This window comes from Uloborus diversus, chromosome 3, assembly GCF_026930045.1.
Source record: "Uloborus diversus isolate 005 chromosome 3, Udiv.v.3.1, whole genome shotgun sequence".
Taxonomy (NCBI): Eukaryota; Metazoa; Arthropoda; class Arachnida; order Araneae; family Uloboridae; genus Uloborus; species Uloborus diversus.
The window spans coordinates 114,701,121-114,913,522 of record NC_072733.1 but is presented as its reverse complement, the minus strand read 5'-3'; the positions used below and the strand labels follow the sequence as shown (position 1 = coordinate 114,913,522).

Below are 212,402 nucleotides of genomic sequence, written 5' to 3'. Positions count from 1 at the left end.
GAAAAAATTTTAAAGACGAAATATTTTTAAAGACGAACAATTTTTAAAGACGGACAGTTTTCATTTGCAGACGAACATTTTTGTGAAGACGAGAAATTTTAAGACGGGCAAATCAAAGACTGAACTTTTGAAGACGAAAAAACTTTTGCAACCAATTTAATTTTAGTTTAATTGTTGTTTTGTTTTTGTTTTTTTGGCTTACTATATTTTCAGGTTCGCCTGGAGGTCCAGTCGAGTGCAGGACGGCCGAACTTGTGGTGCCGACTCTGGTACACCCTGGTACACTTGCATAGCCCTTCATACATTTTAGCTTTCTTGTATGTAAAACTCGCCAAGAGATGACGACGTAGAGTCCGGCGACAAAACGAACAGCGCCAAGGGCGGTAAAACTTTTTTGATTAGTGATTTACTTTGATGAGACGAAAGACGTAAGACGTGGTTTAAGACGAGCAGCAAGACGGCTTGCACTTCTGCATTGTAATCATTTTTGTAAATATTAGTTATGTGTAGTTTAGTTATCATTAAATGTTTAGTAGCTAAAATGATGTCATCAATGAGTAGTTTTATAAGTGAATACCAGCATTTTCATAGTTAATTACCAGTAGCTCGGCATCCCACATATATATATATATATATAGATGGGGGACAAAATAATGAGAACACCTACGAAATTGGAGAAAAACTTCATTAATAAGGAGTTGGACCACACTTTGACTTGATTACTGATTGTATGCAACGTGGGGCGGATTTATAAAGATCATGAACCACATTTTATGGAATATGAAGCCATTTTTCCCGCAAAGCAGTTTCTAATTCCAACAGCTCAGATAGAGGGCGAAGGTAATCAACGAGTTTGGATTCCAAATACCCCGGATAACCACGGATGTTTGTGAACGTTCAAGTCAAAAAACTGTGAGGGCCGAGCAAAATGTTCTACTTTATCATCATGCTCTTCAACCCTTTTTCGATTTTTTTAGCAGTGTGTGTAGAAAACCTTATCGTTTCGATACAGTGGGCATTTTCCTGGAAATGAAGTCTGTATAAAAGGATGCACCTAATTTTTCAGAATATCTTGATAGTAAACAGTTTTTACTCCTCTATGAAGAGTAACAAGCGGCTTAAAACCACGTCAAGATATCACCATTCATTTCATTCGGGAACCACCTCCATGCTTCACAGTCAGCAAGAGGTTGTCAAGAGAAAATTCTTCTGTTAGTTTTTTTCACACATAAACCCTTCTCGCTGATTGAAATATGGTGAAGATTGATTCAAGATACCAGAAGACGTCCTGCTACTGCTGAGGAGTCCAATTTTCGAGCATTTTAAACCATTGGCGTCACAGAAAAGCACGACAGGTCACTGGATTACGAAATGCAACTCTTTCATAAATCTTCGAAACATGATGTTTTTTTTTGGACAATTCTGCTGAAATGTGACTCTGGAATTTACTGTTCATACCTGACGTTACCTGGGGTAAAAATTTCTTTTGTTTTTAGACCAATATGTGGATCAACTCTCTTTTAACCCTATCAGAAAGTTTCGTTTTCCGTCCACTGCTGTGCTTCGCAGACGACATATTTCCCCATTTTGCGCCATGCTGTCGTGTACTCTTGACTTAATACTATTTGGAAGCCTCAAATAATTAGCTGTTACCGTTACCGAGCAGACAGCGCATCGCATTCCAAAAATCATGAATTCAAACTCTGATAGGTCAGTCATTATTGAGACTTTCAGATCGTATGATAAGCGCGTGCAACTCTTATGACTGATGTCGAACGACTGATACCTTGCCCTTCACAACAGAGCATTTTTTAACATAGGTACTACGCGACACCAATGTCGCGTAGTGAAAAAAATCTGTCGCCTAGAAGATACAAAATCAAACTACTGGGCGACATTGGAAAATTCAACAATGGTTCTACTCCTCGTTTTTTGTAAACGAATTTCAAACCTTTCTTTTCTTTCCTCTTGAGCAACAGGAGCAACAGAATTACATCGGGCATTTTCCAGCCATCACCCAAAAGCAGTTTTTTTTTTCTTTTTTTTCCTACTCGTTTAAAACCTCCCGACTGGTTACGAAAACACATCATCCCCTGCGGGTTAAGGGGTGCTAATCGATGTCGCCATCCAGTCATCATTGTACCGTACATCGGGTAGACTCAGTGGTGTAAATTCCAGACTAATCAGTGATTCACTCGGGGGTGTGATGATTTTTAGCGGGAACTTGAGGGCTTATAAACCAAATGGACAGTTTAGAGTAAGAGTTTACGATCGAAAGGCGTTTTCGTTGACAGTTTTTTTTTTTTTTCTCGCCACCACTCAGCATGAAACGTTGTTCTTTCCTTCATCAAAAAGGTAAGAGAAATAAATGATTAGGCTTTGATTTTAATTTGTTATTTAATTCAAATACATACGCTTTTCATTTTAATATATGTCTGAATAATAAAGAATGTCGGTATATGGTTTAGAGATGGGTTTTTCAACCTTTTTTACTCATGGACCACATTGCAAGTTTTTGGAGATGAGGCAGGCTAACAATACTTTAGTTCATATGGTTTAGTTCGCACTCCCCCCCCCCCTCCTCAACCTACCACATTCATCCATAACTTTTTTTAGAATAAACGCTCAGTAGCATGGGGCAGGGGCGTATACAGAAAACTCTTTTGAAGGGGGCCCGGTAAATTGAATGCTCCCCCCCCCCACACACAACTACATTCGATGTTTCATAACAAAGTTTTCATGAATTTATTTTAAAATGTTTTATTTATTTATTTGTTTATTTTTTTTTTTTATATTCCTTCTGTCAATATGAATCTACTTCTATACGTTCCTGAATATTATTTACTAACTTGAAAATCGCCCGTCAAGGTATGACCGGTGAAAATTGCTTCTACATTTGAACGAAGTCATTGCCTGTTTGGTGATATTTTGATACTTAAAATTGTAACCCTAACTCCAGTGGATTAACCCAGTGATCTCCAACCTATTCACTCGCAGGCCACATTGCAAATTTTTGGAGGTGAGGCGGGCCAGTTCAACAGTATTTTAGTTCAGATGATCTATTTAGCGCTATCCCCCCCTTCCTCCACCCATTACATCGCGAATATATATATATTTTTTAATTAAGCGCTCAGCGGTGGGTTTTGAAAAATTCTGTGCTTGCTTCTATGTTGCTATATTTCCTTATACGTATTTGCTTTTAGCTAAATTAAATTATATTTTAAGGGCCCATAAGCCGCTAATAATATAACGATGGGGACTCTTGTAAAATTTAGAATAGTTCAGGAAACTGAAATAAAAAGTTTGCTGTGTCACAAAATCAAGTGAAGTTTCTCTTTTTTTTTCTTTTTAAAGGCTAATGAATGAGTGATACAAGACAAAATTATTGCAATGTACTAGAAATTTACTTTATTCAATTAATGACGATGAAAAAAGTAGGAAAAGAATAACGTAACACGTTTAAAGCGTTTAAAAAATTTAAAAAAATTAATGAGAATATTGCATTTGTTTGATAAAATTTCAGTCCATTCAGGGACAAACTTCGTAGTTCCGATAGCTTTAACATGGATTTTTAAGTTAAATTTTTTTTCTGGTAGAAAACTGTAAAATGGAACGCATGTTTTCACTGAGGCCAGGAACTGCCCAGTGCCAGGAAACTAACGGGAGAATGGGGCACGGAGGAAAACAGATTTGTTCTCGGAAAGAGCAAAAAGAGAGATGAGTGCTGCAATCGTAGTTAACAGTACAAAATGATTAAAAAAACGATATAAATTAACAATAAAAAGATTTTAAACAATTATTTGTAATTAAAAACAATATCTCAATTATATTTCCAACAAGACTGTCTCTGTTCCGAAAAAAAAAAAAAAACGTTTGCAAGCTTCCCGCGGGCCGGACAAAATCTGTTCGTGAGCCGTAGGTTGGAGAGCCCTGGATTAACCCAAAACTCCAGTAGGTAGCGTTCATTGTTGACCATTTTTTTCTTTTCTTTAATCCCCTCAAATGGACACAGTCTTACTAGTAAAACTGTTAAGTTGCCGGATCGAGTTCAGCCTTGTCACAATAAAGTCTTTCCCTGCATGTTAAACATTACCAAAACATATTATCAAATTATCATGCCGTGGCGCAAGTTTCATTGTTTAAAACACGCGGATTACTCGATCATTTGCTATTATATATATGAGGATATGGTCCCTCCGAAATTAAAAGCTGGATCCGACCATGCATGTATTTGTCTTCTAGAAAATGGTAAATGCTAGCCAAACGTTCGTTTGTATCACGACTCGACATATTTAAAAAATACTAATTGTTCTATGTTCTTATTTGTAACAAGCACATCTGTTTCGTTTCAAATGTCAATATTTGATGCGTCTGTTCTTGGTTATGCAGAAATAAATCACCAGGGTCATTTTCCAAACTTTTGCCTAAACAACATTTGAAAATTTTCAAACATAAATATCATTAACTGTTTTATTTATTTCGGGAAAAATTTCTTGTAATAGTTTTTTTTAAGGGTACAATCATATTCGAGGCAGTAAGAATCAAAAGGATGCAAGTGGCAAAATTAAAAATTTGGAGATAACCAGTGCAAATGGTAGGTGAACCCCTTCTCTGTCTTGGGGCAAGAGATGGTACTAGTAGCCCTGGTAGGTGCTGCTGTATAGCATGATTTAGAAAAAAAAATTCAATGAAAGCCTACCTAGGACGTAATTTTTATACGCGCTTTACTCGAAACTTGAAAATGTCCACTTGCATCCCTTTGCTTCTCACTGCCTCATTTGAGCTTAGTATTTCATACAACTAGAGATATTTTACTTTAAAAGTAAATTTTTCACCTTCAATGTCATGAGTGTTACTGGACAACATGACAGTATTTCTACGAAGTATTTGTGTTTATTGTTACAAAAAATCATACATTTTATGAATAAATTTGTCTCTTGAATCGCATAAAAAAAATAATATTTTTTAAATAAAAATGCACAATATTCATCGTCACGAGTGTTACCAAGTATCATATTTTCACTGCCTGTCAAAATTATAAATGAAAAGAAAAAAAATATTTTAAAATAACATTGTTAAGAAGATAACATTGCTTTTAAGTAAGCTACAAATTTTAATAGTTATTATGCATTTCTTTTGTTTCTTTGAATTGAATTTTAGAACTTGTTTACTAGGTAAAACTCACGACACATATACACTACTGGCCATTAAAATTGCTACACCAAGAAGGCGACATAATGCAGATAGGAAATTTAAACGACAGGAAGAAGATGATGTGATATGCAAATGATTAGCTTTTCAGCGCATTCAGACAACGCAGGCACTCGCAGCGACACTTACAATGTGTTGAAATGAGGCATTTGTGCAGTCAATTTTCCACGTGCAAATTCAACTTGAACGTTGTTTGCGTGGTGGAGAATTGCTGTGATGCCTCGTGCAAGAAAAAAAAAATGCGTACCAGCACGTTTCTGCCTTTGATAGAGGTCGAATTGTAGTCTACAGGGATTGCGGTTTATTCTATCGCAGTATTTCTGCTCGCCGTCGGTTGAAATTCAATGACAGTCAGCAGAATATGGATTCGATAGGTTCAGGATGGTAATACAGATCGCCGTGCTGATTCTCAACGGCCAGTAATCACTAGCAGCCGAGATGACTGGCATGTTATCCGCATGACCTTAATGGATCGTACAGCCACGTATCGAGCCCTGAGTCAAGAAATGGGGTCATTTTCAAGACAACAAGTATCTGCACAAACAGTTCAACGACGTTAACAGCAGCATGTACTGTCAGCCTGGAGAGCATGGCTGCGGCTACCATTGACGCTGCATCACAGACGGGAGCGCCTTCGATGGTGTGATCAGCGACGAACTTGGATGTACTAATGGCGAGACGTAATTTTTTCTGATGAATCTAGGTTTTGCTTACAACACAATGATGGTCGCATCCGTGTTTCACGACATCGTGGTGAACGCACACTGGCAGCGTGCATTCGCCATCGTCATACTGGCCCATCCCTTGGCGTGATGGTATGGGGTGCCATTGGATACACATCTCGGTCACCTCCTGTTCACATTGACGGCACTATGAACAGTCGTTGTTACATTTCTGATGTGCTACGAATAGTGGCACTACCCTTTATTCGAGCCCTGCGAAACTTCATGTTTCAGCAGGATAATGCACGACCGCATGTGGCCGGTATTATGCAGACTTTCCTTGTTACGGAAAATGTTCGACTGATGCCCTGGCCAGCACGTTCTCCAGATCTCTCACCAATAGAAAACGTCTGGTCCATCGTTGCTGAACAACTGGCTCGTCAGCTAACGCCAACCACTACGGTCGATGAACCGTGGCATCGTGTTGAAGCTGCATGGGTGTCTGTACCTGTACATGCCATCCAATCTATGTATGACTCGATGCCCAGGCGTATAAGCGCTGTTATTGCTGCCAGAGGTGGTAGTTCTCGGTACTAATTTCTCGGGATCTATTCAACCAAATTGCTTGAAAATTTAATCATTTGTTGTTTCTAATATAATATACGTGTCCAGTAAGTATCATTTGGTTATCTGCATTTCTTCCTGGTGTAGCAATTTTAATGGCCAGTAGTGTAGTTAGACTTTGTTAAGATGTGCCGTTTCCGTTAATAAGCGTGGTTTTTCCAAGAAACTGCAATATGATTTTTTTTCATTTTAACTTCATATTTAAAAAAAATATATTATTGATTCCATCAAGGAAAAATTAGTGAACGAATCGCGATAACACGTTCCTTTGAGTTTGAAACCAGTGAGTTAAATGTATTCTGCCACTCTGGGCATCTGACTCCAGCATTACTTCTTTAGCAAACAAAACTGCTTTTGTTCAAAATATGCAACGTGTTTTGTGTTCTTTTTAATTATCTATATCCGTAACCTTACCAAAGATAGTCTAGAATACGATTTTAAGTTTACAAATAAGAAAATTTTCCTGAGATGGGAAATCTTCTCGGATGAGAGGCCTTTCAATCTCTATTCCTCTTAAATCCCCATATATCGTTTAAAACAGCATTTTCAGAGTTACAATTTCAAACAATTTCTGAAGGAGCTCTCCAAACCTCTTCTCCCCTACCATTACCAAAGATAATTAGAATGCATTTTTATGGCAGCAAGTTAGAAAAATTTCCTGGTGTGGGGTTTCGAGTCTTTCCTTCACGTAACATCATGAAAATATGGAATTAACATGCGTTTTAAGCACTACAATTGCAAAAAAATTCCACCGGAGAACCCCCGAACCTCCCTCTTTACATAATTGGAAATAATATTTGCGTTTTTAAAAGGTTTCAATTTTGAAATATGAGCGAGAGGGGGGGTTCTCAGACCCCTTAATATTACGAAAGACAGTTAGAATGCATTTCTAAGATTACAAATGAGAAAAAATTCCTGAAAGGGCCTTGAAATCTCTCCATAGACGGGGGAGCGCCACCAAGCCACTTCTCCCCTAACATTACCAAAGATCGTCTAAAATGCGTTTTTAAGACTACAAATTTGAAATTTTTCCGGAGGAGAAACCCCCGGACCCCCTTATTTCAGAGTTAATATTATACAGCAAGATATTCTCTTTTCCTAGTAATCTAATAAGCAAGCTCGACTACTTACAATCGGGTCCTTTTTGACAATATTTAGATCTATTAAAGGTTTACTCATAAACCAGAAGCTGAACCTATTATTTTTGTATGTATTTAAGATACGCTTGAAATAATTAAAGGGTCGAAAGTTCCATACGTCCCCTACGTTTTTGATCTCATGACGAATATAAAAAGATATATATAGCAACAGTTAGACATTTAATTATTTTAAACTTATGTCGCCTAGTGAAAATTCCTTAAAAAATGCTCTGCTTCACAACCACTCAGAGGCAGTCTTGCGTGCAAACTGATACGCACGTTCTGTTTCCTTGGAATAAACCATGGCTTTCCATGGGTGTTCGTATTATTTTATCCCCCATCTGTATATATATATATATATATATATATATATATATATATATATATATATATCTAAGTTTGCCGAAACATCTCACAAAATTGTCCGCTAAACAAAAAAAAAAAAAACATTTTCTTTCGGAATACTTTTATTACATTAAGTCTATAAATTATGTTCTGCTTACTGTAAAAGGTCTTTCTCTTCTTAATCAATATCTTCTTGCATTATTTTTGCATTATTTAATTCATTCTAAAGTTTTTCCTGTCAAGATAAAATTGACTTTACTCTAAATTCTTAACTTTTTTTCTGTAACTTTGCACCCATCTTATAGTCTAAAAACAAGTGGATCACAGAAATATATTTGCTATTAAATATATTTGCTTTTCTATATTTGCTAGTTGTGGTTGTGTCCATAGCGACGGCCTCAATTGCAGTATATACAGATTAAAGATGTGTCGTTCATGAACGAACGCCTCAAAAAGAACGAATACTTAAAATGAACGGATCCGTTCGTTCATCTAGAAAATGAACGACCGTTCTTTTGAACGGTGAGCAGTTTGGAACCTTGAACCACAAGTTGATGCTATTGTGATAAAATCGCATTTTTTTTTTTTTTTTTTTGAGCAATCACGATTGCATATTGTTTTCGTTTGACCGTTTTTGATGTTCCGTGCCTTTTTCAGCTTGAAACAGAAGCCTCTGCAGCACCACCGCCCACCGTACTCTGCAGGCGGGCGCGGCGTGGCTGCTCCGGTCCCGAGCTATCCGCTTCTCCTGGTCGGAAGCACCATGTCCTACACACACACACACACGCCTACGTGCATACACACAGGTCTACGTACACACACAAGCCTACACACTTACACACACAACTATGCACACGTAACCGCCCAGGAGGAGAGGCAGGCTTGGGGGGGGACAGGAGCTGTTTCTAGAAACAATAACTCCAATGAGTAGGGTCCTGTCTCAGTTCGTGATTGCGAAAAACATAATTTGAATTCAAAATTTTAGAATTCAATTTTTTTTTTTTTTTTTTTTTTTTTTTTTTTTTTTTTGAATTACATTCACATTGAAATTTTTTAACTCGCAATCAATCTTAATTTTTTTTTCTCAGTGCAGTGCAATACATGTATATTCATTCTGAACTTTGTTCTCTCCTTCATCATTTTTCTTTAACTGCTGCAGTTCATTTGCAATTTTCTAATGTATCCATTAGTTATTATGTTTTGTGTAAATTGTTTGGGTTACTAAAAAAATTTTTGAACTTGCCAAACTACCATCTATATTGATTTGGCTTTGTTTTTTAACTTGCTTGGCGACTTCCAAGTCGCTTACTTTACATTAAATATCCAGAGATTTTCAATAAGGATAATTACTGTCTAATTTTTTCCCCTATTTATTTTTCTTTTCTTTTTTTTTTTTTTTTTTCCATTGGTACTGTGGAATGATTTTGAAATTCCCTAATATTTAGATGAGTTTTTTTTTCATTAATTTATCCGGTACTCCGGCTGAGCTACTATTATATTTATTACTTTTTTCGTTGTACATGGTCTATTCGATCTGTTAGTAATAATATATGTATGTATACAGTGCTGTAGCTGGAAACAAAATTTGAAGGAACGAACTTTTTTTTTTCGGGTGGGGGGGAGATGTCAGGGTTGACCGATGTTTGTTTTGGTGTCAAAAAAGGTTAGTTTCGACAGCTTACGCAGACGTTTTATGATTGTGATATTGTTGTTAAGTTTATGTATATTTAACGTACATAGCTTTAATTAAGATTTTTTTATTCGTGTGTTTTTTGTCGCCTGTTCCTTTTTTTTTCTGTTGGGTCATAATTCTCTCTTTTATTTATTTATTTATTTATTTTTTAATGTAACCTAACTTGACTACTTGGAGATATGATATTTCTGTAGAATCTGGGCTCTATTTCACGTCAGTTCAATTTTTCAAATTTTCTGATGTCACAAAGTTTATTAATTTTTTATATAATAAAATTTAGGAACTTAATTTTGTGACATGCTGAAATGGAACTTGCGATTTTTAGAATAAAAAACATATCTTACCATTCGGCAACTGAGAAATATCTTACAAAACGAACTATAATTGCTTCATACATCTAAACCTGAATAAAGGTTTTTAGGTTCTATTTTCGTAGGCATATTTTCTTACTACTAGATAATTTTGGTTATTTTCATTGCAAAGAATATTACTGATCTAATGAAAAATTTCGAATATAAGTGAGTATGTCGTGCAGAGAGATCACGTGCATTTTTTTTAAATGAGCGAAGTCTTTCGAATGAACGAGTTGAATGAACGGATCAAAAGAATGAACGATTCTCTGAACGGATCATTAAAAAGAACGACATTGCCCACCTCTAATACAGATCTAGTTTTTCCCGTGCAATATATCAATTCAATCAGTAAAATTTACACTGAAATTATTCAAATTTTAATTGTTTAAGCCTCTGAAGCAGGTGCTCAGTGGTATTAATAAACTAAAAAAATGAAAATTTTTGAAGTTGGCATTTTTAAGAAAAATCAAAAAATTCATTTTAAACTTTTTTTTTTTCAAAAGACTGTGGAAAATAAACTAAAGCACATATTCCAAAATGTTGCATTTTTCAAAAATAAAAAACAATATCCTTTTAAATAAAATAAACCGCAACAAAATATATTCTACCGTTCCTGAGATAATGTACTTTAAAGATGTTGACGAAAATCCCAAGTGAGAAATCATGACATGACCGCTAGGGTATGTCGTAAAAAAAAGGAAAAAAAATTAATATCGACTTGCGCAATTAGGATGCATTGTATTTGCCCCCTAGAACTAATATTATTTTTAAAAAATATTAAGGTTTAGCTACCGGGAAACGAGCTACAAAATTTGAAAAAAAGGTAAAAAATTGTCAGTTTCCAAAAGTTTTTACGAAAATAAAATGTTAAAAAGTCTTGTTCTGATACCATTTAAATGCTTCTTTTTAACTCTTTACACATGTCTTTATGATTACCTACATTCCTTTGAAGTTCTTAGTTTCTCGAATAAGCCATACATTTTCGTGAAATTAACCATAATTCGTTTTTTTTTTTTTTTTTTTTTTCAGCTTTTCTTGTACATTGCAGTATTTCGTCTGAGAAAGTCCCGCAATATTTATTTTCTAATAAATGTGCACTGTGCACATAGAGTAAGTCCTGCACTAATGAAAAAAAAATTTTTAGTATTGGATTAGCACATTTGGGATCTAATGTACTTACACATGAGATATTTCTTTCTGATATTATTTCTGACAGTTAAAAATGCTCGATGATGCTCGTGTTTAGTATATGCTTGTGGCCTTTTACTTAATGGCTACAGACATTTATCATCAATTAATTCATCTATTTAAAAAGTAAAAAAAAATACGGTATATGTGAAACAAAACATACTTAATCTACTGCAAGAAGTGAAATACCAAATTATTACGACAATTTGAATACCTTTAAAAGTTTACGTACCGTATGGTCAACCTTTCACTCAAGTGTCCAAACACAATACTGCAATTAGTCACTGATACAGTTATTTTTCTATCAAATTTGAAACACTTTTAGGAAGTCTTTATTTGTTCTCGAAAAAAAGGCATTGCTTCTCAAATACGCAACTGCGTTCGTATGAATCCATCTCTCTTGGCCCAACCACATACTGATTCTGCAGCCTCGGTCAATAATTTGACCGCTCTCTCGCAACTTTGAGTGTGTATTGTATATGGAGTAAGTTTCAGTGGGAGAACATATAATTCTTTAAGCTGTTCCAAAGATAAATTTGCTGTGAAAATTGGTTCAGTGAGGATCTCTGCGTCCCAGTCGATCAGTTCAGTAAGATTGCAAGCATCAAGCTTTACCGACTGCGGAACTCTAAAAGGCCATATAGTGATGTTCATCCTTGCTCATTTCCTACCCTAATTGACATTAATTTGTCAACAACAAAAGCTCTTTCGTTTATGTTATGAGAGTAGGGAAGAGCAGCCTCACTTTTATATCACAATTGCAAAGATAGTGGGCCTGGGCATTTCAAGTTTGCTTGCATGGAGCATCATCCTCATCGCATAGTACAATTTTACATGTACACAAAGCTATACTAAAAAGCTTTAATTGGGAGAGCTTAATATTAGATTCCCACTAATCATTAAAATAGCTCATTTTTTGCACCAATTAACAAAATTACTACTTTGATATTAAATTGGCCTCGATTTTTAAACATTAAAAGTTTTTCCTTTTTTTTTATTTCCGTGAACAAGGCATTTTTTTTTTATTATTTATGAATAAAATAATTGGAACATAGCTGGGCTATTGTTTATGGTTACTTCTAGTGGGTAACACTTTCATGTAAGAATGAAAAAAAAACCGAAAGGTTTCGAAATTGAAAAATATTTGCATTCAAAAATTACAATTTCTGGATATATATATATATATATATATATATATATATATATATATATATATATATATATATATATATATATATATATATATATATATATATATATATATATCCTTAATAACAACATAGAAGATAAGAAAGGAGTTTCTCTCTTTTTTAATTCAAATGCGGAAACTTTTCTTTTCGTAAGAAAATTTTTTGTGCTCTTATAATTACATTTTTCTGCATATTTTAGGTATTTTTAGTTAATTTGTTGATGATTTGATGATACTATAAACTTTTATATTAATTTCCATGAAAGAATGAGGCCAGAATTTAAAAACTGGCATGCTGAGTTTTTATATGCAAACTAGTAACGCTTCACACGTCCACACTTACATCGAGAGATATTGGTGACAAGCCCACAGTTTTTAACTAAAAAGTGGGGAGTGGAGGAGATTTCAATTAACGGGTATTTAGAATTGCGCTGAGTTTTACGTGGTAGACTTAAAATGAAGATACTTTAAAGATGTACTAAACAGCGCTTCAAACACTTTTGACATTTTCTGTAAGGAATTCTTTTTTGTATTCCTCTTTCAAATACAGATTGCAATGTTTTATTATTTATTTATTTTATTTAACTGAATTTTATTTTAATACTGGTAACTTGAATTTAGCTTAAAACGATTCCTTAGATGAAGTTATTTTTTGGCTAACTTAAGGTTTTCAGTGCCTAATTTTCTAGAAACAATCTGTTTTCGTCTCGGTATTTCATTCATTTCATCCTTTATAATGTTCTTCCAAATAGTGTTTGTTAAGCAAAAAACTTTTTTTTTCAAAATTCGTCAAGTTGATAAAAAAAAAAGTTGCCCCTACCGACCCACATCTTACATAAAAAATTTTATCTGAATCAAAAAAAATATTTAGGTGTCCCGCACGAGGCCTAAAGCTTATAATTTTCTTCAAAAACTCAATTTTTTCTAAAAAAAATTTTAAATAACAGAAAAAATTTAAAAACTTTCAAGTTGAAAGTTGTGAGTAATATTTCCGGAAATTATTGTCAAATAAAAGGTTTTACTCTCATGTGGCATTTAAGTTCCAGCATAGTGTGCAAAAATAAGGGTTTTTTAAAAGTTTAAGTTAGAATTTTCAGTATAAATGCTTTAAAAAAAAGCTTTAAAAAATTTTTTTTTGCAAATGTTGGATTAAAAATTTCTTTGCTAATAAAGAATTTTTAATACATTTATTTATGTTTTATAGATAAAAATTATTTGAATTTACTGATTATATTGTAAGATTAGTTTTCTGAATCGTTGTAACTAAGTTTTAGATTTTTTGAAGTTAAAAAAAGGGTTATAAAACAATCTTGCAAACATCGTTTTCATTTTATTACATAAAAGTGTGTTATTACAAGAATTAAGTATAAAAAAACAAAAAACCAAAACATATGTAGAACATTATATGTATTATCATATAATATATCAAGCTCTTTACATGTTACTGTTGTTCAACAGCTCAGAAAGGATGCGCGAGTTTTGCTTTTCAGTGCACCATTTGTAGAGAACTGCAAAGTCACATAATAATAAGCAACTATCGTTTGGTACACAAAAGTGTGTCCTTCGCTTCGTATTGTATGGGAAGGGATTTTTGCCCAAAAAATTATGCAATTGATGAAAACGCGGGCTATGGTTCCACAGCAGTTAGTTTTACAGTTTTCATAATTGCGGATAAGTATCAAAAGATCTTCACAAACCTCATGACCTTCTAATAACTCTTCTAATATATTTCTTTTCTTATGGAAGTCATGCTTAGCTTTTGCTCACGAACTGCAAATTTCGAAAAAAATACGATGTCTTTGATTTGTGTACTGCTGTATCCAATTTAACTACATTAACGTTGGTCATTATATTAGTGTATATGATTCATTACAGCAGGGAGTGAACACTAATTGGTTTCACCAAATCACAGTCTCAATAAAAGTTTTTATGTAACTTTGCTAACTTTAACTCTTACTTAAAAGAGACATTCAAAAACTTGAACCGCTTAACGTATACTGCGAGTCATCTTGTGTTTCATCTAAGTTTCTGTCGCCTCTTTGCCGAATACTGCAGATTAGTCAGCTAATTCATCCAACATATTTTTTAAAGTACCACCCACATTTATAATATCATCTTCACGGTGACAAATGCATCGGCAGGCACTTCTACAGGTTAAAGAGCATACATGATGATAGGTTTTTAATTGTTTTTTTTTTCTTCAGAGAAAAATATTGTGCACTTTTAGTAAGTTAAAGGTTTTTACTTAAGCTTACTGAAGCGGTCCAACATTGTATTCTGGCTACTACAGCGGGTTTTGCAATCTGTACTGCACTTTCTCAATTTTTTCTATGACGCAATTTTCTGGGTTTTAAATTTTAGTGGTGGTTTTCGAAAACGTTTATAATTTTTCCGCATTTTCTCAAATGCTGAACGTATGAAACTCAAACCTTAAATGAGAAAACAAATTCATTTTCTTCGTTCATCATATGAGACACTTTTTCTTGCTCTTCTTGCAGAAATATGAGGAAAGTGGAAGTGGTCCAAACTTTAAATGATGCTTGTGAAAATATTCCTTATATGAGCGGCAGCAAAAGTTCGAAAACGTTTGCATAGAAAATCTTTGCGGGATTGGAAATCTTGCGGGATTTTGCTCTCAATTCCGCAGGACTAATCCCGCAAAATATCATGCTGGATCCTGCAGGATTTGGGATCAGAAAACCTATTTCTAAAGAAGCCATATGGCCAAACTGCTTTTTTGCGTAAGTCAAGGAAGTTTAGAATAAATGTGGGATACTTATACGTTGTTTATGATAGTCTTTTCCCCTCACTTTTTTCTCCGACTTTACTATCTTCAATTTTAAACTTGAAAATTTTTTACATTTTTTCGGTTATTCAAAAAAATTTTTTAGAAAAAATCGTTTTTTTGAAGAAAATTATTAATTTTCTTTAGGCTTCGTCCGGGAAATCTAAATATTTTTTATTCGGATAAAAAAATTTATGTAAGATTTGGGTCGCTACGGGCAACTTTTTATCAACTTAACAAATTGAATTTCGAAAAAAAGTTTTTTTCGATGCACCCTATACTGTATAATAATTACTACCTAGTTTAGAAAAAATGCACCTAAAAATTGTTGTTGAAGTGTAATTTTTGTCTACATGAAGTTTGATTTATCTGAATTCGCATCTATTAGTTTTCAAAGACAAATCATGGAGTAAATTCGATAAAAATTAAAATACGTTAGTTAACTGCTATCTACTGCTTAAAAAAAATATATTATTAATTTCGAAAACTAAGCAGGATCGAACACCCAGGATGCGCCCTCCCTCCCCTTCCCCTTTAAAAAGAATGTATATATATATATATATATATATATATATATATATATATATATATATATATATATATATATATATATATATATATATATATATATATATATATATATATATTATATATATATATATATATATATATATATATATATATCGACACTATTAGAAAAAAGAAGTCAAATGAAGAGAAGCACAGCAACGTTTGAATGCTTAATGCACATTTACTGGATGTTCATGAAGGGATGAAATATTCTGCAGAATATTTTACCTTCAATAACGAACAAAATATCTCATTCTGTATTTCTTTAGAGAAAATAACTAGATTGTTTCGAAGTGGTTCAATCATGTTCCTGGTTCTGAAGTGCTCTTAGTTGAGACGACAGTGAAGAGAATTGACTATACTCGCGTTTAGACTTCAAGGGAGTCTTAAGGAAAATTGGATAACAAATTCAAGTGTTCTATGCAAACTTTGCAGAAGAAATAATCTATCTATTAAACAAAGTCTAAAGTTCTCTCCCTTTTATTAAGCTTATATTTTAAGGTTAATTGAAGAGTTAAAATTCGCATTGGCAAAATGACGCGGTCAAAATATACTTTCATACATATTAAATACTAACATTTTTTTAGTATATATTTTCACTCCTGTGTGCTTACTTTTCAGCTCTTGTCATATACTACTATATTCAATTTTTCAGCATTGGTGTATCTTGTTTCAGTTTGTGCCTAATTGCAAAGAAATTCTTTGGTATACTAAAAATTGTTTTAGTAAAATTTGCAACTTACTATTTACATGACATCTTCTACATTTTCTTATGCCACTTATTTATTATGTATATTTGTCAGTTCAAAAAGGGGGGGGGGGTAATTTTCTCCTTTTAATAAATTCATTGAATTTCAATAATAATATTGGGGGGGGGTGGATTTAAATTATGATAAATTACAGTAATATTAAAGGTAACGTCGTGTCTTCTTTGAAGGTACTGTTTTAATATCATGTGCGTCAATGTCTGACGGCTTTGTATCACTCCACAAAACGTCATCTTTGCTTAGTTCAAACCGCTACAAATAAAAACCTTCTTTTTTTTCTCTTTTGTAACTTCTTAGCTTTTTACAATTCCTATTTATATTAGTTAGTGAACGCGTCACCTTGCGTCAGGGAATTTTCCTTTGTTTTCGTTCACTATGTAATGTCTATACATTTGTTGCATATTATCTTCAAAAAATTAGTTAATCAAGGTTAATTTTTATAGGCTTGAAAAGTATTTCCCATCTCGATTTTACCTATGATATTCAGACACGGAAATTTTGTGTGTTTCCATCAGTTTTTAATAAATTTTATTATCGACTATGCACCAGTTTAAAAATTCATTATACGGTACATAATGCGGAATTTTTCTTAGATACGGAGTTTTGCGAAGTTTATTGCTTTTTTTTTTTTTTTTTTTTTCAAAAATATACTCAAGGTGATTCATAAATAAGTACTTATCACAGGCTTCACTCTTGAAAAATTCTGAAATTGCCAATGCAAAGTAGATACGAGGCTGTTCTTAAATCGAATTCTACAATATACACATCATTTTTTTACCAGTGTTTTTGTTTATCTATTATGTTTCAGTAAATAACTTTAACAGAAAGTGTACATAAAAATACCACCAAATTTGTAAAAAGTTTCAAAACGATAGTGAAACCTTTAAAATAAATAATGATGAATACTTTTGAGAACATTAACAATTTACCGGAAGGAGTAAACCGATTAAATTTCTATTAAAATTTTCCTTCCCTGAATAGGAGCACATAAATTAAACAAACTGTTTAATCAATTTATTCAGATTAATTATAGAAATAATTATCATACTATAAAAAAAGACTCGTCGACAAATTTTTGCTAGAATTTTTTTTTAAATATTTGTTTGCTTTTAAAGAAAGTTTTAAATCAAATATATTTGACTCGTATATTTCAGTGAACCATTGTGCACACTTTTCGAAACTTGGAAAATCAAAAATTAAATAATAAGAAAGACATTCTATCCTTAAAAATAAGACATTTTTTGAGTTTAACAAAATGTACAGTACTAGTTAACGTGGTTTCTTTGTGAATGTAGCCTATAGCTAAATCAAGCCCGGATCTATAAATTTTGGGCCCCCCCTTCAACAAAATCTGTAGGGCCACGGCCAGCAGTGTATATTTGCAACGTTAATGGGTCTTAGTGCTTTTTTTTTTTTTCAATTTCTTGAGCCGTTGGGTCCCTTAAGGACGTGTCCGCCCCCCCCCCCCCAACCCCACACTGCGGGGTCTGCGGGTATGCAGATCGGAGCCTGAACTAAATCTTAACAATTTGTCCTAAATAAAAAAAAGGGCAAATTTTCAGCAAGCTGCAAATTTTCTGCAATAAAACTAGCTTTTTTTCCTGAAAAAAAAGATGGGAATTTTTTCAAAATTATATCACTAATTTCGGTTTTTTATTCTCCATAGTAAAAGAAAAATTGAAACTATACTTATTTCCTTAGCACAAAATGAAATATCGATGATATTTTACTTTTTTTATATATAGAATGCGAATTCATATAAGTTTGCTATTAACATGTGAAACATTTACTCACAATGGTTTCTGTACAATACAAGACAACGGGTCTTACGATCACTAATCTGTTTCAATAAAATATTAAATCAGAAAAGGTTAAAGCATTAAAAAAAAGATAACGTAATGTTTTGTAGTTAGGATGCTTTTTAGTGCATCTGCTTTCAGTCTTATTAGCAAATTATATTCGTGTTGACATTACATGAAGCCAGTGGAAATGGTTGTTGTAGAAACAAGGGTGGACTGGGTCCCTCGAGGGGGTGCCAACCTTGAGGAAATAAAAAAGTGTAAAAAAGGTGCAAAAAAAAAAAAAAAAGAAGAAGAAGAAGAAGAAAGAAAGGGTAAATTAAAAACTAGGGGAAATTCAACAACTAAAAAAAAAAAAACGAGCTGATGTGTGCATCACATGACTTCCTTTTACTCCAATTTAATGTCATTTCCACATTTTAGCAATTTTAATGTGATTCAATTGTTTACTCTCTAAATATCACCAACAGTGGCCAAAGTGAGACCAAATTAAAAAAAAAAAAACTGCCAGATTTGTCGCCAAGTTGGCGAAAAAACTTGGCGACCAAAAGACTGGCGATATATCGCCGTGTGTCTGACAAATTATAACATCACTTGAGTTTACATCGAAATGAACAATGATTTGCCCACAAAAAGGGGCAAAAGACCCCCTTAGAAACATCCGAATGCAACCAAAAGAGAAGGTGCACAACTAGACCTCACTAGGAGTCTACGTGCCAAATTTCAACTTTCTAGGACATACCATTTTTGAGTTATGCGACATACATACACACATACACACATACACACATATGCACATACGCACATACGCACATACATACGTAAATACAGACGTCACGAGAAAATTCGTTGTAATTAACTCGGAGGTCGTCAAAATGGATGTTTCGGGTGTCTGTAAGTTTCTAGGCATATATCCACGTGTGTTTGGGTCGAAAAAAAAAACTCAACATTAATTCGGGAGTGAGCAAAATGGAAATTAAGGCCGAATTTTGAGTGAAATTTTTTCGCGAATACAATACTTCCTTTTTTGGAAAAAGAAGTAAAAACGAGCTGATGTGTGCATCACATGACTTCCTTTTACTCCAATTCAATGTCATTTAACCGTTACTGGCAATTTTAATGTGATTCAATAGTTTACTCTCTAAATATCACCAAAGTGGCCAAATTGAAATCAAATTTTAAAAAAAAAAATCTCCAAATTTGTCGCCAAGTTGGCGACAATACTTGGCGACCAAAAGACTGGCGATACATCGCCAAGTGTCCGACAAATTATATCACCACTTGAGTTTACATCGAAATTAACGATTTCCCCCCAAATAGGTGCAAAAGACCCCCTTAGGAACATCCGAATGCAACCAAAAGAGAAGGTGCACAACTAGACCGCACTAGGAGTCTACGTACCAAATTTCAACTTTCTAGGACATACCGTTTTTGAGTTATGCGAGATACATACACACATACACACATACATACGTACATACGGACGTCACGAGAAAATTCGCTGTAATTAACTTGGGAATCATCATTAAGGATATTTCGCGTGTCTATACGTTCCTTAGGCACTTATCTACGTGTGGTCGAGTCGAAAAAAAAACTCAATACTCATTCGGGGGTAAGTAAAATGGAAATTAAGGTCGATTTTTGAGTGAAAATTTTTTCGCGAATACAATACTTCCTTTTTTGTAAAAGGAAGTAAAAAGGTGTCAGGTTTAAGGCGCAATGGCGCATAGGCGGGAGGGCGCATCAGCCGATCGTTCGGCGGGCCAGTCAGCCCCTGTGTAGAAATCTTAACATCATGTACGCTCCATTGGGAAGTCAGTTTTTTTTTTTATTATTTCTCTCATTCATTGATACTTCTTCAGAACGATTGGCTTAACTGTTGGTGCCTCAAGAACGTCTTAGTACTTTAGTAGGGTAAACGCAGAGGAGGCAAAACCATCAATGAAGTACTTCGCATTATTTTTTGCTTGGTTAGCATTGTTCTGTTTGTTAGTTAGGAATCCAAACTGTTTTTATGATGACTCTTTGATTTTAACATTTCGATCTTAATGCGCAGCAATTTTTCGTGTTTGATCGGCGAGTTATTTTTTTTTTTTTTTTTTACATAAAATTTAAGTCACCCAAGCTTGAAGGGGAAGAACTCGTTGATTTATTTTACTGGACCTAAACATAAAAATGACTTTAAATATAAGGTAAGTACGCCAAATAAGGACCAACTTCAGGTCAGGGCCTAATATTTCGCTCATTTAATATTTAATTAGCTCCAATGTCTTTATATTTATTAAATGACTCGTAAAAAGTAAGCAAAAAATCATTCCATGGGAAAACTTAAGTTTAAATTATGTTTGTCAGCAGCTAACAAAAAAAAAGGCGCGGGTCTCTAACAAGGCCAAATCTGAAAAAAAAAAATGCTGTCAAAATATTTTTAAAAAATGAAAAATTCTTTGTCAATCGAAAAATATTTTAAACCACCTTTGACAGACTCAAGAACATTATCAAAAATTCCATATTTACTTTTTTGGAAAGGAGAAAATCAATCGTCACAGTCGGGGCTATGATAAGTCATTATTTATTTATTTATTTTTGTGGGGGGGGGGGGCACTCCTGCACACAGTTCGTGCACAGATGTACATCATATGCAGCACTGGATCATATCCTCCACCCGGCCCTTCAGTGTCTTAACGAGGACACCGGAATCTTAATAAAACATCAATAATCTTAATAAAACATAATTAATCATAGCCTTATTGGGCTACAGTCTACTTTTTTTGAGTTATCAAATCACAGGAAACAATGACGGTACACAGCGACAATTTTCTTTTGGATTCGTCAGCTACCTAAATAAGGCTTTCTAGAACAATTAACAACTTTTTTATGCTAGTAAACTACGGTGAATTATGAAAAACAAAATTTACTGTAAAAATAAGATCAGGAATTTCTGACAAGTCTCTTTTGTAATAGCGGTTGCTACACTTTTGCCTGTTAATAACAAATGGCTTGTTGAAATGCTGCTTTATCATCAGTTAGGACTTCTGATGACGATAAAATTGCGATCTAGCCAGTTTTTGCTATCCTGCATAGAAAAATGAGGGATTGGCCTTGTTGGTCGATATGACCTTATTTGGCGCACACACTTATAATGAAATCATAGATTTTTACACTTCTGTACTAAAGTGTCACTACTAAATGATGAGTTATGTTACCAAATGATTGCTTATTACGAAGCACTTTGCATAAATGTTTTTATTATTATTATTATTTTATCAATACATGTTTGCTTGCGATTACCATTTATTGGCTGTTTAACTTCTGATAATATATAGTTGAAATTACGTATACCTTATTTTTAGTAGAATAAAATAGAAAACCTCTTTTGGGTTAAGAGCTTTAAAAGTATATAACTCGAAAAAAAATAATAAACAGATTAGATGTATGCAATGCAGTATCAAATAAAATGGACTTCGGAAATCAACACTATTTGGATGAAATTAAGAGACGGAGGAAATGTAGGGGAGGGTGACTCAAAGCGGGTATGTTATCGAAGAACGATAGAAAATTGTAGTTTTTGGCTTTTTATCGCAACAATTTTGGTTTTATTTCCTAGAAGGGATCCTGAACTTCAAATTAAAAAGTGATTCTTTCATTACTTCAAACCCAATATTTATTTATTATCAAACATTGCAAACACTTGAAAAACCCGCTCTGCCTTACTAGGGGGCATAAAGCAGGTAAGGCGCTCGGGTAATGCGGGTAAGCTTAACTAATTGTGATTTGGTACATTTGTCGGTCAAATATGAAGTAATAAATCAACTAACCAGAGCTAACTGCCGTTATAAAAATTTTAAAAAATAAGTTCGATTTTCAATTAAATGGGATAAGTATAAGTTAGCACAATTGTTTATAAAGCATAAAGAAATAATTGATTAAATCGATAGACTAGCTATTTGCCATCTTTAAAAATAACTTTTTTAAGTTATACTTATTCTATTTGAAAAGAAAATCGAACTTAGTACTTTTGCCTACAATATATAAAAGAAGTGGGTATACCCACTTTGCCCGAAAGCACATTTTTTATTTCAGTAATCATAACCTTAAATTTAAAAATAAAAAAAAACATAGTGACCATTGTAATTTATACGTAGATGGTGTCAAAATAACGTAATATAATTGACAATAAAAAATATAAGCTGGTCTTCGACTAACCATAATTTACATGCCTTGTTTATTTTTTATCTGAAGTATTAGTAAATTATTCTTCCTTTCTGTTGTTATTTTTAGACAGTTTCGTTTTTGTTCGTGCTGAGTTTATTTGTAAATGTGCTGTGAATAGTTAATTAGTTTAAATCAGTGTTTTGGATTTTATGTCGTGCAAGAAATGTAAAATTTTAGTTTCGTGTTAGCTCGAAATCTCGTTATATGAGGGTTCCCGTACATTAGCCCCTTGTATTAGACGGAAACTGTTCTGAAAAAAGCCGCGTTTTGTTAGAAAAAGACTACCTATAACAAAAACAATCACGTTTTTGGGAGACAAAACATTATCTTTTTTTGCAAAGTTAAAAAAAAAACTAGTGAACCCAAATCCGATGGAAACATACCGTGAGTTCCTGTATCATACTCTGAGACTGCGATCTCCTCGTCCACCTCCGATTTTTCTACAAAAGAATCAGTCGGTGAGTATTTATCAATGTCTAAATTACATTCGTAAAACATTCAGTTTCTAATTAGATCTTCACCGCATTTTTAAGGAGCATATTTTTGCATACAAGATAGATGTGTCATAATCAGATATACGAAGGAAATGAACCTTCTTTTCGGAGATATCAGTAAAATATAAAAACGAACAGTGACCGTCGTAAGAAGCTAATCTTAATGTTCATTTTATTATAATTAATGTGCAGTAACTTTTTAGTTACGTCAGTTGGTTAATGTTTAATCACAACTTTTATGCTTAACAATCCTTCACTTCAGGCCCAGATCTATAACTTTCGGGTTCCACTATAATTATCAACAAGCCCTATACGTTTTTTCAACTCGTAACTGAGATGCTTATTTTATTTAATGTCGCTGTGTAATTGGAACAAGATTAAGACTTTTTTTCAGTACAAATTCAAAGTTTACCGTTAGAACAGGAAATATCATACTACTCCTTCACGGCTTTTACAAGATGAATCCCCGAGGTTCAAACCATGTGAATCATTTTAATTATTATTATTTCAATTAAATTTAACCTAAGTTCAAGAAAATTATCGTCGTGAGACTATATTATTAAGCATGACCGAGAGGTTTTTGAGATCCGAAATTGTCGAAAATCTTGGGTTGCCGTGTCCGAAAATTAAGGGCTGACAACGTTGTAAAACTGAAAAATTATTTAAAAAAAAAACCTTTAATAATGATTATTTCAATGATTTTTGTACGCAATTTTGAATTTTTTACGGGGAGGGGGAAAGAGGGGGGAAGAGCTTCCTCATAATTTTCGAAAATTTCAGAGTGTCTTCAGAAAATGTTACTTGAGTCTACTATAACCCCTGCCCGTGCCCCCCCCCCCTAAAATGAAATCCTGTATCCGCCCTTGGCCCTATGACGCCCGTAGTGAATCTCATAAACTATCTCTTTCAGTGCAAAAACAACTAATGTAAGCGTACAATCCTGTTTTATCAATGGGTTCAAACTTGTTCATAATACACTAAAAAAAATCCGGAAAAGTTTCTGAGTATATCGGGCAGCTGCGGTTCTTGAAATTTTCGAAACATTTCTGAGTGTTTCGGAATCCTCTTACTGTAATTTCCAGAAATGTTTCTGAGCATTTAGGAATCCTCTTTCTGTAATTTTCAAAAGCGTTTCTGAACATATTGTGCAGCTGCTGTTCATGAAATTTTCAAAAACTTTACGAAGTATTACGGAATCCTTTTTGTAATTTTCGAAAACATTTTTGAATATTTCGGAATGCTTTTTCTGGTATTTTATTTTACATCTGGATCATAATGTTGTGCGCTGTGATAATTTTAATTGCTTGTTTCACGTATAACAGCAACAAGCTATTACACTTTACAATTATAAAACAATTTCTTTTTCGTTTATTTTTTGTTTTGTTCGATTTTTTTTTTTTTTTTTTTTTTTTTTTTTCATTTTGTACCATCCACCTTCTCGTATACGATTTTAAGTTGCAAATGACAAATCGGATATCATGGTTAATACATGGTTAATGTTCTATAAGCATTCATATAATTCGCGCAATGAGTAGGGTCTGGTGGGGGAACGTGGTCAATGGGGTAAAGTGGTCATAATTCAAATAAATGGCTATAACTTGGAAATAAATGTTCGAATGAATGTGAAAATTTTATTTTAGAGTAGTGCAGTTAGAAACTACATTTTGAATACAAAATTTTACAACTGGCAAAATTTATTTTGTAAAAAAAAAATATTTTGTGTGATTATGAATTTTTTAAAAATATAAACACCTTTTTTAGCTTCCTTGGGAAATTTTGTATATTAGAACTATGAACAGTTTGACTGCGCAGGAAGGTTTCTACATGTCTCATGAACTCTTACTCATTAGCAGTTAGCTGAATCTGTTTTGAATAATTTTTTAGAACAATTTTAGTAAGATGGGGTAAAGTGGTCATAATATTAGGCTTAACGAATATTGTTCTTCTAAAGTCACTTAATCTTTAAGTACAAGGCAGATATAAATTAAATATTAATTTCCCTTAATATGTATTGTTTTTACAGTAAACAAGGTTAAATATATGAGTATATGCGCATGCATACGTATATACTCGTGTTGGCACGTATATATACGTATTCACATAAATGCACCAATAAACACGTATTTGGGTATCTCGTAGTATTTCGTATCTATACAAATATACATTCGACTATACACGTATATACCCACTTGTACTCGTACATATACGAACACTTATATAATCAGGTAGATTCGCGTACGCACTCGGCGCGTATGTACAGACACTTACATACTAGCATATGATATACATGTATGCAGGGTGAATTTAAACTCTTGGGCAAATTTTTAAAAGGTGTTAGAGAGGAGGATAAGAAGTAAGAATCATAAGAAACATATGACCACAAACTCAAAGCTGACGCGCTACATGCACGGAAAGCCAGAAACTAATGGATGCAAAACAGGTCACAAATATATTACAAAAGGACAATTTTACACAACGACTTAAGAAAGTTTTAAAGTGATTGATGATTTTTTTTTTTTTTTTTTTTTTTTTTTTTTTTTTTTTTTTTTGCGGCCGGCATCTGTAATACATGCGTCGCAATCACTCTGTTGAAATTACGAGACTTTTGAAAAACTTTCATCAGTTGCTGCGCTTTTGTTGCGATGTGTGTATTAGAGCTACTACGGGCCTTACTTTTTAACAACTGCTCTAAATATTTCTTAAAAACTAAATGGCGGGTAAAATCATCTTTGTGTAACAAATTTGTGACCTGTTTTGCTATCATCAGTTTATGATCTTTTGTGCGTCAGCGACCATAAGTTCCTTATGATTCTTTGCTTCTTATCCTCCCCTTTCACACCACTTAGATTCTGCCCAAGATCTTGGATTCACTCTGTAAGCATACATGTGTATTAGCGGATATACTCGTAGATATACGTGGATACATGTATTGTGCATTCATGAGGAGAAGACACTTCGGCACGCCTTCCCAAAAGCAGAGCTAATTTTAGCGCGGGGGTGATCGCTACCGCTTGCAATCGAGACAACCCTAACTTTGGCGGGCATTTAAATTTGCGAAAATGTCTTTGTGTTCTTTCCTTTCGTTACTTTCTTCGCGTAATTGTCGTCTACGGGGAATCTTTACCTTTTAAACTGAAAATTTCAGAAATATAAATATTGTATTTACAAAAAAAAAAGGTATTTTGTTTTCCAAATGAAACATTTCTATTAAGGATAGGCTTTCTGAATTTGAACGATATCCTTTTAAACACTTACGTCCTATATTCGAAATTGCAAGTGCGCTGATAAAAAAAAGGGGGGGCAGGAAAATTTCATTGCCACACAGACTGTGGCATTGAAATGCTTAAGGGTTGCGTTCTTTTTGAAGACTTAGTATAACTCTCTCCATCTCCCTCTCTCTTTTCTTGAGGGGGGGAGATGACTCAGAAGTTCTCAGGGGCTGGGTCTTTGATGCTTCTGTATGGATTGTACAAAATTTCAGATCATATAGAGTGGATATACAATCAGTAGATCTACAGTAGCAGTTATTTTTAAAATATGCTGAAAACATTATTCGAACAAAATTTGCCCCCCCCCCCCAAAAAAAAAAACTGGTTGAACCAAAGGCGGGGAACGGCCAGTTGTTCCAGAAAGGATTTACATGTGAGAAATAAAAGTAAATGAGAAAAAAAAATCAATCTGAAATATATTAATGCAATTGACTATTAAAATCAAGATTATTTCTCTATGTGTTGTATGAATGTTAATGTTTAGAAATATGTAATAATTTTCGGTGCTTTATAAAAAGTGACTTTGGTTGGAATACTGTTTTAAAATTATAGGTTCATCGGTAGGACCGTCTTAAGAGATGACGAATACCCCCCAGGGCGAGTATTTGCCAGCGCGGGGGGGGGGGGCTAATTAACTTCGTTTCTATGGGGGGCAGAAACGAAGTTAGTTATAACACTTCAGTACAACAGTAGCTTAACGTCCCCACGGATTGTCCATAAAGGATGTTACACTTGACCTTACCCTCTCCCCTCGTCACATCTCACGCAATGTTCGATGAACATATTGCTATAACGAACGCTTTTATTTGAACCAAAATGTGTGAAGTCACATTTCTTGTAATCCCCCTCCTTCCCTCTTGAGACTAACTATCAGAAGTTCATGAACCCTCCCTCCCTACTCCTTTCAAGCGTAACATCATTTGTGAACGGCTCCTTTAGATTTGCTCTAAGTCACCAAAATCGCACTAACAATTGTTTTAAGGGAAAAGACCGGCTCCCCCCCCCCTCCCCCTGGATAAAGCTAGTCACAATATTTTTAAGATCATGTATGTTTTTAACATAGAATTATATTGCACCCCTGCAAGGAAAGTAACACAATTCAAAATTTGGAAAACCGCACCCGCTACTGATTTAAATTCTAAATTTAATGCTCTTTCTCGACACAAAAATCGCAAAGTTAGCTCACCTAAATGGTGCGGAGGGGGGGGGGGGAGCAATGTGCGATACGGTGAAACACTGAATAGGTCGACTATAGCAACGTTTCTTGCTAAAAATTACGCATTTTACATTCAGAGTCAAGGACGGATCCAGAGACTATTCAAGGAGGGGGCGATTGATTTCACTTTTTTCCTTTTATAAATTCGCAAACCTCCGCTCCCCCCCCCCTCCAAACACCATGAAAGATCGTCTCATTTCAGTTATTTTGGGAGGGGGGGTGGACTTTTTTCTACAAAATTTGCAGAGAAGTGTACCAAACCGCATCCCTTACCTTAACGCCATCAAAGGTGTCTCACAATAGTTTCTCTTTTTTTTGGGGGGGGGGGGACTTCAATTTTCGAAACTATTCCGAGAAGAGCCCTTGAACCCTATAACCCTATTTAATATCATTAAAATCGTCTAAAATTGAGTTTTTGGAACTTTGAAATACTTCCTATATGAAGTTCGGATCCCTATCTCTAAAGTGTTAAGATATGTGAAACAATTTCATTTTCCAGACAGCAAGAGCTTCGTAAAACTATTCAAGATAGGCTAAAACAATTTTCAACTTCAGTATCAAAAATATGCCGTGGAAGAGTTCTGCATCTCGACTCAAGGAAGGGGCGATCGCCCCCATCGCCCCTCCCTTATATCCGTCCTTGTTCAGGGCTGTATTAGAATACGGGCAACAAATGTTTGCCTATTTTATGATCCCCACACGTAACGTTGTTCCGTAAAAGTACTGCAAGAATTGAATTACTTTTAGAGTAATCGCAAAAACTTTAAAAAAAAAAAAAGCATATACATTTTTTCGTATTTACAAAAATAAATAGGTCAAAACAGTAACATAAAACGTTGTTTCAGGCACTTATTCAATTATTCTGTAGATAACCATATTGGCATGTGAAAAGCTTTAACTTTTGTTTTGTTCCTTTTTTCATTTCTGAAGAATAAAAGCTATATTGAAAAGAAAAATAGTACTAAAGTATTGAAATGTGGCACACAGAGTGCAACTTACCTACTGTGGCTTCCAAAATTATTCGTACGCTTAAAATGTGTGTGGTTAAAAATGAAGTGCCTAGAAATTGAAATAGTAGTTAAATACTTTTTTATACTGTCTCTATATTACATCAACCCAACATTTTTTACAAAATATTGACTGTTTGAAATGGGCCAAAAACGAGGCGACATAGAAATATTTTCAGAAAATTTCGAAATTAAAGTTGTCGTCTGTCGTTTTCTTTTCTTTTTTTATTACTTTTTCAATGCAGTGGTTAAAAGATTGTTTGGTATTAATTTTGCTTGTTTACTTCACAAATTCTACGTATTATTTTCAAAATGGGTCGAATTCGCAAAGTAACAACAAACGCAATTCGAAAATGTATTAATTCTTCATTATATGCGAAGTAAAACAGTTCGAAATTTTGCAAAAGCAGTTCATTTATCCCATACTACTGTGTCATACTTAAAAAAAAACGCTTTAAAGAAGAAAATTGGATCGAAAATAAGGTGAGAAATGGTTAACCAACAAAGTTAACAAAATGCAATCAGAGATTTATAATTAGAAAATGCGTTAAAACCCACGTTTGAGTTCTGTGAAAGTTTCAGCATAATAGAATGAAACATTTTCGTTCCAATTTCACCTGCACTGTCAAAAAAATCCCTTTTTATACGCTACATTTTTCCTCATTTTTCAACGAGAAATATCCGTTTTGGGAAAAACGATATTTTTATCGCAAAAAGACAGAAACTCTCCATCAAGTTGGTCCGCGCATGCGTAGTTGACATTTTTATCGTTTTTCACTTGCGTAGCCTACGAAGATCTGCTGGTGTGGAGCGTTGCATCCTCGTAGGCTACGTCACTTACCGCCGGTTAACGCAACGCGGAGCCCGCCAAATGACTGCCGAAAAGCTGACAACGGTACGTGAAATTCGTTACTTCAAAAAGATTCGTCAGCAGGAGTAATTAATCCGTATTGGGTGAGTACTTATTTTAGAATTTGATTCCATAAATATGTATTGTTCCTCTTTACGTGAAAGCAGTACGTAATAAGCTTGAAAAAAACAAACTGTCTTAAATTCGCAGATTAGTTGACGCCGCCATATTTAAATTTGTATCAAAAGAAAGCTTCTATTTATTCAGCAGGAACATAACAAGGCTTATGCGAAGTTTCAAAATGTACTTTTATTTGGACTTACTTGAAAAAGATTTGCTTTAAACCTAAATAATTGTTTTGAAAGTTGAGAGCACGATATTTCCAGTAAATTGATTTTACAGTTAGGGAAACAAAAATGTTCCTTTTGATAAGCCTTAAGAAAGGTTTATGTTGAAAAATTTCAATAAAAGCAGTGTAATTTCGTTTTAATAAAAAGTTGTCTTTGTTGAAAATGATAACACAAATTCGTATGCTAGTAAGAATAAATCTTTGTTCATATTACTTGAAATAATTAACAAGTAAATTGAACGAACCTTTTAAATTTCTCTATCGATGAAAAATATTTTCCTTTTTGTAATGAAATTTAAAATATTCTGTATCATGGAATTTGATTCTTGTTTTCATTTTTAATACATCGACTCTGATCTATAAATTTTGGGCCCCCCTTCCAAAAATCAGTAGGGCCCCTAACCACCCACTATGTTGCTCATCCCCCCCCCCCCCCCTCCGCCAAGAGTGATTGTTGTACGTTTTTAACTGCTGCAATATTTCTACTGATTTCTTTTATTTAAATGTTTCATTAAAGGTTTTCAACTTGTTTAAACGCTTCTGGGTAGCTGTATGGAGTTTTTATCCAGATGTTTAGAAACTCATTTTATTAATATTAGAGACGTACCGAGTACTCGGTAACTACTCGGTACTCGGCCAATATGCCGAGTACTCGGTACTCGGCCAAATTTTGATCAGATACTCGGCCAATACCGAGTAGTTGCAAAAAATTGAATATATTAAAATTTACAAAAAAGCTCAAGCATAAATAATTTTCTGCAACCATTTACAATTCATATTTAAATTTTGAGAATAATGAAGTTTGAAATACTTCAATGGAATAAATCTTGGTTCGAATGTCTCGAAAGTTAATAAAACTTTTTTGTTAAAAATTGTGCAAATATGGAATTTTTGCTGTAAACTAAAATTAGTTATAAGATATATAAAAATACCTTAGCTTTAAAAATAAAAGGAAATAAAACAACGGCAGAAGCATAGTGCAGGATCACTGCAGACACATGTTTTGGCGTTACGAGGAACTTCTTTTTCAATGCACAAAATGTGAGCTCGTTGATTTAAAGGCATCCGGCAAAAGTCAAATTTTTTGTGGTATGCCTTTACATTCTTTAGTTCACATGTTATGCACTGAAAAGACTGTAACTGTTCACCGTGTTTGCAGAAAATGTTTAGTTAGTGTGAAAAACAGAAAGTTTAGGATTTCCTTTGCAAAATCAATGATAAATTAACCCGAAACGTATAGAAATACACTGAAAATCTTAACAAATGTACACTGTTAAAAAAATTTCCTGAAAATAACGGATAAAGTACCGGCAGCAAAGTTGCCGTAAATATTACGTTTTCGTTAAATTATTTTCCGTGACTTAACAGAAGTTCCATTTCTCATTTCTCCGTTTAGTTCTGTTCATCCATTTATAAATTTTCCGTGATTTAACGAAAATTCCATTTCTCTTCTTTCCGTTGATCTATTTTTCCGTTTTTAAATTTTCCGTTCATCTCTTTTTCCGTTTTTAAATTTTCTGTGTCTTTACAGAACTTTCTGTTCTTGATTTTTCGTTGCGCTATTTTTTCGTTTTTCATTTTCACATATTTTACTGAAATTTCATTCTCGTTTTTTTTTATTCTATCTTTAAAATGATATATGTATAATAGAAAAATAGATAACCGTTCAAAAACTATTATTTTTTAATTTGTATTTATTACTAAAATATATTTTAAGTGAAAATTTTGCTTGATAACTTACCTACCATACACCTTCAGATGAATCAAATTAATCAAATAGTACAAGCAGAAAAATTGATGGATTTGATTATGACACCAATTGTCCCTGCTGATATTGTTCGATATTCTCTTCGTCGTACATTGTCTGGGGTGGCATGGAAAAGCATATATGAAAAATAGAATATTTTTATTTGAAGAATGAGTCAAATAAAATACCACTAAAAATCTGTTGATTTTATCATGGAATAATATACCTGATTGGAGAATATACCAATTTACTGTGTTTAAAAGCAGAATCATTGACATACACGTGAAGAATTTTTGGCTCAGATGATGTATACCCCCCCCCCCCGGTGATTTCCGCATTTTTCACTCATTGGAATAGCATCATAGATTTTTAGTGCATAATCATTATACTTAGGCTAAACATATCAATCAATTCGTTTTACCCGAAATGTTTTTACAAGAAACTTGCAATAATCTCAAATAAGTTGTTGGATGAGATCCTAATAAAATAAATTAAGTAATTTATATTTATTATTAGAAATGAAATCCCGAAAGGAGTAATGAATGTTTCCAGATTTCTAAGTAGTCAAGAAAACTTAGTCTTGTCAAAATTTTAATCGTATTTTCAAAGATTAACAATCTACTATGCCTTTTCGCAAAAAATATAACAGTAAGAAATACTTTTATTTAGAGATTTAAAATGTTTACTTTCAATCGGCCAAAAAAAAAAAAAAACTGAGTGATTTTTTCTGTCTTGCTCGCAACCACGATAATCTCCGGTTGATACGAAATGTTGGCATTTAATGTTTTAATGACTTTCAAAAGAATACAATGCGTTAGAGCAAAAACAATAACTTTATAATAGTTCTATAAATTCTAAATCATCTACCATCGGAATTCTATCAAATGCATATTAACAAAAAAAAATACATTTGTATAGTAACTTATACAAAGATATTCAACAATACTTACATGTGACCAGCGGTGCTAAATTTAAGTATCTCCATTGCATCTAGATACAAGTAATCCAATAAATAGCCTTTATTTTAAATGGATAACACGAGATCCTAAAACTATTCTCACCGCTAGAACACACAATATGACTAACGAATAGAATTGTTCGAAGTATTGAGCAAAATAATACATCGCAATAATATTCTGATACTGACTCAGTAAAATCCACAACAAATCACCGGGGGGATCAAAACACATCTGCCTGTCTGAAAATGGCGCGATCATTTTTTCAAAACCTACAAAGCCTAAAGGAGTAAAAACATTTTCGACATACGAGTATATTACTCTCCAGACATGAAATGGCAAGCTATCTATTTTGTCTACAACATCTGAGATGTTATCTAAATAAGCTTTTAATTAACAACATGTAACAGTGCGATTTAATAAGCACAATCAAAAAGTGACGTTTATCATAACTTGAAGGCTAATCAGAATACTAACAAAGTACAGCACAGCGGCAACCCTAAAAATGGAAAAATTCCGTTTTCGTTATTTTCTTTCGTGATATTTCTGTTTTTGTAAGGAAAAAATACGTTTTGAAGCTATTACAGAAATATTCTGTTAAAATCAGTCAGAAAACTACCTAAATTTTCAGGGTTTTTTTAACAGTGTAGCACACCTTTTCTTCGAGAGAGAAGGTGGGAGGTGATTTCTTAGAAAATTATAGAACACTCGTCTTCTTCCATTGCGATAACGATGGCCAACTGGCAACCTTTCCCAGTGTTGGTCTGAAGCCTCATCCCCAAAAGACGCATATAGAATCTTCCGATACCACGTGTTGGGGGCGTGGCCAAGTCTCAACTGCTGAAAAACGGACAATACTGGTGTTTACACGTAAATGTACGTGTATACGTCTAACAGGTATTAGAATCGTGTTTACACGTAAACATAAGTATATATTCTTGCTTCCACATATATATACGTGAGTAGACACGCACCAAACACGCACTGGATATATCCACGAATTAACTCGTGTATACCCGTATGTATGTATGTATGTAAGTACACTACTGGTCATTAAAATTGCTACATCAAGAAGGAATAGTCAGAATGAAACAAAATTTTGCACACGTGATGGCAATATTGAAACTAGAAAACGATTACAAAATGAAAGCAAAATGATCATTTATTACTGGAAAACTAGGTAGCTATTAGCTCCTGGACTAGTTCTAAATTCTCATTAACTGTTCGATCCGGTGATGGTGCTGCCATCTATCGGTATATAAAATAATGGAGGCAAGGCACTTAGTATGCAGTCCTCGACATAAATACAGTTGTAGTCAGTTGAGACTCTGAGTAGGAATAGGAATAGGATTACTGGAAAAATCTCACATGAATGGAGGTGTAAGTACCCTGTTGCGCCCACCTCTAGTTGGAATTTAAGAATCGATATGGTCGAGGATTGACGTACAGCAGTTTCGTACGATGTCTTACGTCTTCTCGTACCACAGTTGCTGTGAACGCGCCACTAATTCGATCAAACTTACAGGGTGTCCAATTTACCGTCTCAAGTGATCCCAGATATGCTCGATTTGTGACAAGTCACAAATCGCAGACCAGAGCATCGCGCAGGCCAGAAAAAGTGATAATGTGGAAAAGGAAATCCCTTAACACCCTTGCTGTGTGTGACCGAGCATTGTCATGTTAAAAAATGACTCCTGAGAGCCCCGTGATAACACGTACGAGTTTGATCGGATGAGTGGCACGTTTACAGCAACTGTGGTACGAGATGACGCAAGATATCGTAGGAGTCTGTTACGTTTCAATCCCCGATTGTATCGCTTCGTACATCGTACATTTACGCTAGAGGTGTCTTAACAGGGAACTTAAACCTCCATTTATTCGAGATTTTTTCAACCATAAATGATCAATTTGCTTTAATTTTGTAATCACTTTCTAATGTCAATTTTACTATCACGTGTGTAAAATTTAGCTTCTTTCTGGCAATTTCTTCTTGGTGTTGCAATTATAATGGCCAGTAGTGTATCTATGTACACTTATATATGCGTATATATGTCGACTTTACATGTATATACTCAGAAACTCAGGTATGCATGTATATACTCGAGATACATGTGCAAACACGCAAATGATGTTCGTTTGCGCGCGTATATACTCGCATATACTCGTGTAGACACGTATACACTCCTGTAGGCAATCACGTGTACATGCTTATATACTCGTGTATACACGAATATACTTGAGTAGGCACATGCATGCATCTGATGTATACATGTATTTATTCATATAGGAACATGTTTACTCATGTTTACACGACACGTATATACTCGTGCATACCCGCATATACATGTACATATACTTGTAACTATAAAAATAACCGAAATATACAAATAATAAGGTTATTTGTAAGTTTTGCAGCTGTTTTTAACTATGACCACTTTACCCCATACTATGACCACTTTCCCCCACCCCATGGGGTAAAATGGTCATAAATACAATGGGAAATGAAAGTGTTATAAAACTACTTAAATCAATATTTTTTTTCCTGGAATTCAATGTACCGTGTTCTTTTATAATGCAATGTAAAATAACAACAAAAAAAGTTGAAGTGTTTAAAGAATTTATTGTATTTACTATCCACCTAAGTTGAAAACCTACGATTTTATGACCACTTTACCCCACCAGACCCTAGCTATTGAAATTTTAATTAACAGTATAACACATGCCAATTTTCAATTAATTGAAATTAAAATTGAAACCGGGGTTTACAAGGAAAATACGAAGAAAACTTATATATTAGCACTATTATGTAGCTACAAATATATCTTGAAAACCATTTAACCTTTAATTGTTAAATCCACCGAGCTTGTATAGAGTTATTTTTTTTAACTCAAATTTCACGTAATTATCAATCTTAGTTTAATTTAAGGATATAATTTCACTAAGCTTAAAATTAGGTTTCTTGTTATAGAAAATGTGTATAATTGATGCATGGAGCATGCCTAATATTTTGTTTAATTTATACAAACAAGTGGTAAAAAAAAAAGGTAGACTAACTAAAATAAGTCGTACTAATGAAGCTCTGCTGAGGTAGATAATATTCTATGTCAAAAAGTAAGCAAAAAATAAATTGTAAATCAGGTATTTTAATATCGTGTAAAAATACAAGATTTTTTTCTTTTATAAAGTCCTCCAGTTTCTTTTGCTTTTGGTAAAATTTGAGGCTCGTAAAACGAAAAAACTAAGACACTTTGTATAAATCTATTTGTTGCAGAAGTTCATGCAAATAAAACTAATCTAAAGCGTTTCTCTAATGCAAATATTTAAAGAGCTATAAGCATTTAGAAAATCCTGAAGCATGATGTGTGAAGATGTCTTTTTTTTCTTTCTTCATACAATCTGGTTATCTGGTTACACTGTTTACAGGAGAATGAAAACACTCAATCTTAAAGATGAACTATCGAATTGACAAATTTGCCTATTATAACATATTCAACTCATAATTTTTAATACATAAATGTTCAGCCAAAATTTGAAAAAATTACTGAGGGTAAGCCGAGATTGACCCATAAAAACAAAATACACAATACACTTATTTTGGGTTTATTATGTTCTTCAATTCAGAAATTTAATAGAATAAAACTGGACACACTTGTAATTATAATATGGGTTCTATATAATGTAAAGTATTTTCAAATTGTAACAGTTCATAACGAAAAAAATAATGACGAGAAAAATATTTTCAACGAATTTCATATGATCTTAATCATTTTAAAATAAAAGAGTTGCAAAGCGACTTACTTATTCGTTGTTTTTTTTTTTTTTTTTTTTTTTTTTTTTTTTTTTTTTTTTTTTTTTTTTTTTTTTTTTTTTTTTTGCAGGCTTTGAGCACCAAAAAAGTCTTTCTTAAGACAGAATAAAATTCTGTTTATAAAAATTACCCATTTGGTAAAAAGAAGAAAAATATCCAAAATGAAAGTAAATGATCTACACAAGTTATGCGACGCAACGAATTTACATGGCGTCCGTTCCACAGTTATTTAGTTTTAATTTCACTTTGCATTTTTTTCGCGAGCATGCGTCAAGAAAACTTCGTACTTAAAAATAAGTAAAAACCTTTTTATAGCTTCAGCTTCAATCTCATAAAGATAAATTAGCAAAAAAATATGTTTTTAAAATTATCTTTTGGTGAATTCATGTGGAGGAACAAAAATTCTACCAATAGCCTTTTGGTGAGTTACTTCGCGCATACGTCAGCACTTCCTCTAAGTTTTATGGAGAGGAGAAAAAAAATGTATTACTTTAGATCAGAGAAATGCATTTGACAAGAGGATTTTGTTCATTCCAGAGAAATTTTCTCTCTGACAAAAATAATTACCGGATGTTTTTCTTGTGTAATAAGATTCTTCGTTTTCATCATACACTCAAACTCAAGTTTTACTTTGCATTTGGTGCGGAACTGCAATTGAATCGATTATTTCAGTCCAACTAGTGCAACTTTTCAGAAATCAATAAAAAGTGATTATTTCATTCAAAAATGAACTAAATTCCACGAAACCTTTTATTACTAATCTAGCCACAATTAAGATCATTACCTCAGATTAAATTACGTTTCATTTCGTCACTGAAATTAATTTTGAAAATTTTTTTAACTTGGACTTATTCCCTTTCTGCAATAAATATCCTGAAAGACTAGTTTACAGTAATGAAAATCAAGTGAGACTGATTTGTTCAAACTGATTTATGATAGTAAAAAATAATATTACAAAGTGACAAAAATAATTAGTGAAGTCCGAAATCATAAATTATCTTAAGAAAATACAGCGTGTATTTTCCTCTTTCTCTCGTCTTGTTTTAGTGAAATAATAAAGTCTTGCGAAAAAAAAAAATACAAAAACTATAACAAACTGAAATAAAAAGCAAAAGTGTTACGTGAGTATGAAATTACATTCATAAAATACATCCTTCATGGAAATCTTTTTTTCTATCCTTCTCTTGTCAAGTTTTGTGTATCAAGTTCGATGTACACAAAACTTGACAAGAGAAGGATCTTGATATTTGTTATTTCTTTCAACAATATAAAAATTTTCCCTTTATACTCAATATTGGCTAAGGTAGTTCAGCCAACAAGCGTTACTTTGTAATATTCTCTTGAAAACCGTCTGTAAAATAGCCAGCCTGAAACAGTTCCTTTAATGTTCTATCGAATATTTAAGTATCATAAATGTTGAAAATTGAAAACATTTGTCGACCAGTAGAATCTTTTTCCAAAATCTCAATTTGGGTGATAAGTCTTCTTAAAAAAAGAAGGGCACCTGTTTAACAGTTACAGATTTCATTGTTCTTAACAGATTTGACGGTGAATCTTGATGTCATTTCAGAATTTCACTTACAAGAGATTTTATTTTACATGGTTGTAATCTGTCTCATATCTGTTGCACATTCGCTTTACTGTCCCAAGATCCCGGTCGTAACGGACAAACGAATGTCCTCTCAGAGAAAAGTCATCAACAATCTTGTTAAATTTCTTCAATGTTATTTCTAGAAAAAGTCTCCTGTTCGTACACTCCTGTTTGTGAAAATTGCAACATCATGAAGGAAGCATCATAGTTGAATGAAATTTAATACACAGTTGAGTGGTAATGGTACAAATAAATGATTACATTTTCAAACCAAATAAGCAATAAAAAGAGATAGAAATTAGTATTTTGTGTGGCCACCACGCGCCGCAATAAGAGCTGCTACATGACTCGGCATGGAGTGAAACAAAGTTTGGATATCTGTTTGCGGAAGAATGTTCCATATTGTTTGTATACGCAACCAAAGTTCGTCCGTCGAAGCAACAGGACGAGGATTACGAGCGAGACGCCGCCCAACGAAATCCCACACATATTCAATCGGTGATATATCCGGGGAATATGCAGGCCAAGAAAGAAGCTGTACCTGCTGCGAATCAAAGCAGGATTTGACAGTCCTGGCGACATGTGGACGGGCATTATCCTGCTGGAATACAGTCCCTGGCAATCCTTGCAGGAAAGGAATAGCTTGGGGCTGTAAAACTTCGTTTATATATAGGGTACTGTTCAAATTGCCCACAATTCGTAGCAATTGTGATCGTCCATGATATGCTAAGGCACCCCAGACCATAACTCCGGGTATTCGTCCACTGTGGCGTTCGATAAGGCACTCCTGAATGTGACGTTCACTGGCATAGCGCCTGACACGAATTCGGCCATCACACTGTTAAAAATGGGTATTCAAAAACAATGAAAATTTACTCATTTTTGAATACTTTCATTACTCAATATAGCTCCGAATCAATAAGGTTCAATTTTGAGAAACACATGTACTCATTTTTTTGAGTACATTCTGGTAATCAAATATGAGTACACATTTGTTTCAATTATAAACACATTTATTAATTAATAATGAGTTTTTAGCTCAGTTATATGTACTCATTTTTGAGTACATTTTTGAATCAAATATGAACACATTCATTAATTAATAATTAGTTTTTAGCTCAGTTATATGTATTCATTTTTGAGTACATTTTAAAATCAAATATAAATACATTAATTAATTAATAATGAGTTTTTAGCTCAGTTATATGTACTCATTTTTGAGTACATTTAGAAATCAAATATAAACTCATTCATTAATCAATAATGAGTTTTTAGCTCAGTTATATGTACTCATTTTTGAATACATTTAGAAATCAAGTATAATGGCTTATTTCAACTATATGAATTGGGTCAGCTCACTTTTGAAAACATTTTGAATTCACATTCTAAGTATTGCCATGCACTTTAGTGCAATTATCATTCCAGTCATTTAAAAGTCCATAAAAATTTTTGAGTAAAGTAGTGTGAAAATAAGTGAATTTTGTGTTCCATTTTTTTAAATGCATAATGTAAAAAAAATTCCGTAAAAATTACGGTTTTTTACCGGCAGCTGGGTTGGTTGTGCAAAACTGTAAAATTTGCGGAGAATACCCCTCAATAGAATGGTGTTTTACTATACAAGGCCAAATTTTTCCCATAAAATTTACAGAGGGGCCGTGGTAGCCCGATCGGTAGAGTGTCGGATTCGGAGCCGGAGGGCCTCGGGTTCGAACAACGCCCCCTATATCTGGAAGGCCTGCTCACGGGCGAGTCACGTGGTCAAAATGAGGCCAGTTTCTCTCGCGCCGTGACTTGACGGAAATCGGTCGGGAAAGCGCCGTGCGTACAATGTAACACGAATTTAAATATTAAATAAAAAAAAGGTGACGCATATCTTTTTTCAATTAAATCACCAATCTAATAGAATAGACAGCTTATTTCTACTTCACCTCACAAAATCACTTATTTTACTAATTTTATAAGTGAAACTTGTGCGTTTTCCAGGGCAGAAAATTAATCTTCAAATTTTACTTTCACACGTTTTCAAAATTTCAAATAGACATCGGGGGGTTGGGGAAACTTGTACCGTAAATAATTATAAAATTATTTAGAGCGTACATTTTTTTCATGTAGGGTTATTAATAAATGAGAAATATTTTATTGAGACTTGTTTAATTTGAAGTTTCCAAGTTTCTTTTTTCTTTTTTTTGAAGAAATAATTATCTCTGATTTTTCAACTTAATCTGCTTTGGTAAAATGTTCTTTTGCTATAAATATCAAAATAGGCAATTAGTTGAAGACTTTTGGGTGGAACTATACAGCTTTGGCAAATTAGTATAACTACTTCAAAAGGAAAATAAATAAGTTGAGCCTACACATAAGTAAATAAATATTCCTAATATATTTTAAACAAAATATCTGTGAACACATAAATGACTTAATTGTTTAAAGAGATTTTGCTTTTGTTCATATTGATGTAATTTTGTACTTTCACACAAGTAATCCTTTCTTGTAGAAAAAGTTCTGAAAAAAATTGAAAAAAAAAAAAAAAAGGAATGCTTAGCATATGTTATGCTTTCAACTACCTTATGAATGTGATACTCAAATAAAGACAATATTTTAAGCACAGTAACTTTTATTTGCACATGATAACACATACATCACATAAAAAACACCTATTACCATTTATGTTACACATGAGGTCAAACAAGAGCTAACACTCAAATTATTTAGCTATTAGGAACTCACAATCAAAAACATGAAAAATTAAGAATCAAGTACTAACAGTTCACACTACATATGCAGAGGTGGTGGTCTACTATTTTACACTCATAAATTCTCATAAAGCACGGTTTAATTTAATTGACTCTTTTCTTTTTTATATACAGCATCAATAATGATTAATAATAATTAAATTTTAATTGATAAAACTTAAAATTATTAAATAAAATAGAAAAATTCAGTTTTTTTTTTTAAGGGTTTAAGAAGATGTTCATTTCTCTTTGTACAATACATTAAGAAACTTCATTGTCCATAACTAATTAGAAATTAAAATTCTGCACACTTTCACAATCAGGGTTGCTAATCAATTTTGCAAGAAAAATTCCCTATGATTTCCCTGCATGAAAATGAAACATTATAAACGAGCGGACACTGATATTTGAAAAAGAACATAAATATCTTGATAATTTCACCACAGGTTTTTTAAAAAAAATCTAAATAAGTAAGGGAAAATAAATAAGAATTCATAATAACTGAAATAATAGCATGGTGATTGAATATATTCAACTTTTTACTAAAAAAAAAAAAAAAAAAAAACTTCTTTTGACCATTCATTACATGGACCTAAAAGTGTGTAAGTGATCCAGAATAATGATTATTGACGACTAATTTCATACACTCAAAATTATCATGAAATTCAAGAATCTATTTTTATGATGAATATTTTAATATTTAACTTGAAAATAAAAACTTAAGCAAAATTGCCATTTTTTATTTTACTTTATTAATATTATCATTATAATTATTACTAGTAATTTATTTGTTTTTTGGTGGTTTATATATTAGGAAATTGATTTTCGCAACTTCAATTTAAGAAGAAAAAAATTCCCTGTATTTTCCAGGTTTTTGAGGAAATTTTTGAAATTCGCTGGATGGTCAGTTCTTTATATATATATATACATATATTTGAATTCCCTATGTTTTCCCTGTTTCTTCAGGTTTCCCTGTGGCGTGGCAACCCTGACAATAATCTGCAATGTACATCACAGTGTTTCTATTTTTATGATGAATATTTTAATATTTAACTTGAAAATAAAAACTTAAGCAAAATTGCCATTTTTTATTTTACTTTATTAATATTATCATTATAATTATTACTAGTAATTTATTTGTTTTTTGGTGGTTTATATATTAGGAAATTGATTTTCGCAACTTCAATTTAAGAAGAAAAAAATTCCCTGTATTTTCCAGGTTTTTGAGGAAATTTTTGAAATTCGCTGGATGGTCAGTTCTTTATATATATATATACATATATTTGAATTCCCTATGTTTTCCCTGTTTCTTCAGGTTTCCCTGTGGCGTGGCAACCCTGACAATAATCTGCAATGTACATCACAGTGTTTCCACCTATTCCCTAGGTTGTAATTTAAAAATAGTTTAGGATAATTCAGTCAAACTTTTACATTTTAAAAGATAACTCATAGAAACAATATAAAATTGCTTATTTATTTAGTGTGGACAATTTACGTGCATCTTTCTTAAATTTTTTCAGTGTATTTTTTTCTTTTTGATCTTTTTTCATTTTTTGAAGAGAATCATTTTGTTTTTTGCAAAAGTTGTTCAAAAATATATTAATGAAAACCCATACAATTTGTTTTACAAGAAACAGAGAATCATGACTCTCACATTCATCGATACCTAGAGAAATATCATTTTCATCCAGTACATCAAGAGTTAAATATTTTACAACCTTTCTGTGATTTTGACAACTGATAAAATTTGATTCAAAATGTGTTGACAACAATTTGTTTACAACTGCATATGTGAATTGAGAAACACAAACAACTTCGGGATGTGGGTATTTCAACCCCCCTCTGTCTAATTTTGATATCCAATCATTGTTTACATCTGTGTCAAGGGGCTTATCAATGCATAAAGTTGATCGACATTGTTCACACTTTAGTTTCAATAGAACTTTATGAGCTGCATATCCACTAATGTATGTTAAAATTGGCAAACTCGATTGAGTACTTACCATTTCTTCCGGAGTGATTAGAAAACCATTAAAAAAAGGATATGAATCTGAGCTATCTTCATCTTCATCCCAATGTTTGTCCTGAAAAAAACTTAGTAACAATTCTCCACAACTTTTCGATTTTAACACAAGGGGTAAAATTGTTTGCATTCTCAATTTTGTTTCAGTGTCATAAATTTGACGTATACTGACATTGTAATTTGACCCTGCCAATGTACGGTAAGACCCAAATCTGTCTTCTAATGAGTCTGTTTGTATTTTCCCTGGTAAAAAATAATCGAAATTTAAAGTTTTAAAACAGTACTCGGCAAGAGCAAGCATAGCTTTTGTAGTATGGCTTATGGCTAGATGGGTTTGCTTTGTTAATCCACCAGTTGTACAATTCATTTCCTCCCATTTGTCTAACCAATTAATAAAGTTAGTTAAGAACTTATACTGAGCTGTGTCAGTATTTGGTGTGAGAGGCGTTTGGAACTCATGCCTTTTATGCTCACCCTTATACAAAGTTTTCACATTCATTATTGACCACCACTTGCAAAGAATCTGAATGTAGTCTGCTGTTTGAATATGATGGTTTATATCATTTTCCTCACCAACCAGTTTAAGACCTTCAGCCACTACATTATTAAAAATTTGTAAGACCAGTTTCACATTTTGTTTCTCAAAGCTGGTTGGAGCCAATGCTTTTTCTGACAGCCCATAACCATACTTTAACAACTTTTCAGATTCAATTTCATGCAATTTTTTTAATGCATGAAAAGAAGCTGTACAAAAAGGTAGAAGGGTGTCAAAATTGGGATAGTACATGCAAGTGCCTAGATTTTTTTGATTGATCCAATTATTTCTAAGGCACTTGAGGATATGAACGGAATGAAAAGAAAAATAGAAATATTTTCCTGGACTTCCAGGATAATCATACCTAACCCGCAACTCGGGGGGAGAGGCAAACATACTAACGGCCTTTTTATTAATAGCATTATTGTCAGTGGCTACTGTCATGACATTAAACCCTATGGCAGCTAAACCAATCAAGATTTTTTTTTATATATGAATGGAAATCGTCAGCATCTATGCTACGGACTGGCAAAATATGTGCCACATCTTTGTACGGAGACAATAAACTTTGGATCATAAATGTGAAAGCACTGGATGCAGCATTTGAGTCATTGTGGGACATACCAAATATTTTCCCCCCGACATAATCAAAATTAGGCTTTAAATGTATTTCATCAATCATCAAACTGATAATTTTCTCTTTCTCCTCTAAAAAAGTATATTTTTGTTTTACATAACTTAAAAAATTATCATCATCTTGTTCACTGCAAGGATTCACATTAAATTCTGCACATATTCTTCTCAAAGTACTTACATGAGGTAAAATAAAAACATTTGAACTTCGTAAAAATTTGTAACAATGACGAGAAATAGACTTTAAGAGACAACAAAATACGAGAAAACTGGGAGAATACCTACGTTGCTGTTTTGTTACATTAAAGTTAGCAAACTGTTCAATTACAAAATTTAAAAACTTGATCTGTGAATCATCATTGCAACTATCTTTAAGTTTTAGGAGAAGCTGAACAACAACATCACAAGTTACTTTTGATTCATCAGAATTATTCACATCTGACTTACTTAACATTTTCAAAGAAGACAAAATTTTAAACAATATATTTGAATCATCGACTTTCATTGGAAAACCAAAAGTATCTAGTTTTTTTAACGACAAATTTTTATGGAATACATATACATTTAAATCATTCTTTACAAGCATGCTGCACAATACCTCATGAGTTTCTGACAGATGCAACAAGAGCACGGAATCTTCTTTAGGAATGTAAGTCCAAAATTCATCAAGTTTTTGCTCTTGAAAACATTGCTTAAGTTCTTTTAAGGTAGAAAACAGAGTTTTGTTTTTATACTCATTGTCAGCAATAATACTTGCCTCTTGAGCTTTTTTAAAGAGAGATTCCTCTAATCTCTTACGTTTTTTAGAAGGAGATTCTCGCGCAGGTGTGACTGATGGCTGGAGGTAAGATGGACAGTTACCCGGCAAAAATACAGGAATCGCTCCGTCTCGTAAACGAGGATGTTTTAGTTCACTCTTTAGAAGTCTCATCGACTTTTCATCGAAGAATTCTGCTTCATGAAGAATGTCTTCTTTGCGAAAATGTAATTCACATACCTAAGGAATAGAAAACTCATCAATAAAAAAACATATGCAAAAAAAAATATTGAATATTAAGAAAAGCGTTTAACTGAAAATGATAAAACTCAACGATATTGAACTGTATTTTTCTACTTAAAATCGGGCAGATAGGTGCAGAAAAAGATTTTAAAAAATCTTTCTGCAATAATAATTATCTGTCATCTTATAGATATGCGACAGGCGTCTCAGCATTGCATTGTTTACCTGATATCGGATGTTGCATAATTTTTAAAATTGCAACATTATTTAACAAAATTATTACTTAGCGAAAAATAATTATGTTTCACTTTCAAATATATTTTGTTGATATGATCAACTATATTTGTTAGAACACCAGTGACATAGCCACGGGGGTCCAGACCTTTCTCCTAAAATGAGTAAGAAAATTCAAAAATAAAAGTGTCCACTCTTTTAATATTTTCCTATCGCATGCATAAGATATGCAAATCAAATCTGAGCGCATACATTCCCCAACTCTTAAATTTTGTTATAAAAAACAAGTTTCACAAAAAAAAAAAAAAAAAGACGTAATTGGGTTGTGCTTTTCCTATGAAAAAATGCCAAATGTCTTCGAAGAAGAGCATCGATTTGGATTAAAGATGCATCAAGTTTAAAATAGAAAATTTTTGAACTATTTTATGAAGTGTAAATGCATTTCCATTTAACATAGTAAATTTATCTATATATTAAGTATAATTATCAATTTAATTTAAAATAAATAATAAACCATTTCAAAAAAAGCAAATAAATAAATAAATAAAATAATATAGTAAATGGGTAATTTGCTTTATGTTTGTCTGCAAGTAAAAACTGATGTTTATTATTATTAGTTGCATTCTGTTATTTACTTTATTATTTTTCATTCTTTCATATTTTATTTTCATATTGGTATGTAGGTTATATAGACCGCTGAGCAAACTCTTGTATTTAGATATCATAGCTACTTTATCATTATTAGCTGCATTCTGTTCATTACTTTATTATTTTTCATTCTTTCATATTTTATTTTCATATTGGTCCCCCGACACGACGACGCTTGGATATATTACTGCTATTATTTATAAGGCAATTTATCATAAACCTCTAAAGCCAATAAATATATTATTTTAAACATTTTTTAGTCGGGTATTTTTAGTTCTTTATTTTAGTTTTATTTAAGGTTTTTTTTAGTCGGGGTTTTTTAAATTTTTAATTTTAGTTTCATTTAAAGTTTTTTTCAGTAGGCGATTTTTAAAATTTTTAATTTAATTTTTATTTCATGCTTTTTAAAGGCCAGAATTCAAACTTTCCCGGACGTGAAATTGTAACACGAGATTCTGTGCCACTGAATCTGCGTATTCTGACAATAGTTGCAATTCAAGTTATTGCTAACCGTAGTATGCAAGTTATTGCTCACCGTGATATGTAACTTATTGCTCACCGTATGCAACATAGTGTTGGAAAAAGGTTTTGTTCACCGTGCAATTCGTAATTATGTTGCACAAAGTTATTGTAAATACGCGATCGTAATATACAGTCGGACCTCCATATATCGAAGTAGCAAATTACCGGGAAAAAATTCGATATATAGAAACGATCTTATTTTAACATAAAAAACTTCTAAATCATTAAAACGTGCATGAAACCCAATTTATAATTTAAACGAGCATTAATGAAAGATAACAATAAAAATATTAATTTTGCAGAAATTACATTTTTGCGCCTTCATACATCTTCATTCTTCGGCAAATCAACTTGATCTGTAACATTAGGGGATTTTCGTTTTGACAATGGAATCGAGTGAAAAGCAAAAAATCAATCTACTTAACTTGAATGATTTTTACTGAAGCTAAAAAGACTAGGAATGATACTCAACAGACAAAAGGGATAGCTTGAAACTGATTTTACAGTGATACTGGTTACAACTAAGATTTGAAATAAACTTGAGGGAATGTAAGAACTCCAGAACGGAACAACGACCGAACTACACACTCCTAAACCCCAGATTGATCAAGTTTTGTAGCAACCTTTAGTGAACATAATTTTCTCCGCTAAGCTTCATACGAACAGTCTAAAGCAGAGAAAAACCTACGAGTATCTCGAAAAAAATTTCGATATATAGAGATTTTTTCGATATATAGAAACAACTTTTCTATGTAATGAACATAGAAATTTGCTGGGATTACGATACATAGAAAATTTCGATATGTGGAAGTTCGATATATGGAGGTCCGACTGTAGTTATTGCTCACCGTATGTAATATAGAATTGAAAAAATGTTTTTCCCCGTACATTTTGTAATTAGAGTTGTAATATTCTGTTGTAAAAAAGTTTTTGCTCACTGTGCACTTCAAAATTATGAAACACAAAGATAATATAAATATGTGATTGTAAAATAGTTATTGCTCACCGTAGAATGACTGTTATGGCTCACTGTATGTGATGCAGTACTATTTATAAATTATTGCTTACTGTGCATTTCATAACTTATAGACGCAGTGAAAGGTTTTTTTGTAAATTGCATAATGCATCATTCAAAAAATGAAGATCTTTTTCACAGGAGGTGAAAAACATCTCGGCTCTTTTATGTAAATGCAACTTCTATCCAAAACCAATGTATGTATGACATTTTTTATATCTCACCATGCATTTATCAATTTTTTAGAAGTATTTAACAGTTTATTTGTAAATTGCACAATGCAGCATTGATGTCTCTCAAGTTTCTGTAAAAATGTAAAATTTTCTTTAAAAACGAAGTTCTATTTTCACAAAGAGTATGAAGCTTCTCAATGGCGGGAAGCACCATGGTCTTACATGTAAATACTAACATTTTCCCTAAGTAATCCTTCTATATTGTTTATTATCGTTCACCATGCATTTCATAATTTATACAAGTAACTCATGATGTATTTGTTAATGATACAATGCATGATTAATAATCAAAAATTATTGTAAAAATGTGAAGTTTACTTTAAAACTGTTAGAGAAAAGCATTTCTCTCTCTCTCAGCTCTTACATGTAACTGCAATTCCTATCCATAATAATTGAGTATATAATGTTTTTAATTGTTAACTATGTATTGATTAATTTATAGGAGTAACCTAATAGTTTGCTTGTCAATTTAACATTACGGTATTAATTTTTCATATTGTAAGCAAATATAGTCTCGTTATGGAGAACTTATTATCAAGTGGAATGAATAAATATCCTACTGCTGTTATAGTTGTAGTTATTTTTGCCCCTAATTCCTTCGTTTTGTATTTAAACTGAACTTTTAAATATTTTTTAAGAGGGTTATTTGATATTTAAATTGTTTAGTTTAATATTTTTTTAGAGTTTGTTTTCCATTTTGATACATTTTGTATTCTTGTTACACAGAATGTTTTGAATAAAAATTAAGAATTAAATTTTAAATTTCATCACCACTAATTTCAGCAAAATTTGACAAGCAGATACGCGTTTTATTTATTTACGCGAGGGAGCAAAGCTTAGGATTGCGGGGGGGGGGGGGGGCATTCCCTCGACCCGATTGAACATTACTAAAATCTAGCAAGCCTGTGCATGGCCGAGTGAATCATACTAAAGATTTGGAAATCTTATCAATAGTTATGTAACGATAAATGATTAATATGTTCACTGAAATATGTTGAATTCAAATCCGTATTTCTTGTTACTTTTCGGCAAAAAGGTTTTTATATTAGTGGTATTTCGAAAGAAAAAATATTTTTGCAGTGAAACACACAAGGTTCCAAAAATGTATTCATGCAACGATTTATGCTTGATGAGAACCTAATTTCTTCCATAGCTGTTTGTGCAAGATGTTGCTTTCGCTTTTTTTTTTTTTTTTCAAATTTGAAGAGTAAAATATAAATAATAAAATTTACGAAACTCGTTATGAACTTTCCTTTCACAGTTTGAAAACATATCCACATAAAATATAACGTTTAAAAAATGTTCCGAGAACAGTCGGATGTTGAATGTTCTATCGAGCAATTTAGGCAAGTAATTTTTGGGTAATTTAGATACAACCCTTCAATTATTATCCTTACTACGATAATAAAGGTTACGAAGCTCGTTATGAACTTTCTTTCACAGTTTGAAAACATATATATCCACATAAAATATAATGTTTAAAAATATGTTCCGAGCACAGTCGGATGTTGAATGTGCTATCGAGCAATTTAGGCAAGTAATTTTTGGGTAATTTAGATACAACCCTTCATTTATTATCCTTACTATGATAATAAAAGTAAAACTTACTTTCAAAGTTCGATGAAAACTCTTCCAATTTCCAATCTTCTAGTTTTTTCTTGACGAACAGATCAGCCATCTCGATCGCTCCGCAAGACAGCACGAAAAACGCGCCGAAAGCGTATGAACATTGTCGACACTTGTTCACGCTCTTGAGCGACGCGTAGCATGCGCAATAAGAAAAGAGTTCGAAGCTCGCGAGTTTTATTCTTGGAAGTCACGCTTATTATATTTCCTATTTATACATGAATATTTATTAAACCATGTTCTTGAAACGTTAGCTGCAGTATTAAATGATTGTATGCATCTTTATTCATGAATTAGTGTTTGATAATGTGTTGTATTCTTATATGATGACTTGGGTATGTTCGTATATGATGACTCGTATTTCTCGTATGTTTGTATTTGATGCCACATTTACTCATTTTTGAATCAATTGTATTCAAAAAAAATGAATACATTCAGAGTTTCATTTTTGAATACATTTTTTTTAACAGTGCATGGTGCCACAAATTGAAGCGGGATTCGTCAGAAAAGACGACCTGCTGCCAATCAGCACGCCAGCTCCTATGCACATAGGCTCATTGTAACCGCTTGTGGCGATAGTTTTGAGTGAGAGGAATCCTGTATAAAGGAATCCTTGCGCGCAGCTCACGCTGCAGCAGACGTCTCCGAATTGATGAAGCACACAATGAAACACCTGTAGCTGTTGACAATTGTACTGCTAATTGTCTAGAAGAAGCTGTGCGGTGTGTCAGCGCCATACAAACGAGGTGTCTGTCATCGCGAGCTGACGTCACATTTCGGGGTCCGCTCCCGGATTTCCGACCCTCGTCCGTACACTGCTTCCAAACACACATGACTGTGCTGCTGTTACGCTGCACACGAGCGGCTACTGCACGATAAGACAATCCTGCTTCACGAAGGCCGACGATTCTGCCCCGTTCAACGATTCTGCCCCGTTCAAACTCCGAAATTTGCTCAAATTTCGCTTTCCTTCGTCGAAGAGGCATAGTAAAGATTCAGTTAACGTTTACTCTAGCTTATAACCACCGACAATCATGCACGCCTCGCTACAGCCGTCTATTTATATTCGGTTCGATCCGCTGTTCAGAGGGCGCTGATCAGCATACGCATGCTCTACCGGTGTGCAATTCTAATCATTTGCATATCATGCCCTACTTTACATTTCCTGCATTGTTCGGCTCACTCGCATAAGTCCTTCGTGGTGTTGCAATTTTCGCAAACAGGAGTGTATTTTGACCGGCGTACATCTCACTGAAATCATAGTTTTTTCGCAATTCCTAGAGTGATGGTAATGAAACCCCTGAGAGATTAGCGAATTTCATTCAGATTCCGTGATTTCGAACCCCCCCCCCCTACCCCCCCCCCCGAACCGACGAACTTACCATTACCGAAATTATGTTAGATCAAAGGAAGTTATTTGTTTCTTCTTCATTACGCCAAAAAATCTAGTTCTTTTAAGCTATTGCCCAGGGCCGCAACGTCTTTATGTGCAAGGTCGTTCGATGCACGACGGCGTTAGAGTCAAAAAGGCGCCTAGCTCTACCAATCAAAAATGCTCTAATTGGGCAGAAAAAATCTCCAACCAAAAAATTAAAATTGAACTTTTCATTATATCTAACTAGTCGACCCGTGCGGAACTCCGCACTGTGCTTCGAATTCTTTCATGAGGCATTTCGCTCATTAAAAATTTCAGAGCAAGAACATTATGAAGAAAAATCGAAAAAAGTTAACGGATTAAAGTAAACGCACAAAAGAAGGCATGTAATATGAAGACATCAGCAACAAAACCTCGTTAAATACAACGTTGTGATAATGTGATCATCGCTCACCTTCTGACTGTACGTATTTTCAATGCAAACATAAATATCATTAAAAGTGTGACTGAGTGACTCGAGAAAAAGCAGTAATTGTGCATGTAAAAAAAAGGTTGTGGCAAATACAGTCCTGACTATGTGAGCATCTGACGGAAAAAAGAGATGATTATTGGCAAGGATTTTAATTGGCGCCATTCTCATAGACAGCACGACACTAAAACCAACCGAGCAGTTGCGCCTTCGTTTTCGAATGCTATTCATTGAAGCAATGTGGAATAAAAAACAGCAAATAAAGCATTTGCAAAAAAAAAAAAAAGACCATGCATCTATGTTTTGTCATTAGCCAGCATGATACGCTTTAAAATTATTCGTAAAACATGGAAATTGATTAAGGACTGAGGAAGGTCTCGCGTAGCGATTGAAACAAACATTTTAGAGAAATAATAAATTAGATTGAAAATATGTAAGTGTTTTATTTTTTGAAAAATGATACAATTTCGCATAGCAGGCTGCTTTAACCGTTACGGCTTAAATGCCAGCACGTGTCTTTCTTTTAATCGAACGTTTAAAATTCAAAACCAAAAGCAGTTGAACTGAGTCCAAATTTTAAGTATAATTTTTCGAACGTAGACAAAATGCATCCCCCCCCCCCCCCGCGAAAGCAGAGGAGTCGAAAATGATTTCTTACTAATGAAGCTGATAATAATTTTAATGTTTTACATTATAATCGAATAAATAGTTAAAGGTTTACTGGGTGAAACTCGTAATTTCATTTGGCGTAGTATTTTTTCATTTATACAAATAAGGACGAACACTGCTATGAGAAACATATACATTTCAGCATACAATGAAAAAGTTTTTCTGCACTAAAAGGATTCTCCTGAGAACTGAATTTTTAAATCCAAGACTTTTTTATGCTTATATTATGCTTAGTGATCTAAACGGAGTCAAAGCTTAAAAAAATGGGAAGAACACCTTTCGGTTAATAGTCAACTTATCTGAATAATAACTGTAGCCTGCATAAAGAAGTCAAAACGCCAAGTAGCGTTCCCGTCACATTTATTTTATTGCCTTACGTGTGTTATCTGCTGTATGTTATGAGTACATGTAATGCGTAATATTAATCTAAATTAGCTATAATGTCGGACAGCCTGGGCGGGTCAGAAGTTCAGCTAGTTTGTAGCCGAACGCCCTACCGAAAAAAAACGTATCAATAAAACCGGACAACTAATTCCAGTGCTTTTAAGCTTTATTAAAAATAAATAAATAACAGATCAGTTGTAATTTTTTTTCGCCGAATTGGAAAATTGTATTAAAATTTTGCTTTAATAAAACAAAAGATCTGCATAAAAATACAGCCTGCACTACAGACTGTATCAAAGTTTTGCAACAGTAAGGGGCGTTTCCGAAAAATTGATTTTTAGACCATAAGTATTTTTTTCATCATTAGGCGACCCAATAAGCTTTAAAATGAGGAGGGAATTTCCCCAAGAAATAAGAAAGATCTCGCATACCGACAGAAAAATAATCCACAGAAATAATGTATAAGATATTGAAGAGAAGTGTTTTTATTAAAAATGTATGCAATTTGTTGTTGCAGGCTGCTTGAACCGTTATGGCTCAGATGGCAGCACGTGTTCATCATTTAACCAAATAGTTAAAATACAAAATCATTTGAACTAAGTTCGTTTTTAAAGCGTAGTTTTTCGAATGTAGTAAAAATGTGATTGGCTATTTATTTTTTGCCGAAAGAAAGGAAAAAATGATATTTTACCCATTAAGTTGTTAGTAATTTCAATGTTTTACTTCGTATTCTAATAAATATTCATAGTTTAACTAAATGAAAAGCGTAATTTCAACTTGTGGTAGAATTTTTTTATTCGTACAAAGGGTGAAAAAACGTCATTAAAAGGATCTACATTTCAGTATACGATTTATTTATTTTTTTCTGAACAAAAAACTATTCCATTGTAGCCTGAAATCTTAAACCTGATACTTATATTTTTGCTTACATTATGCTTTAGTTTTCTGACCGGGGACAAAGCTTTAAAAACAAACAAAAAAAAACCCTACAATTAAAAACTAATTTAGCTACAGGTTTGCGTCAAGTTTTCGTTCCAACAAGGAACGTTTCCACCACATTTATTACCTCACTTGTTGAGCAATCACGATTGCTTATTGCTTTCATTTGACTGTCCTTGACGTTATGGTTCCTTTTTCAGCTTGGACCAGGGCTGTAGCACCACCGTCCATCGGCGGCGGCGCGGCTGGTCCTGAGCACTGTCCACCGGAATCCACTTTTGCTGGGCGGTGGCGTCCATGTCCTAATACACACGCATGGTCATATACACTCTCCTACGTGCGCACGCCTTTACACACATACACACGCCTACGTGCACACACGTAAGCCTACACACACAACTATACACACGTAACCACCCAGGAGGAGGGACATGCTTGGGGGGGGGAGCCGTTTCTAGAAACAATAACTCTAACCAGTAGGGTCTTGTCGCAACTCGTGATTGCGAAAAACATAATTTGAATTCAAAGTTTCGGAATTCAAATTAGAATTAATTGGGGGAAGTAGGTCACAGATTTTACTTTTGTTATTTATTGTTTTCATGTGTTCATCTATTGCGCGATATTTGTCTAATTTTTTGATGCAGATCGTCCGGACCGGGCCCGAACACTCGTTCTTCTGGTCGAACGCTCTGCCGCTTGAGCTATTCAGCTCTGTTGGTCACAGCGCAAGCTAAACCTCTAAATGTAACCGAAAATCTCAATCCGGTGCTTTAAAACAGGTTTCTTTGACAGAAAAAAAAAAACAATTTTTAGACCGTAGGTCTATTTTTTCGTCATTAGCCTGCACGATAAGCTTTAAAATGAGGTGTAAATCAAAGAAATTGATCAAGAATTGAGGAAGTTCTCGCATAGGAACAAAAAACAGGCTACAGAAGTAATATATAAGGATAGTGGCGGTGGAATTATACTGCTCATTAAAACAAGCAATCCTCCTCACTGCCAATCTACAAGGAAAAATTATTTCCCTATTCTGTTTAAACATGTTATTCAAAAGCGCAATCGTTTACAGTGAAAAGCCACTATGCTAATTAATGCGTTCTTTTACATTTTTCTTCATATTTGGAGCTGTGAATGATATTTTTACAAGGTTTTGCATACGAAGCACAAGAAATTTGCTGTTCCCCATTTTGGTTCTTACGGTGAATATGTTGTATTATAACTTGTGCAATATGCCTTTTTGTGATTTTTAACTATTGTTCGTGGTAATTTCCCTGTAACGTATTTTTTTTTTAATGTTATTATACATAAAAAATACAGTAAGCACATTTGCATATCATTTACTTGTGCATAATACACATATATTTCAGACAATTCTTTAGGTTATTTTTTTAGTTCCGAAAAGTAACGACTTAACCATGATTACTCGATTCCTCCACCCCCTTTTCTTCAACGATTTGTGTATTAAGTTAAAGAAAGAGCTTTGGACAATGTATTTGCTTCAGATATTAAATTCAATGCCTTTTTAACGATTCCGTAGTTTAGAATTTTTCTTTTTACCGGCAAGTTTCTGTTTCAGATTTTAAGGTGGAATATCCTGTATAATATTATCCTTCAATTTAGAAATATAATCAGTACCCTCCTGTTCCGTGGGGCAACCAGGAGGTAAGGGGGTCCACAGGGCACCCCCCTTGCTGCCCCACTCCGCGCCCCTTCCCCTCCAGAATGCTGAGTTGATTGTTTTTCAAAAATATTCTTTATTATTGAAGAGGAAAAAAAAAGACGCGTCTTAGGAAAACAAAGTGATTTTAATATGAAAAAAATAATGATGTTGGGGTAAAACATTATTTATTTATTTATTTTTCTTTTTTGGAAAGAAATCTTTGAATTAAAAGTTTTCAAAAGGAACAGCTGATTGTTCAGCTACTCGTCCTTCTCCGTCCCATTTCTTTTCTTTTTTCTTTATTATTTTTCTTTTTTCTAGTTCGTCTGAAAATGAGAAAGTCTAAAAATGTTACTCCTCCGAATCTTCCCCTCTCTCTCCGCCAAAAGCGTTACGGAGCAAAACGAATTTCGTTTCCAGATATTCAATTTCGCAAAATTTCCAGGGGGAAAGCCTCCCCAAAAAACAAACATCACTTGAAAATGCTTTCGAAAATCACCTAAAATTGCGTTTTTGGAGCTTCAATGTAACCAAATATGGTCTCACAGTCGCGTTTATAAGATTTCAATTTCAGAAAATATTCGGGCAAGGACCTCCGAACCGCCTTTCTTTATTAGGGGAGACTGTTGTACCTTGACCATGGTGTACCTTGCGCCATGCACTCTAATCAGCTAGTACTTTTACTTAGTGAGGAATCACGGTACTATGACAGCCATGACAGTCTCTCCACCTGCCCGAGTGAGTTGTAGGTTGGAACTCCAGCTTTTATGTGGATAGTGATTGTTTTGTGATTTGCGCAAACAAAAAGTAAACAATTCCAGCGTTACTTAAATGACATTGGACTTTTAAAGACTAGTGTTACCCAACTGATTGACTATTATATCTATTGCCTCTCTCTCGGTAAATGTATTCAACATTTAGTCTTTTCTTTTTAAATAGCTGTTAGGTTAGGGTAGCCACTTTTGTACAAACATGCACCCTCGTGTACCTTGAAACCAAGCTCGATCTTGTACTTTGAACCACTGGATTTTTTTTTATTTTTAGATAGGATTTCATCATGCCTCGAAGTCAAAATGGAATCAAGAGGGATCCAGTTGATGCTGAGGCATTGCAAAATGCTATTGAAGCAGTAAGAAGTAATGATCTTGACACAAAAAATGACTTTTAGAGAGGCCGAAAAAGTATTCAAAGTGAGCAGGTCAACCATTACTAGGCATTTAAGAAAGTTGACTGAAAGTGGGTCCAATAAACTTGAGTACAACGTAAGTTATGCAGTTAAGCAAGTACAAGAGGTCTGTTTCAAGATACACGAGCATCATGTACCATGGAGGAAATCACATAAAATTTGTGAAAATATACAAAAATAGAGAAATATTTTTTTACAATACGAAATATTTTTTTACTTATGCAAAAAGGCTTGAAGTTAAGTTTTAATAACTAAAAACCATAAAAATCACACATTCGTTTTTTGAAAACCAAAAAGTTTTAGAAGTGGTCCAAGGTACAATATTCTCCCCTGTCATCAAAAAATAGGTTTTTTAACTATAGGTTTTTTAACGTGACTTTCGAAACGTTTAAGTGGAATAGCTTCTGAACATCTTCTTCTAATGTCATAGAATATTGCTTAAGTTTTTAGGATTTCCTGTAAAAATCTTCAAAGTTGTTTACAATTGCGTTTTAGGAAGTTCAATTTCAAAAAATTGGAGGGGAGAGGAGGAATTGATTTATATTTATTTTTGAAAAAGAAAAACCCGTCGAGTGGAATCCCAGAGTTCCATCTCTTGTCCTAACGTCAATAAATATGGCCTATAATCGCGGAGCCCCTTGTACCTTTTCCCCCCATAACACCATCAAAGATCGTTTAAAATAGCGTTTTTTAAACTACAAGTTCCGGGGAGAACTCCTGGACCCCTCTTTCTAAAAGAGATTTTTTTTCAATGTTTCCCCCCCCCCCCCCCCCCCCCCCAAAAAAAACTATTTTCTAGTTGCGCCACTGCTCCTGCTGTCTGTTTTGACAGGTAAAAAAGTTTCATTAATTATGTACCACTTAGAGATTAGATAGATATTCAAAGTGTCTTTAACTTTTATATTTGATATATTTTCCTTTTCTAAAACCCATTATTAGCATATAAGAGTACTCGTAATAATTTCGAGATGTGAAGTAATAACGTACACCATATTCCAAAATTAATATTCACACGTTTTTTGAACGCAAAACGTATTTTTTTCCATTTTTGCATTTGTCTACAAAATCTCCCTCCAGGTGTTAAAAATATTTTCCCTGAATGCCAGAGCATAAAGGTGCTTACAAGGTATTTGCACGACGGCATTGATCAGGCTTGGCGCGGCCTGCTCTTGCCATTGCGTCTTACTATTTTTCCTTCGCATTTAGTGCAGAAAGGTTATAAGTCCGGGACTTACAGCCTTTCTGCACTAAAGGAAAAATGTGACCCCTAAATAAAGTGCTTTGTTGTACAAGAATTGACTTCCCTGCTACACTAGTCGATGTCTCTACATCCAAGCATGGAAAAACCACAGTTAACTCAATTTTGGAAAAAATATGACTTATGCCCTTTCTGCAATAATCGATTCAATTGCCGTGTGAACTGCGCATGCGTCAACACTTTTCATTCTTACTTTCTGGTTGAACGGAAAAGATTTTTGATAAGAACGTAAACCAGCTGTAGACGCGAGCTTTTTGACCATACAAAAAAGCTTTTCGTTCTAAAAGGAAACGTTTCTGATTTTTTTTTACAGTGTAGGGTCATTCCATATTAAACCAACAAATGGACCATGCCACACCATTTTTGATATTCAAAAAATGACCAAACCGGCGGATCTTTTTTGAGGAGTGAAAAAACCCATCTTTCCATTTTTTCTTACGTCGAAGCAATTTTTCCATAATAACGGACTGCCAATATCAGCTTCTTTTTTTTTTGTACTGCATAACTAATTGTAACAAAAAAATTGCCCTCCTACTGTAAGTCCTTCTAAAATTACTTTATGCTCTATAACTATTTTTCTGAAAGTTTGTTGATTTTATATGGAATGACCCAATAAATACCGCACATATGAAACAAAACTTGATGTCATTAGAAAAACGTGACAAGTAGTGAAATTGAAGTAATGAAGTTTAGCTTTATGAAAGTCTATTACTAATATTCTTATCTTTATCTGTGCTCAGATAGTTATGTTAAGTAGGAATAACATCTTACGTCAATAAATTCAACCACAGTGGTTAAAGTTTTGATCCCAAATGTTCATTCAATATTAAATATATTACGAGAAAACAAATGAACGGATCTCTAGAAGCAGAGCCTATGTCCTACACTAAAAAACCTGATATAAGACCGGATTACAAACATCTATTCAATTGTTATTGACCAATTATGTTAAGTACACTCTTAATGGTAAACAAGTTATTTCGATTAATATGTCTATAATGTCCCATGAATTCCAACTCATATCACAATTTATAATTCATGTAGCCGAAAGTCCATTTAATGAAAGGCGGTGGGAAAAAGAAAAGAAAATGAAGGTACTCTCTTTGTGAATGGTAGAGATAGAAGTGGATACTGTAACTAAATACACATTTCACATAAATCTATTCACATTAGTCTATTTCACATAATTTAAACTAGCGACGATGAAAAAAGCAATTTTTTTTTTACCTTGATCAATATAATATTATAAGAAAGGATAAAACATTTGCAATTGGATAATATGAATAGTCCATATGAAACTTATATCGGATATTTAGGGTTTTCTGTTGAATGAATCTACTTCAATTTTACTACCTACAAAAAGTGAATTTAGTCAAATAATGAATAATAAAATGTAACAACTGCAATCGAAACGGTTCCAAAGAAAATAGATTTTTGCGATTTTAAAAAAGACGCATCTGTGTGAAGAGATAGTTTTGGACTTTTCTATCAATTTCCGACATTAAAACCACTTCTTCAACCCTCTTCTGATATTCCTTTTTGAGAAAAAGCTGCAAAAGGTCGGCGAACTTAACAACCAAGCAAACAAAATTGAAGAGAGCTGCAAAAGGAGAAGATTGAAATGATCCACACCCAGTTTTATTTTTAGAAGCAGTTAATGGTTCTAAGCATTGAAGAGACTGTATGAAAGCAAATTGCCATTGTGAGTTTAACACTGAACAGATAATTTTTCGAAGTTTATCATGCTAAAATTACTTAAACTATCGATTTAAGTTGTGAATTATTGAATATTTATCGATGTTACGTAAGGTTTTCTTCCTTTTTATCCAAATAAAACTTGTTTCAGACGTTTTTTGCTTCGAATCGTGCTCCCTGATTTTTTTTTCATCGAAACAATCACACAAAAATAAGTTCTGTTTAAAAAACTAATGCAATCGCATAAATTAAACTGCATAAAATAATAAAATATTTCGATTTCTCATTTAAAAACTATGGTCAATCTGTCACATTGAAACTTCCGCACGTAGTTATTCAGAACTACTTCCTTTCAGCCTTATGAAAACCAATGTTAGTTCTTTATATTTTCTATAAACTGTGTAGAAGTTTTTCTGTGCTAAAATGTGCACATTTATGTGCATATCTGTGGAAATCTGCCCAAGATTTTTTTTTTCACTTTAAAATAATAAATAAATAAATAATATTAAAAAGTGGGCATTCTTATAAGTTAGAAGTTCATTTTTAACTTTTCCGAAGATTAATTTCAGTTTATTTCTTGTTATGATACTGAAATTGCCCCATTCAGTTCAATATATGAATGCCTCAATTGCCAAATCTATTAACTTAAATTTTTAATAAAATCCTCATTTCTGCTTTAATAGTGTAAAATCAATGCTTATCTTGGGAATTTTTATTAAAGTTTTGAGAAAGAACATTTCTGACCATGTGATGGCAGAAAATGTAACACGAGGGTCCATTTACTCCTACGGATAACACCATTTTCTTCATAACTTTTCTCTACGTTTTCTTTTACGGAGTTAGTCGATTTGGCAAGTGAGGCATCCATATTCTATTAGTACCAGCTTTTCTTTTAGACATTTTCTCGAAAAAACAAGTTATATACCAGTCTCAGGGTAGATTTCGTCATCCCTTGCACGGCAAATTACTGTAAAGACTTTCCGCATTTCCACTAATCTCAAATAGAAACTTTGCGTACAAAGTCTTTGAATGAGTAGCTTTTGGTTTTATACTGATGTTATATAAACTATCATTAATGTGTCTCTACTTCTCCACCCCGACCCCCAAGAGGAAAATGTAACATTTCATATTAGCCTGTGTTTTTTCATTACAATGGTCGTATTTATAATTTAAATTAGAAGCAGTTATGTATTCTTTTCCTAAGGCATACAAACCAGATGTAGCTATCTAAAAGTGCTAGTTGATCAAACTATGCTATTAACAGTGAAGACAAAATTTTCACTGGACTGCTCTAACACCTTAATTAGTGGCAGTAGGTAAAGGAATTATAGATGTTTTCTCCAAGCTTAGCCGCTAATGTCTGTCCCCAGCACGCAGCAATCACTCAAAGTGCTCAACAAATTGTTGGCATGTTGCTTTGGCTAGCGAAATCACATGATTTTTCTAACATCAAACAATTATAAGACAATATTCAACGACAAATCTAGCATTGCCCATAACCAGCACGGTCAATTGCAGACTCGACTGATCATTTGCTCAAGTGCAGTAAGTACGGAGTTCCATTCCACTACAGCACCTGTCGGACACAACGAGATGTTTGTACGAATGTCTTCAAAATCATTTTATTGCACGTATACAACACGATACGAAAATAGTTCACTTTTATGCCGATGACGATGAATCAAAGAAAGCCAAAAAAAGAAATTATGGATTTTTTAGTGAACAAACTTAATAAAATGTAGAACAAAACTTTAAGAGACTTGGAATACCGGTCGATATTTTTTTGAAGTGATATATGAAAACAGCAGGGAATGACTACTACAACTTATTATTTTGACAAATTCAGAATGAAAGCATCTCATCACCATACTATCTTAAGAAAGTTTTTTAGAAAAGTAAAAAACACTCAGTGGTTTCTCACTCATTTGTATGCTGATAAATCAAACAAATACAAATTCAGGAAATAAAGGATGGAATGCATGTTTCAGTAAACAAACTCAATATAAAAAGTACAAGGAAACTTTCTTGTACTTTTCCAAGGAAAGAACAAGGTTTGAAATGTTTCAAGAGGAATCTGATGTTCAAAAATTCAGAATGAGCGCATTTCATCACCATATTATCTTAAGATAGGTTTTTAGGAAAGTGAAAAATACTCGGTACTTCCGTCAACAAAAACCTAAAATCACCGAGTACTTATGCCTAGGTATAAATATATGGGTATATAGAAAACCCAATATACAATAGTAGTGTTGTAAATTAACCCCTTCAGACCTGGTGTCCGGTATACCGGACATACACTTTAAACAGCTGCTAATCATTTAATAATTGATTTAATTAGTTGATTTTTTTTTTGTATATGACTCTTTACATTCTACTTATTATAATCTGAAATAATTTTTCGTTCTGGCATTGACAACACTCACATATAAGGATTTAAAGATAGAGAGTGGCTCATTTTTCCATCCATGGATTTTCATCTGAAAAGCGAGGTTTTTTCCTAATTTTTTTAAAAATATATAATCTTTAATTAATCTTTTCCAACGCTTATATTATATTTTATAATTGTTTGTAGAACATTTTATAATGAAGTTTGTTCGGTATTTTATCGTTTTTGTATATGAAATATTGATTTCAAAAATATAAGTCCGGAATATTGAGCGTGCCAAAACTCTTTTAATTTTTCTCCTACAACCTCAAAATTTTGTCTATAAGATACCCTTTACCATAGTACACTGTGTATCTAATATCAACATTTTTGGTCCAATATTTCATAATTCCGACTGAAGGGGTCAAAGAGTGGCAATAGTCCGGGAGCCAGGTACAAATTTGGTCAATCATTTCTTCTCGAACGATAATTGGTGAGAGGCATCAGGGAATGGCATCAAAACGCCTCGTGAAAGTCAGCTGCGTGTCTGTGGGTGGGATGGGCGGCGGTAGCCTCCCAATCATGTTTAAAAAAATTTAAAATTCAGTCATTTCCTCCCGGCTGAAACTTTGTCTGATTATAGTTCAGATAATATCTCGAAGAAAAATACAAAGTCAGCTGACGTAACGCGGTGGGCTATGAGTCAGCTGGTAGGTCGAACATGTAAAAAAAAATCAATAATTTGATCTCAGCTAAGAATTTTCCTGATGACAGCTTATATGCAACTATGAATAAATACACAAGTCAGCTGGTTGTACCCCGGTGGAAAACTGGTCAGTTGGTACATTGAAAGTTTAACCGATTATTTCAGAAAGAGCGTAAGTCCAATGGATTCCCGTAGGACTTACGCCCTTTCTGAAATAATCGATTCAGTTATGACGCAGGAGTTAAGCGGAAGCATCTATCGCCTATTAGAATGCACCAGCTGACGAGTTTTCCCTCGACTTACTGCCAGCTGACTTTATTTATTAGTTAGAGAAGTATATTAACAATCAGCTTACACGTTTTTATCTGGGTGGAAGTGACATATGCTAAATTATTTTCGTTATTTCTAAAGATTGAAGTAACACACGCGAGCATAGCATAAAATAGTGGTTTTAACCTACTGCCTGCGGGTCACATTCGTCTCGTGAAATTTGGTCCGGCCAGCGGGAAGCTTACAAACCAAGTGACCGGCCTTTAGTTGATAATATATTTTCTTTTTGCATTTTTTAGACAAAACTAAGCCCAAAAAATTTCAAAAATAGCACTATTGATCGTTCAAGTTAGAAAATTTCGTTGGCGTACGGCGAGGACCAAGGGTACCACTGATTAGACCAGGGGATCTCAACCTTTAAGGCTATGCGCCCCCCCCCCCTCTGAACACTGATGTGAATTCCCGCCCCCTTCCACGCATACTTCCATAATTGGAATTAAAAATTAACGCTGTTAATATACTTCTCTAACTAATAAATGAATTCAGCTGGCAGTAAGTCGAGGGAAAACTTTTCAGCTGGTTCATTCTAGTAGGCGATAAATGCTCCCGCTTAACTCCTGCCGGAGTACAGCCAGCTTACTTGTGTATTTATTCATAGTTGCATATAAGCTGTCATCAGGCAAATTCTTAGCTGAGAGGAAATCATTGATTTTTTTTTCTTTTCTTTTATACATGTTCGACCTACCAGCTGACTCATAACCCACCACGTTACGTCAGCTGACATTGTGTTTTCCTTTCAGATACTGTCTTAACCATAATTTGACAAAGTTTCAGCTAGGAGGAAATGATTGACTTTTTATTTATTTATTTATGTATTTATTTGCATGATTGGGAGGCTACCATCCCACCCACGGACACGCAGTTGACTATCACGATGCGTTTTGATACCAGTTCCTGATGCCACTCCCCAATTATCATTCGAGAGGAAATGATCGCAAGGGGTAAAACTGTTTGGAGGGTCAAAAATACTGACTTTACTGAGCAAAATTTACAAAATACTGACCAATACTGACTAAATACTGACCATATCCTGACTAAAATTTTAAAAAATTAACAAACTTTGGTATAACAAAAAAGAGTATCATACTTAAAGAAACAGATACTAGCTTTGTTTGTAATATGCAGCAACATAATATACAGGTGATTTGGTACAAATTTTGACTGAAAGTTTAGTTTTATTCATATATTTATTGTATAATGAATAAAAGTTTTCTGAAACTAGGAAAATAAATTAAAAAATCTTGCAACTGTTTAAAATATTATTAAGTGATAAGAGCAATTTTTCCTTCACATTTTTTTTCTTTGAAAACTCAGTTGGAAACAACTCAAAAATTCTGAAATTAGGAAATACAAAGTAGAAAAAATATATTAATTATACACTTATTCCGGTTAATTTTTAGTTAAAAACATCTTCTAGCAACACTCAGAACACATTTAGAAGATCGTTTTAATACTAATAAGCAAATAGTTTGCATGTACAAAAACTACACCTTGTCCCAAAAATATAGACACAAGCATAAAATACAGTAAAAATATGAATGGAGAGATTTATATCATAATGTGTATAATGATAACCAGTACGTGAAACGCAAGTTGGGGTGATTTATTTTAAAAACACCATGTGTTGAACTTATTAAGAAAACTAGAAAATAGGTTGTAACATAATTACAAACACTTTTTAATTTAGGAAATTTTTTTAAGGTTGAGAAACAGTTACAAATGAAAATATGAAACTGTTTCCATTACCTCTAAGTTTTTTCAAACATATGGTTTTCCATCGTACGAATCAAGTTATTCCTGTGTCGAAAAATATTGGCTTCCAGTTTCATATAATTTTGGTGTCCGATGTTGCCCAAGGGCGGATCCAGAAATTTATCAAGGAGCGGGCGATTGTTTTTTCAACCATTACTTCTCCAACATATCTGTTCTACATCTACTCTAAAATTGCGTTTTATAAATTCAATTTCGTAATGATTCCGGAGCAATGTATCGGATCCCACTCCTCTTAACATCATTGAAGGTCGTCTAAAATTGCGCCTTTTGGAACTTCAGATTTGCAAAATTACCAGAGGAAAGTCACTGAACCCATTCCTTCCCCTAACACTACCCGAGATATATACAATCCCTCGTCTTTCAAAAGCTAAATTTTGAAAAATGCCTGGCGGAAAGCCTCCAAATATCACCAAAGATCGAAAATTAACCCCGTGCTGCGAAATAACTGGAGAAAACCAACGTAATTATAGCACAAATATACAATCTGTATATTTGTGCTATAATTTTTTCTGTTGGTTTTCTCCAGGCATCACCAAAGACTTTAAAATCGCTCTTTTGAAATTTTTCTTCCAAAAAATTTGTGGGAGGGAGATTTGAACCATATTCCTTTCCTTAAAGCTATGTCAAAGATGGCCTACATTATCGTTTTTCGACCTCAATTCGGAGAAATTGCCGGTGCATTGTTCCTCAAGGGAGGGGCGATCGCCTCTCCCTTATATCTGTCCTTGATGTTGCCACACGTTTGACATTGGGTTTAAGTTTGGACAAACCGATGGCCATTCCATGATATTATTCATGTTGAACTACAGATTTGGTGAGTTGGATGCATCAGAAGGCGCTTTGTCTTACTGAACTACAGTTTGGTCCGCCCAGCAAATCCTGTATTAGAATAAGATGGTCCTCTAATACTTGCTAATAGTCGAGAAAGCCCTTTATCTTGTTAAAAATTGCCAAATAAATGGACTTTTCTTAAGCTAATTCATAAGAATTCAACTTTGAATTGGAAGAGGGAAGTTTACGGTTTCCATCAGTCCTGATTTTTGACGCCACGTTCCATACATTTATATTTTAATCAGTAAAAGAACGCTAACATCTAAAAATATAGCCTAAATTTACAACAACAAAAAATCAGCTTCAGGAGTGCCGTCCCCGATCCCCGAACACCCCTCACTTCTGACCACCATTTTTTGTGCACCACTTGCCTATGAGAAAAAGTTTCAAAATTATAGGATACCCTTTTTTCTGTTTTTCTAAATAAATTCAGCATATAATGCAGGGGTGCACCCCCTCTAAACATTGCAAAAGACCTCCCCCCCCCCCCAATGAGAAAAATATCCCTCAAAATATACCTCCCTAAAAATTTTAATGGCGCAACCTGCGGCATGCCCCCCCCCCCCCCCGCACCCTCCTAGTTTGGCACCCCTGCATGATGTTTTTCTCATAAATTAACCTTATCTTGTGCTTTACGTACTGTGCATTATTAGTATGCACATATGAAATTAAATCTGCTACAGGGTGTAAGTTCACTTATACTGCAAGAACTTATGATGAAAGTTAAAGGCAACAAATTAAAATAAGAATTTAAACCGAACAAAATTCCGTAAATACTACCTAATACTAACCAATTTTTAAAATACTGACTTTAACTGACCAATTTTATGCCCTGTGGTTGACTAAATTTGTACCTGGCTATCGGACTATAACTTGACCTAGAAATTCACAGAAAAGCGGGCATGCGCAAATAGAGTATGGGCCCAAAAGGGGAGTCCACAATGTCTTTGGGGATTTACTTGAGCGCGTCAGATAAACATAAGGGATATACCTTACATCCTGTCGAGTACCTACACCAAATGTTGATCTTTTTTGTTGGTGAATCTGTCTAGGACAGTCTGTCAAATTAGTAAAAAAAAAAAAAATCATCAGAAGCTAAAGAGAAAAGAAAATCTGACGATTTGAGCGTAATGCAAAGGTGTTGGAGAGTTACTAACTTTCAAAAAAAAAAAAAAAACGATGTCCGGATATGATAGAGGGCGGATTATTATTATTATTTTAAGGAAATAAAGCAAGAATCACGAAAAACATATCTGCTGATTTTGACATGACTTAACTAGTGGGACTATGAAGATGGGTAGTAGGTGAGTCCAATGTGTTTTTGGAGATTTACTCGAGCGCGTCAGATAAACATGGGGGGGGGGGATACTTTACAACCTGTTGAGTACCTACACCAAAGGAAATCCACCCTTTTTTTGGTGGATGCATCTAGGATAGTCCATCAGATGATTAAAAAAAGAAAAATGATTATCAGACAGATTTATTGAAGCGCGTAAGATTAAGATTAGGTGGGCTAACTACAAGCTAAAGAGCGTACATTTTAAAAATCTGACGTTTTGAGCGTAACGCAAAGGTGTTGGAGGGTTACTAACTTTAAAAAAAAAAAGATTTTTTTTTTTTCCTAGCTGTCAAATTAAGATTACCCCTCAAAATAATCGTCAGAGTTTAAGCTACAATGACTGAAGCATCAAGCTGAACCTTCTGTATAAAAATTTGACATACTCGACTATTTCAATATGATGATTTTTCTTTCTTTTTTTGCCCGCCCGTCCGATTAGTAAAAAAAAATTGATCATCAGATTTATTGCAGCTTGTCAGATAAAGATAAAATGGACTAATTACTAGCTAAAGAGTCATTTAAAAAGTCTGACGATTTGTGCGTAACGCAAGGGTGTGGGAACAAGTTGCGGAAAAAAAGGCATTTTTCTTTCTAGCTGTCAGATTAAAAATACACCTCAAAATAACCGTCAGATTTTAGGCTACCATGAATGAAACATCAAGCTGAACCTTCTGTATAAAAATCTGACACAATCGAGTATTTCAATATGACGATTTTTTTTTTTTTTTTCATTTTTTTGCATTTTCAAAAATTCGCTACGAGCTTGCGTCACTTCCAAAATGTCAGTCTTTTGAATTGCGACATTTTTAAGGTCACTTAACCTCCCTTCTGAATATCTGGCGTGCTCGATAATTTTTTTTTTCTTCCTATACTTCCGGATGGTAACACCTAACCATGCAAGTCGGTGATAAACATGCCTTTAGTATCAGAGACACGTTGGAGCAATCGATATCTGACTATCGATATCTGACAAGCTCGAGAATGTCCATGTAACTGTTGTTGTTGTTGTTTTTTTACATTTATTAATATCAGTTAACACTTTTCCCACCACTGAAGTGGAACATCATATAACATTTTCTTCTTCTTATAACCTAAACTACATAATCCAATAGGTCAACACGACGCTCGAGTAAATCCACATTTAGCATCATGAGCTCCCCTACTACTAGGATATTTCGGATCATAAGAATCGCAGTCCTCACTATATAGTAGTCGCAAGCCAGCCTCGAGATCTAATCAAATCAACTACTCTCTCTCTCTCTCTCTTTTTTTTTTTTTAATTTATTTTCTTACAGCAATGACTGAGAAGCATTTTCATTTTTGTTGAACTAGTTTAATTTATGTTTTATTTCTCTGATTACAACATTTTTGTTATTTTATAAACAAGTTCTATCATTTTAGAAATTTGAGATCACAATGACCGATGTGTGGCTTTGCCGATGTGTGGCCAACGGTGTAGCTGCAAACAGCAGCCTTTATCTCTGCAAATGACCAATATTGAAGGTTGGAAACTCATTGTGGTGCTGTTGGTAATGGAAATGGACTTATTCTTAGAATTTTCTACAAATGCGACGAAATATTGTTCGTTAAAAATATAATATAAATACATTTGAAAAGAGGATGAAAATCTTAATTGGAAATCCAATTTAATCATTGAGCTCCATTTTGCTGGAGATTAAAATCAATTAATTCATATAGTAGTAGAGGAAGTTCATCAATGTCGGACCCCACCCCAAGTAGGACCATCGGCTTGTTTTGCCAAAAAGGTGGTGCATACTATCGGTCGAAATCTAAACTATTATTAAGCACAATTATTTTTATAATGCACTTTGTCAACAACCTGTGGTATCACCATTGCTCAGTTTGGGTGAATGTTTTCAATGTTTGTTCTTGTGTTCTATGAAATGTTTGAAGTAGGAGTTTAAAGAATCATCACTTCACTTCCAAACGGGTAAGAATTATTATATTTACTAGTATGTAGTAGATGAAAGGAATTAACTGGTTATAAGTCTTTAACACTTCATTGCTGATGAAACCATGTTACCCAAAATGTTTTTTTCTCCTAAATCCTAATGCGTTTCAATGTAGGACATTTTTTTGTGTTATTTGCATTATCTGGCCACATATTTAAAGAAAAAACATAATTGTGCAATTAAATTGAGTATTTATCATTTTAGTAGTAGAGTAGTATCTTCTATTAGTACAGTTTTCAAAATTAGTGAATGGACTATTCAGTGATCGTAAAACAAAAGAAAATTCCTTAACATATTTTCATTTACTAGTTCTTTAATCTATAAACAAAAATATGCAATGCTTTTCTTTTATTTTTCACATTATTCGCGAACTTTTTTTCGAAGAGTGGAGTTGTCCTAATAAAGATCATTTTACTAAAAACAATTTTTCCCACATTTTTGCAAAATTCAAAAATGTTATTTCAATTTTTCTTTTTTTTTTTCGGGGGGGGGGGGGGGGCGCTTACGATTATGGGGTACTTGAGCTACAAAATAAAGCATGTTTTATCATTAGACAAGCTATTTTATTTTAAACATTAATGAAGTGGTAGGAATAAAACGAATTGAGGGCCCAACTTAGGTGCAGTTCCTCTATCATTTTGAGCACATGGTCAAATTCTGCACCAAGTTTCGGCAATACGGAGCTGCAAGTGGTTCTTTGCACAGGCATACATGATACTAGTGGTACCCACACGGCCTTGTCCATCGTAGAAAATTAAAAGGCCATTTGGTTTGCCACTATATTGACAGGCAACTTCGTTTAAGCGCATAAAAAGGTTGTTTTTCAAGATATCTACATATTTTCAGTACATTAAAAAATTTCCACCATTGACTACTAAGATGATTAGTCTCCTTTACATCAAAACTGGTTTTTTTTTTTGTTTTTTTTTTTGCGAGAAAAAGGTAAAACAAAAATATGGTTGCATGTGAAGTGTGGTTCAATATTCAGGAGTTAGCACTAGTTTTTAACTGAAATTTATTGCTTACTGTTAACAAAAAAAAAAAAAAATGCTGCTTCAAGGAAAAAAACCCTTGCTTTGCCAACACTTGATTGCAGCAATCCATGCTTCTCTTGCTTTCAACTGGTTTTGACTTGGACTCTTAAAAGGCTGAGTGCCAACAATTTTGAGCTGAATTGTTATTCATGTAAGCTTGTCACTTAGTTTGGCACATCATTTTCGGTTTCAACTTTGAGGAATATCACTAAGTTGTCGTCAGATGCTAGCCATTTTATAACGTCACTTCCATTCCATTACTTCCGTGATTTTATTAACACTGTCAGATTTTTACTTTCAGATTTCTGAATTTCAGAAAGCTTCTTTTCCCCCTTGAATTAAATTAATACAAATGAGACGACCAGCAACAGGCTCTGGGCCCAGCTAGGCTGGCCCTTGTCAGTTTTTTAGTCCCCAATGCAGATCAATAGCCCTCTTAAAGCTATCCAACCCCTTGCTCAGTTCTGACTCTTCCGGTAAGTAGTTCAAAGTGCCCACAACCCTACTGAAGTAGTAATTTTCCTAATTCCCAGGTTAGCCTGAGATTTGAATAGCTTAAAACAATGACCCCTAGTCCTGCTTTCCGTGAAAAAATTTAACCGATTAACATCTTTAGAACAGTTCTATAACAAGAAAATGCAATGTTTGATATAAATGCAGTCAAATGATAATGAATCTAACACCAAACTGTTAATTGTCTAAACTCTAATCTAAACTAAGACAAAGTAAACATTTCTCCTGGAATTCGTTCAAATTAAAATGACTTCATGATTTAAAAGGAAATAACATAGTAAATTAGAATCTGTAATAATAAACCGATATCGTACAATTAAAGAATTTTCAATTTTAGCTTGACTTCAACTCTAATACATTAAAGTATAAAAATAATACAAAAGGTAAAACAAAAAATAAGCAACAAACCAACAGAAGCCTTACAACAGTTTAAAAGAGGAAGGAATTTCTTTTCTAGCTGAAAAAGTTAACTAATGCATTGTTCCAAAATTGAACACTTTAAAAAGAATGTTGCAATAGCGATATTTTAATTAATTTATTGAACAGAATTCCATAAAGATTAAGAAAATAAAAGCAGACGACTTTTATTTAATAATTCTAATATTTCCATTTAACTCCTTTTAATAAGACAAAGAGGCAAAGATTGCTTTGATTTCAGCCCCTGCCTGTGCTCATCGACATAAAAATTAGTTTTTTTTTTTTTTTTTTTTTTCAAGATGCTTTTGTAGTTTTATAAGTATTTTGCAGCTAGTCCTTTTTTAAATAGTTAAATTTTATTTTTGAAAGCTAGACGGTGAAAATGCAGTTCATTGAACAACCTCTGACGCTCATGGACATACACATCAATATTTTTCATGATGTAATTTGTATTTTTTTTTTAGAATTTTTTTTGTTTTAAAGGAATTATTGCATAAAATTAATTATTAAAAAAAAAACTTAATTTTTTCAAAAAAGAAAAAACATTAATAAATAATTTTTCTTCTTTGAAATTTTATTTTAAAATGCAAATGCACTTTTCTGTCTATGCCCATAAAATTTTGCAGCAAATACACTCAAACTACTTTGAGCCAACAAGTGTTCAAACAAAGATGTCCTGTTTTAAAACTTTTACCATTGATACGGCGATCAAATCACCACAATTAAATTTACAAGTATAAAGAAAATATTTCTTTAATGAATCAATAATATTTTGGTACCAAAAATAGTTTATTATTGCAAACCAATTTATTTTAATCTCATTGTGAGAACTTCATAATATATATATACATATATAAGTCATCTGAAAATAAATAACAGTACGCTGCAACTGTCAATTTTTGGAATGCTTTAGCACACACAGAAAATGTCTATTAAAATATATATACAAAATGTTTCCTCATGTGAAAATAAATATAATTATTTATGTACAAATACATAAACTAATGCTCTCATACAAAACTAATATTAAATTCTCCATAATCTTTCCCCAAGTCTAAAAAGTTTTCTTTTGCTTTCAAGGAAATTAAATCAAGATTTGCATCTCTAATTTCATCACCATCTGATATATCATCTTCTGATGTTAAACAAAATGCAGGATTAGAATGTACTAACTGGCGACTTGGAGGTCTTGGAGGTGGTCCTCTGGACATAGCTTTTGGAGGAACTGGAGGTGGTTCACAAGACAGTCTTCTCAAAGGTACTTGTGAGAACATAGGTTCTTTAGATAAATCTCTTTCTAGTGATGAATCTTCACTTTGGTTAAGAGATTCAGTAGTGAATCCTAATCGAGAAGGAGACAGGGAATCTTCAGATTGAGCTCGTAAGGTAACATCAACATCCAAATCCAATTCAAAGTTTTCATCAGCAATTAATGTGGAGTCCATGTTTGGTGTAGGAGATGAATTTACTGGTAATAAAATAGGGTCTTTGTGCTCATGAGATCTAGAACAAGGAGGTATTCTTAAAGGGTTTGATAAGAGATCATTATTTGGTTTTGAAGACCATGGCACACGTGGAGCTTTTAAATCATCAATTATTGAAGGAACAATACCTAAATTTTTCAAAAATGTTTCAGAGCATGTAGCCTCAAATTCATTTGAATAGGAAGATCTAGAAATATATTTGTCATCCTTTTGTGATCCTGAATACATATCAGATCCAAAATTATGTTCCATTGACTGCAAAGCAGTTGCTAATCCAAAATCAAGATCAAGGCTATTTAAAGAGGAATTTGTCTTCATGTCCATTTTTACAGGCACAGGACAATTTTCTTTGCCATTAGAGGGATCCTTCATATTAATGTCAAATTTGATATCAGGTGCATGTTGACTTTTAATGCAATGAAGATGAGATAAGTCAGGTGTTTCTGAAACACAAAATAAATAGTTATCAAGAGATAATACCAATTTTGACACAAATTAAATGTCAATAATTACTAAAATGTTTGAAAGCATGAAATATTCAAAACATTTTATTTTCACTGAATTTCACTCATTATCAAAGGGGCAAAAGATTAGGGTGGGAAGGCGGGATTCTCACTGAAATTTCCGATTCCCTCCAATGGTCCAGGCGAGAATAGATGAAGTTCAAAGGGGAGTTCCCCCTGTAAAAAGCTAAAATTAAAATTTTAGCCTCTGCATAAATAGAAAATAACTTTAGAAGCTTCATGTATTTTCAATTGGGGAAAATCAAATTTGCCTTTGTGAAAAAGGAACCAAATTACCCATACTCATACTACCCCCTGCCCAAAATTCATGTTCTAAGAGGAGAAGTTGGCACTGAATCTGGTGATTTTTTAGAATCATCAGGAAAAAAATTGATGAGAATCCACAAAAACATGACATAGGCTCTTTACTTTCATTCATCACTCATAAAATTTTGAGTAAGTTGGGAATTTTAGGAGCTTCATAGAAATGCTTCAAAACATTTTTGCTTTGTATACAAGAAACTGTGGAATGATGGTTAGTGAAAGAACTACCCAGGTTCTGACTGACGGATGTGAGATTGCCACAACTATTATAATTTTCACATTTTAATTTACAAAATGTAAGTCATCTAAGAACACATTTTAAGAAAAAAATGTTATTTACAGATGGATTCTGTATACCAGCATTAAAGTAAATGAATGTTTATCAATCATCTGAACCATCAAAAAAATAGTAGCAACTATTTTGTTTAGATTCTATAATGCTATAAATGACTGAACACTTTAAATTTTAGTGATTTATCAAACATCTAAGGAAACATGGCTAGATAATTTATCCTGAAACTTCAGGAGAGTTAAGAACAAATAAAAACTCATATTTCAACCAAAGTTTTATCCCTAGGGCAAATAGGAGACCAGCAACAAACTGGCGATTAAAAAAAAAAATGGAATCACCATGTAAAAAGCAATGCTTGAAATGTGTTTAATTGCTATTGGTACTTTTACGAAAAACTGTGTGTGACTAACGCAACGTGACTAACGTAACCATCGAATAACAAGCAATGAATGCATATAAAAAACTTTTTGTAATTAATCTCTTGCTCCTATATTACTTTTACACTTTTTAGGAACCTTTTTTATGTTGCATTATAGTTCTTTCTTTACTTTTTTTTCTATATTAGTGTAAGAAATTGAATGGAAGGATTCAGTTCAATTAACTCAATTTGAATGTGTGAAAAAATAAATAAACTGCTTTTACTAACTGAATAACATCATTTTTGGGCTAGTTAAATCCTAAATATCTCTCTTTTAAAAAATTAACTTTATACAAATTGATAGTTTCACCAAATTCTAGTATTCTGCTGATATACTAGTTATCGTCATAAGAAACTCTGTAGTACTTTTCAACGGCATATTATTTTTCAAGGTTTACTGATTCATCGAACGAATAGTGTTGTGCATCCTGAATTAAAATATAATATTGGAAAAAAAATATTCGAACATTTTTGCAGAATGCATTTTAGTTCCAGATATCACCGCAAATGTTTAAATTTCTAAATCAGAGTTTCCCAAACTGTGGTCCGCGCACCCCCAGGGGTCCACATGCCAGGGGGTCCGGAGTGCTCTCCAGTTAAAACGTTAAATATAATTGAGATTGAAGGACGAGTAACGATTTTTTAATTCAAAACGAAAGCACATTTATGAGGAATAAAAAAGTTAGCAGTCTTCCCTACCCCCTCGGAATTCTTGGAAGTAAACAAACTACATTTTAATTAATGTTGTGTACATGACGAAGTCCATAATGTTACAAAACTATATTAAGTAAAATGCAAACATTGAGGCCCATTTTTACAGCCGTGATATTATATTTCGACTAAAACATTTGTAATTTTCTGGAGGAGGTCCGCGGAGGTCAGAAGTTTGGTAAGCTCTGTTCTAAATGATGATTCATGCATTGTAGACAGTAGGTCTACAATGATAGTAGATATGACACAGATGTAAGAAAATAAAAAACTCTGTTTGGTTCAATCATCTGGTTCAGTTTTCAAGCAGAAAATAATACATTTTCGTGACTAACATAACGTAAATAGTTTCAGTGAAATAACCAAACTAATTAAAACACTTATCTTATAATGTATGCAAAAAGGACAGTCAATTTTATTGGGCAAACATCTAATCTTTTAGAACAAACATAGATCTTTTAAAAATTAGCAAAATATTTTTCATTACACAAGAAAACTTAGATGCATGTTTTTGCGTACGGTAAGCCTTTTCTACAATCTTGCACGTTTAGAGCCAGAAGAAAAACACCGAATGAAATTTTTGCAAAATGTTATTGGCTTTATGTACTAGAAAGTATGGTGAATGAAGTGATAGGTCACAATTAGAGCTTTGTGGAAAAAAAAATTCTGCGGTTAAGGTTGATATTTCTATGGAATGGCTCAAAAGAAATAATTTCCAAAATTATAACTTACCTGAAAATGTATTGATGTTGTGAAAAGAATTATGTGGCAGCAATGCTTTGCTTTCAATTAAAGATTTAATTCCATTCCTTTTTGAAGCAGAAGGTTTATATATGTAAGCCATTTTATCTACATCTGACTTTGAATCAGAAGAACGAAATAAATGATCAGATTTCAGTACATTCTTCTTCTGAAAAAAAAAAAAAAAACTTTTACAGATACAAAATACAGAAAAATATTAAGACAACATTCATGTGTCTTTATCCAAAACAGCAACACTAATGCTCAGAAAAAGCCTAACACAAAAGATTCAAATTTGAAAAGATATTTATAGAGAAACACAAATTTGTCCTTTTAGGGATCAAAGCTTTCTTTTTGGCAAATTTTAGCAATGTTGGTGACAACAAAGTAAGCTTTGCAAATTTTAAACGGCTGTGAAAAATTGGAAGATGAAATATAAAGCTGTTAATACAGAGAAAATGTATTTAGGCCTGTATATAGGCATGTTAAAATTATACAACAAAGCCCCAATATGGGCTACATTCGGCTGATCCCTGTGGCCGATTGTTTTGTTTAATGTTACAAATCAAAAAGCACAATAAATGACAATGTTTCAAATTTAGAGCCAAATATTCAAAAATTGTTTTCTGAAAAATAACTGCATTTAATAAAAGTAGCATGGTAATAATAAGAACAAATTATTGGTTTTCGATTTTCTTTTTTGTCCTATATTTTATCATGTTATTAAGAAAAGCTTTAAATGAATGAAATTTTATATGTGTTCTGGAACGTAAGAATAGTTTCAATATGAGGTGCCACCCTTTGGTAAAAAAAAGCATGGGCACCACTTCAATCACCCACCCAACACCCAAAAAATCCTAGTCTTCCTAAAGTGTATGAACAGATTTGTTTTTTAATGGTACCAAACTCAGCAACATTTGGTAATTTCTAGACAAAAATGAGGCCAATGAAGCAATAATCTAGTCAGCATAGGTGCTTGTATAAATTGCAACATTATTATTTAAAAGTAGTGACACAGGAGAGAACCATGTCAGTGTTGGTGCCAAAAATCCTCTCCAGTATAATCTTGCCCTCTCCACTGAGCTGAGCTTTTGCATTGGCCAAGCCCTAGTTTCTGACCTGGTTGACATACCCTCTCAGCGGCCCTGATACATTTCTCGTAAAAATAGTGAATGCTTCTTATAGAAAAAACGATATAAGATTTTAAAATATGCCAATTTTCAACAATCATCTAGTCTAGTGATTGAACAGCAACATTTATTAATTAACTGAGTTTAGGGCTATTTTCAAACCATATCGGTCATTACTGGCACATAATATAAAGTTACATGTGATGACTTCATTCACCAACAATCAGAAGTCTGCCATGGCAAGGTTAAGGGGAGTATCTGGAGATTTTTCATTTTTAATGTGCTGTAGTTTTATTGTAAATGTTTGCTTATTTGGTTTCCGCTGAAAATTAAGCACAAAAATAATGTCAGACACTAACATTTCCCAATTGTTATTATGAAATACAAAACACATTTCTGCAGATACTGTGCTTTACCTTCCCACAGCAGAAGTGACCTTCAGATGAACATATATACGCACACACACCTGAATTTTAATAGCATAGATTTTGTTTTTACTTTGTGGAAAAACTGGTCAATTACTAATTGACGCTAGTCATTTTCTGACTAAGTGGTAAACAATAAACAAAATCTCCTTTTTTAATCATTATTGATCATTATCAGGCCTTAAAATTGGCCTAAAGAAAAAAAAATCTTCATATAATCAGCAGCAGCATATAATCCGTGGATAAAATGATGTAAAAAAATGAAGTTTTGATTTAACATACAATTCTAGCAACTAAATTAAAAATGGCAAGAAGTGATAATTTTAAAGGTATAATCAAAATTAATTTACAAAATAACGATTTCTTCTTGAAATCACGATTACAGTACCCTAATTATTTAAAGACAGAGTCAAAACAAAGGAGCAAACAGTCTAATCTTATGCAAATAAAGACTTTGTCCGTTACTATATGTTGTTTATTTTACACAGTCTGAATCGCGTAAGAGGAACATTTAGGCTAGTATGTGAAATAAACAACCTATAGGCAGTGACGGAACATTCAAGCTATGTAAAATAAACAATATACAGGAAAAGTCTCTATTAGTGTGTGTGTGTGTGAATCCTACAGTAAATATTGATGTTCAATATGTTGTTGATGAGAAAAAAAAATCATAATCTGCACCTCATTAACTTTACTTTTTTTAACAAATAATCCATGGATAAACAGGAAAATATGGTATAGTAAATTAAACAGAAAAGTGATTTATGATTATTGATCCTAATACATTTATTGACACACATGAACATCTTGAATTTTTCTCCAGTGATTTTTCCTGTGAAACTAAATAGAACTTGTAAAAACTTCCACTAAATGGTCACTTGCTATCCTATTTGACATATTTCTGTTACTTTATAACATCAATTTGAAGAGTACAAAATTTTTGGAGGTAATTTCTGTACACAATAAAACAGTGTAATCTTCAAGAAAATAATCCTTAAATTCATATGTTGCAAAATATTTGCTGCTCTTTCCTTGTTACCTTTGATAGATTTAAAAGAAAAAGTTAAGAATTAAAAATAATTCAGCTTAAAATCTACAGCATGGCAATGAACAGAATATTCTTCTCACATACAAAAGTTTCTATGGAAATTGAATGTTTAACATACGTTCTGAAATGTTCTTACCGAATTACATTTTTGAACAATGTCTACTATTCCCAAACCATCAAATTCAGGTCTAGCTTTTAAGAGATCATCAAATATTTGATTTGTCAGCTCTTCCAGGTCTGGAAAAGAACAACTTGAATGCATATCATTTGCCAAGGTTTTACAACCTTTCTGGTCTGAATTCATGTCTGAAAATACATTAAAATTTAAAAACAAATTACCCAAGGCACATTTAACTTAATCAGTTGAAAAACTCACATAATATAAAAAATTTCAATGGAACCATACACACATTTAAAAAATACTAGTTGCATAATTCGGCGTTGTATGGTCTGCCTCCAAAACAAAAATGATGTAAGTGACTCTTGTTCAACCCTCAGACGTTAATTAAAGAGGAAAAATTAAGTGTAAAATTTCCCTTCACAATAATGACAGCAGTTCTTAAAAACACTCATTGCAGGAGGATATTAGTCCGTAAAAATTACCTCTCCAGTAAGGACATTAGTCCCTAGAAGAAAAGGGGACAACAATTCTAAAATAAAGTTAGCACTGTCTTTGAAAATCCTAATTAAACTGCGTTCCATACGGCGTGAGCTACCTCAATTGTTACATTGTTCCCTGACAGGGAAAGGGACTAAGGCTGCATGATGCATGCCCGAAATTTGCTCCTGAATAAATAAGGAGAAATACAGCCAAAATAAATTTTGACATTAAAGCAAAAACAAGTCTTGAAATATCAACAAAACCTAAGAATCTTCACTGAAAAGCAGGACTACAGTTACCAATAAGGGAAACTCAAAAATTCTCATTACTAAACACATTACTCAGAAAAAACCCTCATTAGCATGAGAACAACAATCCCTAAAAACTACAATTAAATTGAGAACAAAAATTCATAAGTAAATTCAAAGGTTCAATTAAATTTTTTTATCAGAATTAAGACAACAGTTCCTGAAAAATCCAATAGGAATGGGGACAATAGCCAGCGAAAAACATTTCCCTAAGTTCCACATTGGAATAAAGAAACCAGTCCCTATAAACCCTTGGATAGAATAAAGGTAGCAGTTTTCCAATCAAGTCAACCATTGTTTTAAAAATATCTATCGGGAAAGTAAGTCTAAAAACTGCATTCAGGATAAAAAAAAATTCTAACAAAGCATTAACAGCACACCTAGGATGGAAAAAACATTAGAATTGAAAAAAACAGCACTAAAAATTTCTTTTTGTGTAAGAACTAGATTCCCCAAACCTCCTCATTAAAATGAGGACACCGATTCCTCAAAATCCACATCAGCTTAGACTATTCTCAAATAATGTTAAATACATTTTAGGTTCCAATTTGATCGGCATTAAATACAACAGCAATGAAAATTTTAATAAAAATTCAAAATAAAATTTTTAACAACTGTCTTTAGGCCTTACAAAAAAGGAAAAGACTTTAAATAACAAAAAATATTCAAAAGGAGATTTTTTTAATCCCCCATTATCAGAGAAATCTAAAAACACTTAAAAAATTTTATTTGTCCTTGCTTGAGGAAAAATGGCAACACACACAACATGGAATTTATTCACCCAAATTCACTCCATAAAGAAAAATCAATATCTAAAACAGACAATTTCAAACTTTTCTCCTGGTTCTTCCCCTCTCCGTTCCTTTGCACTGTAGGTAGAAAATCTATTGAGCAAGTATTTTTAGGGGCTTTCCAATGAAACTAAACTCGGAAAATTTCAAATAAAAAAAGAACTATTTTTTGAATTTGTTTTTGAAAGACTATAAACCTTCCCAGCATCAACCAGCACAAACTAAAAATTTCAAGAAAATCCGCCCAGTCGTTTCCGAGTTTACCCCAGACACACACGATTAAAGCTTGTGCTTTATTTATAGAAAAATTACAAAAAACACTTGACTTATGAACCTAAAACCAATAAAATAAAAAGTTTTATATACCATGTTTTTAAAATGAACTAAAATAGTATAAAATGATGTATCTCAGCTTCATGTAGATTTAAAGCCTTGTACAGATTCAGAATTTCTGGTGTTTGTAAGTTTTAAATGACTATCAATTACTAGTAAACTTTAAAAGGAAAAATATGGAGTGCACGCAACGAATTCAAGCATTTTTAACTTATCCCTCTGCAAATAGTATAAACTGATGTATAAGTCTTCTCACTGATAGCTATTATTTACTTCTATAAGTATGTATGCACACCATGATTTTCGTTTCAAAGATTACATATATTTTGATAGCTATTAAAAGCTTACAATCCCAAATTTTTCAGACAATGTGTAAGAAATTTGAATGTATATAGGGCATGAAATCTACATGAAGCGAACAACAGGTTAAAATTTTTAGTTCATTTTAAAAACATGATATATTAAAAGTTTTTTAATTCATTGATTATTTTCTGCTTTTCAGTATTGTGTGTCTGAAATGTTTCAATCAATTTTAAATACTTGATCAGACAACGACAGAGACAATTAAATTGACAATAACAGAGTTTGGTAAAGTTATTCAGTTGGTAAAATTAGCTTTAAAAATAAACTGCATGATAAATAACATTGTAACCTTAAAAAATATTTAGCTTTACTTCCATTTTCATGTACATCACATTTACTTGCAAGCAAGTGTGTAAAGCTAAGCATCTGCTGCAGAATATATTTAATGTGGCAACATATATTTATCTGTGAATGAACTAAAAACACATAGCCAATTACAAAAATATAAGAGAGAGGAGTTAAGCGGAAATTAACATATCTGCTAAAAAATTGCAATTCAGTCCTATAATTTATTTACACTTTTTCGTGTTTTAGCATTTTCATCGAAATATCGCCAATCTGTAATATGTTTTGCATAGTGTAATTTAATATTGTTTCAAATCGTTTTTCACCAGTTATCTTCTTGGACTTTCAAGCTCATTAAGACAGCTTTACATCACCAAATAAAATGAAGAAATACAATTTTAAAATAAGCACCGCTGATATTGCAATATTAAAAACTCATTGTTAAAGACAATTAATAAATACAATATGCAGTATAACCTCAATTTAACGATTATCAAGAGCCAGGCAAAAATTATTGTTAAATCAAGGATATCGTTAAATTAAGAAGCATAGACACTAAATACAGTCAAATTTGGACCAGTGAAGTGTATCATTAAATTGAGGAAATTGTTAAATCAGATAATCATTAAATTAAAGTTATACTGTATTGCATTGAATGAAAAATAGCCTTTAAATAATTTCACTTAAAATCATTTTAAAATAATTGTTTAAGACGATTTTTTACAAAAAAAATTTTTAAATAGAAAGTCTAAGTTAAGCCTTGAAAGAAACTGAATTGACACATAGAGCAGACCATTTGCAACCATAATAATGAAAATTTGTTTCTTCTCGTTTTAAAATTTTAAACTTGCTTAAGGTTGCCAGGTTTTTCCGACATTAGCCGCTTTGGCTAATTTCAATAGCACGTGCCTAAAAATAAATTCAAAAGCATTATGTAAGTTGAAGTAAGGCTTTTTTTTAAAGCAAAACTGTTGCTTGACCATCTTATTTTAGTTTATTTTCTTTTTAACATTTCAACTAATTTTATACGTTTTTTAAATGATGCATTTAAATTTTATTTTGAAAAAACCAAATGTCTTGAGACTTTATATTTTGTTAAGACTGTTGTTGTTATCATTTGTTGGTATGGTTTGTGGATCATCAGTTTTTATGGATATCATGCTATATGTAGCATTTTCTGGCGTAAAGTGACCAACTATACTAAAAGTACTCATTCCAAGTAAAAATCTCGATTGGGACAAAATCGTGAATTGCAACATAGTATGAAAGGAAGTATTGGGTTTTAAATTGATTTCACCATAGTAAAATTGGCTCCAAGTGTTGATTTAATTGCATTCAGAATCTTATATATGCGATAAGATGGTTGCGGTGCATTTTCAATCCTAGCAATTTTTTAATATTAATTGTTGCAATGTTTAGTCTTAGAAACTTTTTTTGGCAGTACCGTGAATTAAATATGTATACGAAATTAGCTCAGAGCTTCCCTAGGTGGATGACTGTGGGGGAGAGGAGGTCTATTTTCAGTAGTCGACTTCTTATAGCTGAAATGATTATAATGCAGATGAAGTGATTACATGTGGGTCATTATACAAAAAATTTAGGTTTTTGAAGTTGGAATTCATGAAAAAAAAATTCAATTTTTTAAAAAAGTTACTTTATATCGTTCCTTTAGGCACCTTTTTACTCTCACATAGTTCGTCACATTCTTTATTGGTTATTTTGTAACTTTCCTTTGTAGTTAAAATTTTGGATGTGATTGGAGGGTAAGGGATATTAAATATATATTTTAAATGTTATTTTTAAACTTTTCATTTAAATAAACATTGCATCTTGAATGAGGAACATGATTTGAACTGATTAAAATGTACACATCTTTCTTAAAATGGACTTTTAAAGAAAGTTGTATGCTCCATTACATCTACACTGTAACGGAGGATACAAATACTAATGTTTTGCTATGATCATTATGTTGATTTAGGGTTAACGCAAAATGTTATTTAGAATTTAATTTTAAAAAAGTGATTTTAACTATTAAAAAATTTTTTGTACATAAACAATTCTTTCCTTTTTAACTCAAGAACGGAAGATACACAATGTTAAGGACCTATTTGACTTCAAAGAGAATATAATGCTGAAATTCTTTCACACTATGTTCTTTAGTTTCACTATGAAGACCCAGAGTTGAAAAGGGCTAACTTGTTATTCTAAACCTCTGTAACGAGCTGCCAGTACTGCCATCTATAGGAAATTCTATTATTTAATTAAATCCTGAATGGAGGATGCAAGAAATACTGTGACAATGATTCAAAAGATTATGAATGCTACATATTTTTTTATTTTACAACATAATTCTTTTAACCTATTAAAAAAACTTCAAATGATTTAAATTTTACTATTAAATCTGTTATATTTTTTGTATTGAGTAAATAAATGAAAAAATACATGAGAAGAAATGTGTTGGGACATGTAACAGAGGCATACAAGTATCCCTCTGTTCTGTGAAAAAAACATTTAAAATTTTTTATAACATCATTAATTCGTATTGATCATTTTCAAAATTTGTTATACTTTTCTAAATCTCATAAAAAAGTGCTTAAAAATAAATATTTTTGGAATTAACCACCCTGGACCTAAAAAAGCACGTTTTTTGTAGAATGACCCATGTGCATCTCTCATTTTTCAGAAGCATATCCAACGACTGGCGATAACCTTAATATTTCGTTAACGTGATGCTTTTTAAGTATATTTGAAAAAGTATCGAACCTTAGGAAAACAAGAGTTGACAAAAAAAAATCTTTTAAAGCCGAACGAGGCTCGGTCGTCCAGGTATTTAAGTATATTTGAGAAAGGAATGGAGACACGCCAAAAGAGTGACTTTCTGGTTATTCAAAATTTTCTGAAAAAAAAATTAATGAGTTATGTTTTTAATAAGAATGGAATAACACTGGAAAAGTTAACTATTAACAAAAGTTCTATGTCAAACAATCCTTGTGTTAGGCTCCTGGGACATAATATTCTTAGGATTTTGGAGAATCACCCATATGAAGTACAGTGCAGGACTTCAGAATACCAAAAATTCAGAACACAGAAAACCAGAATATTTTGCTCGATTTTCTCACCATTTTTTTTTTAATACACAATTTTCGCAACTTTTGAAAAAGTGTGAGCTTTTTTTTTTTTTTTTTGAAATACCTAAAAGAATTTGAACGGTTTCTTTAAAAATATCACATTACACACATATAATTTGAGAAGTTCAGAACTAAAAAAAATTCAAAGTTGAAGGGTCACCTTACACTTAAACAAATTTCTGAAATATTTTTCTGAACAAAACTTAAAAAAATACCTTCAAAAAACTGAAGTTTCCCCTATTTTTTTTCCTTTCTATTGTTTGTTTCTCAGTGGTATTTTTTTAAACTGTAAATTCTAATTTTCATTTAAAATATTTGAATTCAGATAGAAAGATGAAAAACTGTTCCAAAATTTAATTTACCTAACAATTTTTATGTTTGCAATGCAGAATAGAGGGCTTTTTTTAGCTGCAAAACTAATTGTTTACAACTGAAAAGTTGTGCAGTTTATAGAGAACTGCGTTATATAGGTCGGCGTTATAAAGGTATTCTACTGTATTATAAGAATGCAGTTGATTTTAATTTTCAAAACTATCCCTTGGGAGCTTTGAATGTTGATTTTGGTTTAAAAACATAGCTCACATTGGGGGGGGGAGGTTATCAAAAGTTCTTACCTGAAGCAGCAAGACATAAATTCCTTGTTTCAATTACAATTCTCTGGTTATCTATAGCTATGATGGGTGCATTTTTGACAACAGGCTTCTGCAAGGATGCCTAGTAATAAAAAATTACAATTTTTAATTAGAAATTGAAATACTTCAATAAGAACATAAAATGATAATTTAATACGTTAAGAAAGATTTCATTTCCAGATTTTAAAAAAAATGTCAATTACACACACAGAGGAAACACACACACAATATTTGTGTGTGTGTTTCCTCAAAATGATTATTGCTATGACAAAGCAATAACTCCTATAAGTTGAACATTTTTGCTTTTTGACTTTAACCACAATTGGGGGTTCATACAAACTTTAGATAAATTCGGTAAAGCAATTATGTTTTCCTACATCTTACACAAATAATTTATTTCTGATCAATGTCAGGATAAACAACTTAACAATAACTTAAGAGAGGACAGAAACTGAAAGAACAAGGTAAAATTGTTTAAATTGCTTTTACTAACTTGCATAAGCTTTTAATGTGATGGAATTTCAGTTTTCTTTATTTTACAGAACTAAGCAGATCCTAAAATGTTGCCGCACATTTGCAAATGCATTACCGTTTCTATAAAATGAAGAGTTGCATGAGGACCATAACCAGACTTTTCTTTGAGAGAGGGTTTTACCAAACACATTTCTTGTGAGATCTATATGATCAATAAAATTTTATTTCTTCGGTGTAACAGGTTATTCAAATGAGAGGGCACTGCTTTAAGGACACAAGCAAATGTAAAAAATGGCGTATCTATGCAATGAAGTAATGAAATCTGATGTGTACACTATATAACTTCATCTGTTAAATATTTGATTTTTTTTTTTTTTTTAACTGAAAAGAATAGAGCATGTGCACTCATAAACACACATTCGAAGTAATACTTCTTAAATTCATATTTTTTGACAGTTATGAGATATGTTAAATACAGAGTTTGGCGCTTTCAAATTTAAAGATTTAATGTTTTTGTTAGCATCAGGCAATGTGAAAATTTGAAACAGGGTGTTTCGTTTTAACCTGCAAGACCTATATTTTTGCAATTGTTAGTCCTAGATCTATACTTCCAATTGCAAAAACTTTCAAAATCAGATGCAGAGTTAAGGTATTGAAAGTTTGAAGTGAAAATAAAAATAAGTCAAAAAATACAAAATTTTAACTTTTTATATGGGCCCCAGGTCCCCTAACTTATATTTAGGGAAAAAATCTCCACTGAGAAATAAATTCAACACAAAAAGTTTGAAATTAGTAAGGCCAATGTTCACTGAGATATGAAACGCATCGTTTTGTGACTTACACCATTCTTCACTCGCCATCAATAGCACCTTTTGGGGGAAAATATAGCGGTTAACAAGTGTTTAAAATTATATGTGTGCATAGAGTGTGGTTTTTGAAATTGTGGGAGGTATTATAGTGTGTTTTTATGTATTACGGTATAACAATTCCACTTATTGTTGAATAGCGATGAAAAATATGAATACCTTGTTTATCTTACTTTGATGACTTGTCATTCTTCTGAAAGAGCGATAAGCTCCAATCTCATCTTCGGTATGGTCCCTTAAAAATTGGAACTGGAATATCTCCTTGAGTTTTGGTCGCACAAATGTCTAGTTTTTTCTGTCAGTAAAAGCTTTCAATGCAGATTATTTCTCTAAATATTATTTGGGGGAACTAGGGCCCATATAAAAAGTTAAATTTGTATTTTTTGACTGATTTTTATATTTGCTTCAAACTTTTAATATCTTAAGATCTGCATCTGATTTTGAACATTTTTGCAATTAAAAGTATTTATTTAGGACTAATGGTTGCGAAAATAAAGGTCTTGCAGGTGAAAACAGAACACCCTGTATGTATCTATATATATATATATATATATATATATATATATATATATATATATATATATATATATATATATATATATATATATATATATATATATATATTGTTACAAATCCTGTAAATAGTAATTATTGTAGGAACGTAACCTGTAAATAGTTTCCCGTAATGAATATACAACCCCTTTTCATATCGCTAAAGTATACCACCCCCTATTTCCTTTTTGTTCATTGATAAAATTTGATAACGGTCTACTACTTTACAGAAGCGTGTGGAATATTTGAGAAATTTCTTTTCGGTGTCTATATAAGCCGTTAGCGATGGATAAACGGAGAGTTTCGATTGATATTTCGAACTGAGAGCATTTTTGCTCTGTTTATTGCGAGGCATTTCGCTGTGTTGTTTTCGTATTTGGAAGTAAATACGTGTGTAAACGTTGATTTTACGGTGTTGTGTGATAATTGCTTAATTGCTGATGAATAATTTAGCAGTTGTTGACGATATCTCCTGTACATAGTGTAAATAAATTTCCTGTGTTTTTATCAAGAACTGTGTCATCCTTTCAAGAAAGTGGAAGTTGCACCGAATCCGTTACAATTTGGCGCCCAACGTGGGGCTACTTCTGGACTTTCTTGGAGTAAGTGTGACTTTGGACATTTTTTTTCATAAAGACTTTTTAAATTTGGACTTTGTTTTTATGGTGATTACTCGCGCAATGGATGAACAATTAAAACAACTTCTTGACGCAATCACCTCTGTAAAAAGTGACTTGACTGCAAGTTTTACAGCTAATCAAGAACAATTAAAAAATGGTATGGCGGCTAATCAAAACCAATTGAAAAGTGATTTAACGGTGCTGAAAAATGACCTAGTTTCTAACCAAGAGGAAATTTAAAACGATCTTACTTCGGTAAAGACTGTGATGGAAAATAAATTTAATGAGATAGAGCATCGAGTTGATGCTATTGAAGGAAAGTTTGAGGCAGTTGAAGGCCGATTCATCGCAGTGGAAAATAAAATCGAAGAGAAATTTGAAGAAAAATTAAGTTACGTTGAAGGCCGATGCAATGCTGTAGAAAATAAACTGGAAGAAGAAGATAGAAAATTTCATCAACTTAAAGAAGACATCTTTAAAGACCTGGAAAGGAGATTGGCGACCGCGGAAAGCAGCTCTGTACAGTTTGGCGCTCCCACATCGGTTGCTCGACCGTTGATTAAACTTGCCACATTTGATGGGAAAACTTCGTGGCAGGTTTACAAAACTCAGTTCATGATAAAGGCGGAAGCGAACGGATGGGACTCTGCTACCAAGGCCTGCCATCTTGCAGCATCCCTGAGAGGTCACCAGCGGACATTCTTCAGACCCTTCCGGACGGCCCGCGCCTGGATTTCGCCGCCCTCACATCTGCGTTGGAGCTTCGCTTCAGTGAGAAGTGCCAGAAAGATTTCAGCCGACTCCAGTTGAAGTCCCGTTTCCAGAAAACCGGGGAAACCCTGCAAGAGCTTGCGGCGGACATCGAGAGACTGTCTCATCTTGCTTTTTGCGACTGTCCTGCGGATGTTCGAGACAACCTGGCACTCAACTACTACATCGACGGGGTTCGAGATCCGGAAATCCAGAAAGCTCTACGGATGGCGGATGTCAAAGACCTGAATTCTGCTGTTGTGTATGCGATGAAGTTGGAGGCCGCCCAGCAAGCAACCCGTGTGGATCGCCATCTCATCCGAACTCTGGAAGCTGATGAGTCTGATTCCAGGTCGTCCCACCTCGCTGAACTCGTGAGACAACTCGGTGACTTGGCAAGACATCTGAGCAGCATAACAGCCCAAAAGAAACAAGAGCAGAAGTGCTGGAAATGCGGGTAGTGAAGGACACCTGCGAAGGAGTTGTCCGGCTCGCCAAGCTACGCGAGGGAAGGAAATCACCACCACCAGAGCTCTGCAGATTTCCTCTTCTAGTAGTGGCAGTGATGGACTTTTCATTTACGCCCATGTAAATGGGAATCCTTGCAAACTGATTGTCGACACTGGAGCCAATGTGACAATCGTTAGGACAGACGTGGCTCGTGAATTTGGATTGAAACTGTTGTGGACATCACCACGCGTAAGTCTCCAGACTGTGACAGGCGACAAAATTGAGATTGAGGGTAAAGTGGACTTGGAAATAGTGTTTGGGAATGCCACCTACCATCATACGGCATTCGTTGCGGATATCACGGACTCCTTCATTCTCGGATTGGACTTTTTAAAGAAATACGACTTCACCCTTGACTTCAAGACTAATGAACTGCACTCGATGAGAGAAGACATAGCCATCTTCAACGTTGAAAATGATGTAAAATCCGCTCATCAAATAATAGCCCAAACAGATTTATGGATTCCCTCAAGGTCAGAATCATTAATACCTGGCTCCCTTGAAGAAAGCAATAGTTTTCGATTTGGACTCATTGAATCCCCCAACTTAAGCAATAACCCAAAAGGAGTGCTGGTAGCATCTACGCTTGTGGACCTTTCTAAGGATGTAATTCCTGTAAGAGTCGCCAACGTGAGTGAAAGGCCAAGGAATATTCGGAAAGGTGAAGTGTTAGCAACTTGTACTCCAGTAAACTGCATCATTAGAAGAATCAATTCCCCCGAAACTGTGTCTTCTGAGTCCTTGACATCAAAGTTAATTGGGAGTGCGCCATTATCGAAAGATCAAAGAACTGCTGCGGAACAATTGGTGGACGACTTCAAGCATCTGTTTTCATCTACATCGGAGGATGTGGGCCGGACGAATTTAACGCAGCATAGGATCTACACTGGAGAACACGCCCCTATTAAACAGCATCCAAGACGACTACCGTTCGCCAAGAAGGAAGAGGTTGAGACCCTCCTGAAAGAGATGAAGGAGAATGATGTAATCGAACCTTCGACCAGTCCTTGGGCCTCTCCCATCGTCTTGGTCCGAAAGAAAGATGGCTCCACCAGATTTTGTGTCGATTACTGGCGGCTGAATGAAATCACCAAGAAAGACAGTTACCCTCTTCCACGGATAGACGACACCTTGGACACTATGTCCGGACACAAGTGGTTTTCGACCCTGGACTTGAAGAGCGGCTACTGGCAGGTTGAGATACACCCTGATGACCGAGAAAAGACAGCATTTACAACTGGACAAGGCTTATGGCAGTTTAAAGTGATGCCCTTCGGCCTCTGCAATGCACCAGCCACGTTCGAGCATCTTATGGAGACAGTGTTAAGAGGACTTTCATACGAATCCTGTCTGGTCTACTTAGACGATATCATCATTGTGGGACGCAGTTTCGAAGAACATCTGGCTAATCTTAGGAAGGTGCTGCAAAAGCTTAAGGAAGCCAATCTGAAGTTAAGCCCGTCCAAATGTAATTTGTTCCGCCGGGAAGTGAACTACCTTGGTCATATCATCTCTTCTGAAGGTGTACAAACCGATCCAGAGAAGGTATCTGCGGTCAAGGGTTGGAGTCGTCCCGAAAACATCCATCAGCTGCGAAGTTTCCTGGGGCTCTGCACGTACTACAGGAAGTTTGTAAAGAGTTTTTCCAACATTGCACGACCTTTGCATAAGCTGACGGAGAGCAAGCAAAAGTTTGAATGGTCCAAAGAATGCGAAGATGCATTTCTACGACTGAAGGAGGCTTTAACGTCAACGCCTATCCTCGCCTACCCTCAGCCTGAAAAATCCTTCATCCTGGACACTGATGCGAGCAACGAGGGCATCAGAGCTGTTTTATCCCCAGAAATTGACGGCAATGAACATGTCATCGCTTACTGGAGCAAATGCTTATCAAAGTCGGAGCGAAATTACTGCGTCACCAGAAAGGAGTTACTGGCCATAGTGAAAGCTGTAGAACACTTCCATCATTACCTCTACGGCCGAAAATATTTGCTTCGGACAGATCATGCCTCATTAACTTGGCTTTTGAACTTCAAAAATCCGGAAGGCCAGATAGCCAGATGGATACAGCGGCTCCAGGAATATGACATGGAGATCAAGCATCGAAAAGGGTTATCTCACGGTAATGCTGACGCTTTATCAAGAAGACCCTGTCCTGAGAACTGCCACTATTGTTCCCGAATCGAGAAACAGTATGGAACGACTAGCCCTACCGCCTATCAGGTGACAGTGACTCCAATATCATCAGAACCTGATCCATGGAGTGACGACCAAGTTCGAAAAGATCAACTTGAAGACCCCGACATAAAACCAATTTTGGAGTTCATGGAAAGTGACAGTCGACGCCCTAGCTGGCAGGACGTTTCCACCTTCACTCCTGCAACAAAAAGATACTGGGCTTTATGGAACTCGCTCCATTTACGGAACGGCGTACTGTACCGAAAATGGGAATCTGATGACGGCAAAACATCTAGGTGGCAGTTACTACTTCCCCGATCAAGGATTTCAGGTGTTCTGAAGGAACTACTTAGTAGTGCGACTGGAGGACATTTTGGTGTCTTGAAAACCCTCAATAAAGTTCGGGAGCGCTTCTTCTGGAGCAAGGCGAAGGATGACGTGGAGAAGTGGTGCCATTCTTGTGACGCCTGTTCTGCTCGTAAAGGACCGAAGAAAAGAAGCAGAGGGAAGCTACATCTGTACAACGTTGGAGCTCCTTTCGAACGAATTGGGATCGACATCCTGGGTCCTCTACCAAGAACTGCTGATGAGAACAAATACATTCTTGTTTCCATCGACTACTTCACCAAATGGCCGGAAGCATATCCCATTCCAGATCAAGAAGCTACTACCGTAGCAGAGACTCTAGTCCAGCATTGGATCTCGAGATACGGACCACCTTTGCAGATTTATTCCGATCAAGGGAGGAATTTCATCTCTGCTGTGTTTAAGGGCCTATGTCAAATTCTCGGAATTGAGAAAACTAGGACAACACCACTACACCCACAATCGGACGGCATGGTGGAGAGATTTAACCGCACAATCCTGAATAATCTCTCACTTATGGTATCCAGAAATCAACAGGATTGGGACAAGAAGCTACCTTTGTTCCTGCTGCCATACCGCAGTGCTGTCCACGAGACTACTGGATTTGCACCATCTCAGATGCTCTTCGGACGAGAGCTTCGGCTACCTTGTGATCTCGTCTTCGGTCGTCCTCCGGATGCGCCTGCATCGCCTGAGGAGTACATCCAGGATCTCCAGGACCAATTGGAGGACGTTCATAACTTCCCACGAGAGCGAATCAACATCGCGGCGGAGAAGATGAAGACCCGATACGACACAAGGTCTACTGGACATGAATTCAACGAAGGCGACAAGGTTTGGTTATGGAATCCCATCCGACGGAAAGGTCTGTCACCCAAATTGCAGTCGCATTGGGATGGACCCTACAAAGTCCTTAACCGACTAAATGACGTCGTAGTGAGGATCCAAAAATCACCTAATGCAAAACCTAGGGTTGTACATTATGATCGGTTAGCCCCATACTATGGCCATAGTTCATGAGTATTACGTAAACAACAATGGTTGATAACATAAAGGTTGTAGATAATTTTTTTGCTTTTAATGTTTAGTAATATTTCTTGTTATTATTGTGTTTCCTATGCATTATTGGTTATTATTTAATATGTGTATTTGTGAACATGTGATTGAAGTTTGGCACCCTTTCTGGGGATTGTACTGCCCGGGACGTGCAGTCCTTGGGAAGGGGGCAATGTTACAAATCCTGTAAATAGTAATTATTGTAGGAACGTTACCTGTAAATAGTTTCCCGTAATGAATATACAACCCCTTTTCATATGGCTAAAGTATACCACCCCCTATTTCCTTTTTGTTCATTGATAAAATTTGATAACGGTCTACTACTTTACAGAAGCGTGTGGAATATTTGAGAAATTTCTTTTCGGTGTCTATATAAGTCGTTAGCGATGGATAAACGGAGAGTTTCGATTGATATTTCGAACTGAGAGCATTTTTGCTCTGTTTATTGCGAAGCATTTCGCTGTGTTGTTTTCGTATTTGGAAGTAAATACGTGTGTAAACGTTGAGTTTACGGTGTTGTGTGATAATTGCTTAATTGCTGATGACTAATTTAGCAGTTGTTGACGATATCTCCTGTACATAGTGTAAATAAATTTCCTGTGTTTTTATCAAGAACTGTGTCATCCTTTCAAGAAAGTGGAAGTCGCACCGAATCCGTTACAATATATATATATATATATGCGTGTGTGTACTAGAGGACCATCTGACAGACGTTCTGTTCAAACTTTGTAAATTGAAAAGTTAAAAAATTTCAATAACCATCAAGTGTTTGAAGCGTTTTGTTGAAAAAAATAAGTAAAAAGATAATGATTTAAGATGCTTGGTGTCAGAATGCATATATTTATTACAACTTGATTTATCTAATGCCCACTGAGCAGTTGTTTTACGAACTATTTTTTCTCCCGTACTTGATGGCTTGTTCCTCCTTTGAGCTATACTCAAAGGATAAAGAGCGTCCTCAGATATTAAGTGTGAAAAACTACCAACCCATCTAGAACAAGTGGGAAATCCTGCTGCAACATCCCCCATATGAAAAAGAATAAAACAATTGAAAGGATATCGTTTAAAAAAATGATAAAGGTAAAAACAGTTCTCTGAATAAGCAAAAAACACTCATCCCCCCCCCCATGTAAAATAAACACATTCTTCAACTAAAATGACTAAAAACTCTTTAAAAGCAAAAAGCAATTCTTTGCAATTTGAAATATTTTGCCATATAAACAAAAAATACAATAAACTACATTAACAGTAACTTTAAAATATAAACAAATGATCATGCAACTCATTGTTTATAGCCAAAGTCGCCAAGCAACCACGTTACTGTAATCCAGCCGATCAGTGAACAAAGCTAAGTTCGACCAATTAGCGGTTCGATCTTTTGAACAAAAACTTTTAAAACTTCATATATTGCCTAATTTAATCTTTCCATCAAAGATAAAAATCTTCCATCGCACTGATCTTTTGCATACAGAGCTACCATGTTGTAATTTATCTGGATGAAAATGAAATTTGTTTCGTCTTTAAATTCCATGATGTTTTCCTTTAATAATGTACTGATTAGTTAGATAATCCTTAAAGTATTCTTGACATTGGTGCCAAAACTCAGATAGACTTCAGCCGAGAAACAAATGTTGCTAGCTATGGTACTTTCTGCTCATTTGGTACGAAAAACCTAAAGCACCCATCTGGTCATACAGTTCAACTACGACGACAGAACACAAGTTTTGCGTGAACCTCCCAGTACTTCACTTTAAAATATATCTCGGGACCCAAAATTGTTGCTTTCAAGAAATGAAGGTCTCACTTTTTCTCTCTCTCTACGTTTTATCTATTTTCAATTGACACATCACAGTAGAAATTTCATTACAAAGAGCAGAGCTGGCTTTCTTATTGTCCTTTTTTATAGATCTGGGTGTAAATATGGATACAGATCTACATTTGCATTCGGACACATAGGTAAGAATTTTTGATTTTGGCTGGCAGTACTGAGGAGGGACATTATCAATAGCCTTTGCTTCTAATGCCTGAGATTAAACCCCAGTGCTTAGTTTTAGGTCTTAGTTCCTTAAATCTGCATTCATTTTTCACATGTGGTGGCATATATATATATATATATATATATATATATATATATATAGATATAGATATATATATATATATACATATATATATATATATATATATATATAGATATAGATATATATATATATACATATATATATATATATATATACATATATATATACATATATATATATATATATATATATATATATATATATATATATATATATATATACATACATATACACTGGTGTGCAAAAATTAAGGACGAAGTTGAAAAATTAGCATATCAGCTGAACGAAGAGGCAGAGCGGACAGAAAGACCAATCAGGAGATTAAGTAAGGTGATGTAAGGTAGCACATGCACAGATATGCAGGCAGACGTAATGGGGGAGTGTCTGAGTAGTATAAAGCATGTTGTCGGTGTAAGATCAGCATTGCACGCCGTATAGCAGTTAAAATCACACCGAGTTGCTTTCTGAACGAAATGGCGAATAATCAATCTGTTAGACGAATTCTGGATGCTTTTTCCCAGAAGTCGAATAATTGGGAAGTTGGAGGAAGGCCGCAGTGTGACAAGTGTGGCTGCAGAGTTCGGAATTGCTCACAGCATCGTTTTACGACTTTGAAGACGATTTCAAACTACAGGAACAGCTATCCGGGGGTTCAGTAGTGGTCGTCCACGAGAAATCACACCCGCAGATGACCAATATATTGTTTTACAAGCCAGAGGAAACAGGCGGCAGACAGCGGGAGAAATCGCTAGACACACGACACAGGCGACTGGACGACCGATATTGCGTTTTACCGTGGCCAGAAGACTGCACGGTGGTGGTCTGTTTGCATGACGCCCTATACGGTGTGTACCTCTAACGCCTGTCCATCGGAGAAGGCGTTCTCTGTGGTGCCGGGAACACCGGAATTGAAGAGACAATGAATGCGGACGAGTACTCTTTACAGATAAGAACAGATTCAGTCTGAGTAGCAATTCTCATTGCATACTAATCTGGAGAGAGCGGGGAAGCCGCAATCATCCCTCGAACATCATTGAAAGGGACAGGCATGGAAGTCGCGGTGTTCTCGTTTGGGGAGGCATCATGCTTGGTAGTCGTACAGACCTTCACATCTTCGACGCAGGTTCAGTCAACGGGACCCGTTATTGTAACGAGATTCTTCTTCCATATGTGCGTCTTTTTAGAGGCGCTATGGGTCGCAGTTCCTTTTTATGGAGGACAATGCACCATGTCATCGCACAGTATCTGCCGAACAGCTCTTAGAGAGTGAGGATATTGAACGTATGGATTGGCCGGCACGATCTCGGGATCTCAATCCCATCGACCATGTATGGGATTTTCTAGGCAGACGCTTGGCAGCTTGTACCTTACCACCAGTAACGATTCGGGAGCTTCGATTGGCGCTGCAAGACGAATGGGCAACAATGCCTCAACAACTCATTGACACCCTCATTCTCAGCATGGGCAGACGCTGTGAAACCTGTCTAGGAGTCGGGGGAGATCATATCCCCTACTAAAGACCGGATGTTTCTTGCTGGACACCCATCACAGGGATGTTTCGGCCTTCAGTCACATTGCTCTCCATGCTACTTTTTCAATAAAGCTTCTTTTTATCCCTCTGAATTCTCTTTTAGCAAGTGTTGCTTACATTACACATGTACTTACGTATTGGGGATCTTACGGTATTAAATGTGTTGATTTGGAAAGCTTTTGTACAAAGTTATATTGAAAAAACCGTCTCGTCCTTAATTTTTGCACACCAGTGTATATATATATTACATACATATACTTATATATATATATATTGAAAACATATTAAATAGGAAAAAAATAGAGTACCATAAACCAGAAGCCCAAAGATACGCAAAACATTCAAACAAATAAGCCAGGTAAATATAAAAATCAATAGAACAATAAACAACTGACGAGTACTGGCTTCATCTCCGTCATCTGTGCTGTAACCTTGTCTGTTTATTGTTCTATTAATATATATATATATATATATATATATATATATATATATATATATATATATATATATGTATATATATATATATGTATATATATATATATATATTAGGTTGGGCTGAACAAAATAATGTTTTTATTTCGAAGTCGTAATAGCGCGGAAAAAGTGCAAATTATAAAGACAAACAAAGAAAAAAGAATTATGGAAATTGATTGACATCTTCCGTTCGCGCATGGGGCCTAAATTTTCACAAAATATGAAAAAAACACCATTTCTGAGATTTTTAAAAAAATTTTTAATTAGATGTTTTTGTAATGTAATAATTTGTAAAATCTTTAAACAGAGCCTCAAAACATTGTGTTTAAATTTAGTTTCGATCAGCTAATATATCTCGGTCGCGCATGGGCCCCAAAATTTTCCAAAATAATGAAAAAATTGCATTTTAATGGATTTTCTGTACATGATGAATGATCAGTATTTAAATATAATAGACGAAGTATTTTTCAGTTGAACTGAAAATGAGATATAAAAAAAAATTGTCAAGTTTAGTCAATGCTTTCCAGTAGCGCAAAGTCTTAGAAACTCTCGAGCGCAGAAGTCCGTCGGACAGCAATCCAGACAACGTCACTCGCTCTCCTCCTCGCCATCACCGCCTTCCTAGAATCACATTAGCTGTCTCCCAACATTGTTTTTTCAATCTGCATATGTCAGTAGTGATCTCAGTAAACTATTATATAGTTTGATCTAACTGTTTTCATTCTGAAACTCTTGTAGTTTTCTATCATGATATATGCCTGTGCAATGGGCAGTTTGTCTCCTCCATTTCAATGAGTTGCCACTTTGTCACAAGTTTAAACACTTGGATGGCAAGACAATGGAGCCCAGTAACTCTAAAGGGTCAATTGGTCTTGATGATAAGTTTGTCGACTGTCTGGAACATTATTTTCAAGCAATTCCCAGTGTACACACAGACTATTGAATGCTGCATAAAATTCGTCACAGTAGTCTCAGAAAAAGTTTGTGGAACTGAATCTCGAGATGGATTTACAAGAACCACCCTACTGTCCAAATCATCCATGTCTAACTTCACCAGCAAATAGGTCTTCAAAGTCAGGTATTGAGTCACTGTTGATGAGCGATTCGATGGCGGCGGCTTCACTGATTTGTACCAACAATGGGGAAGAAGATAATTTACAGTACATGCAGTTGACCATTTCTGAGTATTCTTGCACATAAAAATTTACTTTTGCGTGAATGGTCTGTTTTTCTTCTTGGATTGATCTTTCTTGACTTCAGAATTCTTCGAGCCCCGAACATTTATGTATTTATTGTCATCTTGAGTCATGGCTAAACAGTAAGTTTTCTGGGTGAGCGAAAAATCCATTCCATTTGATTGCACGATTGACAACATAAGCAAATGTTTTGGCAAGTTCCTGATATATTGTATTGCTTGGTAAACAAGTTTTGGACCGTCTTAAAATCGTTTGATAGAAAACCACATTGGCATGAATGATTTCAATGTAAACTATACTAATTCTTGAAGTTCAGACGCTAGGCTTTCTTCACTTATATACACAATCTGAGAGTTCTATTTGCCTTTGTCAACCACCTCGAATGTGATAATCGCCGAGGATTTCCTGCAGCCAAACCTTCTTTACGGGTTCCTGTTTCAATTGCCTTTGAAATATTAAATTAATTATGCTGATCTTTGCTGAACACGTTTTGGTCCATCTCTGGGACTAGACAAACAATATTCTGAAAGTTAACTACCGGAAGATTCTGGCAGTCAACTATCTTTTCCCCAATTGACCCTTTAGAGGTACTAGAACCCGTTGTCTTGCCATCCAAGAGCTGAAACATGTGATGGAATGGTAACTCATTGAAATGGAAGAGACTCATTGCATAGTCATATATCATGACAGAAAACTACAAGAGTTGCAGAACTAAAACAGCTAGATCGAACTAAATAATAGTTTACTGAGATCACTACTGAAAGATGCAAAATGAAAAAAAAATGTTGGAAGACAGCTAATGTGGTTCTAGGATGGCGGGGATGGTGTGGAGTGGAGCGCCCCTGCCAGGCGAGTGACGTTGTCTGGATCGCTGTCTGACGTCTGCGCAGGAGAGTTTCTAAGGCTTTGTGCTACCCGAAAACATTGACTGAACCTGACAGTTTTTTTTTCTATCTCATTTTCAGTTCGACTGAAAAAATACTTTGTCTATTATGTTTAAATTCTGATTACTCAACAAATACCGAAAACCCATAAAAGTAACTTTTACATTATTTTGGGAAATTTTGGGGCCCATGAATGACCGAAAGATATTAGTTGATCAAAACCAAATTTAAACACAATGTTTTGAGGCTATGTTTAAAGACTTTACAAATTATTACATTACAAAAACATTTAATTAAAAATTTTTTTTAAAAATCTCAAAAATGAAGGGGTTTTTTTTCATATTTTGTCTAACTTTAGGTCCCATGTGCAAACGAAAGATGTCAATCAATTTCCATGATTCTTTTTTTCCTTTGTCTTTATAATTTGCAGCTTTTCCCCACTATTGCAACTTTGAAATAAAAAAATGAGTTTTTCGGCCCACCATAATGTGTGTGCATATATAATATATATATATATATATATATATATATATATATATATATATGTGTGTGTGTGTGTGTGTGTGTACATATATATATATATGTGTATATATATGTATGTGTGTGTGTGTATAAGTACAGTTTTTCAATTGAAAATCATCGGATCAAAAAGTAGGATTGTTCAAATTGTAATGCATGAAGTCGACAACTCTCATTCAAAAATTTTAATGTTAATGAAAAATTTAAATTTTTTTTTCTAAGGATTTTATTTCTTGTCCGAGCCGGTAATTCAAAATTACATTCACTGTATTCAATTAAGAATGTCAAAATATTAATTAATCTGTTATGCCTGTAATTATATAAGTTAACTATGTATTTTGAAGCATTCTGATTAAGAAGGTGGCCACTTAATGGAGAGCAAGTTAGCATTAAATTAACAGGTGAAAATAAATTTCATTATATTTTATTCATTGTAGAAGAGGTCATTTAACTGAATTGGTGGATCAGAGAGGGTTCACTAAATTATCCTAAATAAATTTTTTTGCTTAATATTATTCCTAAATTGCAACAAGCAGTATCATTGCTTTTAAATGTTAAAAATAAATGTTCAATAACAAAAAGAATGTAAAGAATACTTACAACTGTCATTATTACATTGTCCATTTTGTAACCATACTTGTGAAGAACAGGCTTTAAAATGTCCCCACATATTTTATTATTTTTTGCTTTTACACCTATAGTTTTCTTGTTTGGTAGCTCAATACAGAACAAAATAACTTGTTCTACTCTTATTTCTCGACAACTTAATGTTGTAACATCAATACCATGGTCAAGTGGCTATAAAATAAAGAAAATATGAAGAAATATACATTTTCAATTTAAAATATTGAGCAAGGGAAACTTTTTAAAACTGCTGTGGGTAATAAAGTTAACATTTGTCAGAACTAATGTGATTAATTAAATTCTAATTTCCTTATGCTAATAAACAAAAGCAAAATATATAGAAACACAAAATATGTTCATGTTTTACGAGAGTAAAAGAAAAATACAGTACATTATTTGCAAAAGAAATAAGCATTTAAAGCACTTAGGAATTGTAATCTCACAGTTTTTGGCTCTACGGGATTAAGATTGAGATTAATAAATCCAGCGGGACCCCACAATCTGGAGGGATTGATAACTCTCAATTAAGTATTTCATTCAAACATAGAATTAATTTAATTAGTTACAACTGAAAACAGAAAGAGGTATGAAAAAACAAAAAGCTTGAATACAATATGACATTTCCTTTGCCTTTCTAAAGACAAATACGAAAAGAATTATGGTACTACCCCGCATTAGCAGGTATGCTGCAAACTTCGGGGGTCACCAGATTATCAATAACATTTGCCTAGTCCTTTCTGGCAATAAAAATTGAATTAATACTAAGCAAACATTTAAGCAGTAAGTTTACTGCCCCTAAACCAGTGCTAAAGAATTTACCATAGCTATTGAATAAATAAAAATTAAACTTACCTCTCTAAAAGGAACCTAAAATAATTGATTTTAAAAAAGGGTTGAACAAATCGCAGTAACGATCATTGCTTCTGAATTGATTAATGTATTTGCATATAATTAAATCTGTTACAACATAACAATGACCTAACATAAATAACAAGCACATATTATATGCAATACACATTTTTTTTTTTTTTTTTTTTTTAATAAGATTACTTTTGGGATTTATTTATTATTTTCCTTACAGTGGTTTGCTTTCTGATTAGAACTGAATGGGGAAATTAATTTTTCTTTTGTTGCAAAATAAACCTCAAATTATCCGGCAGGCCGGAAAATTTGAATTTCCCAGCATACTGGTCAACCCTCGCTTTTTTCCGGCATGCCGGTTGATGTGGAGTAATATGGTATGAAAATTATGGTCTTAAAATTGTACTAACAGTTAATTTTTGGATGCTAAAAATAAGAACGTCTGAAATGCAGGCCGAGGACTGCTGATGGCCTTTGAAAAAAGTGAGAAAGGTGACAAATTTGAAAACAAAGGTGACTAAAAGGTGACAAAAAAGTAACTAAAAGGTAACCAAAAGCAATTTGTTAAGAACTCAAAAAACAGAAAAGGATTATCCCTTTTTAGTGACTTTTACCAAAATAGCCCTATATGCTTTTTGTGAAGATTTCTAGTTTCACTTTCAATATGTTTTAATTTTTTCCATTTTCTTAGTTTCTTCTTCACAATCCTTTCCTTTTTGCTCTTCTTTTAACTTCTGTTTCAATTCCAAATCCTTTTTCCTTTTACATTCATCCATGTGTGTTGTGTAATTTACATGTGCTTGTTGTGCACATTTAATTATTTCTGGACCAATTGATAAAGAAAGCAAATGAGGATATTCTTTTACAGCGTCTTTAACTATAAGTATGCTGTTTAAAAATCTTTCAGTCCTTGCTGTCTTATTTTCACCAAAAAGGTGCTTTGAAATTGAAAATAGTCTTCCAATGTCAGCATTACCATGTGATAATGCAAGTGAAGCACGGTTGGCAAGGTTTTGGACACTACGGTAAAAACCCTGGCTTTTACCAGGGGTCTGGCCAGAGGATATTTGGGTCTGTTAACGGACCCTTCACAAAAATCCGTTCAACCAAAACGGACCTTTCACAAAATCCCAATCAAACAAAACGGACCTTTCACAAAATCCCGATCAAACAAAACGGACCCTTCACAAAATTCTGATAAACAAGATCGGATCTGTCACAAATTGTTTATTGAAAGAGCAAATCTGAAAGCAAAATAACGCATATTTCTGTGTATAAACCGCATATTTCTCTGTATAAACCGATAATTTTTGGAACCTTTTTTTAAGTCAAATTAGAGGGATCAGCTTATACAAAATCGGCTAATTTTGAAAAAAAAAAGAAAAAATCGGCACTCTTGCGATGCTCCGATGCTCCTGCAAGCGATAAATAATTGCTACTGCCAAATAAATATAATGGTTGTTTGTTTTATCACAGCTAATTAGCAGCGGTGTTGTTGTAAACTTTTCTGAAAAGGCATTGGTAAGCACTTTTCTCTGCTCATGATTTAATAAACAATAATAATATATATCTGCGAAATGAACTTAGAACTGCAAAGGGATAGTAAGGGTGAGGAAAAAATATGATCGCTTCAGATAGGGTTACCAACTTCAAAGCTATCACCACGTAGCGTCTGGCGTTGAACCTTTATAATGAGATTAGAAAATATTCTCATCATTTTGTCGGCTTGTCAATATTTGCGTTTTTACGGTGCGGTGCGATGTTTAATTGTTATTTTGGGAGAAAATTATATGGGTTTTGATTTTTCGATGCTAACAAGGATGATTAACTTTAAGTAAACTCTTTTAATTACCGTTTTTTTTTCCTTTAGATGTCTACATTTTGAAAAATGCAATCTTTTAACATCCGATATGAGAATCATATTTTGTTCTTTTTTCAAGCTAACTTCGCTTTATTAGGATTCAAATAAATGAAAAGTCTCTTTATTTCTGTTAGAACTCTCATTTCAAGTTTTTAAAGCAAAATTCCATAAATTCTGTTATGATTCAAAAATTAAAATGCTGAATAGATGGTTTATTTTATTTTATTATTTATTTTTTGGGGTCAACTGTGTTCACAGATATTAATGATATGTTATCATAGCACTCTAAAATGCAATTTTAAAATAATTTTATCAAAAATATTTCTTTTACAAGCCGTTTTTATACTTTTGATGCCTTCACTTTGAGAATTGCGATCTCTTTGCATCCGCTATGGGAATCCGATTTTTCGAATTTTTGATGATTATTACGCTTTGTTAAGAGGTAAACAATTGAAATTTCTTTTTATTTTTGTTAAAATCACGGAATTTATAAGTTAGAAACGAAATTTCATGCTTTTTAAGAGTGTCTTGGGTCAAAAAGTTGAATGCTGAACCCTATTCTGAATTTTGTTTTATTTATTTATATTTTTGTTATAATTATTTTAAATACTGTACAGAAATATATCTAGTATAATTTAACATAATGCAGAATGGTAGATAAATATTGATACTTGAAAGAGCGATGCCCCCCCCCCCCCCCACGCCAAATATCAGAAAAAAAAATCCAGAATGATTTTCTCGTCATAGAAGAAGAAAACACTCAACTTTAAGTTTAATTGATGCAGTTTGTGCCATCTCTAAATTCTAAAATTTCGTTTTAACAAGAATTTTTTTTTTTTTTTTTTTTTTTTTTTTTTGCGAAATTTTTTGATTTTTCACAAAATTAATTCATTTTTCACAAATTTATTTGATTTTTCACAAAAAATGGACCCTGTGAAAAATCCTGGACAGACCCCTGCTTTTACTGTCCTGTCCAAAACCTTAGTGTCCAAAACTGTTCGAAAGTGTCCAAAACTATATTTTAAGAAAAATAGTATTGTGTGAGAAAACATCAAAAAAGATAATAAAATGTATCAAAGTAATGTTTTATATTGAACATTTATTCAATGAGAACATTCAACTTACTTAAGCAGCTGATTTTAATCTAGTTGCACAGGAGTTGAATTCTTGATAAAAATTTCAATTTTTATGCATAAGTTTATTTATTTTTCATAATAGGAACAAAATTTCCCTATGTTTATGCATGTGTGCAAATGAAAGCAGGGTGGCAAGGTTTTTACCATCCTGTTCAAAATCCTTTTGTCCGAAAATGTCCAAAACTATTTTGTGAGAAAATATCAAAAACAGAACAAAAAGTGTCAAAATTATTTTATTGACTATTTAATATATTTATTCAATTTGAACATTCAGGTATAAATATATATGTAACTTATTTATGCAGCTGATTTTAATCTAGTTAAGTAGAAATTATTAAATTCTTCATTAAAAATTTCAATTTGTATGCAGGAGGTTTTTTTTTTTTTTTTTTTTTTTTGCATAAACTAAATTTTTTGACATTTATGCATGTGTGCAAAAGAAAGTGTTCAAAATATAATTGACTTAAATGCAATAAATTACAATTTTTTTTAGTTACAGAATGCATACTAAAAACGTAAACTAAAAAAAGAATAGTACAAGTTTTATAATATAAGTGTTTAATCATCAATTTCTTGTTCTTTAATCTAAGATTTAAAAAATGATTTTTGTTAAAAAATCATGTAAAACTTATTTGCAAAAACCATCTAAAAAATTTAGCTTTTTTCTTGCACCTAAATATTGTACATTTAATAATATTCCTTTGCGTTATGAATGGAACTGAAATTAGTTGTCTTGGTAGCAGGGTCGGATTTGGAAGTGTGGAGGCCCCGGGGCAAAGAAGGAGTGGAGACCCCTAATCAGGGTTCGAAAAGATCATCATATTTTCGAAAATATCCGATACTTTGATATATATCCGAATATTTTGATACATATGTATGTATCCGATATTTTCGACTCATGAAAGTTAGGATATTTTGTAAAAAATTTATTGTGGGGGCCTCTTTGTTGTGGAGGCCCCGGGGCAGTAGCCCTGCCTGCACTCCCCTAAATCCGGCCCTGCTTGGTAGTGTTGTGAATTTCCTTTCAAAACTCTACCGACTAAGTTTTTGTGAAAAAGTTATTGGCAATTTTTTTTAAGTAAAATGTTTTTTAAATGAACATTTTGAAGAAAAATATTATCAAATACTGATTAACTAAACCTCATTAATATCTTTATTTATGAATCATGAATATTGCAGTGAAAACTAATTGATTAGATTACACCCCTTAAACTTTAACATAGTTTTGGACAGTTTAAGGCAGTTTCGGACAGTTTTGGATGGTAAAAACCACCTGTCCTGTCCTAAACCAGTTTTGGACAGTCCAAAACCCAACCCTGAAGTGAAGCTTTTATCACTTTAGAGACATTAGATCATTGGAAGTTGAGTCGTTTTTTGAAATGTGCTGCTGCCAGTAGATATCAATGGTTTTATTTTCGGATGCTTCATCATCTTTTTCCAGCTGCAAAAGTTTCCATTCATCTTGCAACTTATCGAGTGGAACATTAAAAGGCATGATTTTGGCAACCTTTATCAAATCCTTACAGCTTCTAGATTAACTTCTCTTTTTTGGATCCAAAAATTTAAAACTTTTCAGTAACCCGTTTGATATGCAACTTTTTTCTATTACATTCTTGCATGCAGTCACACAATGCTTTTTAATAGTGTTCACTCTAGAAAAAAAAAGGGCAGGGTGCTGGCCTTTGAAAGGGGCACTTTTTTAAAAAAGGGCACTATTTCAAAGCGGTGTTGCTCCCACCCAAGACCAATGATGCACCACTCAAAAAGTACTGAGCGCCCCCCACCATCACCAAAAAAAAAAAAAAATTAAGAGGGGAAATAACACCTAAAACACCTTGCAAAAATTCAAACAGTCTAGTCTGCACCATGACCCCCCCACCCCTTGATCGCCGTTACTTCTGACTTTAGTATTAAATATGATTTCATCCAGAAAACGCACTTGACTTCAGATTAGAGTTAACTCACACCCCCCACACACAAACAAATGCCAACTAAGCTAAGCACATTTTCCACACTCCATAGGAACATTTAGCTAATGCTGAAACTTGGCTTTGGGTGTTTTTCAACATTTTTCAGGCCATAATTTTGACTACCTATCCTATAAGAGTAAAAAAATTCTAGGCATTTCAAAACCCTTTGAATTTCAATTTAAGAAGAACAGTATTTAATTACTGATCTCTCCTTCCTACTTAAGAAACTGCCTAGTAATGTGCATAGTGCGATTAAGTATTTTAGTAGACATCAAAATGATGATGAATGTAAGTTCTCCTTTTAAAAATATATTACACTTCAAATAAAATAATTAAATTAAAATACTGTGTGCAGTGCTTCAAAAATGCAGTCGTAGCAAGGTGCAAAACAAAAAGACTTTATTTGAGCTCTATTTCCTAGTCTTGCAGTTGTTCAAATTCATAACACAAATGTGTTGGCAGATGTATGTGCTCCTAAATGCAATGCATAAGCACAGAGCCGGCCTTAGCACATGCGGGGCCCGATTAGAGAAATCTGGCGGGGCCCCTTACAGATTGGTCGTACAAATTCAAGAAGTGCTGACCGATTTTTTTTTTAATTCAGGCAAGGATTCGAAACTTCCGCAATTATCCGTCTTCCTTCAAATTTCTATATCACGTTCGATTTTTACTTTTTTTATTTCTTAAGAAACGAATGAATGAATTCCCACAAAAATAAGTGTACATTTTAACAACGTAAGAAAAGTAGCTCTGAGAATCTTTATGCCCAATCACATCCGGTTGGTGCACGAGAAAATTGGGGTGTCAAAAGAAGTGTGGAACTATGTGGAACTGAGGGAATAACTTCCCAGACGCTGATTTGTTCTTCCTTTTTTTTTGTAAAATTGGACGATATTATGGGAATTTAACATGACTGATTAAATAACCTCCAAAAAATGTGGAATATTGTCTCCAAAACCGGGACGGATGGTCACCGTAGACTTCTCTCTTCCAATTCTTAGTTCGCTTATTGTGAAATAACTTGATAAAAGTCCATTCAGTTGGAGTTTTTAATTTTTATTTTCATGGAATAAATCAACCCACCCAGTAAAAAATCATTTTTCTATCGATCATTATTGTGCAACTTTGAGAAGTGAGAACCCCTTCACCGTTGGAAGTAAGCGGGTAGCGCAATTTATAACTTAGGACAGAAAAGGAAAATGCACCAAAATGTATCTGTCCTAAAAAAAGTAATTTTTGACTACAAGCAAAAGACCAGATGTCTTTGGGGTGTCAGAAGTGGAACGGAGTTGCAGGGAACGGGGGAGCTCTCCTTGGAAATTTTTTGAAATTGAAGTTTAAAAAGGCAGTTTTGGTACGGAGATGAGGTTTGAGGGGGGGGGGAGAAGAGGGACGTTAGAGGTCAGATAAAATACCAGCAGTCCCTGGAAGAGTCTTCAAAGCTGACGTTTAAAATCGCCACTTTGGACAATTTTATGTAAACTGAAGGGAAAGGGGGAGAGGCGGAGGTTCCCTGCCAACCAAATTTTATTTTAAAATTTAAGATAAGTTTAGATTAATTTTGGTAACGATGGGGAATTGGGAGCTCCTCTCAGAAATTTTTGTCCCCATTAGATGATGTTTGATGAAAATGGAAAAGAAAGGAATTTAGTGATCTCCTACGGAAAACTTTCAAAATAAAGGGTTTTATGGCGCAAAAAAACTCAGTTTTATACCTCATCAGTCACGTTATCAGTTTTATATGTTTGGTAACGATAGGGGAAACGGGAGGAGTTTTCCTCCCGGAATTTTTTTCGATACTGAAATGAATTTTATGCTATCCATTTGAAGGAAGGGTTCGAGTGTTTTCTTGTGGTAGTATTTTCTAAAAGGGAAATTTTAAGCTATTGTGCTGATGCTAACACCACAGCTTCTTCAGAGACCTTCCTCATGAAATATTTCGAAATTTGAATCTTAAAAACACTACTTTAGGCTTCCTTTAGAGACGATAGAAGAGAAGGAAATTTATGAATCTCTTCCTTCCTTGGAAATCCTTTAAAATTGAAAACTGAATGATGTAATTTTAGTCAGTTTTTTGTGATAACGTTGAGGTAAGGGTGAGCGTTTGAGTAGCCTTCACCTGAACTTTTTAAAATAAAGGTCTTAAACACGCATCTTCAGTCACGTTAAGAGAGATATCAGGGTTTGGTTGGCTCCAAGTAATTTTTTGACCTTGAAGATTTAAAAACCAAATTCCATTCTATATGTATAAACGTTAGAAGAAGAATGGCAATTTGCTTTCTTTAGAATTGTTATGGAGATGTTTTCCACGTATTAAATACGCAGTATTTGAAGTTTATCATTTATTTATTTATTTTTCAGAATTGCACTTACGTTGGTGTTAATTGTGTAGTAAAAAAATTGGCATTGCTGCTAAGTTTTAAGATTTTTTTATCAATACTAATAAAGAAAGTAAAAAAAATAATAAAAGCAAATATATAAATGAAACTAAAAAGATAGCTTTGGAAATTCCTGAAATTTCGGAGTTTCATGTAAATTTCCGCATTGCTCATGTCATACGAGTAGATCCTGGGATAGGGGTCCTTGACCCTTACGTTATTGCGGACTGCTAATAATCATTAAAAATTTGTGCTTTGGTTCCCCACTACCTAGTTCCTTTCTCTTAATTGGAAGTTATAGGATACAGCAGGTATCGCCTTAGATATGAATTTAAAATTTTTTATCTGGCCATATGTTTTATTCTTTTCTTCAGGAAATTTATTTGAGACTAGTAGTTTTGGACTTAATAGGGATGCTAAAAGCCTCAGGAAATTCCCCTATACTACCTCAATTGCACTGAAAGTAGCTCCATACCCGCCAGATTAAATATCAGTTAAGCATATTATGATTAATATCAGTTAAGTTCATTTGAACCTTATATTTCCTTTATTTTCTTTTGTGAGGAAAAAAATACTTTTTTAGAGCGGGGCCCCTGCTGGCGCGGGGCCCCATTGGGATCTTTTGCTCTAATCGGCTTAAGGCCGGCTCTGCATAAGCAGCTTGGGCCAAGCTAAGATTTTTATCTCAGACAATTTTTGTGAAAATTTAATATATCAGTATTTTAATTTTGTGATTTTTATTTAAAAATCAATTGTATAATATTTAGAAAAGAAAAAGAAACAGTGCAAGATCATTTTAGTTACAAAAAAGCACAAGTATGTCAAAAGTATGCTTTTTATTATGTCAATAAGTGTTTTAAATAATCTGTTATATGAATCATATATAAAGATAATAAAAATACTTAGCAAAAAGGAAAGAATTGAATGAACGCCCTGTCAATGCGATATGTTTCAATTTCAAACGGTTTTTAGGGAGGGGGAGAGGGCTGGGGAAGAGGGTTCAAAATCCAAGATATTTAAAAAATACCCTTGCATTTTAACCCAGTAAGCTTTGTACCATGTTCTTCTTAGGAAACAATCAGAAAGTTAACTTTCCAGAAACAGATGTGAAAAGATTGCTACACAATCACTAGCAATGCGCTAAAATGAGCTAAGCCTAATTTCCACGTGCAGCCAAAAAACGGACACAAAGGGCAGAAATGTTAGGAATATTCCCTCTCTCATTGTTGATTCTCAGAAGATCAAGGATGGGAAGGAAGGAAACAAAGATCTCTCCCTTCCCAGAGGATCCTACTCCTTCCCACAACCTTTCAAAAACCCACCCTCAGTAGAAGGAAGAACATGCCTTTGTTTCCTACTGATAAGCCTGTTTGAATTCTGAGAATCTCATCCCCTCTTTGCCTAGGTATTTGCTTCCCCTTTTGTTTATGGGGCCGTTTTCAGGGTGAAATTCTGGGAACAAGGATAAGGCATGGGCGTTTTTGCTGAGGATCGCTGGACAAATAAAATTGTCCCGATACCGCCGCAGGTCGAAACGATGGTTGAGGCATCTTTTTAAAAACACAGGGTGCAATTTCTTATTTTTTAAAAGGGCGAGCGCATTTCGCGATCTAAAAGAAGGGCAGGGCGCATTCTGCTGATATGGAAAAGGGCAGGGCGCTGCGCCCTTCAAAAAAGGCCTAGCGGGAACACTACTTTTTAACAGCTCTTAAAAACATAACATTTTCAATTTTCTTTCAGTTTTGACAGTTCATCTGTCACCTCTCCACTAACAATGAGATCTTCAAGAGGTAGTCTTTTACCAACTGCAAACAGTTCATCCGTGTCTACGTTTAAAAAATCAACTTACTTTATGACAGAGGCTTTTATAACCCGAGCCATAAAAGTCTGAACAATGGTCTCTATTTCTTGGTACAATTTATGTATCATAGGTGCTTGGCATTGAAAACGTTTCGTGAACTGCATAAACAAATCAGCAGATGAAAAGATAAAATGCAGCTCAGCTTTTATAGAAGGTCTTTTTAAAACATTGGCAACAGCTTTATATGACCTGCATTGCATAGCTGAATTCTTTTTTAAAGGCACATGTTTAAAAAAATAATACTGAAGAGCATCCCACTGTTCCAGTAGTCTGTTTGCTGCAGGTCCAAGGGTAAGCCAATGGGTAGTTGTATGTTTCAGGAACTTGCGATGAGGTGTATTTAGTTAGGAGGATTTCGAAGAAGTGCAAGCTCAACGGGAAGGCCAACCATCAAAATAGCTATAAGTAATAAGTACTAAGAAGAAGTTCAGATGCTTCTTCACCTAAATATTGCAATGCTTTGACATATGCATTAGGCATTGTATGACCAATATTTATTAGGCTTTTTACTCGTGTCTCAAGGATAATAGTGTCAAACAACCTAAAAACCTTTTTATTAACATAAGGACCATCCAAAGGAAAGCATGAGACATTTATTCATGGATAATTACTCTCGGTAAGTGCTTCACATAGCTTCTCAATCGAAATTTCACCAACTGCCTTGCCCAAGAAGAAAGTTTTGAGATGCCTTCTTGTGATGTAACATTGGCTTTCAGACCAATATTTTGTTGTTCGTTGCAGTTCTTTTTTGTCTTTGACATTGGTAGTTTCATCAAAGCTCAAAGTATAATATAGGATAAACATGCTTCTTTTAACATACATTCCCGAAAATAAGGAGCAAGTCCATCTGTAGAAGGGATAGAAAGACTGGTTTGCTCATAGGGTGCAATTGCAAGTGATAAAAAAAATTCCCCGATTTCCCGATAACATAGCTATTTTTCTTAAACAACAACAAGGTAGGGGGGGGGGGCATATTTAAGGCTATTTTTTAAATTAATTTCACTGTTAAAGATACCATTCAGATACTTTTCAAAGATTTAATTACCGTAAAATCCCGAAAGTAACCCCCCCATCGAATATAACCCCCCCCCTTTTTTCGCCAAAAGTGAAATTTTCAACAATCCCGAATATAACCCCCCTCCCCTGATTTTATTTAAAAGAACCCAGTGCAGCACGCTCGAATCGAATTCGCTTCGATAACAAAAGGTTGCCTTTTCTTCCAAACCTGTCTTGGATCTTCAAGGTCAGCGGCGCTGCATTCCGTACGTGTCACGTGACAGATAAAGCCAATCGCGTCTCGCGCTCTTCCGACCCAACCTCTCATCCACTGAAGTTCGTATTCGTATTACGATTCTTCTCTCTTCTCGCTCTGGTTTTGGTTGTTCAAAAATGTCTCGGCGAAGTTTCACAGTTGAAAAGAAGCTGGAAGTTTTACGGTGGTACGATGCGAATGGTTCATCGCTTCACAAAACAGCTGCTGAATACAAACTCGATCGCAAATGCTTGCGGGACTGGCTAAAAAAGAGAGATTTTCTTGAAATGAATGAATTCGGGAAAAATAAAAGAGTTCGGAAGATTGGCTGCGGTCGCAAACCACTTTCTGAAGATATTGATGAAGAGCTATATGAATTTTTGCTGAAAGAAAGAGAAGCCGGGCGAGCGGTTAGCAATAAGCTGCTTTCCGAAGAAGCTCTTAAAATTGGCCAAAAACACGGTTTTACTGAGTTTAAAGCTACAGCTCAGTATATCGCCAATTTTAAAAAGAGGTTCAACGTGTCTTTGAGAATCGGCACGACGGATTCCCAAAAGACACCCGAGGAGCTAAAGGAAGCAATTTCCTGTTTCTTTGATTGCGTGAAAAGGTCTCGCGAAACGTTTGACTATACCGACTACAATATAGGAAATATGGATCAAACGATGTGTCGATTCGATATGCCAATCAACCGCACAAATAATGTGAAAGGAGACTCGACCATTCGCATCACAAATACCGGATGCAAGAAGCGGGGCTTCACAGTTGCTTTGTGCGCCCGCGCTTCCGGTCACAAGATGCCAGCCCTCTGCATCTTAAAAGAGGCTTCGGGAAAAATTCCGAACAAAGCTTGGTCGAAGCTTGTCATTCCGGAGAACGTGAGCGTTACAGCCACGAAAAACGGCTGGATGCATGGGGACACATTTAAGCTTTGGGTGCGGAAAGTGTGGGGCTCCGATGAAGATGACGTAAAACGTCTGCTCATTATAGATCGCGCCCCCATTCACAAGACATCGGAGGCCTCATCAGCTCTTGCAGAAGTAAACACTCACGTAATCCTCATTCCTCCTGGCTGTACTAGCCTATTACAGCCTGCAGATGTGTGCTGGAATAGGCCATTTAAAGCGAAACTGCAAGAGCTGTGGGCGGACTACCTCCGTAAGGAAGAAAGAACGGCCAAAGGAAACTTGAAGCAGCCGTCTCGCAAGGACGTGCTACGATGGGTGTCCGTTGCATGGGCAGCTGTTCCCGAGGAGCTAATAGTCAAATTGTTTAAGTGCTGCGGTATATCTATCAGCTTGGATGGTTTGCAGAATGGCGAACTACACTCTGATCTTGCGCGCGCTTTTTGTCCTTCTACTGATGAACTTCAGCCAGAACTTTTGGACTTAGCTTTAATGGAGGATGAAGTGGAAAATGACTTTGAGGGATTTTCTGACGAAGACTAGTGTATAAAATTCTCTCGTTTTGTAATCCTTTTTTAATTTCATAAATCCAGGTTCGTTCAAAATAAAAAAAAAAAAATGCTTTCGATAATTGAAAGTTATTTAACTTTTGGTATACCAATTCTTGTTCCTGAATTAAAGTGCATTAATAATGATTTTTTTTTCAGTGTTTACTAAAGTTTTTGAACTGTATAAAGTCAAATTATAGGGGTTTTACAATTTTAAATTTAGCATCCCTTTTTTGGTAATAGATGGCGCCACCATTCAATGTGTTATTTTTACTTATTGATGTTTAAACGATCTTTTTGTGAAAATTTTCTAAAAAATCTCGATTATAACCCCCTCCCCCTAAAATGTATCGATTAAGTTTTGAAAAGGGGGGGGGGTTACTTTCGGGATTTTACGGTATTTAAAAAAAAAAAATCCTAAGACGCATTTCAAGAAAGGTGAGAAAGGTGACAAAAGTTGCAAAAGGTGACTAAAAGTAACCAAATTTTCAAAAGGTGACTAAAGGTGAGAAAGGTGACTGACTCCTTGGCCTGGAAATGTTGCAAATCCAATGAGTTGTCTCCTTGTCAGGATCAAACTTTTGTGGCAAATATAGCACTCAATGGAAAGGTTTTTTTTTTTTCTTACTCAACTGTGGTCAGTTTAACAGACTATCCACAGTTTAATAACTATCCACAAGTACTTTACTGCATGATCAACCCTTTCTATGAAGCTTATGTCTTTATTGATTATAGACTTAATTCCTTTCTCAACTTTAATTCACCTTTCAATGATATTTCAGATCTCCGATCTTTGGTCTCCTCTTTATCCGTAATCATTATTTCATTTTCATCTTGCCATATCCTTGATGAAATCTTATTTATATTTCTCCTAGTTGCAAAGAAAGTTTTTTAACATTCTCCTTCCCTTTAGTGAGGTTTCCTTCCTTTCTCAGCAGCACAACAGCCCTGGGTGAGCCCTGGCCTTCTCAAGAAATTTTTTTTGGTGAGGTTAAGGGATTAAAATATTGTAAAACACTGCTCATATCCTTCTCTGTTGAATGCGAGTTTCAAGTGCAAACTTCAAACATTCACTTAAGTCCGCCTTTTGCTGACCACCAATTTTGCTTAAAATACTGCAGTGTATTTACAAGCACAGAATGGTTCTTCCTCAGAAGCAGTTACTGTTGACTTGATATCGGCCAAAGCTTTTGGTATGCAATCTTTCGTTTTAAGAAATTGGCCCGAATAGCACATTTTGTTTCATAAACGTTGTAAAATGGTTGCTAATGCTGTGAAAATAATTTTAAAATGTTTATAATGTCTTCAAACGTTAGGCATGCTACCTGGGCATTAATGATTCTACCAACAATACTGAATTAGATGAGTCAACAGAGGTGCATTTTATTTTGTACTTGAGTCACTGCAAGGGGAGTATTTTCATTTAATGTATAAAATTTATGTTTATCTTTATTTTTTGCTTTTATAATCTACATAAATCACAATTACTACTTTGTGACAGGTTTATAGCATCACAAAATTAATGCAGAATATGCTGCGAGCACAGTACCACAGAGGGCATTAGTTTTGACTAATATTTGAGGCAAGTCACACCTGATCATGAGCCTTTAACCTAAAGGATTAGAGAAAAGAGTAATGTGGGGGGGGGAGAGAGGAAAGGATAAGGGAAAGTTATGTGATTCAAATATCAGTCACACCTCAGCATTTTAAAAGAGAGGAATTTTTTTAGTTCCTGAATTTTGCAGGGTTGAGGTCCTGCCACATCCTGATTGCAATCAATGCTCTCACTGATTTTTGAAATTAAAATTAAAATGAATTTAAAGAGTTTACAGTGGTCAACATTTTTATAAGAAATATGACCACTTTTTAGAACAAACAAAACTTATACTATGATACTTAAACTAGTGCAACTCAATTAAATAAATGTAGCAAGATTTATTGCTTTTCAAGTTTTTAGTAAGCTGATTTATCCAAAAAGCAACAAATCAATGTAAAGGAAAGCATAGTGGTGCTGCTTAAACACAGTGCTCTACAAATTTATACAACTGCCAGAAAATTAAAACATTTATTACATGCCACAATTTACCATAATTCAAATACAAAACAATTTAAATTATTATTATTATTAGATATAAAATTCTTAACTTACTCTCATGCAACACCTGCATTTTATGTAGTGCCCACTGATCCAGTATTTACAATAAAGATTTGTTAATTCGGATATTAAAGAAGTTTTAGACAATTTTAATTACTCATAAAGTAGCATACGAGGAAGAAAACTAAATTTCAAAACATTTCTTGATTACTTAAATTGACTAATAGTCTTTATTTACATTAAAGTCCACTGCAACAAAAGTTATAATCTCAAAAACAAACCCCCTTTGCAAAACATTTTTCATAATAAACCAACACTTCACAAAAAAAAAAAAAATCACAGAAATGAGCCATATATATATATATATATATATATATATATATATATATATATATATATATATATATATATATATATATATATATATAAGTCTCATTTTTATGATTCAATTTGGTATCGGAATCTATATATATATATATACTAGAGGACCCGACAGACATTGTTCTGTTCAAACTTTGTCAATTGAAAAGTTGAAAAATTTCAATAAACTACCAAGTGTTTGAACCGTTCTGTTTAAAAAAATAAGTAAAAATAAATTGTTTTAATCTGCTTGGTGTCGGAATTTGTATATTTATTACATCTTGATTTATCTAGTGCCCAATGAGCAGTTGTTTTATCAACTATTTTTTCTCGTGTACTTCAAAGATCTTTAAAGATTGTATGGTTTGTTCCTTTAGCCATACTCAGAGGATAAAAATCATCGTCAGATATTAAGTATAAAAAAATAACTTTTCCATCTAGTAAAAACGGGAAATCCCGCTGCAACGTCCCCCATAGGAAAGAAAAAAAATAAAACAATCGAATGAATATCGTTTAAAAAATTATAAATGTAAAAACAGTTCCCTGAATAAGTGAAAATCACTCTGCTCCCCCCTCCCGATGTAAAATATACACTTTCTTCAATTAAATAGATTAAACACTCTTTGAAACCAAAAAGCAATTATTTCCAATTTAAAATATTTCACCAAAGGAACAAAAGATACAATAAATTACATTAACAGTAGTAAACAAATAATCGCGCAATCGAATTGTTATGGCCAAGGTCGCCAAGCCACCAAGTTCCTGTAATCCAGTCGATCAGTGAGCGAAGCTAACTCCGACCGATTAGCGGTCCCATCTTTGGAACGAAAACTTCATATATTTGCCTAATTTTTTCTTTCCACCAAAGATAAAAAATCTTCCACTGCACTGATCTTGTGTGTACAGAACTACCCTGTTGTAATTTATCTGGGCGAAAATAAAACTTATTTCGTCTTCAAATTTCACCATCTTTTCCTTCAATAATGTACTGATTAGTTTGATAATCCTTAAAGCATTTTTGCCATTGGTGCCAAAACTCAGATGGATTTGAACCGAGAAACAAATGTTGTTATGTACGGTACTATCTGATCATTTAGTTAAGAAAACCTAAAGCACCGACCTGGTCACATGGTTTAACTATGACGAAAAATACGCGTTTTGCGTGAACCTAGTGAAAGAAATCCGATTTCTTAAAGTACTTTACTTTAAAATATATCACTGGACCTAAAATCGTTGCTTTCAAGAAATGAAGGCTTCACTCACTCTCTCTACCTTTCTCTATTCTCTATTGACATGTCACAGTAGGAAATTTCATTACAAAAAGCAGAGCTGGCTTTCTTATTGTCCTTGGCAACGGGTTAAATATTTATTTCGATTCTCGCTCAACAATAGGTTTGAAATAAATATTAAACATTTGAGAGAGATAACCATCAAATGTTTAAATTAATTAATTAATTAATTAACAAAAACGTTTCCAATTCAATCCATCTCGCTTCGAAATCATGCTTGCCACAACTCAATTACACACAAAAAATTTGATCAAAATCGGTCCAGCCGTTGAAAAGCCTTATGGTGACAAACGTCCGCACAGAAGATTTTTATATATTAAGATATATATAGTTTATATATACACACTTAAATTATACTACTAACTGTACACTACATTTAACATTTAGGTTTGGAAATTTTTTTATTTTTTAACTTTCTAAAACAAAGTTTTCAAAGTAGTGCAAACATTCAGTTCAATTTCATGAGCTCAAATAAAATGTTTAGTCTGAAATAAATGTTAAAAAAAGTTCAAAATAAAGAGTTGTTTTGCATCCATTCAAAGGGAAAAAAAGAAAATCTGAGCTGTATTATCATAAAATACTGACTTATTGGAAAAAAAATTGTACAACTTTTTTTTCCTTTTGATAAAGTAGATATTCAGAAGTGACACAATGATCGAAGGAATGCATTACAGCACAGTAGTAACACCCCCACACTGGCCAAAAAAAAAAGTATAATAGTTTGGTAATTCTATTTGCTCTTGAAAACTTGAAGAAAGGAATATCTGTATAGAAAGCTTGATTGGAGTTGCTGAGAAGTCAACACTTAGGTCAATCAATAGAAGAGAAATTTTGTAGTTTGTGGGAGAAAAAGAAACAACTAAAGATAAAAAAAAGAGTACTTTAAAAAACATGCAAGCGAACGTAGTGCTGTTGTGACTACGGATTACAATACCGGACCAAAAATGCAATACCGGTATTTGGTATTTTTAAAACGTAATATCGGAATACTGGCATTTGAAATTTCTCAAAAAAATTCTTAAAAACATATCGTTTTGTTGCCACACTTCATAATTTTGCACAAAAATTGTACTATTTATGAAAACATATTGTGAGCAAATGTAAAATGAAGGAACAAGTGTCATAATGAAAAATCAATGATAGTAAAAAACATAATGCATTTATTGAATTGTCTAAGCCTGGAACTCATTTTAGTGCTCAACTTTCCTACAGTTGGAAGTACTCTTTCTGAATTCACACAGGTTGGTGGTACTGTTAACAATAGGAGATTCATCTCCTCTGATTGTCCAGGAGCCCTTCATCTTCAAACAATTGGTCTCTTGCGCCTTATTTTTGGAAAAATACTTTTGTGTGAGTGTTTCTTTTGTATTCTGTGCATTATTATAAAATTTTTTTAGATTTATAACTAGTTGTGATTTCTTTCCGAGAGACGATACTTTTCCAATATTAACGTCATTTTCACTTGAGCAGGAGAGGTTTGTGTTTGCTTTTTACTAGCCCTTTGGTTTGAAATTTACGATAAACTTGACTAAATTTGATCTTGTTAGTTTCTCTTATTTGCTTTTGCTTTATTTTTCTTAAAAATTCTTTACAATTATAATTAGATAAATATCTGAAAGTATATTCAGTAAATTACCGCCCATTAGCCAGGGCTAAAGCAGAAGCGGTGTAGTTCATGTATCTGAAAGTATGTTTCAATTGATTTAAGCTTTACTTCTATGCAAAGTTTCAAGGCACTATATAATTTCTAAATATTATCTTTTAAGTATAAAGCCAAAGCATGAGACTCGAAAACAAACCAATATTGGTGACAACAAATGTCCATTTGCTATGCTGACAAGAAAAAGTTTTTGTCAAAATTTAGTACGGTTGAGACATTATATATATATATATATTATCATTTTTTTAATCATAAAGTATGATGGTTGGAATAAATTTTTCACAGGAAAATGCATTCAAAATTAAACTCTAAATTAACTTTCACAAAAGGGAAAGTGAGTGATCAGGGAAATGGAAAAAATAAAAACACGGTGCACAAAAGCGCACAAAAATAGGATTAATCTCACCATCTAGTAATGGTAGTATCATTTTCCAATCTTTCCGCAACTTTTGTTTAATGATATTCTATTAGTTTGCGCTTTTGATGCCAAATTTTTAAATCAATAGATTTATTTCTGTTCTGTATCATGGGAAAAGAAATAAACATTTAAATTATAAGAAGATATTTAATAAGTTCAATTGAAAATTCTTTAATCAAAACTTTATTATTTTCAGCTAATACCGAAAATACCTTTATTTTACGTCAGCAAATACCGGTATTACAAAATTGCCAAGCTGCTCAAAATACTGGTATTTAGTATGCCAATATTGCAATCGCTAGCTGTGACCTTTAATCAGAATGAAGCATAATTAAGTGGTCATACTTTTTTGATGGCTGGTTGAAAGCAGTTGGGAACAAAAAGAACAGCAGAGGTTGTAAATTAATGGAAATATGAGGAGAAAACTAAAAAAATATATAAAACTGGAGGATTTTTAAATATTAGGAACTGTACAAAATATGCAAATGTTGCAACCCTTACAAATGAGAATTTCACTTTTAAGAATACTCCCTTAATCAAAATTTTCATTTCTGTTGCAGAGAAAAGCTTGTAAAGTACCTGATTTGATCCAACAATATATGCTTCAACTGCATTATAACTTAAGTTGCGTCTTTCCAAAAGTTTTAACAGCATTTCTCCTACAGTCTCTCCTTTCTGAGTTTTCACAACTGTTGTTGAGAGATCAGGCAATATAACTCTGCAGTAGTAGCCGTTGGCACCACGATGATTAGGAAACAAAGTCAGCTCAGCGGAGTTTAAAGACTGAAATTAAATATTGTCATGCATCATTTTCTATCGCACAACATTATATCATTACACATTTTTCAACAGATGCTGAATAAACTAGTAAGATGAAATAAATATAAATTATCATTAACAGATACACAATGCATGTTACATTCTAACCTGTCGAAATTATTTATATGCAACCTCAAAATTTAGTAAATAGATAGTTTTACTTAAAATTTGGAACTCATTTGCACTTCCCTTGAAATTGATCTACGATTTGTTTTCCTGAGATTATGAGAACAAATTTATTAAAATCTTGAGAATATTCAATAATTATCCAGTAACTCTTTTTTGTAGGTAATATTTATAACTTTTTATTGACCGTAAGTAGTGCTATTATTTTTCACCACTTTTAGTTATGTTTTCATAATATTTTATTTCCACAAATTTAACCTAATTTATATCATTAAAAAGTCTAGGTAGGCTTACCTCCGACTCTTTTTGACCATGCTAACTAATTTTTCACCTTATTTTCATTTTCACTTCTAGCAAGTAATTAAATTAAGCAAACAAATTTCTCATTTTACAAAAATACTTATGTCAAGACAGTTTACTTATTGTTTACGTACATTAAATTAGTTATAGTCTCTATTAGTCACAGAATTATGTACATATGTTTAGCAAAACTGATAAATAGGCAATCCAAATGATTAATTTTGATCACCATATGCAAAGAAAATATCTAATATTTCTCCGAAAAAAATATAAAATTACATTCCTACATATTATCATCATCTTAATTTTTAAAAACTGATAAATGATTTTCACTGCATAAAATTTTGAATTAGTAGCAGGTGCACACAGCTGTATGACCTTTTTAATATGTCTTACATGGTTCAAGCCCCTGCCCATAATCTGTACTCTTTGAGGTCGACTTCAAACCTAGTTTTTCTCATATCAAAAATTTTAGAGAACATGGATGAATGAAATATTGAAATACTGATGTAATGTCAAAAGATATTCTGAATTTTTTAAGGTTGAAATGTTTCTATATCTTTTCAAAATATATTTTATGATAAATATTTTTATTTGAAAAACTTGATAGCATTGTCTTGTAGATCTAGTCCATCCTATGTTATTGAAACCCATGATATATGGAACTATGTGATTAAAATCAATACTTTAATCACCTAACATTAAGTAAACTTAAAATTTAGAGATTTTGATAAACAACCACCCTGATTTCTTTTTTCTTGGGTTGAGAAAAATATTTCACACCTTGATCAAAACCAAAAAAAATAGCTTAAAATAATTTTGCTACAAAGAATTTAAGCATAATATTAATCACTATCATTTGTTAATAAAGATCGATGAGCACAGGGGAAAATGCAAAATGTCAATCTTTCTGGTCCCCTTTGAAAGTTTACAGCACCAGCCTTCATTCACTGTACAGTAAACATTTAGGTGTTTTTCAAGTTGATCCCTCTCTTTTCTTACCTGTTAAAATAAAGCAACAAATTCTACTCTAGAAACACTTGGTGCTGTCATATTGAACTCATCTCAAAAAAAAAAAAAATCACCTTTATACTATGTACTCTTTCTTTTATGATATGAGAATTAGAGTAAGTCAAAGCAAAGAATGTTAACAAATAGATAATTACAGAGCATGAAAAAAGGGAACTTAAAAGTAGCAATATAACAACAGAACTAATTTTTATTTTAGAAGAGCCAGCAAAAAAAAAAAAAAAACTTACATAAATAATTCCATAATTTTTTTTATTTATGAATTACTTTCTTATTTTTATGAAGAAAAGTTCACATAAAGCAAAATGACATAAGAAGACCCATTTGAAAGTTAGTTGTATAAAATATGCTGCAAAGCTTACCTCTCTAGATGATACATTTTTATGAATCATGCCAACACCAGTTTCACTACTAGTCAAGGATGATCGGCTATCTGTCATATCTGATTGAGTTGAACTGGTATCATCCAACTTATGCAAATCTTTTTCTTTCTTTTTCTTTTTTAACGATTTTTGTATTTCACACTGTCTGTCCCATAATCTATGTCCTCCAATCTTGTACTCATTAGATTTTATTTTACTCACTGAAAAATCCACATTGGAAATTGTATACACAAATTAGAAATGTAGTTCAACAATGAAAAACAATTATTAAAATTTAAAATTACTAATGCTTCAACTATGGTGTCAATAACCAATAAACTAATAGTTGATAGAAATTGAAAACAAAAAAGAATATGAATAAATTTACTATGAAATATTATACATATAAATTGGTAAGAATGCTAAAGCATTAGCATCACATTTTCATTTTAAATATCTTACTGTTTGGCATTTTCAAACATAGTACAATAATTATTTAACAATTTGTAAACAGTGAGGTGAAATGATAGACAAATTTTCAGTATCATTTGTTAAGGTAAAACAATGGAACAGTCTACACATCATACAAGAGCAGCAACCTAAATTCATCTAAAATAAACATTTGACATGTTAACTGATATATACGCGAAATTGGATACTTATAATAATAGTTTCCAATCTTTAAAATATATATTATCTTTTAATATATAAAAAAAAATTGCATTTTTTACAGTACAAGGTAGTTTCACATATTAAAGGAAAACTTGGTATGTATAAACTACTATGTAAACTAGAAAGTGAGATTTTTTTAAACATTAAAAAACAAGCATTTTTTCTTCTAATGCTATAAAATCTGAATGTTTACATTTTCTCTAAATCTCAATATAAAAATAATGAACTCCACATCATTTTTAATATATCACAAAAAGGTAGCGTCAGAACATCAGTAACTGCAAGGAAGCACCAAAACTAAACATAACTTTTGTACCTATTTATTTCTTCAATGATGAAGAGAAGCAAGGAATACATGATTAAAATATATTATCTATTACAGATGTTACTTTTTTTAAGTATGTACGTTCTGACTCCTACATCTGCACAAATAATTTTAAATGAATTATTGGAAATAAAGGAAACAAAGGAAAAGAGAGAAAAGAGGGAAACAAGAAACATTCCTGCTTAAGAGAAGTACTGATAAAATCTATTTTGAAAAACTGAAATGGAATAAAACCCATTTTTTCTGGTCCAAAACTAATGGGTTTTAGAATACATTTACAGAAGGCCACAATGAAAGAGGAAATTCGAACTACCTATGTTAAAATATAGCTAATTTAAAATGTTATATTTTCTACTCAAGATTAGTAATAAGATATGGTGAATACAATTAATTTTTTTTTTCAACTTAAAAAGTCAAAAATGAAAAACAAAACACAAACTTACATTTATGCCATGGTATTAAAGATTTTCTTTTTTTTAAATCTCCACACATTTTTTGCTTCTCATTTTCACAAGAGCTAGCAGCTTCAGATTGTCCATCATACAATGATGGTTCTTTTTGCCCTTGAATTTCTCTCAACAAACATTCTTTAAACATCGTACTCTTCAAAAATCTTTGATAGCAATCAAACTTCATCAAATTGAATATCTAAATAAAATAAGTATTAAATGAGGTCATTATAAATTCACTCAATTTTTTTTTTTTTTTTTTTTTTTTTTTTTTTTTTTGTGAAATAACTCACATCAAAAAGCATCTTTTCCAAAGAAAAATCACAACCAAACAAAATAAAAAAATACATAAATAATCATGCATTTCTAATTGAAACAAAAATAAAATTTTTTTAACAACCTTGCACAATTAAAAAAGGTTTTCTAATTGCATAATGCTTTTTTGTTTCAAATACATAAAAAAAAATTATAGCCACATCAATTCAGAGTTTCTGTAGATGAGCTTTAGTGTGGAAATATCCATATGTACAGAAGTGGGAGGAAAAAAAATGAAGTCCATGTATTCAGAAGGACATGCAAGTTTGGCTCCTGAAAGTTTTTTTTATATATATATTTTAACCAACCTCCATCACAATTGGTTACCTCACTCCTTATAAGAATCAACCCTTCTCTTATTTGAATCAAACTCTGAAGAATGAAAATAGGGTGTGTATTTATGTTATAATGTACAGGCATTGATAAAACTTCTGTCTATTTGTCACAGTCCAGAACGAAACTGTTTTGATGAAAAGTAAATGTGATGTAGAATAACAAAGTGTCATAATTTGTTTTAGTACAACATAAATGTATAGTTACTCCATTTCTATAATCTTAATTAAATATTTTGTAAAATACCTGTTTTTGTGCTGGTAGAAAGAGATCAGGAGTTGGTGAATCTAAACCTTCTTGAGCTAGTTGACGAGCATGGCTATCAACATTGACAGGCTCTTGGGCACCAATACAGAGATGCTTAGAGTATATCTCTTTTGCCATCTGAACCATCTAAAAATATTAACACCACATGAAAACTTTGCATAGTAATTTAATTTGAAAAAAGACTTAAAGTACGCGAATATACATGTTTACAGATTGTGAGAATGTGATGTTTCTAAATCAAGATCATATAAAAACTTTCAAAAAGAATTCAGTGTACATAAAGGATACTTTACACACATATCTATACTAATATTATAAAGAGAGAGAGCAGATTTTTGTGTATTTATATGTTCGAAGTGTATTCTTACTGAGTAACATAGGCTATAAATTATGCACATATGCAGTCATACTATTTTTTAAAACCAATAGTTTGTCTTCGCTACCAGTTTCTGTTTTGTACTGTTTTGTTCGTATATACGTAAAAACAAATCCCGATTGCCTCGCATCTGCAATAATCAAAAAATTGACAGTTCTCTTCAAACTGAATGCAGAGGGATAGAAACAAGTGAAAGAAGAAAAATTCGTGATTCCAGCATGAGCAGTCAAAAGTTTTACATGCATTTGAGGCTGCGGGTGATGTATGTAGCAATAGCGTTCTAATAGCCTAGAACATTAAAAACTGTTTAGAGTCGCAGAATGTTTAGGCTTCAAAAACCTTCAATGACAGCCCTAAATGCATGCAAAATTCGATTAAAGGAAAAAAAAAACTAAGATTTGATTCGGGCAAATTAGATTTTGAGTACTACCGTAGATAGACTTTAATAATCCATGTTTCTAAAAGTTGTAACTTTGCATGCATTTGGGGCTATCATTTAAGGTTTTTGATTCATAGTAAAATTGAAATGAGAAACATCTGCTAATGAATTCAATTAAGTTCACTCAGTTAAGGAAATTCTCAAATGAAAGAGTAATTGCACATAATTACCGTACTTTCAAAGTTAAAAGTTAAAACAACAACGAACAAAAAACACTGGATAGGAAAGAATTTGACAAAGAGGAAAAGACAAAAGAAAATTGCAGAACTATTCTTCATGACCGCATTTAAGCATTTAAAAATGATATAATAAATTAATATAGCTGAAGAATATCCTATCAAGATGAAATTGCCAAAAAAAAAAAGCAAATGAAAAAAGCAAATTTCCTGAAGAAAACGAGTTTACTAGGATTGAGAAAGACTCACCTCTTAGTAGAATATACAATATTCATCCTAATATCGCTAATCTGAATTTTGTCTCATAAGAATTCATTTTGAACATTTCCGTGGTTCTACATACACTGCTGCACATTGAAAAATGCAACACCAAGAAGGAGTGTTCAGAAATGTATGCAAAGTTTAGAGTAGACATACATCACTGAGTTATGTAAATGATGTGAAATACGCAGTTCTTCGACGCACGTGAAGTAAGATATAAGGGGAGGAACTTGCAGAATGGGCAATATTCATGTCATTATTTCTGACTGGAGAATTATCGAAGAAATTTTGTTTTTGTGTAGGAGGATACGTGTAACACGAGAGAATGCCAGTCCGCCGTCAATGAAGGCACTTCCAGCAGATAGACGATTTTACAAGGGGTATGGTGATCGGATTGAGAAGGGGAGGTTGGTCCGTACATCAAATCGCAGCTAATACCCACATGGATGCAAGCAACGTGCATCAGTTGTGCCGAAGATGGTTGGAACAACGAAATGTGGCAAGATTGAGGGGTGCAGGGGCAGCCAGAGTGACGTCAGAACACATGGATCGCCGCATCCACCGACAAGCTGCAGCAGACCCACAAGTCACTTGTTCCTCGATTCTGCAGCAGGTGCAAGATACCACGAATGTTCCTGTGTCAACCAGAACCGTTTCCCATCGTTTGATTGCACGTCGTCTGCAATCACGGCGTCCGCTAAGAAGACTGCCATTGACCCTACAACATAGACAGCAATGTTAAGTATGATGCCGGACTAGAGCGATGTGGATGACAGAATGGCGAAATGTTGTGTTCTCAGATGAATCCCGCTTCTGTTTATCCAGTGATAGTCACTGCATACGTGTGTGGTGTCGATGTGGAGACAGATCTAACTCGGCAGTAACTGGAACGTCCCACCGCATGACAACGTAGCATAATGGTTTGGGGCGCAATTGCGTACAATTCCATATCGCCTCTAGTTTGTATTCAGGGCACTATGATGGCCCAACGATACTTGGATAATGTGCTGGCCAGTGGCAATCCCTTACCTTCAAGGCCTACCTAATGCAATTTTTCAGCATGATAACACCCGACCACAGTGCTTGCATCTGCCAACATGCTCTCCAAGGCGCACAGATGCTTCCCTGGCCACCATACTCTCCTGACCTGTCACCAAACGAACATGTGTGGGATGTGATTAGACGCCGTTTGCAGACTCTATCCCTGCCTCGTACAGAAGACGAACTGTGGCAAATGGTTGAAAGGGAATGGAGAGCCATCCCTCTGGACACCATCTGCACCCTTATTGATTCTATGCCTAGACATGTTTCTTCATGTATCGCTGTCCGCGGTGGACCTACATGCTACTGAGCCAACGCTGTTCTCGCTCTGTATTCTGCCTATCATTTTGAAATTAAGATCATTTATTATTCCTTGCTGTCTCTGTCTTTCTTCCAAATTTCATCACTTTCTGACCACTCCTTCTTGGTGTTGCATTTTCAATGTCAAGCTGTGTATTTCTAAAGTCGCTTAACAGTTTAAGATTCTGCCAGCCAATCAACTAGCATATAAAGAGCTTGGTCTTTTAGACGACGACAAACCTTGGAAACTAACCTTAGTTGATACATGCAGCTTTCTGACTTCAATCTTAAACTAAGAGATTTTTTATTTTAACTTGTAAATTAATGCTGATTAGCATATTCGGTGGAAATGGAAAAAAATATAAACTGAACACTATCCAAAAATCAATCAACAGGCTTATGAAACGTTTTTTGTACAGAACTGCCGGGAATTCACTAAGAGGTATAAAAACTGACCATTCCATATTTAAACTACTTTGAATATCTCCTCCAAAGAGACTAAGTAGGTTTATCAGGAAAAAACGGGCTCAAGCTTTTAAAACTAAAGGCGATATCCCAATAATTTTATTGCACAACTTTAATTTCTCCAATCAATTCAATGGAGTTCAACCCCAATTAAATCAATTAAATTCACTACGGAATAATATGATTTCAAGTATTGTTCTTACAGCATCAGCAGCAGATCAGTTGGCTCATAATCCTTGCATCCCCATCGTCCCTGTACATTTCCTTTGCCAATTTCAGTGCTTACAATATCCAATGAAAATTTCTTATACAAGCACTATCATCAAACGTACAACTATACGATACGTAGTGCAATGTTACATACGGGAATGTTGTATTGTTAGTGGGAATTATATGTTGGTTTCTCTTGATCTGGAAACGAGATAAATCATTTTATTTCAAGCCTCATAAAAGCTAAAAAAAATATTGCGTACCATTAATTTTCAAATTAAATAGCACCATTTTGATATTTATTTAGAGTTCATAGCTTTTTTAACCCGAACTAGGTCGGGACGGGCCTCTAGTTCATTCAATAAAATAGAATCTTTAGAAAGTAAAATTATCAATGGGAAAAGTTTTAAAACAAACTAACTTCAATAACACAACTTTATTAAGCATGTAAAGATTTTGAAACTGGTAAAATATTTTTAAATAGTTTTGACTGATAGAGAATCACGGAAAATAAATGTACTTGATTTATGACAGGGGTCTTTAACCTGGATTCAGTGGAGTCCGACGGTTCGTTGGAGGGGTTTCGCAAGTGATCACTATTTGTTTAATCAATGCTCAAAAATTTTAGTAAAGTTTTTCAAAAAAGATAGATTATTCATTCTGCGCTACCGCATATGCAGATACCGACAAACATTGCAAAACCTTTAGAATCTTTAACAATTTTAGGAGACGAGATTAAACAAAACTTGGTATAGAAAATAATTCTAATCTGAATAGCTTTTAGAACCATTCGCTTCAAGAGGGTGACTCAATGTGAGCGAATGCGACTGGGTGGTTTTTCTAGTTTTGTATAAAGCTGCAAATATTTCATAAAATAAAATCATTTACAGCAAATATTTCTATATCTTTTGATAATGCAGCATAAAAAACTATTATGATTAGACGAAACACATCCGCAAAAAATATTTTTTGAGTGAAAACCGATTTCAGTAGTAATTTACTTGTGTACAAAAATTAGCTTTATACCTAATATACAATGCAAGTATCAGTATTTTGAGCCATTATTTTAATTAGCCACACATAGTTGGAAATGAATAAAGGATAGTTGAAAATGAATAAAGGATAGATGAAAATGGATATGTATTGTGATATGTATCCAGTATAACCCCTATTTAATGATTGTCAAGAGACTGGAAAAAAATTTCGCTAAATCAAGGAGCATATACATTCAATGCAGTTAAATCCAGCAAAATTCCAGCCTAAATTGAGCAAATCATTAAATTACGTATATTTAAATCGAAGTTATACTGTATAGATTGTTACACCTAAGAACAATAGAAAAATCCATACCAATGATTGGTCTTTCAACTGCCTATACTGCTCACAAGCAATCCAAAATGTAATATTTTCTTGACTGAATTCTTTCTTCAGGAATTCCTAAAAATTAATTCAAATATAATCAATCATTAAAAACACAAGGAATTTTAACAGAAAACTTTTTTTCCACAATGATCAAAAAGTATCTATACATGCAACAGCTATGTTAAACAGTGAAATCCTGTTGGGGCTCGACGAAGAATGGCAAAAACTTGGTGTACACATCCTACATCATTAAAGCAGTTTAGAAGTTTTCTCTAACCCATGAATTAATATTGCACTAAACACAAATTCAAGCACCAATGTACAGACACCGGTCTACGATTGTTGCCGTTTTAATCTCTAAATAGTCTCAAAACGCTAATGGAAGCAGGAGCGGCCCATTGAGAGGAGGCCACGGGAGGTCACTGTGACCTATTAAAATTTGTCTACAATTTTTCTGATGATTTGGTAAATTTGGAGACTGCACATCAAAATTGTTTTGTTTTATGTTTATTTTTTAATAGTGATGTTTAATGTCTCTTATTTGGGTTCATGCTTGTAATTTATCATTCGGTAAAATTCAGAGTACCATTCAGCAAATTAAAAAACCGCCCTCCTCCAAACATTTAAGTTTCGGGTCACATCCGCAGAATATTTTTAAGCAAACAAAGACCTTCACTTTTCCCAAAACTTGCAGGAAATGCCTTTTTTTTTTTTTTTTTTTTTGAAGCTCTTAAAGGAAAATATATTGATGAACAAAGTTTATCAGATTAACTCACCAAAACAAAAGAAAGAAAGAAAAAAAGCATTGCTTAACCAAAAGCAATGCTTAACCAATGCTTAAAAAAGCAATGTTGCGTAGCAAAATGGCAACAAGATTGTGTATATGAATTTTTTTGCTTTGAGTAACTCCTTTCGTAATGCAAGAAGATAACATTGCTTCCATAAGCTCAAATCTTTTCGCATTGAAAAAATAGGTTCATTGTATTCTCAAAACACATATCAGTAATATTTGTTGCTATCTTTCACTTTTAACGCTGGGGTTTTTTTCCCCTTCTCCTTTTGACTATTTTTTTGCTGGTGCTAGAATTTGTTTGTAATATTTATATTTTTTCCATCTTGAATAAATTTGAATTTCATCTTGAAGCAACATTCGTGCATGCATTGATATACTGTGCTATTTCCAAAAATGAGTAGCCTGGCACTCATGCTAAAAGGAGTTTTGGAACTGTAGGTATACTACTAGAGAAAATACAGACATGTTACAGTATGTGTAAAAGTGAATCAATTTTGAAATCTAAAAAAACTTCTTTTCAATATTTTGCCAGACCTCTCTGATATAATTTCCAACAAAATTTTACCCTGCCCCTTCCTTGAAAGAAAATATCTTGCTAACTTCACATGACATTTCAAAGTTTAGATTATTTTCCAGAACTGACCACTATTGAATTTTGGCTCAGGGTTTTGGCCAAGGGGTTTTGTTTTTCACTCAATTTGGATAAAAAAATTCCATGACTTCTCCAAGACTTTTTCATGACTTCATAAAAATTTTCATGACCATCTTACACGAAGAGAATAGTACCATTTAATGTCAAACTTGCCAATTTTCGGAAATAGGCTTCAGAAAAACTTTTATGTGAATGCCACTACCTCATTGGAGTACTTACTTGTGAATGAAAAAATATCAGTGCACATTGCAGAAACTAATAAATTATTCTTGTTTTTATTTAGCATATAAATCCAAGTAAAGTAAAAATATAGTGAAATGTAATACACTGATGTTTAAATGTCTAATAAATATTTAATAAATAAGGCAGAATAGTAATAATGGGGCAAAAATTGAATGAGTCATTATTACTAACTTTCCAATAATAAATTCACTTCATAAAAATATTGCCCTTTGGTGTCAATAGTGCACAAATCACCCATGTAACTTGACAGTATATTTGTTCATTAAAGTAAAGCCAGGTTTTTCAATAAATTCATTTTTCTTAACCAGATATTTCAGCTGGCCACAATAATCAGTTTTGTGAGCTGTATATTGGGCATCACTGTTTTAGAATATTATAATTCCCCTATTTTCATGTTCTATTGCCTGACTAAAGTCTTCAATTTCTAAAGCCTTCAACATGTTGAGATAAATTCTGATGAAATTATTAATGAATTTTTACAAGTAGTTGAAAGAAACGAACTTTGTTCAAATTTAATTGCACTTTTTGAGGGGGCGTGGAAAAATCAAGAACGTGCATGTCTACTACTACAGAATATAAAATATAAGAAATGCTGAAAATGATGGTGAATTCAAAATTAGTGATGCCTCAGTAGTAAAATCACATTTTAAAAATAGGCGAGCGGCTGTTACAGAAGCGGATGAAATTGGATTCCAAAAATCGGATTTGTTTTTGAGATCATTCAATTTACATGCAATATTACTAAATCACTCAATATTTCTAGCGCTCTTTTACCTATTGTTATTTTCTTACTACCCAAGACATTTTTCCATGACTTGAAATAAATTTCCATGACTTTTTATGAAAATATTAATTTTCCATGACTTTTCCAGGTCTGAAATTTGTTTATTTTTTTTCCATGACTTTTCAGGATTTCCATGACCTGTACGAACCCTGTTGGCTGCATCATACATGTTAAAACATTTCATACACTGGACAATATGTTATGCTTAAATAAAATCAGCAAATACTTATACAAAAAATACTAAAAATGTCTTACACTGAAAGTATGCAATCCAACTGAATCTTCGAGAAGAACATTAAATCCAGCAGCCCAGCTACCAACTCTGCCAACATCTATAGGTCGTTCAGAAGTGCAACTACTACGGTGGGATGTATCACTCAAATGATCCAAAGCCAACATGCTGCTAGATGTAGAAACTTTTCCACTAGTTAACTCTCCATCAGAAACAGTTCCCGCCTGAAAATTTAACAGGACAGATATTACATTATTTTCAATAATAAGTTGCAAAAACTAAGGTTAAAACAAAATACTCTTCTAAATTCATTGTCTAAAGCAGCGATTCTCAGCCCCCTGTCTGTGGTAAAATGTTGCAGGTTCTCAGGGTTTTTGCTCGAGAGATATATATTTAAAAAAATTCTTATTTAAATAATAATAATATTACTAAATAGTATCATATGGGACATTTTTTGCCAGAATTTTATGATTAATTTTCAAACTGTCTATGATTCTACTCAAATGTTTACTTACTTATGGATAGTTGTTACAATACTTAGCTATCTGCAATCTTTACATTGTCACCAGTAATAGATGATTTTTCAAAAAGTTCACTTTATCCAATCAAATACAAAAACTAGGTTCCAGAAATTTTAATAGATTATAAAAACAGGGCAGAAAGGTTTATAGGGAAGAATGTTCAAGCAGTGAGAACAAATAACAGGAGTGAATGTCAATCATGAACTAGACGAATTTTTTAAGAGTAAAGGTATACATTCTGAATTGACTAATTTTTATTCTCTGGAACAAAACAGGACAGCTGAAAACTTTAACCGTACAATTGCCAGTAATACGTGTGTAATTTTAAAAGAAAGTGGTTTGCCACAAAAGTTTTGGCCTGAGGCTATGAAGAATTTTAATTATACATGGAACACAGTTTGCCACGCAAATCAAAGTAAAACACCATTTGAGTTGTATGGTGGACCTAAGCCTTCAGTACGGCACCTCCGGGCATATGGAATGGTAGTATTCATAGCAGTCCCAAAACAACTTAAGAAGAAATTAGACTTAAAAGCTCAAAAGGATATGCTTTCAACAGAAAAGGTTATCCAATATACCTCCCAGAAAATGATAAAATCATCGAATCAATAAATGTATCGTACAAGAAGATGCTTTTTTTGAAACAAATTTCAAAAAAAAAAGTCAGACGAGAATGCAAAATAAATTTTAACTTGGCTTTTGACTCAACCTACAGCTACGACCTTGAGCAAAAATGAGCAGACGACCGGACGAGAATGATTGGATTCGTCCGACTCTGGAAGTTTGGTTGCTAGCGGAAGTGAAGCAAGTTCTCAGTCACAGGATTCTGATAGTGAAAGTGATTCACCTTTACGCAATGCTGTTTGGGTAAGGAAGGTGGTAAAAAGAAAAGATGGTACAAGAAATGATATTTATTATTGTGAAAAGGGAGAAAAGAAAATATTAAGATCAAATTATGATGAAGAAAAATATTGTAAACGTAAAAATATTGCATATGACCCACAAATGTTCGGTTTTAATGGGAAAGATCTAACCACAAGGAAAGTAAATAATGTTTTTGTATGCTCAAGGGTAGCCGATAAAAAATTATGACTAGAAGACCAAATTATAATTCCACAAACTTATAAGCAAGCTATAAAAGCAAAAGAATGTAAAAATTGGCTAGAAGCCATGAAATTAAAATTGGAAATGATGAAGCGTAGAGACCTATGTACTTTAGCCAAATTGCCAGAAAATGTAATTCCGGAGGGTTCGCAATGGGTTTTTATTGTAAAGAAAGTAGGACTCGACCGATGCATCGGCGCCGATTGTTCAACAATTTATCCATCGGCATCGGCGGCCGATGCTAAATTGCAGGAAACATCGGCCCATCGGCCTTAAAAACATCGAAAAGCCGATGGAACTGGCCGATGTTTTTGAAAAAAAAGGACCTTTGATGTTTTACTTTTTAATACAAAGTAAAGGTTGTTTTCATATAAAATTGTTTACTAAATTTCAGTATGAATTTCTATTTTAGTCACCCCTGAAAGAGTTTTTAATACTGCATTCAAGTACCAAACAAGTTTATTATTGCGTTGTTCCTTGCTGCTGGATGTACGTATGTACCTCCCATAAGTCATAACTCAAAAATCGTAAGCTGTAGAAGGATAATTTTCGCATGTGGGGTGTGCACTTCCAGTTGTGCACTTCCCTTTTTGTTTTCGATCGGGTGTTCTGAAAAGCCTGTTTACTCATTTTTTGTGGCTATTAATTACTTATTTCAATGCAAAACTAATATAGCGTCTCAGACTGACGATCATTTGGTAATATATTACCGAATTGGACACCTTGGAAACAAATATGAGATGGAAAAACCGGTTTTTGTGTCATTTTGTTAGGTTCCGGTTGAGCCGACGGTAATTCTTAATTTTTCGATATCTATATACATAAATGGCTACTTCTGTGGGGATGTCCGGGGTAAACTTCAAAACTACTGGACAGGTTTTTACCATTTTTTCACCATAGATAGCTACATCATCAGGGAGCATTTTAGGCTATAATTTATTCCTTAAAAACTTAGATTTAAAATGTTATGGTGGAAAACATTAAATTTCATGTAATTTCCCCATGTTATGATTAAATATAAAACCCATTGTTAGGAAAATTCGTTGCCTAACAACAGCAATATTAAAAGTAATCACAATGAAAATTTTGAATCAAGGCTTCTCCGGAGCAAGCATGACATTTATTGCTTTCTTAGGAGTTGTATCCTCATCTTTATACATAAACTAGCTGTACCCGACGCGCGTTGCTACGCCAACAAAAAAATACATCATTATACTGATTTTCATGACAATCGGTTGAACGGGGCAGAAGTTGCTACTCTGCAGTGCCACCTGGTGGTGAGTGGCTTCAATGAGCATATTATGCACCTTCTCCGTGGAAAAATACACATATATAGCAATTTTCATAATAATCGGTCCAGGTATCAAGTGAAGCCGTGACTATACTCAAATTTTGTACTCACGCAGTTTGCAAGATCAATCAATCGCTAAAAATATCAAATAGAAACAGTTTTAAATCCCCCCCGTTGCAAGAAAAGCCATAAAACAATAAAGAAAGAATTTATTTGCTCAAACTCAAGAAAAAAGGCAACAATTAACTTCTTATCAATGAGATCTTTCACGCGAATTAATTTCTGCAGCCGATAATTTTATTCGTATTTATCCAATGGATTGTGACTTAAATTGGAATAAAAAAGGAACTATTGATCGGATTTTTTTGGAACTGATCTATAAACATTCCCAGTACCAAAAATAACAAACGGTGAAAGTTTCAGCCAAATCTGCCGGGTAGTTTTTGAGTTCGTGGATGACATACAGACAAACATTCATTTATATATATATATATATATATATACATGGCTGCTTCTGTGGGGATGTCCGGGGGTAAACTTCAAAAATACTGGACGGATTTTAATAATTTTTTCACCATATATAGCTATATTATCCAGGAGCAACTTAGGCTACAATTTATTCCTTATAAACTTAGTTTAAAAAAGTTATGGTGGAAAACAGTAAATTTCATATAATTTCCCCATTAAATGATTAAATTCGCAACTCCAATAAACTATAGGGGGCGCAGCAGCCACTGTCTAATGGCGGATGAAAAAGGTAAAACAAAACAATACCCTAAAACTTGCTTTGACGCGTAGTGAATGACATTAATTTTTCATCGTGTTTGTGAGAAGCCTTCTTTTCTATTCTTCTGAAATTACATTACACCACAAACTGCTACAAGCCTGTAGTTTACTCCAAAGAAAACACGTGGAATGGAATGTTTTACCTTTTTCTTTATCATTGGTTTTTCACCGCAAGGTAGCGTATTCGAGCTCTGGAGTCGCGAATATAAAACCCATTGTTACAAAAATTCGTTGCCTAACAACAGCAATATTAAAAGTAACCATAATGAAAATTTTGAATCAAGGCTTCTCCGGAGCAAACATGAGTTTAAAGTCATTTAAACTTTTGGAAACTCTACTTTTTGCACCCTTAAAGAAACCTAGTAGAGAGCTTTTTTTTGTGTGTGTGTGTACTATTTAATTAAATAAAGCGCACGGTTTTTTTTAGTGATCTTTGTTTTTGTTAGTTCGTATTTTGGAAATTCTTCAAATTTTTATATGCTTAAATTCGTGCTTTCGTTTCTAAATTAATATTCGTTTGTTCTTTATACTTATTGCTATTTTACTTTTATGGGTAAGGAAGAAGCTCGATTTTTAATCACGTCAAAGCGATGTGTTTTGAGTTCTTTCAGTTAAAACAGAAAACGAAAGAAAGTAGCGATTGCTTCTCGCAATTATGACTGACCCAGGCAACGCCGGGTATTTTTGATAATTTGTAATATAAATCACAGTAATGCAGTCTTTTCTGTATCGCTTCAGCGGAGTTACAAGTTTGGGGCCCGTCGAAATACATTTTGTGGCCCTATTTCCCTATCACAGAAGTTGTAAAACATTTATCACAAGCATTTTTCTAACTCCTACGGTGCCACTATGGTTATGGTGCCTCTCGCGCAATTGCAACATTTGCTATATTTTAAATCCGCCACTGCACATCAAAACAAACTCGGGTGCAAGTTTTGAAAGGGTTTTTATGCTCAATGTTTATGATTATTTTGAACTCTATTTTTTGACTATTTTTTGAATTTCCAAGAACACTTGCGCGTCCCTCCTCCCACTCCCTCAATTTTTGAAATTAAACTCTAGTTGTACTTTTGTGTTGTTTAAAACTAACACCATTCATAAAATTAGAGATTTTTTTCAAAAACTTTATCCATTGTTTAGAAAGAATTTAGAGCATTAATGTTAGAAATTGATTAAAGACGTTTTGAATGGTGACATTATTCGGAAATCGAAGAGACTTTTGAATTTTTTTCTTCGGAAGTGCTGAAATAGATTCAGAAACTCTTCCAATGCGTTGGTTTTAGCGGTTCTGTACTAAAAAAAATTAGGCCGAGGTTGGGGCCGAAGTGTGAGTTACTGCAAAATCAGAGGGTGACCCCCCCCCCCCCCATTTTGTATTGTAATGCGCCATCTTTTTTGTATAATTAATAGCAATCGATTTTTTTTCTGTTGTAAGTAACTATTTTAATGTATTTATATAAAATCAATGAATAACTTATTTTCGTTTCTTATGGAAAAGTTTCAAGGATTTTCTATTATGTAATTTTTTAAATTTCAGAAAATTATTGTTATATTGAACAATTTAATTTGAACATGTTTGTAAAGCTTCATAAAAGATTAAACAATCAAATTGTTTAATATTATGTGTGCAAACAACAGATCAAGTAGTATATGTATTCAGTTATTAACTTGGTGTAAATATTGAGTTTGTTTATTGTAGCTGCGTTTTAAGAACCTCGCTCTTTTCATGGCTTTTTCTTTTTCAGCAAAATTTATGTCACTGTTTTAGTTTTGTGAAAAATGCAAAATTTTCTATTCATAAATTTTAAATAAGTATAAAAATATTCCTATTATGATTTAATATTGTAATTTATCTGTTACCTTTTTTGTTTAATTTGATGACTAAAAAATGTCTACTTGCAATCTTTCCACTTTAATTGCGTAATTTGTTGAAGGTTTCATTGTTTTATTATTATTATTATTTTTTTTTTGGGAATGATTAAACAACATAGTTTAATGTTTTTTAACTATGTTTAGTGTTCCTAAATCTATACATCATTACAATCTTTTTCTGAAATCTTAGTTATATGTTCAATTTCTATATATATATAGGTGACTACTTTGTAGATCGATGTGCTTCGGTAATGTGAACTATTCAGGGTAAGGTTTTATACAACTTGTCCTCTAACTTTTAGATCATAATACGTACATATGAGTTTTCAACTTACTATTTCATAAAGTTTTTGAGTGACGCAAGTTTACGCGCATGAAGACATCACTAGGGAATTTGCGATAATTAACTGAGGAGGCGTTCAAAATGGATATTTCGGTCATCTATATGTTCTTAGGTACATATGCATGTACAGCAGATGTGCCGAAAAAACTTGTGAAGTTTAAATTGGGTGATCGTAAAATAGAAATTTAGGTCAAAATCTGATTTTTTTTTTTGTGATTACAATTGATTATTCGTAGAATGGAAGTAAAGTGAAATGAATCAACGATCTTTTAAATCCCTGACAATTTTATCAATTTATTTCTGTTTGATTTTTTTTTTTTTTTTTTGCCATCGGCCAACGGCATCAGCCATCGGCCATCGGCAATCGGCCATTTGGAGGAAAACAATCGGCCATCGACCATCGGCCATCTTTGAACAATCGGCATTGGCCCATTGGCCAAAAAATGCCATCGGTCGAGCCCTAAAAGAAAGACCAGGAAGGAAAAATTAAGTCCTACAAAGCTAGGCTTTGAGCAAACGGCATGAATTAGGTCAGATTTTTAAACGATGAAGAAACATATAGTCCTGTTGTAAACTTTGGGATCATAAGATTTTTCTTTGCATTATTAGTAAATTGTGCAAATTGGCTCAATGTCCAGTGTGATGTCAAAAGCGCTAATCTCTATGCCCCAATTAATGAGACTATATATATATATATGAAACAACCACCTGGTTTTGAAATAAAAGGGAAAGAAAATTATTATTTTAAGTTGAATAAAGCAATAAACGGACAATAAACTCTTTAAGTGAATATTTTGATTTAAGTCTTAGGAAGTACAAAGAAATTATTAGGAGTAGAATTTGAAGTTGAGGGAAAAGATTTATATCTAAGTCAATCCTCTTACTTTCAAGAAATGTATGAAAAGTATAAACGTTTCAAATTCCCAACATCTTCTCTCCCAATTAGTAAAGGCACTGTTTATTCAAGTTCTGATTGCTCACAGACTGAAAAAGCAAAATTAAAAATGTCAACATATCCATATCAAAATGTGCTAAGATGTTTAGCCTTTATCGCAAATAGAACCAGACCTGATATTGCATATGCAGTAAATTTATTTAGCCAGTATTAAAATAGTCTGGAGGAAAATCAATAGAAGGGACTTTCAAAACTTTTAGGGTATGTTTATCAATCGCGTAATTTAAAATTAAGACTAAAATGTAACAAAGTTCAAATAGTAGCCTTTTCATATCCTGATTTTGCATCAAATAAAGATGACAAAACATCATTGGGGGATAAATAATAATGTTAGATAACGCATCCATAGAATGAAAAACTTTTAAAGAAAGAAGTGCTATATACTATAGAAGCAGAATGTATAGCATTAACTGAATCAGCAAAAGAGACATTGTGGTTTGCTAGAATCTTAAATGAATGTTTAGAGAATCAGATTTTAAGGAAAACAAAAGCTAAGGCACAAGTTTACGTTGATAATCAAGCATCGTTGGATTTTCTGAAATCACTGATAAAAAATAACAGAAGCAAACATATTGATGTTAAGTTATTTTTCATTCGCAACTTAATTCATAAAAATGTCACTTATGTTGAATGCAAGTCAAATCTTTCAAGTATTTTCACAAAGTCACCAACTCACCGTGAATTACAGATTTTTTTAGAAATGTTTTTCAGATAGATGATCTCATCTTTTGTAACAAATTGAAAATTGAATTTTTTAAAAAACTCATTGTGTATTTTCTGCAACTATTTCTTGTAATTGGTTTTGCAAACGAAAAAGGAGCAGGGATTGTAATTTTTCTACTAAAGAAATGTAAAGTAACTTTTAAAGATTAAATGTTTATGTTGTGTTGCAAATATCGCGAATGCTATAACGTAAAAGTTAGAGTTTAGTCAAGAAACTTGTGTCAAAACCAGAGCTTATTTTTTACAAACGTTTTTAACGTGGCTGTTAAATGTGATATATTTTTTGCTGATTATGAACAGTTACTAATGCCTGTTTGTTTTATTTCAGAATAACTGATGTCTATCAAATACTGTTTGTTAATATCGATGTCGTCTTAGCAATACCCGGGGAATATGAATAAATTCCCCCGATTGATATTGTGATGAGTGATATTGTGCGAACTTGTAAGATCGCAAGTGAAAAGAGGACTCAAGATTTTGTGAACTTTAAAAATTTTTTGTGAAATGTTACTGTTTCAGAGCAGGTCTTGGAGACTTGTATGAAGATTTGTTTTTTTCTTGGAATTGTTGTTTATACTAACAAAGGTTCATGTGTATTAATAAGAAGCTACTAGAAGTAGACTGGTTTTGAAATGTTTAAACAGGAACTAAATTTTAAGAATTCTCTAAATTTAAATGTAAAAAATTTTGTATTTTGAAAATTTAATTTTTTTGGAGAAGATTTGAGAACATAAAATTGTTGAAAGGGGAGGGCAGTGATAGCCATAAAATCCAGGGAAGGGAACCTCTTTTAGAGCTAAATATTAAAAAAATCCTTATTATTCCTCGAAGTCTAACAAGAACATAAACAACGCCGGGGAGCCATAAAACCACACTGAGAAAGTTTCAAGTATAGTTTTTTAAACCCTCTTTCTTAGCTTAAATTGAGAAAAAAAACTTCGTTGTAATTCATGTGAATTGTAACAAGATTGGAAACAATGCCAGAGGGAGGGCATGGCCACCCCACGAAAATTTCAAAAACATCAAGTGTATACCAGATATTTGGGTTCATTTAGCATAATGGGCTCATCTTGTTAGATGTGTTTACTTTCCCCATGGGGGAAAGAAAAGGGATATGTGTTAGTAAGTGTCCAAAAAAAAGTTATAAATTTTATGATTGCGCATTTAGTTAAAGTTAAGTTTTAACCTGGCTTTATGCAGTGCTATGTAATTATTCTTCATTCCCTTTTTAATATGGGACCCTCCATACCACTCCTCTTCCTCTTGTTAATATTACCAAAGATAGTCTACAAACCACGTTTTAAAAAATAACTTGTAGTATAAGTTTCCAGGGGAGGGTCCCCCACCTCTCCTTCTTGCCAACATCCTTCAAGATGGGCCTAAGCTTTGTTTTAAGCGCTTGAGTTTCAAAATGTTTCCAGGGGAGAACTCCTCCCTCCCTAACATGATTGAAAGTCTTCAAGAATAACGTTTCTGGAGCTTCCATTTCGAAAAATTGCTGGTCCTCAATAAAAGTTAAGACATGAATCATGGATTTCTTACATTTGCAATTTAAAGAGCTCAATTTTGAAAAAATTTTGGGAGTGGACATCAGAATCTCTTCAACCCTTAACCTTACCAAAGATAGTCTAGAATGCATTTTTAAGTCTACAAATTAGTAAAATTTAGTGGGATAGGCCTTTTAATCTCTCCTCCCCCTTAACATCACCAAAAATCTTCTAAAACAGCCTTTTTAGAGCTATAATACCGGGGGGAGCGCTCCAAGCCTCTTCTCCCCAACCATTACCATATTACCAAAGATAATTAGAATGCATCTTTAAGACTGCAAATTAGAAAAACTTCTTGGTGTTGGCCCCCAAATGTCTCCTTCACGTATCCTCATGACAAAATATTATTAAACTGTGTTTATAGCTCTACAATGGCAAAAAAAAATCTGCCAGAGAAACCCCAAACCTCCCTCATCTTAAGGGCGCTTTCCCACTTAAGGACACGACAACGAATAAATCGGCTGGTAAATATTGCAACGATAAGTACGCTATTGTGTCATCTATTGCACTGTTTTTCCACTACACCAATGTCGTTTCTCCAAACTGGGGTTTTCCCAACGCACTTCATTTCAAGACAGCAGAGAGCTCGCACATTTACCATAATGGCTGCGTGATTTAACTATTACTATGCTTTACCTCCGCAGGAAAAGAAAACTAATAAAGAGACGATACTGGGTGCATGATATTTTAAAACCATGTATATTGAAGGCGATTTAATATACATTTTGGGACTAATGTGTTATTTCCCAAACATAATCAGAAAAGCTTTCTTTCATTCATTTTTTCAGAGGCTAAAAATAAATAAATAAATTTTAAAAACCTCACGTAGTTTAATATAGTGAGGGTGTATTTCTTTTTCCTTAACTATTTGCTTAGGGGAGGCAAAAAAAGTCACAGGGCAGATGGCGCTTCCCCTGGCTCCTGCCTTAAGTATTCCTCTGAGATTCTTTACGTGCAATTTATCACTTTGACGGAAAAGTATGCACAAAAAAATTTCAAGTTCTAAGAAAGTAATTTTAGACTGTCTTTTGGTGATGTCAGAAAAAAGTCATAATTTTTTGCAAGAATGAAGATATTCGTGATTTTGCAGAGAAAAAATTTCTCGAATTTTCTATGAACAGTATGAAAACTTACTGTATAAAAAAAAATTGAAAAAAAATGCGAGGTTTCAGTTCACGCTATTATGACGGGATCATAAAAATAAGTGTTTTTATGGCATTTTAAGTTAGCATTTTTTTTCCTGGAATGCAACAGACCAGGAAAATGAAAATTTTAAATGAATAGTCTGTCAAAAGTACTGTTCTTACCACACATATTAAAATCTAGTCTTTGGTTTTATTAATATTTTTTTTTTCTTTTTTTCCAAAGTTAATATGGCACGCCTTAATATATGCATTAAAAAGTATGGGGAATTCGTTACCCAGAAATCCAAACAATTGTTCCCACAGATTTTGCCTGTAGTTTTTTTAAAAATACATAATGCTTCTTCCACAAGCAAGGACGTTCTATGAATTCAAACAGGACAAAGACATCAAGCTTGTGCGCCAACTCTCCTTCAAAAAAAGTGAACAGACAAGTGGTTACCGGGCCGATGCAAAAGGATCGACGAGTGCGTTCCGACACATATTGTCCGATAAACAATATGGGGTTAACGGAGACGACACAATCGGCATTGAATCGGTAGGTAGAAAAGCATTTTGCTTGCCCCAATATCAGGTAACAACAATCGTGCACGATTTATCATGATCGTATCAGCAAGTGGAAAAGCCCCCTAACATTTTTGGAGATAATGTTTGTGTTTTTTAAGTTTCAACTTCCAAAAATAAGCAGGAGGAGAGGCAGGGGTGCCCACAGGGGGGGATTATGGCGCAAGTTGCGCCATCAAAATTTTTGGGGGGGATTTTTTTTTCATCAGGTTTTTTTAAATGACCACACAAATTTTTTAAATGACTGAACATGAAAACTTTGAATTTTGGAAAGAAAAAATATTTAAACCCATTCAACAAGAAATAGAAGCATTAATAACACTTTTCTGCCGTACTTTTCAGGGCCGTCGCCGTAGCAACTCCCCCTTCCCATTTTTCAGAAGTGTGGCAGCCAATTTCATTTTAGCGATGCAACTAACGAAGAAAAAGGAAAACTCTTCGTTGTTTTAAAAAATTAAAATAGTAATTATAAATGAACAAGTGAAATAATAGGGACAAATAGTATTTTTTCTGTCAAATTTGAATAAAAAATGTAATCTTAAAATACAATTTAGGAACATCCATGATTCTCTTTTAACAAGAGTATCTAAGTAAGGGCCGCGGAAATGTACACTGCAAACATTTTTATTAACACACAAAAAAAAAGTATTCAGTACAGTACACTCTTTACTAGGCCGCAGAGTGCGTATGTCTGCCAAGTCGGAAACTATGGGCTCGGCTCGAATGAAAAATATCGTGTATAGAGTAAAGTTTGAATGATGGGAGGGAGGACAGGCCACCAAACTAACATGTTGCACGCCTTGTCTCTCGGTGGCCCTGGTTATACAAAACCATGCTTCATGGTTCTGCAGTTTAAAAAAAATAAATAAAATACATAAATAAATAGGACAGCCCATAGGATAGGGATCATCGAAACATTCCCATATGTATATCCTTTTTTTTTTTTTTTTTGATGAAAAATGTTGTCCTGAAAATCATTTCTAAGTGGAGAAAAATTTATTGGTTGCCGAAACAAATTTGAAATAGAGAGATAGAGAAAAAAATAACAGTTAAATGCAAAGAGAGATTCAAAGTATTACAGTATAATGAATACTCACACCAAAAGTTCTAAATGTTTAAATGTAAAAATCGTAAGTAAATCAAAGTTTGATCAAGAGATGCAGGTGGCATATTTAAAATAAAATGAAGTGGTGTATAGAGACCTAAGGTATCACAGAAAATTACCACATCCGTTCAAAATGTTAAAAGTCCTTTTTCTAAGGTCGCAAATGCTTGTATTGCAAGAAAACAAAAATATTGTGCGGGAAATTGAAAACTTTATTATGGAAAATCCAACCAAATAATCGGGTTTGGCAAAGGAAAATTGGGAAAAAATATTACCACAATATGTTTATCAATTATTGAAATTTACAATGAAAGTAGGAGAGATGTAGCCAAACTGAAAGGAAGAGTGGGGAACTCCAAACCCTTCTTTTTACGTCCCCAAAGCTGGCCCGGAAGTGAGTTTTTAAAACTTAGTTTTTGAAAAAATCCCGCGAAAACGTTCTCAAACTCCATCCCTTACCCTAAAGTCATTAAAGATGGCCTACACCTAAGTATTTAGGACTGCAATTTCAAAAAGCTGTAAGAGTGCTCCCAACGTAACCTCCCAGAAACGCCCTCTCAATCAATCATTCATCATCATTCCATGTCGAATAAATTTTGTCTTTTGGACAATTTTAAAAAAAACTCCCTGAAGTGTCCCGAAACTGTCGTTCTCCAAATATTTCCGAAGACCCTCAAAAATTTCATTATTAAGGCTTCAATTCAGAAAATTTTTCAGGGGAGATCTCCAAAACCTTCTACTCCTCTAACAGTATTTAAAATCGTCTATGATTGCGTTAATTGAATCTAATTTTGAAAATTTGCCAGGGGAGGATTCCTAATCTCTCCACCCATTAACATTACCGAAACTCTTCTAAAACTGGTTTCAACAGATTGAAATTTTTTCGAGCTGTTGCCTCCCCCCCCCCCTCTCTATATCTCTCTCGCCAACATCATCGAAAAATGTCTTAAATCTCGCTTTGAGTGCTTTAATTACGAAACATTTCTGGTTTCGAGCCCTTTCAAAACTTTCCCTTCCCCCTTTCATCGAAGGTTGGCTTAAATTACGTTTTCGGAGTTTTAATTTCAAGAAACTGGCGGTGCGCTAAATTTTAACAAAAAAAAAAGTCTACAATCGTGTTTTTCAGGCTTCAAAATTTCAAAAAATTTTCGGGGGGGGGGGGCGCATCTCTCTTTCCCTTAATATCACCATAGATCATCTAAAACCGCATTTTTCAAACTACAATTTTCAGATTTTTCCCAAAGCTACAAAAATCAACGAGTGGAGCTATTTTATCTGCTTCAAGAGCAAGTTTTGGTAGCTCTAGGGGGAGAGCCCCCAGACTCCCATTTGCGTGTCACAATCACAAAATAATTCACAATTGGGAATGCGTGCTTGAAGTTTGCATTTTGAAAAATTATAGAACGATGCCCCCGAGTCTCCTCGTCCCTTAACATCAACATAGGTCGTCTAAAACTGTTTTTCAAATAACAATCTTGAAAATTCCCGTGGGTGAGCCCCAGACCCCCTCTTCTGAACATAATTAAATATAACGTACGATTGTGTTGAGAACTTAAATTAGGAAACATTATCGGGAGAGGCTATCCTGGACCTATTCTCCCCCTTCCTCCCAAACTTAAAATATAGTCTAAAACTGCATTTTAAATTTCTTCAATTTTGAAATAATGCAAGACGGTAGCCCTCTGACACCTCCTAATTCTGACTGAATATTATCCTTACGATTAAATTTATATTGCTAGTACTAAGGTCTAGTAATATAACTATCCCTGCTAAACCAGAAGCCAAATCTTTTCTCTCTCTCTCTGCATGTTGGAACATGCGTTTGAAACAATTACCGGGCCGCCAAAAGCGTACCCCCCTCCGCTCCCAGTTTTTTTGATCTAGCGACGGCCCTGTTACTCTTTCCAAAACTTAATGACAGTGTCTCTTCTTTTTCAATGAAGGGAACATCATAGACGGCATGGAGTTAGTGTCCGTTTCAAAGCTGGATCAGACAATTTGATTTCTTTTCAGTTTTTTTATAAATTTTTCAGAAGTAGCACAATTTTGCATGATGAATGCGTGTGTAAAAATGATGAGAGGGAGAGAGGTCAAAAATGTTTTATTGTTTGTAATAATTCTGACCAGTATGCTCTAGTCTTCCATTAATTCATTTGAGCCTCGACAATCGTTAAGAACTAGTTTTGAAGTTTGCGAATAACATATTTTTTATCCCTCCAATTGACAATTAATATATTTTCTTCATTAACGAGCTTAAGCTTTAAGAATTTTTTTCATTTCACTTTACTCCCATCTTCTCTACCATTTTTAAACTGATTGTTTCAATTTATCATTAGATGATTTTTATTAATACTTTCAGTGATGTTGGTTTTCGCTTACGGAGGTAGAACAGTCTGTTTTTAAGGTGTTTAAATTATGTTTCGTTAATCATATTTCCTTTCTTCTATATCTGATATGTATTGAAGAATATTTGATTCATTAAAATTCTCAAGAGTTCTGATTTTCGATGTGTGCTGAACAGCTGAATCCATTTTTGAGGATTTCCGAAACATATCTGTCACGGTGTGTCTGATCCATCTTTTTTGGATATGCAACTTTAATTTTGGAAAACTTCCAGGAGAGCGCCCCCCCCCCCCCCACTGTAGCGCCAGAATAACACCCTCTTTATCATCAAGAGTCATCTAAAACTACGTTTGTCGAACTGCAATTTTAGAAAAATTTATAGGAGAGAACCCCTGATTGCCCCCTTTTTCCTTAACGTGATTAAAGAGAAGCCTAGAATTGCGTTTTTGGAGTATCAATTTCAAACAATTGGCGCCGAAATTCGCCTTCCACTAACATGATCCAGATCTATCAAAACTACGTTTTTAAAGCTACAAGTTCGAAAATTTAAGAGGAGCGCCACCCTCCCCCCCCTCCCTTACTCTCGTCAACATTATTAAAAAATCGGGTTAAATTTGGTTTTCAGGGCTTCAATTTCGAGAAAATTCCGAGAGAGCTTCCGAAAACTCGTTTTCTTAACGTCACAAAGGTCGGCTACAATTGCGATTTTAGAGCTTCAATTTCGGAAAACTGCTTTTCCCCCAACCATGAGTAACGTTTTTAAGACTTTAATTTTGAAAATTTTCCTGGGGCGAGCCCTAGGATCTCTTCTTTCCCTAACATTACCACAGATAGTCTAAAACTGCGTTTTTAGAACTACAATTTTGAAAACAAAGGAAAAGCCCTCTTTCACATGAGCTTAAACTATCTACAAGTGCGCTTTTAAAGTTTCAATACTGAAAAATTACCGGGAAGGGAACACCAAACCTTTTATCCCCCAAACATCACGAGAGATCGTCTAAAACTGTGGTTTTAAAACTACTATTTCGAAAATTTTCCGGAGGAGAAACCCCGAACTCCTTATTTAAGTGACGATAAAATAAGATTCATATTTTATAGATTCATATTGTATACATCTAGTAATGACTCCATTCCAAGCCAGAAACTTGAATCCACTCTTCCTGTAATTGTTCATATGTTTGAATTTAAAAAAAAAGTGTAGCAAAATTCATGGGTACCCAAAACTTGTTTACTCAAGGTGCACGTTGTAAAATTTGTGAAGGCCAAGGCAGGTCAATAATCCAACAATATTTCAGTTCAAATGCTATTTGTTAGCGTTACACCCCCCCCCCCCCCCATGAATTTGAATGGAAATTAAACACTCTAAAAACTGTTATATTTAACCCGATTCGGAAGTAAGAAAATTTTTGGGGGGGAATTTGCGCCATTGAGCTTGGGGGGGATGGGCACCCCTGAGGAGAGGGGGGGTTTCGCACCCAAGCCCTTAATATTATGAAACAGTTTAAATGCATTTCTAAGATTACAAATGAGAAAAAATTCCTTAGAGGGGCCCTAAAATCTGTAATCCCTCTAACATCATCAAAGATCATCTAAAACTGCATTCTTAGAGCTATTATTTTGAAAAATAGACAAGGGAGCGCCACCAAACCTCTTCTCCGTTAAGATTACCAAAGATCATATAAAATGCGTTTTTTAGACTACAAATTCGAAAATTTTCCGGGGGAGAAACCCCCGGGCCCCTTTTACTTTGGAGTTAGTATTATACTTACGGTTGGTTCATATCGGCTTTCTCTTAAATAAGAAGACCTATGCAGTCACCTCAGAACACAGTACTGATTACAGAAATACCACTTTGAGGTGGACAGGTTTGTTAAGAAAAGAGGAAAATTATTGGGAAGGTTGCAGATTTTATGTTAAACTTGCGTCGCCTAGTGAAAATTCATTAAAAAATGCCCGTTAAAGGTGGGCTATATATTGTTATTTTTAAAATTGGTATCTTAAAACCTAAAGATTTGAAAAGTTTATAAGCAAAGACACAAATTGTCTTGTGTGCCCCTGTCTGTGGTCAGGTATTACAATAAATCTTTTTATAAGACCATGGTTTTAGAAAAGTCATGACCATTCATTCTTGTATTAGTCTATAAAATTTAACATTTATTTGAAAAACATACAATAAAAAGTCCCAACATTGTTTTGAATACTCTTCAAACTCTACGGCTTTCTTGCCTATTGAGAAACTTCCATTATTTTCCTTGTTACACAGAATAATATTTGCAACATGAGGATGATGCACGAAATTCAACTGATTGTTTAATTTATGTTTTTTTGGGAGTTTTAGTACACACACAGATATACATAGGGGGGAAAAAACGATCAAAGATGCAGCAAAACCATTTGAATATTTTTCTTTTCATTAAATAGTTTATTTTACATAAAGTAAAAGGAATTAACTGGGACAAATTATAAAACATGATAAACTAATGACTGCATATTGTTAATTAGTATCAAAACAGTTATTCAAACAAGATACCTCATGGGTATTGCGGTGTAAGCTACGCTTTTGTCCAAGGTGTCTTCGCAAGGATGAGGTTCTACCCCATTTTCTAGAAAGATCAGAGCCATGTTCAATCTAGGCAGGGAGAAAAAGGAATAGATTTAATAAATAAATCATGAACTTTATGGTATTACTAAACATAAGCATTTGATTTATTTAAGCTTTCAGCCCAGGGATTAATTATTAAACAATACTTATTTTTAAAAAAATCCTCATGTTTAAATATTTTAATTTCTTTACTGTAATACAGCGAAATAGCGTTGTAACGAATTTCAAGAGACCGTCACTTTTGTTTGTTGTAATGGAAATTTCATCGTAATAGAATTTAGTCAATATAATGAAAATTAAATTGGGACGGAAAACTTACTTCGTTGTTTTGGTATTCGTTGCAATGAGATTTCACAGTATAACTTTAAATTTCTCTCTTTTTTATTTTATTTATCCTTTTACTATTGAAACATTCAATACGCATTCTTTAATTACTGGGTCATTCCATACGAAATGAGCAAAATTCGCAAAAAAGTGGTGGCCGCATGGTAACAGATTTTTATCAAATTTGGTATACAGGTTCCTTTTATGCCTATATAAAAATATCTAAAATATTTTTGCTTAAGATTTTTTATTTGAATAATTACATGCGATTGAAAATTGGTCAAATTGAACAGCATTCTCATAAATGCTAAAGGTTGCATTTTTGAAGGCTTGTATCTTATTAACTATTTAATGAAAACATAAAAGTTATATGTTGTTGCAATCTATGGAGTAGGGTAATTAATCTGATGTCAGTAAAATTTTCAAAGTTATTATAGTTAACTTTTAACCGAGTTCCAAAAACTGAAAATATTTCAATTTTCTCATAATCAAGCATTTTATTTTTTAATCTCAATCTTTAAGGAATGCATTAGCTTTGATGAAATTAATGCCCAAAAATGTGCTAAAGTATCATAAAAGAAATACCTTACTTTTGAAGTTGTATTTTAACTCCTTTGTCTTCAAAATCAGTTTTAAACTTAGTGCCATTTTGTAAAATGATGATTTTCCCCTTCACATACACACAAAAATTGAAATGAGGGAAAATTCAGACAGCTTCAAAATTTTACAAGAATATAGAGCTGTGTTTCTACTATTTGCTTGAAGAAACTCGAAATTGGTTTTTGATTTCCAAACGTAAAATAAAATTCAGAAAAATAGCATTTTCTTTGTGTTTTATGGGTCAATCCATACAGGTTCGATGGATTTGTGCGCTCAACCATTTTTAATTTTTTTGAAATTCATATCCCTAAAAGCTGTATAAGAAAAATGTTTAAAACCACTTTTATTTTTCCTCTCAACTGGACCTTTGATTTTTTAGAGGTCATCAAAAGTGATTTGTCGTAGTCAAAAATGGTACTTTTAGATCTTTGCATTTTGGCCAAAATCTATTTGAATTACATTTATGACAATTACTTTAACGCTTTGATGTTAAAGTGCATAAATTGATAGTCTTACATGCTGAGTTACGTAGCTGTAAGTTAATAATTAAAATAACGGCAACAAGTTAAAGTTCAGGGTCTAATGTAAAAATTTTACTCATTTCAAAGGGAGATAACTCGCGTAGGGGACGGAAACACAAAATGAAATACGGCAAAAACTAATCAATGGAACCATGCTAAAAAGAATATGTAACTGCTGCTGTGTGTTTGTGCACCTTTTATAGATTACAGCCCATCAAAAATCGGAAAAATGACAAAAATGACATTTTCAGATCCCTGTAAACCAAAAGGGGATGGAATTCAAAATAAAATTTCATGGCCAATTGAATATTCCATTCAAGTACTATGCATGTTATACATATTGTTTTTTGTATTTGGTTTGTAAAAAAGATACAGGTCTTTGAAATTGAGCAATTTTGCTATTCAATTCACACACTAAAACAGAAATAAAAAGTGTGAAAACTTCATTGCACCTTCTTAAATTACGTATATTGTGCCCTATATAATACATTATACTGAAAAAGCATATTGTAATTTTCAAAATAATTATTTTAATTTTATAACTTAGAACTATTTGAACATGAATGAATAGTTTATACTGTATGGAACCTGTATGGATTGACTCTTATGTGAAATTACGAGAATTCAAAACACTAGATAAACGACTCAATGATGCAAAAGCAAGTATATCTAACATTTATTTCAATTTTTAAAAAATGTACATTTTAGCAAATACTTCATAAACATGCTTTTGATAAAATGAAACACGAAAGAAATGGTTAGTTTTGCTAAACTTACAATTAAAAGAACTAACTAATGAAATTTTGCCTAAGTTCAAATTACTCTAGTAACAAAAATACGCTGATACCAATGATTAAAACTTAATAGCATCTAAAAGACACTTCAATATATTACATTAAAAAACTTGAGTAAATTTAGAGCATTCCCTCATCTTCAAAAAAACATCTGAAATAGAGGAAAAAATGAAATTTTCGATTTTTTAAAGTACGATTTCGTCATCAAGAAATTCATAAACAATAACTAAATTAGAGCAGATAGTTAGTTATAGATAGTTTTTCAATCTGAATCATTTTTACTCTTATATTTTCAATTATAAGAGCTAGAAGAGTGATTTGAAATCTGAAGTAAATTGGCAAAATTTCAATATTTGTTAATATCTCAGATTCAAAAAAAGATCTGAATAAATTTTACTTTGCTTTTTCCCAATACAGATTTGTTTATAGAATGCGGAAATATTTATTTTTTAAGTGTACGTTTATAACTTATGGAGTTATTGAGTCACAAACTGGCAGCAATGAACTCCGAAAATTTAGGCTTAGCGTAAGCATCAACTTCTAATGTCAATAACAAAGCAACGAACAGTTTTTAAACTTCCATACTTTGCATCTCCTCATAGATATGCATGGTTTACCTAAATAAAAATTTTCATTGAAATCTGTGACATGTCAGCCACAGCTGATTTGCTCATTTCACATGGAATGACCCTACTACTTCTGTTATTGTTAAAAAACATCACATCAAAATATTTTATTCATTATATGATACATTTCAAGTACTGTTGTATGTTATGATCCATTTCTATTTAGGACACCTTAAAAATTACAATAAATATTTCAGCCTCTCATTTTATTTCCCTCTTTTTACTATTAATTTAAGAAGTAAATTATTAAACCTTCAAAATATACTTAGAATTCAAAAAATCTCAGTTCAAGATTAACATTCATAAAATATACTACACAGAAATAACATCAATCATAATCAAATAAACATTTAGCTTTTTCTCACACATAGAAACTTCCTTTTATCTCTTGACCCACTTACTCAATAATATTTCTATATGAGATGAAGCCATTCAGAATGAATGGCTCAAATGTGAATTTGCACAACCTAGCAATGAACTGGATCTGAATAATAAACAGAATGATATTGAAATGGTATTGGTAGTTGTTGAGAAATAAGGGTATGAAGTTACATTTGGGAAATATTTACAGGTCACCTTATACCAACCAGGGTCAAGACAAGATCTATCGGGTGATTAGGGACATGGCTAGAAAGTGTTCAGTCATAGAGATGGGGGATTTCAACTTTCCAGGAATTGATTTGGATACTTTTTTGCTCTAGTAATGCCAAAGAAAAGGATTTTTCTTAAAGTGTTTGGCAATTGCTTTTTAGACCAAGTTGTTACCAAGAGTACCCCTTCTAGCCTCGGTAAGTGCTGCTATCATGTGGACAAGAGAGGGAAAACCTACCACCTTGATGGAGAAGCAGTGGCCATTTAATTAGAACGCAATAGACTCGTTTCTTTCGTTCCTGTATAGAAAATTCAGTTTGAATGGGTTTTGCTTAAAATTTTTGAGCAAAACTAAACCGATTATACTACCTTTCTGATTCAAGGAACCCCATAAAATTTGAATAAGCTCCGACTGTTGATCCCTCTATTCGGCTTTTGAATTTATGATTTGTCTTATCTGTGTACGGTTATAAAACTATTTCAACGGTGTGGTTATTCAGTAGTACTTAATAACATTCTAAACTACTGGGCTTATACATTTTTCTTTTTAGTTTTTTTGGTTTTTATGCAGTCAGGTTTTTTGTTTTTATTTAATAATTTTTTATTTTACACTTTTTAGTTAATTTTCATTGACTTAGTTATTATGATTATAAGACAGGACATTTGGCAACCTTGTCATTTTATTGAGAGAGTTTGTTTGTATCGTGAGGTTTATTAAGTAACTTGAGGTGGTCTAAACTACTGATAATTAGTCCCTCTAGGGACCTAACTCGGCTTAAAGCAACATGTGCTTGACCTTGAGCAAAAATGCAAGAACTTAAGTCAACCACAGCATAGCTATATAAACAGCCTGTATAACTAATGATGACGCCTTATCGGAAACGTGTCAGTCAAATCTTTCTCGCAAAACTAAAAAAGTCTCTCAAGAAAGTACACGTCGCGAAATTCAGTTCCTTGAATCAAGACAAAAACAAATGCATCATATGTTAGGGATGAAAATCGAATTAGTAGACTTTCTTTTTTTGGTGCTTATTCAAGGGTTTATTTTGATGAGAACTAGAATCTGAGTGTCTTGCCTTCGTTACGGATAATATGTTTTTTATTACAGTATAGATTACATATAAAGAACACATGAAAGAATTTACATCAGAAAGAGGGGAAGGTACATCCAGGCGAAAGGTGTCTTGACCCACTGCCTCAAGTGAGAGAAGCAATCGCTTAGACCACTCGGCCACTGAGACCCCAACTAGTAGACTTAGTAAACAAAAAATTCATGCAGTGAAAACTACCTGCATTTGTTGCAAGCAGGTAGCATGCGACACAGTGTGTGACACCCAGCGTGCGCCTATCCCAAACTGACAAAATGGCAACTGGTTTTTGAAATGGTACTTTTGATTACTGTCATGTATTAGTGACACTTCCAAGGTTAAGACAAATGGATTGACGCAAGAATTACCGAAATTGGCCAAGGCGTTTAGCCTGTAGAACGCCACATAGAAACGGACATACATACATAGACTGATAAACACATTACCCTCCTTTGCGTTGTGCACGCGCAGTCAGGTAATTAAAGGTAAAGACAATTAAATTTACTGACAACATCACCAATATGTGTCATTTTATACTTATTCTAGTATGTTACCACAATAGTTAACATATGTCACTAAATAAACCTTGAATTTTGTGGAAACTTTTAAAATTTTTATTTTCTCATAGCAATAACATGTCTACCCGCAGTTTTACCCTACTAGTGGGGCAAAACCGGGTAAAATGACTTTTTTTACAAAAAATTAACAAAAATTAAAAAATAAAACACTTATGGTTTTGAAACTGCGGTTGCGTTAATAGATAAGTAGTGCATACTTTAGCAAAATTTTGTTCCTTTACGCTAAAAAGTGTGATTTCTCGAAGCCTGCAAACATTAGGGTTCAAGTTTTTCCTCATTTTTCCTTACTAGGCATGATGCAGTTTTAGATCTAATTTTTTGCAATGCCTTAATGAAGTTCTATTCAGGGGTTGAAGATAGGAGATCGTACTAGAGATGTGTTGGTCACAATTTTATTACGTTCTTTACTAACTTTGAAGTTTACAAAGACAAAACTTTTAGATTTGTACCCAATATCAAGAACGCTGATTTTGTAGCACTTAGGCAAAGTTTAAAGGAGATTCTTTTTTCCTTCGAGCTTGGAAAATGATGATGTTGATCTTTTGTGGGCAGGGTTCAAGGGAAAATTAGAAAAAAATTAGGAACTATGTTCCTTTAAAAAAAAAAGGAGTTTGTGCAAACATGGGATTGATGTGATTTTCTAGGGAGGTAAAAGATCCTCTTAAGCTTAATTACATGCAGGTTACTTTTTGTCAGTTTAAAGCAACTAATATTCATGCTGATAGGATCTTGTATTTTAAGATTAGGCATGATTTTAAGTAAGGATTAAGAAAAGAGAGATAAAACAATGGTAAACAGATGACATTAGCAGGTTTCATAAGTAGTTTTTTGCCTGTGCTAATTCTGGGAAAGCTTGTGTCAGTCAAGAATGCCCACTGATAGATCAGAATGGGACCATGATCTAAAAGGATATGGATATTGTTGATTATCTTACTAACTTTTTGTCAAGTGTTTTTACCAGAAACTGTATTTCATCAGTTGATATGAATCCGACGCAAGCAAATATGCAATATTGATGATTTTATGTTTTTGAGGGAGGATGTATAAAACTATCTTAAGACTCCAGTAGCTGATAATATTTTCCCTAAAATCTTAGTTGAGTGTTCAGACGAATTTGTAGATGTCATCTTACAATTCATATAACTTGGGGATAGCACCAGAAGAGTGGAAGCTAGCAAACATCACACCACTCTTTAACAAGGGATCAAAAGGAAAGGCAGGCAAGTATACACCTGTAAGTCCAACAAAAGCAAATTGAAATTTTTGAAACTCTGTTGAAACAAAAGATAAGGATCTTTCTGGAGAATAATGGTCTACTGTTGGATTTGCAGTTTTGTTTTTAGGAAAGGGAGATCCTGTGTAACTACAGTCGGACCTCCATATATCGAAGTAGCAAATTGCCGGGAAAAAATTCGATATATAGAAATTTCGATATATAGAAACGATCTTATTTTATCATAAAAACCTCCTAAAACATTAAAATTAAAGCTAATTCTCGTGCATGAAACCCAATTTCTAACTTATACGAGCATCGGATTACCCGAAAATTAATAACTGAAAAATTAACAGAAATTACATTTTTGTGACTTCATACATCTTCATTCTTCGGCAGTTCAACTTGATTCGCAACATGAGGGGATTTTCGTTTTGACAATGTAATCGAGAGAAAAGTAAAAAACCAATCTACTTAACTTGAATGATTTTTACTGAAGCTAAAAAGACTAGGAATGATAATCAACAGACAAAAGGGATAGCTTGAAACTGATTTTACAGTGTTACTGGTTACAACTAAGATTTGAAATGAACTTGACGGAATTTAAGAACTCCAGAACGGAACAACGACCTTTCTTCACACCCCTCAACCCCAGATTCCTTATGAGTTTCATAGCAACCTTAGTGAGCATAATTTTCTCCCTAACCTTCATTTTTCATGAGACAAACAGTCTAAAGTGGAAAAAAAATCTACGAATGTCTCAAGAAAAATTTCGATATATAGAGATTTTTTCGATATATAGAAACAAATTTTCTATGTAATGAACATGGAAATGTGCTGGAATTTCGATATATAGAAAATTTCGATATATGGAAGTTCGATATATGGAGGTCCGACTGTAATTTATTACACTTCTCGGACAAAGTTACCATGGCTTTAGATAGCAAAAAGTCAGCAAACGTTGTTTATATTGGTTTTTGAAAAGCTTTCGATAAGGTACTGCATGTTGCATTTCTCATCAAACTAGCTGATATAGGAATAGGAGGGAATATTTTACTTTGGGTCAGAAATTGGCTAATTAGAAGGAAACAAAGAGTAATTGTGAGGGGAAATCATTCTTAATGAAGTGATGTTTTAAGTGGGGTTCTTCAGGGATAAGTTTTAGGGCCTCTTCTGTTTATTATTTTTGTGAATGGCATTTATAAAAATTTCTCTGAAAACATGAATTGTTTTGCTGATGACATCAAAGTTATAGGAATCGTAGAAAATGAAGAACAAGCAAAACAGCTTCAAGAGGATTTAGATAATATCATAAGTGCGCCGCAGTGGCTAACATAGCAGCTCCCGCAAACCCTGCAGATACGGGGGGGGGGGGGTTGGACCACGAGGTATGAGGGCGCTCGCTCTGGAAAAATAACACAATGTTAAAATTATTTTTTTTTTAAATCTTATATAAGGTAAAGCTCAAAACTCGTGGTCGCCAGTCGCCAAATGCGACCAATTTTCAAATTTTGGCGACCATTATTTTCACTTCAGTCGCCAATATGGCTACCATTCGCCAATGCAACCTTCCCTGACCTATAGTCTTGACATATGACCTTTCCCCAAATTCTTTTGTCCACTAAAAGTTCGGCTATCGGATCGCCGGGGATGAAGGAGGGAAGGGGGGGGGGAGTATTGTCCAATTGTGGCTAATTGTGCTATGTGTTCTTGTTCTGAATAGAAAACAAAAATCGCAAACACGACGGCAAATTCGTTACAAAACTTCTATTTCGAAAACTCGGCTTTCTTTACACGCGATCGTAAAAATCGATCGACAAATTCCATACACCAATTTAGTAAATTATGCTTTTTTGATCTTAAATTCATTTTTCAACTTTATTTCTCCTTAACAAATGGCTATTTCTTCGTTTTGCGGTATTTTTAAACTACGCGTTTTCAAAATGGCGTCGCGTTGCTATTGTTCATTTTTACCAGTTAAGACGAAAATATTCTTTTCAAAATAAAAAGAATTGAAAAGAATTAATCTTGTACATTTGGTTTACATATGAATAAAAAAAATGGCGCCTTTGAGTCAAAATGCACCGAGACAAGGTAAAAACGATATCGCTAAAAAAAAAAAAGCAAGATTTTTGATTTTTTGTTTTAATCATATTGTTTGTTTTTCTTTTTTTTTTTTTCTTTTTAAAATATAAAACCTACTGGAGGAGAGGACATATCCGTTTATTTATTTTATTTCTCCTTAAAAAAGGTGTTATTTTTAAGTTTCGCGGAAATTTTCAAAATGGGGCCGCGTTGTAGAGTGTCCATTTTCACCAGTTAGAAGAGGAAAATGTGTGTTCCAAAATAAATAAAGAGAAGTACAATCGTATTTATAAAACACATAAATAATAAAAAAAAAAATGGCACCTTTGCGTCTAGAGAAGGTGGAAAGAATACGGCTGAAACCATTTTTTTCTTCTGCTGGATCTTTTACTTCATTTTTTGTTTTTTTTTTCGTTTTGTTTTATATTGTTTACTTTTCTTTTATTTATTCATTTTTGACACTCAGGCTTCGATTTTTATAAAATTCTGCATGCATTTCTAAAAACAAAAAAATATTTTTGTAGAATCGCAAATGGTTTAGGTTTTACATTCTGTTCAAGTTTTTGGTATTTTGTTGTTTTCTTTATCAAGGAACTAACTCGTGTTTTGGTTGAAAGCTATGATGTTTCTAGAAGTTTTGAAAGCTGAAAAAAATTAATAATAATAATGATAATCTTTTTTTTTTATTTATTTTTTTATCGGGATGTGTTTTGCTTAAAGATAAATTAATGCAGATTATAATTTGCAAAAGATGTGTTAAACAATATCTGGGCAGGGGTGCCCGTTCCCCCCAAGTTCAATTCCCCCCCTCCAAAATTTTTCCTCAACCCTCTTTTCCTTTTTTGTTTTTAGCAAGTTTTTTATTTTTTTTAAATATTTTTTATTTACTTATTTATTTTTAATTACTATTTTATAAGAAACGTTCTTTGCTACGCCAATGACGTATACACAAATACTAAATAAATAAACGGAATAAAATTAATTAAAAAATTTAAATTAAAATAAAATTCGGCTATCATTTTTTGAGATTTGGCTACCATTTTGTGAGGATCTGGTAGCCATTGGCTACCAATTCAAAATTTGAGTTTTGAGGTATAATATAAGGGCGCACTTTTAAATCTTACAGGAAGACGCACCAAAGTCTATGTACGCTACTGGTGGACGGATAAATGGGATATAGCAGTTAATGTTGAAAACATCAAGTGCTACACTTAGGTCATGGAAATAAGTGCACAATTTATTATTTATAGGTTTCCATCAATCAATAGTAAGGCAGAAAATGTTCTTGATATGGGTATCTTGATAAATCAGGATTTCAAGTTTAGTCCACATTGCAGCATTGCAAGTAACAAAGTCAACAGAATGCTTGGGATTATCAATAGATCTATTTCAAACAAATCTAAAAAGGTTTTCTGTCTTTATATAGGAGCTTGATAAGACCTCATTTGGAGTATGTTGTTCAGTTTTGGTCTCGTTATCTGAGGAAAGATACTTCTTTATTGGAAAAGGTTCAAAGAAGGGCTACTAGACTTTGGCTGATGATGTTGAAGTTATGGGGGTTGTTCACAGAGAAGAACCACTGAAAACGTTTTAAGAGGATTCAGATCAAATTTCAAAATGAGCAGCAAAGTGGGGTATGTATTTCAATGTTGGAAAGAGTCAAGTGCTTCATTTAGGTCATGGAAATAATTATGTAAACTACACTGAAACCTGTGTATAACGATTCTGTCTATAATAATAAACCTGTCTATAACGATATTTTCCTTGGTTCCAGCAAAATTTCAGTATGAATAATCAAACTGTCTATAATGATAACCTGTCTATAACGTTATTTTTTTTGGTCCCAACAGTATTGTTGTAGACAGGTCTTACTGTATTTTATAAAGGGATCTATCTTCAGCAAAGAAGAAAGTTGTTGATCTGGGTGTCTTCATCAAACAGGACTTTAATTTTAGTTAGCAGTGCAATGTAGCAAGTAATAGAGAAACAGAATGTTGGGTTTCAAAAATAAGTCTGTTTTGCAAAATTCTAAAGAAGTTCTACCTTTATACAGAAGTTTAGTAAGACTTCATTTGGATTATGAAGTTCAGTTTTGGTCTCCTTATCTACGGGGTCGGAGTGGTGATTTCAAAAATTTTAGGACACAATTTTGATAAAATTTTAAGACAACAAATATCAAGTTTTTTTTTAATTTAAATGTAATTTATAAGCTTGATTTTCCTAGTGGATGATAAAACGTTTCAAATTCAATCTTTTATTCTTTAACACAGTGACACATTATGATGCAGAAATATATACCAGTAGGATAAATGTATGTCCTATTGCTTCTTTACTTGCCTTGTTGTTGTTTCATCAAGGTGAATTACAAAGTGATAAAGAAATATCCTTAATAAGGAGAGATTTAAAGTAGGGTGCAAGTTCAAAATTTATTATGCACTTAACTTTTATCAGATAATTTGATACATTTTGCCATCTTGGAATTATCAAAAATATCCCTGTAAATTATAGAAAAATCATTTAAATATGCAAATGAATAATTGTTTTTACGGCAACTAAAACTAAGAAACCCTCCATTATGAAAATTTTATCTTGGACTGAATTTGACACAAAAGCTTTGGATTGCTTCATTACAACCAATTTGTTTTCAGTACAAGCCGAAGAACATAGAATTTAAAATACAGCTTGATTTTTCACTGCCAAATGTCTTATGTCTCGCATGCCTATATACATCAGCATGAGATAGTAACTGAAAATCCTTGATTATCAATATTGAAAAGATAATGTACAAACAGAACAAAATGTTTTAAATTCATCCTTTTCTTCATGGCACCATGTGCTGATCTTGCATCCATTTTTGTCCGTTTTTTCCAACCACAAGGATGTGAATTTCGTTTTTCGTGGCATTTTAATAAAACAAATTCTTATTTACATTTTAAAAGCAAAAAGTTAGTGACTAAATTTAAAAATTATAAGTGCAAGAAATAGTCCAGCTTCACTGAACAGAAATACAAAGCAAACTGACTCTTTGAACTGGAAGAACAAGGTGATGCTCAGACCACAATACCAGATAAGCACTATAAAAATAAAATTACTTCCACCTGGGGACAACTCAGTTAAATTTTGCTCTACAGTCAACCCTCGTTTATCGCGGTTAATTCGTTCTAGACTTTACCGCGATAACTGAATTTCCACGAAGTAGAATTCTGTATTTATAAACCGTATATTTTCCCCAATTGGAGTGCATAAAACTTATTTAAGACAATTTAAATAGGTTTTAAACATAGGTAGAGCCCCCTAGACATGAACATTTACATTGCATTACTTAAAAAATTGCACAAAATATGAGAAAATGAGATATGTTAGACGTAATAGGTATCACATTGTTAATTATTGGGAAGTAAACTACACACACATGCAGTTCGTACACACTACTACTAATCTATGAAAATAGCTCAACTTGTTCGATGATGAGTTAATTGTCAGTTAGTGACCGTATGTGCCCTCGTTCTTCCTCTACATTTATCCTCATTTAAGGTATTACATATACAACTGAAAAATCTAGTACATTGTTGAACACCATCTACAATTACAGATGTAATAATACAGTGATTTATACTTTTCAGTTACTGTTTAGTGATTAAAACGAGATAGCGATTCCCAACTTTTTCTTCAACGATTTTATACCTCCACTCCCTCAACTAGTACAGCTACAGCCCTCAGAAAAGCTTACCTTACTTAAAAGACAAACTTTGTTGTTCTTATGTAGGAAACAGTTTACACGAGCGCATAAAAAAAAGCTAATTACTATATTTGAAGAAAAAAAAAACAGAAAAAACCGTGATGTAGTGAAGCCGCAAAAGTCGAAGCGCAAAGTAGCGAGGGACGCCTGTAAATATATTTTTTGAACCAAGTGTTTATATTTGGGTTCTAATTCAACACATTGTATGTATTTTATTTCAATAAGCTATGATACCTTTCACCCCCTGCCCTCGATCACAGAACTTCAATTTGAGAGAAGGATGGATACCCCCCCCCCTGATGATATAATTTTCATCTCTTTTCAAAGGGGAAAAATAAAAAATATCATATTCTATTCCTTCCCCTAAAACTCTTTCTGAAATATTTGATGCACAGCTGTTTCTATTAATTTTCATCACTTTTTTTTTTTAAATCTTTTTGCAGAAGAGGAATGACTGCAAGAGTTACAAATTATAGATAAAACAAACAGCTTTATATTGAGCATATGTTTTGGTTAACTGCACCCGCACCCCCCCCCCCCCCTCCTTCACCAGAAAAAAGCAACAGCAGCATAGGTTTTTCTTTCTTTCTTTCTTGAGAAAATTTCAAGGATCTACCAAGTTGATTTTATACAAAAATATAGGCATATCATCATGAAAAAGTTTCATTTTCAGGTTGAATTTTATTTTTCTGAGGAAGCAGGGAATAAAATAATGAAAATTTTAGGAATTTTAGGACAAAATTTGAAGCTTTAGGATTTTTAGGACAACTCCTACCACTGCTTTATCATAATAGAGATATCAATATACTGGAAAGGGTTTAAAGGAGGGCTACAAGATTAGAAAATGGGCTTTCAAAATGAGATTATGATTCCAGACTTGTAAAACTTAATATGGATAGTCTTCAGCAAAGGAGAGTAAGAGGGGATATATGATAGTTATTTAAGTTTATTAAAAGGGAGGATGTTTATCGGCTAAATTTCTGCACAGATGGCAAACCATGTAGGGGGGGGGGCATTGCTATGGGAGAGAAAAAAAGTTTTCTGAATTTAAAATTGAACCCTCTAAAATCCTACATGCCATATAAAGATGACATCAGATATAAATTTTTTTGAACATGACAAAAATTGTCCAAACTCTAGTCGTTTTTTAAACTTTTAACTCTAATTTTTCGTTTTTGCATTGCTTCGAAAGCATAACAAACAACAATGAGGAAATTAAAAAGTTAGATTCATTGTTCTTGATGGTACATTCTAAGCCACATTGCCTCTGTCTGTAGTTGCTACATTATTAATTAAGATATGATTAATTAGTGCAAAAATAATGTTTTTGTAGAAGAAACATGTACTGAAACATCTATTGCGGGGTGAATAATGATGATTTGTTTGTGTTTGTTTTTGTGTATGTCTTCCTGTACAGGCCATATCTAATACAAGTTTGAGTCTTTGCTAACTGTTTTTATATATTTCACTCTGTATGTATCAGTGCCTTCATCTAATCTGCATATAACTTTGCCAAAACTCCTCTCTCCATCTCAAACTGCAGCAACTATTTTAATATCAGGCACATCTTGCAGCAGTAGGTTATCAAATGACTCTGTATTGATTGCAGATATATTACATAATACAGCTCTAATATCATCAACAGTTGCAGTTACATCTTTAACTTGATAACCAATTAGGACCTTTAAAAATTACTCATAATTGAATCTTGACTTAATCCTCTTTGCTTGATTTTTCACTATTTTTACCAGTAATTTCAGAACTTGACCTTATTCACCAATTCACCATCATGTGTCATTTGCTTCATAATTTCTTCAATTTCTTCATAAGTAGTTGGAATAACACCCCATATTTAATTCTTTATTTATTTTTGTGCTAAGCATTTTTTTTTTTTTTTTTTTTTCATTGTCTGCGTTGTGTACACTGTTTGAAAGAATCTGTTTTTTAGATTAGTTCAAAATTATTTTAAGTTCCTCTGTTTTTCTTTTCATTTTTTTCAACTTCTATTTTTCCATTGATCAATCAAGAAACAAAGGTATATGAGTATGCAATCATAAGTTTTTCTGAAACCCCAACAAACCCACATATTCCAGAATCACTGATAATCTGTTTTTTTTTTTTTTTTTTTTTTTTTCCAGGTTCTTAATGTAATTAGCATTTACTTTGGATAACTTTCTTGTTTTTTGATCAATATAAAATTTTTCATCAAATACCTTTCATATCTATAGTGAGGGAGTGTAACTATATCAAAAAGTATTTTGCCAAGAACCCGCCATTTGTTTTTATTCTTCTTGTCAATCATTTGTTCACATGTTTATACAATTTGTCGCATTTCTTTTTAATTGTAATGTATGAAGATAGGAAGCGATCACTGTCATTCCAAACATCAATTACTTCTATTGATTAGTTGCATTTTATATTATCAGTTTTTCACTTTTAGTTCTTGATATATCTCACTGCAAAACTTCTGCATTAGTTGGTAACTGCGATTTATTAAATGCGTCATTTTCAGTCTGCATTATGTGAGACTTCAATCCAGGGATGATAGTGGACTCAAGTAAAATTTTCTGAAGACAGTGTGAAATGTTTGGAAACTATGAGGAAATTTGACTTCCCTACCCCTTTCCCTTCCCCGGAAAACTCTTTTAATATGCATACAAAAATCATTGATAAAAACCTTTTTTTTTTTTTAAAACAATTTTTCAGTCTTAAAATGTGTTGTCAGTAGCCTAAAATTTTCGGATCATAAATACCCCTGCTTCAATCATATAATATTAGGCTTATTTATTGGAAATTCTATCTACAAAATAGAGAAAACTATAAAAATTGGCATTCTACTCTTTGTTGATAAAAATATTCCAAATAATTCAGATGGGGTGAAATGGACAGAAAATACCTTGCATGTATCACTGATACCTTAGGAGCTGTTAACATACTTTTTCTAACACATCATATCCTCTATAAAATTAAACAAAAATCTTATTTTCCATTTTTATTAAATAAACTTAATGATTTTGTACCCCAATGTAATTTATTAACTATTAATTTAACTAATATCTACTGTAATTTGTATTGAAAGTATGTTTACACCTATTAAAGAGCTTAAATTTATCAAAATAAATGCTTTGAATAAAAACAATCTATCTACTTTACTCAATCTTAATTCTTTTTAATTAATTTTTTACTATTAAAACTACCACTTGGTAAATCTTGATCAGGAACGCCTTCATTACATTTGAGTTAAAAAGACTAGTTATGTTTAATGCTACTAGAGCTGATGTTTTTTTAAACTGATTTGAGCAAACTGACAGCACTTCAGAACAGAACAGAAGGATTAAAGCAGGAAGTATTATGCTTCCACCCATGACTGAAGCAGCTAAAGTAAATTTTGTATGGCCCAAAATAAGTCCATCAGTAAAAGATATTTTTTGATGAGAAAATATTTTTAAAATAAAAAATAATGAATATTGATTTCATTCACCCGTCATCCAATGCAATGGCATACCGTACAAAACAAGTAAAAGGCTGAGTTAACTCAATTTTAATGATGCAGAAAAAATAATGCTATTTTTGTGATCAGTAAAACATTTCTAATGAGATAGAGGGGTTCAATTTGAAATTTGAAAAACTTCAACAATGCTCCCCCCCCCCCCCCCCCCCTAAAACCAGGAGTCGTTGTTTTAAATCGTACGCTAATCTTGAAATCAGGAAAAATTACTATTTCAACAGGATTGAAGGCATTTGGAATAGTTAACTAGAAGCAGCTGTAACTCGCAATGGGGTGAATAGTTTTAAGAGGGCTTTTGATCTTCATTGGGGATTGATAAACTAACTAGAAACAGCTTAGTTGAGCCAAGAGCCAGTTGCTGGTCGTCACTTTTGTACTTGCATACTAAAAACAATACTAACAACAAAAAGTGAAAGATTTTTTTTTTTCATTTAAAATAATAGAAAACTGTTATTGAATGAGAAAATAAATTACCCCAGAAATTTCTGATTCTGAATCCTCCTCTTGTGTTGGAGGGTGAACATCTTGACTACCATCTTCTTCCAACTCAGTGGTGTCTTGAGTTTCTTGTAGCAAGAGATGCCTAGGCTGTGACTGTAGCTCTTCTGTGCTACAAGATGTGCATTCCCAACCAATAGAGTCAGCAGATGTACTGCATACACCCATTTCATCAGCAGATTTTGATGGGAAATTCAGCCCATAAACCTTAGGACTGAGTTTACTACTAATTTCCAAATCTTCAGCAGTTAAACCCTTTTGATTATCAATATCTAATGCTCCATTCATTAAATGTCCACCATTGCACTGCCCAAGCTGACACAAGGTTTGACCTTTTACACAACCTCCAGCAATGTCATGCTTTAATTGCATTAAATTGTGCAAAGCATTTAAAGTGTTGGGTGAATTAGATTGTTCTAGATCATCAAAACTGTAATTACAGCATGTTGTTTCAAATCCAACAGGATCAGGCATAGCTCGCACAGTCAAACGGTCAAACTGAGAAGAGACACTTTTGCCTGAAGTATTTTTTAGATCATTAGGTTGAGTATTATTAACTGATTTCGACATCAACAAAGGACTGTCTTGAGAAAGGGAAAATGACCTTAGTGGTGCTTCAAGCAACCCAAAGCCGGGAGTAGCAAAAGCTTGCCTGTCTAAACTATTTGTACTGTACTGGTGATAATTATCCACATCAACAACAAAAACTCGATCACTTGCATTTCCTGAAATGAGAACAGTACATTTTAAAAAATATTAATTAAAAATTTTGATATTTAAAACTGAATCTGCAAAAAAAAAAAAAAAAAAAACTGGATGTAAGAGATTAAATTTTTGAAAGGGAGAAAAGTTGAAGTCTTATTTCAGAGTGTTCCAGCCTTTCATAAACTCCCATATTCTAAGATTTTGATTTTTGTTTTTATGAAAAAACTTTTTTCTAATGACAAAAAAGAGGAAATTGCATTCAGAAACATAATGGGGTCATTGTTATAAGGAATGTCTTTCGGAGTTGGTAGTGACCTTAATCTCTGTAATGTTACTTCATGCTTGTGACAGAAGTACTTGAAATTGAACTGTTCCTTCATTAAATAACTTATGAAAAAAATTATTATAGAAAGTGAAGAGGCTTATATTCAGCTAATATTTATTTGATTCTCTCCAAAAACAGTCAGAGTGGAAGACCCACAAAAGATTGGAAATATTTTTATGAATGAAAGGATAGATACTTTTTTGGACGTCAGTCAAATTACTAATGATTTTTTTTTTATATCTGTAATTCAAAAGTAGAAAAAAGAAGATTTTGATGAAAAAAAAATGCAGAAAAATTCAATAAATAATAGCAGTAGCATTTTTATCCCTAATAACTATTGAACATTTTAGGATAAATAACCACTGTTTTAATTTTCCTGTTCAATAAAGTTCTAAAACTAATATTTAACACCTGCAATAAAATCTTGCAGAACTTTATATTGCTCTTCAGAACTTATATCATGAATGAAGTAACTTTTGTTAAAATTAACTTTAAATTAATTTTTAGGTTTTTTGAAAAATAAGGGAAGGAATTGTATCAAAATCTTTAAAATATGCTTTTAAATGAAACTTCTCTGATATAAAATTCAACAAAATTAGTGATCCTTTTAAAATTTAAACATTTTGAAGACTAGCAAATGATCTAGAAATAAAATAAATTTATTTAATAAACATATGTATACCTTCATCTCGAAATCCTATGCCACTGTCACTGTTGCTACTGTTGCTACTTGTATTACTTGGTTGAGGAGACATGTTAATGTGAAATTCTAATCCATGCACTATTTCATGGTTGAAACCCAGCTTATTTCTATAGAGACCAACTACAGCTTGTAATATACTGTCTGCAGATTCGGGAAACTCTTTACATTTATTGGTGACAGGATCTGATGTACAAGTTATATGAAAAGCTTTTGCTCTTTTCATATGCTGGTGATGGGGTGTTAATTTTGGATCAACCATAAATACATGACAGGAACTGCTAACAAATCCAGGATCTTCTTGACTTCCTTCACTTAATTCATCACTGCTAATACCATGATTTGTTACAAGACCAAAAAATTTCTTATCGTCACTATATACACCACTGAAAGTTATTTTATCAGCAGAAAATTCAGCTAATGTTACACCTTGGGGGTTAATCAGAATAATACTTTCAGGAAATACTGACAGTAGCACTAGAGTGTGCACTTTCTTTTCAATTCGCAATCTACGAATACAGTTACGTATTGTCTGAAGACGAGAGTTAGGAAGCTGAGGTTCCTTAGGCATTTCAATAGTTCCCAAATAGCCAACAACTGCTTTTAAAACTGCTTGTTCTTGATTTTTTTGCTCATTACTGTGTGAAGCAAAAATAGCAGGATATAAAATATTATTCAAATCTTGTTCAGTAAAAATAGAATGGAAAACTTCGCCAGCTGAACTTGACGATGTATTCAAATGCTCAGGATGACTTCGGCTTTTTGATACTTTGGCATCTTTTTTCTTTAGAGCAGTTTGTTTTGTTTTAGCAGAAGTTGAGACTGATGAAACACAGGTATTTTGAGATAGCGATATATTTTGCAAGGAATGTCTATTATTTGCATCTTGAAGCCTTTGCTGTAAAATTAAATCAAGTAAAACTTTATTTGATCTGCTAGGACCAGCTAAACTGACAGTTGGACCTTTTGGCTCTCTCTGCTTTTGAGGTGCTTCAACAATTTTATTTCCATGAATATGATCTACAAATAAGGCACCAGTCTGTAAATCTTGCACAACTTTTTCAGCACGTGAAACACTACTCTGTTGCCTATTACGAACTTTATTTGGATATTTTGGACGAAGTTTGACTACGGATATGAATTCCTCTTCTGAAGAATCTGAGTAATAATTTTCTGCAATCTGTAGCTTTAGAATGCCACTTGAATTACCGATAAGCCGAACAACATCATCATGAGGTGCTTTCGATACACTTTGACCATTCACAGCTATCAAAAAATCTCCAGGCCTTAATCCAGCTTTTTCAGCAGGACTTCCAGTTATAATGCAACTTAAAATACAAGGAGCCTGTCCTGATATAGTAAAACCAAATCCATTTTTACCCCTCGATATTTCAACAGTTCTGACACCATAACTAGGCCGCTTCTTCCTTCTTCTATGCTGATGCATGCTGAGAGTATGTTCCAATTTCGCAATTCTCAAATCCTATATTAAAAGAGATATAAATATTATAAGATTAATGGACACAATCATGATTAGATTTTAACAAAGCCATACTTAACATTTATTGCATGATTTTATGACAAGTTTTTAAAATTGTACTGATAAATGCACTTCAATTTAATGCTTGTGTAATTATGAAAAAGTAAATATTTTCATTCATCGCACTTGGTGACCTAGTGCATGCATATTTCCATGCACAGGGTGGCGACAGGAACTGTGAAAAAAAGTTCCCTGATTTTCCTGATTAAGTTCACCAAATTTCCCTGATTTACGTTACCAATGATAATAGTTTTCTTCCTTTGCTCTACTTGAAATCCATTGTATAAAATGCCATATTTTAAACGTTTTAAGTTGTGTAAAGTTGTTGAACAAAAGATATATTTTAAAAATATGCTACTTTTTCTATAAAATGGTTTTAAAAAAAACATATCAAGTCAATTTTTTGGGGGGGGGGGAACCTGCAAAACAGTATATTAAATTTTTCTACAATGGAAAGATAATAGAAAATTAAGAAAAAAAAATACTTTACTTCCAGAAACCACTTAGCATAAGAATTTTAAGAAACTATTAAAATTACTCATAAAAACATATGTGTATTTATGATAGAACTAAAAAGTAATTGAAATTATTTTGAAACAGTATTCAAACAGTATAATATTTGTTGCAAGAATAACAAGTAATAGTGAAAGAATAGAAGTAATGTAGTTATTATTATATAACTAATTGACATATTTATGCAAAACAGATGAAACCATTTCACATCCATTCATAGGGAGCTTTTCTCTAATCAAGAATATAGGTTTTAATGAATGAATACAGCATTTTAACAATAAAAAAAATAAAGATTTTTACTTAAGTACACAAGTTAACTCTATTTCGAATGATTTCAGTATGTAACGAAAAAAAATCTTGGATTGCTTTTGTAACAAAAAACTTTGAAATGCAAGAAAAAAAAGAAAGAGAACAAAAAGCAATTAGTTAATTCCAAAATATATAAAAGAAGAATACAACTTGGTTATAAAATTAAAGAATTACTTAAGTCTGAAGAAAAGAAAACATTTATAATCTGAGGTAACAACAAATAGTATAACGGCAAAAAAACATAAGTTTTTTTTAATTGAAAGTTCAATTTTAGCAATTAAATTAAAAATGCGAAGAAGTAATAACTTTTACGCTTTTATAATATTAATTCAAAAACCAAAGATTTCTTCTTGAAATCGTGATTACAGTACGCTAATTACTTCGAGACAATGGAACAAAGGCAAAGGAGCTAAGACGTTAATAAAGGCTTACTCTTTGCTTGTATGGTTGTTTATTTTATGTAGCAGCTAGCCGCCTGCGGCGACCAGCTGGTCCGCCTTTTTACGCCAAGGTTGCTGCCTTCGGCAGCTGCTTAAAGAGATTTCGTGGCGATATCAATCAATCTATATCTATACTATTATTAATTTGAATAGAATAATTTCTAGACCTTACCGTTTTCCCGGTAAGCGCGCCACACACATACACACACACACACACACACAAACATCTTATTTCATCATAGCCGCCTGCGGCGATCAGCTGGTTCGCTTTCTTACGCCATTCGCCATTCTATGCAGGCAGCCACCTACGGCGGCTGTTTGCCTAACATGTCATTTACCTTTTTACTTCAAGTTTGCCGCCTTTGGCAGCTGTTTAAATAAATTTGGCAGCAGTATTAATCAATCCATCTCTATCTTTTTTTGTGCCATTCACATTTTTACGCAAAGATTGCCGCCTTCGGCGGCTATCTACCTTTACAATCTATCTCTAAATTTTCTTATCCATCTCTATTTATTTTAACCTTCCCGCCCATTTCCTAATAAAAACAAAGATCACTCAAAAAAAACGCTTTTTTTATTAAGTAGGGGGAAAAAAAATGATCTCCAAAATTCCCCGTAGTGTGCAAAAAGTAGCGTTTGACAAAGAAAACAAATCTCGCTGTTTTTATTGATATAAATGCGCACAAACCTAATATAGATACAGCAAAACGTCCAGCTTGGGCGGGGGGGGGGATGGAAAAAGAAATAAATACAATCCCTAAATAAAACAAAAAAAATGGAAAGAAAAAAAGCAAGCGCTGCCGAAAAACACGTGGTCATCACTTCATATAGGTAAAAAAAAAGATTAACATTTGTTTGCGATTAAGATTCCATCCTAAATGTCGAATCGAAATCCAAATAGTGACGTCAGAGACATAAAAGGTTGAAGAACGCTTTTTTTCGACCGATGCGTGGAAAGACATGATGTGTTCAGCATTAAAAAAATTGTAAAAAAAAAACTTTTGCGTATTTTTAAGAACTTTTTTCTTTTGAAGAGGGAGAAATGTTTTTACTATTACCAACTTAAATTTTATAAACGAGGCTTTGATACTTCTCGCAGGATGATATTAGAAAAAAATAAAACCCAGGAAAAAATGCAAATTAAAGGTTTTTTCAAAAATTCATAAAAAATACAAAAACTGCTCTATTTTCAAAATTTTTTCATTCATCATATTTAAAATTAAATTTCCTACACTATAGTACAAAAAATATTTGTGTGGTGCGATTGGTTCAGGGTCTGTGAGGTAAAACGTACTAAAAAGTGCAAAAAAACACATAAAACATTAAATAACTTTTTTTCTAATTAAAATTTCAAAAATCGAAGCCCGAGGTGCACATCTTCGGCAAAAACTGCAACTGTATACCAAATTTCATCTTTCTAGGCCTTACCGTTTTCCCGGGAAGCGCGCCACACACACACACACACACACAAAACATCTTATTTTATTATATGTATAGATGAAAGTGTAATAGGAAATTTCAAGCTAGGTAAAATAAACAATCTAACAGACACAAAAGCAATTTCATCCTGTGGTTCATAAGTAAGATTCAATACTTTGACGTTGAGGAAAAAAGATTCACAAATATGCGGCAGTGTATAATCGCACCTCATTAATTTTACTTTTTTTTGAACCGATAACTGGCGGAAAATGCAAAGGGAATTAGAGTACTTAATTTTGTAAAGCAAAAAAAAAAATTTTTTTTCTTCATAAACTCAATTTTCCCTGATTTTTTGTTATTTTTTCAAAATTCCCTGACTTTTCCCTGATTAATAAAGTTCCCTGACTTTTCCCTGATTTCCCTGATCTGTCGCCACCCTGATGCAGATGGCATTGTAAAATAATGTATTTCAGAAGTGTGGCACTGTGAAAGGTGCTGCTAGTATTTGATCTAGAGCAGTGGTTTTTAATCTTCTCTAATAATAAGTTAATTAATTTAGATGAATAAACATCAGAATAGCAATTGCAAAATTAGATTGATGCAAGCTGAAAGGGGGTAAAACATTTCCTTACAGAAAAGGGGCGGGGGGCAGGTAAAAAGGTTTGAAAACCACTCATCTAGATCAAAAGCACTGCTAACCCATTGCCTTGGCTGTATACATAAAAGTAGTCTCAATGTAGGTAGGAAAAAGTCAGGCAACCTTCCTTCAGCATGCACCATAACCATTTACCATATACAGCAAGCAGGGAGAGAGAAAAAATAGGGAATCTAAAGCCAGATATGTTGATTAGGTGCATCCAGGGAGGAATGATGTCATTATAGAATGAAGTGGAACTTTGTATGGCTATTATAGCATGGTCATTGATTGTGGACAGATGGAATACACTTGTGAGAATCAATACAGAGAGTATTGATTGCAAATTTGTTGCTTTGACAGAAAGCAATAAAAAGTTTGTCCAGAACTACACAAGCCAACATTTCTGAATGTCAGCACTAACTTTCGAACTGCAGCTGTAACTTTCTCTCTCTCTCTTTCTTGATTGACTTAAGATCAAAATTAATTGAAAAATATCTTTTAAACAATAAAAAAAAAAAATCAAAATGTATGACTTGAGTAAAAAGAAAACAAATAAGTTAATGTATAAACAATATCAAATGCATGTGTTCAAACTGCCAGTCATCATGTTTCAGTTTATACCAACTTTTTTTTTTAACAGGAATATAATTTGTATTCAAGTTTTTTTTTATTTTTTGCAATACATTAAATGGGGAAAAATAGAAGACAGACACTGTATGTAAATATATTGTGATAAAAAAATTCCAAAAAGTACAAAAGTTTTAAAATAAGTAAAAGTAAGAAAGAAGTCTATACAAAGAGGACTAATTTCAATCAGAAAACAGTATGAAACTCCGCACTGGGCTTTGAATCATTTCATGTGGCATTTTGCTCTTTATAATTTCAAAGAAAGAACATTATGAAGAAGAATCGAAAAAAGTTAACAAATTAAAGTTAACGTGAAAAGTAAACGCAAAAAAGAAGGCACGTAATTTGAAGACATCAGCAACAAAACCTCATTAAATCCAACGTAGTGATGTGATCATTGCTCACCTTTTGGCTGTATGTATTTTCAATGCAACATAAATATCATTAAAAGTGTGACTGAGTGACACGTGAAAAAGCAGTAATTGTGCATGTGAAAAAATGGGTTGTGGCAAATACAGTCCTGCCTATGTGAGCATCTGACGTAGAAAAAAGAAACATTAAAGAGATATTTATCGGCCCAGATTTTAACTGGCGCCATTCTGATTAACAGCAGGATACTCCAACCAACCAAGCAGTTGTGCCTTCATTTTTGAATGCTATTCATTAAAACAATCAGAGCTAGATAATGTAGACGCACGCACACCATGCGCGGATACATCCGCTGACGTGCGGATACATTCGTCGAGGAGTTGAACGTCACCCACTAATCGTAAAAGTTCTTAAATAAAAGATAAGGATTAGATCAACTGAAGAGCAATTTGTTGATATTGATATTATTTATTTAGATTGTAAAAATTATTACAAGATGGTATCCATAGCCATGATAGTACCATGTGAGCATCCATAGGCTCACATAATTGGCATGAAAATTAGTTCCTTATAACCTCAAAGCATATACCGGCAAGTACTTTTTTCCAAGGAAAAAAATGTTTTTTTTTTTTTTGGAAGCCGGACAATTCCCCCCCCCCCCCCATTTTGTAACGTGATAGACATTGAGTAGCTTGCAGATACTTTTGAGTTGCGTGCGCAGATACTTTATATTTTTATCTGACTCTGAAAACAATGTGTAACAAAAAACAACAAAAAAGTTTTTTGTCAAAAAAAAAAAAGACCATGCGTCTATGTTTTGTCATTAGCCAGCATGATATACTGTAAAATTATTCGTAAAGCATGGAATTTGATTAAGGAATGAGAAAGAATTTGCATAGCAATTGAAACAAACATTCTAGAGAAGTAATACATAAATTTAAAAATAATTTATTTATTTTTGAAAATTGAGACAACTTTGCATAGCAGGTTGCTTTAACTGTTATGGATTGAATGCCAGGACATCTTTCTTTTAATCGAACATTTAAAATTCAAAACCAAAACCAGTTGAGCTGAGTCCATTTTTTAAGTGTAATTTTTCAAACGTAGACAAAATGCATTCTCCCCCCCCCCCCCTTCCCAATGAAAGCAGAGGAGTAGAAAATGATTTCTTACTAATGATTCCTTTCTAATCTTTTTAATGCTTTACATCATATTCAAATGAATAGCTAAAGGTTTACTGGGTGAAACTCATAATTTTAATTTGGCGTAGTATTTTTTCATTTATATACAAAAGGTTGAACACTGCTACGAGAAAAATATACATTTCTGCATAAAATGAAAAAGTTTTTCTGCACAAAAAAGGATTTCCTTGAGAACAGAATTTTTAAATCTAATACTTTTTTTATGCTTAGTGGTCTGAACGGAGTCAAAGCTTTAAAAAAAAAGAAACAATACTCTTTGATTAATAGTCAACTTATCTGAATAATAACTGTATCCTGCATAAAGGAGTCGAAACGACAAGTAGCATTCCCTTCGCATTTATTTTATTTCCTTACGTGTGTTATTTGTTGTATGTTATGAGTACATGTAAGGCCTAATATTATTTCTAAATTAGCTATAGTGTCGGACAGGCTGGGCGGGCCTGAAGTTCAGCTAATTAATAGCCGAACGCACTACCGAAAAAACTTATCAATTTAACCGAACAACTAAGTACTAAACAACTAAAGCTTTTAAGAATTTTTAAAAAATAGAAAACAGGTTAATTGTTTTTTTTTTTTCGCCAAAAGTGACTTAAAAAATTGGAAAATTGTATTAAAATTTTGCTTAAAAAAATCTGCATAAGAACTTCAGGCTGCATCAAGGTTTTGCAACAGCAAGGGGCGTTTCCAAAAACTTGATTTTTAGACCGTAAGTCTATTTTTCATCATTAGCCAGCCCAATAAGCTTTAAAATGTGGGGGGAATTTCTTCAAGAAATAAGAAAGATCTCGCATACCGACAGAAAAATAATCCATAGAAATAATAGATAAAATATTAAAGAGAAGTGTTTTTATTTTTGAAAATTTATACAATTTGTTATCACAGGCTGCTTGAACCATTATGGCTTAGGTGGCAGCATGTGCTCATCATTTAACCGAATGGTTAAAATACAACAGGGTTCGCGTTTACGCGCTATAGCGGGTTTTTTACGCAAATTCGCGGGAAAGGGACACAACTTCCGCGAAAATTCGGGTCCTAGGGACCCAGAACACCCAAAAGATAAAAACCAGAAAAAAAATTGTGGAAAATGCTGAAGATCTATCTAGTGAATGCTTTTAAGCTTCAATGACCAGGAGAATCAACAGAAAAGGATTAAAATGACCCTATCTCTGTATCAGCTATTCAAACACACCCCTACTGTTGACCAGTCAATGGAATTTTAGTGATAAGACTGGAGCTTACAGTGACCTCCTGGGCAGAGCTCAAGGAGCAAAATATTGCAAGTTTATAAATAGCCCATTGTACTGTATTCTAAGAATAAGTTCTCCCTCAACTTTTATCTTGGGGAAATTCCTGAAAATAACAATAAAGATCAAAAGTAAGAGTGGTTTCAATGCAATCTTCAGGATTGATACAGGACAACTGAGTAGTAAAAGCTTATCTATTTTGCATTCACCTAACCAGAATTACTTTTGAAAATTATTATCTTGCATCCTCAATAAAAGGACAGGTGAAAAAAAAAATGGCGAACATTTTCCCGATCGCGCAAAACACAAAGTTCTGAACTTAACATTTTTCTTGTTAAATTACTTATGAATATGAATTTTATACAAAAGTACTTTAACCTTGTTCATTTTCTAGTAATTCACCTATTTCTGAGGGGCTATTTTTATTTGGACTTGCAAAAGTCACGTATTAATCGATCGCGCCATTTTGAAAATGGCGAAATTTTAAAAGTAGCACCAAAGCCAACACAGATATTTTAAAAGAATCACAATGAAGTCAAATTTTCTAATTTAAGATTGCAAATGAGCAATTTTTATACTCATGTGAGAAAATGTTTCGTTTTTGCGATCGCGATTTTTGCGTTGTGTTAATTCGCTTGCGATTTTTTTCTATTTCTATGAAATTGCCATTGATAATTGATGGAGGGGGGGGGGGGGGGGCTAGTTGCTTTTTTTCACCTAGAAAAATGTTCATGAAAGCAAAGGTTAAGGGAGTGCTTTCTGCTTGATCAATCAAAGGCATTTATTTTTTATCTCATGGTAAAATCCAACTTTAAAGTAAATTTTGAGTTTATCTCATTGTAGCTGACTAAATAGTTTCTCAAATAACTAAATCTTGCAAGTGTATTATTTGAACATATGATAATCACAGAAAAAAAGGGCAAAATTAACCAATTTAGTTTATTTCATACCTTTTTCAAATAACTATGTGGATAGTTTCTTTTCCCTAAGTAGTTGTATATTATTCAATTATGTGCTAAGATTTGTTTAAAATTTAAGGGACTCATTTTTTCCGCCAAAGGACCCAAATCAATTTCATTAATGGGTCCTTGGGACCCAAGTTACGGATAGTTGAGCGCGAACACTGTACAAAATCAGTTGAACTAAGTTTGTTTTTTAAGCTTTATGGCGTAAAAATGTGACTATTTGTTTTTTGTGAAAGAAAAAAATGATATTTTACCCATCAAGTTAGTAATTTTAATGTTTTTTTTACTGCATATTCTAATAAATATTCATAGTTTAACTAAGTGAAAAGCGTAACTTCAATTTGTGGTAGCAATTTTTTTATTTGTACAAATAGTTTGGGTCAAAAACTCATTTGAAGAATCTAGATTTCAGTATACAATTTTTTTTTCTGAACAAAAAACTATTCCATTGCAGTCTGAAATCTTAAACCTGATACTTATAGTTTCACTTACATTATGCTTTAGCTTTCTGACCGGAGCCAAAGCTTTAAAAAAAAAAAAATCTACAATTATGAATCGATATAGTTACATTTTGCATCAAGTTTTCGTAACAGCAAGGAGCACATTAATCTCATTTATTTTATTACCTCACTTTCATTATTTATTGTTTTTATGTGTTTATGTCATACGTGATATTTGTCTAATTATTTGATGCAGATGGTACGGGCCAGGGCACGAACACTTGTTCTTCTGGTTACCATTCGAACGCTCTGCCGATCGTGCTATTCAGCTCTATCGGTCACAGTGCAAGTTCAACATATAAATTTAACTGAAAACCTCAGTCCGGTGTTTTAAAACAGGTTTTATGACAGAAAAAACAATTTTGAGACTGTGGGTCTATTTTTCATCATTAGCCTGCACGATAAGCTTTAAAATGAGATGTATATCAAAGAAATCAGTCAAGAATTAAGGATGATCTTGCATAGGAACAAGAAACAGGCTACAGAAATAATATATAAAGATTCTTTCGTTTCATTAGATTCATTTAATTTTTTAATCATTGTCAAAAAAGAACATTAAAACTTAAAATTTATTTCAAAAGAATTTTTGCTTTTACTTTTTACTCCTGGACAAAAATAAAAATGAATAGTAACAATTAAACATTTATTGTGGAAATAAAGATAGGTATAAACAATTATTATCAAAAATAAAATCATTTTCAGATTTCCTCTGCTTTGATTTCACTTCATTTTAATTCAGTCAATTCGTCTCCAACTTTCTCCAAGGTTGAAAAAACTACTTTTCGATTTCTTTAAAGGTTATATGTAAAAGTTCAGAACTTTGTTTCAATATTGAAGCTTGCAGAGTCTAAGCAAAGTAAATATTGTGAAAATGGAAGCTGCCCTTGTATTGTGGATCAAAGAGATTAGGAAAATAGGCAGTTTCCAAAAATGAAAACGTTATAAAAGAAAAGACGAAGCAACTGTATTTTAAAATGTATCCTCATATATATAATAGCCAATGATCGAGTAACACGCGTGTTTCAGCAATGAAACTTGTGCCACAACATGATAATTTGATAACATGTTTTGGTAATGTTTAACATGCAATTAAAGGCTTTATTGTGATAAGGCTGAACTCGATCCAGTAACTTAACAGCTTTACTGGTAAGACTGTGTCATTTCAGGGGAATGAAGAAACAAAAAAATGGTCAACAATGGACGCTATCTACTAGAGTTTAGGGTTAATCCATTGGAGTTAGGGTTACAATTTCAGAGATTAAAATGTCACCAAACAGGCAATGGCTTCGTTCAAATGTAGAAGCAACTTTTACCTGTCATACCTGAATGGGAGATTTTCTAGTTGGATAAAAATAACAATCTGATCATGGAGCATAAGTCATCATCAACTTCACTTTTTAACCTTTAAATATTATTACTGTATCTACTGTACAGTACTATTACAGTGCAGCATTTTATTATTACTAGATACTGTGCTTACCGTATAGTTTTATATTATGTCTTTCCCTCCCATCGATTATTCATTTTGTGCATCTTAAAGTATTTATGCTGAATAAAAGAGCTTTTTTTATTTTTAAAATACAGTAACAGTTCAATTCTTTATGTAAGAAACAGTAATGTATAGTTGAGGAATGCTTTAAAGTAGTTTGTGGGGTGTTTACAAATGTCTAAAAGAATTTGGTACATTTCTAAAAAATTTGTACACATACATTTTTCTACAACACGAAATTTCAACTTACGTGAGGAGTTTTGGAACGCATCCCTTGCGTAAGTTGGAACTAAACTGAATACAAAAATTTGATCATTCTAGACTAGAGATAAAAACAGTCGGAAAAAACCCAAAAATTTTCGGAAAAAAACTTTTTTTTTCAAAGGGGTTTATTTCCACTCCGGAAAACTTGAAAAAAATAATTTTTTTAAACTTTTCAGGAAGTTTCAATTGAAATTTTCAGCAGAAAGTGATAAAAAATTTCTCATACTTAAATTCTGATGCAATTTTCTCCCCCCCCCCCCCTTGTATGCTAAAATACTGTCTAACTTTGATAATACAAGTTGTTGTATGATAATATAATTTGCATAGGGATCAAAAAGCATTAATACTTTTTGCAAAAAAACAAAAAAAAAACAATATCCTTAGTGAAGAATTTATTTTCCTTCTTCATATAAATAACAAGCATAACTTTAATCACAGAACTATGTTTCTGTTGACTGTGCAAACCAAATGTACAGGGTGCAGCAAAAAAAAAACAGGCATGCAATTTTCAATGTAACTTTATTAAAAATAAATAAATTAACAAAACACAAAACATAATAATATGAGAAGACCTTTAGCAATCAATACATTAATTAGTTTCAAACTGGCCACCTTTTGAAGTAATACAAAGGAACAACTGCATATTGAAATTTTCATTCAAGGGTCGCAAGTCCTTTAACCAATCCCATTCCCTGTAATGCAATTCGTTTAAAGAATCCAAACTTATGTGTAGTTTGGGGTAGACCTTTGACTCTAAAACAGGTCATACAGTGTAATAAATGGGATTGAGGTCTAGCGAGTAGAGCGTCCGTCAAAATCAATGCGTCTTGCACCACTCGTCTTTTTGGCCGTATGAACTGGTGTGGAGTCAAATTGAAATGTCCATTCTACATTGCTGTGCTGTAGTGCTCTTAGGTCCACAGAAGTACAACAGCTTCTAAAATGTCCTTCTGGTACACTTTTCAGGGAGTAAAATTGTTTGGAGGGACAAAAATACTGACTTTACTCACCAAAATTTATAAAATACTCACCAATACTGACTAAAGACTGACGATTAGGGTGGAACGAAAAAAAAAGTTTTTGATTTTCAATTTGCCGTAGTGCGGAAAAAGTTGCCTTTTCATGCAAACAAGATATAAAAAAAATATGAAAAATATTGAAGCACGTCTTGAGGTGCCGCAAAGAGCATAAAGTTTTGCAAAATTGCAATTTTTGCTACATTAAATTTTTTTTTAAAAAAATTTCAAATTTATCTTTATGCTTCAAATGCTGTCGAAAAGCAATTTTTGTACTCAACAGGTCGCAAAATAACTTTTTTTTGTTGTTCGGATTATGTCTTGAGGTGCCGCAAGAGCGAAGTAAGTTTCGCAAAAACGCACTTTTTGCCGAATGCACTGGCATATGGGAGCTTGAGTCATTGCAGCAGTGGATGTGTAAATGGGGCGGGACTGGTCAGCAGTGATTTGTGTGAGTGGGGCCAAGCTCAGATCAGGTGTCAAGTTCTTTGTCGAGTTGAGTTAGTGAGTAACATAAAATTTCGTTAGTTGGTAAGATACTTCATTGTCGTGAGTTGCAATGGCTCAGTCTAAACAAGCGCAGACGAGACAAACGTCAGAATGTCCTATTTTTGGAATCTTTAGCGATTTCAATGAAGTTTTCCCACCTACAGGGTGGCGACAGGAACTGTGAAAAAAAGTTCCCTGACTTTTTCCCTGATTTCCCTGATTAAGTTCACCAAATTTCCCTGATTTACGTTACCAATGATAATGGTTTTCTTTCTTTGCTCTACTTTAAATCCATTGTATGTTTGTATAAAATGCAGTATTTTAAACGTTTTAAGTTGTGTAAAGTTGTTGAACTAAAGATATATTTTTAAAAAATGCTACTTTTTAAATAAAATGGTTAAAAAAAAACATATCAAGTCAATTATTTTGTGGAGGAAAAAACCTACAAAAACAGTATATTAAATTTTTCTACAATGGAAAGATTATAGAAAATTAAAAAAAAAAATACTTTGCTTCCAGAAACCACTTTGCATAAGAATTTTAAGAAACTATTAAAATTACTCTTGAAAACATATGTGTATTTATGATAGAACTAAAAGGTAATTGAAATTATTTTGAACTAAATTTTCAAACAGTATAATAATTGTTGCAAGAATAACAAGTAATAGTGAAAGAATAGAAGTAATGTAGTTATTCTTATTTAACTAATCGACATATTTATGCAAAACAGATGAAACCATTTGACATCCATTCATAGGGAGCTTTTTTCTAATCAAGAACGTAAGCTTTAATGAATGAATACATCATTTTAACAATAAAAAATAAAGATATTTACTTAAGTACACAAGTTAACTCTGTTTCAAATTATTTCAGTATGTAATGAAAAAAAAACTTAGATTGCTTTTGTAACAAACAACTTTGAAATGCAAGGAAAAAAAAAGAAAAAGAAAAAAAAAGCAATTAATTTCAAAATAAATAAAAGAAGAATACAACTTGGTTATAAAATAAAAGAATTACTAAGTCTGAAGAAAAGAAAACATTTATAATTTGCGGGTGACAACAAATAGTATAACTGCAAAAAACAAAGTTTTTTTTATTGAAAGTTCAATTTCAGCAATTAAATTAAAAACGCGAAGAAGTAATAACTTTTAAGCTTTTATAGTATTAATTCAAAAACCAAAGATTTCTTCTTGAAATCGTGATTGGAATACGCTAATTACTTCAAAACAATGGAATAAAGGCAAAGGAGCTTAGGCATTAATGAAAGCTTCCTCTTTGCCTGTATGGTTGTTTATTTTACGTAGCATTGAAAGCATAAAAGGAAATTTCAAGCTAGGGAAAATAAACAACAGACACAGAAGCAATCTTAGGAAGTTCATCCTGTAGTTAATAAGTGAGATTCAATACTTTGACGTTGAGGAAAAAAGATGCACAAATATGCGGCAGTGTACAATTGCACCTCATTAATTTTACCTTTTTTTTGAACAGATAATTAGCGGAAAATACATAGGGAATTAGAGTACTTAACTTTGAAAAGCAAAAAAAATTTTTTTTCTTCATAAAACCAATTTTCCCTGATTTTTTGTTATTTTTTCAAAATTCCCTGATATTTCCCTGACTTTTCCCTGATTAATAAAGTTCCCTGACTTTTCCCTGATCTCCCTGATTTCCCTGATCTGTCGCCACCCTGACCTACTTACGAAGATGTAATGAAATGCTACTGTTTTATTAGACACGGCCTAAAAAGTGCGGCTGGAAAAGATCTTTCTGTAAGTGAAATATATATGACTTTTTAGTTTCCAGAATAGATTACATTTGGTCAAGAGCTTCTTTGAGACAGCAGAAGTATAAGCTTAATGGATCCTTAGATGGTAAAACAAAAGAATCAAAGGAATTTAAAGAAAAAATAGGTCAACAGCTAGAAACTTGTTCTAATCTTCCTATGGTTACTTCCTTACCTATTGAAAATAACGTTTTTTTTTTTTTTTTTGAGAACATACAGGACATAAGTACCGATCACAACTATGTATTGGATATGTGTGTCACTATATCAAGTGGGACTTGCTTACTAGATTTATCTTCAAGGAACCTGGGAAAACTTCCCCACTCCAGATGACTTACATTGGCAAACCGTATATTTCGATTGTACGTGGCAACTAAAAATCCGACTGAAAATCTCAAGACTCTGACTCAGTACATTGTTAAAGTGTAGTAAAGTATAGTTTCCTTTATATGGGCATGGCATTTCGCTAAAATTGTTTGAAACAAATAATAACACTGAAATATATTAATAGTAATCATTATTCATTCATACATTTTCAAGAAAGGATCCATTTCTTGTACGGATCAAGTGGGCAAAGCGTATGCTCCTGTGTGGTTTAAGATCAAGTTAAAACCTTCTCGTACTTACGGCTCCAAACATTTATTTGAATTTATCTTACATTTACGATATCTCTCTCATGATTTTAAGAACATTATAGACCGGGTTATATAAAGAAATGGGTATTTTGATGCAACAGAAAATCTCCATTTGGCTATGTTATGCAAAGAGCGCAGAAATGTAGGAGAACTTGGATTACGACGTGTGTTGAATGCAAGAACACAAAGTAGAAGCGGGGTTAAGAAGTTTAAAGTTCAACAAATAATTTTTGCTGCCAAAGATTACATCGATTTGATCTCGTGGGGTGAAAATGAAATAACCGAACCCCCCTTGGTAAAACATTTGTCTAGTGAATCCGTCAAAGCGAAACTTGTAACCACTAAGCGGCTCTTAAAAAGTATGTTTCAGTCACAGGAGACGAAAAATTGACTCAAGAGTTATTTGGAAAAAAGAGTTATTTGGTACAAAAAAAAAAAAAACACTTTAATGTGTCAAAGAAGTAGACACAAACATCATACAGGTTTAATCATTTATTTACAATCATTAAGAATACTTTAAATGGTAAAAATGGAATTGTTAATGTCTTTTATAGTATACTAGTGATACCCGCACGGCTTTGCCCGTTGTAGAAAAATTAAAAGGTCATTTGGTTTGCTTGTATATATACAAATAATGTGAGAAGAATTTCTCGCCAATTGGCTTACCCATGTTACGGTTCCACGTTATGACAACTTGGTAATTTACTCGCCCATCTTATAATTTTGCTCGGGTAAATGTGATTAAAATTGGAATAGAAAAAGAACAAAATCGAATTTTCGAAAAATCGCTTCGAGGTGCACACCAACATGCTACAAACTAACTTTGTGCCAAATTTCATGAAAATCAGCCGAAAAGTCTAGGCGCTATGCGCGTCACATATATCCAGACAGAGATCTAGATCTCCAGACAGACTTTCAGCTCTAGTATTAGTAAAGACTGATTTTTTTTAACTGTATTTTGTAATTAGTATTTTTTTTTCATAATATAATGCTTAAAAAATGTATTTACTGCCATATTTTGTGCCGTTATATACAGTAGGAAAGCATAAAAAGGAATTTCATTGTTAAATGGAAATTTCGGTTATTATCAAACTTTAAGGTCGTTGCGGCACCTAAAGATGTTGTAGTAAAGCAATGAAATTTCTTCTGCTTTTTTTTGAACTTAAATGACAACTTTCCTCCCCTACAGCACACCAAAAAAATTGAAAAAGAAAATTAAGGTCATTTTCGTTCCACCCTACTGACCATTAGGGTGGAACGAAAATGACCTTAAATTTTTTTGGTTTGCCATAGGGGGGAAAAGTTGTCATTTACGTTCAAAAAGAAGCAGAAGAAATTTCATTGTTTTACTACAACATCTTTAGGTGCCGCAACGAGCTTAAAGTTTGATAATTACCGAAATTTCCATTTAACAATGAAATTCCTTTTTATGCTTTCCTACTGTACATAACGGCACAAAATATGGCAGTGAATACATTTTTTTAAGCATTACATTAGGAAAATATACTAATTAAAAAATACAGTTTAAAAAAATCATAATCTTACTAATAATAAAGCTGAAAGTCTGTCTGGAGATCTAGATCTCTGTCTGGATCTCTGTGACGCGCATAGCGCCTAGACCGTTTGGCCGATTTTCATGAAATTTGGCACAAAGTTAGTTTGTAGCATGGAGGGGGGGGTGCACCTCGAAGCGATTTTTCAAAAATTCGATTTTGTTCTTTTTCTATTCCAATTTTAATCTCATTTAATCGAGCAAAATTATAAGATGGGCGAGTAAATTACCAAGTTGTTATACCGTGGAACCGTACCATGGGCAAGCCAATTGGCGAGAAATTCATCTTACATTATTTGTAAACATACAAGCAAACCAAATGACCTTTTAATTTTTCTACAACGGGCAAAGCCGTGCGGGTATCACTAGTATACTATAAAAGACATTAACAATTCCATTTTTACCATTCAAAGTATTCTTAATTGATTGTAAATAAATGGTTAAACCTGTATGATGTTTGTGTCTACTTCTTTGACACATTAAAGTGTTTTTTTTTTCTGTACCAAATAACTCTTTCCTCCAAATAACTCTTGAATCAATTTTTCGTCTCCTGCGACTGAACCATAATTTTTAAGAGCCACTTACGGGTTACAAGTTTCACTTTGAGGGATTCATTAGACAAATGTTTTACCAAGGGGGGTTCCATTTTCACCCCATGATTTCAAATCGATGGCAGCAAAAATTATTTGTTGAACTTTAAACTTCTTAACCCCACTTCTACTTTGTGTTCTTGCATTGAACACACGTCGTCAGGGCCGGATTTAGCTTTTGAACCACTCCGTGCAAAAGGAAAATTTGCGCCCCTTTTGAACTGCATGTATAAAGAGCCCCCCTCCCCCCCCCCCTACAAATAAAAAACATATGCTCTTTTTTACATTTTTTGGCAAATGCATAAAATGTGTCAAAGTAACTTGGCATTTATTGTAAATTGTAAATATTAATAATAATTTTCAAATCGGTTGACAGATTTTATTCTGATGATTTCCAATTCTCCATTCATATGACAGCGGTCTCAAAGAGAGCTGTCTAACATCTGGTTTAAGTGGGAGTCCTTACTAGAATATGAGCATATAAATAAAGGGACTTGTGTTATCTATATGTGGGATCTGGAATTAGTAGAATTATGCTTATGTGTTGCATGCATATTACTAATCCTTTTTCTATGTGCAAATAAATAAATAAAATAGTTTCAATTTTGAAATTTTAAAATCAGATTATGTTTTTTGCAATTACGAATTGCGAAAGGACCCTACTCATTGGGTTCTACTAATGGCTCTTATCGTAACGAAAATTGGAACTCAAGACTCAAATTATGTGCTGAATGCTATGTGCTGGATACTTTTTTCGCGAAAAAAAAAATTGTACAGTCGAGAAGGTTGTTTATAAATAATTCGATTCTGAGGCACGTGGACGCCTGCATTAAATAGAAAAATAAAATCAAGGGACGGACGTCGTTCAACGGTCAAGTGAAAACAATAAGCAATTCATAATTGCTCAAAAAAAAAAAGAGCAATGTGAACATTGCGTCAAGGGTAAACTTTTCGCATAATGAAGGGGTCTAGGGGTTACACCTTAAAAAAATTTCTGAATTGTAGCTCTGAAAACGTTATTTTAGACAATCTTTGATGATATTAGGAAGAGAAGAAATGTTAAGGGGACCTTACTTTGGAATTTTTCGAACTAGAAGGCTCAGAACAAAATTTTAAACCATTCGAAATTTTTCTGTAAACAAAATTTGAAAAAAGGAGGGGAAGAAAGGGTTGTTGAAACGTCTAGAGAGGAAAATTTTCAAAACAAAAATGCAGTTGTTAGCAATTTTTGTCTTTTTTTTATTTATTTATAATGAGGTTGTGTTAGAGGTATCGACTTTTGTAGACCTAGTGCGATCTCCCGATGTAGCATCCATTCTTTTACGTGGCACCGTGCCACGATAATATCGACGCCCAGTTTCCGTATCAGATGGAGGTACCTGAGTTCTTACAATGCGAAACTGAGCTGTGAATTTAATTTTTCCGAGAGTACTTCAAGCCAAATGAATAATCGAAGGATATTTCACATGCCGAAAAATCATACAATCCGAGCACTGTCTATTTTATGCATCTTGAAAATCCAGCGATTGGAGCCAGGTTTGAACCTGTGTTTTCAAGCGTAAGATGCCAACTCCTAACCATTACACCACTCAGTCGGCAGGCAACACTTGTTGAAGTAGAGGAACGGGATGGGGTCTGGGATTGACGAATTCTTCATAGTAAATTGTCAGAAGTTTTAATTTCGAAAATCTTAGTTTTAGACGATCTTCGGGATGTCAGGATGAAGAGGATTAAGTGCCTCGCCCCTCGGAATTTTTCAGAATTTAAATCGTTTAAACAAAAGTTGATCTTTAATGGTGGAAAGGGAAGGTTCGAAAAAACTTCCGCGAAAACGTTTCAAAATTGAAATTATAACTACGCAAGTTGTAAGCAATCTTTGATGACGTTAGAGGAAGGGGTAAGATTCGAGGAGACTTCCTCGGAAATTTTTCAAAAATAAAGTTTCGAAAACAACTGTAGACAATCTTTGATGATGTTATAGGGACCAGGTTCTAGGATTTCCCCTAACCCTTGGAACTCTTTCGAAATTACAGTCCTAAAAATGCAAACATTAAAATTTTCAATTTTCACCCTTACCTTACATTTTAATATGTTTGAATTCAAAAGCTTACAGCCCCAGTAGAATATTTCACAGTTTTGGACGGAGGTGTTTTTATTTTTTATTATTTTATTTTTTACTTTTGAGTGATAACTATGGTCATATTTTCTACTATGTTTCATTTTAAATATCGTGCCTCATTAATCTCCTGTAGAATTCTTGTTCTAACCTTCGTTTTTTCCCTTCAACCATTTAACAACTTCTGGTGCGTTTTTTCATAACAATCGTTTAAATCTCACTTCTCTCCATTTCTCTCTACTTTGATTTTTTATCTGTTTGAACCATATTTCAGCGGCACATACATTTTTCAGCATTTGGCTGTGAGATTTTCATGGTAAGAAAAAAAAAATGAAAGTAAGAAAAACAGAAACAGAAAAACATTAGCTCCCCAGACGCTATCTTGTTATTTTATAAATTTATACATTTTTTAGTCTAAAGCTTGCCATGAGTTTCCAAATTGCACTGAATACTGTAAAAGCACTTTTTTCGAGAGGTTTTAATTTTCGCAACCCTGTCATAATCGAAAATTTTAAACCTCGCAAAAATTCTTTTTATGTCGGATTTTTCAACTTTCGCTTCTGTTTACAAAAAAATCGCGAAATTTTCAGCTCGCGAAATCACCGTTATCTTCCTTTTCGTGAAAATTACGGCTCGCGAAAGTTAGTCCTATTACAGTAGTTTTTTTTTCCCCCTGTTTAAAGATGTTTGAAACGTTCATCTCAGCGGCTCTTTGTTTTTCTTATTAGTACAGATGTTCTCTGATATATTACTAAAGATATATATATATATATATATATATATATATATATATATATATATATATATATATATATATATATATATATATATATATATATATATTAATTTGCATTTTGTTCTCAAATTTTACAGAAAAAATTGTCATTTTCGTTATTTTTTTATTTTAAATCTTTAACGCCACGAAGGATTTCCTTTCGTTACATAAGTAAAATCAAATTGGCTGCTCGTTTTCTAAAAAAACTGGGATGTTTACATCGCTCTCCTTCCCCCTCCAAGAGAGTATGGGCACTCCGATGGGAAGTCACTGTGATCTTCCAAAAAAAATTTCAGTTCGGGACGCGTCCCGGCTGGTGTTGATCCTACAGATTATTCTCCTTCATTTAAAATGATTTTAAAGTCTCTGTAATAGGTAAAAGAACTAACACCTTTTACTTCAACCTTATGCAGACTACGATTATAGAATAGATAAAGGGATATCGCGATGCGCCCTCTTCATTTGTAGATAGTGCCAGTATTTTTTCCAGAGAACTTAGGTTTTTTTTTTTTTCAGTCGCTCATTGCAAATATTTTTCTCATTTTGATTTGGCGATTTTGCGCCCCTCAAAAATTTTTACTCCGTGCCGGGGCACGGACTGACAGAGTATTAGTCCGGCCCTGACGTCGTAATCCAAGTTCTCTTACATTTCTACGCTCTTTGCATAACATAGCCAAATGGAGATTTTCTGTTGCATCAAAATACCCATTTCTTTATGTAACCTGGTCTATAATGTTCTTAAAATCATGAGAGAGAAATCGTGAATGTAAGATACGTTCAAAAAAATGTTTAGAGCCGTAAGTAGGAGAAGGTTTTAACTTGATGTTAAACCACACAGGAGCATACGCATTGCCCACTTGATCCGTACAAGAAATGGATCCTTTCTTGAAAATATATGAATGAATAATGATTACTATTAATATATTTCAGTATTATTATTTGTTTTAAACAATTTTAGCGAAATGCCACGCCCATATAAAGGAAACTATACTTTACTACACTTTAACAATGTACTGAGTCAGTCTTGAGATTTTCTGTCGGACTTTTAGTTGCCACGTATAATCGAATTATACGGAGTGGGGAAGTTTTCCCAGGTTCCTTGAAGATAAATCTAGTGAGCAAGTCCCACTCGATATAATGAAACACATATCCAATACATATTTGTGATCGGTACTTATGTCCTGTTTGTTCTCAAAAAGAAGGTTATTTTCAATGGGTAAGGAAGTAACCACAGGAAGATTAGAACATTAAATATTAACATACATTAAATAGATTAGAACATTCTTTAAATTCGTTTGATTCTTTTGTTTTACCATCTAAGGATCCATTAAGCTTATACTTCTGTTGTCTCAAAGAAGCTCTTGACCAAATGTAATCTATTCTGGGAACTAAAAAGTCATACATATTTCACTTACAGAAAGATCTTTTCCAGCCGCACTTTTTAGGCCGTGTCTAATAAAACAGTAGCATTTCATTACATCTTCGTAAGTGGGTAGTAAAACTTCATTGAAATCGCTAAATATTCCAAAAATAGGACATTCTGACATTTGTCTCGTCTGCACTTCTTTAGACTGAGCCATTGCAAATCACATCAATGAAGTATTTTACCAACTAACGAAATTTTACGCTACTCACTAACTCAACTCGACAAAGAAATTGACACTTGATCTGAGCTTGGCCCCACTCACACAAATCACTGCTGACCAGCCCCGCCCCATTTAAACATCCGCTGCTGCAATGACTCAAGCTCCCATATGCCAGTGCATTCGGCAAAATGTGCATTTTTGCGAAACTTACTTTGCTCTTGCGGCACCTCAAGACATAATCCGAACAACAAAAAAAGTTATTGTGGGACCTGTTGAGCATAAAATTGCTTTTTGACAGCATTTGAAGCATAAAGATAAATTTGAATTTTTTTTAAAAAAATTTAAAATGTAGCAAAAATTGCAATTTTGCAAAACTTTATGCTCTTTGCGGCACCTCAAGACGTGCTACAATATTTTTCATATTTTTTTTTACATCTTGTTTGTATGAAAAGGCAACTTTTCCGCACTACTTCATATTGAAAATCAAAAACTTTTTTTTTCCTTCCACCCTACTGACCATATACTGACTAAAATTTAAAAAAGTAACAAACTTTGGTGTAACAAAAAAGAGTATCATACTTAGTGAAGTAGATACTAGCTTTGTTTGCAATATGCAGCAACATAATATACAGCTAATTTGGGGGAAATTTTGACTGAAAGTTAAGTTTAATTCATATATTTATTGTAATGACAATCGCTCATGAAACTTCTGAAAAGCAGACTGGCCTGGGTTTACCCAAAAACTTGAGAACCTTAGCTCTGAACCAACAGTCTGTAGCAACCTCGAGGAACTTCTCTCTCTTTTAACTAGTCGCATCCAAATTGCAGCAAAACATCACATCCCTAGAGGAAAGCATAAGGACAACTGGATTCCTTTTCGGAAGGATTACAACATAGATGCACTAATAAAGGAAAGAGACCAAATCTGTAAAGTAACAACAGTGAGGAGTTAAGACATAAACTTATAGAAGTATGTCATAAGGTGGAAGAAGCCATCTAAGCTAGCAAATGAGAGAAATGGGCAGAGCTCTGCTAAAAACTTGACCCAAGAAAAGGCATGTCCCAATATTGGAATTTGATTAAGGCTCTAAATAACTCAAGCAGTCCAGCAGCCAACAAACAGGCAAAACCTCAGTCAAATGTGATCTCCACAAATAGCTTAAATGACAGAACAAACAGAGAGACAGCAAACCTACTTGCAAAGCACTACGAGGTTTCTAGCAAACTACAGTATTCTGCAGAAGACAAAAAAGTCAATAAAAAATACAAATATGCTATTAAAAGAAGTATATGAAAATATGACCGATAACAGCATCTTCACTTCTGACTTTAGTCTCGTGGAGCTGGAATTTGCAATCAATCGCCTGGATCAAAAGAAATCCACTAGCTCAGCTTTCAGTTTCAGACAAATGATCATGCATCTTGGTGCAAATGCTAAAAGAGATTTGCTGTATATCTTTAATACCTCATGGCGCTCTGGTAAGTTACCCATGTCCTGGAGGAGCTCTGTAATTGTTCCCATCTTAAAACCTGGAAAATCTGCAAGTAACTGCGCAAATCACATACCTATCGCGCTCACCTGCATTCTTGTTAGCATAACCATATATTTTAGGTTCTTGGAGCAATTTTGTAAAAAGATAGAATGTATTTTAATTGGTTAAAACTCAACAGTAAATTCAAACTAGTCTGGAAAATAGATTCCCGGTTTTAAAAGACGTAATTTATCCGGCGGGCGTACGTATGAAATCCCCAAGTGACTAAACACCCAACAAGTCGATCATGTGTTTCGCCCATCGGCAGACGTGACTTCAGGCCTCAAGAGTTGAGGTTCTTTCTGCTGGTAGAAGTCAAGAATGTAAATTTAAGAAATATCAACAGTTAAAGGATTAACTGTGAGTTGCTTTCAGATGCAACAGATGTAAATTTTGACGACGTCATGTCATTGCGTCGGGGAAACAGAGAAGGTCTTATGATTTGCTTCCGTTCTGCAGACGGTGTGTTTGGATTTGAGCATGTGCGCTCAATAAGATTGATTTATCCACGCAGAGGACATGGAGGTTTTCAGAAATGTTGTAACAAGATTCAATAGCCTGCTAACAGAGCAGGATGTTCTAAAACAGTGCCTTACAAGTGTTATATAGTTATAAATCATCCAGGGTTGGGTTCTTCAACGTGTGTGGAATGATAATACCAAAATAAGGAGGACAAAGTAATATGAACGTCTAACTGTTTTATTCACACTCCATGGACTGACTTTCCCAGCCAAAGCATTGGCAACCGCGCATGCTCTACAAGTCGATGCTCATTAGTATACAATATGTTACACGTCCTTTATTTTTTTTTTTTCAAACAAAAAAAAAATGATTTAAACCAAACACAATTTAAGCATGCACTAAAGATTAAAATGATAAAGACAAATAAGTGCAAAAATTACTAAAACAATCACAATTTAAACATATACTAAAATACTAAAATATTCAAGAGAAATAAATGTCAAAAGTTTTTTTTTTTTTTTAAACATAGTCCTGGAACCTGAGGGGTCTTCTTATTATGCGTTTTTCTCGTTTGGGGGTTGAGACATTATCAGGCAGAGTCTCAGTTGGATTTTCAGATGAATCCTCCCTTACTATTTGGGTGGATGGTGATTTTAATTTTTCCTTATCTACATCCAACTCCATGTTTTCTTTACTCTCATCTGGTCTAAGGTGAATTCTATTTCTTTTAAGTTCACTTCCTGCCGCTGTTTTCACTAAGTAAGATCTGGGTGTATTTAACTTTTCTATAACTGTCCCTGGGGCCCAATCTCGGTGCCCTAGCTGTACGAAAACTGGTTGATTTTTCTTTAGAGTTGACAGTTTTACAGCTGATCTGTCATAATATTCTTTCTGTTTATTTTGCTGCTTTTTTAAAATGTTTATTGTTTCATCTGTTGGGAACTTTGGTGTGAGAAGAGATGTTTTCTGTGGCATTACAGTTCTAAGTCTTCGTCCCATAAGCATTTCTGACGGTGATAACAAACTGGATTTTGGAGTGCTGTTGTATTCCAGTACTGCTAGGTTGGGATCTCCTTTGCTTCTAATAACTTTTAGTAAAATTGATTTCATCGTTCCAATAGCTTTCTCTACCATTCCATTTGATTTTGGATACTTAGGTGACGATGTTACAGGCTCTATGTCATACGACTTAGTAAAATTTTGGAAAAGTCTACTATCGAACGGTGGACCATTATCAGAATGCAACCTGCGTGGTATACCATGTGTCCTAAAAATTTGTTTCAGTGCATTGATAACTGGCTCTGCTGTTTTCTTTGTCAATTTCTTAACTTCTATGAATTTGGAATGGTAATCAACACATAAAAGATAGTCTGTTTTTTGTAGATACATGAAATCAATAGCTACCTCCTCCCATGGCAGTGCTGGTATACTGTATGGTAGTAAAGTTTCTTTTACATTAGCACGTTGATGTTGTTGACAAATTGTGCATGCATTAATGAATTTTTTTATATCTTCACAAAAATTTGGCCAATATACGTTTTTTGAAGCTTTGTTTATGCAAGATGTTATCCCTTGATGGGCTGAATGTATGTTCTGCAAAATTTCAGCTTTCATCTTTGTGGGAATTACTAATCTATTTCCCAGAAATATTAAATCGTTGTAACAGTGAAGTTCTGCTTTCTTGTCCCAATAGCTTCTAGTTTTCTCAGGCATCTGTTTAAAACTTTGCGGCCAACCTTCTTCAATGTATTTTTTTATTAAAATTAGCTCCGGATCATCTCTAGTAGCAATCTTTAGAACTTCGGTCTTCTCATCAGTAGCTGATAGGACTGTATGAACAACTGCTGCTCCGGCCTCTAAAAAACTAGTATCTTCACTACCTTTCAACGGTGTCCTAGACAATGCATCTGCGATATATAATTTTTTACCTGGTACATGTTTTAGTTCGAAATCATATTTAAATAATTCTAAAACCATACGCTGTAGTCTTGGGGACAACTTATCTATAGGCTTTTTCAATAGGCCTATTAGAGGCTTATGATCAGTTTCAACCAAAAATTTAGTTCCAAAGATAAAATAATGAAACTTTTTACAACCAATTAAAATTGCCAACAGTTCTTTCTCTATTTGACTGTAACGTTGTTGTGTCTCTGTCAATGAGGATGACGCGTATGCAATTGGGTGACCCTCTTGTATCAAAACAGCACCCAGTCCAAATTGACTTGCATCTACAGACACTGTGGAGAATTTATCTTTGTTGTAGAAAGACAAAACAGGAGAGTTTGTAACACATTTTTTTAAGTCTTCAAACGCCCTTTGTTCATTTGAACTCCATACAAATTCTACATTCTTTCCAAGTAACTTCCTTAATATACCTGTTCTGTCAGATAAATTTGGTATAAATTTTCCTAGAAATGTAATGATACCTAAAAATCTTTGAAGTTCTGCTTTATTCTTTGGCGTGCCGTATTCTACTATAGCTTTAATTTTGTTTTCATTTATAGACTGTCCATTCTTCGATAAATCAAAACCCAAATATTTAACAGAATCCATTCCAATTTTACTCTTCTCTTTAGATAATTTCAAACCATGCTCTCGAGCTCTATCTAGAACAGCTTTTAACTTGGCATCATGTTCTTTTTGAGTTTTCCCAAACACAAGTATATCATCAATGTATATTAAAATACCATTTATATCAATAAATATATTTTCTATAGTTTTCTGGTACACCTCAGGTGAACTGCTTAATCCATACGGTAATCTACAAAACTTATAGCGTCCAAAAGGCGTGGCAATGGTACACAATTTAGAACTTTTTTCTGTTAGAGGAATTTGTAAAAATGCACTTGAGGCATCCAAGACACTGAAAAATTTAGCTCCCTCCAATTCCGAAAAAAGACTTTGCTGGGTTGGTATTGGGTAATGCTATCTTTTAATATACTTATTTAAGCCTCTGGGATCCATACAAATTCTTATTTCTTTGTTTGGTTTCTGTACTACAACAATAGGGTTAACCCAGTCTGTTGGTTCAGTAACTTTTTCAAGTACCCCTTTTGACACCATGTTATCAATCTCTGCCTTAACTTTTCCCTTTAAAGACGCTGGTATAACTCTAGGTGCAGAAATTTTTGGAACTGCATTTTTGTCTAATTTTATGTCATATGTATACAAAAGTTTACCCAAACTGCCAGTGAAAACATCATTGTACATTTTGAACAAATCAACATTTTCAACAACTGAAATTATTTGATTTCTTTTAATAAATCCTAACTTTTCAGAAGAACTCAAGCCAATTAAAATACTCGAATTTTGCTTAACAACATAAAATTCCAAGACTTCAGCTTTTTCGCCATATTTACACAAAAATTCACAAGTTCCTATGACATTTAAAGAATGTCCTGTATACGACCTCAAAATTTTACTAGTCTTCTTAATATTTTCAGTTCTTTTAATTACTTTAAAGTATGATAGTGGAAGAATATTGACCTCCGCACCCGTGTCAATTTTACAAGATACCTTAGTGGCGTTAATATGTATTTTTTCTTTCCACTCGGAATTGATTCCGTCAACAACCGATGCTACACTAATTTCATTACTATCGGTTTCATATTCATCAGAGTCATCTGTATTATCCACTAAATTTATTTTTTTATTCTTGCAAACACTAGCGAAATGGTTTTCTTTACCGCATTTGTAGCACCGCTTTCCGAAAGCGAAACATTTCCCGTAGCGATGATAAGAATCACATTTTGAACATTTCTTTTTCACTTCCGCCTTTCTTTCACTCTCAGAATGATCCACGATGTTTTTCTTTTTCGATGACGCACGCTTGTTAATAGCTAAAGAAGCGCTTGAATTCTTTTTCTCTTTTACTGCAAGGACCGAAGACGCATGACTCATTAGTTGAATCTGCTTAGTGCTCGATTCTTTAGCACGGCAATATTTCACGGCCTGCTCTAAATTTAGATCCGATTCTATCAAAAGTTTTTCTTTGACTGCCACATCATTTATGCCAATAATTAAAAGGTCTCGAATTAAATTTTCTTCCTGCGTTTCGAAATCGCAATCTTTAGCCAAAACTTTTAAATTCGTCACGAAAGAATCAACACTTTCGTTTTCCCCCTGAACGCAATTGAAAAATTTGTATCTGGCTATAACTGTATTTTTCTTCGGTGCGAAATAATTATCAAAACTGTTTAGTACAGCGTCGTATTTCTCAGAGTCCGCGGAGCTTAATCCAAAGCTATTAAAAATATCTAAACAGTCTTCGCCCATACATGTTAGCAACAATGCTACTTTTAATTTATCCGCCTTATTTGTTTTCTCTGTTGCCTCTAGATAAAAATTAAATCTCTGTTTGAACTTTTTCCAATTTTCTGGAACGTTACCTTCCAAGCATAATGCTGTAGGCGATCTGGCTTCCATCTCGAAATAAAAAAATTCTACTTACAGTTTTGCAAGGTCCAAATCAAGATTTGTTGAGCGCACTTAACAGGTTGTTATCAATTTCCACTTTGTTGTTCCGTGAGCTGCCACCATGTTATATAGTTATAAATCATCCAGGGTTGGGTTCTTCAACGTGTGTGGAATGATAATACCAAAATAAGGAGGACAAAGTAATATGAACGTCTAACTGTTTTATTCACACTCCATGGACTGACTTTCCCAGCCAAAGCGTTGGCAACCGCGCATGCGCTACAAGTCGATGCTCATTAGTATACAATATGTTACAACAAGTAACGAAGGAGTTTTTTTTTTTAAGGAATATAAATTTGAAGAGTTGATGTCTTTTAAGTATTAGGCCTAACAGGGCCGGAAGGTTTGTCTGGCATATATTAGATTTCAGTGCCGGTCGGAGTGGATGAATCCACTATATGATGTTCCTGTGGCATGGGTGTCCCTAGGATTGATTGACCATGGATTCTGGTCTGCTGTCCACGAGTGGACGTTTTCAACTCGTCTAAACATCCAGCAGATGGATGTTGCCTTCGTTGTTAAGTGTGCCAAGTTTAAAGTATGGACTTCCAGCGGTATGATTATTTAAATAGTTTTCTGGACAGCTACCATCGTTGTGGCATGGCGTAGGGTAAATGTTTAAAAATATTAGGAACGTTTTAGAACTGTTGATGATTTTTCCTGTAATTGAATCTTGTGATATTTCTCTGTGATATTTGTTTGTTGGGGGGGTTTTATTATATTTGTATTGTCAATAGGGGATATGCTTTTTATAAATGTTTGATTGTTTTTGCCTATTTACATTTTACACATGTTTTTGAATAAAATGTTATTTAAATTGAAATTCAGTTTCCATTGCTTCATTTCTCCCGAACTTACCATTCCACATCCGTTGGTCTACCTTTAAAAGGCCAACAATTCTGTGCAAACTTATGAAGCGCATCATTCATTCTAGACTGATGAATTGGATCACTGAGAACAATATTTTGCACTCATATCAAAATCGCATATAGAGCTAATCCCAGCACCATCGATCAGCTTTTCTATCTTTGCCAATAGATTATTGACGGCTTCCAGAACAAACCCCATAAGAAAACTACCATGGTTCTTCTTGATCTCCCAGATGGTTTTGACATAGTCTGGAGGCAGAAACTGATCAACATCCTACACAAAACAGGCATTACTTCAAATGCTCTAATCTGGATCAATGATTTTCTCTGGAAAAGAAGCTTTAAAATCAGGGTTAATGGTGATTTCTCCACCATTCACCATACCTGGGCTGGAGTTCCTCAGGGCTCCGTACTTAGCCCTCTTCTGTTTCTTCTGTACGTGAATACGATAGACCTTCACATCAGTAAAGAAATAAACAATGCCTGTTATGCCGATGATATTGCAGTCTGGCACACCCACTCAAATCTCGAAGTCTCACAAAGAGCTCTTAATATCTGTATGAAGGGCATTGAAATCTGGTCCAAACATCTGGTCCATTAATCCAGACAAAACAAATTTTTGTGTTTTCTCAACAGACAGGAAAAATAGACGCTTGTTCCATCCTATATTAAAGCTGTTAGGTTCAGAAAATAGACAAACTTCTAACCCCAAGTACCTTGGACTAACTCTAGAGGCAGAGTTAAGATTCTCTAAACACCTTGAAAACGTTTCAAATAAAGCACTGAAAAAACTAAACATCCTCAAAGGACTTTGCGGTGCTTCCTGGGGATCAAGTCCAAAAACTCTCAAGAATACCTATACTTCTATCGTCAAGCCTGTTCTTAAATATGCAGCACCGATATCGGCAAGGCCTACTGTCAAAGAAAAGATCTTTCTTCAACCAATAACATAAAAATTGAAAAGGAATGCGCCCTTGCCCCCTTGGAAAGCAGAAGAAAATTAACAACCATTAAATTTACCAACAAAATTCAAACCCTTGCTGATTGCCATATCTCAAGTAAAACCTTTGGTGCGTAGAGCGGAAAGTGCAGGCTGAAGAGATCCTCAACCCTCCAATTTGATCATGATATAAGGAATGATACCACAACCTCAAATATGAGACTTTCAAAATTTTGAAAGAGTCTTACAACATCCAGTGCCCTCTCCCCCAAACTAAAATACATTTAAATCTCTTACAGGCTTGCACCAAGAAAGAACCCATAGCAATAATCAAAGAAAAAGGCGACCATACCATTGAAAAACTCACGACCTCAACTCAAGATCTGACGATCGCCTACACAGATGGCTCTTCCAACTTTAATCTGGATAGAGGAGGAGCAGGAGTCTTTCTCATCGGACCGGATGGAGCGCAGGAATGCATACGTATTCCTATTGGGAAAAAACGCCTTGAACTACAAATGCAAACTCGTGGCAATCAAAAGTGCTCTAGGGATTTATCTTTCTAGGGAGGACCAGAGTTCCAGAGGCATCATCATTTTCTCTGATTGCAGATCAGCATTGCAGGCGATCCAGAAGGGCAAGTGTCAATTTAGCCACCAGATCATTGAGCTCACAAATAAAATCATTGCTGTCCAAAGATCCTGCATTTTACAATGGATATCGGCTCATGTAAATATTTTTGGTAACGAGAAGGCCGATGAGCTCGCAAAAGCATCCTGTAATTCTCCTCAGATATTCAACTCCCTAACCCTTGTTGACGCCAACGCTGTTACTGGCCGAAGACTAATCGGTCAACAAGCGAAAAGAAACTTCATTCTGGATTTGAACTGTGACAGAGCCCTTTTTAACTACTATAACCAGACTTAGGACAAATCACTTAAAGGGGATGAGGATTTCTGCGGGTGGACAGCTTAGTTACACCAACTTTTGTCCTCATTGCCCACATGACATCCCACTGTCTCATCAACACATCTTCAGCTATCCAGCAATCCAGGCCAAACTTTTTAACTTTGGCTTAGAAGACCCAGTGAACCTACTCTATACAGATAAGGCTGTCTACGACAGCTTCGGAGCCACATAATTGCACATTATAATAGACACGACATCATCATTGTATTATGAATAAAACTTTTCTGAAACTATGAAAATAAATGAAAAGATTTTGCAACTATTTAAAATATTATTAAGTGATTGAGAGCAGTTTTTCATTCATTTTTTTTTCTTTGAAAACTCAGTGGGAAACAACTTTAAGAAAAATTCTGAAATTAGGAAATACAAAGTGGGAAAATTACATAAAGTATACACTTATTCCTGTTAATTTTTAGTAAAAACATCTTTTCGTAAAACTCAGAACACATTTAGAAGATTGTTTTAATTACTAATATGCAAAATTTTTGCATGTACAAAACCTACACCCTGTCCTAAAAATATAGACAAACATCAACTAACAGTAAAAATATGAATGGAGGGATTTATATCATATATGAGTATAATGATAAACAGCACGTGAAACACAAGTTAGGGTGATTTATTTTAAAAACACCATGTGTTGAATTTATTAAAAACTAGAAAATAGGGTGTCCCATAATTATAAACACTTTTTAATTTATGAACTTTTTTCAAGGTTGAGAAACAGTTACAAATTAAAATATGAAATAGTGATTCCATTACCTCTAGTTACTTCAAACATATGGTTTCCCATCGTAAGTATTAAGTTATTCCTGCGTCAAAAAATATTGGCTTCCAGTTTCATATAATTTTAGTGCCCAATGTTACCCAAGGGCAGATCCAGAAATTTATCAAGGAGCGGGGGATTGGTTTTTTTTCACCATTACCTCTCCAACATTTCTGATCTACATATACTCTAAAATTGCGTTTTTTTAAGTTCAATTTCGTAATAATTCCAGGGAAATGTTTCAGATCCCCCTCCTCCTAACATTATTGAAACTCGTCTAAAATTGCACCTTTTAGAACTTCAGATTTGCAAAATTACCAGAGGAAAGTCACTGAACCCATTCCTTCCTCAAACACTACCCGAGATATATACAATCCCGTCTTTCAAGACTTAAATTTTGAAAAATGCCTGGCGAAAGGCCTCCAAACATCACCAAAGATTGAGAAATAACCCTGTGCTGAGAAACAAGTGGAGAAAACCAATGTAATTATAGCACAAAATATACAATCTCTATATTTGTGCTATAATTATGTTGATTTTCTCTAGATATCACCAAAGACCGTTTAAAATCGCCCTTCTGAAATTTTTCTTCCAAAAAGTTTCTGGGGTGGGGGAGGGGTGATTTGAACTATATTCCTTTCCTTAAAGTCATATCAAAGATCGCCTACACTATCGTTTTCAGACCACAACTTGGAGAAATTACAGGTGCAGGGCTCCTCAAGGGAGGGGCGATCGCCCTTGAGGAGCCCTGCACCTGTAATTTTACAAGGGAGCACCAAGGGAAGGGCGATCGTCCCTCCCTTGTATCTGTCCTAGATGTTCCATTCGATGTTTGCATCTTGATGTTGCTTGATGAAACTTGATGAGGGTAAATTACTCATTTTCAGGCACTTTTTAGCCTTTGGCAACCCTGCTTAGGGATCAGAAAGAGGTAGGCAACCTTACTTAAGCATTTCATTTACAACTTTAACTCTTTACTTATGACAACAATTTCTGGAAACTCGGTAAGGGGTGAATTATCGCCCTCTTTGGGCACCTTTAAGCTCCTGACAACCCTGATTAGGGACCCGAAAAAGGTAGGCAACTTAAAGGTAGGTTACTTAAGCATATTATTTCCATCTTTTACTCTTCATTTATGATAACAATTTTCGAAAACTCATTGAGGGTAAACTACTCTTTTTTAGGCACCTTTCAATCACTGGCAAACCTGATTAGATCACAGAAAGAGGTAGAAATTCTTAATTTTGCATTTGATTTACCACTTTTACTCTTCATCTATGGTAACCATTTTTGGAAACTAGATGAGGGTGGGTCAAGCCTAGTGGGATCTTGCTCTAAAAGGGCTACTACTAGATTAGTAAGAGGACTTTCAGATTTAGATTAGGATATCAGACTTAAAAGGTTTAATTGCTTAATATGTATATAGCCTGGAGCAAAGCAGAGTCAGAGTTGACAAGATTCAGTTGCTTAAATTTATCAAATTGAAAGATATTAATGGGTTTAATTTTTGCGCAGAAAGCAGGACAAAGGGTCATTGTTTTAAGCTGTTCAAATCTCAGGATAACCTGTAAATTAGGAAAAATCACTACTTTAGTAGGGTTGTCAGTACTTGGAATAGCTTACCGGAAGAGGCAGTAATGAGCAACGGGGGAATAGATAGCTTAAGGAGGGCCATTGATCTTCATTGGGGACTAATAAATTGACTCGGCCCAGCCTAGCTGGGTCGAGAGCCTGTTGCTAGTTATCACATTTGTATTTGTAAATCCGGGGTCTTGTTAAAAGAGGGGTTGTTAAGTGAGTTTGGCTGTATGTCCAGTACTTTTGAACTATAATGAAATTGCAGCATAGGAACATTAAGCACATTAAAAAACTAAGGAAAAAACTTTAATGAATTATGTCAATGTTCCGAAACATACCAAAATATTTCTTGTAATTGTAATTTCTTCTTCTGTAGATTAAGGGAAAGTCTTTTAGTCTTAAGTAAATGAAGATATGCTATATTTCAAACTTGGAACATAAAATTAGATTTGAAAGATGCTTCAAAAATGTGTTTTTTTTTTTTAAACATAATATGACTTACCTTACATAAGTTTCATTTTTGGTGTCTGAAAATCTTCATCTTATTCCACAGCAGCAATGTTCAGTCGAAAACAAATCACGCAGAATGACTTGCATTTAAAACCATCAATAGGACCCATTGTTCAACCATCCTCAACTAGTTTCAACTTTATACTTTTCTCCTTAAATACTACCATCCTCCTATCACATGGAAGTCTCAAATCAAATATTCTTGAACACTTGTGTCGGTATGTACACATACATACATCACTGAAAATATACACATAATTCAAAAAAAAAAAAAAACATCAAAAATATATATTAAAAGAAAAAAAAACAATTACAGCTTATAAAACCTTATTAGATAAAAAAAAATTCCCTTCAGAAAACTAAAAACTGAAGTACAGGGAATTGACATGCATACATGTTCCACACATTAATAGTAATGTAAAATATGTAGTTATTTATTTTAAAGGGTAAATATCCAGGTGAATACACTCAAAACAGATATTCACCTAGGAATTAATTTTTCAATGAAATCTTTTTAAATAAAATACCTGTGTATGATGTGAGATTGTTACATTGTCTGTATAGAAAACTTAGAAACACTTGAGCCTTTTTACCACTGTTGAATGTTAAAAAAATAAAAATTTAATCAGAAAAACAAATGCAAAATACATAATGGATTTTGCTCAAAGTACTACTTCGAGTGATAGCATGCTTGCTATTTTAAAAACAACCATTTTAGTTAAATTAAAAGGAGCAAACGATCAGTTTAGTTAAAACTGATAAAAGACACAGATGAAAACAAAGATAAAACATCGTTAAAATTCTACGGGAGTTGTGATGCTACAGCAGAGAAAAAATTACTTCAGATACGTGCTTACAAGGAACCCCTTTTTCAATGCAAAAAAGGGTGAGCTTTCGCATGCAAAGTCATCCATCTTTTTCCTTGGATGACTTTTAAATCCGACCCTTTGGCCAAAAAGTTAGGAGACCCCTGCGTTATAGGACTCCGTTTTTTTTTTATAGTTACACTGCCTTAACTTGTTGTGAAAAAAAAATGTCTAATCTTCGATGTCATTTTAAATTTTTCAAAAACTTTATTTATTGTTCTTACACCCAGGGCTGTGGAGTCGGAGTCGTTCGAAAACATGCCGACTCCGACTCCGGGCTTCTTTTTTTTCTTTAATTTTCACTGACACTCCTTGCATTTTTTAAAAAACTGACTTCTAATTACTTTGATTACATGTATAAAGACCTACTAATAAGAAAATAACTGTCATGGTGGCCAAGGCCTGATTACCCAAAAAGCTTGGGAAGCTTGAGGTTCCCCCTTGGAATTTTTAGGGGGCCCAAATATGAGCGTAAAACTGTACTTAAAAATTATAGTTTCTGCTTTTAACCGCGTTTTAAAAAGATATTGCAAACATTAGAACTTGCTGAACAAAAATGTTTGAAAGAATTAAATAATTATAGAAATACATTTGATAAAATGTAGCCAAGCTCGATTTTCAAATGTGAGATTTGATTTAACTCTGTTACAATGTACTTTTATGACATTTAACATCCTTTGTGAAGTATCAAATATGATTCAACATGTCACTACCCATATTTTCTGAGAATTCAAGAGCAACATAATAAACAAATTTCTGTCAGTCGGTAAGGTGGAATAGACTTAAATTCTGAAATTTTCTGGCCCTTTTAGCGTTAGTTAGTGTTGTATCAAAGTGCATAGGATGTTAGAAAAATTTCCCCTAACAAAAAGTGGGGAGCCCCAAAATGAGACCAAGCTTTCCCTAATTTCAGAGGTTAATTCTGCCTTGATTATTTACCGAACTTTCTATAACAGCTACCTACGCCGCCCCCTAGTTTGCTAGTTTAACTTTATTTAACTGATAGCAACTATCAGCAAACAGTTTTGTTGCCTAACATTTTCTAACTAATCACTTTCAAATAAAATATAAAAATAATTTTTTTTTAACTCGGTCTCAGTTATAAAATAGTAAAAGGACTATATGAATCGCTGGAGCAAGTCCGGAAACTTTTGAGGGTGTAGGTTAGATGAAATCATCTAAATGTGGGCACGAAAGCAAGAATCCTAAAGATCCAATAAAATATGTATGTTTTTCAAATTTAAAGACTATAATCTATAAGCTTGGTTCTTACTAAAAAGTATAAAATAAAATCAGTAGATGATTTATTGGTTACAACACTCAATGATTGCAGTTAATCTTAAATTCTTCACATTAAGGTTAATTCTAAAGCTGCCAATAAAATTAAAATGAAAAATTGAACCAAGAAATGGAAGTATAGTAAAAGCTATTTGTACGAAGCTGTATACCACCACATTTTGTGTAAAATTTGCTCCAGACCTACATGTACCCGCCCTCTTCCTGCAGTTTAGTGCAATATTTTCATTGAAATTTTTAAGACGAAACTTAAGATTTGTTATTGGGGAACTTTTTCAGAATTGAAATATTTATATTGCTATAAACCCTGAAATTAAGTTAAATGTCACCTGGGATGGGGGAGGGGGGCCAGAGGGGGGACCACCTCCTCTCAAGAAAACTTTTTTTGACTTTGAAAAAAGGTTTTTTCTCTCAAGTTACAGCTTTTAAAAATTGAAAGCGCAGGATAATCATCTATTTGTTGAACATTAAAAGGAAACAAATTAACCCTTTTTTTAATTTTTTTTAAAAATGGAATTTTTAAGTAATCTCACTTTTAAAATTGCAACTATTGGAAAATTTGATTTTCAAATTGAATTTCTAACCTGTTATGATGCATCATAGGTTTACACGCGAAAATTTCATAAAAAGGAACGAATATTTGAATCTCTCTATAGGGGTTTTTTTGCCCTTTCCATGAGAGGGAGGATATTTGAAAAAATAAATAAATAAATAAAAAAGCCAGAGTCAGAGGCTGGCATTTCAAAATCCAGGAGTCGGAGTTGGCCGTTTTTCTTCCGACTCTGCAATCCTGCTTACACTCATCAATGATTTCGTCACACATTAGGAGTCCAATTTCCCACTGAATAAAATTTTGATCAAATTCTAAAATTACACTCTTATTCAGATAGACTTTTAGAAAGTTACATGTTTTTTCACAAAAGGATGCATGTGCTATGATATAGCCTTGGAGAGCCTCAATACTCCCCCCCCCCCCCCCCCATCAAGCTCAAAACTGTATGAACACACATGCAAGGGCCTAAAAACGTGTTTTCTAACCTTTATTTAACTTTGAAAACAATATTATGAACATATGAAAATTTTCTCGCTATGCCACAAAGTGTGACAGCAAGACTTTATTACGTATTAGCATTTAAAATGATGTTGAATATATATTTTTTAGAATCTTTTAAATGTTCCAAAAGATAGACAAATGTCACAAATAGTAATATTACTTATACAATGAAAATGCTGCAAACAAATCTCTATATTTTGGTTGGTTCAAATTAAAATGATGCGGCAGCAGGGCCGGCTCGAGTAGATTTACAGCCTATTTGTCTAAATAATATATATATATATATATACATATATAATCATCGAGTATACTATGACGTTATGCTGCACAGAAAAAAAAAATCAAGAGTAAATTACTATTTTTATTTCATTATTTTTCTTTTTTTCTTGCCTCCTTTCATTTTGTCATTATGAAATTTGTCAGATGCGGTGGCACAGGTTGACTACCCCTGGAGCCAGGCCCCCATGTGTAACAGCCCCCCCCCCCAAGCAGATGTGTAAATTATATACGTAGTCAGGGTTGGGTTTTGGACTGTCCAAAACTGGTTTAGGACAGGACAGGTGGTTTTTACCGTCCAAAACTGTCCAAAAGTGTCCGAAACTGTCCAAAACTATGATAAAGTTAAAGGCGTGTTGTCTAATCAAGTCGTATTGACTGCAATATTCGTAATGCATAAATATAGACATAACCAGGGTTTAATTATTGAGTTTTTTATAATATTTTTTTCTAAAATGTTATTTTAAAAAATATTTTACTTGAAAAAATTGGCACTAACTACTACATAAAAACTTCCTTATGTAACAGTTGGTAGAGTAATGAGAGGAAATTCACAACACTATCAAGACAACTAATTTCAGTTCCCAGGGGTGCCCATCCCCCCCCAAGCTCAATGGCGCAAAATCCCCCTCAAAAATTTCAACAATTCTCTGACTTTTAAATTAGGTTAAACATAACACTTTTTAGTCCCAAATTTTGAGTTAAATTTACGTTCATCTCGCATTCATTTAATGAATCAATCAAAGAATATATTTTTTTAAAAAAATCAAGAAATACAAGTTGCTTGAGATTAATAAAGTTACAACAAATGGAGAAAAAAAAGCTTACATTTACGAGCGCTATTACAAGAAAAGCAATAGTTTTTTATTATAAATTTAGAAGCTTGCTACAAAGGTGGTCAAAATTATAAGGACAAAGTAAAAATTCCTCAAAACTTAGCTGCATTTTGGTCCGAAAGTTCTGCAAATTTTATGACTGAAAAATTCCTGATAAAATAAGCTTTTTTTATTATTTTTATTGGAAACTAGCTGTACCCCGACGCGCGTTGCTACGCCAACAAAAAAATACATCATTATACTGATTTTTCATGACAATCGGTTGAAAGGGGGCAGAAGTTGCTACTCTGCAGTGCCACCTGGTGGCGAGTGGCTTCAATGAGCATATTATGCACCCTTCTCCGTGGAAAAATTCATATATATAGCAATTTTCATAATAATCGGTCCAGGTATCAAGTGAAGCCGTGACTATACTCAAATTTTGTACTCACGCAGTTTGCAAGATCAATCAATCGCTAAAAATATCAAATAGAAAAAGTTTTAAATCTCCCCGTTGCATGAAAAGCCATAAAACAATAAAGAAAGAATTTATTTCTTCAAACTCAAGAAAAATGGCAACAGCTAACTTCTTATCAATGAGATCTTTCACGCGAATTAATTTCTGCAGCCGATAATTTTATTCATATTTATCCAATGGATTGTGATTTAAATTTGAATAAAAAGGGAACTATCGATCGGATTTTTTTCGAACTGGTCTATAAACATTCCCAGTACCAAAAATAACAAACGGTGAAAGTTTCAGCCAAATCTGCCGGGTAGTTTTTGAGTTCATGGATGACATACAGACAAACATTCATTTATATATATATAGATACATAGGAATTTCGTATTCATAGAATAAAGTTTGAATTTTGACATCCCTGTTATATAGACAAAATTATAAGGACAATTAGATTTGTGTATTCTAAAAAGCTACATTTGCTTGTTTCTTGTCCTGCGCACTGCACTACATTACGATATAAATGCTTAGTAAGAGATTGGGTATGTCACACTCTATTTTCACTGTCATGCCATTAGGTAAACTAAAATTGAAGAATTTAAGAAAAAGGAAAGCTGTTGCTTGTTGCTTGAAAAACTTTCTGACTCACTGTGTGTCAAATAGCAACAAATCTGAATACATAGAGATCGGTCATTTAGAGCTTTCTCAAAAATCCCGGCAAAACAAAGACCTCAAATGCAAACAGGTAGGACCACCAGGAAACCTTCTGTTTCTGTACGTGTGAAACACATGATCATAAAATGAGCTTGCTCTCCAAAAAAACAAGCATCAAGAGATATTAGATGGGGAAGTTAAGTTACGATGCAGTTCCCGAACTGTTCAACATGTTTTACAAAAAGAGAAAATTTTTTCATGATGTGAAAATTAATGTCACGACTGACTTTTTAAAAAGTTTATAAGAGACCATTGGTTGACCAAAAAATTGAGCGTGCCAAAAAATTGCGTTGTTATAGGTAAAAAAATGGGGAAATGTAATCTTTTCCGAGGAGAAAATTTTAATTAGGATCGACTATAGATTTTTTTTTTTTAACTTCTGGTACGATCTCTGTGAAGGGGGGGAAAAATCTCAAAGCGTATATTTGGAGTGGGCTCAGTAATGATCTGAAGAAGTTTAGAACCGGAAACTATACCAATATTTTTAGTGCAGGGCGGAATGAATTCTGAGAGTGATGTTGTTATACTGAACAATATTTTTAAAAACCAAAAACGATATTAATTACGAGTTTGAACAATTTGATCTAGCAGGATAATGCCTAATGACATGCTTCTCAAACCTCAAAAGCATTGCTTCATGTTTATTTCGGGAAATTACTGTACTGGCTGGACAAATAACTCGACCTAAGTTTAATGGAAACTTTGTGAAGGATTTTGGCACCTGAAGTATGAAAAAAAGGTATTCAATATCGAAACAAGCAGGAACTCATTTTCTCCGTCGAAAAAGCCTAGACAAAAATTTCCAAGAACGTTTTTCAATTTCCATGACATCAAGACTGATAAAAGTAATTGAAAAAAAAAAAGAGGGTGGGAGTATTATTGATTGCTGGGGTTTTTCGGGGAAAAAAAGGTCGTTGTCCTTATAATTTTGTCTAATTTTTTAAAGATGACATTTTTTTATTGATCACAGAAAACATTTACATTTTGTTTTTTTTCAAATGTTCAGCATTCCACAATGATTTCTAGCATAAAAAAGGCATGCTGTGTATAAATTTCACTGAATTATTTCAGAAAAAAAAAAAAAAAAATGCTGTGCGATTTTCTGCTGTCCTTTTACTTCTAACAGCCACTGTAGTAATCGCTGCTAATACTGAAATAAGTTTTCCTGTTTGCCGGAGCTTCAAATTTGAGTGTTGCAACCACCATATTCGCTCTATTTAGATTATGTGTTGGCGTAGTTTGTAATTAATGTTACAGTTAAAAAAGTGATAAAAAATAAAATTTTTCAGGGTTGTAGAGAGCTTAAAAAACTAAAGGGGACGGGGTATGAGTTTTAGCTAGTCCTCCCCCCCCCCCCATCGTGTTCCCCTAATATATTTTAAAATACTGAGAGGCAATGGATCCAGCTTTATTTGGGAGGGAATTGAAAAACTCTATCTCAAGTATAATATTGACTCAAAATTAAGGTTTCCTGGGGATTCCCCCCCCCCCCCAAATTGAAATCGTAGTTTTGGACGATCTTCGGTAATTTCAGGAAGAGATGGTGCTTAATGACCCTCCCGTGCCAATTTTTCGAAATTGAAACACAAAAAAACGCAGTTTTTAGACGAATTTTTATAATATTAGCAGGGGTTGGGGCTCTCCTCCAGAACATTTTTGAAAATATTGTTCTAAAAACCGCTGTTTTGTAATGTTAGGCGGAGATTTTGACTCTCCCGTGGCTATTTTTCGAAATTGAGACCTCCACTACGCAATTGTGGAGCTCCTCTTCGGTTATGTTACGTAAAGGGGGTTCGGGGGCTCTTCCTAGAATTTTTTTGCAATTAAAAGCGTTAAAAACGCAATTGTAGACCAGCTTTAAAAACGTGAGGAGTCATCCAGTTTTTAAAAACTGAAGCTCTGAATACGCAATTTTAGCAGACCTTCGATTATTTTTGGGGGTAAGGGGATAGAGAGTTTTCGGACGCTTTCCCACCGTACTTTATTAAAATTGTCATTCTAAAATGCAGGTTTCGACAGTCTATTTTTCAGAATCAGAACTCTAATAGATAAGCTTTAGCCGATCTTTGGTAATGGTAGGGAGAAGGGAGTTCAAGGGCTCACCCCTGGAACTTCTTTGAAATTGTAGTTCTAAAAATGCAGTTTTAGACCATCTTTGGTAACGTTAGGCGGAGAAGGCGTTCTGTGCCCCCCCCCCCCCAATTTTGCGAAAGCGGAACTCTAAAAAAGTAATTATAGATTGTCTTCTATTAGAGGGGGGATTTTTTGGGAACTGATGTGATATACCCCACCCTTGGCGACTTTTTCCTGTTGGTGCCAAGAAAGCGTCGCCAAGGAAAACGATGTATGACGACATATGTCATACATCGTTCTTAGCGATGCTTTTTTTAGCGCCAACAGGAAAAAATCAGATAAAAAAAACATGATCAAAGCACTTCAGAACACAATATATATAAAAACAACATAAAAGCACAACAAAAAACATCACGAATATATGCTTCAAAAATGTACAGGGCCGGGGTTTTTTGTAAACATATTAAAATACAAAGAAATAAATTATTGTATTAATTACAAGTCGAAATTAATGCATTAATTTTTTTTTTTTTCATCATTTCTCCGGGATACGAGCCCTCGGTCTCATAGTACTTTCGTAATGAGACCTCCGCTCGCCGACCCTGCCTCGGGTCTCATTACGAAAGTACTATGAGACCTCTGGCTCGCCAGGACCTCGCTTCCGCTCGGTCCGTTATCCCCTCCGACTGTTAATATACATTACAGTCGGAGTATGGTCACAGTTATGTATATTTTCATGGAGACACCCAAGGGTGGCTCCTTCCGTTCAGTGTACAATAATGACACAGTTTTAAGTGTGAAATATGCACCATTATTGTGCAGATTTATTAATAAAATTCAGCATTTTTAAGAGTACTTTCAATTGTTAACATAAAATTCAGTACCTAAAGGAGGCACGTTAATAGAATGTCTAAATAATTCGTGGCATCGATAAGAATTAACTTTTAGAACAAAATAACGGTACTATTTCTGTAAAATTAATTTACATACAGTAAAAATAAAGTTAAAAACTACAAGAACCCCTCAAAGATTTGTAAAAACAAAGAATTTTGGAAGTGAGAGGTTTTTTTTTGAATTCTAAAATAAAGAACTTACCTTTTTATATGGTATAAATATTCACACTCAGTCTAAAACAATACATCATATGACAATGGCACGTTACAGATACACACCACGTTGGAGTTAACTTTTAATTAACCTTCAAGTTTGAAGAAACTGGCATTTTCTAATGTTTTTACTTCAAAACACGACTACTGAATCTAAACTAACACAAAATAAGCATTCCTGTAAGGTATATTGCACAAAACAACACGTACATCTCTCCTGCGTAAAACCAAGTAAAGAACCCAAGTAAACAAGTTTCGTACAAGTTTGCCTTCGCGTTGCCAACCACAGGTTAGTTTCACCAGGGATGCCATGCTTAAAAATTTATCGCCTCATTGGCGAGAAAAATATTTCAATTTTGTGCAAAAAATCGGATGTCGCCAAATGGGGGGGGGGGTATATCACATCTGTACCATTTTTTGAAATTTAAGTGCTAAAAACGCGATTGAAGGCCATCTTTGGAAACATTCGGAGCAGGTAGCTTTTCGAAATTCAAGCTACAAAAACGTAATTTCAGCCGATTTTCAATGATGTTTGGGAGGAGTTCTCAGAAGCTTGACATGGTTTCAGAATTTAAGCCGTAAAAACGAAACTTAAAAACTATTTTTATGATGGTTGCGAGAACTGCGGAAAGGGGGCATTTCAACGAAAAATGTTCTTACTTGTAGTAAAAGGGCAGTTTTTGGACGATATCTTTGTCATGTCCTCTTGAACATCTCTTCCCCACTGGGAAGAGATGTTCAAGAGACCTCCACAGGCAGTTTTTTGAAATTGAAATTCCAGAAACTCAATTGTAGCTGAATTTTGATAATGTTATTTAAGAAAAGAATTCACGACTCTCAAGTAGAAATTGAAACCATAAAAAACAAAATTTAGGACGGTCTTTGATGATGGGGACAGTGTATTCTTATGAAAGCTTATAGAAATAGAAGTCCTAAATACGCATATCCACTAAAATCGGTCCCACAAATATACACAGAGATAGATATTTTCCGGAAATGATCAGAATGAGCCAGCTATTAAACACACACAACTTCGAAATTTGAGAATCTTCATGGATAAAAAACTTCTGTCTATGTATTTGATTAGATATGGAAGAAAGTAAGAATGAATTGTGAAAGTAGTTAACATGTTTACGATCAAACTGCTCCACCTCCATCAGCGGAGTCCAACATTTTTCAAAGTTTGGTAAATATCATCGAATGGTAAATTGAAAAAACTGGTCATTTTAAAAATGATACAAAACCTGGGAGTAAAATTAAATGAAAAATTCTACATAAACTCAAGCTTGTTAGTAAAGAAAACATATTAACATTGTCCAGTCAAAAGCAAAACAATGTTATTTTTTAACTTTAAAACTAGCTCTTAATGATTTTTGCCATTGTTAATACATCTGTGAAAGGCTGGAGCTTATTGGTCAAAATTCTCGCCAAAAAAAAAAATTAAAAACATTTTTTTTTTTCCATTTTTGACCCCCTTTTTTTCATCGTACAGAACTGGACCAGCTCTAGAAAAATTCATGATAAATTAAAATCAAATGGTCTGAACATTTTTTGCAACCCTCTGACACTATCCCGTCTCTGAGGTGGTCTTCATTGAAAAAAAGACACAGCAACTTAATTTTGGAAGGAGTACGTCCAAAAAGTAATACATATTCAAGTATCTTACTATTTTTTGTTGAATAAATTTAAATATTTTTCTTTCATCCAAAAATTTAATTTTCAAAAAAAAAAAAAAATCCCCCCCAAAAATTCTGATGGCGCAACTTGCGCCATAATCCCCCTCTGTGGGCACCCTTGTCAGTTCCATTTATAATTGAAAGGAATGTTATTAAATGTGCAATATTTAAGAGAAAAAAAAAAATTAATTTTTTTAAATGATTTTTGCAAATAAGTTTTACATGATGTTTTAACAAAAAGTATTTTTTAAATCATAGATTAAAGAACAAGAAATTGATGATTAAACACTTATATTGTAAAACTTGAGTTATTCTTTTTTTTTAGTTCATATTTTTTGATACATTCTGAAACGACAAAAAAATTGTAACTTATTGATTGCATTTAAGTCGATTATTGCGCTGTATTTTGAACACTTTCATTTGCACACATGCATAAATGTCGAAAAATTTGGTTTATGGAGAGAAAAAAAAACTCCTGCATACAAATTGAAATTTTTAATGAAGAATTTAATTTCTACATAATTAGATTAAGATAAGCTGCATAAATTAACTACATATATATTTATACTTGAATGTTCACATTGAATAAATATATTAAATAGTCAAAAAAAATAATTTTGACTCATTTTGTTCTGTTTTTGATATTTTCTCACAAAATATAGTTTCTCAAGAAATAGTTTTGGACACTTTCGAATTCAAGAGCTTTGAACAGGATGATAAAAAATGTGCCAACCCTGCTTTTAATTTGCACACATGCATAGTAAACATAGGGAAATTTGGTTGCTATTATCAAAAAAAAAAAAAACTAATGCGAAGAAATTTAAATTTTGATCAAGAATTCAACTTCTACGTAACAAGATTCAAATCAGCTGCATAAATAAATTGAATGTTCTCCACTGAATAAATGTTCAATATTAAAAATTACTTCGATACATTTTATTCTGTTTTTGATGCTTTCTCACAGAATGCAATTTTTCTAAAAATATAGTTTTGGACACTTTTCGACACAAGAGTTTTGAAAAGGACGGTAAAAAACCAGGGTTTTTACCCTGGTTTTTGCCGCTGGTTTTTGCCGTAGTGTCGAAATCCTTGCCAACCCTGATAAAAGTAAAAAACAACGCCTCCTCCTTGAAAAACTTCTGGATACTTCATTATAATGAATAATTATAGTCCTTTATAACCTACATAGAATAATCCCATACAGAACACTAGCCAGAACAACTTTAAATTACAAGAACATTAGATGTTTAAAGAAGTTAATCAAGCTAATATTTTGTCTCCATTCCGTTAAATGTTACTAATAAAAAGAAGAGAGAAGGGAGAAAATATTATCGAATAAAATGTATTGTTAAACTGAAATTCTTCGAGTCCTAGTAACAATAAAAAACATACATCACAATTTTACACAGAAGAAAAATTATAAAACCCAACTGACATTAACAGTCAAAATGCGATTTAAAAACGATTTAACTTTTGAATTGATCTTCCCTTTCACGAAAAATGAGTGACATAACATTTTACGTATCCCTTTTAAACATTTTCAAAGAACTTCTCACTTAATTGCAAATGACAAGGCACTTTACTTGCAAATCAATATCATTTTGATAATTCTTTATTTAATGCTAGTTTAAATGAACACAAATGGGAACAAATCTGAAAAAACACAACAAAAATATGGTTGACGCCTAAAAATGTAATCTTAACGTAATAGCATAAGTAGTCAACCTACTTTGAAACATCATGCTACAAAAACAAACATTAGGCAGAGAACAATAATATTGATGAAATCAATATTGAATACAGATAACTTTTTTTGAAAAAAATACTCTAAATAAATACTATCTCGATTTCGAAATGTTGTCACAGAATTCATAATCAAACACACATACTTGCGATCCGTCAAATAGGTAGGCATATTTGGCATATCATATCGACGTGACGAAAAAACAAATTTAGGTGATCATTTCAAAATTCCACACACTCGTCAATAAATCCAAACCACGGTAGTTCTTACAAGAGTTATTGCTCTTGTCATATCAAAACATTGTTGCACAGCACTAATGCAACACTGATCATTATCAAAATTGCATGTCTATCACCCTGAAGAATTTCAGGTATTCAGAATCTATACCCACTGGGTGGAAGATTCGGATGACCGTTTGTAGTCACGTGACAAATGCAAATATTGTTATTAAAGGACCAAAACGGTAGTTGTTCCAAGTAAAACTACTCCATCTAAAAAATTCACTGTATTAGCTTATATTTTATAATTTTCGTTCATGGATGACACAGAACACGTCTGAAGTCAGTTTTTCTTGAAATATTTGTTTATTTTCTCTTTCTCAAGAAAAAAAGGAGACAGACCAAACGTACCGTTTTGAAAGGGACAGTCCCGTTTTCAGGCAAACTGTCCAGCTGTCCCCATGTATTGAACTCGGTCTAGGAAGATTGGGCACCGTGATTTGGTCGCCGGGAACATTGAACGCCTAGCATTTTGGGCACTGGGAACATTGGGCGCCGAGCATTTTAGGTGCCGGGAACATTGAGCCCAATGTATTCGGGCGGTCTAGGAAGATTGGGCGCCGGGAACTTTGGGCGCCGAGCATTTTGGGCGCGGGGAACTTTGGGCGCCGAGCATTTTGGGCGCCGGGAACTTTGGGCGCCGAGCATATTGTGCCCAGTATCCCCGGGGCCTAAAATGCTCGGCGCCCAATGTTTCCGGCGTCCAAAATGCTCGGCGCCCAATGTTCCCGGCGGCGAATTTTGAAACGCTCTCAATGCTTACGTTACGGTAGCTACCAGTTAGTTAACCACGTGACAGCTAATGATCACGTGCTCCAATCAACTGCTTAGAATGGTAATCGGTTGATCATAGAACGCTGCGGTTAGTAACCGGTCGACCGAAGAGGTTCGTCGAACGCAAGGAATGCTTGCGTTTGCCGAGCTCAACTGGTAGCTACCGGTTAATCGATCACGTGACGCCTAATGATCACGTGCTTCATATTAATACGGTAACCGGTTGATGATAGAACGCAGCGGTTAGCACCGGTTACTCAGTGGTCGACCGACTAGGATCGCCGAACAAAACCAATTACAGTACATTGGCGAAATGAGAAATAAAAACGAGCGCGTTCTATTCACCAAATTCCAAGCCACGCTTACTCTTTTGAACACTAGGTGGCAGGGCTGCACGGGGTCACTCAAAACTTCCGGCGGAAGTCTTATTTGTATTGCTTCTTACGACGAATTGCTTCTGTTTACGTATCTGTAATTTGATTGAATTTTTTAATTAATCATGAATTTCAAAGGCGCAAAATTTTCGTAAAAAGAGGGGATGTTGTTCTGCTTTCGGGTACAGCATGAGGACAGGAGCAAATAAGATGTCAGAAATAAAGATGTTCAAATTTCTAAAGGTCCTGATCGTCGAATCAAAGCCAATGCTTTAAAGCGAAAGGATTGCATCTTAATGAATATTATGTAGTAAACACACTTTGTGCGAGGTATTTACGAGCTGAAAACATTCAACTTAATTTCATCAGCTTTGTATTTTTACTGTAATGTGTGAAGATCTATATTGATCTATATCAAATTGATTATTAGAAAAACTCAACCTGAACAATTTTTTATTTGCTTCCTGCAAAGTTGAAAGTTTCCAGTGTTTTGACGGGTTTCAAACAGTTTGATTTGTGTGATTAAAATAAAGAACCACTATTCATTACCTCATGAGAAAAAAACTTCCCATAGCTCGAACTATCAATAACTCGAACCATTTAGCCCGTCTCTTGGGACTTCGAGTTATTGACGGTACCCAAGTAGCATTTTATCTTGGCTCAATATTGGCGTGAGATTGTTCACGTTGGCAATGTCTTGGCCAATATTGGCACGATTTTTGCAATATTAAGCCAATATTGGCTTCCTATTGTATTAACAATATTGTTCTTAGATTGGCAAATAATCTTGTGCCAATATTGGCGTCTCATTGCATTAACAATATTGTACTTAGATTGGCACACAATCTTGTCCCAATATTGGCTTAACAATGCGCAACCATTA

The 212,402-nt window shown here is 33.6% G+C and overlaps 1 protein-coding gene across 1 annotated transcript; it reads right to left on the bottom strand.

Moving 5' to 3' along the window:
• Positions 1-70,464: 70,464 nt before the first annotated feature.
• LOC129218132 (regulator of G-protein signaling loco-like) lies at positions 70,465-210,785 on the bottom strand. Its single transcript, XM_054852343.1, has 16 exons — positions 210,239-210,785; positions 198,006-198,253; positions 163,834-165,334; positions 162,098-162,846; positions 145,885-145,983; positions 129,082-129,282; positions 126,343-126,429; positions 121,704-121,850; positions 120,804-121,008; positions 119,364-119,584; positions 117,307-117,510; positions 98,110-98,307; positions 83,438-83,537; positions 77,151-77,320; positions 74,403-74,580; positions 70,465-71,868 (listed from the first exon to the last, which is right to left on the bottom strand). The coding sequence occupies exons 3-16, from the start codon at positions 165,296-165,298 to the stop codon at positions 70,952-70,954; spliced, it is 4,941 nt and encodes a 1,646-aa protein (XP_054708318.1). The 5' UTR covers positions 165,299-165,334; positions 198,006-198,253; positions 210,239-210,785; the 3' UTR covers positions 70,465-70,951.
• Positions 210,786-212,402: the final 1,617 nt, after the last annotated feature.

Bases quoted from the DNA above. Each gene is read 5' to 3' on its own strand.
- LOC129218132 (XM_054852343.1), bottom strand. From the start codon at position 165,298: ATGCATCAGCATAGAAGAAGGAAGAAGCGGCCTAGTTATGGTGTCAGA. The intron at 121,851-126,342 runs GTATGGATTTTT...TAATATTTTTAG, and splicing joins AGTTGAAAGACCAATCATTG to ATGGTTCAGATGGCAAAAGA. The intron at 119,585-120,803 runs GTAAGTTTGTGT...TGGATTTTTCAG, and splicing joins TTTAATACCATGGCATAAAT to TGAGTAAAATAAAATCTAAT.